Genomic DNA, 245430 nt, shown 5'->3' with positions numbered 1-245430 from the left:
GATATTAAGGAATTATGGTTATTTTTCTTAGGTGATAAAGACACGATGGTTACATAGAATGTCCTTATTTTTAGTAGATAAACAATATATTTATTTATTTTTTGTGGTGCTGGGAATTAAACCCTGGCCCTTCTGCATGCTAGAAGGGCTTTACCACTTAGCTCCATCTCTGGCTGTCTTGTGATGTTTTAGAAATGAAACATCTTGATTTCCATGACTGACAAATTAAGCAAAAATAAAAGGGTCTGAGAGTACCATTAATTTTTAAAAACAATGCGTGTATAGGGAGACTGAAAGCAAATATAACTCGATGTTAGCAGTCATGGAATCTAAGTGGAAGTAATATAGATCTTCATTGTTATTTTTTACAGTTTTCTGTATATTTGAAAAAAAAAATGTGTACGGTTTTGGGGTTTAAAACCCAGGACTCACAGGTGCCTTGCAAGTATTCAACCACCAAACTAAAATCCCCAGGCTGACTTCTTCGTAATAAAAAGTTGCAGAGAATTTTTGGAAAAAAAACAAAAACAAAAAAACAAAACAAAAACCACATGTCTGTTACCTGGGTAAGTATTTTCTCTCTGAAATTGTCCAAAACTGAATATAGTAAACAGGACATATTATTCACCTCCTTGAGACCATTTGGGCCACGGAGCACCCGGCTACTCAGACAGCCATCAGCACAAGAAAATGGCAGAAAAACCAACCACTTCAACACTCAAAGTTCTGATAGACAACCCTCCCCCCCCATTAGGATGTTATAAGTAATACTTGAAATTACCTCAAAGAAACTACAGGGTGGGTCTCTCACATAGAAACTGCTACTAAATACAGTTGATTCTTACTCTTGGAGGTAGTTACGTTTTATAGAGTTGCCAGGAACACTTAATCTTATTTATTTATTTTGTACTGAGGATTGAACCTAGGGGTTGCTTAACCAATTGAGCCACATACCCATCCCTTTTCTATGGGGCATGGGGGGGGTACACTTACCAGGGATTGAACTCAGGGGCACTGGACCACTGAGCCACACCCCCAGCCCTATTTTGTATTTTATTTAGAGACAGGGGCTCACTGAGTTGCTTAGCCTCGCTGTTGCTGAGGCTGGCTTTGAACTCAGGATCCTCCTGCCTCGGCCTCCTGAGCCTCTGGGATTACAGGTGTGTGTCAACCCATCAATACTTAACCTTTTTAAATGTTTTTTGGTTCGGGATACCTTATTTAGGGCCTGGGGAATGTAGCTTGGTGGTACAGTGCTTGCTTGCCTAGCATGTCTGAGGCCCTAGGTTCAATCCCCAGCACTGCAGAAAAATAAAATAAATAAAAGACACCTTATTTAATATATTGTGGCCAGGAGGGGTGGCACCTGCCTGTCATCCCAGCCACTTGGGAGGCTGAGGCAGGAGGATCTCAAGTTCTAGGCCAGCCTCAGCAACTTAGTGAGAGCCTGTCTCAAAATAAAGTGATAAAGCCAGGGGACATAGATCAGCCATCCTGGCCCAAAACCCGTGCCAGGGTCGGTGAGGGATGTACGCCTAAACTGACTCAGTAACCTCAAAATCACGGCGACAGCAGGATGACTCGGGCTTCGGCGATGTTTATCCAACACACGTTCCGTCTCTTGAGCTGCCTTATAGCTTTTTGCACTTGGGGACATGAAAGCAGGAACTCTGTACTATGCACGGGGCATGTTTTAAACAGCAAAGTCACCAACAAAGAACACCAAAGTGTGAAACGCGCGTGGCACTGATCAGACCGCGGAAAGACCTGCGTGGGGTAGGAGAGCAGGAACCCGGGAGGGAGCCTGGCCTCGCCCAGCCTGGGCGGGAAAACGCGCGGTGCCACTCCTGCCCAGGGGCCACGTTGGGCCAACTCCAACTTTTTGCAGCTTTGCGCGTGTTCCCAATGATTGTGAATCTGCGAGTATGGACCTGAGGTCTGAGATCAACGTTGACTTGTGGGCGAATTCTCAAATCCAGAATCCATGAAGGATGAGGATCCACTGTATCATGACCTAGGTGATGGGGATACTTGGTGAGCAGATCCTCCCCCTCCTTTATTTCTTTCATATACTTTCATTTTTAGTGCTGGAGACCCAACTGAGGGCTTCACTCCTGCTAGACAAGTGCCCCCCGAGCTACCTCCTCAGACCCTAATGTGTTTCGCTGTAGAATCATGAGGTGGACAAGTGTGGGTGACCTAATTCCTGTTATAGATGTTGAGTGTGAGAAGACTGCTCAGTGGCAAAGACAAAACTAGAACTAGAGCTCAGCATGGTGGTGCACACCTGTAATCCCAGTGGCTCAGGTAGGAGGTAGGAGGATGGAAAGTTGGAGGCTAGTGGCTTAGGAGGCCGAGGCAGGAGGATGACAAGTTGGAGGCCAGCCTCAGCAACTTAGTGAAGCCCTAACTTAGGCAACTTAGCAAGACCATGTCTCAAAACAAAGAGCAAAAAAAGGGCTGGTGATATGACTCAGTACTAGACTCCCCACACCCCCCCCAAAAAGAACCAGTATTTTAACCTTCTATTCTAAGAGTTGTCCTGTACACAAGGGATTTTTAGTTTCAATTACTATAAACAAACTATAACCATTCAAGCGTACCCACAGCTACCGAGTTTTGAAATCTTCATATTTTCATGTAGTTAAAGGAAGGAGGTAGTTTTGTTGATGGAGTTATTTATATGAGAATGGACTCATGGATATGCATTTAATTCTATCGGTTTTAGAATCTATTATTATTGTTACTTATTTTGTTGCTCAAGCAGTTCCATCTCTGGCCGTTAGTAGCTCCTCCAGGTTGGCTCTTCTGTCTTTTAAATAAGGCCATCTTTTTTCAGTGGGTTTTTTTTTGGTTTTTTTTGTTTTGGTACCAGGGATTGAACCCAGGGGTGCTTCATCACTGAGCCACATCCTCAGCTGTTTTATATTTTATTTAGAGACAGGGTCTAAGTTGCTTAGGGCCTCACTAAATTTCCGAGGCTGGCTCTGAACTTGTGATCCTCCTACCTCAGCCCCTGGAGCTGCTAGGATTACAGGTGTGTGCCACCGTGCCTGGCAGTGACAAGGGATTTGCAAGGGGAACGGGCTCACTCAGTCAGGTCCCGTGATGGGCCATCCGTCAGCTACAGGACAGGGAAGCTGCCAACAGGGCTCAGTCCGAGTCCAAAGTCCTTCGAACCAAAGAAGTCGGTAATATAATTCTCTGAAGTCAGAGGGTTCAGGAGTCTTGGAGTCCAAAGGCCAGAGAGAGAACCTGGCGGGAGGAGAGAGGCGTCCCGGCTCAGTAAGAGAGAGCAAGAACTCGGCTTCCTCATTCTCTTGTTCCGTTCAGGCCTCCAGCTGATTGGCAGGTGCCTGCTCACATTGAGGGTGGGCCCCCCCGTGGGCCCCCCCACTCACCCACTGACTCACACGCTAACCTCCAGAAAGACCCTGAGAGACCCCCCCAACAGCCCAGTCTTCTAATCAACGTCAAGCCACGGAGGTTTCCCTTGCAGCAGAAGAAAAATGAGCTCAGCGCCTGCTGCAGCATTGACAATGATTAGTGCTTCCCCAGCTATCTGGGAATCCCTGAATCCAGTTAAGTTGACACCCCAGACTGACATCACATCTCCACTCCTTGTCAATGGGCTCCCATTCACCTCTCCTTAAACCCGTACCTAATCTCCAAATGGAGACAGAAACAGGGTAGAGTCCTCCCTTGCGCGGGACAACTGACCCATCTTAACCCGAAGATGTACCAATCCCTTCCCCAGAACAGAGGGCAAACCCTTGAGGGATAATTGCTCCTGGTCTGTTTCGTTTTTACCCTGATTCAGGGCCAAGACTGTTCCTTGTTTTTTCACCTTTGTGTCACTTCCTAGCGTGATGCCTTGCAGATCATTGATAAGCCATGCCTTTCCCTCTTTCCTCAGATTTTTGAGTACTGGGGATTGAACCCATGGCTGCTCTACCAGTGACCTCTACCCCCCAATTCTTTTTTTTTTTTTTATCAAGGATTGAACCCAGGGAGCTGGGCCATGGAGCCACATCCCAGCCCTTTTTATTCTTTTTTTATTTTGAAACAGGGTCTCACTAATTTGCTTAGGGCCTCACTAAGTTGCTGAGGCTGGCTTTGAACTCACGAACCTCCTGCCTCAGCCTCCTGAGCTGCTGGAATTACAGATGTGCGCCACTGCGCCCAGGTCCCCAATCCTTTTCACCTCACTTTGAGACAGGGTCGTGCTAAATTATTCACGCTGGCATGGCACCTGCGGATAAAGGTGCGATGGGATCAAGCCATGCATTTTTTTTTTTTTAATATTTTTAGTTGTAGATGGACAGAGGACCTTTATTTTGTTTATTTAGTTTTTTTATGTAGTGCCGGGGATCGAACCCAGGGCCTCATGCACACCGGGCAAGTGTTCTACCGCTGGCCACAAGCCCAGCCCTCAAGCTATGTGTTTGGATGAATGAATAAATGAAAGTAAGAAATAAGGTGTGATTCCTGTGCTTAAGACACAGTGATGGGGGGAGGAAGGGGTACTGATTCATTCTCCTGAGGTATTCTCTCTGAGGAATTCTCCTCAGGAATTGAGGAGAGTGGTGAGCTATGTTAGCTGGGGTTCTCCCTAATTCTCCCCCTAATTCTCCCTCCAAAAAGTCCCCTTTTACAGTAGAAGCACTCTAGCTGGGTGTGGTGGCACAGGCCTGTAATCCCAGGGGCTCAGGAGGCTGAGGCTGGAGGATCTTAAATTCAAAATCAGCCTCAGCCACTCAGGGAGTCCCTAAGGAACTCAATGAGACCCCGTCTCTAAGTAAAATACAAAAGAGGACTGGGGATGCGACTCAGTAGTTAAGCACCCCCCACCCCCACCCCCCACCCCCGGGTTCAATCCCTGGTTCCAAAAAAGAAAAAAAACAAGCAGCAGCTGCAGCATTCTAGGCTGCCCTTTAGACACAGCTCTGAGAGGCAGAGGCAATCTTGACCGAGAGTTTATTTCATTTTTTGGTCCTGGGGATGGAACCCGGGGCACTTTGCCACTCAGCTGCATCCCCAGCCTTTCAGAAACTTTATTCTGGGTCGGGGTCTCGCTGAATCCCCGGGAGTCTTGCTGGGCTGCTGAGGCTCCTTTGGGATCCCCTGGCCTCCCCTCCTGAGCAGGTCTCCGTGCAGGGCTGTGTGTACATACTGGAGCCGTGGAGAGAGGCCAGCACAGTGTGTCCTCCAAGGGTCACAGCTGCTGGCAGAGGCCTGGAGTTCCAGGTGGTGGCTCTCAGGTCGGAAGGACGTTCAGAAACACTTAGCGATGGACACCTCAGAGCAGAGGGCGTGGGAAAGGGGAGACCCCTCTCTCCCTGGGGAAGTTCCTTGTCCACTTCTTCCTCTTTACCCCACTGTTCGTGCTGCAGGTGGAAATGTCTGATAAGACCTCACTGAGAGCCTCACTCTCCCAGGGAATCTGCAACTGCTCAGTCTCCTCCCTCCCCTCTCCTCCTGTCCCTCCTAAGGGCTAACTCACTGTCTTTTTTTTTTTTTTTTTAAATATTTTATTTACATTTTGGTTTTTGGTGGACACAACATCTTTGTTGGTATGTGGTGCTGAGGATTGAACCCGGGCTGCACGCATGCCAGGCGAGCGCGCTACCGCTTGAGCCACATCCCCAGCCCAAACTCACTGTCTTAATGGTGACTTAATGGTGTCCTCCTCCAGGAGGACTTCCCTGACTCTCCACTCTCTGAGAGTTGGGGACTGCCCCTGTGCACCCCAGTGCTTCCTCCAGTGCTTGTCATGCTGGGGCCAAGTGACCCCTGTGAGCTGTCCCCTCACCAGGCTGGGAGGCTTTGGAATATGGGCTAGGGCGGGCTTTCCAAGAGACTGCCTGGCACCAGCTCAGGCAATCCACGGTGGGAGAAACGCAGCCCAGGGGGCTAGAGAGCCTTCCCCAAGGGACCGTGTCAGGGTGAGGGAGGGCTCTGAGTGTCACCCTTCTCGGGGACACCTGCACCGCTAAAAGGGCTTCCTTGACACTGGATGAGAAGGAACTGGAGGTGGCGGTGGTGTTCCTAGTGTCAGTGGCTGGTGCAAAGGAGAAAGAGTGGGGAAAGGAGCGGAATAAGGAAGCCTCGATCTTACCCTATATGGAACTCCCTGGAATGCTCTAGATTCCTCACCAGGGACTGCAGAAGTGAGGGAGGGAGGAAAGGAGTAGGAAGAGGAGATGCTGGAAGAGCAGCCTCTCACCAGCTGGGAAACCAGAGACGAGCAGCCACTTTGTTCTGCCGAGGGTCTGTGTCCTCAAGTATTTATCAAGCACCTGTTATGTGCTGGGCGTTGCTCTAGGAAAATAGCAAGGTGCTCCCATGTTTTGGGGGTGGGAGGGATAGCTATATATGGTTAGGCAGGTGATAGGTGCTAATAAAAAATAAAGCAGCTCTGGAGGCTGAGGCAGGAGGATTACAAGTTCAAAGGCAGCCTCAGCCACTTAGTAAGTAACTCAGTGAGACCCTATCTCTAAATAAAATACAAAAAAAAAAAAAAAAAGGGTGGGGGTGCTGAGGATGTGGCTCAGTGGTTGAGTGCCCTTGGATTCACTCCCTGGTACCAAAAAATAAAATAAAATAAAATAAAGCTGAACTCAGTGGTGCACACCTGTAATTTCATTGACTTGGGAGGCTGAGATAGAAAGATAAAAAGTTCCAGGTCAGCCTCAGCAACTTAATTGAGGCCCTAAGCAACTTCGTGAGACCCCCATATCAAAATTAAAAATAAAGAAGGCTGGGGATGTGGTAAAGTAACCCTGGGTTCAATCCCCAGTACCAAAAAATAAAAAATTTTAAAAGTAAAGTAGAATGCTTGCCTAGCATGTACAAGGCCCTGGATTCCATCCCCAGCACCAGGGGGGAAAAATGAAATCAATAAAAATTTTAAAATAAATAAATATGTGTACTGGGAATCAAACCCAGGGGCACTTAACCACTGAGCCATATCCCCATCCCTTTTTTGTCTTTTACTACAGACAGAGTGTCTCTAAGTTGCTTAGGGCCTCACTAAGTTGCTGAGACTGGCTTTGAACTCACGATCCTCCTGCCTCAGCTTCCTGAGCTGCTGGGATTACAGGTGTGCCCCACCGTGCTCGGCTAAAAAAAAAAAAAAAAATTTTTTTTTAAAAAAAGTCATAATAAAAAGCAGGAAAAGTGGGTCAGAGAGGAATGGGGAGGGCAGACAGAGGCTGGCTCGCGGAGGTCAGCAGGAGGCACGTCTGCTAAGGGGACTTTGGAGTAAGACCTGAAGGAAGCCAGTGCAAGGGCCCCAAGACTGGAAAGTGCTGGGTGTGTGAGGCCAGTGTGGCTGAGCAGAAGGAAGGACGACAGAGATCAGAGGCACGGCAGGGAACTGGGTTACTTAGTCCCTCCGGTGACATGGCAAGATCGGGGGCGTTTTTTGTGCTGAGCTGTGGGCACTCTGTTGAATGAACAGAGGCGGGACATGGTGTGACTCAGGTGCCAACAGTCTCCCTCTGGTGGCTGGGTGGAGAATTGTTCCTTCTGTGGAAGGAACGGAGGTGGCCTTGGACAGACCAGCGTGACTCAGGCTCTCTCGCTTGTGGCCAAGATGTCAGCTGGGGTCGAAGTTACCTCGGGACTTGACTGGAGGAGGATCTGCTTCCAGGCTCATTGGGGGGGCTGTGGGTCGGGTTCAGTGCCTTGTGGGCTGCTGTCCTCAGTTCAGTCCCCGAGCCTCTCCTCGGGGATCCTTCCAACACGGGAGCTGGCTTTGCTTAGGGAGCAGCACTCATCACCTTTTGTGACCTGATCTTGGCAGTGACCTCCATCCCTTTTGCTGTGTGCTCTTTGTCATTAGAGGATCTCCTGGTCCAGCCACGTGCAGGGAGTGAGGAGAGCGGGGAGCAATGCTAAAGGCGGTCTACTCCCCCAGGAAGCAGCTCCATAAACACCTCCATAAACAGCTCAGGGGAGAGGCTGGGGCTGTAGAGGGGGCTTCTCAGTGACGGCCTGGTTGAGGTGGGCAGGGAGAGGGAGAGACCAAGAGGAAGACAGGACCAAAGACTGAGCCTGGAGCACTCGGGGTTTGGGGGTCAGGAAGATGAGGAGGTCAGGGAGGAGAATGAGGATGGACACAGCGCCCGTCCTGGTGACCCATGGACCAAGAGAGAAATCTGTTCTCAGGAGGGAGCAGGGTCAGCCAGCCAAAAGCCACTGAGAGGACAGGTAAGTGAAGGCGGAGAGCCAGTTAGGAGATGGGGCGGTCATCTTGACAGTGTTGGGGTGCAGGCTTGCCTAGAGAGAATGGGGGCGGGCAGAATGTAGAAGCCCAGGCAACAGGGCTTCTGAGGAGTCTTGGTAGAGAGGGGACACAGCTCCGTATTTGAGGGATTTAAATGATTCCTGTATCAAGTAACCGGTGGTGGAGCTGATTCTCCTCGGAACTCTGCTTCTCTGCTCCTCCCCAAGACATAGGTCTTCTCAGTTCCCCACCTTCCCACTCCAGCCACCCCAAATAAGGTGGGGGAATCAGAACCCAGAAATCTGCTCAGATTTATTTTTTGTTTTCTGGGACTCAGAAGAAAATCATGCCTGAGACCAGGGTAGAAATACACCCTATTATCTCCCTGTCATCAGTTCCAGGCTCCCTAAATCTTAAATTAGTTCCCTGTGGATCTGGTTTGGGGGCAGGCGAGGGAACAGCTCTGAGCGGAAACTTATTACTGACTGCCATCTTGTGGTCATTTTGGGAACTACCTGAGGTCCAAATGCATCTTTTACAAGTTGAAGGGGGTGGGGGAATTGTTAGAACAGTACCTGCAGTTATTAAATAAATGTTCACTAAAAGTGAGATACTATCATGATGATCATGGTTTGGAAAACTGCGGTCAAAACTTCATTCTCAACATTTTTTGAGGACAAAGGAAATATCCTAAAAGAAGTTCCTCTCCCCCCCCCCCCCCCCCCCCCCCCCCCCCCCCCCCCGCGCCTGCTGGGGATTGGAAGCAGGACCTCATGTGTGCTAGGTAAATGAGCTACACCACCGCTAACTTTTAACAAGGTAAAAGGTCCCTCCTTTTACCTTGTTAAAAGTTAGAGTGCTGGGCTGGGTGCAGTGGCACACACCTGTCACCCAGCAACTCAGGGGGCTGAGGAAGGAGGATCCTAAGTTCCAGGCCAGCCTCGGCAATTTAGGGAGACCCTAAACCACTTAGTGAAATCCTGTCTCAAAGTAAAAAATAAGCAATAGTAAAGACTGGGGAGGTGGCTCAGTGGTAAAGTGTTCTGGGTTCCTGGGTTCAGTCCCCAGTCCCAAAAAAGAAAACAAAAACAGGAGCAGAATGTTGCACAGGTGGTTGAATGTAAGATGATCTCAGGGAAAGAGACTCTCCTTTAGTCAAGAGTGTGACCTCTCAGCTCTCAGCTCTGGGGTGCTTTTCTTTCTTCTTTCTTTCTTTCTTTCTTTCTTTCTTTTTTTTTTTTTTTGGTACTCAGGGGCACTCAACCACTGAGTCACATCCCTATCCTGTTTTTTGTATTTTATTTAGAGACAAGGTCTTACTGAGTTGCTTAGTGCCTTGCTGTTGCTGAGGCTGACTTTGAACTGTGATCCTCCTGCCTCAGCCTCCTAAGCCACTGGGATTACAGGTATGCACCACTGCACCCGGCTGGGGGTGCATTTCTTTAAATTAGTAGTTCTCAACCAGAGGCAATTTTGTTCTTCAGGGACATTTGGCAATGTCTGGGGATATATATATATATATATATATATATATATATATATATATATATTTTTTTTTTTTTTTTTTTGGTACCGGGAACTGACCCCAGATGCACTTTAGTATTGATCTGCACCCCAGCCCTTTTAATTTTTTATTTAGAGACAGGGTCTCGATAAGTTACTGAAGCTGGACTTGACCTTGTGATCCTCTTGTCTCAGCCTCCTGAGTCACTGGGATTACAGGTATGTGCCACTGCACTCAACTGGAGCTTCCTTAAGAGGGGATTCTTCTTCATCATGTTGTGATGAACCAAACTTTACTTTCTGAAAAGTCTGAGAGGAGGAGAGGGATACAGGAAGCGGGCAGGGGTCGGTCCTTTCTATGGCTAGAAGCCAACCGAGTCTCCAGTTCACCAACCACGCTCTCCAATTAGAGGAGCCACAAGCCACCACAGGTGACTATTGAAATTGGAATTAATTAAAATGGAATAAAAATTTAAAAATTTATTGCCGGGTGATAAGAGCCACACCTTAAGTGCTCAATAGCCATCTGTGGCTGGTGGACAGTACAGATAGAGAGCACTTCCACCAGCCCAGAAAGATCTATTGGCCAGCGCTGCTTCAAAAGGGCTCAGGAGAACCATGTATCCGTTGGACAATCCACAACAGAGAAATTAGAAACTAAGAGTGCAGAGGGGACTGGGAGACAGAAACACACACCGATGCCATGGTGACGTCAGCTGGAAGGTGATACATCACTCCTGCTAAAACAAGTGGCCCTTCCTCACAGGCCCAGCAATTGGCCCATGCAACCTTCCCTCCCCCAGGAACTCTCCTTCCTCAATGCATAAACCCCCCAAACTCTGAAAGAGCAAGCAGCATCTTGGGAACGCATGCTCCTGGCATGGCTTAGTTTAACTTGCGGTACAGCATTCCCGGTCCCACCGGGGACCACGAGTCCATGGTGCTGACTGAGGAGCGCCTGCGGCGGCTTAACTTGCTCGAGATGGAGGAGTCCTTGTAGATAGAATAGCCGTGCTTGGCAAGGCAGGGCAGACCCAAGAAGTGCAGGAACATTCTCGAGATTTGAAAGATCAAGTACAAGTGGCTCAGCTCCCTGAACTGTTTTTTGATGATCCGGTGGATGAACAGGGCGATGGAGAGGTGGATGCACTCGTAGATGACGATCCACACGGCGTAGATGGGCAGCCCGGTGTAGGTGTTGTGGTGGAGGCAGTAGAGGAGGAAGCAGCTGATGCCCAGGGTGACCAGGGACAGGACCGTGTTGATGACCTGCCTGTTTCTCATGACCCAAGAGCCCAGCTGGGAGTCGGTGGTCTTGTAGATGTTGTACTTGTCTTGGTAGCCGATGTACGTCATCTGGTTCAGGTCAAAGATGAAGAACTGGACGGTGTTGAAGACAGAGAAGAGGCCCACCAGGAAGGACCACATCCTGGCATCCATTGTACACCAGGGTCACCGGAGTATTGCCTGCAGAGGAAAAAAAAAAAAATATATATATATATATATATATATAGGGACACATGACAAGATAGCACAGCTTGCCTGAGGCTAATGCCCCAGGCCACTAGGGTTGGGGACAGCAGTGCTGCTGTGTGGACAAGCCATGAGCTGGAGGTCAAGGACATGGGTGTGATCCCTGCTCTAACTAAATCAGCTGTGGGAACCACATCACTGGGAAATGAAAGCACCTCTGGCCTGGGGTGATCGGAAGGTAGCTTCCAACTCTGCAGCCCCAACTCCAGCTTTACTTTAGATGGAAAAAAACTCAAAAAAAACAACCCACAAAACCCTGCTCTTATTGTTCCAGGCTTGTGGGCCTTAGGAAGCTCCTGTATCTGGAATAATGATGGGATAGATTTCAGGGCTTCCTTCTGGTGAATTTGTTTTCTCCAAAGAAAGGAAGCTCTTCTGCCTCCTTAGAGCGTGGGATCATCCCCTAACCCTCCCCCTGTCTTTCCTTCCAAACCCTTAGAAATGGAATTGTCTTATTTTGTTCCCTGGGAGTGCCTCGGTCTTGTCCCAAGTCACAGGGTTGGGCCAGCAGTGGGTGGCATGAGGGAAGGTTCATGAACGCAAGACTTACTATTCAGGCCAAGATGCTACCCAGGCGAGCCCAGCAGACAGGCCTCCAGCTGCAACCTTGGTTAGATCTGAACTCCGCAGGTTGGCTCCAGCCAGGGTGAGACACCCAGGGCCAGGCAGACTTTGCTGAATGTTTATAACAGAGGGTCCAAGGTTGGGGTTGGCTGGACCTCCACCAAAATGTCCCTCTACACCCCAGATCCCCTCCTTACACTTCCCAGTGCAGAAGGCTCCCCAGCAAGCCTCTCTCCTCTCCATTCACCACCCTGTGAGCTACTGCGAGGGGGAGAAGGAAGGGGCACCATGACACATGAGGGGAACACACACTTATTCTCTGACTGACAAGTTTCCATGGTGGATAGTTAAACTTGTCTGTCAACTTGACCAGGTTGAAAGACATTTAGAAAATTTGTAAAGAGCACTTCTGGAGTGTGTGTGTGTGTGTGTGTGTGTGTGTGTGTGTGTGTGTCCGTCCTGTGAGTCTACAAACTGAGGGTGGGGAAGACCTATCCTAAATATGGGCAGTACCAGCCAATAGGCTGGGGACCCATAGGGAACAAAAAGTGAGAAAAGGGGTATCTCCTCTGCAGGTAGGCAAGTTCAATTCTTCTTCTTGTGTTTTTTTTTTTTTTTTTTTTTTTGCTGGGGATTGAACCCAGGGCCACTTAACCACTGAGCCACATCCCCAGCCTTTTTTTTTTTGTATTTTATTTAGAGACAGCGTCTGGCTAAGTTGCTTAGGGCCTTGCTCAGTGGCTGAGGCTGACTTTGAACTTGCAATCTCAGCCTCCCGAGCTGCTGAGATTCCAGGTGTGTACTGCAAAAAAGTCAATTTAAATGATAAAGGCTTATTTTTTTGTTTGTTATATCAAAAAGATAGAATAACTCTAAACATTCATGTACCCATTTACACTTCAAAATACACAAAGAAAAGGCTGCTAGTTTCAAAGAGAAATAAGCAAATCCATGATTATATTCAGAGACCTTAATACTTCTTTTTGACTAACTGATAGAAGTAGACAGAAGGGGCTTCGCTTATAGCTCAGTGATAAGAGTCCTTGCCTAGCATGTGTGAGGCACTGGGTTCAATCCTCGGAACTACATAAAAATAAATAAATTAAATAAAGGCATTGTGTTTATCTATAACTAAAAAAATAAAATTAAATTAAAATTTAAAAAAGAAGCAGACAGAAAATTAGGAAAGGTATTACAAGATTTGAACAATATTATCAACCAATTCGATCTAATTCACATTATGGAGCACTGCATGTAACAGTAGCAGCTGTTCTTTCCAGGTTCACACAGAACATTTATCAAGATTAAATGTCATAAAACTAGTCTTGGGATTGGGTGTATGGCTCAGAGGTAGACTGCTTGCCTAGCGTGTGCAGGGCTCTGGGCTCAATCGCCAGCACTGAAAAACAAAAACGAAAAACTAGCCTCAATAAATTTAAAATGAAAAATGTATGTTCTCTGTTCATATTGAAATTACATTCGAAATCAATGATGGAGACGAGAGCTGTGGCACACACCTGAATTCCAGCAACTCAAGAGGCTGAGGATCCAGGTTCAAGACCAGCCTTGGCAATTTCGCAAGACCATGTTTCAAAGTAAAAAATAAAAAGGGCTGCAGATGTTGCTCAGTGTGTGAAGCACCTGGGGTTCAATCCCCAGTGCCACTAAGAAAAGAAAGAGAGAGAGAAAAAAATATATATAAAATAAATCTGACAAATGACATGAAGACTGGAGTGTTGAAAGCTATAAAACATTACTGAGAAATTAAAGACTTGAATAAATGGGGAGGTGATATCATTCTCATGTATTAGAATCGAAATCAAGATTTGAAATCAAGATTTCAATTCTCCCTAAATCCATCTATGGATCCAGTGCCATCCTTATCAACATCCCAGAGAGCTTTTTTTTTTTTTTTTTAATTTATTCCAGCAGGCTTTTTAAAAATAGAAACTTCAAGCTGATTCTAAAGTTCCTATGGAAATGGAAATGGCCTGTGCTGTTGTTGGAATGTCTGTCCCTCTAAAACGCAGGTTGCAATTTAATGGCCGTCATGACAGTGTCTGAGCTGGGAGTTTTGAAGGTCACCAGGGCTCCCCTCATGAGTGGACTCGGGCTGGAACTGTGGGAGGGACTTGCTCACCGGTACTACCTCCCTTTTTTGCCCTCCTTTTTGCCTATTTGCATTGTAAGGCCTTTGGTTATGTTATGACACAGCAAGGCCTTTGCCAGTTGCTGGGCCTTCATTCCTACACTTCCCAGTCAACAAATTTCTGTTTATTTCACATAACTCTGTATTAGATTTTCTCCTCCTTTTTTTTTTTTTTTTTGGTACCAGGGATTGAACCCAGGTTCTTAACCACTGAGCCACATCCCCAGCCCTTTTAATATTTTATTTAGCATAGGATCTTGCTAAATTGCTTAGGGCCTTGCTGAGTTGCCGAGGCCTGCTTTGAACTTGTGATTCTCCTGCCTTAACCTCCCAAGTCACTGGGATTTTCAGGCTTGTATCACTGTCTGCCTAACAACATTTTTTTGCTGTTTAAAATGTTGATGGACCTTGATTTTATTCATTTATTTTTATGTGGTGCTCAGAATCAAACCCTGTGCTTCACAACACATTTTTAATCTGCAAAAGATTTGAACAGACACATTGCTTAAGAAGATATAAAAATGCTAAATCAGTGCATGAAGAAACGCTCAACATCATTTGTCATCAGGGAAATTTAAATTAAAGTTGCAAATGAAATACTACTATATACCTACTAGAATGGCTCGAATAAAAAATTCCTGCCCATGTTAAATGCCGGGGAAGATGTGGAGGGACAGGAACTCTCGTGGACCAGAGAAGGAATTTAAATGGGACAGTCACTCTGGGAAGAAAAATGCCAGTTTCTTAAAAAGGGAAAATGGTATTTACTGAAGGTAAATGAAAGCATTAAATCCATATAAACCTGCACACAATATTTAAATTGTTCTTATTCATGATTACTTAAAAAAAAAATAGGACTGGGGTTGTGGCTCAGCGGTAGAGCACTTGCCTCGCACAATCGAGGCCTTGGGTTCCATCCTCAGCACCACATAAAAATAAACAAAATAAAACTATTGTGTCCAACTAAAAAAATAAATATTAAAAAATAAAATATTTAAAAAAATAAAAAAACTAAACAACAAGGCAGGCATGTTGGCACACACCTGTAATCCCAGCAGCTCCGGAGGCTGAGGCAGGAGGATCACAAGTTCAAAGCCAGCCTCAGCAAAAGGGAGACACTAAGCAACTCAGTGAGACTCTGTCTCTAAATAAAATACAAAATAGGGCCGGGGATGGGGCTCAGTGGTTAATTGCCCCTGAGTTCAATCCCCAGTAGCCCCCCCGCCCCCCAAAAAAAAGAGAGTTGGAAGACAGGGTTTACAGGGAAGTTTGGGATGATGTCTGCTTGTGAACCTGATCTTGGTGATGGTTTCATGGCATGTACATATGCCAACATTTGTCCAATTATAGGCTTTTGTGTGTGCGTGTGATATGTTTATTTTTTTGAGGAGGAGAGTTTGTTGATCTGCAACAGTACATTTTATGATTTGATTGGCTAATTGATTCATAAATAGTAAGTTAGTCTCTTCCATAAAGCTACAAAATCCTGAAGGTCAGGCTACACATCTTATTCTTTTTTGGTATCCCCCACAGTGTACAGTACAGGGATAGTCATAGAAATAAATTTAATCACTGTTTAATTTTTTTTCCAGTACTGGGGATTAACCACTGAGCTATGTCCCCAGTCCCTTTAATTTTTTTTTTTTAAATTTTGAGACAAGGCTTTGCTCAGTGGCTGAGGTTGGCCTTCAATTTGTGATCCTCCTGCCTCAGCCTCACCGAGTAGCCATCGTGTCCCACAAATTTACCTCTTGAATAATCAAGTCCCTTTAGTGCTTCTTGAACGCCAAAGGAGGGAAAGAATTCAAGACAGATTGAAGAATGATTCTCCTCTATTTTTATTGTCTTACTTATCTGGAATATAGCATAGAAGACAGAGGGGGAAACCATAGCACAAATCCACCCCAAGGCCAACAGTGTCTTTTCTTTGTGCTACAACAATCTGAGTCTAAATACAGATGAGGCTAGCCTGAGATCACATTAAAAGAGCTGTGGGTTGAAGACGAATGAAGACATATCAAAACAAGGAGAGCCGGCTGTTCAGCAAATCAGCTTCATTTCTGTACTTTTTCATCTTGATTTTGACCAGTAAGGTTATGCAGTAGCATAACCAGAACAGGAAGGCAGAATTCAAGGAAGGTTTGATCCATCATGAGGCCCTTGAACTCAACAAATGCCCTCAAGGAGCAGGATACGCCCTTTATGATCAGAATCACTTCATCTCTCCACATTCCCCCTGGAAGAGTGGCCGTGGGGTCTGCACTGGCCAAACTGCTCAGCCAAAGGGGCGGGGGAGAGAGCAAGAAAGGGGCTACCCTAAGAACCGGAGAGACCTGCCTCTTGGGGAAAGACAGGCGCCCAGGTCACTCTTTATAGTGGTGGACAAAGCTCAGGATCTTTGACTTCTGCCGAGGGGTCTCTCCGCCGCTCATGGAAACGCGTCTGTTGTAGAAGACGATGTTCCCCTGGTTCTGGCTCTTGTAGATGGTGTGGGCGTAGACGACGACGAAGAAGAGCCCGTAGCAGTGCAGCAGGGTCCGCAGCACGAAGCCCAGCCAGCGCATGGCGCGCACCTCGGTGGAGCTGAGCTTGTTGGTGAAGACCTGGACCACCAGGTTGACGGCCTCGTAGAAGAGGATCCAGACCCCGTAGACCAGCAGCCCGCTGTAGATCTGTGCGTACACGGCGTACAGCAGGAGGCAGCTGAGGACGATGGTGACCATGGACAGGCACAGCACGATCGTGTAGCTCCAGCAGACGAGGAACTGCCGCGCGGGGTTGGGGCTCTCCTCCTGAAGGCTGATCTCGGAGCAGTTGCCGTGCCCCAGGTGCTTCCGCTCGAAGATGAGGTACATGTTGGTGGCCAGGATGGTGAAGACCCCCGACAGCACGGTGCCCATCTTGGCCGTCAGCCCGCACCACTGCTGCTGCTTCATGCCCAGGCCTCCTGCGGAGACAAACAACACGCCGGGCTGCAGCTCCTGCCGGTGCTGCACAGAGCACGCTGCCTGCCTCCTTCTCCACCGTGGGGATGATGGACACGGGGAGGCCAGGACACAGAGGCCGCCCTGGTAGTGGCTCCCGGCAGAGCGCTTGCCTAGTACCGGGGCGCTGGGTGCCATCCTCGACATCACACACAAACAAATAAATAAAAATAAAGGTATTAAAAAAAATGATTGTGGGGCGGGGAGGAGGGAGGATTCAGTCTGGAGCTGGGAGCAGCAAGCTGAGAAATTAAGAGTGGTGATTCTCAGCGGGGCGCGGTGGCCATGCCTGGAATCCCAGCGGCTCTGGAGGCCGAGGCAGGAGGATTGCGAGTTCAAAGCCAGCCTCTGCAAAAAGGAGGTGCTAAGCCACTCAGTGTCTCTAAATAAAATGCAAAAAAATAGGGCTGGGGATATGTGGCTGAGTGCACCTGAATTCCATCCCTGGTACTCCCACCTTACCCCCCAAAAAAGAATGGTGATTCTCAACCGTGGCTTGGCATTTGAATTGCTGGAAGTACCCACCCCAGACCAATCAAAACTTCTCTGGGTTCAAAACCTCCTAGTAATTTTCATTCGTAGCAGGAAACACCAAATTGTATGTGAGGCACTGGGTTTGATTCTCAGCACCACATACAAATAAATAAAATAAAAAATGTCATCAGTGACTAATAAAAATATATTTTTTAAAAATAAGAACAATCAAAAAGTAGGAGAAAGAAAATAAACAGAAAGAGCAGACATCAATGAAACAGGAGATAAAGTAGAAGGACCTCTCATGGGTTAGATTATTTAATAGGGCAACTTGAGGCTAAAAACAACTAGAAAAGATAGACTTGTTTTGTTTTGTTTTGTTGCAGTGCCAGGGCCTCTAGCTTTCTAGGCAAGCACTCTACCACTGAGCTACAACCCCAGCCCTGAAATAGTTTTTAAATATTTTAAAAGCACAGAAGTGCTGATCAGGTGAGAGCTTTAGGACTTCAGCAAAACAGGGATTTAGTTTTGCTTTGAGGGTATTTGCCAGTTTGGGCAAATGTAATTTTCTTTTACTTTTTTTTTTTTTTTTTGTACCAGGGATTATTACCAGGAGCAAAGCACTGAGCCACGTCCCCAGCCCTTTTTACTAAATTGCTGAGACTGGCTTTTGAGTCCTCCTGACTCAGCCTCCAGAGTTGCTGGGATTATAAGCCTGTGCCTCTAGGACTGGCAAGTGTCAATTTCATTATGCCAGCCTTGCAGGTAAGAGGAATGAGCAGGCTCCACCCAGGAGGCACATGTGTTGAGAGGTCTTCCCTCACATTAGCCGTGACCAGGGAACCAGTGAATCAAAAGTAAACTTGCCCCCTATATCTTTCTCCCAGGAGACTCTTGAGAACTTGTAACCATAACCAGTTTGTGAGTGCATGTGTATTTATAACCAAGTTATGTAAAGTTTTTTTTTTTAAACCCTTTCATTCATAAATCTCATCTACAGTTGTCTTGAACTAGAAGTGTCTCTAAGTGCCTGGCAGAAACAAACAAACTCAAATCCTCCCTGGAGGATGGCACCTCTTATGCTGGTCCTCATCCCAAAGTCACCATTAGCAATTTTTCAGGGATAATGACCAGAACATGGTAAAAAAAAAAATAATAACTAAGCACATAAGAACAAGGCGCTGTGAGAACCAGCTGAAATATCGTATAGCAGCAACAGAACTACAATAAATACAGATTATAAAACAACTCTGATATTATTTTTATTTTATTTGCATTGTGGTATAATTGCCACTATAGCCATTTTTTAAGAATTATTTTTAATTTTATTGAGTGATTGATTTAGACAGGATCTTGCTATATTGCCCAGGTTAGCCTCAAATTTGTGATCCTCCTGCCTCAGTTTCCGGAGTAGCCAGGATTGCAGGTGTGTGCCACCATGCCAGCGGCCATCCTACCCATTTTTAAGCATACAATTCAGTCGTGTTTGTAGTTTATAGTTAATACTGTCATACAAACAATCTTTAGAACTTGTTCATCTTCTAAAATAAACTGTATACCTCTTAAACAAGATATTCCCATTTTTTTTCTCCCCCAGCTCCTGGAAACCACCATTCAACTTTCTCTAGAAATCTATATAAAAGAAGTCACATGGTATCTGTTCTTTTTTTTTTTTTTTTTTAAATATTTATTTATTTATTTATTTTTTAGTTGGCGGACACAACATCTTTGTTGTTATGTGGTGCTGAGGATTGAACCTGGGCTGTACACATGCCAGGTGAGCGCGCTACTGCTTGAGCCACCTCCCCAGCCCGGTATCTGTTCTTTTGCAACTAGCTTGTTTCATTTGATATAATAACCTTAAGATTTATCTATGGGGGCTGGGCTTGTAGTTCAGTGGTTGAGCATTTGCATAGCAAATGTGGGGCGCTGGGTTCATGCTCAGCGCAACATAAAAATAAAATGAAAAGGTATTGTTTCCATCCAAAACTAAAAATTTTTTTTTTAAATAAAAGATTTAGGGGGCTGGGAATGCGGCTCAAGCGGTAGCGCGCTCGCCTGGCATGCATGCGGCCCAGGTTCGATCCTCAGCACCACATACAAACAAAGATGTGTCCGACGAAAACTTAAAAAAAAAAAATTAAAAAAATTCTCTCTCTCTAAAAAATAAATAATAAATAAATAAATAAAAGATTTATCTATGCTGTAGCATGTGTCAGGATTTTCTTTGATTACTATATTTAAATAAATAAAAGGTAAAGTTGAAAATCTATAAAGAGGTAGGAAACCATAGAAAATAATCTAGCAAGGGTTGGGGTGTAGCTAGGTGATACAGTGAGCATCCAGCATGGGCAAGGCCCTGGATTCAATCCCCAGCACTACAAAAATAAATAAATAAAGAGAGAGAGAGAGAGAGAGAGAGAGAGAGAGAGAGAGAGAGAGAGAGAGAGAGAGAAGGAAAGAAAGAAAAGAAATCTCAGAAGGATCCAGGAGGATGGCACTGGTACCCTAGTCACTGCCCTTTGGAAGAGCATGTTTTTTTATTCAAAAGGAATCAAAGGAAACCCAAATCAAATGGATATATGTGTGTGTGTGTGTGTGTGTATCAATATATAAATATAGGGGTTGGGGTTGTGGCTTAGCAGTAAAGCACTTGCCTAGTACGTGCAAGGCGCTGGGTTCGATCCTCAGCTCCTCGTAAAAATAAATAAACAAAATAAAGGTATTGTGTCTATCTACAACTAAAAAATTAAAAATAGAGTTTAATAATATATATATATATATGTAAACATTGATTTTTTAAAAAATATATTTTTTAATGTGCTGCAGATTGAATTCAGGGCTTCGTGTATGCTTAGTATGCACTTTATCACTGAGCCACACTACCAGCCTGGATTTATATTTTAATCATGGTAAAAGAAAACAACTGCCAACCCAGGATTCTGTAACCAGAAAAAAAAAATAATTTATTTGTGCTGGGAATTGATCCCAGGGCCTTGTGCATGTGAGGCAAGCACTGTACTAACTGAGCTATCTCCCCAACCCCAGAAAAAAATATTTTTAGAGTTTAAGGGCCATAGTATGATGATAACCTTTTCACAAAATTCGAAAACCACTAAAATGAGATAATATGTTATTTAGCCATACATATATATGTGGATAAAACTTTATTTTAAAAGCAAACCAGATAAGGTAACGTCTGCCTGTAATCCCAGGAACTCAGGAGGCTGAGGCAGGAGGATCTCAAGGTCTAGCGGCCTGGGCAACTTAGTGAGACTCTGCCTTAAAATAAAATAAAAAGTGACTCAGTGTTAGAGCACCCCTGGTTCAATCCCAGGAACCGAAAACAAAACAAAATAAAAGAGTGAGAGAATAATAAAGACCTCTGAAGTGTAAGAATCAGGGATAGGACAGGGATGTAAAGATAACTGTAAGGGATTCACAAGTCTCATCATAGTTTAAAGACACAAATTATTACATAAAAGAATAAAAGTGCTGGCCATGGAGATGCACACCTGTAATCCCAGCAGCTGGGGAGGCTGAGGCACGAGGATCATGAGTTCAAAGCCAGCCTCAGCAACTAAGCGGGCCCCTGAGCAACTTAGTGAGACCCTGTCTCTAAATAAAATGTAAAAAGGGCTGAGGATGTGGCTCAGTGGTGAAGCTCCCCTGAGTTCAATCCCCGTACCAGAAAGAAAAAAGAATAAAAGTGAGCCACACATGTACCAATGACGACTGCTTTTTATGACCTAGGATGCTGAGTAATCCAACTCTGTACACCTAGTTCCTGAAGGAAAAAAACACATGGGGAAAAAAGCCACGTAACCTAACCAACATAACCTAACCCTGCACTTTGCACCTGCTGCATAATTGCCTCATGTACCTACAATGGACCGCAGAGTTCCTCTTAGTCTTCTTTAGAATTCACATAAAAAAATTGGGCTTCCATTGGTCCATCTCTGGAAAAGATGAGTAACTGTCTATCTGTAGCCATTTCCCTCTTCTTGCTTTTAGCTAGAGACGTGGCCAGCCAGCCAGTGCTTAGCTTCCCTTGACTGTTGATGTGGCCATGGGACCAAGGGCAGGTGAGGGGAAGCCCTGTGTGCCACTTTATAGTCTTACTCATGGAAGAATCGGGGATGCGCTCACTTTCTCTCCTGCGTCCTTTTTCTTTCCTTTTGGTGCTGGGAATTGAACCCAGGCCTCAACCTGGGAGGTGCGAGCCCCTGCCACCACCAGCTACACTTCTGCAGCCCCTCTTCCTTCCTATTTCTTAGCCATGGTCAGAGCTGATCTTTGACCCAGACTTGGAAGCTCTCGCTGAATATGGAGAGCACCTTAATCAGTCATGGAGAATGGCTCCGTGAGATAGAAAAGGAAGAAGCAGTTGAGGCTGTGGCTCAGTGGTGGAGCGCTCGCCTTGCTCGTGCCAGGCCCTGGGTTCTGACCTCAGCACCACATAAAAATAAGTAAATAGAATAAAGATATTGTGTCTAACTATAGCTAAAAAATAAATATCAAAAAAAGAAAAGAAACTCTTCTTATAAATAATCTACTATCTTTAAACCTTCTTCTTCTTATTTCTTACATACATGACAATAGTGGAGTGCATTACATACTTAATTATCCATTCATAGCACAATTTTTCATAAGTCTGTATATAAAGTATGTTCATGCCAAATTATGCTATTATACATGAGCTCTCTTATTTTTTGCATATAATTCTTAATATACCTTTATACCACAATTTATCATTTCTCTGTATATAAGGTATGTTGACACCAAATTTACATTATCATACATGAATTTTGTGTAATGATGACCGTCTCCTTCCACCATCCTAGCTATTCCCCTTCTCCCTCCCTTCCCCTCCCACCCCTATTCCCTATCTAGAGGTAATTTTCCACCCATGCTCTCCCTCCCTACCCCACTTTGAGTCACCCCCTTTATATTAGAGAAAACATTCAGCATTTGTTTTTTGGGGATTGGCTATCTTCACTTAGCATAATCTTCTCTAATGCTATCCGTTTCTCTGCAAATACCATGATCTTATTCCTTTTTAGTGCTGTGTAATATTCCATTGTGTATAAATGCCACATTTTTTTTTTTTACCCATTCATCCACTGAAGGACATCTAAATTGGCTCCACAGTTTAGCTATTGTGAATTGTGCTGCTATAAACATTGATGTGGCTGTGTCCCCATGCTGTTTTTAGGTCCTTTGGGTATAGTCTGAGAAGAGGAATAGCTGAGTCAAATGGTGGTTGCATTCCTAGCTTTCCAAGGAATCTCCATACTGCTTTCCAAATTGGCTGCACTAATTTGTAGTATTTCTTTCTTTCTTTTTGTTACTAGGGATTGAACCCAGAGGTGGATTAATGCTGAGCCACATCTCCAGCTATTTTTATTTTTAATTTTGAGGTGGGGGTCTTGATAAATTGCTTAGAGTCTTGCTAAATTGCTGAGTCTAGCCTTAAGTTTGCAATCCTTCTCAGCCTCCTTAGTTGCTGGGATGATAGGCATGCACCACCATGTCTGGCAAGGCCTTCTTTTTTTTTTTTTTTTTAAAGAGAGAATGAGAGAGAGTGAGAGAGAGAGAGAGAGAATCTTTTTAATATTTATTTTTTAGTATTTGGCGGACACAACATCTTTGTTGTATGTGGTGCTGAGGATCGAACCCGGGCCGCATGCATGCCAGGCGAGCGGGCTACCGCTTGAGCCACATCCCCAGCCCCTGGCAAGGCCTTCTTATATACTACAATAGCTTAGCTTGTTCTTTAACATACGACTCCTGCACTGAAGAAATCCAATGAAGAGTAGTGACCCATTGGAAAAAGTATTTCCTTTTTTTTGAACAACCCAGCAGATTTTTACTGTTTGCATTTTATCTCATTAGCCTATGCTTCTATTCACAATATTCTCATAAAGATGTTTCCTTGCTAGGTTCAGTGGTGTGCACCTGTAAATCCAACAACTAAGGAGGCAAGACCGCAGTGGTATAGTTAAAGCTTTCGTCCCAGGGTTTCATAAACTGACTTCCAGACCACTCACGTATAATCGAATCAAGCCTTTATTGAAGCACACCGGTGGCGGCTGACCAGAACATAAAGCTGTTCCCCTGATCAGCCCGAACAATTGCAAGGGTGCTCCTTATAAGCCTGAAAACCCCAAAAGGGATGTTCGGGGTCTAGCCAATGCAAGCAAGCCAGGTTACAGAAGCGGGACAGTGCAGTCAAGCAGAGGGAAGCCTAACCAATCACAGTTAGCCCAGTCACCCCAGTTACAGAAACAGAGCCCCGTTACCCTAGTTACAGAAACAATACCTCATTAGGTAGTTCTGTGTTCTTAAAGGTTTCTATAGCAAAAGGAAAAGAACATCTTGCCCCAGTCATGACCCTTCCACTTGGCATAGCTGTTTTACAGGATGAAGTCATAGAAACAAAATGAAGTCATGTTTGCTTCTACTATCACAGCAGCAGGAGGATTGCAAGTTCAAGGACAGCCCAAGCAACTTAGTGAGATCTTGTCAGAAAATAAAATAAAAAGGGCTGGGGCTATAGCTCAGCTGTAGAGTGTCCTTGGATTGTTCAATCCCCAGTACCACCAAAATATATATATGTATGTGTGTATATGTATACATGCGGGTATATACACATATTTATGTCTCCCTTTAATTTTTTTTTTTTTTTTTTTAGTACTGAGGATTAAACCCAGGGGTACTTTCCCACACTGAGTTACATCCACAGCACTTTTTATTTTTTATTTTGAGACAGTATCTCACTAACCTTAGGATCTTGCTTAATAGCTGAGGCTGGTTTCAAACTTGCCACCCTCCTGCCTCAACCTCCCAAGTCACTGTAATCTTAGGATCACTGTGGTTTTTATAATTCATTTGATAATCAATCATGTATTGTCTTCCAATATCTTTTGTTTTAATTGTAATTTAAGTATTTCATACTTACAATAATCATTTTAATACCTACTAATCAGGACATTAAGAGTTAGAGAAGCTAATTAATTTTGTCTAAAGCTGGTCATCTGCTCAGCTGCAAAAGCAGCATTTGTTGTTGTTGTTTTGGTGTTGAGGATTGATCCCAGGGGCGCTTAACCACTGAGCCACACCCCAGCCCATTTTATAATTTATTTAGAGACAGGATCTGGCTGAGTTGCTTAGGGCCTCACTAAGTTGCTGAGGCTGGCTTTGAACTCCCTATCTTCCTGCCTCAGCTTCCTGAGCTGCTGGGATTACAGGTGCGCCATCACACCTGGGGCAAAGTCAGGATTTGAACGCAGTCTTAACCCTCAACCCATTTGTGCCTCATCTATTCCTGAGATTCGTGGCTTGCTGAGCTTAGAGACCCCCGATCCCACATTTCCTGGGAGTCCTTGGCTGGAGAAAGGCCTGTCTCTCAGTCACCTGTCCTCAGTTCCTGTCAGGTCCCCTGTGCTCCTCTCTCCTTCCTTTTCTCTCTCTCTCTGCTCCCCAGCTTTTCTCCTTTTTTCCCCTCCCTCCCTCTTCTTCCCTTCTAAGGGTAAACTCTTGGTCGTTCTAAGAGAAAGCAACCGTCTCTAACCTGGGAAAGGAGAACAGACCAGGAATTGAAGGGAGCAAAAATTATCAGCCAGATCCGAGAACATGTTTTGTTTGAACAGCTCGGTCTTTTAAAGGAACTGGAAATGATTTGGGGCAGGTGGACACTGCCCTGTTGCTCCTGGCCCCAGCATTCCCTGTTACCTGAACACCTCCTGACCTTACTAATTCATCCTACTTGCCTGGCTCTGGAAGGCCTTGGATTTTGAGGTTCGTGCTTTTGAAATCTCCGTATCTCATTTGATAAAGCAAATGTGAAATTTTCTGTTACATGAAAACACCATTTCTTCATTTTTTTGTGGTGTTGTGGACTAAACCAGGGGCTTCACACATGCACTGTACTACTGAGCCACATCCCCAGCTCATGAAAATACTATTAATGTGTTTTTTCCTGTATTCCTACATTTGTGATTTAAAATCTTGATACTGGCTCATTTTTTTTTGTCCCTAGAGATTTATATCTCTCAAGTTATATACAAGTTATATATACAGAGTCAATTTTAAAAAGTATGCTTTGGTGGGGCCTAGAAGCACACATCTATAATTCCTACAGCTTGGGAGCCTGAGGCAGGAGGATTAGAAGTCCAAAGCCAACTTCAGCAATTTAGGGAGGCCCTATCTCAAAATAAAAAATAAAAAAGGCTGGGGATGTGGCTCAGTGGTGAATCTCCCCTGGGTTCAATCCCTGGTGTCCCCCCAAAATTAATAAATAGAGTTAGTGAGTGAGAGAGAGAAATTATGCTTTAATGTCATAAATTAAAATATTTAGTGAAATTAAGTAATTATAACAGTAGTAATGATCACAATAAACATTTAGTGAGGCATTGTGTTAGAATTTACAACATTTTTGTTATATAATCATACATGTTTATTTACTACTTGATGGTGGTGACGGAATCAAGGGTATTTGCACTTTTTATGCATTGAGATGCCCAGATGTCAGTTTTTGCCTGTCAGGAGAGGAATCACTCATAGTTACTGATGACCATTCAGAATTTAGCTGCAAGTTGACCTGAGCAAAGTGAGCTCCTGGCCTGTGGGAGGTGGCTCTGTGTTGACAGCGACAGCCAAAGGGGCCCCAGCAAACATCCAGCTGCCAGAAAACTTCCAGCTGCCAGCTGATGATTGGCTCACAAGGGCCCCAGCAACTTCTAGCTGCCAACTGATTGGCTCCTCTGTGGTGATGCTCATTGGGCTGTTTCCCCGCCCTTTCAGACCACGGAGCTGCTCATTGGGGGACTTTTTTGGCTCCGCCCACACGACCCAGCCAATCGGTCTCAAGAGCAGGAGGAGTGGGGGAGGGGGAGAGGCTGTGGGAAGCGGGTGGTGGCAGTTGGGCTCTGAGGGTTTTTCCTGAGGAGCTGTGTGGTTTGGTGTGTGTGTTCTAAAAATAAAGTTAGTTTCTTTTGACAAGTGGCTCCTGAATTGTGCCCAGCCAGACTGTGGCAGCCCTGCTAAGTTTTTGATTCTTCCCTAGGACTTTGAAGACTGACTCGTCTCCCTCTAAACTTGCAGTTTTATTAGTCACTTAATTTGATTCATTTTATCATTTGGCTCATCCTGGGTTTAAGGCAACTGCGGATTTGATTCTAGTATTTTTTCTTAATTTGTTGAATCTAGTTGGTTGTTAACTTGTTTTCCACTGCTGCTGGAACAAATGACCACAAACCTAGTGGCTTGAAACAATACAAATTGCCAGATGTGGTGGCAGATATCTATAATCCCAGAGATTTGGGAGGCTGAGGCAGGAGGGTTGAAAGTTCAAGGCCACCCTTAGCAATTTGGCGAAGCCCTAAGCAACTTTGCAAAATAAAACAAAAAAAAGGTCTGCGGATGTGGTTCGGTGGTAAATCACCCCTGGGTTCAATCCCCAGTACCAAACAAACAAACGAAGCTTCCTGCCAATGTATGATTTCACAATTCTGTAGGTCAGAAGTCCCAGTTGCCTGAACACCTAACTGGCTTCTCTGCTCTAATTCCTGCTAGATAGAAACCAATTATTGGCTGGCTTGCTTCCAGCTCTTTCAGGCTGTTGGCTGAATTCAGTTTCTTAGAGTGTGGGACTAACCTCCCCCTTCCTTATTTTGTATTAGCTTATGGGCCACTCTTTGTTCTTAAGACTTTTATTTATTTATTTATTTATTTAAAAGAGAGAGAGAGAGAGAGAGAGAGAATTTTTAAATATTTATTTATTTATTTTAGTTTTTTCTGTGGACACAACATCTTTATTTTTATTTGTATGTGATGCTGAAGATCAAACTCAGCACCCCGCCCATGCCAGGCGAGTGCACTACTGCTTGAGCCACATCCCCAGCCCAAGACTTTTAATATTTTTTTTTGTTGTTGTTGTAGATGGATATAATATCTTTATTTATTTATTTATTTATTTATTTTTAATGTGGTGCTGAGATTCGAACCCAGTGCCTCACATGTGTGAGGCAAGTGAGCTACCACCGAGCTACAACCCCAGTCCCTCTTAAGGACTTTTGTTTGTTGGTTCTATGGTACTGGGGGTTGAACCCCAGGCCTTGTGCATGCTAGGCAAGTCCTCTAAGAACTGAGCTACAACCCCAGCCCCAGGCTTTGGTTCTTGATGGTAGGCTTCATGCTTAGCTCCTGTGATCTCAGGGCCAGAAGTGCTCCTTCAAACTCTTCTTGTGCTTGGAACTTCTCTGATTTCTCCCTTTTTCTTCTGCCTCAATTTAGAAGAGTCCTCTTCTTTCTTGGGCTCCTGTGAGTAGGTAATCTGGGATAATCTCTTTATCTCTAGGTCCTTAACCTGAAGTACATCTGCAGAGTCCCTTTTGCCATAATCATTGGTGCAAAGGTCAGAAGGTTGTTCAGGCTGAACTGCCTTTTCCCAAAATGTGTGTGTGGGCAGTCCAAACCCCCCATGCCTTAGAATGCGATGGAGTCAGGGCCCTTAAACAGGCGATTAAGTTATTAGGTCATTAGCATCAGCCCTAAGCAAACGACTGGTGTCCTTATTAGAAGAAGGAATTAAGTCACAGAAGCATGACCATGTGAAGTCACTGGAGGAGACTCTGGCCCTCTGCCAGCGAAGGAGCGAAGACCCAGAGGAAACCAACCCTGCCGACACCTTGGTCTCCGTCCCCAGAACTGGGAGAAAAACATTCTGTTAACTCATCAGCTGGCATTATCATGCAGCCCTCACCAACCTTCACAGGGGCCAGAATTTTGCCCACTACAGTCACGCGTGGCCTTTGAATTCTTCTTTGGACCTGGGTGAATCGCCTGTTTCCAACTGGGCAATTATCTTACAAAAATTAAAGCGTATTTTTGGAAATGTATTTTAACAAAGTTTTCTACAAGTGCAAACAACATAACAACACAAAGTGTTTGTTTTTTGTTTTTTGTTTTTAATGAGGCTATGGGATTAAACCAAATCAATTCAAGAATCTAATTAAATAGCTGTCAGAAAACTCCATTTAATTTTTTTTTTTTTTTTTTGGTACAGGGTGTTGGACCCAGGGGCACTTAACCACTGAGCCACATCCCCAGCCCATTTTATTTCTTATTTTAAAACAGGGCCTCACCAAGTTGCTGAGGCTGGCTTTGAACTTGTGATCCTCCTGCCGCTGCCTCCCAGCTCATCGGGGATTAAGGTGTGGGTCCTATGCCTGGATGCATTTAATTTTAAGAAGTTGCAGAGCTTTCTTTTGAGTGTTCAGTCCTCCCCTCCTTTTTCGTAGTAGGGGTTGAACCCAGGACGTTCTACATTCTCTAGCCCTTTTTATTTTTTATTTTGAGACAGGGTCTCAATAAATTGCCCAAGTTACCTCAAACCTGTGATATTCCTGCCTTAGCCTCCAGAGTTGCTGGAATTACAGGTGTGTGCCACCGTGCTTACCTTGGGTATATGGTTTTAATACCTATTCTTTTCCCATTAGAAATGTAAATTATATTTTCAGGCTGCTCTGCTCTTAAACTACTTCCAGACTGTTATTCTTCCTCAAACCCATGCTTTCTAGGCCGTCCTATTTTTTTTAAAAGAAAAATTATTAATTGGTTGTGGTGTCACATGCCTGTAATCCCAGTGGCTCGGGAGACTGAGGCAGGAGGATTGCAAGTTACCATCCTCAGCAACTTATCGAGGCCCTAAGCAACCTAGGGAAACCCTGTCTCAAAATACAAAGGACTGGGATGTGGCTTAGTGGTTAAGCACCACTGTGTTCAATCCCTGGTACAGAAAAAAAAAAAGTATAAAAAGAAAAAAAATTATAGTGACAGAGACAGAACTCAATCTCTATCCCAGACCTACTAAAATCAGAGTCTCTGGAGGTGGGACCCAGACAAAAGTCCTTAGTTTGCATGAGCCTAGTTATTTGCCTTTTCATACCTAAAAATGGGCAGCTTTTTTCAGAAAAAAAAAAAACTGAAGGAAAAGTCACACTGTAAGGTATTTTCCTTTTTGCTTATAAAAGCCCTTTTAAAATTAGAGAACAGTGGTTAAAAAGGAATTTATTCTTGACTCTGGGCTAATATATTTGATTAACAGTTACCAAAGATACCTTGTTCCCCAAAATAGAATTTTCTGGAACCGATGTAAATAGAATTAGAGATCACAAACAGAACAACACGCTGAAATGGCAAAAGCCAGAAATGCTCTCCACCAAAAGGCTCCTGCCCAGAGTGGATTTTCTATATGCTTTTCCCAAACCTCCAATGTAGACCAAAGGTCCTACGAGAGTTTTGTGCCCGTATGAACTCATGGTCATGGATTTCCATTAGCCCCCAACACAGCTGGGAACTCCTATTCTCTGGAATGGCTCATCCAAGCCATTTCCCTCTGGACCCACAAACCCCATTTCCACATACACACCCCTTTCCTTTGTTACAGTGACAGAATGTCTTTTTTCTTCCACGCTACTATGAACTGTGCTCCAGAGCCTGGTCTCCTGCCCTCTCAGGAACTTTCCATTGACCACCCCTCATCCCCTAAAGCATATTTTCTTTGCTTCTAACTCCAACCTCACCTTGGTTTTTCCCTCCATCTCTGGCAACTCCTTTAATGGTTTCCTTCTGTTATTTATTTATTTAGGGTGCCGGGAATTGAACTCAAGGGCACTCGGCCACTGAGCAACATCCCCAGTCCTAATTTCTATTTTATTTAGAGACAGGGTCTCACTGATTTGCTGAGCACCTTGCTTTTGCTGAGGCTGGCTTTGAACACACGATCCTTCTGCTTCAGCCTCCAGAGCCACTGGGATTACAGACATGTGCCACTGCGCCCAGCTCTGCTGGTTCTTAAGTATTTGTCTTTTGACACTTTATACTATCTCCCAGGTAATTACTCATTTCTATTCTACTGCCATGTACTCCGATGGTATAACTGCCATGTACACTACACCAATGGTTTCCAAATCTTCTATCTGGAACTTCAAACCAGCATTTCCAACTACTGTGTCTCCCTTGGGGAACTTTTTGTGTTGCTCTGATTCAAGATGTTCCAAACTGACCTTATAGTTTCTACCATTTCCATCCCCATATGCTGTGACTCCATTTGTGTGTGTGTGTGTGTGTGTGTGTATGTATGTATGTATGTGTGTTGGGGATTGAACCCAGGGCAGCAGGCATTGCACATGCTAGGCAAGCCCTCTACCACTGAGCTACACCCTCAGTCCCTCCAGTGGTTCTTATTTAAGTAAACAATATCAATATGCATCTACCCATTTCTGCAGGTACCTTCCTCTTGCTCATCTTCTACATCCAAGGAAGCTCATTGTTTGATCCACTTTACACCCTGCTCCTCTTGTCTCTTGGATTATTGTTTTTCCTATCTGTCTTAATCCGTTCATGTTGCCATAACAAAACGCCATAGCCTGGGTGATTTATAAACAACAGAAATTTATTGCACATAGTTTTGGAGGCTGGGAAGTCCAAGATCAGGGCGCCAGCAGAGCTGGCTCTTCATACCTCCAAGATGGCATCTTTCTGCTACATTTACCCCTGGTGGAAGGCAGAAGGGCAAAAGGCAGCTCTTTGAATCCTCTTTTACAAGAGCACTCATCTCCTTCACAGGCTGAAGTCCCTATAACTTTTCATTTTCCTAAAGGGTTCACCTCTTAACACTGTCTCCGTGGGGTTTAAGTTCCAACATATGAATTTGGGAAGGACACATAGATTCAAATCTTAGCACCCTCTCCCCTGCTGCCTCTCTAGACCAATCACGTCTCCTTTGGACTGCTACAATTAATAATTTTGTGATGTTGTACCAGAGACTGAACCCAGGGGCACTTAACCACTGAGCCACATCCCCAGCCCTTTTTATTTTTTATTTATTTTGAGACAGGATCTCACTAAGTTGCTTAGGGCCTCACTAAATGGCTGGGTTTGGCCTCAAACTCATGATCCTCTTGCCTCAGCCTCTGGAGTCACTGGGATTACAGGTATGAGCCACAGTGCCCGGCTACCCCGGTTTTAGTAAAAGTAAAGTAAATGTGTGAAAATGTAATTATTTCATGAGTTCCTAATAAGTAGACTGTTAAATAAATACCACTGGCTCCTTTCATTCTGGTAGGACTTTTTTTTTTTTTTAATGTAGTATCTTCTTAGCTACAGAGATGATTGAAACAGGCAATGTGGAAGGACAGCAGGATAACTCTGTCACAGTCTAAACCAAGGGTTAACAACATTACTACGAAAAGTACTTAAGGATAGTGCAAAGCCTTTTCGGTTTATTTGTAAAATTTTCTGGAGGGCTACATTATCTCAAATGCAGATGCTTCTTCCTTTTTTTTTTTTTAAGAGGGAGGGAGAGAGAAAGAGAGAGAATTTTTAATATTTATTTTTTAGTTTTCGGCAGACACAACATCTTTGTTGGTATGTGGTGCTGAGGATCGAACCTGGGCGGCACGCATGCCAGGAGAGCAAGCTACCGTTTGAGCCCAAAGATGCTTCTTGACTTTCAGCAGGGTTATGGCCTGGTAAGCCAATTGTAAGTTGAAAGTATTCTAAGTAAATAATGCACTTCATTGGTGCATGTCTGTAATCCCAGTGGCTTATAGGCTGAGGCAGGAGGATCGTGAGTTCAAAGTCAGCTTCAGCAAAAGTGAGGCACTAAGCAACTCAATGACACCATGTCTCTAAATAAGATACAAAATAGGGCTGGGGACGTGGCTCAGTGGTTGAGTGCCTCTCAGTTCAATCCCCAGTCCCCGCCCCCCCAAATTCATATACCTAGCCCATTGAACATGATAGCTTAGTGACGAAGTGCACTGCAGAGTGTCAGCTATTTGTCCTTGTGGTTGCTTAAGTTGACTGGGACCTGCAGCTTGCAAGAGGCTATCACCCTGCACATCACTGTCTTTGGAAAAGATCAAAATTCAAATTCAGGGAGTGGGGATGTATTTCCAATAGAGTCCTCACCTAGCATGCATGAGGTTCTGGATTCCATCCAGCACTGCTCCCCAAAATAAATAAATAAGTAAAAGTACTGTTTCTACTGAATGTCTTTTTCACACCCTTGTAAAGTTGAAAAATTGTAAGTTGAACCATTGTGAACTGGGGGCCAGTTCTACTATACAATTAGAAGTGATTCTGAGAGGCTGGGGATAGAGCTCAGTTGGTAGAGTGCTTTCCAAGCATGCACAAGGCCCGGGGTTCGATCCCTAGCACCACAAAAAAGAAAGAAAAAAGTGATTCTGACTCCACCTTGGAATGTTTACAACATTTCAAATCAAAGATATCTGTCTTAGTTCATTTGTGCTGCAATACACAATTCTGGTACAGTAGAATACCACAGACAGGGTACTTTACAAAGAACAGAAATGTGTTTCTTACAGTTCTGGGACCTAGAAGGTGCAAGGCAGCCAAGATTGGTGTCACATGAGGGCTGATCCTTGCTTCCAAGATGGCACCTTTTTGCTGTGTTCTCACATCTTCACAAAGCAGAAGGTCAAGAGGGGCTAAGCTAGTTCCCTCCAATCTTTTTGTACAGCACTAATCCATTTATGGGGTAGAGCCTCCACAACTTAATTACTTCCTCAAAGGCCCCACCCCTTAATACGTGGGGATTGAGTTTCAACACATTTGACATTTTGGAGGAGACAAAAACATTCAAAGCATAGAAATATATTTATGTAGATTTTCCAGCAAACTATACTAGAAAAAATAAAGTTAGAAAAATAAATATTCATCCTTTTATATCACCATTTTGTTTTGTTTGTTTGTTTTTAATACCAGGCATTGAACCCAGGGGTGCTTTACCAGTGAGCCATATTTCCAGCTCTTTGTATATTTTATTTTTAAAACTTTAAAAAATATTTTTTAGTGGTTGATAGACCTTTATTCATTTATTTATATGTGGTGCTGAGAATCGAACCCAGTGCCTCCCACATGGCAGGCAAGTACTCTGCCACTGAGCTACAACCCCAGCCCTGTGTACTTCATTTTGAGACAGGGTCTTGCTAAGTCACTTAGGGCCTTACTCAGTTGCTGAGGCTGGCCATGAACCCGCAATACTCCCGCCTCAACCTTCTGAGCCGGTGGGATTATAGGCATGGGCCACTACACTTGGCCCCTCTTTTACCTCACTTTGACAGAATTATTATTTTCTTTTTAAAAAGAGAGTGAGAGAGAGAGATAATTTTTAATATTTATTTTTTAGTTCTCGGTGGACACAACATCTTTGTTTGTATGTGGTGCTGAGGATCGAACCCGGGCCACACGCATGCCAGGCGAGCGCGCTACCCCTTGAGCCACATCCCCAGCCCTAACAGAATTATTTTTGAACCCACAAAAGTATGTAATGTTTATTTTAAAATGCTCTTTGTTTTATAGGCCCTGAACCAAGCTTTTATCCTACTTGGGCAGATTTCACTTGCCAATCTGCAACTCAGTTTAACTCCTTTTGAACAGATTATTTTTAGGGCATAAGTGTGTCTGTATTGTTTTTGGTGCTAAAACTACCCACCTAGGTTCAATTCCGGGATTAGGGGAGCTAGTTAATTAGTCATGTTCTGGGTCGCCAAAGGCATCCTGAAAAATGCAAGAAAAGAAATCTGTAAGGGAGGTGTCCAGCTTAAGAGTAAGTAGCAAGTTTTCAAGTCAAATGGTCAGAGTTTAGATCTTGGCTTTGCTGTTTACTGTAAATTTATTTTCCCCAGGTCTCAGCTTCCTCATCTTTAACTCAGTACCAGTTACTGTTTACTGATTGCATAACAAATTACCCCAAAACTTTGAGCCCAAGACAATCGTTTATTGTGTACATGGATCCTGTGGAGGCACTCTGGACAGAGCAGGGGGTTTGCTTAATTCTGTGCATGATGGGAATTTGTATAGGGCACACCCAGGATGACTTCCCACCGCTCTGTGAATTTTGGAGACTGCTGGAACGGCTGCTGGCTGTCAGCTGGGGGCCTCAGTTCCTCTCTACAGTGGTGTTTTCTCTGCCACTGGGTTTCTTTTTCTCTGGGTTTCTTTTCAACCTGATGACTGGCGTCCCCTGAGTACTCTCAAGGACCAAGCTAGGGGAAGCTATCTCACCTTGTCTTAACCTAGCTTCCAAAGTTTCTCAGTGACACTTCTGCTACACTCTACTCTAGAAGCGAATCACACTCAAAGTGACTCACACTCAAAGGGTGGGGAATTAGATTCTACCATATGTAGGACAGTGCTAAAGAATGTGCCAAGATTCAGGGAATTCTGGTTATGAGAGTGTTCATGATCCAAGTCCCATTTTGCCAGGTGGGCCAGGGAAGAAAAGTCATCATAACAAAGGGATATTCACCAATGAACACATAGTCTCTGCCTCTCCCCTCCCTCCAACATTTCTCTTTGCTGAAACTAAGGGCTTCTGTGTGCATCGAGCTGCATCAAGTCCAAGTCTTTATTGATCAGTCTCTGCCGGGCAGCCCAATGTCGATAATTGACAACATACAACATAAGGTAAGTCATTTGCAAAGCAATATGGCAAGTCTAGCAGAAAATGCAGGCTCTTATGTGCTGTTAAAAAGCTGTAGGGAAACTGCTAGAATCACATGCAAAGTTATTAGGAAATGTGGATGTGACAGACCAGTTAATAGCTAGAAAAAAGAAAATCAATAAGAATGTAATAGGCACTTCAATAAGAATGGTTTGAAGGTGAATAAACTGCATATTTGCTCCATTGAACTATTAAATGGTTGTCAAGATGAATGACTGTAGCCACACATAAGGATGTGGTAGATTTTGATAGAAGACGACATACTGTTAAAACAACTCCACAGCCGGGCACGATGGTGCACGCCCATAATCCCAGTGGCTCAGGAGGCTGAGGCAGGAGGTTCACAAGTTCAAAGCCAGCTTCAGCAACATAGCAAGGCCCTAAGCAACTTAGTGAGAAAATGTCTCAAAATTAAAAGGGCTGGGGATGTGGCTCAGTGGTTAATCCCTGGTATCAAAACGAAACTACACATACACACTTTTTAAGATAGACATAATAAAACAATAAAACTGTATGAAAAAGAAAATAAAGTAATAATAAACTCAGGAATCAGAATGATGATTTCTTCAGGTCAGGAGAGGAAGTAAAATGAATTATGGGGACTATAAAGTCATACACAAATTCCTAACAATATCCTAATTTTATTTTGAGTGGAGAATTTGAGGGTATCTGCTACATTATTTAAAATAGCTAATATTTTAAAAGCAAAAAAAAAGAGAGAGAGAAAGAGAGAGAGAGAGAGAGAGAGAGAGAGAGAGAGAGAGAGAAAACTGTGCATAATAGACCAATGAGGATATGTCATGAGCCGAAGATTATGTAAACCTAATTGTGAGTACATGAAGTATAATAAAAACACTAAGATAAAACAAAGATAATAACAAAATTTACCTTATAAAGTTGCTGAGAATATATTTGAGATACTCAGAACTGTTCCTAGTATTGTCTGATATAAAAGCTTTTGCTATCATTATTTTTACTTTATGCCAAAGAATAACTACTATTTATTATGCATATAAAAACTACTATTTATTTAGGTGTTTTGCAGTAGACACCATGAGCTTCCTTCTCAATAGCTATTTCTTTCTTCTTTGCTAATAGAAGTCTGCTTTTGTTTAGAATGGCAATGAGCCCAGATCTGGGTAAAATATTTGCTTTCCCAGATATTGGTTTTTTATCAAGGATATCTATGAGTCACAATTGTAGCAAATGATATACAAGCAGAAATTTGCTCGGGGCTCTAGGAAGACTTTTTGATTTTTCTGATAAAGACAATAATGTGACGCATCTTCTTTTTTCTTGGCTTGAATGTAGTGTGATGCCTGGAACCTCAGCAGCTATTTGTTACCAGACAAAAGGTGTGAAGATTATAGCAAATTTGCTAAGGATGTCAACACAAAAAAGGAACAGTCTTATTTTGTTTTTGCATTTTTCTTTTGACCCTTGAAGTTGAGGGTTCATCTAAGCATTGATGTAAAAAAATCAGTCAAGGACTGGAAATGTGGCTTATGCTAGAGTGCTTGCATTAGCATGTATGAAACCCTGGTTTGATACCCAGCATGGCAAAAACAAAAACAAAACAAAACAAAAAAACTATGTCTAAATAAATCTGAAAATTATTTTGACTGGCAGAAAATAAAAATTCAAAGACATGAGAAAGAATTAAGGCATAATTTGATTAATTGCATTTTTTCTATCAGTGGTATCTAAAATAAGGGTGCATCTTGTAGTTGATGGCATTATAGATTCACTCAGTTATGGTAAGAATTCACTCAGTTATGGTAAGAACTTTACATTTTCAATTGCTCTCACAATTTGATTTGTGATCCTTGCAGAAGTTATTGCTGCCACTTACTTTAACTGGGTCTCTTGCAACATTGGGTGAGGGGGAAGAAAGCAATAGTATGCGAGCACATGATAAGGCTTTACAGCCCAGATACCTTAGACCTATAGAGACTGCATTTGGCTGTAGGGAAGAGACTCAAACAACAGTGGTTTAAATTAATAGAGGTTTATTTTCTTTTCATAACAGGATATCTGGCAAGTAACAGTCCAGCATTTGGGCAGTGGCCTCTGGGTGACTAAGAAGGGGTGGGACAGAAAGCAACAGCTGTTTGGTTGGGGTTTTTTTGTTTGTTTGTTTTTCACTGCTGGGGGTCAAACCCAGGTCCTCAGGCTTGGTAAGCAAGTGCTCCACCACTGAGCTACATCCCAACTTGTTTGTTTGTTTGTTTTTAAGACTTTAGGTATATTTAATTATTTTCCCCTTTCAACTATTTTATTAGTTATTTACTTCTCTGTAACAGATTACCTCAAACCTTAAATGCTTATGAGAACAAACATTTATTATCTCAGTTTCTGAATCAGAAGTCCAGGAGTGGCCTGGGGAGGTGACTGGCTCAAGGTCTCCCAGGAGGTTTTGGTCAAGCTGTGGGCTGGAGCTCTGTCCTCTGAAGGCTCTCCGAGGGGGAGGGAGAGCCTCCCTCTTGTCCAAGCCCACTCATGTGGCCGTTGGCAGAAAGCCTCAGTTCTTTGCTGGATATTGGCAAGAGACCTCAGTTCTTCACCTTCTGGGCCTTTCTATGGGTTGCTTGAGTTTCCTTGGGACATTGCAGCAGGTTTTCCTCATTTCAAGCAATGAGGGGGAGGGGCACCCCAACAGAAGCTGCAGTATCTTTTATAACCTAATCTTAGAAGTGATGTCATCACTTGAGTTGTATCTGATTGGTCACACCTACTGACCCTGCAGGGGTCTATGGAGAGGGACGATGCAAGGACATAAATGCCAGGAGGCAGGGATCAGTGAAGGTAAACTTTGAAGCTAGCTACCACAACTATTTACAGAAAATTAATTTAAAACAAATAAACATTTTAGGGCTGGAGGGGTCATGGCTCAGTAGTAGAACGCTTGCCTAGCACGTGTGAGGCCCTGGGTTCGATGCTCAGTACCACATAAAAATAAGTATATAAAATAAAGATATTGTGTCCATCTGCAACTAAAAAATGTTTAAAAAAAATAAACATTTTTTTTAAAAACTAGTTTAGGGGCTGGGGATGTGGCTCAAGCGGTAGTGCGCTCGCCTGGTATGCGTGCGACCCGGGTTCGATCCTCAGCACCACATACCAACAAAGATGTTGTGTCCGCTGTTGTGTCCGCCGAGAACTGAAAAATAAATATTAAAAAAAAAAAAAAAATAAAAAAAAAAAAATAAAAACTAGTTTAAAAACACACCAAATGGTTGTTGCTAATTCATTCTTTCACCCAGAATAGCTATTCATACCTATTTTAGTACAGCTGCCCATATTTGGTATTATTAAGGTTCTCTCCTATTTAATATATTCCCTCCATTTAACCTAGGGAGTAGGTGAAAAGTATCATTTTCATTTTTGCATCTTATGATTACTCCTAGTGTTGAACATTTTTAAAGTATTCGTTAACCAGTTTTATTGCCTTTTTGCAAGTATGTCCTTTGGCTAATACACGCATGTATTAGGGTGTTAGTAATTTTTTCCCAGTGTGTATGAGTTCCTTATATAATAATGCATCATTCTTTGTCAGAAAAAGAGAAAGTGGGGAGAGAGAGAGAGAGAGAGAGAGAAAGGCAAAACGAAGGAGGGAAGGAAGAGAGAGAGGCAGATGGCTCTGGGAGAGGGAAGCATGAAAATCCTACTTGCCTAGTGACAGGGCTCCAAGGAAGGAACGGGATCTCAAAGGGGACTTCTGGCTTTGTATCTGGAGAGGGGAGTGGACCCCAAGTACTAGGGACTCTCTGCCCCCAAACTCAGAAGGAAAGTCTGCCACTCCTGTGGGGCCACAGGCAGGAGCTGGTGGGTTTCAGGGCCCCATTCTGTGGCTGGCCTGAGATGGCAGTCAGCAGTCCCAGATGCCACAGGAGAGAGGCCAGCCTGTTTCTGGCACCAGATTCTGCGTCTGCATTCTGAGTGGTTCGTGGATCCCAGGGAGCCTTAGTGATAGCAGAGATTGGATTTCCTTCTAGTATGACACCATCAGGCCAATTTAATTAGGTTTTTAAAAAATGAGAATAAACATTTTTGTGTGCATATGAGCTTAAGTTCTTAGAGATATACCTTCTACATTTTCTTATTAAAAAAATACATCAACTGTAAGGTTTCTAAATTGAAATGCTTGGGCTAAAAATAATAATATAATAGGCCAGGTATTTTAAAATTCCTCTGCTACCCGTGGAACCTGTAATCTCTGTAACTGTTAGAACAATACCTGAACTGCCCAGTAAATATTTCCATTGATTCCCTGGTTGTTTATTAGCTAAGGGCTCCAAATAGCTCAGACATAAGCATCCAGGCCACAAAACCAATCAGTTTAAATGTGTACCCCGCTCAGGGGTGACCAATCACCCCTGCCCAGATTGTTCCCACCAATAGATGTACTAATCATGGCTCAGGGTTGTTGTTCAATTTTCCCTCGCCTCAAGATGATTTGTTCTGATGTATGCAAAGCCCCCCACCCTCTCCAAAAAGTGTACTTAAGCTCTGCTTGACCTCTGCTCGGGGCTCTGGGCTGCTCTCCCTTCCTGAGTGAGCCTTGAGCCCCAGCATGCTGGTTCAATAAAACTTCCCCCTGCAATTGCATGAGGCTGGTCTCTTGTGTGGTCTCTCTCTCCGACGCTCCGCCGGACCCTTACACAACCTAAAAAAAAAAAAAGCTACGGAGATAATTTATGGTCTCTTCTTAATTTCATTCCCTTGGTTCTGTACACCTCAGTATGAATTTACAGCATCATTGAACAATATAGTACAAGAAGTGGCTTTATTATATTATATGTTAAAAATAATGTAAAATCTTGCTGGGTGTGGTGATGCACATCTGTAATTCCAGAGGCTTGCGAGGCTGAGGCAGGAAGATTCCGAGTTCAAAGCCAGCCTCAGCAACAATGAGGCACTGAACAACTCAGTGAGACCTTGACTCTAAGTAAAATACACAATAGGGCTGGGGATGTGGCTCAATGGAAAAGTGCCACTGGATTCAATCCCTGGTACCTTCCCCCACTCCAAAAACAAACAAAAACCCGCCCAAAACAACAACAACAACAACAAAACAAAAAGTAAAATCTCACTCATTTCCTTTCCTTCAGGAGAAAATTCTGTCTTAACAATCCCCCTTTCCCTGCCTTTCCCTATACCCTGTTTCTTGCTGGAATCCCATAGAACCCCCAAGTTCACCCAGCCTTGGAACCTCAGGGAATGGTCTGGATTTCAGGCAGGTGAGGTCACTGTGAGGAGCTCAATGTTCAAATTTCATTGATCTCAATTCTTCTGGACCTGAAGTTGAGGCTCAGAGCTCAGCCCCCAGCCAAAGTGTCCTCCTCTCACCCTAGGGTCTGTAACAGGGAGTCAAACTGGGGATTGAGCCCAGGGGCACTTTACTACTGAGCCACATTCCCAACCCTTTTTATTTTTTATATCAAGATAGGGTCTCACTAAGTTGCTGAGGCTGACTTTGAACTCAAGATCCTCCTGCCTCAGCCTCCCAAGGCGCTGGGATTACAGGCGAGCAACCCTGCACCAGGCCAACTCTCTCTTCTTATCCCACTTGCTGTAGGGGGCTGGGAACCATTCCCTTCTCCCTCAGTTTTTAAAATCAGAACTTCCTACTCACTCACATGTCAAGATCCCTGCTTTCATGAACCAAGATTTTCTCAAGTGGGGAAAGAAAGGGGTAATCCTCTTAAACCTGCAAAGAAAACGCCTGTCATGCTTTGGTGGTGAATCAGTTGGACAAGCAGGGAAACCGGCCCCAAAGCGGAATGAGGCAATTCTGACAATAAATCACACTGCTGTAAACAAAGTCCTCCTGATTTGACTGCGACTCAGCTTCCAGGGGCATTTCTCAGCGTTGTTTCCCGTGGGTGTGATACTTTCACTTCCTCAATATCTTCTCTTCCCTTCTCCACCTGCTCATCCCTCAAGGTCATTCAGAAAGGCGTCAGGGCTCCAGGCTGCACCTGTAGTTGTCTGGGCCTTTCTTTTGTGGTCGTTAGTGGGCATCCCCCCCCCCCCCAGGAGGGTTCCAGGAAGCTTGTCTCTTTCACAGCAGGTAAAACATTTCCTGGAAACCCCCAGCAGCCTTCCCCTCATGGCGTTGAACTGGGTCACATGGCCACTCAGCCACAGGGGAGGCTGGAAAAGCAAATTCCTGGCAAAGCTGAATGGGATTGCCAAAAACAGATTTAGACAAATGATTCAGGCCCAGGCTGGGAACAGAGTGGCCCTCCCCTGCCAAAAAAAAAAAAAAAAAAAAAGAGCCCTCTTCACATGAAAGAAGAAAATGACTAACAAAGTCCACCCTAGAGATCTTGTTCCATTTATTATCTCCTCTTGAACAGGGCAGAGGCTACTTGTCCCCCATTCCACAGAAACAGTGTTCAGATAAACGCTTGATTGGCCTTAGAGTTGACATTTCCCGGCCTTCTTTGCAGCTGAGTGCCGCCCTGTGACCAGTTTCTGAGAATGGATTGAAAGAGGAAGAAACAAAGCTGACCATCTAGTATTAAGGATAAAGGTCATGTCCTCTCTTGTCCTCATTCCAGTGGCTGAAAGGTGGATGTGGGAGGCAGGGCATCTGGACCAACTTGACCATTTTAGACCTTCATGTCCTTATGTGACGGAGTAACAGAGAAGGAGCTGAGGCCCCTGAAGGTTTTGCAGCACAGGACAGCCAGCCCAGCTCAGGCTTTCCCAGGAGAGGGACCAACTGTAATCTCCTGTCATGTTTCCAGCACTGTTATTTTGCAGCAACACTTGTATCTGAACAGATCCAGTTGCCTCCAATCCCATCTCTCCCTGGGCCCTGGGTTCTCTCTCATTCACCTTCAATCTTTCTCTGTGTTAGTCAGGACAACAGATTCCACTCTTGGTTGATTTAAGTAGAAAAAGCAGTTTATAAACCGGTGGGGAAGGCTGGAGAGTCATCAGAATCAACCTCTATTGCCACAATCATGTCACATAAACAATCATCAACCTCAGCCGCATGTAACAGATGAACATGTCTTTTGTTCACAGTCTGTGGAGTTCGGCTTCTTCGGGGCTAGGCTGAGCGGGGCTGATCTCAGCTAGACTCACTTGAGTGTCTGGGATCAACTGCTGGTGGACCAGACAGTTATTGATTTTGGCTGAGCTCATTCTTCTGTCCCCGGCTGACTGGCTGTTGGCTGATCTAGGATGGCCTCTTCTGGGCTAACTCAGGGAGACTTGGCCTAGCTCCCTGTTTCTCTCATCATCAGGCAGGCGAGCCTAGACGTGTTCTCACGGCAATGGCAGAGGGCAGCAGCGAGAGCAAGCCCAATTACACAAGTGCTTTTCAAGCCTCTGCGTGTACAATGTTTACTAGAATCCCATTGACCAGAGCGATCACTAGGGTGAGCCCCGAGCCAGAAAGGGAAGGTCCAATGAGATGAGGCCCTGCAAGGGAGAGCTGAGGCCGTTATGCAACCAAGTCTAGGGTGGGAGCCAACATCCCACCGCCAAGCCAGGCCTCTGAAGCTGCTGCCACTGTCTCGACGAGCATTTGACTCCACTGTCACACTGAGAGTCCTTTTGGCACCAGACCCTGGGTGTTGTGCTGCCCTAACTGTTCTCCCAAACTGAACGCTGCTGTCACTCCTGGCACTGCCCATCCACAGACAGACTCTTTCTGCTTCTGCTTCTTTGCATCACAAGCCCCTGCTGATTCCAAATGTAGAATGGGCATTTTTTTTTTTTTTTTGTACCAGGGATTGAACCTAGAGGCACTTAACCACTGAGCCACTTCCCCAGACCTTTTTTATACTTTATTTAGAGACAAGTTCTGGCTAAGTTGCTAAATTGCTAAGGCTGGCTTTGAACTTGCAATCCTCCTGCCTCAGCCTCCCAAGCCTCTGGGATTACAGATGTGAGCCAACGTGCTCAGCTGGGCACATTTTATTAATAGAGTCCGTGACTTAGCTTTCACAGGAAGGGTGGGAAAGTGAGTAGCTGGTATTTTGGGCAGCAATACCAAGAAGTGAGTTCTGCTTCTCACATTGTCATAAGACAGGAACATCTCCATATAGAGGAAAGGGGGTTACCCCACTGAGCTCAAAAACCAAATCAGAACAACAATCATGGTGATGATGGTGATGGGGAGGAGGAGAAGGAGGAGGAGTGGGAGGAGAGGGAGGAGAGGGAGATCCTCCAGTCACTCATTCTCTTCACAGTAGAGCTCTTTTTTTTTTTTTTTTTTTTTTGCAGTACTGGGCATTGAACCCAGGAGTGCTCTACCACTGAGCTGCAGCTCCTCCCCAGCCCTTTTTATTTTTATTTATTTATGTATTTTTGGTACCAGGGATTGAACCCAGGGTGCTTAACTGACCTGCAGCCACATCCCCAGCCTTTTTTAATATTTTATTTTGAGACAGGGTCTCACTGAGTTGCTGAGGCTGGCTTTGAACCTGTAATCCTCCTGCCTTAGCCTTCCAAGCCACTGGGATTGCAGGTGTGCACCACTACACCTGGCTGAGAAGCTTGGTCTTTGTAAAGCAGTGGGACAGGTGATATAAGCAGAGGCGCATGCCATATAGTGATGTGTAAAGGAACTCTGAGAAACACATGCCTCAGCATTCCCCCACCTATCTTAGTGCATTTTCTGTTGCTAGAGCAAAATATCTGAAGTTGGGTACTTTATACAGAAAAGAGGTTTCTTTTTCTTTTCTTTTCTCCTTCCTTCCTTCCTTCCTTCCTTCCTTCCTTCCTTCCTTCCTTCCTTCCTTCCTTCTTCTTTTTTAATATGAAAGGCTTCAGGAATTTGCATGTCAGCCTTGCGCAAGGGCCATGCTAATCTCTGTATCATTCCAATTTTATTATATGTGCTGCGGAAGCGAGCACCAGAGAAGATGTTTCTTAAGCTCACAGTTCTGGGGTTTCAAGAGCATGGCGCCAGCATCTGCTCAGCTCTGATGAGGGTTCAAGATAGACAGCATCACCGTGGCGGGAGCGCGTGCGGGAGTAGTGAGCAGAGCGCGGAGAAGGAGGTCTGGGGAGGTGGCGCGCTCCATTCTATCATCCCATTCTCCTGGGAACCAGCCCAGGCTCATGACAACTGCATTAATTCCCTCCGAGGGCCGTGCCCCTGTGACCTAATTACTTCTGCTAAGCTCCGCCTCTCAATGGTCCACCACCCCAACATCCCACACTGGGGACCACGCTTCCAGGACATGAGCCTTTGGGGACACACTGGAACCCTGTCCTAAGCATAGCACCTCCCGGGTGTTTACACACCAGCTTCGGAGGGTCATTGCCTGCGGGCAACTCCGGGGAGGAATGAGCTCCTAGGCGTTTCCAGGGTGCCCTGAGCATGGGTAGGATAGTTTTCTTGGGAGCTGGGTGCGAGCCTTTGGGAAAAAACACTGTACTGACACACGGAGAGGCTGAGGACGTGGACGAGGCCCCGACAGCGCCGCCTACCCGGCTTCTCAGGTGGAACGTCTCTTGTGAACCTTTAGAGTTCCCGGTGCGTTTCATCCTCTGCCCAGATGCTTTTCTCTCCCTCTCCTCCTGGTAAACTCCTAGTCACCCTTCAATACCTTTTGCAGCTTGCGGAGAGGAAGCTGTTTCCCAAGGATAGAGCCCACACCCATTTGCATTACTGGTCACACTGCTTTACCTACCAGCAGGACACCCCGACTGGATTGTGCCCTTGTACAAGGTAAAGACGGTTTGCTCACAGCCTACCATATAGTTTGGTGCCTGGGATACAGAAGATGCTCAATAAAAGCTAGGGGGATGGGAGAATGAACATCTTCTAGCTACAGAGTATGGCACTGATCTGAGGCAGCGCTGCATTAATCTGAGGCAACACTTTACCAGCTTTTGTGTCCTTCTCGCCTCTATGGCATTCCTCCTCCTTCATTCACCAAACGCCCTCCTCTTTCTCCCTACTGTAATATCTCCATCTGCTGCCAGATACTTCTCTTTATCTCAAAGGAGCACAAGAAATAGGAAACCTGGTGTGATGTACATCTTTGCCACTGACCAGCTTGGGGGACTCAGTCTCCTCATCTGTAAAATGAACTCGAATGTCTGTGTTCATTATCTATCATCTATCTATCTATCTATCTATCTATCTATCTATCTATCTATCTATCTTGCTTTTTGTTGAACTAGAATCAAACCCAGGGGTACTTTTAACACTGAGCTATACCCACAACTCTTGTTCATTTTTTATTTTGAGGCAGGGTCTTCCTAAGTTGCCCAGCCTGGCCTCAAACTTGTGAACCTCCTGCCTCAGCCTTCAGAGTAACTGGGATTACAGGCCTCCACCACCACACCCAGCCTCTCTGTCAATTATTAAGGAGCTCTGAAGGAACATTTCTAGAAGGATGACACACAGGGAACTGGCAGCAGTGTTTGCCTCTGGGAAGTTGAAATTGGTGGCTATAGGCCAAGAATATGCGGCAGACAGACTTTCCCTTTATGTCCTGCATTGTTTAAACTACAGCAAATGCAGTGGCATTAAAACAAACAAACAAACAACAACAACAACACACACACACACACACACACACAAAAAAAAAACAAACAAAAACAAAAAAACCCCAGAAATGTATTCTCTCGCAGTTCTGGAGAGCACAAGTCCAAAATCTAAGTGTCAGTAGGCCACACTCTCTCCAAATGTTCAGGCGGGAAAGCTTCCTTGCTTATGCTGGGTTCTGTGGTCTAGGAATACCCTGGCTTGTGACCACAGGACTCCAGTTTCTGCCACCAGGGCCACATTGCTCCATGCTTTCAGTCTGAATCTTCTTTTCTATAAGGACACTCACTGTCTTTGGACTTAGGGCACAAGTAACCGAGGATGATCTCACCTCAAAAATCTCAATTATATCTGTAAGACCTTTTTGCAAATAAAGTAACATTCACAGGTTCTGGCGATTTGGATGTAAACATATCTTTTGGGGCCACTGTTTAATCCACTGCGTACCTATTTGTATGTAGTTTATTTTTTTAACTTTTTAAATTTATTCTTTTTAGTTATACATGACAGTAGAATGTATTTTGACATATCATATATACATAGAGTGTAAATTCCCATTCTTGTGGTTGTACACGATGTGGAGTTACACTGGTGGAGTATTCATATACGAACATAGGAAAGTTCCATTTATTCTACTGTTTTTCCCATTCCTATCCTCCCACTCCCTACTCCACTCTGTCCAATCCGGTGAACCCCCAATCCTCTCCCACCCCCCTACCCCACCTATTTTTTTTATTTTTAATTTGTCCTAATTAGTTAAACATGACAGTAGAATGCATTCTGACACATAGTTCACAAATTAAGCATAACTTCTCCTTCCTCTGGCTGTAGTTGGTGCGGTCACACTGTCAGTGTGATCATTCAGTATGTAGAGTAATAATGTCTGTCTCAGTCTTTCCTCCTTCCCATCTCCACGACCCCACCCCTCCCCTCACACCCCCATTTGTATGTCTTGAATTTGTGCCATACAAATGATGAAAGATTCACGTGCGACTAAATAGAGATTAAGATTTCAACTTTTCTACTTCCTGTTCAACCTAATTTTGTTCTTTTCCAAGGATCTGACTTTGATCCACCTTTTCTCTGCTTATTTTAATTTACCATTCGAGCCATGTTATAGGACACGAAAACTGGAACTCTCATCCCATGTGGGTGGACTTGGAAAGGAAAACAGACAATTCAAAAAGCACCTGGGCAGTAAATTGCAGAGTTAAACATACGCCCATGTAGTAAACCAGCAGTTCCACTCCTTTCATATCCTAGAGAAATCCTTCCACTTGTTCTGTTCTCTAGGAAGCATGGATAAGAATGTTCATAGACATAGAGTTCATTGTGGCATCAAGTGTGAAACCACCAAATGTCTGTCGATAGTAGTACAGATACAATGTCATATTTTAAAAGAGTATTATACAGCAGTGAAAAATGAGTTATCCTAGCTATGGTATGGGTAAAACTCAAAACCATGCTATTATCTAAAAGAAAGGAAGCAACATAATAGCTACAGTGCAATATTATTAAAATAAGCAATATATTATATAAGGGTGCAAAGATGGGACTGTGGAAAGCATAAAGAAAAAATAAAGGAATAATTAATACAAAATTTGACACAGTATTTATATCTGATAGTGGAAATAAAGGAGCCACAGGAAGGGATTCCCACCAGGATGTCCTATTGTGTAGTATGGGGAATGGGTACACGAATATAAAAGTTATAACTGGGCACAGTGGCAAACACCATAATTCCAGTGGCTTGGGAGGCTAAGGAAGGAGGATTGCAACTCTGAGGCCAGCCTCAGCAATTTAGCAAGGCCCTAAGCAACTTAGTGAGACCCTGTCTCAAAATAAAAAATGAAAAATAAAAAGGACCAAGAATGTAACTCCACAATAAAGCACCCCTGGATTCAATCCCCAGTACCAAAACAAAACAAAACAAAAGTTATTTGTCAAACTGCATACTAGTTTTATATATTCTTGTGTGTGTGTGTGTGTGTGTGTATGATGTATTTAACATCCCATGAAAAAATTCTACTATAGGTTAGGATATGGATCAATAGAAATTTACACTCACCGCTGTGAGGATGAATATAAATTGAAAAAAAAACATTTTAGAGAATATTTTGCAATATCTAGTAAAGTGGAATCTGTGCACATTTTGTTAGGCATTCCTAGGTGTATTCAATCTGTGCTTTTCAAATGTTCTCAGCACCGCCTTTTATTAACAATGCAGGGCTGGGCACAATGGTACACTCCTGTAATACCAATGGCTTAGGAGACTGAGACAGGAGGATCACAAGTTCAAAGCCAGCCTCAGTAACTTATTGAGGCCTAAGCAATTAAGTGACACCCTGTCTCTAATAAAGAATATTTTAAAAAGGGCTGGGGATGTGGCTCAGTGGTTAAGCATCTCTGGGTTCAATTCTTGGTACAAAAAAAAAAAAAAAAAACAAAGTTCATTGACATGACCTCCAAGCACATTATTGGATGAGATTGGGAGCCTTCAGGGTGATATGACCATAGACTCTGAGCACATTATCTATCTATCTACCTACCTACCTACCTATCTACCTTAAGCACATACACACATGTGTACATACACACATACAGGTGTGAAAAAGCTGAAACAAAAACTTTGCAAAACAATTCTTTCCCATAATAAATACAGCATACTCTGATTTTTTCTATTCCTGTCTGTTTTATTTCATTAAAGGCCCCAATATTTAAGTTTATTTCAAGTCACTAATAGTTGATGCTACAGTTTGAATGTTTATGTCCCTTCAAAATTCATGTGTTGACAATCTGGAAAGCAGTATGGAGATTCCTAAGAAAACCTGGAATAGAACCACCATTCGACCCAGCTATCCTACTCCTCAGTATATACCCAAAGGACTTTAAAACAGCATACTATAGTAACGCAGCCACATCAATGTTTATAGCAGCACAATTCACAATAGCTACATTGTGGAACCAACCTAGAAAGATGCCCTTCAATAGATGAATGGATAAAGAAACTGTCGTATATGTACACAATGGAATATTACTCAGCATTAAAAGAGAGTATGGGCTGGGATTGTGGCTCAGTGGTAGAGCACTTGCCTAGCATGGTGAGGCACTGGGTTTGATCCTCAGCACCACATAAAAATGAAATAAAGATATTGTGTGTCCATCTACAATTAAAAAAATATTTTAAAAAAAGAAATAAAATCATGGCCTTTACAGGGAAATGGATGGAGTTGGAAAATATTATGCTTAGTGAAGTAAGCCAATCCCAAAAACCCAAATGCTAAATATTTTCTCTGATATGAGGTTGCTGATCCATAATGGGGATGGAGATGGGCATGAGAGGAATAAAGGAATTCTACATAGGGCAAGGGGGAGGGAGGGGAAGGGAGAGGACATGGGGTAGGAAAGACAGTGGAATGAGAAGGTCATCATTATCCCAAGTACATATATGAAGACATGAATGGTGTGACTCTACTTTGTGTACAACCAGAGACATGAAAAATTGGGCTCTGTATGTGCACTATGAATTGAAATGCATTCTGCTGCCATATATAACAAATTAGAATAAATAAACTAAAAAAAATAATGTGTTGAAACCTAAACACCAACGAGTCAGAATTAGGAGGTGGTTCTTCGGGAGGTAATTGGGTCTGGAGTGAATTAGTAGGTACCCTTATAAGAGAAGCTCCAGAATTGGGCATGGCGGTGCACACTTGTAATTCTAGTGGCTTGGATCACAAGGAGGATCACAAGTTCAAAGCCAGCCTCAGCAACTTAGCGAGGCCCTAAGCAACTTAGTAAGACCCTGTCTCAAAATAAAATTTTAAAAAAGGCTGGGGATGTAGCTCCATAACAAGTACACCTGGGTTCAATTCCCCATACCAAAAAAAAAAAAAAAGAAGAAGAAGCAGCAGCAGCAGCAGCAGCAGCAGCAACCTCAGAGAACACCCTGGCCCCTTCCACCACATGAGGACACGGCTAGCAGCACCATCTATGACCCTGAAAACAGGCCCTCACCAGACACCAAATCGGTCAGGCCTGGCACCTCACGCTTCCCAGCCTCCAGAACTCAGACTTGAATCTCGGTTGTTTTTAAGTTACCCCGTCTATATTTTGTTGTAATAGCAAATTGGATAAAGACAATTGAGAGACTAGAATTTGAAGAAGGCTGCACTAGAGAAGATTTTGCTCAAGGTACTATGTAAAAGAATGTTGACGGAGCACTATTCAAAACGAAAATGACTGGAAATGAGAATCAAGGAGTATTCATATAATGAAGCAGTATATCACCACTGAGATGCATAGACAAGCGCTCCGTTCCCAGGCTGGGGAGTGGAGAAAGCCAGTTGCTGAAGCATATGTACAGTGTGGTGATATTTATAAAGTTTCAAAACATGAAAAACATGTTGTTTATGGATACGCACATATGCAGGAAAAGTCTGTAACATGCACGGGATTGCCAAGCCCATAACTCAGGATTGTGGAAAGAGGGAAGGGTACGGGGTCAGAGAGGGACAAAATAGGCTTTTGTGTTTTCTTATTATTTGTTTTTTCATATTCACTGCAGCAGCTGGCAAACTGTTACCTGTGGGCAAAATCTGATGTGTTATTTTTGTGGCCTGTGAGCTAAGAGTGGTGTTTAGATTTTAAAATTATTGAAAAATGGAAGAATATTTTGTGACGCGTGATAATTACATCAAGTTCAAACTTCAATGTTGTAAATAAAGTTTTATTGAAACACAGCCATGCTAGTTTACCTACCTAGTGTCTAGGGCCATTTTCACATTATACGGTAGAACCTGGAGCTGCAGCAGAGATTGTGTGGCCTGCAAAACCTAAAATATTTACAACCCGGCCCTTTATAGAAAAAGTTAGCTAACCCTGGTTTATTGTATGACACGTATTTTATAATACAAAAAAAAAAAATGATAGCATTAGCTCAACATGCTGCTGCATTCCTGTAATGTCAGGGACTCAGGAACCTGAGCCTCCTGAGGCCAGCCTCAGCGACTTTGTGAGACCTCAGTAACTTAGCTCAGTGTTAGGGTGCCTTGGGTTCAGCTTCCAGTACCAGATAAATAAATAAATGCAGCATTAAAGAAAAATTCCAGAAGTAAAAAGATACATATATATATATATAATTCTATCATCTACCAAAACTTGCTTTGTTTTTCCATGTGTTCTTCCAATCCCTGACAAAAACCCATATATTTTTATTGACATCAGGCAAAGATATTTTGCATTCTACTGCCCCCCCATGTACATCATTTCATACACACTTTTTTTAAAAGTATATATTTTTTAGTTGTTAATGGACCTTTATTTATATGTGTGCTGAGATTCAAACCCAGTGCCTCACACATGCTAGGCAAGTGCTCTACCACGGAGCCACAACCCCAGCCCGTTTCATACACCTTTTTGATGTGCTATGTGGCATCCAAATTTGCACTCTGTAGTGGCATAATGTGGTTCAAATTTGCAAACCATACGCCATCTGTGCGTAACTGCTTTCTCATGTTTAAACCTTACACTGTCTTCATTCCCTCCTGTTTGTTATTGGTTACCAGGTAAAGGATTTTTTTTTTTTCAGGAACAAAAAAAAATTTAATAGACTTGACTTTTTAGAACAGTTTTAGATTTACAGAGAAATTGAGCAAATAGTAAAGAGAGTTCCCATATGCACCCCATACTGTCTCCTTTCTTTTATTTTTTAATTTATTCTTATTAGTTACACATGACAATAGAATGCATTTTGACACACTGTACGCAAATGGAGCACAACTTCTCCTTCCGCTGGCTGAACACCGTGCAGAGTCATTATGTGTATAAGGGTAATACTGTTTCCCTTCTGGCTAACATCCTGCATTTTAATTAGCATTGGTACATTTGTTACAATTAAAGAGCCAATATTGATACATTATTATTAACTAAAAATATACAATTCAGATGTCCTTAATTTTTACTTAATGTCCTTTTCCTGTACCAGGATAATATATATTATGTTTAGTTTTCATGTCTTCTTAGGCTCCTATTGGCTGTGACAGTTTCTCAGATTCCCACCCGCCCCCCTCCGTGGTACTGAAGACTGAACTCAAGGGCACTCTACCACTGAGCTATGTCCCCAGCTCTTTTTATATTTTATTTTGAGACAGGGCTTCACTAAGTTGCTGAAGCTGGCCTCAAACTTATCATCCTCCTGCTTCAGCCTCTTGAGTAGCTGGGATTCTACCATACCTGGCTTTTAATTCTTATATTATTTATTTATTTGGTACTGGGGGTTGAATCCAGGGACACTTTGCCACTAATACACATTCCCAGCCCTTCTAAATTTTTTTAGTTGATACAGGGTCTTGCTAAGTTGTTGAGGGTCTTGCTAAATTTCTAGGCTATGAATTTGCGATCCTCCTGCCTCAGCCTCTCAAGTAGCTGGGATTACAGGTGTGCACCACCATACCCAACGTTTAAATTGTCAGGATCTTGCTACATTGCCAAGACTGGCCTCAAACTTTTGATTCTCCTGCCTCAGCTTCCTCAGTGGTTGGGGTTACAGGTGTGTACCACTATGCCCAGTGACTTCCTTGTTTTTCATGGATTTTTTTTTTTTTGAGACAACAGTAAAGCTTCATGAGAGAACTTGAAGTCAAAGATCCAATGCAAGAAGAGTTTCTGCTTGGACTGGGTTGTAGCTCAGTGGTAGAGCGCTTGCCTTGCATGTGTGAGGCCCTGGGTTCGATCCTCAGCATAAAAAAAATAAATAAAGATTAAAAATAAAAGAAAAAGAGTTTCTGCATGGGCTATTTGAACCTCCGGTTGCCTTTTATTTGCCTCTGGCCCTTGAGCAGGCTCTAGGTTGATACAATCTCCCTCTTCACATCAAGACCATCCCTTTTACCTGCAGTCTTTGCATGTGGCAGTCCCTGGAGATCAGCCTTGGAACCTCAAGGGCTCCTTGTCCTCTCTCTCCTGACCAGGGGTCATGTCCTGACTTTCAGTTGGTGGCCGGTCTCATTGAGGTGGTTCATCCCCAGACTGATGGGTAACCACGGGCCCAACCAGCTGAGAAGATTCGGGTTCCTCTCTTCCTCCTTCTGGTTTAGATGTCACTCTTGCTTGCTGAGTTCCAAGAGAACAAATGAAGATAAGGCCTCTCCTGCCACGGCCTTGAGCCCTCAAGGCCTTGCTGGTTTTGAGGGACACTGGGCAGGGGTGCTGTAGGATGTCCCTCTGTCGGGTCTGTCTGCTCTTTTTCTCACGTTAGACCATTAGGGTTCTGGTTTGCCGGGAGGAAGCTTACAGAGGTCAAGTGCCATTCATCACATCCTGTCGAGGTACACATTATCAGCGTGTGACTGATGGTGACCTCGGTCCCCGGGCTGGGTGTTTGAGTCCAGTTTTCCCACTGTAAAGTTGCTCTTTCTTCTGCCACTTCCTAAACTGTATTCTTGGGAAGAAATGACTAAGGCAGCCTGGAGTAATGCTCCCCCTCCTGTAGGGAGGAGCACCTAGACAATCTATTTGGAATTCTTATTCCCTGGAGATCTGTTTCTTCTCCCCTATTTGTTAACCTATTCAATCATTTATTTATTTATGTCAGCACAGACTCATGGATACTTGTTTTATACCTGGGGATATAATCCAATTCTACTTTACAAGGGTCCCTCCTCATCTGTGGGGATTAGTTCCAGGACAACCCTGCTGTGTGTCCCCAAATACCTAATCATCCCGTCACCCCCACTTAAACTCTAGCCACTCTCTTTTCCTCGCTACACTCCAATACACTCCTGCCTCTTCAGTCTTTTGGCTTATTTCTTTGCCTTCTTTAGTACCCCCACCTGTCTCTTTTGGCCCTTCCTAGTGGTAGTTTAAGTACTAAGAAAGCTTTCCGCTCAAAAACCCCAGCTTAACCTCACTATCTCCTAGTTGGTTCAACACGTGGCAGTGCACTGTGAAGCCTCCTTGTTCTGACTTATTAATTCTTCCTCTCATCACACTGTCCTCTTCCTCTCACTTCATTCCTTTGCCGAGTCTAAAGTCCACCAGTGATCTCTCTGTAGGTCCAAAGGTATCTCTCTCCTGCCTCCCTCTTCCTCTCTCTCTCATGCTAGGGACTGAACTCATGGCCTCACGTGTGCTGGGCAAATGCTTTACTATGTACCCAGTCCTTTTTATTTCGAGACAGGATCATGATAAGTTGCCTAGGCTGGCTGTGAACTTGTGATTCTTCTGTCTCAGCCTCCTGCAGAGCTGGGATTAGTGTACCACCATATCCAGTTTTTTTTCCTCTATTTTTTTGGGGGGGAGGGTATTAGCAATTGAACTCAGGGCACTCGACCACTGAGCCACATCCCCAGCCTTATTTTGTATTTTATTTAGAGACAGGGCCTTACTGAGTGTCTTAGCCCTCACCATTGCTGAGCCTGGCTTTGAACTCGTGATCCTCCTGTCTCAGCCTCCAGAGCTGCTGGGATTATAGGCAGGTACCACCACGCCCAGCTTTTTCCTTTGTTTATCTTCCCATTAGAGCTTCTGCTCTGAAATGAACTCCCTATTATTCTTCAGGTCTTTCTCTTTTCTTTCCTGTCCTTACTCAGGGATTATGGTTTTCACAGAATTTTCTCTAAGGGTAGGGATGTGCCTACCTCATTCAACCCCTGCACCTCTCATTCCCTTAACTTCAACCCCTGCGCCCCTCATCCTTGGCTTCATTGTAAGATGTTGTACTCCCCTTTGAAGGAAGATGAAGTTAAGGAGGGAAAACTTGTAGGCAGACAACATTGAGAGTCTTCTACTTTCTGTTTCAAAATAATCAAACTCTGGAGATAAATTCAAGGATCACAGACCACAACCATGCTAGTAGAAGTTCTACAAAGTGATGTCACAGATCAGCATCAGTGTCATCTAGAAATGTGCTAGAAATACACAGTTTTAGGTAAAACCTTTGAACAAGTAAATCAGAATCTAGTCCTTTAACATGATCCCCAGCGCTCTAGATATACAATGAAGTATAGGAAGCACTGCTCTATTGGACCAGTAAGTGCCTGTCATGAAAGAGCACCAATGCTGAGTGCAGTGACACACGCCTAAGATCCAAGCTACGCAGGAGGCTGAGGCAGGAGGATTGCAAGTTCAAGGGCAGCCTCATCAACTTAGCAAGATCCTGTCTCAGAATAAAAAATAGATAAAAGGGCTGGGAATGTAGCTAGGTGTTAGAGCATCCCTGGGTTTAATTTCTAGTATTGAAAAAAAGGGGGAGGTCCAATAACCCCTGGGAACATCAAACCAATGACTTTCACCTCTAGTTAGTCAAAGTTTGATGTGAGGGTGATCTGGCTGCCATAGCTATCATCCCTTTAATGAACAGGGTTGATTTAAAGGATGTCCTAGCTAGGAGCATGGCCTCCCTCTGTCATTATTCTAGGTACAGGTACATTCTGTTGAAGCTGTAACAGGGTTTGAAGAAGACACTCTTTTTCAAGAGGCAAAGACTTCTTCAACCAAGAGTGTAGGAAAGCTTATAGAATCTTTGGTAAAGTAAACCCATCTCACAATGGGTAAGAAAACATAATCCTTCTTAACAAAAAACGTGTATAAACAACATAGAACCAAAAGACAAGAATTGTTCATATTCTTCATTTGCTTACTCATTATAGGTATTTATTAAGTACCTACTACGTGCCTAGCTCTCTTGTAGGTGGTGGGGTCACAGCAGGGAACAAAACAAAGTCCTTGCCTTAGTAGAATTTACATTCTTGGGGATGGAGATAGACAGCAAAGGAAAACATAATATGGCAATATAATTCAATAATGCATTGAAGAGAAATAGAGTGGCCAGACATGGTGGGGCATGCTTTTAATTCCAGCAACTCGGGAGACGGAGGCAGGAGGATTGCAAGTTGGAGGCCAGCTTCAGTAACTTAGGGAGACCCTCAGCAACTGGCAAAACCCTTTCTCAAATTAAAATATAAAAAGGACTGGTTATGTCATTCCATAGTAAAGTGCCCTCACGTTCAACCCCCAGTAAAAAAGAAAAAAATAAAATAAAATAAAGAATAAAGAAACAAAAGGAAAAAGAGTGGTGAAGCCTGCTATTAAAATGGCAGTTGGGGACTGGGGGTGTGGCTCAAGCTGTAGGGCGCTTGCCTGGCATGCGTGCAGCACCACATACAAACAAAGATGTTGTGTCCGCTGAAAACTAAAAAATAAATACTAAAAAATTCGCTCTCTCTCTCTCTTTAAAAAAAAATAAAAATAAAAAATAAATGGCAGTTGGGGGGCTGGGGCTGTAGCTCAGTGGTAGAGCCCTTGCCTAGCAAGGGTGAGGCACTGAGTTCGATCCTCAGCACCGCCTATAAATAAGTAAATAAAATAAAGGTACACGTACAACTAACAAAATATTAAAAAAAAAAATGGCAGTTAGGGCAGGTCTCTCCAAGGAGAAGACATTTGAGAATATCTGAATGAAATGAGGGAGGAAACCACCTAGATCATTTGGAAGGAGAGAATTCCAAGCAGAGTAAATGGATAATTTAAAGACCTGGAAGTAGGAACATGCTTAGAATGTTCGAGGAATAGCAAAAGAGACTTAGGAGTGTGGTTGGAGAGGATTAGGAAAGCGAATGAGATGAATTGGAGCTGTGAGTAGAAGCAAAGCATGCAGGATCTCTTTTCTGCCCCCCAGTACTGACAATTGAATCCAGAGGTCCTCTTTCACTAAGCCACATCCCCAGCCCTTTTAAATTTATTTTGAGACAGAGTCTAAATTGCCCAGGCTAGCCTTGGACTGAGATCCTCCTGCCTCAGCCTCTCCAGTCTCTGGGATTACAGGCATGTGCTATTGTACCTAGCCCAAAACATGCAGGGTCTTTAAGAAGCTTGGGTTTTATACAAAGTGTAAGGGGAGTCATTGCAAGGTTTTGAGCCCAAGAGTGACATGATGTGACCTACACTTTAAAAGGCTTCCCTTGGCTATTGTTTTTTTTTTTTTGGAATAGAATCTAAGGGGGAAAGAATAGAAACAGGGAGGCCTAATAAAATTTGCTATAAGGCCAGGCATGGTGGTGCACACTTGTAACTCCAGCTACTCGGGAGGCTGAGGTAGGAGGATCACAAGTTCAAAGCCAGCCTCAGCAACTTAGCAAGGCCTTCAGCAACTTAGAAAGATCCTGTCTCTAAATAAAAAAACATCACAAAATAAAAAGGGATGAGAATGTGGCTCAGTGGTTAAGTGCCCCTGGGTTCAATCCCCAGTACCAAAATATAAAAAAGAAAAAGAAAATCTGCTATAAGAATGTGATTGGTTTAGTTTATTAGGGTAGACATGGGGTGGTGAGAAAGAGTCCTATAATCCTGGCTTCCCTATCAAATATTTATTTATTTTCATCTTTTCCTGATATTGGGGATTGAACCCAGGGCCTTGTGCATGTTAGGGAAGCGGTCTACCTCTGAGCTATATCACCAGCCCTACAACTATTACTTTAAAAGTTATCACTGGGAGCCTGAAGTGTTTGTTTTCTTAAACTTGGCTGGAAAACTGGTTTAAATGTAGAAAACAAAGAAGAATAATAGAGTTTCTCTGGATCAAGCAATGTTAAGCACATCCCCTGGGAATCAGTGTTATTTAACATTTCATAAATGATTTTTAAAAAGAGATACTTTGAGACATCTATAGGTACACAAATTATACTTTCCTTTCCAGAGAATGAAATGTCAAGTCAATAGGGAGCATCTTCTGGAACATTTCTAAAGCTATGTGAGTTGGCTGTATGGTGGCAAGTGTTTTGCCACATGGCCAAGTGTATGGCAGCTCACATCAGAAAAGGCAATTCAGGCTTTAAGAGAATGAACTCTGAACTGCCAGTTGCCACCAAGGAAAGGGATCTAGAAGGTGAAAGAAATCTTTTCTTCAAGACCTCACCTCTTCTAAAGTCCAAAAGTCCAGTAAAAGTTCTGACCCCAGAATAATTATAAAAACATCAGCTCCAACAAGGGGTGGGGAGAGAAAGGCAGGTAAACTGGGGGTGGGGGGTTGGTTGTTTGATGGGTTAAATGTGACAAAAGAAGACAGGATCAAAGTCTATAGACACATTAAAGATTCAGAGAGAATAACAATGACCCTTTTCATACCATCTTATAATTCTGAAATTAGGGACAAAAGAAATTTGAAAATGAGGGTAATGTCTGTGTAGAAAGATACCATTGGACACCACATAAAAGAAGGACCTTCTTTGGATGTGGGAGAGTGTTCCTGAAATATTCTCCAATGTATGGAAGGCCTTGGGCTAGTAGTAAATGGGATGAAGTGGAGGGCAATCAACCCAAATTCACAGTCCTTTGTTGGAACAAAACTACTCTAGACTGGTGAGTCTCCCCTCAAATTGTAAGGGACTACAACCACAGAAACTTAAAAAGAGCAAGAATCACTGACAAGATATTTATAGGATTCAAAAATCCTAATATTAGATCTCATTATGAGTCAAAATTAGACTGAAAATAAATTCCAGCGTTGAAAGATTTAAAATATATCAATTAGGGGAATTAAGGATTTTGGGGAGGGGTACATCCTTGACTTGTGTGACTGATGCCATGGAGATATTCTATGTCCTCAAAAGAAAGGGTGCTTGGTAATATGAATTGGATGGAAAAAAATAAGAACATTTCTTAAACTCTTGTTTGTCAGCATCTGGGTTCTCATAGTGAGAAAGTGAGAGTCTGAACTGAAACAGGGATTAGTTCATTTGAGTAATACAGAGGAGAGGGAGATTCCGATGAACCAACTGTTAGATGTTGAACAGTCACCAACCCTGGACTGGGGAGCCGTAAAAATCGTTCTTCACATAAAATATATATATATATATATGGATTTTAACAGGATGAGAAAGGGTAGAGAAATAACCAGAGTGTCCCTGAATTGGGAGATTTTATAAATAGGCCAAAGATTTATATTTATAGAAATATATATTAATGCTTTCTCCTTCCAAAAAAAAATAATAATAGATTCAGGAACCTCCTTCCCCTCAGGGGCGCCGTTCCTCCCCCACCCCGGGTCCCTTTCTTTACCTGTTTCCTCCTCCTGCGGTAGGAACTTTCAGCCCCGCCTCCCTGCTCACCAAGCTCCGCCTTCTTGGTCCACCTGTGTGCCCAGCCCCTGACGTTACCGTTGGGCTTCAGCGGCCCGCAGGATTCCGGCTCCCGATTGGCCCGCGCCGCCTCGGCCTGCGCAGCCCACCAATGACAGCGGCGCAGGGTTGGGGGGTGCCCACATCCAAGATGGCGCCCCCAGGAGCTGGGAGCGGGTGACCGGCGGCGGGGAAGCGGCCTGGGTTGGCCCTCAGATCGCGGGGTCCTGGGGGCATCTCGCCGGCCACCCCCCTGGCCCGCCTGCCAGGCTTCCCCCGGGCCAGAGCAATGGCCGCCGAGAACAGCAAGCAGTTTTGGAAGAGGAGCGCCAAGCTGCCGGGGAGGTGAGCCCAGGACGCTGAGAGGGAGAGGGGATTGGACCAAACCCTTCCAGATCCTAATCCCTCAATCCCGCGGGCCTGGGGTGCCACCGAGGCCGGAAGCCCGGTTTTGAGGGACCTAGGCTGGGGAAGCTGGGGCTGCCTGGCGGTGGCAGGGCAGCTGTCACGTTAAGGAGCGGGCGAACTGTGGGGACTGCTGGAAGCGGGATGTACACGGGGGTCTAGGGGCGGAGGTCTCAGGAGGGGTGAGTTCAACTGGCAGGTGGCCAGAGACCTGGTTGAAGGGACAGTGGAGTTGGATGAGTAGCCCGTGGGTCCTGGGCTCGGAGGGCCATACCCAGAGCTGCTTCCCACTTTAGACAGGACTCCTTCTCTGGGGTCTCCACCAAGCACAGGTGGTTGCTTGCATGAGGATGGCCACTTGCCTTGGTCCCCCAGTCCGGCAGCTACGAATCTTTTCCCCGCATTCTCAAAGGGCTCTGGTGGGCTGCCTGAGGAATTGGGAGCAGGAAAAGTGAGCAATTCCTAAGCTTGATCTTACTTTATCTTGAGTTGGCCTTTTTCCATTGAGAATTATTACAGGGTGACCACAGAATCGGGGTTATTCCTTTTTCTAAGGATTTTCCCAATCCAAAGTAATCTCTCCCTCCCCTACATAGTTATGCTCTTTTGTGCGAATGCACCCAAAATTTTCATTCTTAAATTGTAGAGTTGGGGAGCAGACCTTCTAAGCTGTTTCCCCCACTTCTCCATGTGTGTTGACACTCCTAGCTATTGTCCATTCATCAATCTGCTGTTCGTTTACAGTTTGAATTTGTTTTGGGCAGAATCCTGAAAAGTCAAAGGAGCAGTGTGTGTTTCAGTTGTGAATTTAAGATTTCTGCCAGCCACAGATTACTTAGTGATAAAATTCATGTTTGGTTTTGTCCCACATGCCACCTTTCCTAATAGATTAAGGTCTTTTCCTTCTGGGATAATCCTTTGACCTTGTGATTTTTTTTTCCTTCTTTCTTTAAGCAAAGAGATCTGGCTGTGTAATTGTCTTATTACATTTAAGATTCTACTAGATATATGTTGAATAGGGTGGGAGTCAGCTTTTAGTATTATATATTAAAATAATACAAGGGAAGGCAAAAGATAGCTTCAGATTAAAGTGCTGTGGAGTAACAGTGTTAATATCAGTGCTAAAGATGTTCTGTGTTTTTAGATAAGCACCACTTCCTGCCCTCTGAATCCTTTTCCTTCCTGGTCTTGTGAGCTCTCCAGTTGTGCTAACTGTTGTTCTCTGGGGTTTTCCATAGAGAAATCATTAAATTTCAACAACCTAAGATTATAATCAGAATCAGTGGGAAAACTGTGAAATTAGGAAGCAGCAATAGGAGATATGGTTTGTGGCCTGGTCTTCTGTGCCTCTAACTGCTGCTTATTATTAACTATCTTTTTTTTTTTTTTTTTGATCAAGGATTGAACCCAGGGGTGCTTTACCACTGAGCCAAATCCCCAGTCCTTTTATGTTTTTTATTTAGAGACAGGGTCTTGCTGAGTTGCTTAGGACCTTGCTAAATTGCTGAGAGCATTAAGTTGCTGAGGCTGGTTTTGAACTCTAAATCTTCCTGCCTCAGCCTCCTGAGCTGCTGGGATTACAGGCATGGGCCATCACACCCAGCTTGTTATTAACTATCTTTTTTAGTCTATATTTCTTCTACTGAATTTTAGGAATAGTCTTTTTTTTTTTTTTTTTTTTTGGTGCTGGAGATTGAACCCAGGGCTTTGTGCACAGGAGGCAAGTACTCCACCAACTGAACTATTATCCCCAGTCCTTTTTTTAAAATTTTGAAATAGGGTTTTGCTAAGTTGCCAAGACTGGCCTCTCAGCCTCTTGAGTAGCTGAGACTACGGGTATGTACCACTGTGCCCAGCGCAGTCATCTTTTAAAAAATACTACTTTTGTGAGATAGGAAGAAGATTTTTCAGTTTTTTCAATTTTTTGGTTTCCTTTTTCATTCTGAAGAATATACAGGGCTAGAGAAGAGAATTTTTGAGGCCAGAACAACTTGGATCATTATTTGGGCTCTCTTAACGTGTGTGACAAAGGACAGATAATTGACAATCTCTCTAGACCTCAGTTTCCTTATCTATGAAATTAGGGAAAAAATACATTCCTTGGGGTTACTGTGAGGACTAAAAGAAATATCTTATTTTTTAAAAAACCTAGGACAGTATTTTAGCACATTATTCACAATAAATAGTAATTTTTAACATCACTGTTACTATTAGAGCAAATATACGTTTAAAAGAATGTTTCTCAGATTCTTATACCAGTACAATTATTTGTCTTGTTTATTCTAAGGCATTAAAATGTTGCCACAGTTCATAGTAGTTGTTAGTCTCTTTGTTTATTGAAAAGAAATATCATTCAGCTGTGTATTTTTAGCAGGGAAACCCTGGGAGCTCCTAGTTAATGGAAAAAAACTAACGGTCTTTTAGATGGAAAAGTGCTTTTGGTTTAAGGCATTTTCTAAAAGATAAAACTCTTACATCTGGACTCTTTCAGTCTTGAAAAAGAAAAACTTTCTCCTAGGGCAGTGACACAAATGACCATGTGCTAGGTTCACGGCAATCTAGAAATGAAACTAATTTGTTCTTATTTGCAAATTGAAAGGTAAAAAATCATTTGGGTGCAGTGATGTTCACCAGTAATCCCAGAGGTTCAAGAGGCTGAGGCAGGAGGATTGCAAGTTCAAAGCCAGCCTCAGCAACTTAGCAAGAGCCTGTCTCAAAATTAAAAAGGGATGGGGGTGTGGCTCAGTGATTAAGTGCCTCTGGTTTCAATCCCTGATTACCCCCCCCCCCAAAAAAAAAGTCAAAGCAGTAGCAGGTTACTTTCACTTTCTTTGATCATGAATTAATGACTTAAGTGACAACAAATAGGAATTTTATTAAACAAAATAGCCTAATTCAGAATGAATGAAACATTCTTTTAAAAATAACAATGTCATTAATAATGCACATACCCCAAAACTCACCTTTTTAAAGTGTACAATTCAATGGTATTTAGTATATTTATTTAGAGTATAGATGGTTTTGTCTAACCATTACAATTTCAGCACGTTTTTGTATTGTAGCATGCATTAGTACTGTATCCTTTTTTATGACTGTATAATATTTCATTGTACAAAGATACCACATTTTGTTGATCCATTCATCAGTTGATGGACATTTGGGTTGTTTCCACTTAGGGAAACTATGAATAGGGCACCTGGAATTGAAAAACTGATCAGTTGTGTTGCTGGAACCCTCAGTGAGCCCACTGCAGAGAGGGGAACAAAACCACCATCCCTTGTTAATTAGGTAGAAGGTCTATGGAGACACAAGCCTAAGGTAGGGAAGCTGTGGCTGTTAGGTTTCATTAGTGATGAGGAATATGATTTTCAGCAAGGATTCTCAAACTTCAGACCTACCTGATTCAGTAGGTCTGGGGCAGGGGAATGTGAACAGTTGAGTTTCTCATAATACCCCATGTTCAACAGCTGCTTGCTGGTATAGGGGCAGCACTTTGAGAGCCACTGAGAGAAGAGTCCTGAATTCGATTGAGCGAAATCTGAGTCCTGGTGCTTTTGTCATGAATCTTGAACAACTAATGCATCTGCACATGGTGGTCTAATAGGCCCCTCATACTTCACACATCTGGCCAGAACTCTGGATTTCACATCCCCCCTCCCCCCAATTACAAAGCTGCTTTTCCCATCTCAGTGGTCCCACCACTCACCAAGTTTCTTAGGCCCCACATCCTAAGGTCTGTGGCTCTTTCCCTTCTTTCCACATCCAGTCAACAAGTCCTGTTGGCACATCAACATATATCCCAGATCCGAGTTGTTCTTACCACTCCTACCCCTGGTATCTGGGACACACTGAGTCTTCTTCTGCCTGACAACTGCTGTAACCTCCTGGTTGGTCTTCCTGCTTCTCTTCTTGCCCCTCTACAGACCTTCCATTTGTGATTAGAATAAAATTCAGATTCTCTGTCTTCAGGTCCTTCAGTTCAATGGTATTTAGTATATTTATGTAGAGTATGGATAAATATACTAAATACCAATCTCAGAATGACTTGCGTCATTATTTGGGCTCTCTTAACCTACTAGTTAGGCAGAGCGTGGGGGCACATGCCTGTGATCCCAGTGACTTGGGACGCTGAGGCAGGAGGATCACAAGTGCCAAGGAGGTTTCTGATGTAGGTGGTCAGACTGTGGTGTCCAAGCTCCAGAGAAAAGGCTAAGTTGTAGGATAAAGTACTGAAGTACTGCCTACTGGATTTCCTTACCTCTGAAATTTGAGGCCAGCCCTCAGGGACCCTAAGTAGTTTAGTGAGTCCCTGTCTCAAAAATAAAAGATAAAAAAGGCTGGGAAATGTGGCTCAGTGGTAAAGTACCTCTGGGTTACATCCCTGGTACCAAAAACAAAAAAGCAACCCAAGTTAAGGACTCTGATCTTTTATTTATTTATTTTGAGGTTGATCAATTGACTGACTGTATTGACAAGATACTGATTGGTTATACATTGAAAAAAACAAACAATATAAAATACAGAAAAAGTTGGTTCCCCTCCTTCCCACTCTCCCCCTTACCCACCTACCCCCAAATACTGATCATCGAGATTTAGTCAGAACAGGGCTCAGAGCCAAGGACTCTGATTTTAATCCCAAGAGTATTAGGAGACCATGATGGGGGGAGTTAACATGGTGGGGGGAGATTTGCATTTATAAAAATATCCTGCTGGCGATTAGTGCAATGGTTAGTGCAACTAGAGCCCAGTATGTCCAGCACCACAAAACCAAAACCATTCTGGCTGTCTGTGGAGAATGGTTTGGACCAGTGTTTTTCAGTGGCTGCAGGACTTCTTTTTTTTTTTTTCCCCCTGTGCTGGGAAAAAAACCGGGGACCTCACCCGTGCTAGGCAAGCATCTCGCCAATCAGCCATATTCCCAGCCCCAGTGACTATAAAACATTTAACATCCCTGGCCCCTGCTCACTAAATTCCAGGAAGTCCCCCAGTTATTGGGACCAACACTCTTCCCACACACATTGCACAGTCCCACACTCCAGCCCCACCCTTTAGCCCCTGGGAGATCAGTGTGCGTGTGGGAGGCTCATTAGAGGCGGCTGGCATCCAGTAGTGGGAAAGGTAATGCTGGCTTAGACCAGGGCAGTGATAGTGGAAATGGAGAGTGGATCTGTAGGTCGCAGGGGAGAAGGAGGTGCCAAGAAGGTTTCTGAGTTAGGTGGTCAGTTACTGTGGTGTCAAAACTCCAGAGAAAAAGCCAACTCCCCGCTGGATTTCCTTACCTCTGAAAGGTTTGGATTGAGCTCTGAAACCCCCACTAGTCCTGAAGTTGAGGGTTAAATTCAAAGTTCTACCAGCTCCGACCTACGTGACTAGATATTTCTCTCTTGCTCTGTCATGCTAGATGCTCCTATGGATGGATAAGCAGAGAGTTGAGTGGGTGGGGCTGAAGGTGGGCTTTTCTATTTTGTGCTTTTGAAAGTAGCAAATTGGATGACCTGGATGAACATCCGAGAGCCGTGAAACTGTAGAATGTTAGAACTCAGGACTGATAAAGCCGCTATAGATGAAGGAACAGGCCAGAGGGAAAGTGACTTGCCCCACACCACAGTGTGGATTTCTTGACCCCTGCTGCAGTGCTCTCTGACTCTGCTTCTCCCTCCTCCTGTCTCTGCTAAGGTTCACACTCTCTCTGTGGCAGCAGCTCTTCCAGTCTAGGGTGTGGACATTTCCAGCAAAAAGATGGGGGAAAACACTTGGAATGGGAGAGACAAATGAGAGCCTGGCTCCTTCCCCACATTCTAATTTCTAATCCTACTGGGAAGGGCTTCTCCCTCTTTTCAAGCAAAATGTTATTCCTAAAGTCAAGAAAGTTGTATTACCGTGAAAAAGAATTGAGGGCTGGGGGTGTAATTCAGTTTGCCTGGTGTGGGCAAGGCCCTGGGTTCTGTTCCCACCCAGCAGGATGGGCTGGGCAGGTGTTAAAAAGTGGCTAATGTTACTTGAATTACTGAGGCACCATGTATTTTTATCAAAAACTTCTGTGTTGCTTGGTCATTTTTCATAACATTAATGAATCTGATAGTAGACTTAGTGCAATGGTCCCGGCTTGTATGGGCAGGTCCATTACAACATCTTCTTGGCTTGGAAATGTTTTTTTTCTGATAAAGTAAGTGACTAGAAGATACTAAATTACCACTGAGACAGCATAGAGCCCCAGTTTTGGAAGACATCCATGGAGTGCAAGTGTGAACCTGACTCAGTTGCCAACATGTTTGGCACTGAAATTGGATAACTCTCTTCCCATATTTGCTTTAGCTCCTTTGTCGGTGCCAAACAAATACCTGTTGATTTTTTTCCCTACCAAGGTTTTAAAACAGCTATGCAAATCCATGGCATGGTGTTGGTTTTATTAAAGAGAATGACAGAGGTTAAGCCTGACTTTTACTCCCTCTGTCGCCTAGGCGGCTCACCCAGGGCTTTTCTCTGCGCATGCAGTGCGGTTTCTCTGAGCTGCAGCTGGAGAAGAGTCAGCTTGAGCAGAGTCTGGGTTTTGTAGAATTCCAATTTTTACTCACTGACTATTGTGAAGTGCCTGCTGGTGTGTGTTGCGCTCTGCCAGGTGGTGAGAACACTTCAGAAAAAAAACATGGCTTTCTAGAAGCCGAAAATGTGCTTGGCACCGTGGCTTCCCCTGGTGAAGACGCTGTGTATAATTGACTTTCCGGTTTTTCCACTAAGCATATGTTACTTTTGTAATCAGAAAAACTTAAAAGTGGAGCTGGGTGAAAATACATTGTTGAGTGAAAAAAAAATCAAGATGTACAATATGCATATAGGGCAGGAATGTAGCACAGTGGCAGAGGTTTAATCTCCAGCATTGGGAAAAAAAAATCACACATTGTAAATATGTATCGGAATGTCACGCTGTATGCCACTAATATGTTTAATTACCATGTGTCAATCAAAAATAAGAATATTTTTTAAAAGTGTAACAAAAGATCGAAGGGATACTAGATACCCTTCAACTTCAGAAGAGTGGTTCTTGGGAAGGGAGTGAATGGGAATTGGACATCAGTGGTCTCTCTGGTGTTTTATATTCTTTTTTAAATTTATTTTTTAATTAATCAGTTAATTTATTTATTTGGTGCCAGAGATTGAACCTGGGATACTTAACCATTGGTCCACATCCCCAGCCCTTTTTTATATTCTATTTAGAGACAGGGTCTCACTAAGTTGCTTAGGGCCTTGCTAAGTTGCTGAGGTTGGCTTTGAACCTGGGATCCTCCTGCCTCAGCCTCCCGAGTAACTGGGATTAAAGGTGTGCATCCGGCTAGTGCTTTATATTCTTAAACTAAATATGACAAATGTTAACATTTGTGAAATTGGTGATGACCTCATGGATATTTTTTGTATTATTCTTTGTACTTTTTTTGAGTGTTCAAAATGTCAATTAAATGCTTTTATACTGTTTTAAGAAATTTTTTTCTTAAAACCTTTGTTAGATATCAGCCAGCCACCCATGAAATTATATAAAATTTAAAATAGCATTGTGAGTCGGAGTCAAAGTAAGTCATATTTACAGTGGGGTGGCATTAATATAAACTTTAAAAATATGCAAAGTGACCTTTTGTATTGTTTTGGGATACACACATAGAAAATAAAAAATGAGTGTGAAGAATGTCAGACTCTGTAAGTGGCTCCCTAGGGGGAATGGAGAGGTGTGTGCTAGGGGTCTGAACACCATAGTTTCTTATTTGTGAAACTGGGTATTGATCACCTACATGAATGGGCCTTACATTAGTATTTAAATCTAGTTTATTTAAAAAAATGTATATAGATAAGCCCTGATTTATGTATGTTAAGGAATCAGAGAGTGCTTGGGGTAGTGGGTGCTAGGTGGTTGGGATAGGGAGAGTCTCAGTGAGGTTATAGAATTTGAAGGGAATGCTGCAAAATGGATGCAGTTTTGAATAGGGATATGGAAAATAGAAAAGCATCCAGGTATGTTGGTGCACCCCTGTAATCCCAGCAGCTTGGAAGGCTGAGGCAGGAGGATTGGAAGTTCAAGACCAGCCTCAACAACTTAGTGAGGCCCTAAGCAACTTAACCCTGTCTCAAAAGTAAAGTAAAAAGGACTGGGGATGTGGCTCAGTGGTTAAGTGCCCCTGGGTACAATCCCTGGAACCAAAGAAAATAAAAAAGTATTTGGAATAGGGGAAAGAACCTGATTTGATAGTTAGATTATGTTTGGAAGGTGGAGTGGAGACCAGTCTTTCCTAGAGTTGAGTTTGAGCTGGGGAGGTGTGGAGATGGAACAGGATGATAGGCGAATTATAAAATCAGGAAATTGAGCACCTTAATTGTCAGGCTCTTTTAGTTTATCTTCATTTAGCCTCTGTGATCATTTTGGTTTCCTTTCCTAACTTCTTGCCTGGCCTTTTTGTGGTGCACTAAATTGATTTATTATACAAAGTGTTCCAGGTTCAGATTCATCATGGTTTAGTTCAGCAATGTGTTAACAAATTCAATTTGGGCTCTGATACCTTTGCTGATAAAGGCCATCATTTATCTTAGACTTTCTGCCTGTGCCAGCACATCGCTGACATCTTTAAAAAGTAGTCGAGTATGATTTTAAGATTCCTTTCCTAGGTAATTGATGTCCTCTGGCCCTTCAGCCTGCTCGGTTAGGTCTGCTTTTTCTCTGCATGTGTTACTGGCAGGTGGTAAGACTCTTTTTACAGAGAGCAGTTAAGGATCCTCTCTTATTTTTCTATCTAACTGAGCCATTGAGATCTTCTTGCAGAGTTTATCCCCTGATTTTATGTTTGACTAAGAAGAGGACTTGTGGACCTGGAGAGTTCAAGTGTACTTAGAATATCTGCAAATGCTGCAATACAAATCAAGGACCTTTTAGGTTTTTTGCATTGTGTTTTAATTTTTTTTTTTTAATCTAAATCCTAAGTCCTCTCTCTCTCTCTCAAGCCAAATTTTCACTCCTTTACTCTTTTTTTTTTGTTGTTGTTGTTGATACTGGGGATTGAACTCAGGGGCACTCAACCTCTGAGCCACATCCCAGTCTATTTTGTATTTTATTTAGAGACAGGGTCTCACTGAGTTGCTTAGTGTGTCACTGTTGCTGAGGCTGGCTTTGAACTCAAGATCCTCCTGCCTCAGCCTCCCTCAAGCTGCCGGGATTATAGGCATGCGCCACAGAGCTCATCTTCCTTTACTCTTTGATTTCTTGTTATTTATTTATTTATTTTTAGTTTTTGTTTTTTTTTTTTGTACCAGGAATTGAACCCAAGGGCCACTTAATCACTGAGCCACATACCCCGCCCTTATTATTTTTTCTTTTGAGACAGGGTCCCACTAAGTTACTTAGAGCCTTGCTGAGTTGCTGAGACTGGCTTCAAACTTATGATCCTCTTGCCTCAGCCTCCTGAGCTGCTGGGATTACAGATGCGTGCCACCATGCTTGGCTCTTATTTTTTGTCCTTTCCCCCAGCCTAGGAAACTCTTCAAAATCCATTAAAGTGGTATTGTTTGCTTTTCAGAGTTTGTGTTGCTGTAGTAGTGTCCATAGTACTATAGATTACTTACTTCCAGAGAAATTTAAGGAGCAGAGATTCTTATAGCTAAAAGAGGAAGGGGCAGTATCCAAAACTAATGGTAATTGGTGAAAAAAATCCCCTCTGAACTTCATTTTATTTATTTCAGTGCTAGGAATTGAACCTGGGGTGCTCTACCACTGAGCTATATCCCTGGTCCTTTTTATTTTTTATTTTGAGATAGGGTCTTGCTGGTTTGCCCGGACTAGCCTAGAACTAGCCATCCTCCTGCCTCAGTCTCCCCAAGTAGCTGGGATTACAGGTGTACACTACGGTTCCCCTGAACTCTTAATAGAAATCAGTGTGAAAATGATTGGATTGCGTACATTTTTATTTAAAAGCATTTTTAGGATCACCTCTGTACTTGGTGAACTTGTTCTGTTTTCTAAATATTGGGTGTGGATTAAATTATAAAAATGAAAGGAGGGAGAAAGCCAACATTTCTTGGCACTGCGTGTGTGCTGAGTAGTGTTCTAAGTTTGCAAAGCTATCGCACTACCTGCTTACCATTAAGTGAATATTACCACCCACCAGGAATTGTGCTAAAGGGCTTTTGACACATCATCCCATTTAAACCTTCCAACCTTCTTAAGGTTGCTTGATTTATTTCTTGCAGAGGTGATACTTGTACATGATACTGAGCCGGAAAGGAAAGGCACAAAAGGGTTTGCAACACAAACCTAGTCTCCTTGGAGCCTGTCCTGTCCTTCAGTCATTAGACTCCTTTTCTAAACCGCTGCTACTGGTGTCTTGTATGTTCTGAGATACTCTAAAAATATACCAACTTAATCATACATAATTATGTGTGGACATTTAAAAGATTTTCACAAAAATAGTATCATACCTATAGTATGCATCTCTTTTCAGTTAATATCTGAGCTTGTTTCATGTCAGTGGATTTAGAACTGCCTCATTCCTTTTAAAAGATGGACTATGTCGGGCACAGTGAGAGGAAAAAAAGGTTGGGCCAGGGTGTAGCTCAGTGGTACAGCACTTCTGGGTCCAAGCTCCATTACAAAACAAAATAAAAAAGGATGTGCTATAATTTGATTTATTTTGTGATGCTGGGAATTGAACACATGGCTTCATGTGTGCTTGGTAAGTGCTCTCCACTGAGCTTTATCCCTAGCTTAGTGTACTGTAATTTATTTAACCAGTTCATAACAATCCTTTTCTTTTAATAGGTAACTTCAGCCCATTTATATTTATTGAAATAGCTAATATATTAGTTTCTTAGTTCTGTTTTCAATATTTTCTTTAAAAAAAATCTTTTACTAAAAAAGTCTTTCACTACACAGACTGTGCCTATTTTTGTGGCGGCCTGCATGTATCTATTCTGATAATTTGGAATTTTTTTTTAAAAAAATTTTAATGATTGTGTGTGTGTGTGTGTGTGTGTGTGTGTGTGTGTGTATTTTTAATGGTACTGGAAATTGAACCAAGGGATGTACTACCACTGAGGTATACCCCCAGTCCTTTTTATGGTTTTTTTTTTTTCTTTTTTGGTGGTGCTGGGGATTGAACCCAGGGCCTTGTGCATGCAAGACAAGCACTCTACCAACTGAGTTATATCCCCAGCTCCCTTTTTACTTTTTAATTTTGATAGAGGGTCTTTCTGTCCTTCTGCCTCAGCCTTCCGAGTTGCTAGGATTACAGCTCAGTGTCTGTCACCAGGCCTGGCTGTACCTAAAACTTTATATCATATTTCTTCAGACATTATATGTTAATTCCCACAATGGTCAATGATTAAATCCATAGTTATGTTTCTTGCTTCTTCTCTCCCCACCTACTTTCAGTTCCTTATATTATTTATTTTATAAATTTATTTGCTTAAAGGCAAGGGTGTAGCTCAGTGGAAGACCAGTTGCCTAACATGCAGGAAAGCCTTGGGTTTGATTCTCAGCATCACAAAACAAATCAAACATTAGCATAAAATTATTTGTCTTTAGTTCTTTGTAGTACTGAGGGTTGAACCCACGGGAGGGACACTCTTCCATGGAGCCATGCTCCTGGCCCTTTTTTTTTTTTTTTTTTTTAAACTTTGAGACAAGGCTTCTCTGAGTTGCCCAGGCTGTCCTTGAACTTGCAATCCTTCTGCTTTAGCCTCCTGAATCACTGGGATTCTAGGCATGTGCTATTATTATGGTCTTGTTTCTATCTTAAAATATACTTAATGCTTCTGTTGTTTGAGCTATTAGCTTAAATATTTTGTGAGCTCTCAAAGATGAGAAAGTTAAGGTATTTATTTGTCCTCATTTTCCTCTTTTCTGTTTTAATTTGTCTGTTATATTACCTTCACACTCTCTCTACAACCATAAAGTCTCAAATTTGAGCTTAGTCCCATACTGGACCTTTTACTATAGTTTTTCCACTTATTTCAGTTGAAACTTGTCCTCTCCTGGTTTCTTCAGGCAGGAGATCGTTTTGTTTTTTGTTTTTTTGTACCAAGGATTGAAACTAGAGGCACTTAACCACTGAGCCACATCCCCATACCATTTTTAATTTTATGTATGTATGTATGTATGTATGTATTTATGTATGTATGTATTTTGTGCTGGGGATTGAACTGAGGGGCACTCAGCCACTGAGCCGCATTCCAAGGCCTATTTTGTATTTTATTTGTGTGTGTGTGTGTGTGTGTTTGTGTGTGGTGTTGGGGATTGAACCCAGGGCCTGTGCATGCAAGACAGGCACTCTACCAACCAAGCTATATCACTAGCTCCCTATTTTGTATTTTATTTAGAGATAAGGTCTTGCTGAGTTGCTTAATGCCTTGTCATTGCTGAGGCTGGCTTTGAACTCGTGATCCTCCTGCTTCAGCCTCCCAAACAGGATTATAGGTGTGCACCATGCTTATCAAAAGACTTTTTAAAACATTAAATTAAAAAAAATTTATTTCATTTTGTGCTGGGGAGTGAACCTAAGGTCTTGTGCATGTTAAGCACTTGTATTGTCACTGAGGTACATGTACTGCAGCCCCAAAGACTACAGCGTGTGTGTATGGGGAGTGCTAGGCGTTGAGCTCAGCCTTATGCATGCTAGAAAGGTGCTCTACCACTGAGCTAAAGCCTCAGCTCCCCACCCCTGCCATTTTTTTCCCCCAGTAGGTTAGTATCTCCTGGTTGAGTTGTTCTAGGAGGTAACCTATTTCTCAAAGATCCCATCCAATTTGGTGATAGATGGTACTCAGCCCACATGTGTGGCTTCCTGACTACTTGCTTATTCCTGTTTCTTTTTTTAGTATCCAGCCGGTGTATGGAGCACAACACCCTCCTTTGGACCCTCGACTCACCAAAAAGTAAGTCAAGACATTTTTCCTTTCATGCTTCTACTTCTTGCATCACTCTCTCCTATTTTGTTGAAGTGACCATTTCCATTTTGTCCTTTTCTAGCTCTTTCTCTGCCCTATTTTGAACCAGGAGATGAGCATTTTTCTTCTCTAAATGGTCCGTTACTAAATGGGAAATTATCTCACTTTGGAGGTTTTATGAATATTATCCCTGAAACCTACGGATCGGTGACCACTCTCCCTACCTTCCAGCAGGAGATCTGGTTTCTGGGGCTCTCTGCTTCTGAATATAAGTAGGCTTGACCCGCCTCCCTCACACTGCGAGAACCAGGGCAAATAGCATGTAACTGTGGTCTGGTGTTCTTCAGGTCTTGAATTTGACAAATTCAAGGAATCCCAGGCATACGTACAGTAGAGTTAGAACCCCGCTGGAGACTATGACTCTCGTAAAACTCTTAATATATTCTTTTTAAGTACAACAGAGACTGTGGTTTAATTTAAGTTTTGTGAGTATGTATCCATACCCCCAATTTTCACTTTATTACCCCTTTCTTTCATGGATATCACTCATTACAGTGAATTTAAATGAGCTGGTAGGTCACCTTCTCAGCTCAGAACTTTGGCCTTTGTCTTTGGGTATGTTTAATTTTTGAACTTGTTTTCTAGAAGAGCTGTAATATGTGAGGAAAGTTAATGATTTGGGAAGTACAGACCTAAGTTGCCTCCCTCCTGGCTCCTGTGTCATAATATCCACCCTTCCTTCCTTTACAAAATCAGTGGGGAGGTAAAGATAATGTGCAAATTGTGATTCCAATTATATGACTTTCTGGAAAAGGCAAATCTCTGGAGACAGTAAAAAGATCACTGATTGGTGGGATTGAGGTAGAGAGAGGGATGAATGGGCACAGCACAGAGAATTTTTATAGTAAATACTATAATGGTAGATTGACATCATTATATATTTGTTTAAATCCATGAATGTTTGACATCAAGAGCGAAAACCAAGAAAAATAAACCATGGATTTAGGTGATGATGATGTGCCACTAGAGGTTCATCAATTATAACGAATGTGCCTCTGTAGTGGCAGTGGGGGTGTTGGTAATGGGGGTGAGCTATCTGGTCTGTTGACCAGTGTGGCAGGCCCTCTTGATTAGCTCCTTGGTAATCTTTCCAGGTGACCCCACTTTTTCCTTTCTCAAGAACCATAATTTTATCCAGATGTTCCGTAAATGATGATGCTCTTAGGCAGTATTAGAGTTGGTGTAATCCTTTTATGATAATCCTTTGGTCATCTCAGTGAGTGGCTTAGGGAAGGTCTCATCTCATTGAGCATCTCTTGAGAGAGGGCTTGGAGAAGGGTTTTCTTTTTGAACCAGAGAGCAATCATTCTGAGAAGGAAGCCTGTTTTTGCCACCTGTTTCTAAATGTGGTAGTGTGAAAGGAAGATGCTGTAAGTTGTAGCAGCTAATTTGTAACCCAAGGGAAAGGCCAGAGATAGTGGAGACACCAACCCAGCAGCCTAATATTGTGGTTTACTATCTAAACATTATAGTTTAGTATTGTGTCACTTGTAACTAACAGCATTCTGATCATAGGCAGGGGTTGTTAATTGGTAATACATCCATTTCAGCATAGTTTATTATTGCCTTTGATACACATGTGGCTAACATATAAACCCATCTGTCTACCCATTCATCAGGCACTGAGGTATACTGTCCCATTTTATGTTTGGATCAGGGTCACCATATCTTGTCAGCACCTGTCATCAACTGAGCTTTTTATATCTAGGACAGTAATACCACCATATCTCAAATTGTCAAGACAAACTTTTTTTTAAACTTTATTTTGTTTGTTTATTTTTTTATGTGGTGCTGAGGATCAAATCTAGTGTCCCACATATGCTAGGCAAGTGCTTCACCCCTGAGCCACAACTTCAGTCCCAAACTTTTTATACTCTTGTTCTCTTACCTATTAATGATATAAAACCATGGATGTCCCCTGATCACTCTGCAGAGTTGTAGTCCTACTTTCACTGGATGTAATCACTTAGATTTGAAAATTGGGAGGAATTAATTGTCACTGAATTAATTGCTTCCTTTTTCATGTATTTGGTGGTGGTTAATCCCCTACAACATGGGACAACACCTAGTATGCACCAGACCGTTTTACAGTTCCAGATTGTTGCTAATAAAACATTTATCACCCTTGTTTTAATACCTTTGTTGGGACATTTTTATTGTTTTCTCCGCTACATGATTGTCCTTCCATTTCAAACTGTCATTAATTACTGTGTAGTTAATCCCCATCACAGCAGAAGCCATTATATCGGGTCTTCAATTATCTGAACTACACGAGCACAGTAAGTCACTCCCTGTCCATGTGTATTGACTTCAATTTGCCAAATTATTACTGGTAGTGATAATATTGTCTGCAGTAGTTTTTATAGCTCAAATAAAACTAGTCTTATTGCTACACAGCCCCATTGGCCACTTGATGGCATGACAAGCTTCTTAATATATTATTTTCTAAATTGATTCTAAAGTTTGAGAGGTCTTCTAAGTTATAAGACTGGTTCATGTGAAGAAGCTACACTGTTACTAAGATGACTTGGATTTATTTGAAAGTTAACAAATTTCCTCACTTGCTTCACATCACCTTTTCTAAAAATCTTATTGTGTCCCTATAAATATGTACAAATATTATGTGTCAACCAAAAAATTCTATTAAGGGGAATAACCATATTGGCCTAATAGTGTCTAACCTGTGGCCATTCATTTTCAAAATCTTCTTTACCAACTGTTACTCGAATGTACCATTTATTCTGTTTGAGTTTTTAGTGTTACCTGTATTTCTCGAGTGTCTTTTTCTTTGCCACTTACTAGCTCCATGATCTCGGGCAAATTACTTACTTAGCCTCTCTAAGTCCTGGTTTCCTCATCTGTAAAATAAAAATAATAAGCCTCACCTCATAGGTTTGTTGTGAGGCTCTCATGAGGTGAGGGAAGGAGCTGGCTTTCTGAACTATACTATGACGTCCAAGAGTGAGGAGGTGTGGTGAAAGGGCCCACCCAAGGCCAGTGTGACTAAAACTTTGATATAGTTGTGTTAAACAATGTTGGTTAAATTTCAGGCCACACTGTGGCATTTTTGTGTGTTGGGTAGGGACTGTGTTAAAATGAGGAAGCCTACCAGCGAGAATTACCTGGATTAACTTTTTGCCACAACCACTGGTGTCAACAGTAAGGGGAGACATTTCACTTCCAAGGATCGCATCCCTAGATGTGGCTTCTTCTCTTTCAGGCTTCCTAAATCTGACAGCCCATTCTGAGTAGCAGGAAGTTTCCCTACAAGGTGAGCGAAAGAGTGGGCTGTTAGCTGTGTGCATTCTGGAAAATTGTAACTGCTGTGTGGCTCCGTGTACTCGGCCACTCCTCTTCCCCGGCTGCGTTGCCTTCCACACTTCACCCTTTTCTTTTTAACTAGTTTTTCTTGGTGGAGTAGCTCGAGAGCTCCTGTGCTCTGGGATCAGGCAGACCGGGTTTGAGCCTGGACTCCACTGCCTGCTGGCGACCTCAGCAAGTGCCAGTTCCCCCATCTGTCAGAGGAGAATGGAAGGATGGCCTCATAGGGTCGTCAACGAGCGTTACATGAGAAAACATGTATGTAGAGGCGAGCGTGGGGCCTCCTAGGGAGTAGCCCCTAAATGTTAACGTATTTATGTACGTGTCTATGGATTTACGTGTCTCTTTTGGAGAGCTGACATTAGTAAACGTGACAAAGCTTCAAAGCCTTAGGCCTTCCCCACATTGTCCTTGGTCTGTAGCCGTGTTCGCCTTCATCCAGGGGTGACCCACAGTGCCTTTTCCTTCCTTGCTGTTCCCTTCCATCCTTGTGGGTGGTTCTCACCGACTTTGTTCTGTCCTTAGAGTCCCATCCTCTTCTGGTGATGCAACCCCTTCCTTTTTCCTTAGAACAAAGGTGATTTTGTAATTCGTGGGTTGATTCTTGGGTTTTGTAGGCTAGGTAGGTGTCTCTAAGATAATTTCTGGGAGCCTCAAAATGTTCTGCCTTAGGCTGGGGATGCATGTGTGCGGCCCGGGTTTGATCCTCAGCACCACATACAAACAAAGATGTTGTGTCTGCCGAAAACTAAAAAATAAATATTAAAAAAAATACTCTCTCTCCTCTCTCTATCTTAAAAAAAAAAATAAACAAATAATAAAAAAAAATGGCCTGCCTTGAACCTTATACCTTTCTGTCTCAGAGATGACAACCCTTTCCTCCCTACTTTCCTCTTCATTCTCTCTCTCTCTCTCTCTCTCTCTCTCTCTCTCTTCCTCTGTCCGTCCCTCCATTTCTTTCTCTATTTCTCTCCCTCTCCTTGCCCCACTTCTCTGGGGATTGAACTCAGGGCTTGGCACAGGCTAGATAGGCATCCTCAGCCCGATGTCCTTCCATTTTTTATCTTTAAATCTTCATTTGAGTAAATTCCAATTTTTCTTTGTTTGTTACCTAGGATTGAACCCAGGGGTGCTTAACCACTGAGCCCACATCCCAGCCCTTTTTATTTTTTATTTTGAGACAAGGTCTCACTGAGTTGCTTAGGCCCTGGCTAAGTTACTGAGTCTGCCCTTGAACTTGTCAGTCTTCCTGTCTCAGCCTTCTTAGTCACTGAGACTACAAGAGTGTGCCACCATACCTAGCCTCCAATTCTTTTCTTTTCTTTTTTTTTAGTATTTATTTTTTAGGTGTAGATGGACACAACATAATACCTTTATTTTTATGGGTGCTGAGGATCGAACCTGGGCTCCGCCCATGCTAGCAAGCGCTCTACCGCTAAGCCACAATCCCAGCCCTTAGCCTCCAATTCTTACTCTACTTTATATTGAATATTATCTGTTTCAAAAATATAATGAAATATTCAAATGCATAAATAGGTATGAATAAAAATACAGCAAACATCCTGATATCCACAACTCAGCTGATTGACTTCTGGTTTTTACTTTACTCTCAGTGGTGTTGGGGATTGAATCCTGCACCTCATGTATGCTAGGCAAGTCTCTGCCACTGAGCACACCTCCAGCTCTAAAATTCACTTTTTTTTTTTTGTATTGGGTATTGAACCCAGGGCATTTAACCACTGAGCCACATCCCCAGCCCATTTTATTTTTTCATTTTTGAGACAGGGTCTCACTAATTTGCTTAGGGCTTTGCTAAGTTGCTGAGGCTAGCTTTGAACTTGCAATCCTTTTTCCTCAGCCTCCTGAGCCACTGGTATTGAAGGATAGGTATGATGGTGGGATTCCAGGTGTGTGCCACCATACACCACCATGCCGGGCAAAATTCACCTTCTTGATTTGGTTTATTTGAAGAGTCTTCAAAGCTTGCAGTATTTATGCATTCTGGATTTACATGTGGCCTCTAAGCAGGGAAACAACAATAAGGACACGTCGTGCCTGTGCAGTGGTTTGTGGATGACAGATCTTTCTTACTCCTATGTAGATTTCTTCTAGAAGTGAACCCCCTGAGGTGGTACTATAAGGGGTGGGCCTTGGGCCTCTCCTAGAGAGGAAAATTAGTCATAGAGGTCATGTTGTCGCACAGGAGTACTTTCCCTTTTTGCTCATAGGTGGATTTTTGTATCTGCAGACTCTTATACTGCATTGCTTAGTTTTATTATTTTTTTATTTGATCTTTTGTTTGTTTCTCATTGTTCTTTCAATAGGTTTATGAGTGCTTGTCCTTTAGGGATTGATGAAGGCCAACAAAACAACCTATTCCACTGATTAATAAAAGCAGTATGCACATTGTGGAATGCATGATTAATTCAGAGAAGCATAAAGGTGAAATTAAATATCACCTATAATTCCACAGCTCAAAGATAAGCACTGTTAACATTGAGGTATTTTTTCCTGTTCTTTTTAATGAATACCTTTTTTTAAAAAAATACAGAGATCATAAGAAATATATAACTTGGGACCAGGCATGGTGGCACATGCCTGTAATCCCAGCTATTCAGGAGACAAGGCATGAAGATCCCAAGTTAGAGGCCAGGCTCAGCAACTTAGAGAAAACTGTCTCAAATTAAAAAATAAAGAGTGCTGAGAATGTAGCTCAGGGGTAGTACACTTGCCAGGGATGTGTGACACCCATCCTGCGAAAAACAAAACAAGAAAGAAAAAAGATATATAGTTGGGTCTTTTTTTTTTTTTGCTTTCATTTATTTTAATACCCTTCCCATATATGACTATTTTTAAAAATTTGTTCTAATTATGTATGTGGTAGAGTGCATTTTGATGTATCATACATAGATAGAGTATAACTTCTCATTCTTCTAATCATACATGATGTAGAGTTACATCAGTTCTGTAATCATATATGCATATGGTGTAATAATGTCTGATTCATTCTACTAGCCTTCCTCTCCCAAACCCTCTCCCCTCCCTTTACTCCACTGTTTAATCCAGTGTACCTCTGTTCTTCCCTCTCCACCACCCCCAATCCCCTTATTGTGAATTAGCATCCGCATATCAGAGAAAACATTCAGCTTTTGGTTCTTTGGGATTGGCTTATTTCACCTCCCATGATATTTTGCAGTTCTATCCATTTACCTGCAAATGCCATAATTTCATTCCTTTAAGGCTGAGCAATAAGCCATTGTGTATATATACCACAATTTCTTTATCCATTCATCTGTTGAAGGTCACCTAGGTTGGTTCCATAGTTTAGCTGTTGTGAATTGAGCTGCTATAAACATTGATGTGGCTGCATCATTGTAGTATGCTGATTTTAAGTCCTTTGAATATAAACCAAGGAGAGGGATAACTGGGTTAAATGGTAGTTCCATTCCAGGTTTTCTGAGGAATCTCTATACTGCTTTCCATAGTAGTTGCATCAATTTGCAGTCCCACCAGCAGTGTATGAGTGTACCTTTTTCCTCACATCTTCACCAACATGTATTGTTCCTTGATATTCTTGATAATTGCCATTCTGACTAGAGTAAAATGGAATCTTAGTGTAGTTTTTTTTTTTTAAGTTGTAGGTGACACAATACCTTCATTTTATTTATTTATTTTTATGTGGTGCTGAGGATCAAACCCAGTGCCTCACCAATGCAAGACAAGCGCTCTACCGTTGAACCACAGCCACAGCCCACTCAGTAGTTTTGATTTGCATTTCTCTAATTGCTAGAAATGTTGAATATCTTTTCATATATTTGTTGATCAATTGTGTTTCTTTTTCTGTGAAGCGTCTGTTCAGTTCCTTAGCCCATTTACTGATTGGGTTATTTGTTTTTATGGTGTTAAGTTTTTTGAGTTCTTTATATATCCTGGAGATTAGTGCTCTATCTGAGGTGCATGTGGTAAAGATTTTCTTCCACTCTGTAGGCTCTCTCTTCATGGTATTGTTTCCTTTGCTGTGAAGAAGCTTTTTAGTTTGATTCCATCCCATTTATTGATTCTTGATTTTACTTCCTGTGCTTTAGGACTCTTGTTAAGGAAATCGGTTCCTAAGCCAACATGGTAGAGATTTGGGAGGATCCTATTTTAATCTATTTTGTGGAGATTGTTTTTTACTTTTGGTGGCTATAATTTAGTTAATCACTTCTATTTTTTTTTTAACAGTACTAGCGATTGAACCTAGAGGCACTTAACCGCTAAGCCACATTCCCAGATCCTTTATAGTTTTTATTTTGAGACAGGGTCTTGCTAAGTTGCTTAGGGCTTCTCTGAATTGCTGAGGTTGGCTTTGAACTTGTGATCCTCCTGCCTCAGCCTCCCAAGGCATTGGGATTACAGATAAGCACCTCCACTGCAGCCTCAGCCTTTTTTTTGTAAGAGAGGTTGTCACTAAATCACAGTTGCCAAGGCTGGCCTGGAACTTTCAACTCTCCTGCCTCAGCATCTCCACTCTCTAGGATTTCGGGCATGTGCCATGGAACCTGTCTAGATGTTTTTTTTTTTTTTTTTTTTTGGTTTATAGGTTTTAACCAAAAAAAGTAGTGGGCTGGGGCTGGGGCTCAGTGGCAGAGCACTTGCCTCGCACATGTGAGACACTGGGTTGGATCCTCAGCACCACACAAAAATAAATAAAATAAAGATATTGCATTCATCTATAACTAAAAAATATTTTAAAAAGTAATACTAGTATAAACTGTTTTAGATCATCTTTTAGAGATAATGAACTACACCAAGACTCGTGGTATGTGTTACCAGATCATGCTCCAGAAGATTGTATGATACACACTCATTGTAGTATTAGAGGACTAGATTCCCTGTATCCTGCTTTGCACTAAAAACAATATGTTATTAAGACTTTTCTTGCTTAATGGGTAAAGAGTTGCATCTTGTTTTCATTTACAATATCAAATATGTCCTTGGAATCTTGTATTCTTCTGTATTATTACGATGTATTTTCCTTTATTCCACCTGGACTAGTGTTTGATAGTAATGTCTTGTGATATCTTGCCCTCTTTTTTGGTATTCTAATGGGGGCATTTTGATGAGCTATGTCAGTTGTCAGACTATATGTGTCATGTTAATTTAAACTGTTTTTTACAACAGGTAGTGGACCATCTGGGGCAGTGATATGGGTCAGCAGACCACAGACCTCTACCCAAAGAGAAGAAGTACCTCTTAGAAGTGGGAACTTCAGCTCTCCTGGCAGATCTTTGTTTACACTCTAGAATGGCCCTGCCTTGCTGCTGGGGTTGGGAGTGGGGGGTTAGACAGGCATTTTAATGATGTTTTGACCCTGTTGTGTTCCAGTCTCTGTGTACTATAAACTTAAGATAAGACCATATCCTCTGCTTCCCTGTTAAAGGTCTGAGGGATGCTAGGTAGGGCTGAATTAGAAATGTCCTAACCAGATTGTCCTGAAGGCCAGAATAATGGCCTTCAGACACTAAAGGGGAGTGGGACTTGGGACATAAAGAAAAAAATTCAGTAAGGAGGAATGATGTTTTTTTTTTTTTTTTTTTTTTTTTTTTTAAGAGAGAGTGAGAGAGGAGGGAGAGAGAGAGAATTTTTTAATATTTATTTTTTAGTTTTCGGCGGACACAATATCTTTGATTGTATGTGGTGCTGAGGATCGAACCCAGGCCACATGCATGCCAGGCGAGCGTGCTACCGCTTGAGCCACATCCCCAGCCCTAGGAATGATGTTATATGATTATTTTTCCTCAATGGGTTAGTCTGATGTTTCCCAACTTTTAGTTATATACCATCTTTGTGAGTTTTTGTTATATCTTGTACTATTCTTTATTAAATACATTTAAATTTTTTAAAAAATTTTCTTTACTCAAATAGATTTATTTAAAAAAGTAAACCTCATCACTTCTGTAAATGAGAAACCAATATCATTTGCCATAAATAGAACGTAACTTTAAAAATAGATAAAGTAAGGGCTGGGGCTGGGGCTCAGCGGTAGAGTACTCGCCTGAAATGTGTGAGGCACTGGGTTCCATCCTCAGCACCACATAAAAATAAATAAATAAAATAAAGGTATTGTGTCCATCTATAACTAAAAAAATAAAAATGAAAACCACACATACACACACACACACACACACACAAAATAGACACAGTGAAAAACATAACAATCTCATTAAATTCTAAGCCAGATCCTGTTGTTGGCAAATATGTTAGTCCTGAGGCTGCCTCTCGCTTTGTTTATAAAACAAAAAAACAGAGTCTTAAAAACAGTAGTATCAGGCCTGGATTGTAGCTCAGTAGTAGAGTGCTTGCCTAGCATGCGTGAGGCACTGGGTTATGTCGCCAGCACCATATAAAAATAAAACAAACAAGAAAATAAAGGTATTGTGTCCATCTTCAACTTAAAAGAAAAAAAAAAAAAGAAAAACCAGTAGCATCAAACTTAGACTTTTTCTCCTCTAAGCTAGCAGAGGACTTTAACAGAGCTATTAAAAGGAACATTTTCATTTTAGGACTTAGTATTTAATCCTACATATGTGCATATGTGTTGTGTTATCTCCTCTCCTTCCAGTAGCTTATGTCCTGCTCTAAGGGCTGGTTCAGGTTGTGTTGCCATAACAGATTAACTCTGAAATCTTAGTGGATTAATACATGAAGGTGTGTTTCTTGCTCATATTGCTTGTTCAAAATAAGATGGGGTGGGATGGAGGCCAGACTGTGCTCACCCTCATTGCCTAGGCTGAGGGAGGCCCACCATCTGGAACCTTGCCAGTCACTATCACAGGAGGGAGTCGTGGAGAACTCAAGCCTGTGAGTTCTTTTATACTGTGGACTTGAAGTGTGTGCTTCACTTTTTTTCTCAGCCCATTGGCAAAGTCACATGACTTTGCTTAAATGCAGGAAGGCTGGAAAATATAGAGGAGTACATGGCATATTTGGTGACCATTGCTGTCTCTGCCACATCTACCTGTGCTACAGAGGGCTGGTCTGGAAGCCTCTGGATGAGCAATGGATGTGGGCAGTTGTTGTCTGAAGAAGGTGATGATTGTGTAGGGCTAGCTTATTATATTGTTGATATTATAAAAGCAAGTAAATGAAAGTAGTCAGACATGCTGAACGGCCTCTTGGTAATGTTGTGTCTTTTCTTAAAGCTTCATTAAAGAACGGTCAAAAGTCAACGCAGTTCCTCTGAAGAATAAGAAGGCCTCAAGTTTTCATGAGTTTGCTCGGAATACCAGTGATGCTTGGGACATTGGCGATGATGAGGAAGAGGACTTTTCATCACCTTCTTTCCAAACTCTGAACTCAAAAGTTGCTTTAGCAACTGCAGCCCAAGTTCTAGAAAACCACAGCAAGTTGAGGGTAAAGCCAGAACGGTCCCAGTCAACAACATCTGACGTTCCTGCCAGCTATAAGGTCATAAAGTCCAGCAGTGACGCCCAGCTATCCAGAAACTCCAGTAAGTCCCTTCTGCCCCCTCCACATCCTCGGCCTTCTCAGCAGAGTATATTTTATTTAAAAATGATTTTTCTTTAAGGAATCACCCAGATCTTCATGGGGTGGTAAAAAGCAAGCTCAAGCCTGAGGTTTGACATCAGCGAGCCTAACTGGTCACTAGCTGTTCTTGCACCTCCCACTTTGGTCATCGCCCAGCCCTGTGACTTGGGCCTTCGCTTCCTGACACCCAGATGTTGCCTACTGTTCTCCTTTTCTTTTTCCTTTTCCTGTGGTGGGGTCTAAAACTTCTGTGGTTTGATTGCGTTAGATCTGCCAGGTTTATGATGTTGACTTACATCTTTAAAGTGGTAATGGCTGAAATGGTTGGCAGCCCTGATCGACTTCCTTAGCCCTGGGGAAGGCCACCAGTATAAGGTGATCTTTTTCCTATTTCTGCAGGAGGGAGCAACAAATGATAGAAAGCACCAGGTCACAGCTCTCTGCTCATCTGACATGCCCATCAGCATGGATGGGAGGAGAGGAGAGGCCTGTTCTGTTTCTTCTCAGGAAACTGGCCTCAATAACTGGTTGAGGTGATTGTGGTTTTATAAGGTATTTGGGGACTTTCAGTGTACTCTTGTGTATCCATTGCTGAGTTTAACGTGTCTAAAAGGGTTTTATGGAAGTCAGTTATTCAGAGCTGGGGAGGGAAGGACCGTCCTTCTAGTGAAAGTTAAAGTGGCTGACCGGTAATGGACAAGAAGGAAGTTCAATATCAGAGCCCTGGAGTGTGTCCTGGCTCATGTTCTAAGAGCATTTCATTACAGCAAGCTCTTTACACCATTCCACAGTCTTTTTCCATCTTGCTTCTGGTCCCAGCTTGAACCATGAGTGCCATGCTCAGATGGGCACTTGGTGTTGATTGGTCCGGTGGCCACAGCAACAGGCTGTGGAAAGTGTCTACACACTGTAATTGGGGGTGTGATTCCCAGTGTGAGGAAGGCCCCTTCCATGATCACTGTTGAGCTGTCCAGGACTCTCCGGCATTTTTCCCTCATGGAGAGGTACCCTTCTGTATGTATCTGTAATATGCTGGCTGTTAACAGACAGATGTACACAGAGGGGAACCTCTGTGTATCTGCTCAGCTTTGCATTTTCTAGTGACAGTAGGCATCCCAGCCAAGCACCTCGTGACAGTTGTTTCTGTAAACTTTCTAGTAGTGCTGGTTAATTTTGTTGTGACCATTACTTTTAAGGCCTAGATGTATTAAGAATATGAAACAGTCATGAAAGTCATGAGAGTCATGATTAAAAGCACTTCTCTGAGGATATAGCTCAGTTGGTGGAGTGTTTGCCTCCCATGTACAAGGCCCTGGGTTCATCTCTCAGCCAGCATCTCAAAAACAAAACAAACAATCCCCCCCAAAAGAACAACAGCAAAACAAACAAACAACCCCCCCCCCAAAAAAAAAACAAAACAAAACAACCCACTTCTCTTTGTGGTAGTAAAATACTTTGGTGTTTTAAGTCAGATATAACTGAGGTGTTATCTTTGCTCTCACAATGACTTAACTTCCTCAGGCTGCCCTTGTCTGTAAAATAGTTATAAATTCTTGCCATATGTTGTAAGGATCAAGTGAGATCACTTATACATAGTAGGTACTCAATAAATGTTCGTTCTCTACTGCTTATTCCTCCTACCCACCATCTTGACTTAGAATATCTGGGGCTAGACAGAGAGTTCCGTTCCTGTTACTTCTGTCATATCATGGTGAAGTCAAAGCTGGTTCATTTTGGTGGGAGATGTGGGAGCACAGAGGAACAGTAGCTCCCCAGCATGGGATTGTCTCTGGCCACAGCTGCTTACCCACTGATTCCCTGATGGGCCAAGGACAGGCTAGAATTGGGCCTGGGCTGCAGTCCTCTCATGCCTCAGGACAGCCACGTGGGGCCTGGGCTTGAGGAGAGCAGCCCCTGCTTTCATTACAGTGTGCTTTGAGTGTCACCACTTCTCCTGTGCCCTGTGATGTGGAAACAGAGGAAAGCACCGCCTCAGACTGCACTCATCCTTTTTACCCCAGGCTGGCACCTAGAAAGGTGCCAGCCTGGGGTAAAAAGAAAACACTGGACCTTACTTGGAGGTGCCATGCATGTTCTTGGAAATTGCTGCAGCATCTGGAGTCTGTGAGCACATGAATGCCTTGGTCCTACGCACAGAACGCAGCCCTTTCTCTGGGGGAGGAGTGGAGCGCGGTGGGGTCTCCACTTCTTGCTGCGCCTCAGCTGGGCACCTCTGGCAGCACTTGCAGGCACAGCCCGTGCTCCGGAGGAGGAGGCCAGTGTTGGACAGTCAGAGTTGAGGTTTCTCATTCTCTTTCTCTTTCAAATGATCTCAGGTGACACATGCCTGAGGAACCCACTCCATAAACAGCAGTCACTCCCTCTCCGACCCATCATCCCCCTCGTTGCCCGGATCTCAGACCAGAATGCTTCTGGGGCACCCCCAATGACAGTCCGGGAGAAAACGCGTCTAGAAAAATTCCGTCAGCTTCTCTCCAGCCACAACACTGACTTAGGTGAGTCTGGAGCCCAGGCCAGGCAGGAGCGCTTGGTGACCGGAATTCTCAGAGACCTGGAAGCTGTTGCTCTTTACTCTTCCTTCTTTTACTTTTCTAGTATCTCCTGACCTGGCGCCCATTGCAGCGAACCGCAGGTATTAAGGCGGAAGTAGAGAGTAGGGATGAGTGAGGTGGGATTGGTGTCTGGGGCCTGTAGACCAGCACAGCTCCGGGCTCTTCTCCTTACGGGGATTCTTACTGAGACCCACACCCATGGTTCTCTCTGTTCCCCTCTGACTCTCGTCTTTGAGCTCTTTACTACAGGGCTGTGTCCGTGGCCTTCTGCTGCTCTTTTCAGTTCTCTTCCCTGTGCTTGTAGGTGGCAGGTGGTGGTGACCTCACTGGGATGGTGGGAGGAGTCAGGCAGCGCTGGTCCAGGTTTGTTTTAGGGCCTTTGTGGGAGGACCTAATCCAACAAGGCTGTTTTCTGTTTGCAGATGAACTGAGGAAGTGTAGCTGGCCAGGGGTTCCCAGGGAGGTTCGACCCGTAACCTGGAGACTCCTGTCGGTGAGTTCTACCCACTGTGTAGAGAAGCGTGAGCCTCACACAGCCCTTCTTGCCTGATGAGGTTAGTCTGGACAAGTTGGTCTTACTCCATAGACTTCTCTAGTCCCACTGGATGTGACAGAGCTGTGGGGCTGCAGTCCTATTTCTATGCACAGAGACACATTCTTTTCTTTTCTTTTTTTTTTTTTGATACTAGGAATTGAACCCAAGGTATTCTACCACTAAACTACATCCTTGGTCCTTTATTTTTATTCATTTTATTTTATTGATCCTGGGGATTTAACCTGGGGGCACTTAAGCACTAAGCCACACTCCTGGCCCTTTTTATTTTGAGACAGGGTCTTGCTAAATTTCTCAGGCTGGCCTTAAACTTGCCGTCTTATCTCAGCCTCCTGAGCCACTGGGATTACAGTCATGCACCACCATGCCCAGCTGTTATTTTTTTTATCTTATATTTAAATTGTTGAGGCTGTCCTCAAACTTGAAATCCTCCTGTCTCAGCCTTCCTAATAGCTGGGATTATAGGCATGTGCCATTGTGCCCAGCAAGACACATTCTTGAGAGTTTATTCTCAGTTGTGCAGGGTGGAAATATATTCGTATTCCCAAACGTGGAGAGAAGCATGAGTTGGCTCCTGTGGTCACAGTCTCACTTTCTTAACAATGGAGAAGCAGAATATAGTAAGACAGAGTGATCCCACCCTTACTTTTTAAAAAAATTGGGAATTGAACCCAGGGGGCATTTACCACTGACCTAAGCCCCTAGCCCTTTTTTATATTTTTATTGTGAGACAAGGTCTCACTAAGCTCTTAGGGCCTCATTAAATTGCTGAGACTAGCCTTAAATTTGTGATCCTCCTGCTTCAGCCACCCAACTCGCTAAAATTAGGGTGTGTGCTGTCATGCGGGGACCCACTGCCCATGAGCAAGCTCTGACACTCCCTGTGCTTCACTTCTTTTTCAATAGGAAAAAGAAAAGTGGTCAAAACCCACTCAGCTACTGTGAAGTGGGTTAGTAAGTGGGCCTCCCTCTGTAGCCATACTATTCTCACTCCCCCTGTGCACAGAGCACTGTGGCAGCCACTGCAGTAGGAACACTTGGACTTGCTCAGCCTGTGATTTCATTCATTCATCCAGTAAAAATTTACTGAGGGCCTGCTGCTTGCCAGGCACAGTGCCAGGTGCAGTAGCATATTCAAAGTCAAGCAAATCAGCATCCCATGCTCCAGGCACTGACTGGAGGCATTGCCTGAATGTCTTCTAGAGGAAGTATCTCTTCCCTCACTGCTCTCCCAGCCCAATTTTGCAGCCACGTAATCATCACCTCTGCCACTTTGAGTAAGTTTTGATGCTGCTCAGGGTGGATCTTGTGAGCAGAAGAGGAAAAGGAGATGAGAGAATGGGAGTGGGATCGGGACCAGGATGAGAAGGAGAGTTGGCCAGGAGCTTGGGCTAGGAAGGGCCTGCTGCCAGAAGTTCTTTGTGGCATTGTAATTGCCGTGTCACAGATCCCATTCACCTTCCTAAGCTGCCGATTCTGAATGGTACACTGGAAAAGAGTGTGTAACCAGTACCAAGGCCTTGGCACACAACTGAGGTACACCATAGAACTTGCCAGTTCCTTGTGATTCCCAGAGGTGCTGGCCTACACACACGTGGCCTTTAGAGGCCGTGACTTGGTCTAGTTCCCTCCCACTGACCTACATACACAGCTCTAGGCTGCCAACTCCAGGAGCCGTGGAGTGCTCCCCAGCAGTACGTGCTCCAAGCGCCGCACGGGGCCAGTGGACTGAGGAACTCGGAGAAAGCTGGCCCTGTTTCTTCTGCCCACATGTGGACCTCATTGAACAAGGGCAAACACTGTGGCCAAAACCAAAAAGGAATTTGCTCTTGACCTCTTGGCAGTTTCCCTTCTGTTCCTTTAATAGTTTCCAAACCACTGCTCAGGCTAAAATAAAAATAAAGGACTCGTCCAGCCAAAGTCTGTCCTCACTGATGGGCAGTCTTGTCTATAGGGCTACCTCCCCGCCAACACTGAGAGAAGGAAGCTGACTCTGCAGCGGAAGCGGGAGGAGTATTTTGGCTTCATTGAGCAGTATTACGACTCTCGAAATGAGGAGCATCACCAGGATACCTACAGACAGGTACGGTCCTCGCCTGCCGCCCCTCGGCTTATTTTTGGGGTTCTTTAGGTGTGTCGCCTGGTAGCATTTCAGGCGGAGGTTTTCCAGGTCTTCGGGCTCTAGTGTACACATTAGGGATGAGATTTATTTCCAGAATTCCTGCTTTTCATTCAGTGGCTCTGATTTTAGCCATTTTAAATAGATAGAACATTTTTAGCACTAGTCAGTGACAGTGCTTCCCAAACTTTAATGTGCATGCAAACCACCTAGGACCTTAAATCATAGTCCCCACCCGGCAACTATGATAAAATGCAGCTCTTCAGTGAGGCCTGCCCTTCCAACAAGCTCCCTGGCAATGCTGGTCCACAGACCACAGAGTGAGTGGTGGGTGTTATGGAACATGAGAGGAAAGACAGCTTCACTCAGGAGTGTCCAGTCTCTCTGGACTATGACATCACCTCTGGCAGCTGCAGTGCTCAGTGAGCACCTCCAGCTGCCTGTCCTTCTGCAGGAGCCATCGCTATTAGGGAATCTTCCAGCATTGCCTGCAGAAAGGACTGCTAGCAGCTTTTCATGTGAAAGAAGGAGAAGAGGAGTCCAGGGGTGGTGGGCCAGCCCCAAGAACTGAAGTAGCCTCTACTGCTGATGACATCATCTTTAGGATGTCATCCTAACTAGGGCATTGGGAAGTCCTTAAAGGCCAAACCAACCACGAGTAACCTCTTTGGTAAGGAAGTGAGATTTTTAGTTCCTCTTCATGCAGACCAGCCCCCCGGTCCTTCCTCACTTCTCATGTGTTGAGATTTCATAAACAAGTCCTTCTCTGCTCCCCTGTCCTAGCGTGTTTTTTACAGTTACTAGAGCTCTTAAAAGAGAACTAAAGTTCTAGAGAACTGTTGACAAGTTAGCTTCTGAGAGAGGTGTGCACACTTTGGTTGTACTTGGTAAATAAGTGCCTTCCCAGAGTGAATCAGATTCCAAAGAATGGGGAAAGCACTGGATTCCCTTAGGCCCTGAAGCAGTTGCTTGTTGTAAGTGGCTTGTTTGGGAAGGTGTCCTTGCTGGTCAATGAACTATTGCTCTCACGGAAACTACTGCATACAGATTGGAGGGTTTAACTGACTTTTCTTCTGTGTTGGTCAATTCTTTCTAAAGATAATCTGCCTCTAACCCTTATTCCTTTGATACCCATTTCTTAAGAAAATGACTTGTCAAAAGAACACACTGGCATTTGTGTTTTTGGATATGGCTTCTCTTTTTCAGATTCACATTGACATTCCAAGGACGAATCCTCTCATTCCATTGTTCCAGCAACCACTTGTACAGGAGGTGAGGGATTTACCTACCCTTCTTTGGTCCTTCTCCCCCATAGCCCAGGGCACCTGGCTGCAGTTCTGCAGCTCATCACAACCGTACCTTATGTTCATGTGTGAAGCTTTGTTTCGGAGCACTTTCTCATGTGTTCTCACTTGATCTTCATCAATGTGAGTGGAGAAGAACTTACTCAAGAGTCTTGGGGGCTGCCTGGTAACAGGGTAAAGAACCTGTATCTTAGAATTCCTATTCCTGAGTTTGTTCTACTTTATCAAACTAGAAGTAGTGGTTGTTTTTGTTTTAATTTGTAGTAACACATATATAACATAAAATGTACCACTTTAGCCTTTTTTGGAGTAGGGGGGGTTATATGGGGGTTGAACCCAGGGCCTTGCTGGTAGGCACGTGCTCTACTGCTGAGCTATGTCACCGCCCTTTTAAAATTTTATTTTGAGACAAGGTCTCATTAAGTTACCCAGGCTAGCCTTGAACTTTCCATCCTCCTGCCTTAGCCTCCCAAGTAGCTAGGATCATAGGCGTGCCCCATTGTGCCTAGTCATTTTAGTGGACAGTTCACTGACAGTGATTTACTGGATGTGTGAACATCATCATCATCCATTTTCAGATCTTTATTCATCTTCTCAGTTTGAAACTCACTACCCATTAAATAATAATCCCCCATTCCCTAACAACTGGCATTTTGAATTTGACAACTCTAGGTCCCTCAAATAAATGAAATTACATAATGTTTTTTACTTTGTGACTGGCTCAATTCACTTAGTATAATGTCTTTCAAGGCTCGTTCTTGTTGTAACATGTGTCAGAATTTCCTTCCTTTTTCAAGGCTGAATAATGTTCAATTGCATGTATGTAATGCATGCTGTTGATTTATTTATTATCGATGGACACCTGGGTTGCTTCTTCCTTTTGGCTATTGTGAATGATGCCACAGTGAACATATGTGCAAATGTTTGTTTTAGTCCCTGTTTTAAATTCTTCAGAGATTAAACCCAGAAGTAAAATTAATAGTGATATTTTGAGACCTAACAAGTTAATGAAGCACATGGAAGGTCAATAGGGCTGTTATCTTTTGGCACAAGTGCTAACTATAAACACCTTGAGATCAGGAATTTCCTTTGTAGCTTTGCAGTAGCCAGGACGCTGAGTGCTAATGCTCTTTGAATTGATTTCAACTCTCATAATAGGGATGATGGTAAAAATGCTCAAAAATAATTTCTATTTGACTCTGGACAATATTCATGATTCTATTTAAACATAAGTGTCTTTACTGATGGGATTCCTCATGACTTACCAATGTCATAAGGAATATTTTGAGGCTGACACCATTATTTTACCTAGAAGATTCAGTTCAAAAGAGGCTAAAAACCTATTCTATACTTGTATAATTTTATCAAAATGGAGTCTACTATCATGTTTAACCAAGAAGAACCAATTAAAAAAAAAAAAAGAAGCTGAAAACATTTGGAACTCAGCATTCAGGCACTCAGCATTCAGCTTCCGACTACTTAACCCTGCAGGGGCACTTTACCACTGAACTACATCCCCAGTCCTTTCTTTATTTTTTTGTTTTGAGACAGGGTCTTGCCATGTTGTGGAGGCTGGCCTTGAACTTGCAGTCCTGCCTCAGCCTCCAAGTCTCAGGATGCGTGTGCCTGGCTAACCCTGCTTATTCCTTATTTTAACTTGATGATATTCAGATACTTATCCTTTCTTTGTGCAAGCTTACTCTAACCTTGGAGATGGGAAAGTAGTTGTTCAAAAGGCTTTCCTAGTGTGGAATCTGAAAATGAATATGGAAATTCAAACTTTATTCTTCACAGTTTCTTTCTTTCTTTCTTTTTCTTTCTTTCTTTTTTTTTTTTGTGTGTATGTGTTTGTTTGTTATTTTTGTTGTGTTTTTTGAGATGCTGGGGATTGAATTCAAGGCCACATGCAAGTTGGGAAGCACTTTACCATTGAGCTACACCCCAAGCCCTTTTTATTTTACTAAATTGCTCAGGATGGCCTCCAACTTGAGATCTTCCTATCTCAACTTCTGAGTTGCTGGGATTGCCCGTGTGCACCCGTGTGCTGTGCCTCAGGCCCAGCTTTGTCTTTTTTCTCAAATCACCTTTTCATGATATGGGCTGTAGTCATCTTAGGCAGAGTAAAAACCCCAACCAAGAAGCAAGAAGTAAGCAACACTGAATTCTGAAAGGCTTGCTTTGTAAACCTGAAAGATAATTGAGAACTCTCTCAAAAGTAAGTCAGAACCACTCACACTAGCAGAGGAGCTGAAAGGAGACCTTCAGGGGTTATCCTGTCCCCTTCTGTCTGTAGGGCAGGATCCCACGTCTTTTCCTGTAGCGCAGATCCCATGTTGTCCCGGGTCGCCAGGTTTGATGCCCTTCAGATGCTTTTGCTCGTACAGTGTGGGTGTGTCTGCATTGTCCCATCCTTTTACTATGGAGGCATTACTACAGGTCTCCATGCACTTGGCCATTGTTAAAGCCAGTCACCAAGGGTCTGTGTATTCATTCACAAGGGCCCAGTAGTGTGGCATAGAAACCCTGGGAAGGCCCCAAGAAAGACTGTCCTGGGGACAGGCAAGTGCTATACCGCTGAGCCACACTCCAGCCCCTGGAGGAGCTTTGTTAAAAAGGTGTCCAGACAGACAAAGGCCACAGACGTGCAGGGAAACAAAGAGGGGCAGAGAATTCTTGAGATTTTCTGAAATAATTTTGGTATAGCTCGAGCTATATTTTCAAGAAGGCGAGAGGTCATTTTGCAAGAAGGCTCCCATTAGTGTCGGGCTGATATAAACGAGTGCCCCACCCGCTTCCCCACACCACAGACAGCAAGCTGGTGAGTGCAGTGCAGGCAGAGGGCCGCTCACTTCCTGACAGGGTTTTGTTCTCACTGCATGGAAGCTGTTTCTCAGCCCTCTCTGACCCCACCATCCGACATAGGGGCTGAGAAACAGCCTTTATTGTGTCTGTAGATGTTTCCCTATAATAAATAACCATCTCCAAAACCATATAACCATTTCCTTTTTCTTGGTCTCCCTAGAAGACCTTGCCTGCTTAGGACTGACCCCAGAGCTAGCTGGTTGGAACCCCACAGAGTGTGTGTGCTAGGGAGGCCCTCTGAACTCCTTCCCCACCTGCACACACTAACTGTCACCTCTGCCATTCCTCTGGTGTGGCAGCCCAGTCAAAAAACCATTGTCAAGAATGTGTCTGGCCCAGGAATTGTGGTCAATAGGATGAAGCCAGACATCAGGTGTCTTCAGACGGAGAAAATAGGGAGGAGAAGCCCCGAGGGCCTAATGCAAGCAGAGGGGAATCTAGTTGGATTGGACGGGGCAGGACTCCGATAAGGGGCTGTAAAGATGTTTTCTGTATCCCCGGCTTAGACATATGGCTTCTTGTGACCAATATACTTTACCCCAGAGGTTCTCCTTTGGGGACCCCAGCAGTTTTCTCTTTTTCTAAGTCCCAGCTGAGTGAGTCCAGAGAATTTGATTTCTTTGACTTCCTAACTCTAGCAGATGTCTGGGTTGCATCCTGATATAAGAAGGGACTTCCTGCATGTATAGTCTGTCACTTGTTCCTAGTCAGGCAAGAATGGAGCTAAATCTAGATCTCCTTCCTTCTCAGCAGGGTGAGGGGGCGGTGGAGAAGGTATTTCCTCTTTAATTTCTGTGATGACCAAAAAAGATTTAGAGAAAGGTATCAGACTAGAATGCTCCGATATCTTGATCCTGGAAATAGAGAAGCAGCATCCAGAAATGAGAATGTGCTGGCTTGAATTAGTGACATCCATAGTGAGCCTGTTTCTAAGTCATTTGTGTCATTATGCTATCCTTTTCCCAATTTTTATGTCACAGGAACCAGATACTGAAAGATAAAGGGCAATAATTACCTTAAAAACAATTAGTGCGTTAGAAACTCTGCATTTATATCTTCCTTTGTCCCACAGAATGTAAAAATTTCCTCCCAAATTCTACGCCAATCCCGAGATAAACTGTGTGGTAGGTAAGTGGAGGGCGGGAGTGTGTCCCCGTGATTTAACACTCGCGTCTTCTTTCTTTCTCATTTTCCTAGATCTTTGAAAGAATTCTATTTATTTGGGCCATCCGACACCCTGCCAGTGGGTATGTCCAGGGAATTAATGACCTGGTCACTCCGTTCTTTGTCGTCTTCCTCTCAGAATATGTGGGTAAGAAGCACGAGCACTGAGTTGAATGAGCTGTCACTCTTTCTCATCTGCCATCTGTTTGTTTGTTTCTCCCAAGAGTGCAGCCAGTATGTCCTGCTAAAAAAGACAGATAGTGGCTTTGGAATGTTTAACAGTGGTACCAGCCTGGGGTTCATCTCTTGAGATGATCACAGGTCTCACCTCAAAAGACCTGTTTTGTCACAAGAATGAAAAAGGTGATGTATTTATGTTCTGCCATGAACAAAATGGTCTGATGGCTTATTTGAGGTTGTTTTAGGATTACTTTGAACTCAGACACAGGCTCCCGTCCATAAGTGTTGGCATTTTGGGTTGTGCATCAGGCCTTGACGCTTCAGTTCATGTGCTAGATCTTAGGAGCAGGATATGGACATGTAGGGGACAAGAAGTTGGGGTATGAGAATCCAGCTTGTATTGGAGGAGACAAGTTGGGCCAGGGAGAACCCCAGGACCTTAATTCCTAACCCTCCTCCTTCACCTTTGCCTTACTGGGTTCCCCTCACTTTGGAGAGTGGGTGATTTATGGTTGCAATTGGGCTTTCTCATGGTCCCCCCTAAATGAAGCAGAGTCTTGAAAGGAGTTGAGGGTCTTGTTTCTCCTCTTTGGTTTCCTTGATGACTTGTGCTTAGAGGTTCACGGGGACATGGAGGCTTTGTTTCCTTAGTCAGGGCAAGAGAAGCTCATGTAGGAATAAGAATGTGGAAAGGGACTTGGAAAATCATCCCCTGCAGGCCCTCATTTCATAGGTGAGTTCTGAGGGATTCTGCCTACTTACTGGTGGCAGAGCCAGAATTAGAACCTTTTACTTTAGGCTCTGGGGTGATGAGTTATTTGGGGCTTTTGAGGAATAGGTCCATCCAGTTCAGGTTTTCTGATGGGAAACAAAAGGATGGTCTTTGATGAGACAGTCTCAAAAAGTCAAGGCAACAGAATATCATCCCTTCTTTTGCTTAAATAGCAGCAGCCAAGGTAGAACTGGTGGTAAGGCCTGGTATTGTGGCACACACCTGTAACAGCAGCTACTCAGGAGGCTGAGGCAGGAGGATTTCAAGTTGAAGGCTAGACTCAGCAGCTTAGTGAGGTACTTTCTCAAAAAAAAAAAAAGTGGGGGGGCTGGAGTTATAGCCTCAGTGGTAGAGTACCCCTGGGTTCAGTCTTCAGTTCTACAAGCATGTGTGCATGCACGTGTGCGCGCGTACACACACACACACACACACACACACACACACACACACACACACACGGAACTGGGAGTGAGGGTGGAAGGTCATTCTTGTCCACTCTTTCAGGTGATCCTAAGAAGAAAGCACAACTAGTTAAAATTTAGCATCCAGAAACATAAGAAAGCCTTTTCTAGAGCACTTTATCACTCCCTGAATAATGGGTCAACTTTAGGAGGCAACTTAATTCTACTGTGTTTTTAACTGTATTAGGAAAGTAGCTCAAGTCTGTCATGGTGATGCCTGTCTGTAATCCTAGTGACTCCAGAGGCTGAGGCAGTAGAATCACAAGTTCAAGGCCAACCTCAGCAACTTAGTGAGCCCCTATCTCAAAAATAAAAAATAAATAGGGCTGGGGATTTCAGTGTTAAAGCACCCCTGGATCCAATAACCAGTAGCAAAAAAAGAAAGTAGTTCAGCTGATTTATTGGAATTTGGGGATTTTTTTTTTTAAGTGAAAGAGTTGAGAGAGAGAGAGAGAGAATTTTTTTTTTTAATATTTATTTTTTAGTTCTCAGTGGACACAACATCTTTGTTGGTATGTGGTGCTGAGGATCGAACCCGGGCCGTACGCATGCCAGGCGAGCGCGCTACCGCTTGAGCCACATCCCCAGACCGGGGGGATTGTTTCTTGTAATAGTCATTGCTTTCTTCTTCTTCCTCTTTCCTGCTCTTCCTTCTTTTACCTTTTCCTCCCTCGTCTCCCTCTCTCTCCCTCTTTTCCTCCTCTTACATGCTAAGAACACAGCTATAGTTTTGTGTTTTTTTTATGTCTCTTGAGCTTTATTTATCTGCTGATATGCCCAGTGACTTTTTTTTTTACAATGACCTTGACATATCTTACATTTGAATCAGATGGGATATAATATCTCATTTTTCTGAGTATACAGGTTGCAGAATCACATTGGTCATGCATTCACACATACAGCTATAGTTCAGATTGGATATTTCATTACCTTGTTAGCCATCATTTGTATTTTCTACCAAGCTTCCCTTTACTTTCCAAGAGTGCCCATCTCACTCCTACCTCAACCCCATCTGTTCAATGAAGCTCCTGCCTTTCTGTGATAGATAGAACTGATTTCTGATCCTAGTCTTTGACAATCAGCTGCACCTGTCAACGAGGGAAGCCATTGCTGACCTGTGGCATCTGCTCAGGGTGGGCCTTTCTGCTTTCCCGAAGGGCCAGTCTAGGCCAGCCTGCATAGTCTCACTTCTACAGCTCATCTCACATGGTCTTCAGGACCTCCTGACCTAGAAAGAGGGGCCCAAAATATCCAATCATGCTAAATTTCAAATACATGTAAAAATAGAAAAAAAATCATATTTTATACCCACTATGTCCATCACCCAACTCTAGCAGTGTTTTATTTATCAACACTTTTGCCAATTCTCTACCGCTTCACCTTGTAAATTATTTTGAAACAATAAGACAAGGAAACACAGCCATAATACATCTAAAAAGTAATAATAGCTCTTTAATATAATCTAATGTGCAACCAGTGTCCATAAATTCCCAGTTCTTATAAATTTATTCAAAAGATTGAATAGAGTCCAGATTAGGTCCATGTGTTATATAATTGGTTGATAAAGCTTTTTGAATCTCTCAGTTCCCATCCATCTTTCTTCACCTAAGGAATATGTCGCTTTAGCCCTTGTTTTTTACCCTAGGGCCTTGCCACCTCAAGCAGTAATAGCATCCTGATTTTTAAATCACGTTACCTTTTCTAAAGTACCTTGACAAACCTGATTTTATTTAGTAGAACCAAATATCTCTTTAAGGTAGATGTACCAGCCTGCTTTATAGAAGAGAAATCCAAGGATCAGAGATTTAAAGAGATTCCCAAATTCAAATCTGGATTTTCTGACCTTAATACTTAATTCTTGGGCTGGAGATGTGGCTCAAGTGGTAGCGTGCTCGCCTGACATGCGTGCGGCCCGGGTTCAATCCTCAGCACCACATACAAACAAAGATGTTGTGTCCGCCAATAACTAAAAAATAAATATTAAAATTCCCCCCCCCTCTCTCTTTAAAAAAAAAAAAAAACTTAATTCTTGCTATTTGACCTGGGGATATCTCAACTGAGATCTTTGTCCTTGTACATCTAAAGGCTCTCCCTACAACATTCTCTGATCCAAAGTAGTTAAAAAAAAAAAAAAAACTTGAGGCCAGGCATGGTGGCATACTCCCCTATCCTAGTGACTCTGGGAGACTGAGGAAGGAGGATCATAAGGTTAAGGCTAACCTGGATAACTTAGCGAGACTGTCAGTGGTGGAGTTCTTGCCTAGCATGTACTGTGCCCTGGTTTCAATCCCCAGTACCACCAAAACAAAAAACAAATTTGTGTGTGTGTGTGTGTGTGTGTTGGTGGAGGTGGTGGAGGTATCATGAAGTTGGTAATGCTCAATTATTTTTCACTTCCCTACATGAGAATTTTGATGATTCAACCTAATATTTTTCCCCTGGCCATCATTTATCTCTAAATTTTGTTTATTGTGTCTTCTTATATGGAACTTACTAATTTTTATATAGTCAGCTCTGTCCATTCAGCAGGTATTTATTGAGTTCTCACTAGGTGTCAGGGACTAGTGACTAAAGAAGACAACAGTGGGCCCTGTCTGTGGAGCCACACTATGATGAAGACTGTGAAGGAAAGATCTTCTTTAGGGTATTTGGATTGCTTAGGAAATCTTTTCTTCCTCACTCCAAGATTGTAAAAATACTCTACACTGTTTTCTTCTGATACTTCTGTGGTATCATTTTTACATTTAGCTTTTAAAATTTCCATTAATCATTTATTTTCTTGTGGGACTATTCTGATTGGAGGACTAGTTGTTTCAATACCATTAATAAATAATTGTTTTTTCATTGATACAAAATATTTATAGTATTTATAATATATTATAAATTTATAAATTTATTAAAATCCAAGTACCACAGGGCTTGGATTTATTTATTATTTTTTAATTTTTTTAATAGCCTAGTGTGGTAGGACACGTATTTATTGTTTTGCATTCTTTTTAATCAGCTTTTTTTGCTGCTGCAACTTAAAGACCTAACCAGAACAACTGTAGAGGAGGAAAAGTTTATTTAGGGGCTCACGGTTTCGGAGGTCTTAGTCCTTTAAGTGGCTGACTCCATTCCTCAGGGCTCAAGATGAGGCAGAATCTTGGCTCCCAGTGCCCCACCTCCTCCAAACACACCCTACCAGTCTTCAGTTACCACCCTTAATCCCATCAGGGGATCAATTCACTGATTGACCTAAGGTTCTCACAACCCAATCATTTATTCTCTGAACCTTCTTGCATAAGCTCATACTTATCTAAAATGCAAAAAATATATAGTCTATTCCCAAGAGTCCCCATAGTTTTAATAGTTCTGAGATTGCTCAAATTTCAAGTCCAAAGTCTTCTCTGAGGCTCAAGGCAATCTCACATTGTGAGCTCCTATAAAATTAAAAACAATTTACAAGTATCCAATATATAATGGTACAGGGAAAACATTTTCATTCACAAAATTAGGCATATAGAAAAAAAGGGATAGGACCAAAGCAAGACTGAAATTCAGCTGGGCAAACAGGTCCTGTAGTTCTGTATCCAGCATCTGCAGCACATGGCATGATGTCTTCTCCAAAGAGCTTGTTTGTTGTAGCCCAAGTGGCCTTTCTTTTGGCTTATCTCTATTCTATTCCTGCAGCTTTCTTAGGACGATTATTAGCACGTTACTGGCATGTCTTAATCTCAGGGATGTCCACTTTAGCTTCAGCTTTCTCCTCACATCTGCACACTTTGATTTCTCAAGGGGTGCCTGCAGGGACGAAGACCCTGCTGTACTCTGCCTGGCCTGCCAGGCCTTCCTTTGAAATCTTGGTAGAAGCCTCCATGACCCCCTGCCTCCAGCATCCTGCATTCCTGCAGAACCAGCATCACGTTGACACCAAGGTCTGCTGCTGTCTCAAGCAGTAGCCCAGCCTCCAGGGACCCTGGCTGCAGTAGCCACTGAGTGTCTGAACATGTTGAAAAAATTTCCCAGGCCCCCTTGTGCAAGAAGGGGCGCCCCACTGGTCTCGAGAATTTTCACTTTTACTTCCTTGAACTTGAGTTGGGTGTGGTCTTGCCAGCTCCTGAGATGCCTTCAAGCCATCTTTCTCTTTGGCTCTGGGCAAAGTCTTTAGCATTTCTTTAGTGGCACTACTGTCTTTAACAATTACAACTTCCTTAGCCCTAGTTTTACTCTCATCATTCAAGTTCATGTTTTTTAAATCTTTCTGCTCCTGATTATCACAATAAATTTGATTAAAAGCCACCAGCACTATCCAAGCCATTTCCTGAATGCTATGCTTCCTAGGAATTTCTTCTGCCAGATTAAGAAGTTCATTGCTTTAAAAATCAGCCTCACAGAAAGTCTCAGGAGGGCAAAATGCAGATACCTTCTTAGGCAGAACATAACACAAATGGCCTCTACTCCAAATTCCATTACAGTCTTCCTCTGAACCTTCTTGATCCCTCTCTTCCCTGTCCATGGTCCTATTGCCATTCTAATCTTCTGAGCTCCCACCAGAATCGGCCATTAAGCTCCGCTGTTAGACCACGACACAAAGAAAAGACCACTGATTCCAATTGAAATCAAATTAAAGCAAGCTTATAATTTCCATCTGCCAATGTGTCTCCCAAAAATCGTGGGAACAGAAGACAATCCTGCAGCTCTCTAGGAGCACAGCTTTATAGCACAGAAAGTTATACAAAGAGGGGTTTGAAAACTTACAGATAACAAAATTTTGACAAGCATAACACAAAGCCTAGTTAATATTTTAGCTGGCTCCAACATCAGAATTTATGAGGGTCATTAGAGCTTCAGAGAGGGTTGTTATCTGGTTAGGAAAAGCCAGGCATGGGTTTATCACCACTTACAACAGTCTAAAGCATTTCCAGCTTGCACTGCTAAGCATCTCAAAATTCTTCCCACCAATTCCAAAATGCTCCAAAAACTTATGAACCACAAGGTCAGGTTAGTCACAGCAACAACCCCACTTCTAGCTACCAATTTCTGTTATAGTCAACTTTTCACTGATGTGACTAAAAGACCCAATTAGAACAACTGTAGAGGAGGAAAGGTTTTGGGGCAGCTCATGGTTTTAGAGGTTTCAGTTCCTAAGTGGCTGGCTCCATTCCTTGGGGCTCAAAGTGAGGCAGGACATCATGGCAGAAGAGTGTGGCAAAGGGAAGCCGCTCCCATGATGATCGGTCAGCAGAGAGAGCTGGGTTTATTTTATCATGTGGGGTGTGTGTGTGTGTGTGTGTGTTTAAATCTAGAACTATTCTCATCCTTTTTGTTGTTGTGCTGGGAATTGAACCCAGGGGCATTCAACCACTGAACTACATCTTCAGCCCTTTTTAATTTTTTATTTTGAGACAGGGTCTTGCTAAGTTGTTAAGGCTGGCCTTATTTATACTTGTAATCCTCTTGCCTCAGCCCCCAAGTTGCTGGGATTACAGGTGTGCACCACTACACCTGGCTCCACTCTCATCCTTTTTTGAAAATTGTCTTGGATCTTCTTTCAGATGAACTTTTTAATTACTTATTTTTATCTTTTTAAAAATTTACTGTGATAACATTTAACATTAAGTTTCTCTCTCTCTTTTTTTTTTTTGGTAGCAGGGTATTGAACCCAGAGGCTCTTAACCACTGAGCCACAATCCTTTTTTGTTTTTTATTTTAAAATAGGATTTTAAAACCTAAGTTGCTGAGGGCCTCACTAAGTTGCTGAGGCTGGCTTTGAACTTGTGATCTTCCTTCTGGGATTACAGTGCCTGGCATGAAGTCTACCTTCTTGAAGATTTTTTCTTTTCTTTTTTTTTTTTTTTTAGATTTTGAGATAGAGTCTCAAATAAATTTGTGATTCTTCTACCTCAGCCTCTCAAATTGCTGGGATTATAGGAATATGTCACCACTCCCTGCCTTCTTAATGAATTTTGACATGCACAATAGAGTATTGTCAACTGTGGGTACGGTGTTACACAGCAGATCTCTAGAAAGTATTCATCTTGCATGACTGAAACTTTGTACCCACAATATGGCAACTGCCTCTCTCCTTGCCCCTGGCAACCACTGTTCTTTCCTCTGTTTCTATGAGCTTGGCTTGTTCCAGCTGCTTTCTTAGTGCAATCATTAGTATTTGTCCATCTATAAATAGCTCATTTCATTTAGTAAAATGTCCTCCAAGTCCATTCAGAGGAACTTTAGAATCAGTTTGTCAAGTTTAGGAGGTGGGGGAACCCTGTAGAATTTTTATTGGAGTTGTAGTAATTTTTAAATTAAATTTTATGGGGGTTCTTTGGTAACTTTATTGAGATATATAATTCATATACCGTATAATTCATCCATTAAAAGTGTACATTTCAGTAGTTTTTAGTGCATTTACAGAATTGTATAACTACACAATCAATTTTAGAACATTTTATCACTTCAAAAATAAACCCCGGGGCTGAGGCTGTAGCTCATTGGTAAAATGCTTGTCTAGTGTGTGTGAGCCCTTGGGTTCAATCCCCAGCACCACCCATTACTACCCCACAGCCCCCAAAAGACTAAGCCACCAGCTGTCTCTGTGGACTTGCCACGTTGTGACATGTATTAATACTTCATTCCTTTTTGTGGCCAAATATTTCATGATGATGATATGCTACACCTTAAATTTATCTACTTATCAGTCGATAGACATAAATTAAGATTTTTGTTTTATTATTTGGTTTTGCTTTTTTAGTTCTAGGGATTGAACCCAGGGCCTCACACATGCTGGGCAAGCATTCTACTGTGTGTGAAGTCAGTAGGATTTCTTCCCAGCCTCAAGGCCTTTCTTAACAGAAGTACAACGTTGTTTGCTGTCTTCAACAATGGTTCTGTTGTTTGGTAATATTGCTGCTTTTCTCCACGTCTCTAATGATACCACATTCTGATAAGGCAGCTGGTATACAAGGCTTTTTGCTTTGACCCCTCTGATGTGACCCTCCCTGCTGCAGGAAGCCTTGGCTGTCCTTCCCCATGGAACACCGTACAGCCGCTCTGTCATCCTGTGCAGATGTCACTCCACTGCCCCATTCCACTGACCTGGCATGGGGAATCAGCCCCAATAGAGCTACAGGATCCATGTGCCCCAGGACATTGTTTGGTCTCTCTCATCACTTTCCCTGTCCATTCTCTACAACCTCTATTAGTTTTATCATGTTGTAAAATAGTTGTAAACGGGGAGATCTGGTGTCTCCCTTTTGAGGAAGTTGGGAGGGAAGTCTGTAGCCTGGCCCCCCAGGCAGCTTCTCCATCTGCAGAAGGCAGCTGCTTCTGTGAAAGTGGCTCCTCTGCAGATCAATCAGCTGTGCCCAGGTTCACTGGTGAAATGCTAGAGGGTCATGGTGAAGAGAGAGTCTCTGGACTGGATCTGTGAGTCTGTGGTATACCTCTAGAGTCTCACCTCTGAGCATTTGGGCTTAGGTTTGTTATTGATCCAGCTCTGAACATATTAAGAGCCTGTGTGATTGACAGTGAGGTCATCATCAAAATAAACTACTTAACAGTAACTGCTAAGTGGTGTGCAGAGAGCAGAGCTCATGATGTGTCCTGGTTTCAGAAGAGGAATGATGCCTGGTTAGTTTCTTTCAAGGCAAAATGTGAGACCAGTTGTGAAAAAACTTTTCAGATGTGGTAGCATAGTAGGGTTTTCACTGCAGGTTTTATTTAGAAGCAGGATAGCAGTGGAATTCCCAGGAAGGAAGTCCTTCTCAGATCTGTGACTGTGTCCAGTTCCCTGTGTGACACTTCCACCCACATATCTCATAGGGGATCGGTTAGGATTAGCACATTTACACACAACAGAGGATCCCAGATAACAGTGCTATAACTAAAATAGGAAAGTTTATTTCTTTCATGTTAAAAGTCCAGAAGAAAGTAGTCTAGGACTTAAATGCTGATCCAAGATATCAGGGATCTAGACTCCTCTCTTTTCTTGTTCTGCCATATTTAGCCATGTGGTTTCCTTCTCATGATCCAAGGGACTGCTTGTGCTCCAGCCACTGTACCTGTATTCCAGCCAACACAGAGAACAAAGGAAAAAAGTATACTCCTTCCATTTAAGAACATATCCCCAAACTGTACATGATGTTAGTGCCCAGGTGGCTAGTACCTAAGGGTCCTATCAAATACCCTTGGGGAGCTGATTAACAAGGAGGTAAGAAGGAACAATTTGAAGAAAACTGGCAATATTTGCTACCCCTCAGCTCTCCAAACTGTTTGTCTCCTCTTCTTCCCTCACCTAGCAACCCTTTTCTCTCAGTTGGCTATATTTCCTGTCACCAAATTCAGAAATGCTAAGAATTATCTATAATTCTCTTTTCTCATTTTTCTGTGTCAATTACAACACTAATGATTTTATGCGTCAAATCTTTTTGGAATCTGTTTCTTCCTCTCTGTGCTTTTGACTGGTTGGTCAGGTCTGAATTGACAAAATGGCCAAGCAGATTTTTCTGTCTCATTTTGGCCCATTCAGCCTGTCTTCCACACCTACTTGCCCACGCAGCTCCTCTGCCTAAAAGCCCGAGAACATTCCATCACCCGCTGGTGAAATGCCCAGGTTCTCAGCAGGGTGCAGTGGTTCACACCAGTAGTCCCAGGGGGGCTGAGGCAGGCGGTTACTTGAGCCCAGTTCAGACCCAGCCTGGACAACACAAGACCCCATCTCAAAAACCCAGAATTTTAAGCAGCAGGGTTCTCCAAGTTAGTGTGCAAGGACCTGGGCAGGCTGCTTCCACCTCGTTCCTTAAGACAAGAGCCTTGTGCTCCACCATCTCCTTATCCCTGGATGAACCCTCATGCATGTCTTAAGACTCTCCCTCCTCTTGGAAGCCTTCCCCCACGCCCACGCTGCCAGCACCCCTCATCTCAGGCGCATGCCCTCCTCCTACCCAGTAGCACACCACAGCCTGTTCGCTTCTCCCACTTCCCACACCAGGATTGTGCTTCCCTCCCGCCCTCTGCCACCAGACTATCATTCTTGGAGGCCAAAGACTATTTTAAGTTTGTTGATATTCCCAGTACTTTCATTTTGGTGTCTAAAATAGGCCTTCCCCACGTGTCTATCTAGATGAATGAGAGAATGAAAATTCCATGGAAATGTTGCTGGACAGTGAGTTTGTGACGCTTTGCTGGGCTTGGCCACTGGAGGGCAGTAACGACACTTCTCTGATTCTGGGCTGAGTTGGCCAAAAGTTCTCCTTCCTGAGGGATGGAACTGGAGTCCAGCACACATAAGCAAGGGCTTGCTGGCACCTGTGCTGTGCCAGTGGCTGCTCTAGGCATTAGGGTTACGACCATAAGCAAATTAGTCTAAAAGCCTTGCCTTTTACCTTTATTGTTTATTCAATGAAAATGGAAAACCGATAGCCCCCAAGACTTGTTCAAGAATATTCATAGTGGGCTGGAGTTGTAGCTCAGTGGTAGAGCAATTGCCTAGCGGGTGTGAGGCACTGGGTTTGATTCTCAGCACCACATATAAGTAAATAAATTAAATAAAGATGCCCATCTATAACTAAAACAATTTTTTAAAATATATATATTTTTTAGTTGTAGTTGGACACAAGACGTTTGGTTATTTATGTGGTGCTGAGGATCAAACCCAGGGCCTTGCAAGTACTAGGCGAGCACTCTACTGCTGAGCCACAACCCCCTAAAAAGTATTTTTTAAAAAAGAATATTCATAGCAACTTTATTCATACAGATGAAAACTGAAAACAACCCAAATATACATTAACAGCTGTTCATACAAGGGAATAGTACTCAGCAGTGAAAGACAAACAATTAGATGTAACAACATGGAAATCTCAGAAATCATTAAGCTGATCAGAAGATGCCAGATAATCAAAAAAAGTACATATTGTCTGATTCCGTGTATCTGAAGTTCATAAGCAGGCAGAACTAATCTATGGCGATAGAGATGGGGACAAAGGTTGCCTCTGGTGGGAGGCTGACCGGGAGGAGCATGAGGAAACTTCTGGGGTGATGGAAATACTCAGTGTGACTGAGGGTGGTATTTACTGTCAGATCAGGCTGGGCAGGCAGCGACCAAAGGAGGCAGATTTAAAAGGGCTGCTGAACAGGCTTTATTGAGATATCACTCCCTGGCGGAACTGGATCAACCCACAGAGGGGACAGGGGAAGGGTCTGAGGAGAAACCGCGTGGAAGCTCGACCGGACAGGACTTTTATGGGGCTTACAGCAGGAAGGGAAGGGCTTGGGACAGGAAAAGGTGTCTCTAGGGTCCCTTGCCCCCTTGGAGTTGGTCAGGGGAGTTGGCTGAACTCCAGGATTGGCCAGGGGGTCCTGCTGATTGACAGGCGTTAGTCAGGAGATCTGGCTGATTGACAGGCATTTCTGCCAGCATCTGATTGATGTTCTTTTCCCGCGCGGGCTGCTTTGTTCCAAGTAGCCACCAAGTCGCCACCACCGACCTAACATTTACCACTGTGGGTGAGTGGTCTTTAGTTTGTGCTGGACCTTGCTCTTCCTTTGTGCCCTTAACTTGAACATTTATGTGTTTGGGCTCATAATCTGGGTCCCACAGCAGTGCCAAGAGGCTGACCTACCCAGGAGCTTCTAATATTTACTGAATGAAAGCAAAAACAGTATAGGAATCTAAGGAAAATAAAGAAAACTTGGAGGTGCATTAGTGTTTTGTTTTGATACTACGAATTAAACCAGGGACACTCTACCACTGAGCTATATCCCAGTCCTTTTTAGTTTTTATTTTGAGACAGGGTCTCTACTAAGTTGCTGAGGCTGGCCTGGAAATTTCAATTCTCATGCCTCAGCCTCCCAAATAGCTGGGATTACACTGTGCACCATCACGCCCCACTAGTATATTTTTTTTTAGGGTTTTTTTTCCTTAATTTTATTTTTTAAATTCTAATTTGTTACATATGACAGCAGAATGCATTACAATTCATCTTACACATATAGAGCACATTTTTTCATATCTCTGGTTATATACAAAGTAGTATATTGGTTTTTAAAAGTAATTTTAACCAGGGTGTTGTGACACAAGAACACCCATGGTGAATAGCCAGAGTTCATATCATTCTGAGTCACCAGTTGCTGCCCTGATTGACAGGTGCAGTGTCAGGAAGGTTCTATGGTCAGGTTCTTCCTTTTATCTTCAGAATCTCATGTCTCCTCTGACAGGCAGAAACATGGACCTGGTGCTACAGAACCAGGGCCTCATAGTAAGCCTTCCCTCCACCCACCTCTGGAGCAACATCTCCTCTTCAGAAAGCAACTCCCCTGACATAGATGTCAGGTGCTTTGGCTTTCCTGGTTTGTCCAAGGGGCCACTGCACCCTGTTGTACATACTGAAGGTTTATGGCAGTGTTGCCAGGTCCTTGCCTGGAAGTGACAGATTAACAACACCAACAATAAGTGTGCATAGTGCCTGAACCACTTAGAAATTCTATAAAATTGATCAGATGAAGTCCTAGGCACTTCTTTTCTTTTCTTCTTCTCTTTTGTTTCTTATAATGCTGAGGATCCAACCCAGGACCTTCTACACGCTAGGCAAGCACTCTACTGAGATGCATCCCCAGCACTTTGGCACTTTTCTCAAAACTGTTTTCCCAGATAAAAAGTTTTGGGGCTGGGGTTGTGGCTCAGTGATAGAGCGCTCGTCTAGCACGTGCGAGGCCCTGGGTTCGATCCTCAGCACCACATAAAATAAATAAAGGCATTGTGTCCAACTTCAACTAAAAATAAGTAAATAAAAATTTTAAAAAATGTTTAAGTTTCTGTTTTATGAGGTTCTTTAGACACATGGCCAAAAAAGATTTTATTTGTTGTTTTCCTCAGTCTCCTTCTGTGATTAGAAAATATTATGCAAGGTAGTCTTAGAAGTCCAGTTTTTATTTAAAGCAAAAAAAAGAAGACGACGACACAGGTCAGGTAAATCCGAGGCTTTGGAAAACAAAGGCCACCTGCAGCTGCCAGCGAGGCAGAGTCACTGGTACACAGATCTGAAAATGGCCCTGGGATCTCAGATGGATCCTAGAAAGTGCTTGAAGCAGTGAATAGGCGTTACTCTTGTCAGTTTGGGCCAAACCTGTTCTTCCCAAAGCTGTCAGGGAGTTTGTGAGGCATATATTAAGTGGCTTCAGGCCCAGGACTCAGAGTCCTCAGGAAAAATAAACAGTTGACTGGAGCCACCACTCAGCTGCCTTTTATCAGCTAATAAATAGGCATGTTCTCGTCAAGCCCAGAGTGGGCAATTTGATTTTTATAAAGAGCTTTTGGATTTCCTCCTTTTGGATGCTTTGCCTCTTAAAATAGCCATAAAATATCCTTAAAAATCTCAGTCCCTCAGCCTGAGTCCTGGCTGCCGTATACTTGTCATGACAACCAGAGACGCTGCCCTCACTGGAGACTGCACGGCTGGCATGGTTTCCCATTTCAGCTTCAATTATGTGTTGAATTTCCTCAAGTGGACACTTAATGATCCTTCTGAACAGATTGTTTATGCTGAATGAAGCCCTTCAGAGAGCATTTGCTCCTCCTGTTCTCGGCTGCTTCTTGCTGGTGCACTCAGCTCACAGTTTTTGACTGAATGAGTGAATCTTAACCTCCCAGCAGGCAGAAAAAGAGAACTCCCCCTCCCTGTCCGTGAGAGCAGAGGGCTGCTGGGCAGACGAGCCCCCAGCTCGAGGCCCCAGAGTAATACTCCAGCACCTTGCCTGTTGGTCCCTCAGCTCCCTGCACAGCTGAAGGTTTGGAATTGGTGCCCTTAACGAGAGTGGCATCTGACCAACTGTGACCATATGTAACTAGCCTGGATTTCGTCTTTTTTTTCTTTTAAGATTTAGATTTTATTAGCTCTGTGTGTGTGTGTGTGTGTGTGTGTGTGTGTGTGTGTGTGTGTGTGTGAGAGAGAGAGAGATTGAACCCAGGGCCTCATATGTGTTAGGTAAGCCCTCTACCAATGAGCTACATTCCCAGCCTGCATTTCTTCCTTAAGACCAAAAGGTAGAAGTGGAAAGCTTTGAAAATTGACCAATTTTAAGGTACAATTTGGGAGGGTGGGTTTATTGTTGAAGATTAGATTTGGTGGCAAATAATAGTCTATATCTCAAATGTCAATGTATTTGTATCTTGTATAATAACAATAATATAATGCCTGCTAACATTTACATAATGCATTTTTTATCCCAGACACTATTGTCAGCATTTTCCATATATTAATTAACTTTTTAAATCCTTAAATATCCTCTGCCACTGGTACTGATATTACCACCTTAACAGATGACGACTTGAGACTCGAAAGGAAATTTGCCCAAAGTCATGTAGCTGTGGGTGACAGAGCTAGAATTTGAGTTCTGCAGTCTGGCTTCAGAGTGTGCCCTCACCCAGGTGCTATTCTGTCCGACAATAAAAACCACAGGCTATGGGGACAGCCCTGCTCCCCCTGTGCTCCCCAGGCTCTTTCTCCTCTGTGGCTCCACTTGCATTTCCACCGCAGCATTCTGGAATCCTGGAATGCCCAGGTTGGGGAAGATCCTTCCAATATTATGGACCTCTGGATCTTCCTCTGGGAAATGTATATCCGAGGAGTTGAGGGTTTTTTTGTTTTTTTTTTTTTTTTAATCTGGAACCTTCCTTGTGGGTTTTACCTTTTTCTTGTACCCCCCATTCTCATGATGAGGGAGCTACTGCCCAGCCTGGGTTAGTGTGAGTCCCATGCTCACTGTAAGGAAGGGCTACTCCTTCCTCCTGCACTGTTGAGAGACTGGTCCAGAGAATGATCTGCCTGAGTCCAACCCAGAGCTGTTCTTGTACAGGCTCAAAGAGGACAATTCCTTAGGACATTGTAGTCATGAGAGTTGGAGGCAATCCCTGCAGAAATGGATAGAGAAAGGGTGCAGAAATGAGCTAGAGATATGTCCAGCAACCTGGAAAGATCTTAATATGAAACAAAAAGAAAAAGGAAGATTCTGAGCTGGATCTTAAGGCTCAGTGTCATTTACCTAAGTTAATACTATATATGGCCACCCCCCAAAACACTACATAGTAAATGTTGAAGTTAGGACAAAAAGGCAAATGGTATTTCTTGGAAGGATTATGTTTTGTTTTTTAATGGGGTTCCTCAAATGGACTCTTATACATTCTCTAAATTCTTAGTTTCTGTAAGCTTAGTGTTGTTTATAAAATCTTATTTATTCTTTTTTTGGTAATAAAAGGCAAGTGTACTCAATTGTGGCTCTTTTTTTCTGAAATAATGCATTTGGGGGGGACTATCAAAAATTAGCTTATTGTGGAAATTTTGAAAAGTCTAGTAAAGCTCAAAGACAATAAAATACTTCATTTATACCACCTGGGGACTAAGCACTGTAAACCTTGTAATACGTTTTGTCTTTCCTCTGTGCTTATATAAACACACATAAATAATGTATATACAGTAGTTGAAAGTCTACCATAAATAATTCTGTTCCTTACTTTTTCCTTTGATACTGTGACATACTTTCCTGTGTCATTATACATTCCTTTTAAACTTCATCAAAAATAACTCTGAGTGTCTGTTGTGTGCCAGATACTGTGGTTAGCACTTTATACATTTATGTATCGGCTGTGGCCAGACTTCAAGCCGGACCTTTCGGTCATTCCCAGGGTCGTAATTTTTCTAACAAGAAACCCTCACTCTCTCCAAAGGTTATTTATTTATTTATTTTGTTGTTGTTATTGTTGTTAATCACCTTCATGTTCTTTAAGCAGAGTGAGAATCTCAGAGTTGTTACATCTATATGTTGTCATGAGAAGGTTCAGCTCTAGTAATCATTCCCATAATGTAAAAGGGCAGGATTCTGGATACATTTTGTCAGTTGCAATGTCTCTGTGTAGCACAAGTGTCTGCCGTGAACATCCTGTTTTCAAAATAGGACCTGTGGGCCTAAGGGAAAAGCTCCCTTTGGTGCGGAATTCAAGGGCCTGAACATTCCCATGTGTGGCCTCTGACAGGCGTGCAGTAACCTGCCTTATTGGACAAGGAGAACGTTTCTTACTACTACACCTCTTTGTGGCAGGAAGGGAGAGTTGAACAGGGGCCAGAAGGAAATATCCCAAGGCCTTTCCTTCTTCAGGTTTATTTTATTCTTTTCTTTCTTTCTTTTTGGTTTGTTTATTTGCATTACTGGGGATTGAACCCAGGGGCTTTCTACCACTGAGCTATATCTCTAGCCCTTTTTATTTTTTTACTTTGTGAGACAGAGTATCACTAAGTTGCTGAGGCTGGTCTTGAACTTGAGATCCTTCTGCCTCAGCCTCCTGAGTCTTTGGAAGACAAGCTGTACCACCATGCCCGGTTTCTTCAGGTTTCTTGAGGGTGTCTTACATCTTCCTCACTTGATTCTCAGACCAGACAGCTTCTCAATCCCTATTGCTTACTGTGGGGTTCCTGTGAGAAGCTGATAGATGATCCTATCTAGAGAGGTCCCATGATTAAATAGACTTGGGAAATGCTGGATAAACAAAGTTAAGCAAGTTAACTTAGTGCAGACTTTCATATAACTTCTCAAATCCTCAGGAGAAAGAGTTGTTGATCCCAATGGGATTGGTGTGAGAAATGGCCCATTTGTGTTGTAATGAGATCCTCGGAAACTTCCCTGGGATCCATTTGTTCCTCTGACAAGGGGAGGTGAGGGGCAAGTTCCTTGACATCAAGTTAGCCTGGTTCTTCCCTGGTCAGAATATATGCTGTGATCTTGAGGAACCCCCAAGGTATTTTGGGCTGGGCTTGTGGCTCAGTGGTAGAGCACTTCCCTGGCATGTGTGAGGCCCTGGGTTTGATTCTCAGCACCACATATAAACAATAAATAAATAAAGTCCATCAATAACTAATAAAAATATCTTAAAATAAATTAATAAATAAATCTCCAAGATGTTTAATGCAGTGTTTCTCAACTGCTTTTGTCTATGTAACTCCTTTTTTCTTAAGTATCCTATAGAATTGATGTTTTACAGAACCCCTCTTGGGGAATACCAACTTGGTGGAATTAAATCCTAGAAGCACTCACAGTCTGGGTCCACCCTCCCTCAGGCACATACCTTCACTTCTCAGTGACAGGACCATAGGTTCAGGGTCAGGGTGTAGCTTAGTGGTGAACATTTACACAAGCTCAAGGCCCTGGGCTCAATCCCCAGTACTGCCAAAAATAAAAAGGAGAGAGAGAATGTATATGTGTGTGCGCGCGCGCACGCATGCACACATACATGCGCATGAGCTGATCTGCCTTATCAGCATTCAGGGATTCCATCCTCAAAATGCATTGTGTGGGCTATCTGATCCCAGCTATTTTTGCTACGTGTAATTGTGAGTGAGAGTGTGCAAAGACAGCTCACAGAATTTTTGACATCAAAGAATTTTCCAGACTGTCTCCAGTGAGCTGGGTATAGCTCATTGAACAGGAGACCTGAATTATCACTTTCTAAAGCTGAATGAACAAGTGCAGAGGAGGAGAAAGAGTTGTTGATCCCAGTGGGATTGGTGTGAGAAATGGCCTATTCAGTATTGTAATGAAACCCTCAGGAACTTCCCTGGGATCCATTTGTCCCCCCGACAAGGGGAGGCGAGGTGCAGTTCCTTGACATCAGGTTAGCCTGGTTCTCCCCTGGTCAGAAGGACCCTGTTGAAGACACTAGACTCTTTCTTTCTTCGTTTTTAGAAAAGACCTCTGGACTTTCTTCACCTTTTGTTTTACAGAAGAGGATGTGGAGAACTTTGACGTGACCAATTTGTCTCAGGACATGCTGCGAAGCATTGAAGCTGACAGCTTTTGGTGCATGAGCAAGCTGCTGGATGGGATCCAGGTGAGCTGGTTCTTCCTCTGTGAGGACAGCTAGGTCCAGAGGCTCCTTCAGGCCTTCAGTGCCCTTGTTGCTCTTCAGTATCAGACAGGGCTACCTGCCCACCGTGGTTCCTCCTTTATCTCTTTCTGTTAGCTTTGCATCTGTCTAGTGTCCCTGGGAGTCTGAGAAAATCTGTGTGGTGCACGGATTCTGTCCTCAGAGTAGGCCCCTCCATTCTGCCACACACACACAGCGCCCTGTGGCTGTGCTCACACCCAGCAGGACTTCATCAGGCATTACTCATACTACACTGTTCTGGCAATTCTTTGTTCCCCGAAACACTGTGATCAGCCATCAGCAACAGCATTACAACACTGAACAGGCCATTCCTCACACAATAACTTGTACTTTTTAACGAGTTTCAGTGAACTTGAGGGGCAGGGGCACCACTGTTTGGGGTCCCTGTTCATCCTGGGCTCTGTATCGTCTGCAGGATAACTATACCTTTGCACAACCAGGGATCCAGAAGAAAGTCAAGGCACTGGAAGAGCTCGTCAGCCGGATTGATGGTAGGTCCAAAGGAACAGGAATTCTCTAGCAGTAGCCCGTATGATTCTGACACAAGCCAGAATCCTTGGTCCCTCAGCTCCCTTCCTAGCCCTTCCCCGTAGCTCACTGCTGTCGTCAGCACCAGCACCCTCCCACGTCTCAGCAGGAAGGTAAGGGGAGGCCTCTGCAGGTATCTCAAGTTTTTCTTTCCTCTTCGTTTTCTATCTCAGTTCTGTCGGTTCTCCTTCAGCAACTCTGTTCTGTCTACCTCTTCTGTACTTCCTAGGCACATCTCTGGTCCAGCTTTCCCAGATTTCTACAGTTTCCTTCTAGAAGGACTTGCCTCCTCCATACTCTTTTTTTCAAACCATCTATCACCTATTTGCATTCTTCTAAAGTACTGTTCCAGCGCCTCCTCTTCTACTCAGGATCCTCCTGTGGCTTCCCATTACTGTTAGCTTTAAGCCTTTTAAGCTGCCATACACACTTTCTGCAGTGATGTAACTTGGAACTCCTAGGCTTGATGCTGGATCCTCAGGTCTCTTTGAGAACCCAGCAGGCAGGACTTGCTAGAGCTCTCTGGGACCCTTTTGGCCTGGGGTTTTTGAGGCACTGGGTTCAATCCTCAGCATCGCATAAAAACAAATAAAATAAAAGTCCATTGACAACTAAAAAAAAATATTTAAAAAGAAAACCTTCCTGATTGGTTCTACTCACTCTTCTCTTTGTTATGACTTAGAGTTTTAGTCTCCTGGCCTTATTTGTTTACTCACCATTTCTCCTGCACAGTGCAGTGGAATGTTTTCCTGTGTCTTATCACCTAACCCAGCTGTTGGCACCCATGCTGGGGCCCAACTGGCAGTGTCTGGCATCGCTCTTCCAGAGCTTAGCATGGGACATGTGCTGCCTTTTCCTGGGTTGCTACGCTGGCTGCCAGAGGCTGAGCAGTTCCAGAGGGCAGAGGCCGTGCTTTCTGCCACTGGCCACTTTTTTTTTTCCCTGCCCTTATAATTACCTGATGAATTAAGGCCTGGCACTCTAAGATAGTAGCTTTTAAATGTATATATCTCGTTTCTTTGCATTTTAGAAGTATTACTTCCTCATTACAGAAGTTTAAACAATGCAGAAAAACATGTAGTAATTAGAAATCTATCTTCTTCCTTAAATTCTATTCCCCTGAAGTAAGCATGGTTAATAGTTCTTTCAAGAACTGTATCAGGAGCCAGACTTGGTGGCTATGCCTATAATTCGGGCTACTCAGGAGGTTGAGGCAGGAGGATCGTAAGTTGCGAGCCAGCCTGGGCAACTTGTGAGACCCTGTCTCAAAGTTTAAAAAAAAAAGATATTAGGAGCTAGGGCTGTAGTTCAGTGGTAGAGCACTTGCCTAGCATCCTCAAGGCCCTTGATTCCATTCCCAGAAATGCAAAAAACAATCAAACCAAAACACTCCTAGTAAGCATTATTTGAAGAGATGTCACGTAGAATGGAAACCCGGTTTGTTTTGACTTGTGTCAGAATACCACATTGATCCCAAGGGCTGGGAGTTAGTAGGTGGCTAGATTCTGTTGAAGTTGGTAAAGTGCCTTCTGATAAATCACTCGGTAAATCAGTGGAAGAAGCTGCCCTTGGTGGGTCAGTGAGCCCCTTTCACTGGCAGTGGCACAGTCCCTGCTGGCTAGCCATCTGTCAGGGATGCTGAGGAGGAATTCCTCACTGTTGGGAGAATGGCCAAGGTGACCTCCAAGGTTCTTTTCCATTCTGGCTCCTTCTCTGATGAGTAATAAGATTCAGCAGCCAAGTGAACCGTATGTCTCCTGTTCTGTGGCCAGAGCGGCCCCGTGCAGGCAGAGGGCACCGAGAGCATCACTTTGGGATGTCAGGCTAGTTCCACGTGCTGGGCTCCCTGAGCTACAGTTGCTATGAGAATCAGATAGAATCAAAATGCAAAGAGCCGTCTGATGCCTGTTTGCCCCCCTGTGTCTGGCTCCCCGAGGGAGGGGTGATAAAAAATGGAATCTGCCTTTGGGGCTCCTGAGAGCTTTCAGGGCCCACGATGCTTCCTGTTTCAGAGCAGGTGCATAATCACTTCAGGAGGTACGAGGTTGAATACCTACAGTTTGCCTTTCGGTGGATGAATAATCTGCTCATGCGGGAGCTTCCTCTTCGCTGCACCATCCGCTTGTGGGACACGTACCAGGTATGAAGAGACCCCTGCCGCTCTGTGCCAGGCAGTTCCTTAGGTGCCCAGCTCCCTGCCCTGTGAGGAGTGCCCAGAAATTCCCATCACCTCCTACCTCTGTGTCTGCCTTGGCCTCAAGAGCAGGGCCCTTGCTAAGTCTTCTCAGCCTCTAGGTGCCCTGCCCTGCAAGTGATGTCCTGCTGCTTCTGCAGCTTCCAGAAGGGTTGGAACTAAGAGGACCACAGCTGGCTCCTTGTCAGGACTGTCTCTGTTTTCCTTCCCAGTCTGAACCAGAAGGGTTCTCCCACTTTCATCTCTATGTGTGTGCGGCCTTCTTGATCAAGTGGAGGAAGGAGATCTTGGACGAGGAGGACTTTCAGGTGAGTGGCCAGGAGTCAGCCCTCAATGGCTGTAAAACAGTTGGTGCCATAGCAGGTACCTGGGGTGGGGATTGGAAGGGAGAAAGGATACTCAGGAGAGAGTGCCCGAGTGGCAGGAAGTCAGTGGAGTCCAGAGGCCTTGGGTCTGAAAAGGATCTTTGTGTCAGAAAGGCTGCAGAGTAGCTGCAGACTAGCTGGACAGCCTAACGTCTTTCATCCATTCATTGGCGAGCATTTATTGAAAGCCTGCCATGCTAGACACCTTCGGCAGTGTAGGATATACTGGGAAATGAAACAGAGGCCTCTGTTCTCATGGAGCCTAAATATTAGTTGATGGGAGACACACAATAAAAGCATAGTAAATAGTAAATTTTTAAAAATGTTAGAAGAGGCTGGGCACAATGGCACATGCCTATAATCCCAGATGCTCAGGAGGCTGAGGCCGGAGGATCGTGAGTTCAAAGCTGGGTTCAGCAATGGTGAGGCGCTAAGCAACTCAGTGAGACTCTATTTCTAAATAAAATACAAAATACGGATGGGGATGTGGCTCAGTGGTCAAGCACCCATGAATTCAATCCCTAGTACCCAAAAACAGATGGGAATAAAAAATACGTATTCTCTCTTTTTTTTTTTTTTTTTTGGTAGTAGAGTTTGAACCCAGGGGTGCTTAGCCACTGAGCTACTTCCCCAGCACTTTTTATTTTTTTATTTTGAGGCAGGGACTCCTAAGTTGCTGAGGCAGCCCTTGAACTTATATGTTTCTCCTGCCTCAGCCTCCTAAGTCTCTGGGATTACAGGTGTGCACTCATCCAAGCTGCAATTTCAAATAAAGTAGTCAGGATAAGCTCACTGAGGGATGGCATTTGAGCAAGGTGAGAGGAGGGTGAGAGAGCGAGCCATGTGGGCTTCTGGAAGAATTGGAGGAGAGGGAAAAGCTGGAGCAAAGGCCCCAAGACAGCAGCACAGCTGGGCTGTGGAAGAATCACGGTGGTGACCAACGAGGCCTGGAGCAGTGATCCCAGAGAAGAGCAGGAAGAGTGAGGGCAGAGAAGTCACAGGGACCCAGACACAGGACTCGGAGCCACTGCCAAGACTCTGGCTTTCACTTTGAGTGGAAGGGAAGCCACAGGAGGGTCTTGATCAGAGGAGGGACATGATCTGACTGGTAACCTTGGAAGAATCACCCTGCTTTTTTGTGACCTGTAGGTGTCTATGGGGTGGAAGAGGCAGCCAGGATGCTGCCGTTGTTCTCCAGGGAGATATGAGAGTGGCTTGGACCTGGGTGGTGACGGTAGGGTGTGAGAAGTTCCCAGGTCTGGGGTCTCAGGCTTTCCCGATGAATTGCGTGTAGAGCGCGAGTGGCAGAAGGGTGTTCGCAGTGTGAGGAGAAGGCGAAGGGGAAGCAGGTTAATGGGGAAGGAGTCGGGAATTCAGTACTGAGCGTGTTGAATTTCAAATGCATTGGGTATCCAAGGGACATTGTGAGTCGCAAGTCTGAAAGAGAGGGGTCTCAACTGGACGCATAGTTTAGGGGCCTTTGGCTAGAAGCTGCTTAAGGCCAGGACACTGGGTGAGATCCCTGAGGAAGCAAGTGTGAGCCCTGGCACACCTACGAGAAGAGGTCAGGGAGGAGAGACAGACGGACAAAGGAGGCCGAGAGTGGATGCCCTGTGAGAGGACAGTGTCCTGAAGGCCTAGGCGGGGACATGTTGAATCCCTCTGAAGAAAACTCCAGAAAGGCCTGATCTAGGTGTGGAACTCCAGGGGAGAGGGAATGTGGAGTTAGGAGAGAGGTGGCCAGGCTGTGCCATCTGAGGGAGTGCAGCCTGGAGGTTGTTCCTGGTCACGATCTGGTGGGAGGACATTTGTTTCTATGCTGTGTTCATTTCTGAACTGAGGGGGTTTGTCTGTCTTTAATGGGCATATAGTTCTTTTAAAACTGGGGGAAGGGTGGGGAGAAGCTGAATGTGTTTCTGAGTCCAGCCAGCGACGTAGTTGTCGCCAAGAGCATCAGCATCTCCATGTGACCCCTGAGCAGTCAGCCCTGTAATTGGTGTTAGGTAGTGAAAGAACAGATGTCTGTTCTGTAGGGAGATGGGGAGACAGGCTCAGCCTGCCCACGGAGGGCTTTGGAGAACAAGGAGAGCAGATGAGCTGACTTCCCTGAGTCGGTGCTGGCTGAGGTGCCAAGGCTGCAGACCGCTGATTAAGAACCTGGCTTCTGCCAACAAGCAGCATATGTGACATCCCAGGATAAATGAGGACAAGGGGCTGGAATGGCTGTGCACCGGGGTGAACTATCAATTTTGATAATGTGGTTGAGGTGCAGTAGGATATTGAGAGCATGAGGTCTAATTTAGTTATCATGAGCCAGGCTCAGAGAGCCTTGTCAGATGTGATCAGAGTGCCCCCCAGATTAGCTTAGAGAGGTGCAGGTGATTCCTGGAATGGCTTTTAGCAATTCACAATGTTGTCATGGAGCAGAGGACAATGCTCTATGACTTTAAGACTGTGTTAGTAACCAGACTTGGTGGTGCATGCCTGTAATCCCAGCAACTTGGGAGGCTGAGGCAGGAGGATGGAAGGTCAAGACCAGCCTCAGCAATTTAGCAAGGCCCTAAGCAACTTAGTGAGGCCCTTTTCCAGGTGTTGCACATTAAGCAAGTCACTTGGCTCTCTATGCCTGTCTTGATGTAAATGATAAGAAGGGCTGGGGATGTAGTTCAATGGTAGAGCACCCCTGGGTTCAATGCCCAGTACCAAAACAAAAACAAAAACAGATTGTTAGTCATAGTGACGTTCCTTACCATAGAGCGTGTTCAGTTTTCCGATGGGTCTGAGGCCCTTCGGCAGAAACCCACAGACTAGCCCTGAGCTTTTTTTGCTTTTTGTCTGCTGCTTTGTTAATGCTTCAGTTGATCCTTCTGTGGGGGGGGGGGGACACTCCCCTCTTTCTTTAGACCAAATAGAATGGGCGATTGAACTGGATAATCTGCAGAGTTCCTTCCACCCCCACAGTTCTAAAGTTCTATGAATACTGAAAGAAAAAATGTGCCTGGCTGTTAGGCTAGACAGGTGGTAGCCTTCAGGAGAAAGAATCATGGCAGAAGTGTGGGGAACGAGGGCACAGCGTACTGTGCAAGATCGTGAACGGTTGGACATGACCTTTGCAGAGAAAGGAGACATGTGCATCCCCCCTGCTAAAGGGCTGCTGGTATTAAATCACCACAAAGAAAGCTCCGCGAGTGAATTCAGAGATCACAGAAAGCCAGTTTTAGGGCTAAAAGCTCTCATAAGCAACACAAGGAAAAACCAGGTGAAGTGGTTGCTGAAATAAAAATGGGAGTTGTGGCATTTTCGGGAAACCAGCCACTTGTCACCCCGAAGAGCTGGGAAGAAGAGCTTGGTGTAAGGGAGTTTCAGAGGAAAAACAGCCATCTTGGGGACAATGCAGAATAGGACATGGTCTTTGGAGCCAGACCACCTGGGGTCTAATTCTAGCTCTGCCACTTTTCCGAGTGTGCAACATTTAGCAAGTCACTTAACTCTCTGTGCCTTGGTTTTCCTATCTGTAAAATGGGGATAATAGTACCTGCCTCCTAGGGCTCTTATAAAGATTAATTGAGTTCATGCATGTGAAGCAGTTGGAATAATGTACTTGGCACTTAGCTGTCAAAATAGTGAGCTTATTAGCCAGGCATGGTGGCACATGCTTGTAATCCCAGCAATTCGGAAGGCTGAGGCAGGAGAATCACAAGTTCTAGGCCAACCTTAGCAATTTAGTGAGACCCTGTCTCAAAAATAAAAAATAAAATGAGTAGAAAATGTAGCTGAGTGGTAGTCCCGTCCCTGGGTTTAATCCCCAGAACCCAGTACCACACACACCAAAAAAAAAAAAAAAAACTCAGCAGTTTTGTTATTAATATTATCTACCTGGAGGATGGCAAGTTTGAAGCCATCCAGGTCCTGTTTCAAAATAAAATAAATCACAAAAAGGGCTAGGGATGTAACATGGTTGTAGGTAGAATGCTTGTTTAGCACGTGTGAGGCCCTGGTCAATCCCCAGTATCAAGGTGGTGGGCCAGACACCCAAGTTTCCAACCTAATGAGTCACCATGCTGGGCTCATCCTCGGTGAAACTACCAAACTGGATGAGCAAACTGGACTGGAGAGGAGGCATCAGCATACACAGGAGCAAAGGGCAGGGTCCCAGCTGTGGTAAGAGTCCCCAGGAGGAAAGGCATCTGCTTCTTTCCCTCTGGCCGAGCGGCTGCCTACCTGAGGGAGGGACCAAACCTGACAAAGGAGCATCACATTAAGAGGTTTCCTTCCTGAGAGCTCTTAGCAAGGGAATCTGAGGCATGTCACAGGCACTGTGTGGGTAGAATGACCAGTCCTCAGGGACTCTGGGCTGCTTGAAATGAGAACTTGCGACAGGGCTGGGCCAAGCCTCTTTTGTACTAGGAGGGGGCCCTTTGCAATTATGTCCTTTGTCTGGGCTGGTATAATAGAATAATGCTAATGATGTTAGGTTGAATCATATGCAATTGCTGTTATAAGAGAGAATATTTGAATATCGACAATTTCATAAGGTTCCATATAGTAAGAGCTAATTCTTAGCACTTTTTTAAAATATTTATTTTTTAGTTGTAGTTGGGCACAATATCTTTATTTTATTTATTTATTTTTAAGTGGTGCTGAGGATCAACCCAGGGCCTCACACATGCTAGGCAAGCACTCTACCACTGAGCCCCAGCCCCAGCCCATTAGCACTTTTAATGTATAGGCACTATCCTAAATGTTGACCTTTGTTAATTCATTTAATCCTTGGAACAAAATACTTGGTAGTCTATAACTGGTACCCCAACTGTTACAAATGGGGAAAATGTGTCACCACAAGTAATTAGGTGAAAGTCACTGGGAGAGTGAGTGGTGGAGACCTGTGAACCACTGTGCCTGCTGCCACTCTTCCTGGGGCCTGGCTACATGCTTCTGGGCTGCTCACAGATAGGGCCTGCTTACTCCCCCCCACCCCCGCACTCCCCCAGCTGCCTCCTCCCATCTCCTTGGCAGTTGCTAGCAGACTCTCCTCACAAAGAAGTATTGAACACAAAAATCGGTTCTTTTAAACCTGAAAAAGAATTCCTCCAAGGTCCTCCTTGTCCTATTCTGGCTTCTGGGTTTTTCTTCTTCCACTTTCAGAGGACCTGTGATTCCTGCTGCCCTCTCATGCTCTGTGTTCCAGGTACCTGAGTACTACCCCAGTTCTCTGTGGGAGATGGGGGTTGTGAGCGCCAGGCACAGGCAGTCCCTGGAGATGGCTTGCTGGGCTGTGTCCCTCTCCTGGAGTCCTGGAGCCCTGCCCCAGCCTGGTGGTCAGATTAGCTGCTGAGGGAGAGTGGTGGCTGGAGAGGGACAGGAGTCTTCTGGGCACAGAACAGTTCTCTGTTCTGATCTGGCTGGTGGATACTTGGGCTTGTGTATATGTAAAAAGTTATTGAGGTGACGCTTAAGATGTGGTCCCTGAGGCCACCACCACAAGATTGGGAAGAATGTAATTGGTGGAGACAAGTGTAACAACACTGAAGACCTACCTACCAAATACACAGTTGACTGTGCAAAAATCACCCAAAGCAAAATGGGTAAATGCTTCCTTTCTCGCTTTTTTTTTTATTTTCAGGGCCGAGGTCTGAACTTGGGGCCTTGTGCTAGGCAGGCGCTCTGTCATTGAGCTGAATCCCCAACCACATGCTTCTTTTCTTATGTGGGAATGCTGAAGAGTAAATTATTAGACTTTTGGTACCAAGCGAGGATCTTGATGTTGTTGGCATTTTGGGTATTCAAGGGGAAAAGGGTGACTCTAGGATTCAGGACTACCAAGTCACAGAACCAGTTGAATGTAGGGATGGTAGCTGTCAAGAGATTGCGTGGTGCTCAGCGTGTGGATTTCTCTCCACAGGAGCAGCAATGGTGGGAGAAGTCCCTAGCTGAAGGGAGGCTGTAGCCACAGTCAAACAAAGACATCTGCGTAGGCCATGAGCACCAGAACCCAATCCCCTGTGCAGTTGTGCACCACCTAGCGGGTGAGGGGGCTTCTCTCACCAGGTGTAAGAACAGAGGGCTGTGAGCCCGGGGACAGGGCTGTGTGTGTCCTGAGGCCAGCATGGTCCTAGAAGCAAAGAGGACTCTTGAGGGACCTAGGCAAGGACCAAGGTACCTGCCACCCCACTCCGATTAAAGCCACACCAAGGACAGGCCCTTCTCGTGCATGCCTCTGGCCTGCACCTTGCTAGGTGTCATCTGCCTGAGTGCCAGGTAGAGGACAGGTCCTCACCATTGCAGCCAGCCATGGAAAGGTATGTCCTGGCAGAGGAATAGCCGTACATAAGACCCTGTAGGAGTGAAAGTTTGAGGTGTTGGAGGAGAGTTTTTATTCATGACCCATTCATGGAGCACGCCATTGAGGCAGATGGCAGACGGGGTTCTGGTCTGGGAAAGACTTTCCAAAGCAAGTTGATGTGAAACCCAGGACAGGAGTCATGATGAGTTCTCTGTGAGGGAACGAGTGGCAGGTCCTTTAGATCAGAGCAGCAGCACGGAGTGCACCAAACACAGAGGAGCTGCTGGGAGGGAGGGAAGCACCTCCAAGGGAAAAAATCAGCAGAGAGCACCAGTTACACTGAGCTGTGGGCACAGGGGCACAGCGGGCAAAGGATTCGTACAGGATCACGAAACTCACCAGAAGCCTGCGGACTGTTGTTCTCTGACCTGCTCTCTCTAGGAGGAATATGTGTGAGTCAGAGAGGACAGGCACCCCCAAATACCTGGTCCCTCTGCAGTCTAGGAAGCCATTCTGGGAAAGTACAAGTACGTGGAGCCTACAGACATGTGAGAGCAGGTGCCAACACTCGGACAGCAGAGAAGCACCGCGCAGGGGACCGAGGCTTAGTAATCAAAGTTCCTTTAAATGTATAAAAAGGGAACCCACAAGGGAGTCATGTAACCATGCAGTGACTCTGCACCACCAAATTGAAGCATTCTTTGTTCTTTCTTTACTGGAGAGTCTTGGAGAGAGTTCCGCTATGAAGGAGGAGACAGGTCAGAGTTATTAAGTGAAATAGTGCAAGCCCAGGGTGCTCCGGGCCTCCAGGACGGACTAAAAGTAAATCGATTCCTTGAACCAAATGGCACCACCCATGACTTCTGGGTGTGGTTGTGGAATTGGGTGCAGGTCCTGTCTTTACAGACATTTGGTGAATTGCCAGTTTGAGTCCTGCCTGTAAGAAGGGTTTGGAGGGAACCCAGAATTGAAGCTCCACTAAAAAAAAAAAAAAAAAAAAAAACTGGTATGAGAAAGGGAATGACTCCTAGACATGGAAACAAAAATTCTATACAGCTTTCTGTAAGGAGGAAAAGATGCCAAATGCACTAGGTGCTTTGGTACCGGAGAAACCAATGGATACAAATTTGACTCTCAAAGTTTATAGGCAAGAACATGATTTTGAAACATTATATTGGGACCAGGGGAAATATTTTGTTACCTCACTGATTCTCAGAATAGGAGAGGTTTGTTTTAAAGTACTTACTTGACTAGGAAAGTATTTTTACACGCCTGAATACACTTTACAATTGCAAATAATGTTCCAATATTGCAAAGTGATTCTGCATACAATATCTTATTTAATAGTCTAATTTTATGCCACCTTTTAAATTCTTTAGCTGTTAATTATTACACATTCTATCTTTGGTTGTGCTGAGCCCTTATCACTGAGTGAAATTAGTCGACTCCGAGATTTCCTTCCAGCAGCTTCTCCTATGACTTGTTTTCTTTTTGTTCCTTTTTCTTTATGCCTCACTTCTTTCTCCCCCCAGGGCTGGCAGCGCGTGGTATAGAAATGAGCGCAAGCTCTTGAGCCAGATTGTCTGGTTTAATCCCAGCCCAGCACTGCTCTGTAACCTTGGGCAAGTTCCTTAACCTCTGTGAGGGTTTCCTCTTCTGTAAAATGGATATAATGTATCTCATGGAGTTGATATGAGGATTGGTGAGTTAGTACAAAGTACAGGTAAGCATTCAGAGCCAGTCTGGTATGGAGTACATCTCAGTAGGTGGTCACTGCCAGTCTAATTAATCTTATTCTCCCTCTTCCTCCCCAGTTCTTCCTAAAGCATTTGCTAATGAGGTTCCCCTCTGCCTTTCCTTTATCAGAGTTTCTGTTCACTACTTAATAACCTTCTCCTCCTTTAGTCCCTTATCTAATTGTTTTCTTCCACTCCTCACACATGACTCACATTCCTTCTCAGTCACATTGCCTTTTCCTTTGGGATCTGTGGATTCTCAGCAGGTACTGTGCCAGGCCCTTTTCTTCTGTTTCAGCCATGTTTAGGCTTCTTCTGTAAAAGCCAGCTTCCCCCTTTCCATTAATTGAAAACTGCTCTCCATTGCTTGTCCTGCACGCTGCCTTCTCCCGACTGTCTGCCATCGTATTTCATCTAACAGCATGTCATGCTTAATGCTCCCGTGGAACTGGCTCTGTAACAAATCTCAGCCATTCTCTGTAGTGGCTCTTCTCAACCCCTAGATAAGAGCTCCTGATTTGTGATTAATACCTTTGTCCCCCAGCTATGGTTATTCACCGTGCTATGTCTTTATCCAATGGACAGGGTTTCCCATTTTTGCAGTGCTAGGATGTGCTGCGGTGGGGGTGATGGAGGCTGGGGGTGGGGTACTGCAGTTCCCAGGCATTGACACCAGGTGGCAGAAGTGTTCCTTACAGCTAAGCCTTACTCATGGAGGAAGTGAGAGGTTAACTTGTCCAGGGGTGGAATTATTTGGAAGCTTCCCAGAAGTTTCTGTTAAGCTTAGAAGAATTAGAAGTTATAGATATCTCCCATCACAGCACAGTATATTCTCTTCTAGAGAGCTTAGCCTTTTGTTGGTTGTTTTTCTGTATCAATTATACAAATTATGTAACCATTATAGAAAAAATTTTAAACTCCAACAAGCCAAAAAAAGATAAAAGAAAAAAAAATGGGTACTTGAAAACTTACCATACAGATGTAGGGATTTCCCATTTAAAATATATTTTAATAGCTATATTATGTATTTTATGTATTTAAAATCATTATTCTGAGAAGGGATCCTTAGGCTTCACCAGACACCCAAAAGTCTAAAGAACAGAAAAGATTAAGATCTCTAGATTAGTCTGCCCAACTGAGAATAAAAGTAGACTCCCGGGGAGGAGGTTGTCAAAAAGAGATAATACCTTTTCCAGTTTGTGTGGGGATGGGGACACGTAAAGGAAAAGAAATAGGAAACAGGAGAGGAGCCCAAGGGGCCAAGGCCAAGGAATTCATGGGTATCATATTCCAAAGTCATCACCTAGATACACAGGAGGATCACAAGTTCAGGGGTGGCTTGGGCAATTTGGTGAGGCCCTGTCTCAAAATAAAATACAGTGGACTATAAAGCCCAGTGGTAGAGCATCCCTGGGTTCAATTCCCAATACTGTAAAAACAAAAAACCAAAAAGGGAAGAAAGAGAATGAGAGCAACCATGGAAGGGAGAGTGTAGACATATAGAAAAGTGTGTAGCCCGATTCTTTTCTCATGTCCTTCCTGTGGGTTCCCCACCATTTTGACTATAGATTTTGAGTTCTGTTCGCAGCCTTGGGGATCTAAGGGATCATCACAATTAACGAGGTCAATGTGTATATTGGTGATCTATGGAAAAGGGTGTGCTCTTGGAGTACATTTTCTGGATGAATATTAGTACCTTTAAAAATTGTTTGTGCCTCTTGTTTTTGTTTTTTTTGTTTGTTTGTTTGTTTGTTTTCAGAACACAGGTGTGCTCTAATACTGAGCTATATCCCCAGTCCCTTTTATTCTTAATACTTTGAAACAGGGCCTCACTAAGTTGCTAAGGGTGCTCACTTCCACCCCCATCAGTACTGGGGATTGAATACAGAGCCTTGCACATGTTAGGCAAGCATTCTACCTCTGAGCTATATCCCCAGCCCTGAGGCTGGATTTGAACTTGCCATCCTCCTGCCTTCGCCTCCAGAGTAACTGAAATTACAGACATTTGTGCCTTTTTTAAAAATATATATTTATTTTACATTTATGTGGTGCTGAGGATTGAACCCAGTGCCTTATGCATGCTAGGCGAGTGCTATACCACTGAGCCACAACCCCAGCTGCCATTTGTGCCTTTTGACACAGTAATTTCATTTCTAGGAATTTAGCCTTTAAAAAAAATCCAAGAGATGGATTTATGTACAAATGTGTTTATTATAATTTTATCATAATGAAAAACCAGAAATAATTAAATATGAAGATATAAATTATGCTACATTTTACATTATGGAAAATTCTCTGGCTATTGAAAATGTCTAAGGGAAATTGTTTATTTATTTATTTATTTATTTATTGGTACCAGGGATTGAACCCAGGGATGCTTAACCACTGAGCTACATTCCTAGCTCTTTTTCTGTATTTTTTTAAGAGACAGGGTCTCACTAAGTTGCTTAAGGCCTCATTAAGTTGCTGAGGCAGGCTTTGAACTTGCAATTCTGCCTCAGCCTCCCAAGACACTGGGATTTTAGGCATACACCACTGCACCCGGCTGGGAGTTTTTAATATTAGAGGAAATGCTTATGATTAATGCCAAATAGATTCAAAATTATATAGAGAAAATATTTACTATGAAAAATGCTCAGGAAAAGGATTAGAAAGAAGTATGCCAGAATGTTTAAAAATGCCTTCCTCTTGATCATGAAGTTATGAGTAATTTATTTTCTGCCTTCTTATTTTTAACTAAACAAAATTTACACTATATTACATGAAAAAAAAGTTTTATCACACATGTAATATATAGACTTTATTTCAAAAGATACAGAAGTATAATTAGAGAAAAGTAAAAGACTTCACTCCCCAAAGGTAACTCTTAAGAGTTCACCACCCAAGTTGTTAAGTACACACACGTATGTACAGATATGTTGTGTTTTCTTTTATCTAAGTGAGATCCTACTATAAATATTTTTTGCAACTTTCTCTTTTATCCATTTAAAAATGTCTTTGATATCTTCCCATGTTAGTCCAGGTAGAACTACTTCATTTGTCTTAAACACCACCATTTCTCTTTATCTAACTGTTGCCATAGTGACAGACACTTTTCTCATCATGTGAAGCAATGATGCAGTGTATACCTTTGACCATGAATGTAAATATTTCCCCAGGATGGAGTTGCTAGATCAAAGACCATGTACATTTCCTTTTCTTTTTTCTTCTTTCTTTCTTTCTTTCTTTTTTTTTTTTCCATGCTGGAGATCAAATTGACATCCTTGCACAAGCTAGGCAAGTACTTTTCTCCTGAGCTGTAGCCCTAGCCGCTAGTGGTGGTTCTGGAAATTGAATCCAGGACCTCACTCGGGCAAGGCAAGTGTTCTACCACCAAGCGAAATTTCCAGCCCTTTTTCTATTTATTTTATTTTGAGAAATTTACTTTATCTTGAATCGCCCAGGCTGGCCTTGAATTTGTGATCTTCCTGTCTTGGCCTCCTAAGTAGCTAGGATGATGAGCAAGCTCAACTGTGAGCATTTCTAATTTGGCTAGATACAGCCTATATTTGTTAAGGTGATATGAAATTATCTACTGTCTACTATAACTGATGACCCCAAATAATAGTGACTTAAAACAAGATAGCCATTTACTTTCCTGAACTAACATTCTAAGAGCAGTTCAGGAATAATGCGGTGGTTCCAGAAAGGCAGGGACTTGGGGATCTTCTATTTATTGCCCTGCCATCTTCAACATGTGGCTTTTGTCCTATGGTATAAGATGACTATTTCCAGTTTTTCATTCATACCCATTTTTTTTTTTTTTTTTTTAGTTGTAGATGGACACATCTTTGTTTTATTTATTTATTTTTTTATGTGGTGCTGAGGATCAAACCTCGGGCTTCACACGTCAGCCAATTAGCTACAAGCCCAGCCCCCATATCCATTTTCTAGGCAGAGAAGAAGCTGAGGGCAGAAGCTAGAAGTTACATGCGGATCATTTCTGCTCCCATCCCAGAATTGGCCGAGACTTGATCATTTTGGCTGCGCATAGCAATAATGTGCCATGGGCAACCATATGCCCAGCTGAACTTCTGTCACTAAAACAAAAAACCTCGTGAAAAATATGTAAGATCTTGACACTAAAAACTGTGAAGCACTGGTGGAATATTCAGATCATCCCAAAGCAGGGTTTTTAGAAGTAAAAATAGTGTGTGGAGGGCCGTGGGCATTCTCTTGTTATCTGTTCTCATCGCTCATCTGTTGTCTTACTTGGCTTCTTGTCTTTTCTTTCACTGATCTGTAGGTACTCGGGTTTTATTTATTTTATTTTATTATTTATTTATTTGTTTTTGAACCTGGGATTGAATCCAGGGGCACTTAACTGCTGAGTCACACCCCCAGCCCTTTTTGTATTTTATTTTGAAATGAGGTCTTGATAAGTTGCTTAGGGCCTTACTAAATTGCTGAGACTGACTTCAAACTCGTGATCCTCCTGCTTCATCCTCCCAAGTCACTGGGATTACAAGTGTGCGCCACCGTGCTCTGTGGTGCTCCTTATTGATGTGGATATTGACCTTTTTATCTTTTATAGGTGGCATACATATTTTCTCCTAGTTTCTTATATTTTAAACTGGTTTTTAGTGTCTCTTGACATATCAAGAATTGTATGAATTATATGTATTCAATCTTGTAAGTTTCTTATGGCTTCTGTATTTCGTGTCGTATGACTGTTACTTTTATAATTGGAAAAATAAGACTACCTAATTCAGAAAGAGAAAAATAATATGAAGCAGCAGCAACAAACAGCATGGGCAACTAAATTAGAGAGATAACCTAAAATCCCATTCATTTTATTCTAATATCCTCTTTAATAGGCTGTTTCCGTGGAGCTCTTTGAGAAAACTGGACTTTGAAAGCTGAATAGGATTTAGCTAGATGGAGGAGAAGAGAAAGTGTTCCAGATGAGAGGAAGAGCAGAAACCAGGCCACGGCAGCACACACAAATGTGGCTGAAGTGGACCTGGCTGGGTGAGGGTGGGGTGGTGGACAGAAAGCTGGACAGATAGGCTGAGGACAGCCTTAGAACAAGGGGACCTCAAGGACAGCAAGGAAACATTGAGGTTAGGAGAAGGATGTCCAGTTGCCATACTGAGAGTGATCCAAGAGATATCCAGAGACATGGAGTGGTGGACGCCAAGAAGTTAAGACCTGGGTGGTGGGGTGAGCTTTTTATAGCAGGAGTGCGACCCTCTCCCTAAAGACGAGAAAAAAAGTGGATTCCGTATCTAACAAAGGGGAAGTGGCTGAGCAAATTAGGATGTAGCCTGGATGGTCTGCCAGCTTTGAGACTAACCATTTGTGAAGGCTGGATTGAAAAGCATGAAAATTATAGTTTAAGAAAGGTGATTAAAGTACATATAAAATTGTAATTATGATTACAACTATTTAAAGAAACATATAAGGAAGAAAGAAAAACTGAGACGGAATACCTCCAAAGCAGGAGAGCTATATTTGGATGATGAGTGATTATTTCTCTTAAAAGCTTTTTTGTTATTCTCCATTTATGGTTTTTAAAGAGGTGGGTGTTAGTGGATCAAAGAATCAGCAGAGGCTTTTCAAGGCTTCTTGGGGTGAGCTAGCGGCCAAGGCTGCATGCAGTTTGGGAGGCTGAAGGCTGGACCCTGGGGGTGTGGGGCGCAGAAGGAAAGCCCCATCTCAGCCCTGAGTCTTAAGAGGGGTCCTACTGGTTCTGTGGTCTACAGTGTGGAAAGCAATATAAGCCCTTTCTTGCCTTCCAGGGTCTCCTCATGCTGCTACAGAACCTACCTACGATACACTGGGGCAACGAAGAGATCGGGCTGCTTCTGGCCGAGGCGTATAGACTCAAGTACATGTTTGCTGACGCCCCCAATCACTACCGCCGATAGGTGCTGTCTCCCCCTGGGGACCCAGACTGCCCCCATCTCTGATGGCAATCTGATCACTGTGGCCACCGTGCGAGCCGTGGACCCCAGCCAGGAACCACTCCTGCTGTAAAAAGCTCACCCCACCACCCAGGTCTTAACTTCTTGGCGTCCACCACTCCGTGTCTCTGGATGTCTCTTGGACCACTCTCAGTATTCCATGCCATGTGGATGGGCCCAGCTCTGGGAGAGGACAGAAAAGGAGGTACAGGGTTGTCTGCCCCTTTTAAAAAAACTGGACAAAAGAAGGGGAGGCTCAGGGTCTCACTCACATTGTCCCTGCGTGGACCGACTTGGACTGGCTGGCTTTTGCCTCCAGGTCCCAAGTGATACCATCACTTTTTTTTTTTCTCTCTCTCTCTTTAAACAGGAAGAAAACCCCACAGAATCTATTACATGCCTAAGGCATGGAAGTATTAGGCTTTGACACAGTTGCTTTTTGTGACTTAGTTTGATTTGATCACAGGTCAAATATGCCTTATGTTTTCAGAAGACTCCAGGCCCCGCCCCCCTCCCTGGTTTCCTAATCCTTCTCCTGCCCTAGTCTGAGCCAGTGAAGGGCAGCTACTTGAGACAGTTCTCAGATGGAGGAGGCACTGATGCTTTTAACTCTGGGAAGAGGCCTACACCCAAGGGCTAGGAATTTTCTTTTACTTTTTCTCACCAGATCCCTGTGTCTGTGCGTGTGAGTGTGTGTGTGCACACCTGTCAGCATTTCATTACATGTCTGAATTGCTGTGTCCAGACTAGCCCCATCAGAACCAGTTGGGAAGGGCCCCCGTGACCAAGTGTACAAGCATCCTTGAGAATGACCAGGCGGGAAGGGAGAAGGGGCTTTTTACCTCTCCAAACCTTTGTTTCCATGACGACCCACTCCAAGATATTATGTGTAAATTGTGTTATTATGTATATGGGTGAAGATGTACAAATATATGTCCTCTTTGTAGCAGATATGATTTTATATTTATAATGTGCATCAACACGTGAAAGCAATCTAGGTCACTAGCACAGATGAGCTTGCCAGGCTGGTGGCTTCAGCGCCTCCAGGTTGGTTTCAGGGCGCCCTCTCTGAAGGCAGTGGAGCAGGGTCTGCTAGGGAGGCCCAGCCCGCGTCAGTGTCTCAGTGTCTTTGCTCCCCTTTCTTCCCATCCTGGGCCTTTCTGGAACATCTGCCCTGCCCCTCCCCTCTTCCGTGGCAGAGCTTCCCACCCCGCCCCCACCCTCACCCCTGGCAGCCTCCTCCAGAAAGGACTGTGAAGGCAGAAGCCCTTTCTCCGTGTTTTTGACCCTTGCCTTTCCCTGGACTCTGGGGAGGGCTTTTGTTTTCCCATGTTTAAGTCAGCGTTGGATTAAGGACAGAAGCTGTGACCAACTGGTCAGTGCCAAGGGAAGGAGTGTCCTGAGCATCCCTGGGATTGGGGCTCTTCTCAGAGAGCAACATTAGGTGTCCCCTACTGTCACCATCACACCACACAGCTCATGAGATGTGCGACCCATTTTTGACTTTTGGTGTTTGGCAGTGGAGAAGTGGAGCAGGGTGGCAAGCTGTCATCCCCTTGGGAAGCCAAGCAGTGTCCTCACGGGGGCCACCCCAGGTCTCTGCCAGCAAAGCCCTCCACACACCACCCACCCACACGTGTGCGAGGTTCTCGTGAGCTGTTTCTCAGGCGTTCTTCCTCCTCCTCTCCCCCTTTGGTGTGCCTCAGTAGCCTCCTTCACAGAGCAGGGGGGCCTCTGCCTCCCTCAACCAGACTAATTACAGAAAGACACTTGTGTTCCCAAGTGGTGGTTTTATTTTTTTAGTTTTTATGTTTGTATGGGAAATTGTGGATAAAGTGAACAAATTGTAAATAAATAGTGTATTTCCTCCTCCATCTGCTGCTTTTTCTCTGGTGGATTCATGTAACCTGGAGCCAAAGGTTCTCCTTTTCCTGGGTTTTTCTTGCTGATACTCATACATGTGGGGCAGGCCTTCTGGAGGGCAAGCAGGGGCCCAGCTGAAGAGCAGCAGGCATTCTCCCAGGTCGGCACACACTGGGCACCTGCTCTGTGAAAGGGACTATGAAAACTACAAAAATGAGTGACATGGTTCCTAAAGATGACACGTGCCTCCCACGTGCTAAGCACCGGGCCAGCGCTTTACATGGATTATTTCAGGTTTGAAATGGAGTATATAAAGGAGGTTGGAAAATGGACTGGAACCTCCGCGCTGGATGAAAGCCTGGAGATAGCTACTCAGCACCCTCCTGGTGCTCAGAGGAAAGCCCAGCCCTGGCCAGGAAGGCAGCCTCCGGGTCAGGGAAGTACGCAGCTCCTCCTGGCTTCCTGTTGGGTGTTTTCCACCAAGACTGGCTCTCCATTTAGGGTCCTCAGTTAGGCCTTCTGTTACAGGCTGTTGGTCTTTGGTGACCTTACCATTTATCGTCCACAAAGAAAAGGTTGGCATTGTTTCCCACCCAGAAGTCCTTTCTAGGATTCAGATGAGACTGTATCTTGGTTTCTGGTTAGACCCATAGAGGGATTCGGCTTAGCTACATGAAACAGAAACAAGCAGTGGTTTACACAAGATGGGAATCTACTTCTCTCACATAAACGTCTAGAAGCGGGCCACCCAGGGCTGTTACGCTGATGAAGTCCTGGCAAGCTGAGCTCTGTTCCTAGGAGAGATCAATGTTTCAAGGTGATCGCTAGCACTCCAGCTGTTTGTGTTGTTTTTTATTTTGCTTTTCTCCCCACAACTGAATATTGAAACCAGGGCCTCACACATGCCAGGCAAGCACTGTACCGCTGAGCTACATCCCCAGTCCTTTTTTAAAAAATTTATTTTGAGACAGAGTCTCACTAAGTCACCCAGTCTGACCTTGAGCTTGTGATCTTCCTGGCTTAGCATCACACAAGTAGGCTAAGGGATCCCAGACATGCACCAGCTCCACTTTCCAAGCCACAGAATGGATTAAAGAGGGGAAAAAATAGAAGAAGGAGCCAGGTGCAGTAGTGCGTGCCTGTAATACCAGTTACTGGGGAGGGGGAGGCAGGAGGAAAGCAAGTTTGAGTTCAGCCTGGCAACAGCCATACCCTGTATCAAAATTTTTTAAAAAAAGAAGAAGAAGGGCTGGAGGCAAAGTTCAGTGAAGAGCTGCTTGCTTAGCGTGCACAGGGCTCTGGGCTTAATCCCCAGCACTGCAGAAAACAACTTATAAAAATAAGTTGAAAATGGAGACAAACTTTTCCATAAGTACATGGAGGGAATTTAACTTTGAAATTCTAGTGACTGTTCACAATTAACTTTAGAATTTAACTTTTGTCATGAAAACACACTTCATATTATTTGTACTGAGGCCATTCATTGTACCTGAGGCTGAAAATAACCTGAACTAGGTTTTATTTTTAAAAATCTGCTTTTCATTTATGCAGAAAGTCAAGCATCTTCTAAAATATGTTTGATTCTGACTAAAAAATAGATGAAGACTTCCAAACTGATCCTGGCATACTCTGACCTGCAATTCATCCAATGTTTCTACAATCACAATCTCCAGAGTTCTTCTTAAATAGGCCCTCCCTCCGTTTTTATTCACCAGTGAAAGGATAGTGTCACAGATTCCTCAAGTAGTGACCTCATCTTCTAGAGGAGAGTCTCTTGTTGACAGCAATGGCTTGGGTTGGACTTCTGCATGTCAGTATGTCTATGTGAAGCCTGTGCACTTGAAGCAGAAACAGCCCCAGTAGCCCAATCCTTCAGTAGCCAAGTCCTCTCTTGGGACTTGGCAATACTCATCTCCTGGTAGAAGACAGTTTGGGAAGCTACTAGAGACACCAGAGTGGTGACTTTTAGATTCATGATGAAAAAGGTGAAATTTATACAGAATCAGAAAGCATGAATTACAATGCCCCAGGACCAGTATCTTGTGAGCCTGTGCCCATTTTGCCAGGGTAGTTGCAGCACACGTACAACTGTGTCAGATCAAAGCCATCCTCCCAAAAAGTGCATTCCCTGACTTTGGCAAAGGTTGAATTAGAATTCTTGCAAGTAAGGGAACCCCTGATCAGTTTGGTGCTGCAGGGGGTTTATGAGCTCTGGATTCTTGGGGTGAGGTGGGTGTGATAGTCCCTGCCTAAAGTGACAGCTGTGTGGGGAATCTTGAGCTAGTCCCTGGGGTACATAGCTTATAGCCACACTAGCTCATTTCACTGGTGACCACCCCACTGTACCAACCAGCTCAGGTGTCTAAGAGAAGAAAGCCCAGACCTGCTCTTGAAACGACTGGTCTCCAATTTTTTTTTTGACCCTTTGAAGTTATGTGTGTCTTTAAGTTGTTACAATGGTGAAGGCAGAGATGCCAAGTGTCTTTATTTTAAGTTGTGTGTGTCTTTATAGTTAATGTGGATTTCTTAGAGACAAATAGAGCTGGGTCCTATTCTCCAATTCAGTCTAACAATCTCCTGGGTTTTTCTTTTTTTCTTTCTTTCTTTCTTTCTTTTTTTTTTTTTTTTTTTGTTGTTTTGTTTTTGGTGAATTTAGACCATTTACAAATTATATGGTTGGATTTAGGTCTATCTTTTTATAACCAAAGTCCTAGGCCAGAGACCTGACTTGGGCCGTTCCAACAAAATAGGTTCAGCCATTTACCCCAAAAAGCAAACAGAAAAATTAATGGTGAAAAGCAGGAAAGAAAAACTTATATCAAAACAGCTGTATTAAGGGGCCAGAGTTGTGGCTCAGTGGTAGAGCACTTGCCTAGCATGTGTGAGGCGCTGTGTTCGATCCTCAGCACCACATATAAATAAATGAATAAAATAAAGATCCATCAACATCTAAAAAAAATTAAAAAGAAAAACAGCTGTATTAGGAAGACAAAGTGAGATCAAGCATCTCGCCCTTTGAGTCACTGATAAAAGTTTTAGATTTGTTTATTTATTTATTTAGAAATACTGGGGATTGAACGCAGCGGACTCTACCACCAAGCAACAACCTTTTATTTTATTTATTTTTAAATTTTGAGACAGGGTCTTGCTAAATTGCTGAGGCTGACCTTGAACTTGCAGTCCTCCTGTCTCAGCCTCGAAGTTTGCTGGGGTCACAGGGGTGTGACTGTGCCCAGCTGAGCTTTATGTTTAAACAGAGGAAGAACTGGGGGCAAGGGAAGAGGTGCACATAGTTAAGCAGTCTTGGTCAAACTGTAGTCTGGTTGATCATTCTCTTAGTTCTGGTTCTATGCAGTGGCTCTGGAGAAGTCCAGAGAAGTCATTATCACTTGAGGGAACAATTTTTACTCATTGCTTAGGATGTTTTATTTATTAAACCTGTGATCCTGGAAGGGGCCAATTCCCAGTTCTCATGAGATGACTGCTTCTATTTCAGAAGGCAGTCTTCTTGTGGGGTAATGTGCCTGCAAGTTCCCCTGTTCCTGCAGATTTAGGGCAATGACAGGAGACTCTAGACACCACTCCAGGGGTCTAAAATAGGGTGCTGTAAAAGCTGAGAGTCAAATGTACCTGTAAATTTTGCCTTAGTCTTAAAGGGAAGCAAAACAGATTAGGTGAAATTAGGGCTAATAAACCTCACATTACCAGTTTTTAGATGAATACTCCTTAAATGATGAATATGCCTATGTTTAGAGCAGAGCAGGGATCTGAAGACAGATACAAAATGAAGGCAAAGATGCCAAGTTCTATCCTGATTTTAGTTGCCCATTGGGCATCTGCAGGTGCAAGAGTCACTGCCAAATTGATTGCTTGCTCAGCGTGTGGGGGGAAAAATCAACACCCTGGTGTCAGAAGTAATCTGATTGAGCTGGATGTGGTGGTGCACACCTGTAATCTCAGTGGCTTGGGAGGCTGAAGCCGGAGGATTTCAAGTTCAAAGCCAGCCTCAGCAATTTAGCAAGGCCTAAGCAACTCAGTGACCCTGTCCCTAAATAAAATATGAAAAAGGGCTGAGGATGTAGCTCAGTGGTTAAGCGCCCCAGGGTTCAGTCCTCAGTACAAAAAAAAAAAAAAAATCTATGTTGCTTGCTGAGTGAGAATATAGGAGAATCTGACTTGGTTTTTTCCTACATAGTTGAATGAGTTCATCCTGTTTGGAGTTTACTGAGTTTTCTTTCTTTTCTCCCCTGCCCCCCTGCCCACCCTGGCGATTGATGCCAGGGTCTCATGCATGTAGGCAAGTGCTCTGCAGCTGAGCTATACCCCCAGCCTGCCGAAGTCTGGCTTGGCACAATTCAGGAGCCACTTGTCAAAAGAAACTAACTTTATTTTTAGAACTACAAACGCCAAACAAAACAGCTCCTCAGGGAAAAACCCTCAGAGCCCAACTGCCACCACCGGCTTCCACAAGCCTCTCACCCCCCCACACACTCCCAACCTCCCACAATCCTCCTGTTCTTGAGGCCGATTGGCTGGATCGCGTGGGTGGAGCCAAAGAAGTCCCCCAATGAGCAGCTCCGTGGAGGAGCCAATCAGCTAGATGTTGCTGGGGCCGCTGTGAGCCAATCATCAGCTGGCAGTCTGAAGGGCAGGGAAACAGCCCAATGAACATCACCGCAGAGGAGCCAATCAGCTAGATGTTGCTGGGGCCACTGTGAACCAATCATCAGCTGGCAGTCTGAAGCTTGCTGGCAGCTGGAAGTTTGCTGGGGCCCCTTTGGCTGTGGCTCTCAACACCAGCCCACACTGAGTTTCTTGAATCTGTAATTTTATGTCTTTTGCCAAATTTGAGAACATGTCTTTAGCTATTTTTTTCCTGCATCAGTTTCTTCTCCTTCCGCTGGGACTCTGATAATATGAATGTTAGGCCAGTTCTGAGACTATCCATTACTTTGTTAATTCCCTTTTCATGTCATTCTTCAGATTAAATATTTTCTCTTCATCTATCTTAAGTCATTGACTCTTCTGTCATCTCCATTCTGCTATTAAGCACATCCAATGAATTTTTATTTCAGATATTGTGGTTTCAGTTCTAAAATTCCCATGTGGTTTTTTTTTATAGTTTCTGTTTCTCTGCTGAGAAGGTCTCTCTAGCCTTTAAGTGTTTTTACTTTTACCACAGAGAACACAGTTATAATAGGTATTTTAAATCTATATCTGATAATTTCAACCTCTGGGTCAACTTGAGATTGCCCCAGATCATAAAAAATGGTTACACATTCCTAGGGCTTAGTTGAAGAATTTTGGATTGTATCCAGATTTTTTTTTTTTTTTTTTTTTGGTGGTGGTGGTGCTGAGGATTGAACTCAGGGCCTTGTGCATGTGAGACAAGCACTCTACCAACTGAGCTATATTCCCAGCCCCTGTATCCAGATATTTTGAACATTATGTTGTCAAAATCCTCCACAGCAGGCTGGGAGCATAGCTCAGTGGTAGAGCACCTGCCCAATATGCACCAGGCCTGTGGTTTGATCCCTAGCACCATTTAAAATATATATATATATTTTTTTTTTCTCTACGATACTGTCATTCTCCTTTTGTTTTTGGTTTTTGCACATGCTGGGGATTGAACCCAGAGCCTCAAGCATGCTATGCTATGACCCTAGCCCACTCTTGTTTTTGTAACTATTTTCTACTGAAATACAGTCAAACCTGTTCATTTACATACTGTCTACAAATGCTTTGGCACTACAACAGCAGAGTTGAATAGTTGTGACAGAACTTCATGGTCCACAGAGCCTAAGATATTTACTGCCTGGGTGGGGGTGTAGCTCAGTGGTAGAGCACTTACTTGCCTAGCACATACAGGCCCTGGGTTCCATCCCAACACACACCACAAACACACACACACACACACACACACACACACACACACCAAAAAAAAAAAAAAAAGGATGAGAATCATTTGCTTTATAACCTTGGATTATAGAACTCAAGGTTCATTTCGCACCGTATCTCCCCATCTTCTCCAACCCTGAACAAAGATGAATTGAATCAGGGAACTTTGTGATTTTTATAGTGCACAAATAGCCAACTCAGAATGACATAAATTAATATTAAATCAGCACATGACTGAATTTTATACTAGGCACTTGATACTGTATATTACTTTCAAAATAAACAACCTGAAGCCAACTCTTCAGGGAAAGGAAAACAGGCAGTAATTATTGATGCCTGATTCCCCCCTGCCTTCCTTCCCTCCCTCCCCTCCTCCTTAATAAAATCAGATTGGCAATAAACATTGGAACTGGATGCTGATCCTTGCAAGCTAAGAGATATAGATGCTTACATAGCCAGGACCCAGGCTAAAAAGAAATTAGTCAAGAAGACAATTACCTACAATATTAATTATAAGCACCTTCTCAATATGTATCTTAATTATCAAGATCTACAGATACCTCCAGAATATAATAATGATGACTTGTTATAACTATTTCCAAAATACAATAAACTTGATTAAAGGTATTAGAAATATCTTACAGTTATATACTTGAAACCTGTGTTTACATAAAATAGCACTGAATACACAAGCCATCCAAAGCAGATGGTCCCTTTTTTTCCTCCACTTTAAATTTGCTAGAACATTTCATAATCGAAAGACATCTTCCCCTGATTCCTTCAACATAGAGTGTGACGTCCTTGGAGGTGGGTGAAGAAATGGTAAGGATAAAGGAGTTAGAGAAAAGGCAGAATTAACTAGAATGTGGAGCCATCTGCCCCTTCACCCCATTCCCCAACCCCCCTTTCCCAGGGTGGATCATCCCAACCCGAATTGCACTGCCTCAATCACCCTGCTGTGTGCCCCAAGCGTAGGGTGCCCCAAGCTTGGAGTGCCGAGTTCTCACTCTTCCCACCCTCCTCCTAAGATACTAAGCACAGTGACATGTTGAAAAGCTGACCTGTGGTTGCAGGATTAGAGAGTACTGAGTACATGGGACTTTGCTTGAGAAGGGTGGCACACGCTTGTAATCCCTGTGGCTCTGGAGGCTGAGGCAGGAGGATCATGAGTTCAAAGCCAGCCTCAACAATGGCGAGGCACTGAGCAACTCAGGGAGACCCTGTCTCTAAATAAAATACAAAATAGGGCTGGGGATGTGGCTCAGTGGTCGAGTGCCCCTAAGTTCAACCCCCAGTACCAAAAAGAAAAAAAAAGAAGAAGAAGAAAGAACAAAAAAACAGCCCAACAACCTCTTTCTTCATTGTTCAGTCTCAAAATGTAACAAAAAATGTTCCATCTCACCTTGGACCTCACACAGGGGAATGACACTTCAAAGCGGATAGAAGAGTTATGGATCCACCTTTGCTCATAGGGAGAACTATTTGGTTTAGACTTTTCAAAGCCCCATCTTGCTTGGATATGGCTTGTAAAAGAGTCTAAAATTGCCTGAAGGGATTTCTATCTTTATAGCCTTCCCAATGAAAGAGGGAAAATATCTTATTTTTATGTGTCATGGACAAGAGAGCGTAGAGTGGGCACAGAGGACAGTGTTTATGCTTGCAGGAAGTAGCTTCTGCAGAAGAATTGACAGTCTATTCTTCACAAGAGTAGCCAACAGTAATTAGGGACTGTTACGGTTTGGATATGAGATGTTCCCCCAAAGTTCCTGTGTTCCTGCAGGGATATTAGGTGGTCAAATGATTGGGTTGTGAGAGCTGTAACCGAATCAGGACATCTGGGTTTGAATGGACTAACTGGGTGGTAATGGGTGCTAAATAATGGGTGGTAACTGTAGGCAGGTGGGGCAGGGCTGGAGGACGGGGGTTACTAGGGGCATATCCTGAAGGGGTGCAGTTTCCCTGTGGTTCCTTCCTCTTTTTCTCTCTGCTTCCTGACTGCCATGAATGGAGCAGAGTCCTCCACCATGCCTTCCGCCATGATATTCTGCCTCAACTGGGGTTAGGACATGGAGTTAGTCCACCATGGACTAAACCTCTGAAACTGTGGACCAAAATAAACTTTGCCTCCTCTAAGTTGTTCTTGTCAGTTATTTTGGTCGAACTGATGAAAACTAACACAGGTCCCTGTTCTGCACCAGGCATAGCCATCTGACAGAATTAACACACTGAACAAGTTAGGTGCTATCATTAGCATCACCTTTACCTTACAAATGAGGAATCTGAGACTTGGAACAGTCAAATAGCTTGCACAAAGTCTCTTAAAGTCTCTTATCTGGTAAATGACAAGAGCTAGGATTTGAACTTGTCGCTGCTCCAGAGTCTCCACAACTAACCATCGTGTTCAGCAACCATGGAGTTGAATGAGTTGGTCACATAAGCTGTGAAGTGAGCAGAATGCCAAGCTTTTACCCTGGAAATATCAAGAAAGGAGACTGGAAAGCTTTGTTACCATCATCATTTTGATTTATTACCTTGGGTTCCAGTCTGGTAAGATTCATGCTGCCTAGCTGGGCACAGTGGTGCACACCTGTAATCCCAGCAGCTTGGGAGGCTGAGGCAGGAAGACTGTGAGTTCAAGGCCAGCCTCAGCAACTTGGCAAGGCCCTAAGCAACTCAGATCAGGTGGAAGCTGAATCACCTTATGTTATGCTCGAATTCAGGACCCCCAAAAGACCACCAGAGACCCAAGATCAATATAAGCAGCAAAGAGGTGTTTATTGCGAGCTAGCTCAGTCCTCTGCACGCACACAGCAATTGGTGATGCTGAGAGACCTCGAGTCCAGGGTTTGCAGCAGTTTTATACACTCTTTGGGGAAGGCAGGGACCTCACATACATCATAGCATCTCTTAGCAAATCATCACACACCGCGGGAAAATCAAATAACAACTCTAAAACATAATTAGCACATTCACTGGTGGGAACAAGTTGGGTAGGGGTGATTGGTTACTACAAGAGGGGGATTCATTTGAACTGATTGGTTTAAGCCAAGAGGGGTGTTCGTGCTCAACTACATGGTTTCCCAACATGTTATCAACCACCATAAATTACTGGGAGGGTCTTCTGGCATCCCAGGTATTTCCCTGTCTCATGCTGATTGGTGGCTGCTAGGGGGTTGCTATGGATCCCCACCTAGCCTGACTGAGTCAGGGACACCTGGCACAGCAGATCTCTCCTGTTATTTGTAGATAAACAACTTAGCAGGGTAGGAATGTGCCTAGGAGTGCTCTGTGGGTCATGTCCCTTCCTTGGACAGGCTTTGCTCTCTGAGGTAGAGGCTGGTTTTTCACTTTTGCAATATAGCATCACTTCTGATGGAGTCACATGCCTACCTGCACTCACTGGGAGGAATAACAGACTACTTCATCTTGCAACATGAGGAGGACCAAGGTCACATCCTAAAATGTTGTAGGATGGGAGATCTTGTTTATGTTCATTCTATTCCTCCCCCTAACCTCTGTCTCTTGGAATTGAACCCAGGAGTGCTTAACCACTGATCCACATCCCCAGCCCTTTTTATTTTTTATTTAGAGACAGGGTCTCCATAAATTGCTTAGGGAGGCTGGCCTTGAATTTGAAATCCTTCTGCCTCAGCCTCCCAAGTCGCTGGGACTATAGGCATGGGCCACCATGCCCAAATTGTTGTAATCTCGTGTAAAAGTGTAACTAGCCACAGTTCCTTTCCATATTTTCTCCTCCTTTCCCCTTTCCTTTTGCCCTGTACTTCCTCCTGCCGCAGTCTGGCTGGGCACAAATCATGAGCCACTGAAGCAGGAACAAACTTTATTTCTGAACTCCACCAGCACGCTCCACACACGCTCCCCAGGAATTCTCCCGAATGCCACACGGCTCATCCAGGAACCAGCAGCCGGGAAATTCCCTCCCTCCGGCACTTCCCCATCCAATGGAAACTCTCCGGGAATCCCCGCTAGAGCTCAACTGGAACTCATCGGGAACTCCACGAGAACTCGCTGGCGTCACCTCTCAACCACTACTTCTGGCAAAAATGCCATGTGTCATCCCGACTCGGCTGTGGCCCTCAACATCTCCCCACTTCTGTTTAATTAAACAACAAGCAATGTGGCTTAGGGACCATGCCTGTTAGGTTGTCCAATACTACACGTGGTCCTTACCCGTCATCGGATGAGCTGACCTCTAGGCCTCAGCCTCCTGTCTTAGGTTGGTACCACTGCAATTGGATCATACCCGTCACTGACTACTGGTCCAGCATACAGCCATACTTGTGGATAGGCCTTTGCACCAGTGGGGGAGTGAGGTTCTTTGCCTCACCTCTGTTGGCTCCCAAATTTGGCCTTTGCACCAGTGGGGGAGTGAGGTTCTTTGCCTCACCTCTGTTGGCTCCCAAATTTGGCCTTTGCACCAGTGGGGGGGTGAGGTTCTTTGCCTCACCTTTGTTGGCCCCCAAATTTTAGACCATCACTCTCAGAAGGGAGGAGGATACAGAAATGCCATGACACCAAGCCAATTGACTGACAGCTCCTTTGGAAAAATTGTATCACCGGTGATACCATCAGCAAAGATACGCCAGCACTACCACAATTTGCTGCACCAACAGATAGTTCACAATGCATACAAGTGATACATAGTCCAGGCAAGTTCTGCAAGCAGTTCAAAGCAGAGGAATCCATCAATATGTCCATTTCCTCCCAAAGTAAATCAACTCCTTGACTGAGCATTACTTGTTGTGTTATTATTCATTGATACATCAGTTTATACAGTTTGTTGTGATAACTATTGAAGAAGCTATAGTTTGGTTTTATCTTTGTCTTCACCGGCACTGGGATGAAGATAGGAATTCTGGCAATGATGCTAAAAAAAAAAATTATGTAACGTTCCAACAGGTACTAAGAAAACAATTTTCTGAACAATTTACATTATCCTGAACAGAATTATTAAATATAATGAAAAGGAAAGGTGAAAGTAAATAAACAGATCTGTCAACCTCCTTATTTGTTCACATATTGAAACAATCCTCAACAAATGTTTACCCAATTTAAATTAAACCATTAAAATCACGTGAATAAAAAAAATTCAGATTCATTTTTTCATGAGCGCTCCTCATATATGATATATGGACATACGCACATACAGACATACAACACAAAACACAAGTGTGCACACATAACATACAACACATAAGACAATAGTAAAGGCCTTGTAGCTTTACACAGGTGAAATCTCCGTTGCAATGTTTAAAAACTCCACAGTCAAAAAATAAAACTGATCAGAAAAACATTAACCTAGGTCTGAATGAGCTCAAAAAATAAAATAGAACTTCATGATGTGGGAAAGGGCAATAATAAAATAGATATTGAAAAAAGCACCCTGGTTAATCACTGTCGCAGATGTAAGAATAGCCAAGCTGGAGCTCTGGATATCAGCTGTTACAGATTTGAGTCAAATCATCTTCTTTTTGGTCTGTAGAAATCGCTTTGGTTAGTCTCTCTGGAATCCAAATCGGCTGTTGTTCTCCCTGTGGAAACACACAAACAGAACCCGACTCCAGATAATCACTGGGTCAGGACCTTAGTTAAACTCTCTGGAATCCAAATCAGCTGCTGTTCTCCCTGTGGAAACACACAAACAGAATCCCAACTCCAGACAATCACTGGGTAAGAACCTTTCCATTGTCCTGTTAGAATATCCTTCCAAAGTACCTTAGGCTTATGTACATTTGAATACATATGCCTTTCCACAGCACTAAGCCCTGATGAATCCACATTTTAAAAGTTTAGAGTAAAAAGGATTATTTTAAGTTTATCTTTGGGGGATATATACCCCTTTCCAATTCCCTCTTTTTGCTTTAGTAAGTACATTTTAATAGTTTGATGAGCTCTTTCAACTATACCTTGTCCCTGAGGATTGTATGGAATTCCTGTTATATGAGCAAAATTGTTTAAAAGAGATAGAAGTAAAACTAGGACCATTATCTTTTTTAACTGTTTTGGAATGCCCACAGTGGCAAAATTTTGTAAGCAATGAGCTATAATATCTTTAGTTTTTTCTCCGGCATGAAGGGAGCCCATCAAAAATCCAGAAGAAGTATCAACTGTAACATGTAAATATTTTAATTTTCCAAATTCTGGCAAGTGTGTGATGCCCATCTGCCAAATATGGTTAGGTATCAATCCTCTAGGATTGACTCCAAGATTAACTTGTGGTAAAAAGGTCACACAATTTTGACATTGCTTTATTATTTGTCTAGCTTGTTCCTTAGTTATTTTAAAACGCTTTTGTAAAGTATTAGCATTGACATGGAACCTTTTTTTTTTTGATTTTCCAACATTTATTTTCTAGTTCTCGGGGGACACAACATCTTTGTTGGTATGTGGTGCTGAGGATCGAACCCGGGCCGCACGCAAGCCAGGCAAGCGCGCTACCGCTTGAGCCACATCCCCAGCCCGACCGACATGGAACCTTTTATGAAAATTTGTTACTTCTTCTAGTGTAGAGAAAATATGTATGTCATGTATAGTTTTATCTGCTAAATCGTTGCCCAAACTAAGGGCTCCATGCTATCCTGTATGTGCTCTGATATGTCCTATAAAGAATGGATCTTTTCTGTCCCAGATTAGACTTTGTATAGTGGAAAACAAAGAGAAAACAGTAGAGGAAGGGGAAATCCTACCAGCATCTTCAAGGGATACTATAGCATTAACTATATACTGACTATAAGAAAATAAATTAAATACAGAATCTTTAAACATCACAAAAGCTTGTAATACTTCATTAAGCTCTATCTTTTGAGCTGATTGTTTGGGTACTAAAAATGTAAAAGTTTGATTGGGGTAACTACTGCTGCTGTACCATTATTTGACCCATCAGTGAATACATTTGGAGCATTCATGATAGGTGTTTTTCCTTATCATTTTTGGAAAAACTACAGGATGCGAAGACCAAAAAGACAATAAAGGATTAGATGGTAAGTGATTACCAAATGAAACATTAGATTTACACATGATTATTGCCCAAATATTTAACTCATTAACTAACTCATCAATTTATCCATAGTATATGGAGTAATAATTTTATTGGGAGAAATTCCAAACACTCCCTTTGCTGCTTTTATTCCTTTGAGTATTAATTGTCCTACAGCCTCAGGATACCTACGAAGAATAGTGTTAGGAGAATAAGATAAATGTATCCACAATAATGGACCTTCTTGCCAAAATACTCCTGTAGGAATATTTTTTGTTGGTATTACAATAAATAATAAAGGCAAACTTATATCAATTCTATCCAAATGCATATTTTCCATATATGTTTCAATGATTTTTAATGCCTTTCTTGCTTCAGGCGTTAATATGCGGGGTGAATTTGGATCTGATGGACCTTTTAGGATATCAAATAAAGGTCCCAACTCTCCTGTTGGTATGCCTAGATAATGCCTTATCCAATTTATGTATCCTAATAACCTTTGAAAGTCATTAAGTGATTTGAGTTGATCTACTCGTATTTGAATTTTTGGTGGACGGACCATGGTTGAGGATAATAGAACTCCTAAATAATTAATTGGAAAATTTAATTGTACTTTATCTATTGCTATCTCTAGATTATAATTTTTTAATAAATTTGTAAGTGTGGCATAACATTCTAGCAATGTCTTTTTATCTTTGTGTGCTAACAATACATCATCCATATAGTGAAATATTTGTAGTTCAGGATTTTGATTTCTAAGTGGCTGGATTGCTTTGTTAACATAAATTTGACACATAGTTGGCTGTTAGCCATCCCTTGAGGGAGTACTTTCCATTCATATCTCTGATTAGGACTTCATGATTCACTGCAGGGATAGTAAATACAAAATTTGGACTATCTTCAGGATGAATTGGAATTGAAAAAAAAAACAATCTTTAATATCTATAGCTAAAACATACCAGGTTTTTAGCAAAGCAGACAATTGAAGAATCCCTGATTGAGCAGGTCCCATAATAACCATCTCATTATTAATGGCTCTTAAATCTTGCAATAATCTCCATTTACCAGATTTCTTTTTAATGTCAAAAATGGGAGTATTATAGGGAGATATGGAAGGTTGTATATGTCCCTCTGCTAATTGTTGTTTGACCAGGTCATGGGCTGCTTGTATCTTTTCTTTAGTCAGGGGCCACTGAGGAATCCATACTGGTCTTTCTGATTTCCAAGTAATTTTTATTGTCTCAGTGACCCCTCCTGAAAACCAATTCGTGTCTATTTATTCCTTGATCTGTTTGAATTGGTGATGTTATACCTTGTTCTTGTTCTACTAATCTTTTTTCTTTGCTGAAACCTTGTCTAGCCCTAATAGTGGGCGCATTTGGATTGATGTTATTTGTTAATGTCAAACCTAATTGATCTAGGACATTTCGTCCCCATAAATTTATGGGAAGATGATCCAATACATATGGCTGTATAGTTCCTTCACATCCTTCAGGATCCTTCCAATCTAATACCATTGCACTTCTATGGGGATTAGTTGCCACTCCTAGGCCTCGAAGCGTTTGAGTGGCTTGTTGTAACGGCCAATGTTTTGGCCATTCTTGACGAGATATGATGCTAAGGTCTGCACCTGTATCAAGTAGCCCATTAAATTCATGTCCTTGAATATTTAGTTTTAGCATTGGGCGAGAATCTAAATTTAAAGACAGCATAGCCCCTGTGGAGCCTAATCCCCTGGAACCTCTTTCTATACTACTACTGAAAAATTTATCATGTAGCCTGGGTATTATTAATAACTGTGCTATTCTATCTCCTGGTGAAATTACTGATATACCCTTTGGAGAACTAGCTATAATTTTTATTTTACCTTCATAATCGGGATCAATTACCCCAGGACTTATCATAAGTCCTTTTAGAGTAGAAGAACTGCGTACCAACAATAAGCCTACTGTTCCTTGGGGAAGAGGTCCTTTTACTCCTGTGGGAATGACTTGAACTCCCATCTCTGGAGTTAGTACTGCTCTGGCGGAGGCACAGATGTCCAACCCTGCGCTCCTTGGTTTGTCTAATGAGAGATCTTATGGATAATGTGTCCTGGGCACTACCCTGATGGTGTTGCTGGGTTCCTCCATGGTGTTTCTGGGTTCCTCCAGTGCCCCATATATTTGTGGTCATGGGCCCCGGAGCATTGGGGCCCCCTGTCCGTTTTTTGGCAATGGAGCCCGATGCCTTTCTCCACGATATCGTGGGTAAACACCCGGTCCTTGTCCGTTTTTTGATAACAGAGTACCCTCTATGGTGGTTTGAGAACGGCATTCATTAGCCCAATGTCTCCCTCTATGGCATCGTGGGCAAATACCCAGTATTCTACTCCTTTGATACCTAGCTTTGTTAAACCCTCCTCCTATGGGGCAATTTCTTTGAAAATGTCCTGTTTGTTCACAATCGTAGCATGTTTTTGGCCTGGCATCTAAAGCCTGTTGTACTGCAGCTGCCAAGACTTGCCCTTGTTCATTAATGACTCTACATAATTTAATATATGTGTTTAAATCTCCATGTTTCCATGGTCTAATGACCTCTCTGCACCAACGATTTGCTTGATCATAAGCCAGTTGTTTAATTAATGGCATTGCTTGTTCTGCATCCCCAAAAACTCTGGTAGCTGTTTAAATAAGCCTATCTACAAATTCAGTGTAAGGTTCATTAGCTCCCTGTATTACCTTAGATAATTGACCTTGTAAATCTGCATGTCCTTGTAAAGTCTTCCATGCCCTAAATGCATCTGCAGCAATTTGTGCATATATAGCAGGATCATATTCAATTTGTTGCTGTTGACCCTCATAAGGTCCTTTTCCTAACAACATATCTAGATTTCTTTGAGGGTAACCGGCTGCTGCATTTCGCCTAGCCGTCTCCATGCAAAATTTCTCATTGGCAACCTTCCATAACCAATATTGTCCTCCATTTAGCACAGATTTACACATACTAGCCCAATCTGCTGGCGTCATGTCCAAGTTGGTAATGGATTCGACCATGCTTACAGTGAAGGGTGCTTGAGGACCATAGGTTGTTACAGCCTCCTTTAACTGCTTCACTGTTTTGAAATCTAAAGCATGGTGAATTCACTGCCCTCCTGCTTGCTCAAGTACAGGGCATGTTAATCTTTGAGGTCCTGTCTCAGGATCCCATCTATCAACTAAGGGGGTTGAGGGCCACTCAGCTGTCTCTATAGGTGGAGCTGTTGGTTGAATTACGCCCTCTGGTGATAGAAAGGAGTTAGTAACAGCCTCCTGTTGTAGCTTTTTCCCTAATAGCCCCTTTTCCTTTAAATTTTCTTCCTCTGTCTGAATAGCTCAAGAGACCTTCTTTTTTGCTTGATCTAAAATGTCTTTCTCCATGGTCTGAACCTCTAACAATTTACTTAACACTCTTTCGGTTTTTTACTAATTTCTAATCTACTATAAAGATAACGCCACCCAATAAGATAACACAAACAAAACTGAAACAGAATGAAACAAAAACGGAACAAAAAATCATTGTATCAATTTTCCTATTTTCTTGACATCTGCATTTGTGGTCTATTTTTATCTCTTCCTCAGGGGCCAACAACTTCAAACCTTGAGCCAACCATTTTTCCCAGTTTGCCTGAGAAAGTTCTAGAGATAGGCAGCTTGAAACAAAAACAAAACAAATCAAAACAAGAACACATTGTTTTTTGAAATGGTCACCCATTCTCTCGACTTCCCTCAGGGGCAAACAATTTCACTTACCTCTGAGCATCAGGTGTTCCCCTGCACAGGCCGCCAAATGCTGCAGTCTGGCTGGGCACAAATCATGAGCCACTGAAGCAGGAACAAACTTTATTTCTGAAGTCCACCAGCACACTCCACACACGCTCCTGGGAATTCTCCCGAACGCCACGCGGCTTGTCCAGGAACCAGCAGCCGGAAAATTCCCTCTCCTCCGGCACTTCCCCAACCAATGGGAACTCTCCAGGAATCCCCGCGAGAGCTCAACTGGAACTCAACGGGAACTCCGTGAGAACTCGCTGGCGTCACCTCTCAACCACTACTTCTGGCAAAAATGCCATATGTCATCTCGACTCGGCTGTGGCCCTCAACATCCTCCTACTTTTGTCGTTTTTCTTTCCTGCTCCCCAAGTGTTTGAATCAGCTTTTCTCTGCTGTGACTAAAGGACCTGACGAGAACAATCTTAGAGGAGGAAAAGTTTATTTGGGGGCTCGCGCTTTCAGAGCTCTCAGTCTGTAGGCAGCTGGCTCCATTCCTCAAGGCTGGAGGTGAGGCTGATCTTCATGGTAGAAGAGTGTGGTGGAGGGAAGTCGCTCACATGATGATCAGACAGCAGAGAGACCCCACTCTCCAGATAGATGCCAAAGGCACGCCAGTGACCCACCTCCTCCAGCCACACCCTACCCACCCTACCCTGTTAATCCTTTAGGGGATTAATTCATCAGTTGGGTTAAGGCTCTCATAACCCAATCATTTCTCCTTGAACCTTCTTGCACTGCCTCACACATGAGCTGTTGGGGGACACCTCACATCCAGTCCATAACACCAAGCCTCTCCATAGTTGACGCCAACATTCCTCATCTCTGTTCAGTTCCTATCAATTGAGCATATATAATGTGAAGGGCTAGGGTCCTCCAAAGACACAGACAGCACTCCTCTTGCATTTTTGCACACTGTTTTCTCTTTCTCCATTTTGAGAAATACTGGGATTCCCATCCTCAGCATTACTGACATTTTGGGCTAGATCTCTTACTTGGCGAGGGGCTATCTTGTGATCTGCAGGGCGTGTTGCAGCATTCCTGCTGGTCTCATTAGACATCAGTAGCACCTTGCCCCGGTCATGATAATCAAAAATGTCCCCAAACATTGCCAAATGTCCTTCAGGGGGAAAATCACTCCCCAGTAAAGAACCACTGTTAATAGGGAGTACACACAGGAGGTGGATTTGACAAAACCCCAAATCTTAGAAGGCAGTGGTCTTCAAGCCTTTTTGATCATGCAGTCTTAGCTACTGGGTAGCGTTTGAGCACAGAGCCCAACAGATTCTTATTTACTTATTCATCAACAGTATACATGTCCTCCATGTTGTTCTTTTATATAAAGTATTCACAAAGGTGGACTCTTTTGAGGGGGTACTTGGGGTTGAACCCAGGAGTGCTCTTTCATTGAACTAACTCTCTCTCTCTCTCTCTCTCCACTCTCTCTTTTTTTAAGTACCAGGAATTGAACTCAGGGGCACTCAACCACTGAGCCACATCCCCTATTTTTTTTTATTTAGATACATGGTCTCACTGAATGCCTGAGTGCCTCACTGTTGGTGAGGCTGACTTTGAACTTGTGATATTCCCACCTCAGCCTCCTAAGCCAATGGGATTATAGGCATGTGCCACCACAACTGGCTCCCAGCTCTTTTTTATTTATTAATTTTTTTTTGAAACAGGATCCAAGTTGTCAAGACTGGCCTCAAACTTGTGATCCTCCTGCCTCACCTGAGTAGCTGGCATTGATCACAGGAATGTGCTATGTGTGTACACAAAATGGACATTTTTTTTAAAGGATAGGATAAAACCTAATTAAACATCCTTTTTTTATGGTACTGAAGATTGAAACCAATGCCCTGTTCATGTTAGGCAAGTACTTTGCCAATAAGCTATACTCTCAGTCCTTTTACAACTTATTTTGAGCCAGGCATGGTGGCGCATGTCTGTAATCCCAGCAGCTCTGGTGGCTGAGACAGGAGAATCATGAGTGCAATGCCAGCCTAAGCAAAAAGTGAGGCACTAAACAACTCAGTGAGACCCTGTCTCTAAATAAAATATCAAAAATAGGACTGGGGATGTGGCTCAGAGGGTTCAACCCCCAGTACCCCCCCAAAAAAAAATTATTTTGAGACAAGCTCTTCCTAAATTGCTCAGACTGACCTCAAACTTGCAATCCTTCTGCCTCAGCCTCCTGAGTAGCTGGGATTATATGCCCAGCTGGAGAATTTATTTATTTATTTATTTATTTATTTATTTATTTATTTATTTATTTATTTTTGTGCTGGAGACTGAACCCAGAGGGGCTTTACCACCAATCTACATCTCTAGCCCTTTAAAAAAAATTTTTTATAGTTGTAGATGGACAGAATGCCTTTATTTTATTTATGTTTATGTGGTGCTAAAGATAGAACCAAGTGACTCACATGTGCTAGGCAAGCACTGTACCACTGAGCTACAGTCCTGGCCCTCTAGCACCACCCCCCTTTTTATTTTTTAATTTTTTAAGTTTTTGATGGACACAATACCTTTATTTTGTTTATTTTTTATGTGGTACTGAGGATCGAACCCAGTGCCTCACACATGCTAGGTGTGCAACCCCAGTACTGCCAGCCCTTTTATTTTTTATTTTAAGACAGGGTCTCACTAAATTGCTGTGGCTGGTCTTGAATTTGCCATCCTCCTGCCGCAGTCTCCCAAGTTGCTGAGATTACAGGCAAGTGCCACTGGAGAATTTTTTTTTTTTAGTGTGATGAAATTATTCTCTATTGATAGTATACTGGTGGATACATAACATTGTGCATGTGTACACCTATTGAAACAACTTTTTCAACTACAGTGCAGTATGCAAGTCTTTTGCCTTTAATCCTTCAGACTTTGCTTATTTCTGAAGTTACTTAGATCATGAGTTGTAAAACATCAGTATGGGGTCATGTTTAGCTTGGAGACGTGTATACAGTTGGCCATCTATATTCAAGGGTTCTGCATCTGCTGATCCAACCAACCAAGAATTGAAAATACTTTGGAAAAAATGTACCTATTCTGAATATGTACAGACTTTTTAAAAAAAATTATCATTCCCCAAACAATAGAGATTTAAAAGTAACTATTTGTATAACATTTACACTGTATTCGGTACTGTAAGTAATATAGGGGTGATTTAAAGTATTCAGGAGGATGTGTACATGTTATATACAAATACTATGTTAAGTAAGGGTCTTCAGTATGCTCCAGTTTTGATACCACAGAGAATCCTGGGAATTGATCCCTCTGGAGATCAAGTAATAATTAAATACATACGTATAGAACGTATGCACATAAATATGTGTAAGCATTCATAAATGTGGGTATAGAGGGGCTAGTTCACCTGTATATTTACGTGCTCCAACAGGTAAGAGGGTCTAGAAGCAATGACATCCCAGCAGCAACAATCACATCTAGTGCCCAGATCTTGGTTTCTTAACCAAGGAACAAAGGCGCTTTGGAGAATTGGTTAATTTTAGGTCTGGATCACTTTGTGACAAGAGGTGCTCAATAAAATACAATGATGGGAGTATGCCATCACAGCCCACTGGAGGAGCATTCAGTGGCCAAAGCAAAAAAGGATTTGAGTAATAAAGTAATAAAGCAGTATTGGACTATAACCCAGAGTATAAAATAAATATCCCATAGGTCTATAATGATATTAATAAATTATGGAACAAACAAATAAACAAGAGGAATGACAAACCTTCTTTATAGAGAATCCCACTCTCTTTCTCTCTTTTCAGTACTGGGGATTGAACCCAGGGGATTGAACCACTGAGCTATGTCCCCAACCCTTTTTATTTCTTATCTTAAGAGTCTCACTAAGTTGCCAAAGCTGGCCTCAAACTTGTGATCCTCCTACCTCAGCTTCCTGAGTTGCTGGGACACCACCCCCTGCCCCATTTGCTCTTAAAGAAGTGGAACTTAACTCCCTACTTCTTCAGCCTCGGCTTCTAATATTGACTTTTTCCAAAGTATACATTATAGAAAAGGAGAAACAAGAGTAAGTTTACAGTGGAGAAACCTGACAAACACTACCCCAGCCAGGTGCTCAAGATTAACATCGATAGTGATTATTTGTGTTGATAGCATGTACCCCAGATATGAGTATGGTGATTTACCTTCATGGTCTTCCATCTCAAAGTAACCCTGGTCTAATTATAAGAAAAATATGGGGTAAGTTACAACTGAGGGGATTCTTCAAAATACCTGCCAGTAGTCTTAAAATTGTCAAGGTCATCCAAAGTAAGGAAGGCTGAGCATAGTGACATAATCCTGTAATCCCAGCAGCGTGGGAGGCTGAGACAGCTGAGAGAGGAGGATCACAAGTTTGAGGACAGCCTCAGCAACTAAGCGAGGTCTTAAGCAACTTAGTGAGACCATGTCTCTAGAAAAAAAAAAAAAAAGGTGGGGGGAGGCTGGGGCTGGGGATATGGCTCAGTTGGTAGAGTGCTTGCTTAGATGCACAAGTCCCTGGGTTCAATCCCTAGCACCAAAAAAAAAAAAAAAAAAAGGAAAGTCTAGAGATCTGTCACAGGCAAGAGAAGCCTAAGGAAACACAGATTAAGTGTCAAGATGGCCTCTATGTGCAGTTGCTGGGACAGAATGCTAAGGTGGGAAACCAACAGACACACATCCATACATCCACAGTCTAGGGAAGCTTGTCCAGACTGCGTCTATGGCTCCCCCTCATTGTCCTGGCCCTTTGTGAAGACAGGGGCTGCAGTTCTTGATCTTATAGTGCCACAAAGATGAATCAATCCAAGCTGGGTTTGCAACCAGAGTTAGGACATTAGGCTTTGGAAACAGACTAATTGTCTTTTTTTTTTTTTTTAACACAGGTGTGCTGGGGTACTGAGGATGGAAACCAAGGAGGGCCTCAGGCATGCTAGTTCAGCTCTACCACCCAGCTCCATCCCCAGTTCCCCCATTTGTTACTTTTCAAACCAACAAATTTGTTTCTGTTTTACTTTTCAAAGTCACAAATGTGTTACTAAACCTCCCTATGTCTCTTCTTTTATCCTCCCCAAAGTAGGAGTTATAATTGTAACCACCATCATCAAATAGTTCATGAAGAACTCTTAAAATCAAGTTGGCAGGAGGTTTGGACTAATCTCTGGTTATTGCTCAATAAATGTTAGCCTTTGTTATACATTTTATTATTCATTTAGTACACTTTTTTTCTGATAGAACTTAATATAACTAAATTATTAAGCAGGTATTGGAAAACTGAAAAAGCAAAAGGCAGCACTGAGCTATCAGAATGATTACTACAGGTAGCACCTATGACCCTATACTGGAGAATCCAAGGGAGGGAGTTGAAATTGCAATTAAAAAAAATTAATGGCTTATAGAGGATAATTTACATACCACAAAATCCACCCATTGGAAGTAAACTTGTACAGGTGTGCAATCATAACAATATACTTTTAGAACATTTCTATTACTACCCCCCTTCACAAGCTCATTTGCATTCAACACTCACTTCCTCAATTAGCTGCTGGTACCTGTGCTTCCTGTCTATGTAGATTTGCCTAGAATAAAATTTTAAAATCCACTAACAAAAGGAGATCGTGCAAAATGGTTGAAATTTAGGAAAAGAATAAGCAACCTAAAATGTATCACAAGTGTGTGTGGGAACACACCTGTAAACTCAGCTACTAGGGTGTCTGAGGCAGGACGATGGCCAATTCAAGGCTAGCCTCAGTCATTTAGCAAGACCCTGTCTCAAAAACTAAATAAATAAATAAATAAATAAAAGGCTAGAGATGTGGCTCAGTGGTAAAGCGTCCCCAGGTTCAATCTCCAGTACCACTCTCCACCCCCACAAATCTCAAATCTCAAGTTATTTTAAAAGTAGGTCATAATGGGTTGGGGTGGGGCTTACTGGCTGACCAGGTATTTCAAAAAGCCCGGCGCGGGCGCGGAGGAGGGACGCGAGGTGATGGGGAGCGATGGGGTCCCGCTGGGGCGACCTGGGAGTGGAAGAGAGCCGGGGACGGGAGCGGCGGCGTCGGGGCGGCTTATCCCAGCTCTTTGGGAGGCAGAGGCAGGAGGATGGGAAATTTGGCAACTGAGATACTGGGTGAGGGAACGCGGGCTACAGTTTAAGTAACGGGGTTATCATCATCACTATGTGGTCATAAAGCAAAAAATTTCTTTAAAAGGGGAAAAATAAGGAGCGGTTCCAGTTCGGGTGCGTAAGATTGGGGTGAGCTGTGAGGAATTTGTGACGCCAGAATCACAGCTGTGGGCCACCGGCCCCAGCGGGACTAGCACCTGCGCCACCCAACGCGCAGGCGCGGCGCTCGGACTTCCCGGCTCCCGGAGCACCAGGCCCGCAGCCCGAGCTAGAGTTCGCATCGATCCCGATCTCCTAGCGATTGCTTCTGTCTGTTGTTTAGGTATGGCGCGGGCGAGGAAACCGAGAGACGGCTGGAACCGGGATCGGGACCAGAGTTTCGCTCGTTGCTGAGCGGCACCCAGGGCCTAGTGGGCTATGGGGGAGCCTGCTTCCTTGGTCACTGAAGACCACGCCGGTGGCCGGAGCTGGTGCTTGAGGCGGGTGGGGATGAACGCCGAGTGGCTGCTGCTGGAGGACGGACGCGAGGTGAGGGCAGGGGGTCCTGTTGTGGGGAGCGATGGGGTCCCGCTGGGGCGAGCTGGGGGTGGAAGGGAGCCGAGGACGGGAGCGGCGATGTCGGGGCGGCTGCGATGAATGGGGAAGCCGGGGGATGGGAGAGCGAGGAGCAGCAAGAGGTGGGATCCTGGGCCGCGTAGTGAGCGCGATCGCGGGCGCGCGGTGGAGGGGTCTGAGGCGGGAGGTGTTGGGGGAGAAAGATGAAAGGGTTCCACTCGGGGGAGACCTTCGGGGCCCCGGAGGGCAGTGGGGACCGGGTCCAGGCCCGCGGTGCCGAGGCGGGAAGATGGCCCCTGGAGGGCGGCTGGGCCGGAGGGCGGCCGGAGCTGGTGTACGCCGATCGCGGCGTGGAGGAGCAGGGCCGGGCCGATCAGAGGCCGGGGCCGCGCCGTTGGGGTCGCCCGGAGCCCGCGGTGCCGGCCACGGAGGCAGCGCGACCCGGACCGAAACGCCGCCCGAGGTCTGATGCGGTGTGAACTTTCTCGAGTTTATTTTGAAACCGATTGCGAATTAGGATGTGTCGTCCCTCAGGTACTCATGTAAGAATGACTTCTTTCTTTCCGTCTCTTTGAGGAAGATCGGCTGGTCGGGATGGGTCACGTTTAGCCTGGGAGTCTGTCTGCCTCCAAGTGGCGCCCCCTGAGATGGGTCAGGATGGGGATTCAGAGTTCTCCCCAGAGGTTGCTGACACTGTTTGATAAATGCAGATGAACAAAGAATAATAAATGCATGTTACAAATAAAAACAAAAAGGAAAGGTGAGGCCTGGTACCAGTGGGGGAGGGGGCGCTAGAAGTGGGGTGGTAGGGAGAGAATTGCAGACAGCTTGGAAAGAACTGGGTCAGGAACAAGCTCTCGGTGATGAGGAGCCATTTGGGTTTTGGAAATCATTTGTATGAAAAGTTCACTTTGCGGTAATACTGAGTGGTAGTGTTGTAAATTAAATAAGTCTTGATTATTATTTAGTTTTAGTTAGGTCTTTCTTTCTAGATTATTTTTTTAAGGTTTTCCTTATAAGCCATCTAGTCTCATCTAGTTTCCCAGATATTTATCTAGTGCTTATGTTGTTTGGTGTACTAGAGACAGATGATGACTTCTGTAGTCAAAGAGCTTATGGCTTGAATGAGAAAATTTATACAGTGAAGCAGTCTGACAATATCCGTGTGGGCTGAATAATTAATTGCCAAAACGTGAATTATTTAGTAATAGTCTAAAGCACTAGTTCCTTAAGTCAAGGAAGGCTTCAGGTCCAGCCTTAAATGTTGCTAAATTAAGAGATTATGAAGGGGGCTGGGGATGTGGCTCAAGCGGTAGCGCGCTCGCCTGGCATGCGTGCGGCCCGGGTTCGATCCTCAGCACCACATACCAACAAAGATGTTGTGTCCGCCGAGAACTAAAAAATAAATATTAAAAATTCTCTCTCTCTCTCTCCCTCCCCCCTCTCTCTTTAAAAAAAAAAGAGATTATGAAGGGTTACTTTGTGTATAATTTATATACATTACTTGATCTGGTCCTGTAGATGTACTACACACACACACAACCAGTATGGCACTTTAATAACCAAGTGTTAGCTTATTCCTTTTTTTTTTTCTTCACACACAGACACTTTATTAGTTTTCTCTATAAGAGACAATAACATCAAACTTTTTTTTTTAGAGAGAGAAAGAGAGAGAGTTTTATTTTTAATATTTATTTTTTAGTTCTTGGCAGACACAACATCTTTGTTGGTATGTGGTGCTGAGGATCGAACCCAGGCCGCACGCATGCCAGGCGAGCGCGCTACCGTTTGAGCCACATCCCCAGCCCAACATCAAACTTTTAACAGAAATGTCAAGTCATTTGAGAGGCCAAACAAATTCCAGGAGGGAAGACCACCTAAAACTCATGACCACCAATGGAAGTAGGAAGGTTAAGCTACAGCAAATTATTTAATGTGAATGTTAGCAGTTACGCAGCAGGAAGCAAATTTGTGTTCAGAAGACTATGGTACAATGATAATTTGGGCCCAGGAGTATATTTGGCCAGAAAAAGGTCAAGATGGCTGAAGATAAAGCCATAGAAAGGAATTGGCACAAAGGGACTACATGCTATGTGGTCAAGCAGATGGCAATGAATCAGGCTTCTTCCTCCCTAGAAATATTGGCTGCACTGTGCTACCCCATGGTGATCCCACCCAACCGTTGTTTGCGGGGTTTTTTTTTTTTTTTTTCAGGCTGAGCTGCCTGCTTCTGCCTTAAAGGGTGCTTGCTCAGCTATGGAAATAGGTCTATAGAAAGCCCAGGGCTCTTGTTGTTAATTTAGCTTAGATCTTAGAGAACTTGTCACACATGGGCTGCTTTGTTACTAGTTGTTCTGACAAGGAAAAATCTCCAAAGCATTCATATGCACAGTCTGAAAGTCCCCAACCATTTAAACAGCTTTATTCAACATCCTTAGAAGTCTGAAATCTTGTAGCAACTGAACCCTAGTTAGAGCTGTAAGGTTCACAAAATCATTAAGGAAGCCAGAATGAGACAATGCAGTTAAGAAATCCCAACAGTTAATATCAATCTGTCTTTCCCCAATTTCCAATAAACTCTCAATTACATGATATGGGATGTAGAAAGCTATAAGGAGCAAGCTGGGTCTTCTGAATTTGTCATCAAATACCAAGGGAAAGAAGGAGTGGGGTTGATTTTATTTTTTAAAAAGCCTCAAGTTATAAAGGAACATGGCTGAACAGGTAGGAAACAGATTCTCCTGATGGTTTCTGCAAGGATCATAGAGATGTCATTCACCTGTATTTTGGAGCAGTGCTTCATCTTGCCCTCCTGAGGTATGGTTATCGATGACCACTACTACTTCAAAACATACATTACTGATGCAAGAAATGCCTGGCCCAGAAAAGATTTAATGAGTCAAGATAGCATGAACTCTGGTGGCTCCAGCTGAGAGAAGTTTGTCAGCTGCATGGCAGATGGTGCCACATGTGTCATCCACGTCATCCACAAGGATAGCCACATTTCCCACTAACACCATGTGGTCCGCTTCATTGGCCTTCTTCCATTCCTTGTGAAACAAGGCAAAGTCCACATTCGATTGGTCTGCAATGGAGGTCACTCTTGGTTCCACTAGCATCAGGTGACACAATAGTGCAGTTCCTCCACTCTGAGATATTCCCCCTACTCCACTTCAGGACAGCTGGCTCTGCATATAAATTGTCAAAGGCTTGCAAAACTGTTGTAAATGGATTTCCAAATGAGCACGCTGTACTCTTTTAACTGTAGTATAGGTGAAATATCAGAATGCTAAGGTAAATTCTTGGATGAAAGAGTGAAAGGATGTGAAAAAAAGCCCTGAATTTGAGAAGCAAGATCCATGGTGATAATATGATCTGCACCAGCTACAGACAGCTTATTTTTAACAAGCTTGGCTAAGATTGGAACCCGGCTCTTATCTTTATCCTGCTGGGCATCGGGGAAACGTGGGATGATTGTAGCAACCCAGCTGGCTAAAGGGATCTTGCAGGCATTAATCATGATCATACCTCCATTAGATTGTTGATTTTACCACAGCCACTCTGAATGATGTAGACATTATCTCCATGTACACTTTCACCAGTTTCCACCCGGGTCTCCTGGTTGCTGAATTTCTTGGTTGCACCTTGCCTAGCTCTAGGCCCAGGTGGTCAGCAGTTTTCTGGTGTAAGTCCTGATGGGAGCTGCCACTGAAGATTTTGATTTTTGGCATCTTAGGCAGTTACCCTAGGTGCTCTTCACTCAGCGATCGCTGCTGCTGCAGGGTTCTGAACTGAAATCGACTCAGAGACTTAATATTAACCGCTAACCTTTGCTACTGCACCATCTTCAAGTGTTAACTTATTCTTTTAGATCAGTTCAATGAATTACTTCATTAATTTCTCCTGAATAGCTTGGGAGGTAGTCCTGGATTTTGCGGGAGAAGGGAGGATAAGGGAAAATAATGATGTAAGACAAGGAGCCTATAAAGCTGGGCATGGGATTATTTTTGTAATCCCAGCAATTTGGGAGGCTGAGGCAGGAAGATTTCAGGTTCAAGGCCTGCCTCAGCAACTTAACCAGGCCCTAAGAAATTTAGTGAGACCCTGTCTAAAAATAAGAATGACTGGGAATGTAGTTCAGTGGTAAAACATCCCTGTGTTTAATCCCCACTGCCAAAAAACAAAAACCCAAGTCCATAAAGCACTTCTAGATATGTTCTAACCTATTTGATAGATTTGTGTGGGTCCACCTCTGTGGGGAGATACCAGTACAAACCAAGTGAATGGAAAAAACATACTGGGGACATTATGGCTTGCCTGGTAGCCTGTGTGTAGAAGCTTGCCAGGCCTGGTTGTCTGCAAGGTCAGGTCTTAGACAGTAGCTGGAGCTTAGCCTATAGTGTGTGTGAAGAGAGTCTGAATTAAAGCCAAGATGAAGTCTCACAGTAATGGTTCTTAAACCACTAGTTGGTTTGCACAGATTTTTAAAGAGGAGTGGTGATATCATTTAATTATAACAGCAGTCAGTTCCCCACCTTTCCAGTTCCTTTCAAAGTTTCAGATTTTGCAGATGAAATAATAAAACATGGCTTCCCTCATTTTGTTGAAGGGAATACTATAGTAAAATTATCTGTTGGTCATGGTATTTTAAACTTTTTAATACCTGTTCAGAGTTCGGTGTAAAAAGCAAATTGCCGGTCCTATAACTATCAACCCTAAAGCCATAATATCTTTTTTTTCTTGTTTTCTTCTCTCATATCTGGTTTTCTTAAAGCTTTCTGCCCTAAGTGGGTTGAAAAAGGGAAAGGATGGTTCTAGAGTATTTTCTGGTCATGTGGGAAACAGCAGGAGTTGTGCCCAGGTGGAAAGGATAGCATTAGTGAAGGTGGACATGGTCAAGATGAATTTCTAGATCAATAATGTCAACATGCTCAAAGGCTTGCAAAACTGTTGTAAATGGATTTCCAAATGAGCACGCTGTACTCTTTTAACTGTAGTATAGGTGAAATATCAGAATGCTAAGGTAAATTCTTGGATGAAAGAGTGAAAGGATGTGAAAAAAATCTTTTTCTGGATTTGCAGTCCGTAGGAGGCAATTCAGAAAAAGGCACTCCTTTGTTTTTTCTGTACTATTTTCCCTGGTGGCAATCAGGCTGTTTCCCCCCAAGTATTAAAATGGCAGGTGGAAATTTTTATTTCCTCTCTTTGGGGGAAGAAAAAAAAAACTATCAAAGCTGGGTGTGGTGGGTGCAGGCCTATAATCTCAGCAACTCTGGTGACTGAGGCAGGAGGATCACAAGTTCCAGGCCAGCCTCAGCAATTGAGTGCATTCCTGAGTAATTTAGGGAGACCCTGTCTCAAAATCAAAAATAAAAAGGCCTAGTGATATAGTACTGTGGTAAAGCACCCTAGTTCCAAAAACAAAAAAGAAAAATGAAAAAAAGCTACCAGGATGGAAATTCATAGTGAATGTAAATGACAGGTAATCTTTATACACTTTCCTCCCCCAACTATGATGGGACCAAACCTAGTGCCTCTTGCATGCTTAGCAAGGGCTCTACCACTGAGCTATGCCCCAGCCTTCAGAGGAACTTCTATAATTAAATGTTAAACTGTCAAGCTTTGGACAAAAGAGTTTTGGTAAAGATGGCCATCACAATGTTTTAAAGGGAAACAAGTCTGATTTTAAGAGTTCCTAGCTAGTGCTCCCTATTTTCCAGCTTAATAATTTAGCTTCCAACTTCTGACCTAAAAAATGTCCATTCTAGAATCTGGAAGGACCCATAGGCAAGATCTCTTTGTCCTTCTATTCATTTAGAAATATTTGCTGAACACCATGTCCAGTAAAGGAATACTGTGTTAAAAAAAAGATAAAGTCCCTGCTCATGAAATTTATGTTCTAGGAAATGCAGAGGGGGAGGTCAAACAAGCAAGATAATTTAATCGTGATAAATGCATGCTAATAACGGGCGGAGGAGTATAGACAGCAACATTAGATAAGGGTAATCAGTGTAGCCCTCTGAGGAGTTGAAACTTGGAAAAGATGAGAAAAGTAGCCTATGCAAAAGTCTGAGAAAAGAGTGTCTTAAGAAAAGAGTGTTTTAAGCAGAGGGGACAAGTAAAAAATAAAGCCCTCCAGTAAGCTGGAACTTGGAGGAGGTTAAGGAACAAAAAGAAGGCTCAAGTGGCTGAAGAAGCAAGCTAGTGTTGGCAGCCCAGTATGAGTCTGAGACTAAAGAGGAGGTCAGGACATTCAGGGCCTTATAGTCCATGGGAAGAAGTTTGGATGGTAGAAGGATTTTAAAGAAAGAGAAATGATCTGATTTAAAATTTTTACATCACCACTGATGCTACATGAAAAATACAATTTAGGGGAGCTAGAGTAGGAGCAGAAACAGCAGGTAGCCAGGACATTTGGACTCAGATAGTGTCTGGAGAGGTAGAAGTGAATAGATTATGAATTACGGCCAATAGAATTACTGATGTTTTATTGTTTATTTATTTTTGGTACTAGGGATTGAACCCAGGGGCACTCAACCACTGAGCCACATCCTCAGCCCTTTTTTTGTATTTTATTTAGAGACAGGGTTTTACTGAGTTGCTTAGGGCCTCGCCAAGTTGCTGAGGCTGGCTATGAACTTGGGATCCTCCTGCCTCAGCCTCCCAAGATGCTGGAATTAACAGGTGTGCCCAGCAGATTGCTAATGTTTAAAATGTGGAGATGAGGAATAGATGAATCAAAAATGACTTCTAGATTTTAGGCTGAGCATTTGGTTGGATGACATTGTCAATTACTGAAATGAGAATTTGGGAGGAGTGACTAGATTAGGTCAGAGACAGTCAAGGTAGACTTTTATTTTTCCTTCTCCCCCTCCTCCCAGGGGTGCTGTACCACTGAACTACATCTTTGAGCCCTTCTTAAAATTTCAAGACAGGGTCTCGCTAAGTTGCTGAGGCTGGCCTTGAACTTGAAATCCTGCTGCCTTAGCCTCCTGAGTGGCTGGGATTACCAGGGTGCAATGCCATACCTGGCTTCATTAATCTTTAAGGAACTGAAGACAAGGATGATTCTGAAAGATTTTCAGAAAGAGCAAAGAGGGTAGGTCTTAGAACCCCACAGACTTTCTATGTGTGTGTATGTTTCTGGGGATTGAGCCCAGGGTGTTCTTCCACTGAACTACATCCCCCACCCTTTTCAAAACATTATTTTTTATTTTGGGAAAGGATCTTGCTAAATTGTAGAGACTTGTAAGCCTCCTGCCTCAGCCTTCCTAGTCACTGGGATTATAGGCATGCACACTGTGCTTGGCTAGAAAACCACAAACTTTAAAACTTCAATATTTCCAGTTAAGGTTGTGGAAGGGGTCATTAAAAAGAGCACTTGTGCACTGAAAATAATAAGCAGGAAAGATCTGAAGAATATCATTTCCTTCCTTCACAGGGTTATTATGAACTTGACAAGTCCATCAGAAAATATGATAGATATGAATTTGGGCTTCTTTTCAATCTTTGTCAGAGGCACTCAACGCTTTCCTTATGGCAAAGACTTTTGGTTGAATTTTAATTGATTGAAAGTATACCTAGGTTATGTGGGAGAATGTTTGCTAGGCTTTCCCTGAGAGCTTTGTTTTTGGGTACTTCCCATTTCAATATATTTTTTTAAAATATTTATTTTTTAGTGTATTTGGACACAATACCTTTATTTTATTTATTTATTTTTATGTGGTGCTGAGGATTGAACCCAGGGCCCCACGTGCTAGGTGAGTGCTCTCTTGCTAATCCACAACCCCAGTCCCCCAATTTCAATATTTTTTATCTGTGTTCAAGACAGTGAAGGTACAGAATGAACTGCCATGTTAATTTGGTGAGAGACTGAATCTAGAAAGTATATTGAATATGTCTGATCAGATGGCTGATTAAAAATTCAGAAAAGTCTTGACAAACTGGTGTGATAGGCTAGACTAACAAGAAGAAATTTAATAGAAATCAATGTAAGGTCCTACACTTGAATCCAGATTTTCCCAACTAGTCAAGTATAGAATGGAAGAGACATGACTTAGCATAACAATTCTTGGGGGAGGGGAGACCAAGAAATATAATCATTTCTAAGTCTGAGATTACATTGGCAGAGTACTGTATCTGCTGTGGAAGCAAATGCAATTTACATTCTATGCTAATAATATCTAGAACTGGGAAAGTGATAACTTGAATTTGACTGTGTGGTAAAATTAAGTTTAGTTTTCTTAATACAGTATCCAGGAATAAAGACAAACCAGGAGTCCTTTCACAGACCCATTAGAATGACAGACTCAAACCCATCCCCTGGGAATTAGGTTGAAGTAATTGGGAACACAGCCAGGGAGAGACAAGTCTCAGTAGACATTTTATAGATGATGTGGAAGGGGGATTAGAGATTTTCTGATGGTCCCCAGTGCAGAACCAGGGCCAATAAATGGAATTGGTCGAGAGAGAGATGCCAAGTTATAGCCATTAAAAAATCCCAAGGCCTGACTTATATAAAGGCAGTGTTCAAGAAGAGTTGATGGGCTTGTGTAGAAAGAATTCTTCCATGTTATGGCTTCCTGAACCAGATAACCTTTCAGGGTCTTAACTTCCTTCAGCTTTTTCTTGTCACTTTCTACCTGGTGGCTCCCTTGGCAGCTGAAGAGGAGATAGCAAATGAACCGTTTGGATTCCACAGGAATCTGGTTTCTCAAGCTGGGGCTTGTGTACACTGTTGGTTGATAAGATACAAAGGACCTCCCTTTTCAGCACAATGACTGATTATCTCTCTTGCATCGTTGTTGTTTTCCCAGGTGACTATAGGCCGAGGATTTGGTGTCACATACCAACTGGTATCAAAAATTTGCCCTCTGATGATTTCTCGCAACCACTGTGTTTTGAAGCAGAATCCTGAGGGTCAGTGGACAATTATGGACAACAAGGTACAGGAATTCACAGATTCACCTAATTGCTTTTATTTATTTTTAAATTTATTTTTAAAAATCTCTTGCTTTTTTTTTTTTTTTGCTATAATTTTGATTATGCCAAGAAAATTTCTAAAGCTTGAGTTGAAATTTGTTACCATGAAGGAAACATCTGAATTGAGGATGTAGGTCCTATTCCAAAAACTAAACTAAGTTACTGGAGGAATTGACCCTTTTGAGATGCAGAGTCTAGAGACTCTGGGAATCTGCTGAAATTTCTGTAGTGTATCTACAGCTCAGGGGAGGAGAGGAGAAAGAAAGTGAGCTGACAGCACTTAGTTCCTTCCCTTCCTCACCCCTTTAAATCAGAGCAATTCCCTCCCTCATCTATTTCTCTCTCTCTATTTTTGGCATTGGGAATTGAACTAGGGCCTTGCATGTGCTAGGCAAATGCTCCACTGATGTACATCCCAGTTCTCTTTTTTTTTAAAACTGTTTTACATATTAGTGTTCTGTGGACGATTTCCTTTGGGGAAAAAATAGTTGTTCTGCTTTAAACAAATTTGAAAACCACTGCTCTAGTGGTCAGTATACATGGTACAGTTGAATGAAAAATACCAGGTTAGGTCATATATAACTTCAAAAAGACCCAAAGGAGGGGAAATAGTATATAAAACCCAGCAATTAAGTACCTTGCTAGCCTGGTGTGGTGGTACATGCCTATAACCCAGAGATTTTGGAGGCTGATGTAGCAGGATGACAAGTTCAAGGCCATCCTAGACAAATTAATGTAACCCTGTCTCAAACTTTTTAAAAAAATTAAAAGACCTGGGGATGTAACTCAGTAGTAGAGTGCCCTTATGTTCAGTCCCCAGTACCACAAATAAACAAACAAGGGAGAAAGAAAGAAGTATGAAGAAGTACCTAGCTACTCAGGAGACTGAATCAGTAAGAGTGCAAGTTCAAGGCCAGTCAGGATACCATAGCAAGACACTGTTGCCTCCCCAATCCCCTCCAAAAAAGACTTACCTAAAGTGCAGATAGGCAGATATACTAGTACCCATGAATATAATGAAAGACTGTGAAGTGAGAGAAATTCTAATATGAACAATTAAATTTAAGAAGTATGAAATATCTTTAGATATCATTTTATACTGCTTCACTGCTCTGATTGGAAGGATTTTAAAGGTACCTGTTAGAAGGGAGGATATCCCACAAGCCTGCCCAGCAGACTCATTTTGCATGCATAAATCTACTAGATGTAAGCTGTTGGAGAAAGTATGTTTCTGGTCTAGAATTAAGTTGAGTTAGCACTGCATTGAAGGAGCTAATTTAAAAGCTAAGTGAATTATTTCAATATTATTTGTAAGGTACAATGAACAGAATAGAAGTTGGTACTGAAATTATCTAGTTTAACCCTTTCTGTGGACACAGATACACCTGAGCCTCAGAGATACACTGTCCTCCCAAACTGGTGAATGAGTGAATAACTGGTGAGTTAGTGAATGAGCCATGACTTAAACTCAAATTAAGATTCTCTACAGTGCCCTGTTGATAAATACCAATAGAGGACGTAAACAATTTGCTATGCTAGTTTCATGATTTTAAAAAATTGAAAATTATGCATATCTAAGCTGTAAGTTTTTTTCTTTCTTTCTTTCTTGGTACAGGGATTGAACCCAGGGGCGCTTAACCACTGAGTCACATCCCCAGAGCCTTATTTTATTTTATTTTTTTTTAGTTGTAGTTGGACACAATACCTTTATTTATTTATTTTTATGTGGTGCTGAGGATTAAACCCAGGGTCTCGCATGTGTGAGGCGAGCGCTGTACCACTGAGCCATGATTGCAGCCTCCCAGCACTTTTTTATATTTTATTTAGAGACAGGGTATATATTTATTTATTTATTTATTTATTTTAGTTGTAGTTGTCAATATCTTTATTTATTTATTTTTATGTGGTGCTGAAGATTGAACCCGGGGCCTCACATGTGCTAGGCGAGCACTCTACAGCTGAGCCACAACCCAATCCCTAGAGATAGGGTCTTGCTGAGTTGCTTAGGGCCTTGCTAAGTTGCTGAGGCTGTCTTTAAACTCCCGATCCTTCTGCCTCAGCCTCCCAAGCTGCTGGGGTTACGGGCATGAGCCCACCATGCCCTGCTAAGGTTTTTAAAGCCTCTAATAGTTTATTTTGAAGCACCTTAGGATCCAGGAATAGTGGCATGTGCCTATAATCCCAGCACTTGGGAGGATGAGCCAGGAGGACTCTTTGAACCTGGGAGTTTGAAACCAGCCTGGGCAACATAGTGAGACATCCTCAAATAAATAAATACATAAATAAAAATAAAAATTAATCTTTAGGAAGGATGTTTTCTTCATCAGAGTTGGCCATTAAAGAAATGAATTAGTGCAATAGAGGTGAATTCTCTGCTGCTGCTATCTTTGGTTATGAGCCACATGGATGTGATCCATGTATGGGATTAGCAGATTTTAATAGGTTGGGAAGCTACCAGCTGACTCATGGAGTACTCCTGGAATGTCAGCCACAGGGATGATAGAAGCAGCCTGTGTTAGCAGTAGGTCATGGCTGTGCTCTAGGGTTGCACTCCAGTGTTTCTTTGTACCCTTTCTTGTAAGGCTGTCATGATTATCATTGTGACTCTTCATGTCTCAGTTGGCTAATTTGGAGGAAAGATAGGTTCCTCATTCTTCCAAACCTTTTCTGTACAATTGGTTTAAACCTCTTAGTTTAGTTGGGTCTTTTTTGTTGTTTTGTTGTTTTTTGGTACCAGGGATTGAAGCTAGGGGCACTTAATAACTGAGCCACATCATCCCCAGGGTCTCACTAAGTTGCTGAGGCTGGCCTTGAACCTGTAATCCTCTTGTGTCAGCCTCCTGAGCTGCTGTGATTACAGGCATGTGCCACCTTGCCTGGCATAAACCTCTTAATTTTGATTCTGTTTATGAGGTGACTGGTTTTTGGGAAAAATTGTGACAAGGGTTTTTTGTTTTTGTTTTTGGTGGAGTTGGGGAGAGTGGTACTGGGGAATCAAACCCAGGGCACTCTACTACTGAGCTACAACTCCAGCCCTTTTTATTTTTTATTTTGAAACAAGGTTTCATTAAGTTGCCCAGGCTTGTGATCCTCCTCCCTTATTCTCTCAAGTAGCTGGCATTACAGGCTTGCACCACTGTGCCTGCCTAGGAATAATTTTTATAAGTAAACCCCTTCCCTCATTTGTTTACTTACTTATTTGGCTTGACAGATGCTCCCTTTCCTTCGGGCTTTTTTCTGGCACAATAGTATTGCAGTTGTCTTCTGCTGATGAGAGATTTGAATTTCTGCTGCAAGATATTATTGTTGTGGTTATTTTTGAAGTCATTTGTCAAGTCTCTTTTAAAATTATTTTTTATTATTTTGTGTGGTTCTGGGGATTAGCCCAGTACAGCAAAACAAACACACAAAAAAAACAAACAAGAAAACTGATGGTAGTATTACAAAATTTAGAACTTAAAAAGATACTGTGAGATGAATGAAAGGCAGACTCAGTAGAATGTTTGCTGTATAACCGACAGAACTCCAAATCTATTAAAAAAAAAAAACGACAAAATGGAAAAGACAGGCACTTCACAAAAGAATGTTCCAAATGTTTGATATTCATGAAAAGTTATTCAGCTTCATTAGTGTTCAGGGAAATCAAAACTACAATGGAATACACTGTACATTCACCAGAATGGCTAAAATTAAACTGGTAGTGCCAGGTTCTGGCAAGGATATGGGACAAGTAGCGTTCTTTTATATTTGATGGGAATAAATTGATACAACTACTTTGGAAAAGTATTTGACATTACTTATTAAATTTAAACATATGTAGCTCATGACACAGTATTTTCTCTCCAGAAACAACTGGAATGTCCATCAACAAAATGGATAAACAAACTGTGGAGTAGTCTTATATCTTATAATGAAACATTATACTGTAGTAAACATGAATGCATGACTAGACTATCCAACAATATGGATATATCTCACAAGCATAATATTGAGTAAGAGAGTAAATGTGTATATGTGTGTGTGTGTGTGTGTGTGTGTGTGTGTATGTGGCTTCTTTTGTGAAACCAGACACACAAAATACTACGTGTATTATATTATACATACATAATCTATATAAATCTCTTTTCCATTTTAAACATTAAATGTTCAAAATTATATAATGTTCAAAACTAGGCAAAGCTGGCATGCTTTTTAAAGATAGTATTATCTAATTTTATTTATCCATTTCATTAGGAGCAAGGACCTTGCTTATCAAAACTGCCAAAAAAGAGTACTCTGCCTTTTATCATTATTATTTTGTAAATAGATTTTTCCAACTTAATTTTTGGGAAAAGTGTAATTTTCATATTCCTACTAAGATGCCAGTGTTTTAGATTTTTTTTTTTTCACATGGCATTTGTTTGAAAAAAGTAAACCTTACCCCGCCCCCCCTTACCAGGTCAAACAAAAAGAATCCAAAGAAACAACTCAAAATGCCTGTAAAATTATTGCTTTTCTTTCTCTAATGCAGGTGAGGCTACAAATAGAAGGAAATTTGGTAAATAAGTTACAGTTTTTGCTTGCTCCTTCTAATGTGATCACATGTCCATGAGTGTCAGTCAGTGAGACAGTCTGATACTGTGGGTAGCATTTGTTCAACCTGCAACACTGAGGAAGAAAGCCACACTGAAGACACAAGGAAAATGAGTTGATCCAGTTTGTCTAAAGAACGACATTGAGAAATGGTACTAACACCTTCTTAGAACATGGAAATAAAATATAACCCCGTCAGAGGTACCTTGCCAAGGAGCATGTTGAAAGTCCAGATAGCACCATTCATCAGTGTCCTGGGTCTTATGGCAGCATCTCGGTCACTTAACATAGGAAACAGTGAATTTCAGACTATTTCTATACATCAAAAGAGTGCATGGAAAAAATGCACAGATCATAGACAATCGATGAACATAAGCTACTAGGCTTATTGCATATATGAAAAAAAAAAGGCGTGTGTTGAGGGAGAGACTCCCAGCCTCTGCAAGAAGCAGTCGAGAGCTGAGTGAATGAAAAGGCAGGAGTGGACCTGTTGTGTGAGCACAGTAGGAGTTTGAGTTGAGAAAGAAATTGTTGTAGTGAACCAGGCCTGTTCACTACATGGGTTCACAGTGTGAAATTGTATGCATTTTTACTTGAGTCAGAATGATTAAAAACTGGTTTGATGATACCTTTTTGTTCACTGTAAATTCTCTCTTTTTTTTTTTTAACAATGCTGGGGATGGAACCCAGGGTTTCACACAGTATAGGCAAGTAGTGCTCTACCACTGAGCCACATTGCCAGCCCTCCACTGTGAATTCTAAAGCAAGGCTCAGACTCCTATAGATTCTTCTTTATTTTAGTGGGGGGGAGTACCGGGGATTGAACTCAGGGGCACTCAACCACTAAGCAACACCCTCATGCCCATTTTGTATTTTATTTAGAGACAGGGTCTCACTGAGTTGCTTAGTACCTCACTGTTGTTGAGGCTGGCTTTGGACCCGTGATCCTCCTGTCTCATCCTCTTGAGCTGCTGGGATTACAGGTGTGTGCCATTACGTCAGGCTTAGTTTCTTCTTCTTCTTCTTTTTTTAAAGAGAGAGAGAGAGAATTTTTTATTATTTATTTTTTAGTTTTCGGTGGACACAACATCTTTATTTTATTTTTATGTGGTGCTGAGGATCGAACCCAGCGCCCCTCACATGCCAGGTGAGCGCGCTACCGCTTGAGCCACATCCCCAGCCCTTAGTTTCTTCTTATACTCGATGATTTAAACAGGAAAAAAAATCCCATTTAGGATACCATGACTTCATCAGTACCCATATATTGTTTGCAAAATAGATGGAGATGTTACAATTAAGAAGAGTGGAGGTGGCTTGGCACAGTGGTACACACCTGTAATCCCAGCTGCTAGGGGGAGGCTGAGGCAGGAGGATCACAAGTCCAAAGCCATCTCAGCAACTTAGGGAGACCCTGTCTCAAAAGAAAAAAGGTGAAAAAAAAAAAAGAAAGAAAGAAAAAGAAAAGTACCAGTTAAAACTGGTACTTGGGGAGTGGAATTCATTGCTGCCAAGTGTAGTCAGGGAGATAGTGTTGGTCTCTTCTCGTTGGGACAGGAAGTCTTCCCACAGGAAACCTTTCCTCCATTTCCTTACCTGCAAATGGATCTTGACTGATCCAGACTTAGAGTTCTGGAAAGTAAATGGTTTTGGAGGCTGGATGTCCAAATAGTAGAAGTCTCTGGAATGCCTATAATTTTTTTTTTTATTTCATGGTTGTTATAAAAGATATATTTACTCTGTAATTAGTTATTTAGTTATACATTTATGATTTGTGCACTTTTATGCCTGTATGTTGTACTTTTATTAAAGACTTATTTATTTAATTATTCATTTGGATTTTTTTGGAATACTGGGGTTTGAACTCAGGGCCTCATGCCTGCTAGGCAAGTGCTCTATCACTGAATTACATCCCCAGCTAAAAATGACTTCACAAAATATTGACCAATGCACACCTTTTAGGATTTCTAAAATAAAACTCAGTATCAAGTTCTGGTGAGCATGCTGAGTAACTGGAACTCTTATACATTGCAAGTAGGAATATAAAATAGTAGCTCCACTTCAAAAAACTCTGATGGCAGGCTGTGGTGACACACACGTGTAATCCCAGTGACTCAGGAAGCTGAGAAAGGAGGATTGCAAGTTTGAGGCCAGCCTCTGCAAATTAGTGAGGCCCTAAGAAACTAAGTGAGACCCCGTCTCCAAAGAAAAAATAAAAATTGGGGGGATTTAGCTCTGTGATAAAGCACCCCCGGGTTCCATCTTCAACCTAAAAATAAAACAAAACAAAAAACCAAAAAAATTCTTTGGTGATTTTTTATAAAGAGTTTCTCTAGTTTCCTATTTCTAAAATAGGAAATTAACAAAGAGATTAACAAAAATTTATCCTCTCTCATAGCATCTTGTACATGAATGTTAAGGTGGTTTTATTCATAATCATCAAAAAACTGGAAAAACAACCAGGGAATGGCTGAATTCTAGTTACTCATACACTCAATACTACTCAGCAATAAAAAACTAAATTCCTCTGATAATGCAGCAACATGGAGAAATCTCAGAGCCATTATGCTAAGTGAAAGATGCCAAACTCATCTAGAAAACTCCAAGAAAACATTGCCTTGGGGCTTTGGGTTTTCACTGTTTTTTACAATTGTTTAAAAGTAGCTGGATAGAGATTGAGCTTTGGGTGAAGTAAGGTGTCTGGGGGGTGTGCCCTATCCCATCTTTTTTTGCCATTGATGGCTTGGAGACTGGAGGGTGGCTGAAAGACTTCAGGCAGGTTTTTCCTCTGGTTATAATTTTGCTGCTGCTGGATCTTGTCCAAGCTGGTGACTATGAAAACCAACATTAGAAAATCCTTGAACAAAGCATGATTTATTTAAACCATTGTATTCGTGACCATATTCCTGGGCAAGGCTTGACTGTCCTAATCCAGTCATAGTTTTTTCATCGTTTTGTAGTCACCTTTGGAACAGACCTGACTCAGAGCTGTGGTTCAAATTATACCACTAGGTGTCACCAGGAAGTGATGAATGGTTAAACAGAGGGATCCAAGGATAAAATGTATTGGGAAATTTTTGAGAACTTATTTTGCAGGCCAAAAGAACCCTGTAGGAGACAGGTTAATGCAGAGAATCCAGTGGAGGGCTGCAAGACATGTCAAAAGTTTGCTCCAATTTCTTAAAGATTGCTTGTTCCTTCTAGCCTGGAGCTTCTATAACCTATTTATGCTACTTTTAAAACTTTTCTTAAATTCTATATACAGGCATCAGGTGGCCCCCTATGTCACGTTACTGTGCCTGAGACCTTTTTCCTACGTGTAATCTAAAATCAACTATTATGTTCTAAAATTGTTCTCAAATGGATTGTTCTGGCTCCATCCCCATCCTTTGTTGTTTCACTATGTGTTGATGCAGAGTCAGCAGGGCTGATCATTCCCCTAGGCTGAGTAGAAGAATGGGGGAAGGTTGCCAGGTGAGCCATGTTAGGCCCAAGGAAGTGGGTTGACTAGCATTTATTTATTTATTTATTTATGTATATATATATATATATATATATATATATATATATATATATACACACACACACACACACACACATATATTCTGCTCAAGCCAAATACTATAGAAAAAGCCAGAAATAGAGGCCTAATACCAAACCATGGCTAAGATCCAATCTCTATTCCCCATTCATCCTCTGTGCCTTGTGGTGAAGCCTTCTGTCATATTCAGGTTGATCAAGGATTTTTTTTCTGGCTGAAAAGTAAGCAGCTGTAGTTGCTAGTATAAAGATAAGTTTTTCCCTTCTCCAATGCTGGGGATCTAACCCAGAACCTTGGACATGCTAGGCAAGCACTCTACCACTGAGTCACATCCCCAAACCCCAACATAAGTCTTAGTCTCAATTCAGAAGTGAGTTTCATTTTTGGCCTCTCCCCTAAAGTCAAGTCCTTGATATGGGTTAAAATTACTACCAATATCTGTTAACTCTAAAGCCTACATTTGTTTCAGATCTGTTTGTGGACCTATCATTTCTGCTTAGCATCCCTTAGCTAGGACCTATCATTTCCATTAACACCACAGCTTCACCTGATATTCCTTTGCGTTTATAGGCTGTGCCATGTAATCCCACACCTGTTTGTGCCCTCGTGTTGTTCTTTCTGTAATCAGCTGCTAAAAGTTTTCAGATGGGCATGGTGTTACACACCTTCCAGTGTCTTGGGAGTCTAAGATAGGAGGATTGCAAGTTTGAGGCCAGCTTCAGCAACTTAGTGAGACACTGTCTCAAAATAAAAATAAAATAAAGGTCTGGGCATATATACCTTGGTATCCCTGGGTTTAATCCCCAGTACAAAAAAAAAAAAATTTTTTTTTTCTTCTGCCTTTGCACTTGATGTATTTACCTTGTAAGATGTGGAGCTTAAAATTGGAGTGACTTAATAAATCAGTTGAGCCAGGATATAATAGTAGTGAACATTTATAAAATGCCACAGACAAGGCACTGTTCTAACTGCACGTTAACTCATTAAATTCACACAAAGATCATGAGGGAGAGACTGTTATTATTCCCCATTTTATAGATGCAAGTAAATGGTCCATAAAGAGGCAAGAAATCTGCTCAAGGTCACACAGCTGGTAAGTGATAGAGACAGATTATAAATCCAGGCAGCCTGACTCCAGGTGCTGGGGATCGAACCCAGGTCCTTGTGATTTCAAGGCAAGCACTCTATTACCAAGCTACATCCCCACCCCCAGGTTCCATATTCTTTTTCTTTTTCTTTATTTTTATTTTATTTTAGTTGTAATTTTTAAAATTTTTATTTTTTATTTTATTTGTAATTAACAAATAATTATGATTATGTTGGTGCGTTATAGTTGTAGCTAATGATGAGATTTGTTGTTACATATTTGTACATGTACCCAGGTTCCTTTTTTTTTTTTTTTTTTGATAATTTTTTTGTTGTTGTTGATGGACTTTTACTATATTTGTTTATATGTGGTGCTGAGAATTGAACCCAGTGCCTCACACATGCCAGGCAAGTGCTCTACCACTGAGCCACAACCCCAGCCTCAGGTTCCATATTGGTTTTTATTTAGTTATTTAGTTGTTAATGGACTTTATTTATTTATTTATTTATGGTGCTAAGAATCGAACTCAGTGCCTCATGCATGCTAGGAAAGTGCTTCACCACTGAGCCACCCCCACCCCACCCCCAAAATCTTGACCTTTACACTTCATTAAAACCAGACAAGTAAACATCAAGCATTTACTTTATACTTAAACACATATAATAATGTTTTATGCACATTATCTTATTTGCTCCTTACCATCCCTATTTTACAGACAAAATTGAGGCACAAAGAAGTTAAATTGATGAAAGGACATACAACTAATAAGACCAAGGTGTTGCTTCAGAACTCTAGCACTTAACCACTATGGGCCTTTGTTGGTATTAATTAGACCAGATCCCACCTACAGTTTGATCCTAGTACAGAGCATTGCTATTCTTTTTTTGGTTTATGCATATTGAGAAGTGCTTTGTTCATTGTGTTGAGGCATCACTTCAGAAACAGTACTTGAGCAGCATGCCTGGCCAAGTTGGCCTTGTGGACTTCACTATTAGATGACGCTTTCTTCGCTAATAGCAATTTTTTCATTCTTGGGCTATTGCCTGCAGTTTAGGTCAATAAGAACAATTCAGTTTCAGTTTCCTTTAGTGCTACTGCATGTGTTTGAGCAATTCATCCACCAATAATAAGGTGATTCTTGCCTGTTTTCCAGGCAGTTCTCAGTGGAGGCATGAATGTGAAATATGGGTAAAAAGCCAAAACACTGTTTGAAGAATGCTATTTCTAAGGATGGTGGTTTATGGACCTTTCTTTTCTATTTGTTCTCAAGGGTGTTTGTTCTGAAAAGGCAGAAGGTTTTGCAGCAGCAGGTGAGAAATTTCATTAAGAAGAACAAAACTGGGCTGGAGTTGTGGCTTAGTGGTAAAGTGTCTGCCTAGTATGTGTGAGGCACTGGGTTCGATTCTCAGCACCACATATAAATAAATAAAATAAAGCTCCATTGATAAAATAAAATAAAGCTCCATTTTTTTTTTTTTTTTAAAAAGAAGAGCAAAACCAGGAAACTTACTTCATCTTTCTTTCCCTTTCCCCAGAGTCTGAATGGTGTTTGGTTGAACAGAGAGCGCCTGGAACCATTAAAGCTTTATTTCATCCATAAGGGAGACCACATCCAGCTTGGGGTGCCTCTGGAAAATAAGGAGAATGCAGAGTATGAATATGAAGTTACTGAAGAAGAATGGGAGAAAATTTATCCCTATCTGTCCCCAAAGAGTGACAGGATGAATGAAAAAAATAAGGACTTGAGAACTAAAAGGAAATTTAGTTTAGATGAATTGGAGGGTCTTGCAGCTGAAGGCCCCTCAAATTTGAAATCCAAAATAAGTAAAGTGTCATGTGAACCTGGTCAGCCACTGAAGTCACATGGGAAAAGTGAACCCTCTGAATATTTGGATCCTAAGTTGACTTCTCTTGAAGCACATGAGAAGACCCCAGGGGCTAGTATTTGCCCTGGCCCTCCCAAAGTCATGGAGCTTCATCAAAAGAAGCAGAAAGCCTCAAATCCTTCAGCATCTCAGAGCAGCTTAGAGCTGTTTAAGGTGACCATGTCCAGGATTCTGAAGCTGAAAACGCAGATGCAGGAAAAACAAGTTGCTGTTCTGAATGTGAAAAGGCAAACCCAAAAGGGGAGCTCAAAGAAAATTATGAAAATGGAGCAGGAACTGCAGGACTTACAATCCCAGCTGTATGCGGAGCAGGCTCAGCAGCAGGCAAGAGTAGAGCAACTAGAAAAGACTTTCCAGGAAGAGGAGCAGCATCTCCAGGTACACACTGAAGGGAAGGCAAGGTTGCCCATCAGTGGGCTGTTACTTTGGGAACCTCTATCTAGAGCTGTCTATTTCTGGTCCAGAGACCAAATGTTTGAGTACCAGAAACAGGAGATAGAAATGGGAGAAGAAAGTTGAGAAGGGGGTTAAAGTTTGAGCATGCTGACCAGGAGCCAGACTTGGGGGGTGTCAAGATATAGGGTATGATGACTGAAAGAGCCAGCTAGAGCATAACCGATCTCAGGATACAAGCCAAGGTATCTCAGAGCCACTGTCAGGTGAAGAAGTTGGATGAAGGTCAGGATGGCACAAAACCACATTCCACTCCAATTAAGCCAAGAGTTGACCTCACGACTTATCTGTCTTTGCTCAGTGATCAAAGCCAAATCACTTAGCTGCAAGGCAGTAGGTCAGCTGGTTACTCTGCCCTTGTACCTGACAGTTTGTTAGCTCTGAGGATGAGTCCACGCTGTAGCTAACCTAAGAGGTCAGAGGCTAGAAAAACAGAAAATGTTTTTGTTTCAGTCTTGAGCATCCAGCATGCAGAGGGCAGGGACACCATGTCTCTGGTATTATGTTGAAATGATAAGCCACTTACTTTCCTTTACTGGGATGACTGTCTTGGTGGTGTCAAAATAATGCTAAATGTGTTTCCATGCCTGAATCATTTGCTTAGATGACAAGCTTTTACACAAGCTTTAGGCAAACCTGATTCTGTTCCTACTCAAAATGTCAGTTCCCATCTGGCAGGAACCACACATTACTCCCACCCATTTGCTCAGGTATCATTGAATGTCAAGAATTCTCCGTTGTTGACTTAGAAATAAGAAGGACCAATCACAACTGAAGTGAATAAGCTTTTATTTTTGCTTAGGTTGCTCAGGGCAAGGAAGAACAACTGGCTTATTTCTGAACAATTTATAAATTTCATTCTAATTTCTGTTATCCCTTTAAGCTGGCTAGTAATAGCAGAGAACAGGGATTAAGAAGTTCTTTTTTAGGGCTGGGGCTGAGGCTCAGTGGCTGAGCACTTGCCTCAAACATGTGAGGCACTGGGTTCGATCCTCAGCACCACATAAAAATAAATAAACAAAGTAAAGATATTGTGTCTATATATAACTAAAAAAATATTTTTTAAAAAATGAAGCTCTTTTTAGGGTATATACTGTTGCATGTGTGTACCTTTTTGTTTCCCTTATCTAGCCTAGACTAGTTCTTTAGATTAATAAAGGGTGTTTTATCTCTACGTATTTAGTGTTTCAAACCTTCACTAGATCAGAACCCTCTTGAAGGGTAATGTGTTCAGGAATAAGAGTTACTCTTTGTTTTGTGATGGTGGGGATTAAATCCAGGACCTCACACATGCTAGGTAAGCACTCTACCACTGAGCTACATCCTGCACAGTTACTGTTAATATTTGTGGCCACTCTGTATGCTTCAAGGTATAGGTGCAAAACCTATTCCTGTAGCCAAATGTTAACGAAAGGTGAAAAAACCTGGTTTAGAGAATTTCTCCAGGGGTCGTGTATTAATGGCTCAAAGCAAAGTGTATATAGTCCTAGCTGCATTTCCCTCTGCCCACCCAGCCCTGGGGATTTAGCCTACCCCTGCTCCTTGTTCAGAAGTTCACATAGATTTTTTTGTTGTTTTTGTTTTTTGGGTAACCATGATGCCTGGCACTAAAAAGTTCTGCTGGGCAAAAAATGCTTAATAAATGGTTTTTACCATTAAGTAATTCATCCTGTTGAAGAGACAAGATGTATTATGCACATAATATAATAGGAAAACAGTTTTTATTGAGTTTCTAAACCAGATGACAATTTCATGTGGGCATACTAAATGGGTAGATAATTCTTTTTTTTTTTTTTTTAAAGAGAGAGTGGAGAGAATTTTTAACATTTATTGTTTAGTTCTCGGCGGACACAACATCTTTGTTGCTATGTGGTGCTGAGGATCGAACCCGGGCCGCACGCATGCCAGGCGAGCGCGCTACCGCTTGAGCCACATCCCTAGCCCGATAATTCTTAAGGAGGGAAGAGCCCAGAGGTTCTTTTGGAAGAAGCTGGACTAGGTTAATGAGATTGTGGAAGGCTTGCATTATCGCAGCCTTGCCGGACGCTCACACCGTCAGGTGGAGGAAATATAACATAAGCTCATGCTGGGGGATAGGAAGACTAGTTTGTAAGCAAAAAGTGGTCTCAGAATGAGGAGACAGGGTGACCAGAATTTAGGGAAAAAACATAGAAGATCTTCTGAGTCCCAGCATTAGACATTATGTCTGAGTTTAGATTCAGAAGTTCTCAGTTTATATCCTTTCGGGTGTCTTGGCATTAGCCAGTGAAGGAGGCATGGACTGTTCCAGAACCACCCAAGTGGTGGCTTGAAGCTGACAGTCCTGAGGTGTGCAGTGTTTGTGGGGATAACTGCTCAAATCCTTTACTGCCATAAGCTTTAGGTGAGAGTGAAGAGATTTCCGCCTGCTCACTGACCCCTGTTATTTCCAGATTCTAACACTAGCTCATCGGTTCTGCTCCTTGTTGGGTTTTTCCCCCTTTTTTTTTATAGGAAAACCTTTCATTTTGTTTTGGCTTTGCAGGGTTTGGATAAAGACCAAGGAGAAGAAGATCTCAAGCAACAGCTGGCCCAGGCTCTGCAGGAGGTAATTTATCTCTTGCTTCTGTAAGGAGATTGTAGAGTAGCCGGGCATCACATGGCCACTAGCTGCCCCTATGGCTTAGCCCATACCTCTGCAGCTTCTCTAGTCTGCAAACAGAGCAGGTGGCAGATGCTCACACCATCAGGCTGGAGATTTGGAGCCTCACAGATATGCCAGATCTCAGTATGAAAACTTACATCTTCATCTGAGCAGAAGTTGCTCTGGTGTCAATGGAACCGAGTCTGTAGCAATTAGGAGGCTCTCTGGGGAAGTGGCTCTACTTCAAGAATAGTGAGGGCAGCCGAGAGGAAAAGTGATCTATGACTTGGCCCTCAGGGCTTGTGAGGGCCTCTAAGCCTCATCATCCCTGAGCTGTGGCCATCCAGAAAACCATTCGAGAATGTTCTAATTAAGCATTTTCAGTCAGATTGAAAATGTGCAGTTTTAATGGTCACCAAAACACATTAAATCAACAGAAGAGTAAAGCTCACAGGAATAAAATTCCTCTATAAGATTGCCTATAATTTATTTCATTCAACTTGGCTACTTCTCCCATTTGATTATTTTATTATATATATATATATATATATATATATATATATTAGTTGTAAGTGGACACATTTCTTTATTTTTTTATGTGGTGCTGAGGATCAAACCCAGTGCCTCACACTTGCAAGGCAAGTGCTTAAGAATATGGAACGCTTCATGAATTTGCGCGCCATCCTTGCACAGGGTCTATGCTAATCTTCTTGAATTGTTCCAATTTTAGTATATGTGTCACTAAAGCGGTCACCCATTTGATTATTTTTATGTATTTTTTTTTGCATCTTTAAAACCTGCTGTATTTTCTGCCTTTTATGTACTACAATTAGTAGTTTGATAAAGTTTACTTAGATTAGTGGGGTGACTTGAATTTCCTTGATGAAAGTTAGTAAACTGGGTCTTACAGTACTAACAGCTACATTGTTTGGAAGCATCACAGGGTGCCTGCCTTAATTTCCTTGAGGGGTCCACAAGTAGATTTGGAAAGAATTGGGTGAAAATCAATTTAGTCTTTTTGGAATTTTATTTCCTGAGCTCTTTTATTTTTATAGAGTGGGAGGGTAGGCATGTTTCCCATTTGGAGCATTATTAAATTAATAATTTTTTTTTCATCAGTTGGGAAAGAGTAAGGTTCCATGAGGATCATTGAATTCCCTGCACCCACAACTCCTCACCTTGCCTTGAGGCAGACAGGAAAACACTTAAGTCAGAGGGTGGTTGGGCATGCATTCATCAACCTAAAGTGTGATGCAAATATCATGGCTCTGTACCATCGTGCCTGAGGGCATGCCTTTCTCAACTTGAGAGCAATGATTGTTTTCTCTTCCACCCTTCCACCCTCCTGGGCCTTCTGAAGTTCCTAGGCCCATAGAAAATTTTGTATTTCCATAGAGCTTCTTTTTTTTATACTGGAGATGAAACCCAGGGCTGCTGAATTTATTTATGTTTTTATTTTGAGACAGGAACTTGCTAAATTGCCCTGGCTGGCCTAGAGTTTGTGATCCTCCCACCTCAGTCTCCAGAGTAACTGGTATCACAGGCTGTGCCACCACCCCTGGCTCCATAGAGCTTTAAAAACTTTTTTGAATGTTTTTCATACCTATTATTTTTCATCAACACTGGGGTTAAGAGGAGCACCCGTTTTTCCCATTTTCAGATGAAAAAATTAAGGAACATAAATCTAATTAGTGGTCAAGATGAAGACCCAGACCTCTGACATGACTTATTCCAGGAGATCACACATTTAAACTTTTGTTTCTTGAGGAATATCTTTGCAGAAATGCTTGTCTTTCTCCACTTCTTTTAAAAAAATAATTTGAGGTGAGATTCTAAAAAATAAGCTATGCTTACATGTGAAAGAACTCACAAATTTTCTTCCTTCCTTTTCTCCTCCCTCTCTCTCGCCTTTCCTTCTTCCCTCCCTCCTTCCACCTCTAGCATGCTAAGCACATGTTCTACCACGGACACACCTCCAGCCTTAACTTTGTTTCATAGACATGGAACTCCTAGACGTTTGCAGTGGGCAGTTAGTCATAATGAATTAACTATTAGTTCTTGGTTATGCCTACTTCTAGAGGACACTCGCAAGGTTCAGGCAACATTGCCTTGTGATTTGTAGAATAAATAGGTTAAAGGTCTTTTTTATTTAAATGAAAATAAGTATCTCATTTCTCAGAATCTTCCTTCCCCCTGAATGTTAGCTGATTGGTTGGTTTGATTCTTTGTGTGTGTGGTGGGGGGTGTTATGCTCAAGTTCGGGACCCCCAAAAGACCACCAGAGACCAAGATCGATATAAGCAGCAAAGAGGCGTTTATTGTGAGCTAGCTCGGTCCTCTGTGCATACAGCAACTGGTGACGCTAAGAGGTCCTGAGCCCAGGGTTTGCAGCAGTTTTATACACTCTTTGGGGAAGGCAGGGACTTCACATACATCATAGCATCTCTTAGCAAATCATCACACACCGCGGGAAGATCATAAAACAACTCTAAAACATGATTAGCACATTCACTGATGGGAACAAGTTGGGTAGGGGTATTGGTTAGTACAAGAGGGGGATTCGTTTGAACTGATTGGTTTAAGCCATGAGGGAAGTGCATGCTGAACTACATGGTTTCCCAACATGTTATCAACCACCATAAACTACTGGGAGGGTCATCTGGCATCCCAGGTATTTCCCTGTCTCATGCTGATTGGTGGCTGCTAGGGGGTTGCAATGGGTCCTCACCTAGCCTGACTGAGTCAGGGACACCTGGCGCTGCAGATCTCTCCTGTTATTTGTAGATAAACACCTCAGCAGGGTGGGTATGTGCCTAAGAGTGCTCTGTGGGTTTTTCCAAGGACAAGGGTCATGTCCCCTTCCTTGGACAGGCTTTGCTCTGAGGTAGAGGCTGGTTTCTCAAAAATGGAGTCGTATCAGTTTCTTATTCCCCCCTTTGTCTGGAAACTTGGAAACCAATCATGGTTCCCTCAGTTGAGGGTCTATTTGGGCAGGCTCTACATCTTGGTAGAGTAAACAGTAACCCTCAGGGGATAGTCTTCAACTTCCCAGACTCACTCAAAATTGGCCTCCTAAATCCAACCTGACTCAATTTACCTATCTACACTGTCTATCTATTTCTGGCTTCATTCCCCCCTCTAATTTTAGGAACACCTTATTGCTGTAAGAAGGGGCGATGGCTCGTTCTAGCTGCTTCAAAGCTGAGAGGGGGGCATCGAACATGAGGGGGCTTGACAATGCAGGGGACGACAATATAGGGGACATGGGGGGACGAGAGTTCCCTTTTAGAAGTCAGTTCAGTTTGAAGTCTGGTTGGGGAAGAACAGATTGTAAAGTCATCTGGGGATGGATGCTTCTATGAGAGAAACAAAAACCATGAGTACTGAATAAATGTTGCAGCAGCTGGAACATGTCGCTGTATAAATAAAAGTTTCCTCACCAGGCTTTAACATCCCCAGTTATCATTACTGAAAGCATAACATTTAACTTTTAGTGTTACAGATGTCCTTTCCCATTAAGATACAGTTTAATAATGTCATCTGATCTTGCAAAATCCTATTGCTAGTATGACCTCTGTGTCTAATAGAGAAACCTTTAATTCTGTTACTTGGGGCTGCATGATTATACTAGCAAACACCAAGCCTACATGTGTATGTTAGGAATATCTGTAGGCCTTAAACTAAAAACTACTCTGGCAGTTCTTCTTGATATAGTTTCTTTTGATAGTAATCAGGCATTCCTGCCTAAGAAGTAGCCTCCAGTCATACTTATTCTTGGGGGCTAACACAAGGTGTATACCTTAAGTTACATTTAATTATTATTATTATTATTATTATTATTTAAAATGCCCAAGAATAACTGTGTTTTGTTTTTAACTGTCTTTGCTAAGTGTTTAAGATGAAGCAAATTGACTTTTGTTTCTATCTATTGTTAACAGCTGAGTTTCCATGGGAGTCCTGGGGGAACTTTACAGCAGCTTCTCAGTTCTGCTAGTGCCATTTGCACTAGGATGGGTCCAGGTCTTGCTTGACCATGTGGCTTCTCTTGGAAGCATCAGGGATGTCTCCCTTCTCCAATGACCCTCCTCTTCATAGCAAATGCACTGATTGGCTTTCTGTTCTTTGGTGGTCTCATTAATCTCCCTGATCGGGAGGTTATGTGGCCCAGAGTTACAAAGCTCTTGAGAGAAGTCCCCTGTTTCCTGTATTCAGACTGACTCAGAGGGCAAGAGCCAAATATTGGTTTTCTTGGCCCTTTTAATTTAACTTTAATTCTAAATCTTAAACATTCATCAAATCAATTTCAACAGCCTTATATTAAGAGTACTGGGCTTTAATGTCTATCTCTCTATCCTGTAGGTGATAACTCATTATCTTAAATTAACCCAGGTTGTGTATTCTTAAAGCAGTACCTCTGCAAAACATTAACAGGCAATCTTTAGATCATTTATAAGAAAACTACAAAACAAAATAAACAAGAGTAAAAACATATTTAGTTTGTGAAATAGCTACCTTGAACTTTGGCAGAGTTATACATTATATCCCCTGTTTGAGATCCTAGTAATCTTGACAAAAGCCAGCTTTTGGACACAACTTTAAATGTACTGAAATCTGGCCTACTTCTTTTGTAGTCATTCTCACATTTAATAAGATGGGACACAGAGCCTTATTTCAGGTAAGGCGGGGCTCTTCATCAATCTTAAGTAAAGTGCTGTAGTTCTGAAGCTGATCTTTGCTTTTTAAACATCATTTTACAAAGCTTACATGAATTGTTGCTCAAGTTCACATGAATATTAGCTAACACGATATAATATCACGTCCAAAATATGAATTAAAGAAAGGCTGAAAGCTTTTAACCTTTTGTAGAAAAGTAGCAAAGTACTTTTGTGTTTTTCAGTATTAACTTTTACATAGATTAGGCTCTCTTTAACTTAAAAATAGATTTAAATTGTACCTCAGTGTAAAAGTAACATAAAACTTTACATACAGAACTTTTCATATAGAACATCAAATGATATAAATAAATCTCCAATATGTTTTTCTTTTAAGCCTAAAATTACCATACAACTTTACAACACCAGTTGATAAAATGCTCTTTTAAAGCTTCTACCTTACAGATTTGTATACCTGGAAGATATGAACACATTAATAGCACAATAATTACATTGATTTTTTTTTAAACATACGATTTGTTTTTATTTTTTTTAGTCATACATAACAGCAGAATGTATTTTGACATATAATACATACATGGAATGTACATACATCAATCATAATGTCTATTCTGCTGCCCTTCCTATCCCCCCTACTCCTCCCCTCCTCTCCCATCCTTTCTATCCAATCTAATGTGACACACTTTTTTTTTCTTTTTCTCATCACAACATCATATATGTATTTTGTATAACAATGAGGTTTTCCTTCCATCTTCCGTGCAACTCCCCTTCTCCTTCTTTTTTTCCTCTCACTTCTCTTCCCTATTTAATGGTAGTCTTCTTCTCATGCTCTTCCTCCCTATCCCATTTTTAGTCACTCCCCTTATATCAGAGAAGACATTCGGCATTTGTTTTTTAGGGATTGGCTAACTTCACTTAGCATAATCTGCTCTAATGCCATCCATTTGCCTGCAGATGCCATGATCTTGTTATTTTTTAGTGCTGAGTAATATTCCATTGTGTATAAATGCCACATTTTTTAATCCATTCATCTATTGAAGGACATCTAGGTTAGTTCCACATTCTAGCTATTGTGAATTGTGCTGCTATAAACATTGATGTGGCTGTGTCCCTGTGGTATGCTCTTTTTAGGTCTTTTGGGTATAGTCTGAGAAGGGGAATAGCTGGGTCAAATGGTGGTTCCATTCCCAACTTTCTCCATACTGCTTTCCAAATTGGCTGCACCAATTTGCAGTCCCACCAGCAATGTATGAGTGTACCTTTTTCCCTGCACCCTCGCCAGCACTTATTGTTGTTTGACTTCATAATGGCTGCCATTCTTATTGGAGTGAGATGGTATCTTAGAGTAGTTTTAATTTGCATTTCTCTGATTTCTAGAGATGGTGAGCATTTTTTCATGTATTTGTTGATTGATTGTATATCCTCTTCTGAGAAGTTTCTGTTCAAGTCCTTGGCCCATTTGTTGATTGGGTTATTTGCTTTTTCGTTGTTTAACTTTTTGAGTTCTTTGTATACTCTAGAGATTAGAGCTCTATCTGATGTTTGAGAGGTAAAAATTTGTTCCCAGGATGTAGGCTCCCTATTCACCTCACATATTATTTCTCTTGCTGAGAAAAAAACTTTTTAGTTTGAATTCGTCCCATTTGTTGATTCTTAGTTTTAACTCTTGTGCTATAGGTGTCTTATTAAGAAATTTGGGGCCTGCCCCCACGTGGTGAAGATTAGGGCCAACTTTATCTTCTATTAGATGCAGAGTCTCTGGTCTGATTCCTAGCTCCTTGATCCATTTTGAGTTGACTTTTATGCATGGTGAGAGAAAGGGATTCAATTTCATTTTGTTGCATATGGATTTCCAGTTCTCCCAGCACCATTTGTTGAAGATGCTATCCTTTCTCCATTGCATGTTTTTAGCACCTTTGTCTAATGTGAGGTAGTTGTAATTTTGTGGATTTGTCTCTGTGTCTTCTATTCTGTACCATTGGTCTACCCGCCTATTTTGGTACCAGTACCATGCTGTTTTTGTTACTATTGCTCTACAGTATAGTTTAAAATCTGGAATTGCAATACCACCAATTTCACTCTTCCTGGTTAGAATTACTTTAGCTATTCTGGGTCTCTTATTTTTCCAGATGAATTTCATGATTGCTTTTTCTATTTCTGCAAGGAATGTCATTGGGATTTTGATGGGAATTGCATTGAATCTGTAAAGTGCTTTTGGTAATATCGCCATCTTAATAATATTAATTCTACCAATCCATAAGTAAGGTAAATCCTTCCAGCTTCTAAGGTCTTCTTCTATTTCTTTCTTCAGGTTTCAGTAGTTTTCATTGTATAGATCTTTCACCTCTTTTGTTAGGTTGATGCCCAGGTATTTTATTTATTTATTTATTTTTTTGAGGATATTGTGAATGGAGTAGTTGTCCTCATTTCCATTTCAGAGAATTTGTCACTGATATACAGGAATGCCTTTGATTTATTGGTATTGATTTTATATCCTGCCCCTTTGCTGAATTCATTTACTAGTTCTAGAAGTTTCTTGGTTGAACTTTTTGGGTCTGCTAGGTATAGGATCATGTCATCGACAAATAGTGCTAATTTAAGTTCTTCTTTTCCTATATTTATGCCTTTAATTTTTTTCATCTAATTGCTCTGGCTAGTGTTTCAAGAACTATGTTGAATAGAAGTGGTGAGAGAGGCATCCCTGTCTTGTTCCAGATTTTAAAGGGAATGCCTTCAATTTTTCTCCATTTAGAGTGATGCTGGCCTGAGACTTAGCGTGTATAGAGCTTTTACCATGTTGAGGTAATTTCCTTATCCCTAATTTTTCTAGAGTTTTGAACATAAAGGGATGCTGTATTTTGTCAAAGGCTTTTTCAGCATCTATCGAGATGATCATATGGTTCTTATCTTTAAGTCTATTGATGTGGTGAATTACATTTATTGATTTCCGTATATTGAACCAGCCTTGCATCCCAGGGATGAATCCCACTTGGTCATGGTGCATGATCTTTTTGATATGTTTTTGTATCCGATTTGCCAGAATTTTATTGAGGATTTTTGCATCTATATTCATTAGGGATATTAGTGTGAAGTTTTCTTTCTTTGATGTGTCTTTATCTGGTTTGGGAATCAGGGTGATGTTGGCCATATAGAATGAATTTTGAAGTACTCCCTCTTTTTCTATCTCCTGAAATAGATTGAAGAGTATTGGTATTAGTTCTTCTTTAAAGTTCTTGTAAAACTCTGCTGTATATCCGTCTGGTCCTGGGCTTTTCTTGGTTGGTAGTCTTTTGATGGCTTCTTCTATTTCCTCACTTGATATTGGTCTGTTTAGGTTGTCTATATCCTCCTGACTCAAACTGGGTAGCTCATATGCCTTAAGGAATTTATCGTGATGCCTTCACTATCCTCTATTTTATTAGAGTGTAGGGTTTCAAAATAATTTTTAATTATCTTCTGTGTTTCTGAAGTGTCTGTTGTGATGTTGCCTTTTTCATCCCGTAAGCTAGTAATTTGGGTTCTCTCTCTTCTTCTCTTTGTTAGCGTGGCTAGTGGTCTATCAATCTTATTTATTTTTTCAAAGAGCCAACTTTTAGTTTTGTCAATTTTTTCCATTGTTTCTTTTGTTTCGATTTCATTGATTTCAGCTCTGATTTTAATTATTTCTTGCCTTCTACTGTATTTGCTGCTGATTTGTTTTTCTTTTTCTAAGGCTTCGAGGTGTAGTGTGAGGTCATTTATTTGTTGGTTTTTCTTTCTTTTAAGGAATGAACTCTATGAAATGAATTTTCCTCTTAGTACTGCTTTCATAGTGTCCCAGAGATTTCGATATGTTATGTCTGAGTTTTCATTTACCTCTAAGAATTTTTTAATTTCCTCTTTGATGTCTTCTGTAACCCTTTGTTCATTCAGTAGCATATTGTTTATTCTCCATGTGATGTAGGATTTTTTCTTTCCTATTTTATTATTGATTTCCAATTTCATTCCATTATGATCAGATGAAATTGCTTGGTAGTATCTGTACTCCTTTGTATTTGCTAAGGTTTGCCCTGTGACATAATATATGGTCTATTTTTGAGAAGGATCCATGTGCTGCTGAGAAGAAAGTGTATCCGCTTGATGTTGGGTGCTATATTCTGTATAAGTCAATTAAGTCTAAGTTATTAATTGTATTATTGAGCTCTAGGATTTCTTTATTCAACTTTTGTTTGGAAGATCTTCCAGTGGTGAGAGAGGTGTGTTAAAATCTCCCATGATTATTGTGTTGTGGTCTATTTGACTCTTGAACTTGAGAAGAGTTTGTTCGATGAATGTAGCTGCACCATTGTTTGGGACATATATATTAATGATCATTAAGTCTTGTTGGTGTATTAATGTTTTTATATTAACCAAGTTTAGCTTTTAAAGACATAGCACAATTTTCTAAAATAACAGTTCTTGTTTAATCAGCTGTTTAATTCCTTTAAGATTACTTACTTTAGAAACAAGAAACAAAACTTAATAAAACACAATGTTATGAGAAATCTTTGTCTTTTTAACTTATGACTGTAAAGACAAACTTACAAACGTACACAGACCTTTTTTTATCACTTACTTAAACCTATATAGCCAACATACACAGACCTGCTTTATCACTTACTTAAACTCTCTTATTTACTTAATCACATAGACTCTCTTATCCAGAAACACATTTTCCTTCTATTAAAATCCATACCTAGAACCTTCTAATTTCCCTTTTCCGTCTGTTAACCTCCTTTTCTGTTCACATTTTGAAACAATCCTTGTAAATTTCTGAATTTAGGCAGATTATTTCATAGACATCCACATTTTATTAGTTTTTTTGGGGGGGCACCTAGAAAAACTTGTAAGCTTAATTTTAAAAACATCTTTATTTTCATCTGTTTACCCAATTTAAATTGAACTGTTTAAATCACGTGAATCAAAGATATTTGGATCCACTTTTTTTTAATTTTCATGAGCGCTCTATATATCTGCCAATTTTCATAAAGACATCATTATTTTTATCTGTTTACAGCACATAACACTAGTGTGCACACATAACACAATAGTAAAGGCCTTGTAGCTTTTCGCAGGTGAAATCTCCACTGCAATGTTTAAAGACTCCACAGTTGATATCAACACATTATTGCCCATGTCTTAAAAGGCCAGAAACAGATACAGACAGACACAATGACAGATAGACAGAAAGGAGCTCCAGACTACGGCTGACAGACAGGAACTTTTAAAACAGACCAGATAAGAGAAAAATCTCCCCAAGTTTCTAACTCCCATTTAGTTATGACTCCTACACCAGTGGCACCATAGATATCGACACTAGTGGACCAGATATTCTCACAGAGGGACAACCAGAAGTGTAACATCAAGGGTCTCAGTGTGGCGATTTTACTGCATTCAGTGTCCCTCCCCCGCTTTTTTTTAAAGTAGACAGAGATGGAGCAATCTTTACAGTGCAGAGAAGGAAGAGGGAGTTCCCCGAAGCAAAAGGGGCTTCGGCAGCTGCTGGGAGTCCCTCAGTCCCTCCTTTTACTTACAGGATTAGTTCCTCTGGTTAGGTCCAATCCCAGGCACGCTGCATTATCTCCTTTCCAGTAGTCAGCTGTCAAAAGTTAATCCTCCGCATGCAGTTGTTTGAAGTGCTAGGCCTTCCCAAGAAAGCAGAGCGGGGTCTCCTCCAGAGTCCCCTCTGGGGTGCCAAAATTTGTGACTGAAAGTTTGGTTCCTGGGGCTGGGGATGTGGCTCAAGCGGTAGCGCGCTCGCCTGGCATGCGTGCGGCCCGGGTTCGATCCTCAGCACCACATACCAACAAAGATGTTGTGTCCGCCGAGAACTAAGAAATAAATATTAAAAATTCTCTCTCTCTCTCTCTCTCTCTCTCTCTCTCTCTCTCTCTCTCTCTCCTCTCTCACTCTCTCTTTAAAAAAAAAAAAAAGTTTGGTTCCTGTCCTCGAAGCCAATTAATGCCAATTTAATAATGAGGACAATGTTTTGAGAAAAAGCAAAAGGGAGATTGATCAAAGTTCTTAGATCCCCAGAAGGCATTTCCCTCTGCAGTGGGTGCACTCAAGCCAACTACGGGAAGAAAACATTGCTTCCCTAATCCCATTTAACAAAGTGGAGTAAAGTTTATCAAAGTTTTTTAAAACACAGCTCAAAGGGGTGTAAAGGGTGAGAACAAAAAAGCTGGCAATTCTATTGACTTTTGGTCCCTTTCAGGGAAGCAGGAGAAGCATCCCAGGGACATTTTCAGGCTAAAATTTAGCTAAAGTTACCTCCACACATCTAAGGCAGATCGGAACTTGGGACACTGCATCTGTCCAAAGTAAAACAATGCTATCACACTTAACAGAGACACAGACAAAAAGACACAGATTCCCTTTTCAGATTGTCGACAAAAACGAAAGTGGGGTGCTGGCCCTAAGCCAACTGGGGCCTTCCTCTCAGACAAACAGATTGGGGGAGTATCCCCCTCAGATTGGGTCTGACAACCTCAGATTGGGGATTAGTTCCCTGCTGGGTAGCTTCATAGTACTTACACACTGGTTTCCAGAATCATATAAGAGACCCTTTAATAAGATGCACTTTCATGGGCCTCAGACCAAAGGTTCAGAATCACACTTCCTGGAAGGCCATGTTGTTTTTCAGTTGGTTTGGGGCTACTGAGGCTGGGTTAATGGAGAGAGACTAATAGACTTAATAGCTTCCTTCCCTACCGGCCCCTTTGCATGAAAAAAGCAGCAGGTAGATGGGATACTCTGAATGAAAGATGATATTTTGAAATTGTTAATTCATTGATTTCTGAATCAAAGTCAGAGACTATAGGGGGGGGGAACAGGTGTGTAGCTCATCTATGTATCTATTATGTTTCTACAGCATCGAACTCTAATGGAAGAGTTAAATCGCAGTAAGAAGGATTTTGAAACAATCATCCAAGCTAAGAACAAAGAATTGGAGCAGACCAAGGTACTGGAAAGAAGATGGAGGTTTAGAATTTGGTTAGTACATGCAACTCAGCATTTTCAACAGTGCAAGGGTTGCTATGGTGAATGAGAGAGATTGTGGCTGCTCCGAGCCTCGGGGGAAATAATCTGTAAAATTATTCAGGCCTGTAGAGGACTCTGCTTGCAAGACAACATCTAATTCTTTCCCTTGTTTAGAAGCTAAGTGCTGGGAATGAGGCACTTGCACCCTGCATTCTAGTCCTTTCTGAATGATGGGTGCTCCTTCAGGGTATGGTGAATGCAGACTAAGGAGTATTATAATCAAAATTAAAAAATAGTTCATCTTGATGCATTTATGCAATTCCTTCCCTCAGTGAATCGGTAGAACTCTTAAATCGGGTTATAAACCTAAGTGCCTACCATGGCCAGTAATAAAAGTGAACAAAGGGGCCTGAGTATAAAAAACATGGTAGGGATTGCTGAGGACTGTGGTACTCGCCTTCCACACAAACTGATGAGTCAGCTCTTTGCTCAGTCATTTGTAGCTGTCCAGAAATGCAGGTTGGTGTTGTCATATATTTGGTTTTTCCACAGGAGATGGAAATCCAGATGTTTGTATAAAGTACCCCAGTTTTCAAACATTGGCCACAAATATTTTTTGTTTTTATTTATTTTGTATTATTTATTTATTTTTTGTTGGTACTGGTAATTGAACCCAGAGGTGCTTTGCCACTGAACTGCATCCCCAGTCTTTTTTGTTTTTTAATTTGAGCCAGGGTCTTGCTAAATTGTTAGAGTTTCACTAAGTTGCTGAGACTGGCCTTGAACTTGCAATCCTCCTACCTCAGCCTCTCAAGTTGCTGGGGTTATAGGCATGTCCCATCATGTCTGGCACAGTTTTAAATTTTTTAACTGATGCATAAAACCATAGAAATTGTACATATTTAAGAGATTCTACATGACGTTTCAATACACATACAAGTTTAGGGTTTTTATACGTGCTTTTTAATACCATGAAGACCAAGCTAAACAAGTCTGCAGGATAGATCCAGTCCACAGGTTACCAGTTTAAAACCTTGAAATGAATACCTGACTGCATCCCTTCCTACTCCACATACAGACCTGAAGCTGAGTGCAGAAGAAAGAGACTCTTTTTCTTCAGTTGACTTGATATCCGTGTCCTGTATTCAAATCACCTAGTACCTTCTTCCCCAACTTCCAAGAAACCACCATATCTTTTTTTTTCTTTATTGTGGTGCTGGGGATTAAACCCAGGACCTTGTGCATGCTAGGCAAACACTCTACCACTGAACTACATCCCTCAATCCCTGTGCTCTTAAGTTTTTAGGGAATTTTATTCTAGTTAGAAATGGGTCCAGAATTTCTTCACTTCCTTAAGTAACCTGACAGTCTTTGCTTTGATTGGAAGAGAAAATAAAAGATGAAAAAAGAACCAGTTCTCAAATATACTCCAAATGGCTTTTTCTTTCCTCCCCAGGGGCTCTTGTTGCTTTTGTTTGAGGGGATGAGTTAACTGTCTTAAATGTATCAAAAGAGCATGCCTAGAGCTGGGCATGATGGGGCACACCTGTAATCCAAGTGGCTTGGGAGGTTGAGGCAGGAGGATTGTAAGTTCAAAACCAGCCTCAGCAAAAGTGAGGTGCTAAGCAACTCAGGGAGACCCTGTCTCTAAATAAAATACAAAATAGGGCTGGGATTGTGACTCAGTGGTTGAGTGCCCCTGAGTCCAATCCCTGATACCCCCTCCTCCCCCCCCCCAAAAAAAAAGCAAGAGAACCTGCCTAGGATCCTCCCCAAAATGTATGTCCATAGGCAGTCTGACTTCTTGGAAAAAGCACAGGGAAATTATCTTAGAGACCTCTACAAGTGTGGGGAGTGGCAAGCATCATAGAGCTTGGAGCCTGAAAGTATTTTAGGAGGCCATCTCTCCTGCCTTCTGCCTTCAGAGAATATAGATATTATCCTTATAATCATGCAGATACTGAAAAAGAAAATAGTGTTTTAGTCCACTCAGGCTGCTATAATAAAATACCATAAACTGGATAGCTTGTAAACAACAGAAATGTATTTTTCACGTTCTACAGGCTGAGAAGTCCAAGACCAAGGTTCTTGACCAATCTGCCAGATTCAGTGTGGGGAAGGTCTACTTTCTGGTTAACAGATGATATCTTCCTCAAATGGTAGAAAAGGAGAACACATTTCCTTGAACCTCATTTATAAAACGGCTAATCCCATTCATGAGAGCAGAGGCCTCATGACCTAGTTCCCTCCCAAAGATTCTACTTCTTAATACCATCATATAGGGGATAGGTTTCAACATGTGAATTTTGGAGCGATATAGACAATTTAGGAAAAAAATTATTTATATGTGGTGCTGAGAATCAAACCCAGTGCTTCATACATGCTAGGCAAGTGGGGTACCACTGAGCTACAAACCCAGCCCCGAGACATTTAGACCATAGCAAATAGGAGAGGAAAGAAAGGGAGTTAGTTACCGCTTTGTGTTAGAAAGCAATTCTTGAGAAACAGTAACTCATAGGACAGAGTTTTATTCTCATGTGGCTGCACCAGAATGAATTTTAATTTAGACTCCTCCTGAGTCGTACTTTAGTCAACGAACCTTGCCCCATGTCCTGTTATACATTCTTGTCGGTTTTTCCAAATGACAGATGGTATTGTGTATCTTTGCAGGAAGAAAAAGAGAAGGTGCAAGCACAGAAGGAGGAAGTGCTTAGCCACATGAATGACGTGCTAGAGAATGAGCTCCAGTGTATTATTTGTTCAGAATACTTCGTCGAGGTAACGATGAGCTGTGGCTCACCCCTTCCCATCCCTCCAGCCCTGAGTGGAACATGGACTATGCGGCCTCCTTCTGCTAAAGGGAAACATTTTGAAGAGATTTTTTTTTCTCTCAGGAATTTATAACTGTTTGATTTCAAAGTGACATCTAGAGATGGCTGCTTATTTGATTTTGTAGTTGTCTTTCCCTTCACTAACCTTTTTTGTATTTATCCTTGAATAATTATTATTATAGTTAACGCTCTTGGCAGAAATAAAGCCTTATCTCTTTGTGGTGAGGGAGGGGAAAACAGGGCCACATTACAATTTCAAACAGGACATAGCTGCTCAATAAAGCTTGCTTGGGCTGGAGCTAGAGCTCAGTGGTAAAGTGCTTGCCTTGCATACATGAGGCACTAGGTTCGATCCTCAGCACCACATAAAAATAAAGATATTGTGTGTTCATCTACAACTAAAAAAAAAGTATTAAAAAAATAATAAAGCTTGCTTTACTCCGAATGAGCACAATGCTAAGAGTAGGCTTGTGATGCCAACTTTTTTTTTTTTTAGTTGTAGTTGGACACAATACTTTTAATTCCATTCATTTATTTTTATGTGGTGCTGAGGATCGAACCCAGGGCCCTGCGCATGCTAGGCGAGTGCTCTATCGATGAGCCACAATCCCAGCCTATAATGCCACCTTTTAAACAAGGTGGTAAATGTCGTTGATAAGTGGTCACTTTGGGAATTCAGGGGCTAAAGTGAATACACTTCAGGAATCTGAAGCTCCTTTTGAAAATGAAACCTCACTCTCCAAGGCTATCATTTGTTCTGTCATATTTTTGCATCATCTCTTTCTGGTTTCATAAATTTCTGCCATTTGTGACCAGTTCCTGTTAGACTACAAATGTCATAATCAGGTTGTTAAATGCCACTTCTTTTTAGACTAGTATATAGTGGTACTCACCTGAATCCCAATGACCCAGGAGATTGAAGTGGGAGGTTTGCAGGTTGGAGGCCAGCCTCAGTAATTTAGCAAGACCCTTAGTAATTTAGAGAGACCCTATCTTAAAATAAAAAAGGCTGGGGATATAGCTCAGTGGTAAAGCATCCCTAGCTTCAATTCCCAGTACCAAAATAAATAAATAGGAAACACATATGTACACTGCTTTATTTTCCCAGGCAGTCTTTGCAAAGGTAGGATCTATCAGCTTCCTGAAAATATCTCTCCTGAGGAGACCAGTTTCTTTAGTCTGGATCCACTTTGACTTCAGGTCATAATTTTCCCCACACTTTCTAGTTAGATGATTCCCTACTTTGGGGAAACTCAGTGTTGTATTGACAGGGCTTATGGACACCAGTGGAGGAAGAGGAAAGGGAGGTTGGAATGGGTGATGTGTCAGCTAATCTGGAGCATCTTCAGAGTCAGAGGAAAGACAAATAACTTGGCTTGGTTTGTATTTACACCATATTGCCTGACTTACTCTTCTGATCATTTCCTCCTGCCTCTTTCTCTTTTTTGCCATGTTTGGGATCGACTCAGGGCCTGGGCACAGTAAGTAGATGTTTTACCACTGAATCATATTTTTAGTCCTACTGGTCACCTTTGGGTTTTTTTTTTTGTTTTTTTTTTTTAACCTGGGATTGAACCCAGGGGTGCTTAACCACTGAGACACTTCCCCAGCCTCCCCTCCTTTTATTAAATTTAGAGACAGGGTCTCACAGAGTTGCTGAGTCTAGCTTTGAACTCCGCCTCCTGAGTTGCTGGGATTACAGCAAGACATGATTTTGTTTTTTAAAAGGGAATTAATAATGTATTTGAATCAAAGCATTCACACACCTTCTACTTATGTCCAGTTGCCAAGGCCAATGTCTCGGCTGGCACCAGAATCACGAGGCACTCACAGCTTTGTAGGTTCAAACAGCAATTCTTTATTCCAGCTCTCACACCACCTCCACACAGGTCCAGGGGCAAACGCGTTCTGCCGTCTCCCGCACCAACCACCTACTCCACGAGGCTCTCTCCAAATCCCATTTTAATCTCACGAGAACTCAATGGGAACAAGCAGCAGGAACACCCTAATCCCAGCAATAATCTTCAACTTCCAACTTCCCTAAAACCCATTATCTTAAACTGGCAACGCCTTAAACTCAAGGAGCCGGTTACTTCCTCAAACCTGATCAGCTCTAAACCCGAATCCGCCTTGGTCCTTGAGCAAGGTCACCTTATTAAAGCATGCATGCAATGTTCCATCAAATGTCCTCTAAGCAGCATGGGGTACGCTTGGCAAGGAAATTTCGATGCGTCATTCCTACTTGGTAATGGCCCTCAGCATCTCCCCCCTTCTGATTAATTAAACAACAAGCAATGCGGCTTAGGACCGTGCCTGGTAGGTTGTCCAATTCAACATATGGTTCTTACCCGTCATGGGAGAACTGACCTTTACACGTCAATTTCCTGTCTTAGGTTGAATCCACTGCAATCAGATCAACCCGTCACTGACTACCGGTCCAGCATTCAGCCATGCTTGTGGATAGGCCTAAGCACCAGTGGGGGGGTGAGGTTCTTGCCTCACCTCTGTTGGCCCCCAAATTTAACCTTGGTGCCAGTGGGGGGGTGAGGTTCTTGCCTCACCTCTGTTGGCCCCCAAATTTTAGACCATCACTAGTAGAAGGGAGGAAGATACAGAAATGCCACAACACCAAGCCAATTGACGGCTCCTTTGGAAAAATTGCATCACTGGTGACACCATCAGCAAAGATGTCAGCATTACCACAATTAACATGGGGTGCGCTGGCAAGGAAATTGCATCACTGGTGACACCATCAGCAAAAATATGCCAGCAGTACCACAATTCGCTGCACCAGACGATAGTTCACAATGCATGCAACTGATATATAGTCCAGGCAAGTTCTGCAGGCAGTTCAAATCGGAGGAGTCTATCAATATGTCCATTTCCTCCCAAAGTAAATCAAGTCCTTGATTGAGCATTACTTGTTGAGTTATATTCATTGATGCATCAGTTTATACAGTTTACTGTGGTAGCTATCATAGAAGCTGTAGTTTGGTTTTCTTTGTCTTCACCGGCACTGGGATGGAGATGGGAATTCTGGCAATGATGTTAAAGAGACATTATCCTGAACAGAATTATTAAATATGATGAAAAGGAAAAGTGAAAGTAAACAAACAGATCTGTTAATCACCTTTAAAAACAATAGTAAGCAAACAGATCTGTTAATCACCTTTGAAAGCAATCATTAACAGCTGTTTAACTAATTTAAATTAAACCACTTAAATCACGTGAATAAAAAAGAAATTCGGATCCATTTTTTCATGAGCGCTCCTCATATAAAAATATGGACATACACACATACTGACATGCAACACAAAACAGTGCAGACATAACATACAACACATAAGACAATAATAACGGCCTTGTAGCTTTACCTAGATAAAATCTCCATTGCAATGTTTAAAAACTCCACAGTCAAAAAATAAAAAACAGTCAAAAAACAAAACTGATCAGAAAAACATTAACCTAGGTTTGTATGAGCTCAAAAAATAAAATAGAACTTTACGATGTGGGAAAAATGCAATAATAAAATAGATATTGAAAAAAAAAAAAAGGCACCGTGGTTAATCACTGTCGCAGATGTAAGAATAGCCAAGCTGGAGCTCTGGATTTCAGCTGTTATGGATTTCAGTCAAATCATCTTCTTTTTCTGTAGAAATTGTTTTGGTTAACCTCTCTGGAATCCAAATCGGCTGCTGTTCTCCCTGTGGGAACACACAAACGGAACCCCGACTCCAGACAATAACTGGGTCGGGACCTTTCCATTGTCCTGTTAGAATATCTTTCCAAAGTACCTTAGGCTTATGTACATTTTTCGGATACATATGTCTTTCCGCAGCACTAAGTCCTGATGAATCCAAATTTAGAAAGTTTAGAGTAAAAAGGGTTATTTTAAGTTTATCTTTGGGGGATATATACCCCTTTCCAATTCCCTCTTTTTGCTTTAATAGGTATGTTTTAATAGTTTGATGAGCTCTTTCAACTATGCCTTGTCCCTGTGGATTGTATGGGATTCCTGTTATATGAGTAATACCAAATGATGAGCAAAATTGTTTAAAAGATTTAGACGTATAACCAGGACCGTTATCAGTTTTTAACTGTTTAGGAACACCCACAGTGGCAAAATTTTGTAAGCAATGAGCTATAACATCTTTAGTTTTTTCTCCGGCATGAAGGGAGCCCATCAAAAATCCGGAAGAAGTATCAACTGTAACATGTAAATATTTTAATTTTCCAAATTCTGGCAAGTGTGTGACGTCCATCTGCCAAATATGGTTAGGTATCAGTCCTCTAGGATTGACTCCAAGATTAACTTGTGGTAAAAAGGTCACACAATTTTGACATTGTTTTATTATATGCCTGGCTTGTTCCTTAGTTATTTTAAAACGCTTCTGTAAAGTATTAGCGTTAACATGAAACCTTTTATGAAAATTTGTAGCTTCTTCTACAGTAGAAAAAATATGTATATCATGTGTAGTTTTATCTGCTAAATCATTGCCCAAACTAAGGGCTCCAGGCAATCCTGTATGTGCCCTGATATGTCCTATGAAGAATGGATCTTTTCTATCCCAGATTAGACTTTGTATAGTGGAAAACAAAGAGAAAACAGTAGAGGAAGGGGAAATCCTACCAGCATCTTCAAGGGATGTTATAGCATTAACTACATACTGGCTATCAGAGAATAAATTAAATACAGAATCTTTGAACATCACAAAAGCTTGTAGAACTGCATTAAGCTCTACCTTTTGAGCTGACTGTTTGGGAACTAAAAATGTAAAAGTTTGATCAGGGGTAACTACTGCAGCTGTACCATTATTAGACCCATCAGTGAATATATTTGGAGCATTCATGATAGGTGTTTTTCTTGTCATTTTAGGAAAAACTACAGGATGCTTAGACCAAAAAGACAACAAAGGATTAGATGGTAAATGATTATCAAATGAAACATTCGATTTACACATGATTATTGCCCAAGTATTTAATTCATTAGCTAACTCATCAATTTGCTCCATAGTATATGGAGTAATAATTTTATTGGGAGAAATTCCAAACACTGTCTTTGCTGCTCTTATACCTTTGAGTATTAATTGTCCTACAGCCTCAGGATACCTAGTAAGAATAGTGTTAGGAGAATAAGATAAATGTATCCACAATAATGGACCTTCCTGCCAAAATACTCCTGTAGGAATATTTCTTGTTGGTAGTACAATAAATAATAAAGGCAAACTTATATCAATTCTATCTAAATGCATATTTTCCATATATGTCTCAATAATTTTTAATGCCTTTCTAGCTTTAGGAGTTAACATTCGGGGTGAATTTGGATCTGATGGACCTTTTAGAATATCAAATAAAGGTCCCAACTCTCCTGTTGGTATGCCTAGATAAGGCCTTATCCAATTTATATCTCCCAACAACTTTTGAAAGTCATTAAGTGATTTGAGTTGATCTACTCGTATTTGAATTTTAGGTGGACGGACCATGGTTGGGGATAATAGAACTCCTAAATAATTAATTGGAAAATTTAATTGTACTTTGTCTATTCCTATCTCTAGATTATAATTTTTTAACAAGTTTGTAAGTGTGGCATAACATTCCAGCAATGTGTTTTTATCTTTATGTGCCAATAATACATCATCCATATAGTGAAATATTTTTAGTTCAGGATTTTGATTTCTAAGTGGCTGGATTGCTTTATTAACATAAATTTGACACATAGTTGGGCTGTTAGCCATTCCTTGAGGGAGTACTTTCCATTCATATCTCTCATCAGGACCTTCATGATTTAATGCAGGGATAGTAAATGCAAAACGTGGACTATCCTCGGAATGAATTGGAATCGAAAAAAAGCAATCTTTAATGTCTATAGCTAAAACATGCCACGTTTTTGGTAAAGCAGACAATTGAGGAATCCCTGATTGAGCAGGTCCCATAATGACCATTTCATTATTAATTGCTCTTAAATCTTGTAATAATCTCCATTTACCCGATTTCTTTTTGATAACAAAAATGGGAGTATTATGGGGAGATACGGAAGGTTGTAAATGTCCTTCCGCTAATTGTTGTTTGACCAGATCATGGGCTACTTGTATCTTTTCTTTAGTCAGGGGCCACTGAGGAACCCACACTGGTCTTTCTGATTTCCAAGTAATTTTGATTGTCTCAGTGGCCCTTTCTGAAAATCCAACCCATGTCTGTCTGTTCCTTGATCTATTTGAATTGGCGCTGCTATACCTTGTTCTTGTTTTCCTAATCTTTTTTCTTTCCTGATACCTTGTCTAGCCCTAGTAGTGGGCACATTAGGATTGATGTTATTTGTTAACATCAAACCTAGTTGATCTAGGACATCTCGTCCCCATAAATTAATAGGAAGGTGATCCAAAACATATGGCTGTATAGTTCCTTCACATCCTTCAGGATCCTTCCAATCTAATACCATAGCACTTCTATGGGGATTAGTCGCCACTCCTAGGCCTCGAAGCGTTTGAGTGGCTTGTTGTAATGGCCAATGTTTTGGCCATTCTTGAAGAGATATGATGCTAAGGTCAGCACCTGTGTCCAGCAGTCCATTAAAGTCACGACCCTGAATATTTAGTTTTAACATTGGGCGAGAATCTAAATTTAAAGACAACATAGCCCAATCTACACCTGTGGAGCCTAATCCCTTGGAACCTCTTTCTACATTAAGACTAGAGAACTTATTATGTAGGCTGGGTAGTATTAACAACTGTGCTATTCTATCTCCAGGTGAAATTACTGATATACCTCCTGGAGAACTAGCTATAATTTTTATTTCACCTACATAATCGGGATCAATTACCCCAGGACTTATCATAAGTCCTTTTAATGTAGATGAACTACGTCCCAACAATAAGCCTACTGTTCCTTGGGGAAGAGGTCCTTTTACTCCTGTGGGAATGATTTGAACTCCCATCTCTGGAGTTAATACTGCTCTGGCAGAGGCACAGATGTCCAACCCTGCGCTCCCTCGGGTTTGTCTGATGAGGGATTTAATGGACAATGTGTCCTGGGCACCACCCTGATGGGGTTTCTGGGTTCCTCCACTGCCCCGTATATTTGTGGTTGTGGGCCCCGGAACATTGGGCCCCCCGGTTCGTTTTTTGGCAATGAAGCCTGATGCCTTTCTCCACGATATCGTGGGTAAATACCTGATCCTTGTCCGTTTTTTGATAAGGGAGTACCTTCTATGGTGGTTTGAGAACGGCATTCATTAGCCCAATGTCTCCCTCTACGGCATCGTGGGCAAATACCCGGTATTCTATTCCTTTGATTTCTAGTTTTGTTAAACCCTCCTCTTATGGGGCAACTCCTTTTAAAATGTCCTGTTTGTTCACAATTATAGCATGTTTCTAGCCTGGCATCTAAAGCCTGTTGTACTGCAGCTGCCAAGACTTGCCCTTGTTCATTAACATCTCTACATAATTTAATATATGTGTTTAAATCTTCATGTCTCCATGGTCTAATAACCTCTCTGCAGCAACGATTTGCTTGGTCATAAGCCAGTTGTTTTATTAATGGCATTGCTTGTTCTGTGTCACCAAAAATTTTGGCAGCCGTTTGAATAAGCCTATCTACAAAGTCAGCGTAAGGTTCATTAGGTCTCTGTATTACCTTAGATAGCTGACCTTGTAAATCTCCATGTCCTTGTAAAGTCTTCCATGCCCTAACTGCGTCTGCAGCAATCTGTACATATACAGCAGGATCATATTCCATTTGTTGCCGCTGACCCTCATAAGGTCCCCTTCCTAATAATATTTCAAGACTTCTTTGAGGGTAACCGGCTGCTGCATTTCGCCTAGCTGTCTCCATGCAAAATTCCTCATTGGCAACCTTCCATAACAAATATTGTCCTCCATTTAGCACAGATTTACACATGCTAGCCCAATCTGCTGGCGTCATGTCCAAGTTAGTAATGGACTCCACCATGCTTACCGTGAAGGGGGCTTGAGGACCATAGGTTGTTACAGCCTCCTTTAACTGCTTCACTGTGTTAAATTCTAAAATACGGTGAATTCGCCGCCCTCCTGCCTGTTCAAATACAGGGCATGCTAATCTTTGAGGTCCTGTCTCAGGATCCCATCTATCAACTACGGGGTTTGAGGGCCACTCAGCTGTCTCCATCGGTGGGGCTGTTGGTTGAATTACACCCTCTGGTAAAACGGAGTTAGTGACAGCCTCTTGTTGTGGCCTTTTTTCTAATAACCCCCTTTCCTTTAAATTTTCTCCCTTTCTCTAACTAGCTCGAGAGACCTTCTCTTTTGCTTGACCTAAAATGTCTTCCTCCATGGTCTGAATCTCTAACAATTTACTTAACACTTTTTCGGCTTCTTTTTTAATAATTTCTAATCTTCTATAAAGATAACGCAACCCAATAAGATAACACAAAACAAAACCACAACTGAATGAAACAAAAACTGAATAAAAATTCACTGTATCAATTTTCTCTTTCTCGGGGCTAACAAACTTCAAACCTTGAGCCAACCATTTTTCCCAGTTTGCCTGAGAAATTTCTAGGGATAGGCAGCTTGAAACAAAAACGAAATAAATCAAAACAAGAACACATTGTTTTTTGAAATGGTCACCCATTCTCTCGCCTTCCCTCAGGGGCGAGCGATTTTACTCACCTCCAAATTCAGACGTTCCGCGTACGGGCCACCAAAATGCCAAGGCCAATGTCTCGGCTGGCACCAGAATCACGAGGCACTCACAGCTTTGTAGGTTCAAACAGCAATTCTTTATTCCAGCTCTCACACCACCTCCACACAGGTCCAGGGGCAAACGCGTTCTACTGTCTCCCGCACAAACCACCTACTCCACGAGGCTCTCTCCAAATCCCATTTTAATCTCACGAGAACTCAACGGGAACAAGCAGCAGGAACACCCTAATCCCAGCAATAATCTTCAACCGCCAACTTCCCTAAAACCCATTATCTTAAACTGGCAACGCCTTAAACTCAAGGAGCCGGTTACTTCCTCAAACCTGATCAGCTCTAAACCCGAATCCGCCTTGGTCCTTGAGCAAGGTCACCTTATTAAAGCATGCATGCAATGTTCCATCAAATGTCCTCTAAGCAGCATGGGGTACGCTTGGCAAGGAAATTTCGATGCGTCATTCCTACTTGGTAATGGCCCTCAGCATCCAGTGATATCTGTTTGCAAGTGGCTGATCTTTCTGGCAGTGGTGGAACTTGGTTTGTGGAACAAAACAGGCAAATCAGCATACATGAGACCTGAATATGTGACTTTGATCAAGTCTAGGACCTTAACTGAGTTTATGGCCTTTGAGAAAGGAGGAAATGAATTGTCTAATAAGAAGTTTAAAATTTTCCATCACCAAGGATAATTCTAATACCCCTTGTAAGCCTTCCAGATAGAACTGTAGCCCACTTTCCTTTTGGCCTTGGAAACTAGCTTTGAGAAAGTAAGCATAACAAGTGTGATTCGTATCTTCCCATTCCATCGTAGGCGGTCACCTTGAACTGTGCCCACAGTTTCTGCTCCTACTGTATCAATGAATGGATGAAGCGGAAGATAGAATGCCCCATTTGTCGGAAGGACATTGAGTCCAAAACCCATTCCCTGGTTCTGGACAATTGCATTAATAAGATGGTGGATAATCTGAGCTCAGAAGTGAAAGAACGACGAATTGTCCTCATTAGAGAACGAAAAGGTGAGTGGTTCTGAGAATCCCTGTCCCTCAACAGAGGACCTATTTACTTCTTAACGCCAACAGATGGTTGTTATTGTTGAAGAAAAGAGAGCGGTAGGTAGAATTCTTGAACTAAGGACAAAGGTAGAAGAAATGCAAAAGAATAAAGGAAGTTCAGATAATTGAATGAGAAAGAGTTAAGGCAGAAGTAACCTCTGCTGTTTGAACATTGGAGAAGTGAAAAACTTAGGTAATTGTTCCTTGGTGGTGAAATTAGAGAAAAAGAGATCTGGTTAGAAAACAGATCATTTGCTGCACTGGAGGTGCTGTTGAGTTGCGTCCAGGGGTTGCAAAATCCTTGAGTTGTGTGGACAGTTTCAAGTAGAATGTGTGTAAGTCACAGATTCACAGCTTGAAGAATGCCCAAAGAAAACACATACTGGACTTATCCATAAGAATCACAGCTTAATTAGACAAATTGGATATAATGTTAAGCTAAAGAGATGTAAATATAATCTTGCCGCGTGTGATGGCACACACTTGTAATCCCAGCAGCTCAGAAGGTTGAGACAGAAAGATTGCAACTCAGCAGGACCTTGGCTCAAAAATATAAAACGGGGCCAGGGTTGTGGCTCAGTGATAGAGCCCTTGCCTAGTATGCATAAGGCACTGGGTTCGATCCCTGGCACCACATAAAAAAACAAAAGCAGGGCTGGGGTTGTGGTGTGTGCCATTGCACCCGGCTCACTTATTCTTTAGGACCAGTGTTTCCCACTGATACCTCTGTGCTGTTGCTGTTTGATCCCCCCCAGGTTTTTATCTCCAAGGTCCATGTGATTTTCCCTTGCTCTTCCTTCTTGCTTCCTATCCCCCACTCCCCTAGAGCACTCACCTAGTATGTGTGAGGCACTGGATTCGATCCTCAGCACTACATAAAAATAAATAAAATAAAGATATTATGTCCAACTACAATTTAAATTTTTTAAAAATATATAAATAAACTGCTGAAGGAATAGCACAGTGGCAAAGTGCCCCTGGATTAAATCCCTAGAACCAAAGGAATAAAAAATATACAAATATAATCCTGCAGTTAATCTGGGGATCCAGCAAGTATCACAGTCAGAGGGAGTTTGGATAAAGAGTTGGGGAAGGGATGAGTAAGTTTCCTGAATGAACTATGCTTCTGTAGAGAATAGCTGCTCATTTAATTGTTGTCACCACACTTGGAGCCTGTAGAGAATAGCTGCTCATTTAATTGTTGTCACCACACTTGGAGCCTGTTGTTAAGGGCTGCAGAGAGCCTCTGTGCTTGAGACTTGCAGGACTCTGGATCAAGAATGTCTAGGCTCCGAACACAAGGATTGCTTATTGAATAAGAATCCATTGTGCATTAAAATAGCATAGATGTGATTATCATGTTCAGTCCCTTAAATAGTCCAGCACTACCTCCTGGGACAGCTTCAGAGCTAAAGTGCTGTGATGTCAATTGGCTCCCTGTAATAGGTCCACCAGAGCCTGGGAGCTCACTGCCCTTACACCTACCACCTGGCCATTTGAAGCCCGTGTTCATGAAGTTCTTGGTTGTACCTTTCTTGAAGTCTGGAGAAGCTGGAAGATCTTAGAGGCCAAACTGCTAAGAATAGAAGCTTCCGGTCACTGCTTTCTTTTCTCTAGCCCTTCAACAGATGTTAGCCATTTTGAGTCAGGCCAAGAATCTGACCCTGATTTTCAAGCACTTATGGTATGAAATTGGCCTTGGTTGGTTAGCCAGAGTAGATCCCAGCAAGCTCAGCACAGAGCTGAGGACTGTGAGTGTACCTGAGCTAGGTGTGCCCAAGGAAGATATTCTGACCTGTGGAGGTTGGGGTGAACTTCATTCATTCTTGTTTTTTTTGGTGGAGGGTGGGGTTATCAGGGATTGAACTCAGGAGCACTCAACCGTTGAGCCACACCCCTAGCCCTATTTTGTATTTTATTTAGAGACAGGGTCTCACTGAGTTGCTTAGCACCTCGCTTTTGCTGAGGCTGGCTTTGAACTTTTTCCTGCCTCAGCTTTCCAAACTGCTGGGACTATAGGCATGCGCCACTGCGCCCGGCTTGCTCATTCTTTAGAACCAGTGTTTCCCACTGATACCTCTGTGCTGTTGCTATTTGATCCCCCCCCCCAGGTTTTTATCTCCAAGGTCCATGTGATTTTCCCTTGCCCTTCCTTTTTTGCTTCCTATCCCCCACAGGACCACTGTATTAAACATCAGGATAAAGAGATAATAAGGCCTCATCTCAAGCCTCATAGCACTCACTGGTGGAGGAGATAAAGGCCGTAGACAGGGCAGTGAATTCCACAGCAAGTTGCTGTGAAAATTCAGGGAGGGGGCCACGTAATTTGGCCTGGGCAGGTGGAGGTCTGAGAAGCTCCACAGAGGATATGACTTTTGAACTGAGCCTTAAAGGTTCCCTAGGGGATTTGTTTTCCAAGCAGAGGAAACTGCACAAGCAAAACAAAGAGGCATGAGAAAGGTGTGACCTGTCTCCCACCCCTGCCTCATGTGTCCATATGAGACAGTATTTACATGGTGCTAGTCTTACAGGACAGCCAAGGCTTAGGAAGTATCTACTCAGGCCAGAAAAATACTTTCTTTTTTCTTCCCTCTTTGCCATGCCCTGGGAATCCAAATTTAATTAGAATTAGGTAATGACCTTTGACATATGAAGTATGCTGGTTGTTGCCTAGGTGGGGACACCCATGTGCATTCTTGGCCTGGCCTGCTGCCTAGGTTCCTTCTCACAGTCCAAGCACTGTAGATGACTTCATGAAGCATTGGGAAGGGAAGGAAGAGCCCCATATTCTATGTCCACCTCTGTTTCCCTTACACAGTTCATTATGCAGAGAAAGCACCAAATCCCGCTTTTCTCTCGAGAGGTTACCTCTTGCCCTTTCTGGTAACCGTAGGGACTACACAGGAAACAGAAACAGCCTCTCCTATTGCATGCGCTTGCTGAGAACAGTTCTGGCAACCATCTCAGTTTCTGTAGTTATCACAGTGAATGCAGCTTTGAGGTTTTCTCTAGAGATAGAAGTTTCTAAAACCTTATTTAGGGAAAGATGTGCCAAAGGCAGCTTCATGGGGCTGCAGTATGGAGTTTAGAGAAAATTCTCAGTTCAAATACCAATCCTCCTTGCATGTTCTAGGGCCAGTTGAAAGCTGATTTAATCCTTTGTGCATGGGAATTTTTTAAATGGATCAAATTTAGGATCTAGAAACTCGATTGGCAAATGTTTGGTGTTATTAGTTCTTACTTTGTGGCAGGACCCTGGGCGGGGTTGCTCTCACCCATGGACTGCCCGGGCTGACAGCCTGTGCTTCGGTTTCACAGCCCTTTCTCCCTTAACACCAGAATGTTGGTTTGAGGCTACTGGTGAGAGTGCACTTCGACCTTTGTGAACTACAGAGTGAACCACACCCTTTATGACTCTGTGAGACAGAGGCTCCTCCAGAGTTGGGGATTTCTGGAAAGATGCACCTGGCCCACAGCTCTGTCCAGGTTGCTGGATGTTAAGAGGAGAGTGGTCCAAACACGGGACAGGAGCAGCTGGCAGAGTCAGACTCTGAAGTATCTTCCTGATCTTGCCCATCCTCCTTTGCTGACATGTTCAGGGAGTGACAGCAATATGGTTATCTGGCAAACTGTACCCACCCAGAGAGAATACTTGTTAATAGGTCCTTTTAACTTATCTAGTCCTGTTCTGAGGGAATCCAGAATTATATGCATGAAGTATTACTGCCTACCTTGTATAGGACCTCACTCGCCCAAGAGAAAATGGCTCTCATGCACACACTGAAATAGTGTGTAACATTACTCTAGGAAGTTTTGATTTTTAAAAACGTATCACGGGATAGAAAATGAATGATCTTGTTACTCAAAGGTTTTATTTTTCTAATACTACCCCACCTTTCCCTCTCTGTTCTTTTGTCTGCTATTATCCTTTTCTTGTCATCAAAATGGGATCGTCCTCTGTTTAGCTTACTCCCCTTGTCACCCATAACTGACGTCTAGGTATGCAGTGTGATGTGGAAAGGGCATCACAGGAATGTCCTCCCAGTGCTTAGTGGAGGGCAGCTGTGGCATTAATCGGACCATGTGAAACAGCAGCCAGAATCCTAGGACTTCAGATTCCTTGTTGAGGTGTACTCCTTGTGATTCCAGAGCCATCCTTCCATAAGGAGGCCAGATTCCCTGAGTTTAGTGCTCAGTGGAGAGGGGTCTTTTTCCTTTCACCAAAAGCTACCACTTCCCTGCTAGCCCCTGGAAAAGCCTCCACAGCTCAGGAGAGTGGCTTTCCTGGATACTGTTAACCCTCCTTCATTGAACCCTAAATGCATAGACAGTCGAATTAAAAAAAAATTGGGGGGGGTTATAATTAGTTATACGTGACAACAGAATGCATTTCAATTCATTGTACACAAATGGAGCACAACTTTTCATTTCTCTGGTTGTACACGATATAGAGTCACACCAGATGTGCAGTCATACATGTACCTGGGGTAATGATGTTCATCTCATTTCACCATCTGTCCTGCCCCCAGTCCCCCTCCCCTTCCATCCCTCTCTTTGGCCCAATCAAAGTTCCTCCATTCTCCCCACAGCACCCTGCCCCCCTTATGGATCAGCATCCACGTATCAGAGAGAGCATTCGGCCTTTGGTTTTTTGGGATTGGCTTACTTCACTTAGCATGATATTCTCCAGCTCCATCCATTTCCTGCAAATGCCATGATTTTATTCTCTTTTAATGCTGAGTAATATTCCATTGTGTATATATCTCATCGTTCTTTATCCAATCATCTATTGAAAGGCATCTAGGTTGGCTCCACAGTTTAGTATTATGAATTGTGCAGCTATAAACATCGAAGTGGCTGTAGACAGTTGAATTTGAGGGAACTGTGCCTGGCTAGAGTAGAGAGGTCAAAGGCTGACCTTGACTGCCTGCCCCTTCACCTTTAAATAAGCCCTGCGGAGGCCAGTGCAGGAGAGGGGAGCCTGGAAGCTGCTGGCCCAGAGGGACCCTGTTGCTGCCGGGGCAGTAACTTCAGTCCTCAGCCCCTCTTGCCGCTGGGCACAGGCTTTGAGCAGAGGGTGACATGATCCAACTTGTGTTTATCCCTTCCTTTTGGCTGCTGTGGGGAGGAGGGAGAGAACTCGGGCTCCTCCTTATTTCTTTTTTTCTTTCCCAAGCAAAGAGATTGTCCTGAAGACCAGCGTGAAGGACATTTGAAAGACTCCAAGGCGATGGGAGCTGGGGATGTTCTTGAGGAATGTCTCTGGGTGTGACTCGGGCCACTCTGGAGGTCATCAGAGAAGCCACGTGGGACAGAGACTGAGTTAGGAAGCCCTGCGTCACCCGCCTCCGTGATGGCCAGCTCTGCTGCCATCGTCGTCTGAAGCACTACCAGGACTCAAAGCACCAAGTGCTTCAGGGTACTTAACAGACTGCTTCACTACATGTTGGATGGGTTATTTAAGTTGTGTTTTTTGTTTTTGTTTTTTTAATTTGTTGTTGTTTTTGATACCTCAGAAGCACTCAGTTGATGTTCGTTTTGGACAGTTGGGTGTACCTCATGCTGCCCCTAAAGGCAGCCTGTTTTTGACAGTCTAGTTTCTCTCTTCTTTGTGAAAACAAGATGTCATTTCTTGGAAATAAAATGTAAAACCTATCGGTTGCTCAGCTGAGCTTTGGCGTATTTACCTTCCTTCCCTTCCAGCTCCCAGAGAGTCTCACGAGTAAACACTGGCAGCTCATAGATCACAACCAAGAAAGTGACTGTAGCAGATGATAGACTTCAAGTGAATCTCAGCCTGAGAAGCCAAGCCCGAGATCCTGGCCACGTGAGGGGGCCTCTGTCGTGTTCTGTTTTTATTTCAGAGTCTGGTCACTACTTAACTTGTTTTCAGGTTCCTTGCCTTCAGCTGGTGTTCTGAAGACATTTCCATGTCTGTTTTCCCAATGTCATGAACTCAGGGTCAGGGATTTTTCTTTCTTTCTTTCTTTTTTTAATTAAAAAGTGTCTCCTTTCTGCTTCCCCCATTTTGTGTGTGGGGTTTTTGGTTTTGGTTTTGGTAGTTGGGATTGAACCCAGGGATGCTTTACCACTGAGCTACATCCCCAGTTATTTTTATTTTTTTCTTTTGAATCAGGGTCTCACTAACTTGAAATCCTCCTGCCTCAGCCTTCTGAGTAGCTGGGATTACAATTGTATACCATCACACCTGGTTCACCTCCCCTTTTTAAACAGAAGAAAAAAAGAATAAAAAAAAAAACATAGTTTTAATGTTTGGGAGAGAGACGCTTAGGACAGATTGTGGTGTCCTTGGTTACTTGTGATGAGAATGAAGGAAAAACACAGGAAGTTGAAGAGCAGTCATTTGAAGGTAAGGGCCCTCTAGTAGAATTGTGAAACTGCTTGTGTCGTCAAATGGTTTGCTTCCCTCTCACTTTTTACTGTCTAAGAACCTTTCTATTTTGTTTTTTATACAACATGTATTTTCATAAAATGTTGAAAACAATTGACTTGGCAACTTTTTAGGAATGGTGGGAGTGCTTTATTGAATATACCATGAAATTCTGATTCTGGAGTCTCTGGTCTTCTTATCCATCTTTCTGCCCAGAATGACTGATTGAAATGCTGGTAGAGGGCTGGGAATGTGGCTTAGAGGTAGAGCATGTGTTTGCCTAGCATGCCTGAGACCTTGGGTTTGATCCCGCACTGAAAGAAGAAGGAAACCAAAAGAAAGAAATACTGGTAGAGCCAAAGAGGAAATAAGGTTAAACATAGAAAAATTGCATATAAAGTATTTATCATGAACACATCATAAAAATTTGAAAAAAAAAAACAGAACAGGAGAAGATTATTACCATCTTTATGTAGGGACTTCTTGTTTCTCTGCACGTGTTTGATTGACATGATTGCATGGCTGTGTATTAGTTTTTTTCTATTCTGTTTTAAGTTCACATATTCTCATTGGTTTTTAAGAGGACATATCACATTTTCCGAATAGGTAATATGGTTTTGTGATTTGAAATCAAAAAGGACAAAAGGACACAGAGTGAAAAACTTCTTACTCTTATCCCCAGTGGCCCCTCTCCTCCCTAGAGGCAACAAATATTACAGTTTCTCCTGTACCCTTCCAGAGACCTTCTCTGAATAAACAGGTAACATGTGCATGGTATTTGCCCTTCTTTTACACAGAGGATAAACTCTGTAGTATTCTGTACTTTGCTTTTCTTTCAGATGTAGCTGGCCAGTAGTTCCATGTCAGTACATAAAGGATTTGTTCTTTGTTACTGCTACCTATTATTTCATTGTGTATTTGCCCCATGATTTACTTTTCCAGCCTGTATTTTACTTTTTTTGTATGTGTGCTAGGAAACCATTTCCATTCCTCATGCAGGGTATGCTCTGTCATTGAGCTGACCTCCAGCTCTCCAGTCTATTTCTGATGAAAGTCTGGTTGCTTTTACTCTTAAAACATTGCTATAGTGGACACCGTGCACATCCATCATTAGAGAAAAGACCCTTTAAAAATATGTGACTTAGAGCTGGAATTGTGGCTCAGCGGTAGAGCGCTCGCCAAGCACGGGTAGGACCCGAGTTCGATTCTCAGCACCACATAAAATAAATAAAGGCATTGTGTTGTTTCCATCTACAAAAAAGAGTCAGTCTCTCTCAAAAAAAAAAAAAAAAAAAATACTGTGACTTGAACCTGAAGGTCATCTACAGAGACTGACCTCATAATGGACCAACCCCAATTTGCAGCTACTCCTTTCAGGATGCCCCATCGCTCCCAAGTGTGCCATGCTTTATAAAAAACAACAACAAGCCAGGCACCATGGTGCACACCTATAATCCCAGCAGCTCGGAGGCTGAGACAGAAGAATAGTGAGTTCAAAGCCAGCCTCAACAATTGCAATTGCGAGGTGCTAAGCAACCCAGTGAGACCCTGTCTCTAAATAAAATACAAAATAGGGCTGGGGATGTGACTCAGTGGTTGAGTGCCCCTGAATTCAATCCCTGGTACCCAAAACAGCAATATGAACAACAACAAACACTCTCAAAGACATATTACTACTAATAATAATACATAAAAACTTAAAATGTAAAAGCCAGACCATCTGGTTTGCATCCCAGTCCTGTTGTTTATAACTGTGACCTCAAGCAAGTTACCTAACCTCTCTGAAGCCTTGATTTCTTCATCTCTAAATGTATTTTCATCTCTAAAGTATAGCAAAGTGAGGCCTAAATAATTATATCCCAGTTATTGCATTACTCCTAAACAAGTAAGAATATTCTATGTTTAAGACACAAACCAAAAATTAACCCAAACTAGCATTTTTTTCCTCTGAACTACAGTGTTCTTTTCCTGGAGACATATCTGATAATAAGTGTCATCCGCATTTTGCTTGCCTAGAAAAATTCATGGTAACTTTTTTGCCTTGCAGCACCAAACTACTGTGCTGTGCCCCCTGCTGTGCGTTCTGCCTTTAATTAAAGGCATAGTCACTACAGCAGGGCTTGGAGACCCTGGGCGGAGAGGGTTTCATTAAGCAGATGCACGCAGCCAGCTTCTATGAGGGGCTCTGCAGTGAGTGGCAAGTGTCCCATAGCCATCTGGTCCCGTTAGCCTAGAAAGGGCTCGTTCTACCTCTCGGCTCGCTTTGTCCCAACCATCAGACTGTGCCAGGTGGGGAGTTTGCCCTTTGCAGGTTGGTGGCTTGACACCTGTCGTCTGTTTCTCTGATTGGAAGCTGCTGTTTTCATGGGAAGACCTAAATTCCCTTATTACCTTGGAGCCTTGTCTCTTTATTGCTCTTGCCTCCTCTGAGAGTGACGACCAGGCAGTCACCACGACCGCAGGGGTGCCAAGGAGTGCCAAGGAATGTGGGACAGCTCCCTTCAGCTGCCTGTGTGTTTCTTGCATCCTCTGTAAGCTGGAGTCTCTCTACCCCACATCTGAGGATCACCTGGAACCTGGGGTGCCCTAGGTGTGTTTATCTGACACACATCCCACCTGGTCTGATGAATCCTATGATTGGCTCTCTTTGACATAGAAATTAAGAGAGGGAATGTTTCTTCATTTTCCTCAAACTCCAGGCAGCAGAGCCTGCGGTGACGCTGAACCTGGCTCATGTCCAAAGCCGGCATTTCTTACTGGATGGGCCTGCGCAGCCCAAACCTCTTCAGTCCTCTGTTTTGACTTCCCCGTGAGATGTGGGGACCAGTCCTAAGAGATCAGGCTCTCCTGGGCTTCCGCCTCGCTCTAGCCAGGGTCCTTCAAGGGCACCTCTGTGGCAAATCTGGGCCCTCAGCACTGCACATCGCAGTCCGGTGCAGGCAGACACCTAGGGGACTTATGAGGAAGGCTCAGGTGACCCTGCGATGTCCTGGAGCTAGCAGCCGCCCTGAACTCAAAGGTCATGATGTGGGGCTTGAGGGCCAACCTTGTAATCTACCTAGTCACATGATTTGTTTCCAAATGTGCAGCACTTACAAGCAGCAGTGGCACATGCCTGTAATTCCAGTGGCATGGCAGGGGCTGAGGCAGGAGGATCACAAGTTCAAAGCCAGCCTCAGCAACTTAGTGAGGCCCTAAGAAACTTAGTGAGACTCTGTCTCGAGATAAAAATAAGGGCTGGGATGTGGCTCAGTGGTAAAGCATCCCTGGGTTCAATCCCCAGTATCAAAACCAAAAACTTCCTACCCTTGTGTCCCAGATCCTGAAGTTCTAGAATGTGAAATAGAGTTCCCCCTTATCTCCCCTTCAGATGCCCAAATGTGAAGGGACAGGACTGCTCGCTTCCCTTTCCCTTCTAGAGTTAACCAGGCCCTTCTTAGAAGGCCTTAGCTTTTGAACCCCTGCTGGAGGGGAAGAGTTCTCATCATACATTTGTTCCCCAAATATTTATTGAACACCTACTACGTGCCAGGCACTGTGCTAGATACTAGGGTTACAGCATTGAAGGAGATGGGCACAGTCCCTGAACTTGTCCTCTGGGGAACACATATAAATGCATTTTTAGGTGGGATAGTCCTGAGAGCCAAAAAAGCATGGAACCTGGAACATCTGACATCGAAGCTGAGACCCCAAGAATGCTAGGGATCAGCAGAGTACAGCTGCAAAAAGGGTAGGGCTAGGGAGGGGACAAGGAACATCTGGGTGGAGAGAGGTGGGAAGGCTTGGAGGTGGGGGAGAGCGAGCACATGGCCTCTGATGGATGAATGTAAAGCGTTCTGTGTGGCAGGATGGTACAGTGCAGGGGTCAGTAAGAGCACAGTGACATTTGTTGAGCATTGCTAGTGCATGAGTGAACTCATGCCAACCCTGATAGCAATTCCATTTTACAGATGAGAAAATCAAGTGAGAGTTGGACTTTATCCAGGATGCAGATGGAGGTCACTGAAGATCATAACAGGGAGCAGTGGCATTTTTCTGTTTTTGGAAGATCGCTCTGTGCCATGTGAAGGGTGGGTTAGAGGGAAGGACAAGAGGAACTAGGGACACATCAGGCAATTGCAGTAATCCGTTCAAGAGGTTAGGTGGCCTGAAATAAGGCAGTGGTGGTGGAGAGGAGTGGAAGATTTCACAGATACTCAGCAGGTTCTTTGAGGATGGTTTATGATTGGATTGGGGGGGTAAGTGAGAGCCTGAAGTTAGGGGTGGCATGGGTTTCTGCCTTGGACAACTGTCTCGGTGATAGTGTTCACTGACCTAACACAGGAAGAGGAAAATGGGGGGAGATGCTGAGCAAATGAGTTTTGTCTGCGGCTTGTTGAGTTTGAAGAGAGAAAAAAGAAAATCACTTGGGCCAGCTACAGAATCTCTCGGCATGCTAATTAGAATGTTCCCCTTTACTATCCACACAAATTTTGTTTTTTCCTCCTCTTCTTCTGGACATCATTTCCATACAATGCTTAGAAGTTGTTAAAGTTGTTCTAGTTTAGGTGGATTTGAGAAATGAGTCCCACAAAGCCCAAAGGTAAATCGTCACCCATTAAGTATGCCCACATCCATTTTTTAATAGTTTTTTTTTTTTTTTAGTTGTAGATGTATGCGATACCTTTATTTTATTTACTTATCTTTTATGTGGTGTGAGGATCAAACCCAGGGCCTCACACATGCTAGGCAAGTGCTCTACCACTGAGCTACACCCCAGCCCCAACCCTGCATCCATTTGCTGACTGGGAGAGCTTAAGTGCCGTTGCTTCAAGTCCTTTGTCGCCAATATGGACAAATTCACCTGTGAAGAATACCCAAGTAAGTGCCCCCATTAGGTCACCTTGTGATGTCCTGCCCGTATTGGAACATGAAGCAGTTCCTGCTCTGGGCTGGAGAACATGCTGTTGATCATCAAGATTTTGTGGCTTCCCAGCAGAACTAAGAGTTCAGTGGTGAGCTGGGCTGTGATCCAGAGGTGGGGCTGTGGATGCATTGATGGCGTGGAGGTCATGAAAGAGGGTCAAATCCCCAGGAGAAGGAGCCGAGGGAAAAATGACCCAAGACATAATCCTGAGGATAACAACATTCAAGGGGAGTAACCTGCAGAGACCAAGAAAGGGTAGAAAGCAAGAGTCAGGAGAGTTAACGGTGCCGGATCTGAGAGGCAAGTGAGTGGTTAACTTTCTGTGTCAACTTGATTGGCCAATGGTGGGGTATCCAGACATTTGGTCAAACTTTATACTGGATCTGTAGGGTGTTTCTGGACGAGATTAACCCTTAAATTAGTAGATTGAATAAAGCAGATTTCCCTCCCCAGTGCATATGGGCTCCCTCCCATCAGTTGAAGGCCGGACTGGAGCAAATGACTGACCCTCTAGCACGTAAGAGGGGAGACCTTCCTGCCTGACTGCTTGAGCTGGGACCTTCGCCCTTTCCTGCCTTTGAACTCAGACGGAAAAGTCAGCTCTTCTTGGGCCTCAGGGCTCAGGTTTTAGTACTGGAACTACACCGTCAGTTACTTATCAGCCTGCATGACTCTATGAACTCGACTCCTTACAGTGATTCTTTCTCTGTGTATCAATATCTATCTGTGTGTGTGTATATTCATGTCAACACACACACTCACACACACACACACACACACACACACACACACACACTGGTGTCTGCCAATAGCTAATATAGCACAGCAGTGTTTCAGAAGAAGGGAGTGACTCGCTGGGCCAGAAATTGCTGTTTGGTCAAGTAAGATAGAATGTTAAAGCTGAGTCCACGGGTCTCGAGTTGTGGCTCAACGGTAGAGCACTCGCCTAGCTAGTGTGAGGCCCTGGGTTCTATCCTCAGCACCACATAGAAATAAATAAACTAAAGGTATTTAGTTTATTTATTTATTAAAAAATAAATTCCAACTAAAAAATAAATATGAAAAAAACAAAAAGTTGAGTGCACGCCTGCATCCCCAGCAACTCAAGAGGATGAGGCAGTAGGATCACAATTTTTGAGGGGCTAGGGATGTAAATCAGTGATAGATTGCCCCTGAATTCAATCCCCAGTGCAGCAACAAATAAATAAAAATATCATTGGATTTAGTGACCACAAAGCCATCGGAAGAGCAGTTTTAGTGACATATTGTAGAGGCAAAACAGCCATTCACTCTGCATTAGTGAGTGAGAAATAGAGAGATGGAGAAAAGAGTTGGAAAATATGGTAGAGGAAAGTAGGGGAATTTTTCCTCTACTGGTTCCTGTTTGTGCCTTTCGCCCACCCAGGGATGCAACTTGTCACGTTGAGACTAAAACACTCAGGGTCACTCCAGGGGAACTGGGCTGCACAAAATAACCACACAAGAGACACAAATACCTTTTTCTTTGGGGTCACTGTGACGGCTCCTCTGTGACCTTAAGGATCCACAGAAAGAGACCCCTTTTATTGAGGAGAAGCTGACCCCTTTTATTGAGGAGAAGCTATTCAAATGAGGCAAGGGGTCAGGTTTCAGGGGGCTGAGTCTATCTTCATGATGTCCACTGTCAGCAGGTTGACTGACACCTGGGTAGGCCACACCCAAGGGCACAGTAAGAGGAGGGGACACACACAAGGCACTTCCATGGAAGATTCTATCCTAACAGGGCAAAGGGTAATATCACAAAGGAACAGGTGAGTGTAGCTCCACCCACGGGGTTGCAGGAAGGCACGCCTGCGCATGAAGGCACATTCGCCTCAAGATCAGGGCTTCTGTGTTCAGCAACTTAAGAGTAGCCTGTCAGGAGAGGAAAATGGTGGTCACATGATGTGATGGCCTCCCACAAGTTTGTCCTGTGAAGTTGGAAAGGGATCTTCTGATGACTGAAGGGAGGGGGATGTGTTGGGCTGAGGGTTGGGACGAGCGGGAGAGGATGTGGGAGAGCTACTGCACAGACAGGGGAGATCTCTTTAGGGAAACCAAAGGTTTGGGCTGCATTGTGTGGGGACACAGCAGTGAGGGGGCACGGGCTTCTCTGGCAACCGTAGGCAGTGTTGTGGGGTTGCCCCTGCTTAGCCCCTGGGTCTGGAGAAGACGAAGCTGGTTTGGTCTAGGAACAGGATTTTGATAAAGAGGTGCTGTGGTTATGATGAGAGTTTGAAGGGGTAGAACTTGGATTCCAGACTTGTTATGGGAAATGAAGACAAGAGGAAACTAAAAAGTAGAGAGGCTCAGGGATTAGAGGAGGAGATGGCTGCAGGGTCAAAATGCTGTGTGTGTGTGTGTGTGTGTGTGCGTGTGTGTGTATGTGAATATACTTGCACGTTAGCCTGCTTTCTGTTACTATAACAAATACCTGAGATAAATCAACTTACAAAGAGAAAAGTTTTGTTTTGGCTCACAGTCCTGGAGGTTGTCATCTGTGACTGAGTGAACATACTGCTTGTAGGCCTCTGCTGGGGGAGCAGCACATTATAGTGGGAGCACTTGGTGGAGCCAAGCCATTTACCTCCAAGTTAGGACATGTCCCCTTCAAGGACATGTTCCCAACGACCTAAAACCTTCTAGGCCTCACCTCCGAAAGGCTCCACTACCTCCTGATAGCACCACACTAGGGACTAAGCACCACACACGGACCTTTAGGGGACATTCCAGATCCAAATTAGGGCACTGCTGTTACAACTCTATACGTATATTTAATAAATATATTTATTAAAAGTATTATTAAGGAATATGTTCACAGGAAGGCTCCAACTACATTCTTATCATACCCCTTAATCTCCTGCCCTCCCCTTAATCTTCAGCAGCAACAGCAGGAACAAATTAATCATTCTTACAAAATACTGTTACAGAAATCTTTGGTCACCCAGCCCTTCTGTTTGGCCTCTAGCACCCATACTACTGTCTCACATTGAACTACTCCTTTCATTATGAAGCCTAGCCTCCCTCCCTCCCCCACTTTCCCAGAATCCCTTGTAACTAGAGTTGTACACATGACAAGGATCTGTTAATTAGACACACTGAAGCTGCGAATTGGAAGCTTGTGGTGCAAAGAAACTAGGATCAGCAGAATTGTGGTTCTGTGGGGATGGTGGCTGATAAGCACGATTTCCAGAGCTTTCATGGCTGTGGTCCCCACAGCATCGCCCAAGGTCAGGGCTCTTTGCCATGTGAGCTTTGATGTGTGTGCTGAGGTGCCAGAGGCAGTGACTGCACCACCCTGGTTCTGTGAGTGATCTGAGACATTATTCCCGGCCACAGAGCTGCCAAGCCTCTTTAACTCTCTCAAAGATATCTCCTTTTAATCCTTTCAATAGATTCCTTTTCTAATTAATGTGCTCAGAATCCATTGCCGTGGCTGACATGGCTTGGCCTCAATCCTGCATGCTAGGCTTCATCCTTCCAAATCATTTTCTTTTGTTCGAAGGAGCAGCTTCCAGGCTGCCTTGCTTGTGTAGGTGGCGAGTTTGGTGGTAAAAAAGAATACGAGCTTCAGGTCTACATTTTACTCACTCTGTGACCTTCAGCCAGTTACCCAACCTCTCTGAACCTCAGTTACCCAACCTCTCTGAATCTCCCCTAACAGATATGAGGTCACTATCCAGTCTGACCCATCCTGTTTATGGAATTTGGGTGGCCCCTCATGGGACGGTGCTGAGTGATAAGGCCCAGTTGGCCCTGCTTACTGATGGTCCTGTAACACGGGTCCACTTTGTGCTTTGAACACAACCCTTGCTGCTCTGCCTCTGCAACTGATTTTTAAAACTACACACTTCTTTCTCTTCCTCTCTCCCTACTCCTTCCTAATCTCTCTCCCTTCCTAATCTCTTTGTTCCCCATCCTGGGCAGAATTATCTGTCCTTGAGTACAAATCCAGAATAGGAATGAAGTGACCCAGATTTTGGAGATGGCACCAGAAGATCTTAGAGATGACAATCCCTCAAATTACCAAGTGAATTACAACTCCAGAGAACCTGGAATGTAGGCTTTGAGTCACCTCTTTAAAAACCCCCTGTGCCAAGTAGCAGTTACACACGCCTGTAATCCCAGGGCTCAGGAGGCTGAGACAGGAGGACTGCGGGTTCAAAGCCAGCCTCAAGAACAGCAAGGCGTTGAGCAACTCAGGGAGACCCTGTCTCTGAATACAATACAAAATAGGGCTGGGGGTGTGGCTCAGTGGCTGAGTGCCCCTGCGTTCAATCCCCAATAATTCCCCTGACCCCGCCAAAAAAAGGCCCCTGTTCCTGCCGATGGGCAGAATCAAGCCTCTGGGACAGAAGTCCCCTGTGTTTTTCGTTTGCTATCAAAGGAATAAAACTTCTTTTTCCTTTTTCTTAAAACTATGTCCTCATTATTGTACAAGGACAAGGAGACAAGGACTGAGCTTCTGGTAACAGTGCCACCTCATTCCCCCATCTACCTCTGCTGTCCCCTCCAACTCCACGCAAGTTTCTTTTTTAAGTTTATGGCATTTTAAAGCAAATGGTTTATCCGCTCTCTCTTTCACCCATCTCCTCTCTTTACAAACTTTGGTGAGATCCCAGAGGCTAAGGATGCCAGAGAGAAGGAGGAGAGTTTCCAAAGCTCAGGGGGCGGGGAACAGGGAGTCAAACACATCCTCCACCTCGGCCTCTGATGGAGGCCTGACTTGCGAGGAGCTTTTCAGAACACACAAAGTCAGCTCCTGGGTCAGAGTGTGCCAGGGCCTGGGCCTTCCTCCTCTGTTTGCAAGATCTTTCAACAGCCCTTTAAGAAAGCCCCTGGTCTTCGCTCTTTCCCTCTCCATTCCATTTTCCACACCTTATTCAGAGGCCACCTTCTAAAGTACACATGAGATGGTATCCCAGTCACCCGCGTTTCTGCTTGAGTCATGAGCAAATGACTGAAAGTTTCCAAGCCTCAGTTCCCCCATCTGTAAAATGGGGATAATTACCTCAACCTCATGGGTTGTTGTAGAGATGAAATGAAAGGGTGAGCGTATAGTGCCCGGTACATCACAAGAGCTCGCGGTTAGCAATCGCTATTTACCATTTTCGCTACTGCCCATTCTGAAAAACCACCATGTAGTCTAGTGGCCATGAGCAGAGCTGGGGGCCAGATACACCTGGACTTGAACTCCTGATGCACCTTCACTACTCACAGAGTATTAACTAATCGGTCTTTTGATTTCCTTTTCTATAAAATAAAGATGATCTTTTTCCTCCCAGGGATTTCGTGAGGGCCAGCAGATTTTAGTGTGTGCATGTTAGAATTAGGTCAGGCTTAAATACGGGGCCTTAAGCAAGCCGTCCCCCCAACACACCCACACACCAAGGAAGCTGAAGGGAAAGGCTAATTATTACTAGAGACTCGGGCTCTCTTTCTCCATCACCGCCCTTAGTGATTGCCTAACAGCCTAGGACAACAACTATCTGTCTTTTTTTTTTTTCTTTTTTCTTATCTTTTGGCAGAGCTGGGAATTGAACCCAGGGCCTCGCCATGCAAGGCAAGCTCTGTACCAACTGAGCTTTATCCCCAGCCCCCAAGTATCTGTCTTTTAAAATGACTTCTCAGAAGTTCTACCCAACATCTTCTACATATAACTCCTTGGCTAAAACATAGTAACGTGGTCACGCTTAGCAGCAAGGGAGGCCGGGATTGGAGCTCTCAGCCTGACAAGCCAGAATGAATAGGTTCAGTGAGGAAGGAGGAGGCTTCTGCTAACAGATACGTGAATGAGCTTGGAAATGGGTTCCCCAGCCCAGCCAAAACTTTAGATGGCAATAGTCCTAACATACAGTTTGATTTCAATGTCATGAGAGCCCCTGAGCCAGTGCTACCTGCTCTGTATTCCTTACTCTAAGAAACCATGTGAGAAAATAAGTGTTGTTTTAAGCTGCTAAATTCTTGGGCAATGTGTTATGCATCAGTAAATAGCTACTATAGTACGCAATAAACACCAGTAATAGTAATAGTACTTGTGACTTTGTGCGCAATAGAAATAATCGCTATTTTTGTATATTAAAGTTGTAAGTACTTCAAAATATTATTTCTATCATTACTCCAGGACTACAGTATTATAGCTCTACCACAAGAAAACACATGGTTATAATATGTAAAAAAAAATCTTTCATCTATTTACATTTGTGTGACAAAGCCATTAGGCTACTCTGAATCTAGTAGTGATGTCACCACCAATGGTGAAGGGGTATTTCTCAAGTTGGAAAATCCAGACATCTTTGTTGCTTTTTAGCAATTTCTATCAATAATCGTTTATTAATCAAACAAGGGAGATGTGTTTTCAATGCTGATTTAAGTTTTATAAACCAGACAGTTCAAATGAGAATGTTTTTTTGGGAGGTACCAGGGATTGAACTCAGGGGCACTCGGCCCCAGCCCTATTTTGTATTTTATTTAGACACAGGGTCTCACTGAGTTGCTTAGTTCCTCACTTTTGTTGAGGCTGGCTTTGAACTCACAATCCTCCTACCTCAGCCTCCTGACCCGCTGGGATTACAGGCATGGGCCACCATGCCCGGCTCAAATGAGAATTCTTAAAACTGTATGGCTGCTTGGCCTTTTGAATCATGGACAAGTGTACAGTCCATAAATGTGGGCCAGGCAATTTTAAACGTATCTTATGATTGAAGTCACTGTTACGAGGTGTTATTTAAGGTAACTATTGCTAGCACATGAAATAGAGCTACGAGTTCTGCAATAATAGAGATTATTTCTTTAACTTTCCCCTTTAGATTTCCTTTTGTACATTCTCTATTGTGTTAGTCAGCTGTTACTGTAACAAATATCCAAGATAAACCCACTTAAGATGAGGCAAGGTTCACTGGGGCTCACAGGTTGTGAGGTTCCAGGCCAAGACAATCGACTCTTGGTTTGGGCCTGCCATAGCACAATGCACTGTGGTAGGAGCACGTGGCAGAGGAGGACTGCTCACCTGGTGACTGGGGATCAAAAGAGAAAAAGTGGAACAGGCCAGGGTCCCACAGTCCTCTTTGAGGGCATGCCCCAGTAACCTGAAACCCCCCACTAGGCCCAACACTTAGATTTCCACCACTTTTCAATAGCACCGGGAGCTGGACAAAACCTTTAACACATGTGCTTTGGGGAACATTCCAGATTCAAACTGTAGCACCTTTGTTTTGAAGTAAAGGCAGGAACAAATAGTATAGTCCGAGGAAGTATTTGTATACCATTTTTCCTTAAAAAAATACTGAATATTAAAAAAAAAAAACTGGTGTAGGATTTCTGGGTCTAGTCAAGTTGGACTTACTGTCTTGTGGATTGTTAAGCATTAATCTAAACAGACATGGAGTAACCCAGTGAAAACCAGAAATAAAAATATGAATTAGAGGCTGGGGGCATAGCTCAGTGATAGGGCACTTGAACCTGAGGCCTCAGGTTCAATCCTCTGCACACATACACACACACACACACACGCACACGCACACACACACACACACACATACACATGGAATTAAAAAGAACAGAATAGAGACATCAACAGCTACATACTACAGGAGAGAGAAATGGCTTTAGCCCGGACAAGGTACTAAGAAGAAGAACTACAACAAAAATAGGCAAACCCAACAATTTACAGGGGAAAAAATTAGAATCCAGAGTTGCTATGAGGGTCTAAAATATCCAACTTTCAACAACAACAAAGATTAGAAGACAAATGGGGGCTCAGGCGTGGTGGTGTAGGCCTGTCATCCCAGTGGATTGGGAGGCTGAGGCAGGAGGATTGTGAGTTCAAAGCCAGCCTCAGCAATTTAGTGAGGCTCTAAGCAACTCAGTGAGGCCCTGTATCAAAATTAAAAAATTTAAAAAAAAAAAAAAAAAAAGGCTAGGGATGAGGCTCAGTGTTTGATTGCCCCTGGATTTATTCTCTGGTACCAAAATATAATAATAAAAAAAAAAACATCAAAACCAGTCAACTAATTTATAACTGAGCAAAGGGGCTGAGGGAGTAGCTCAGCGGTAGAACACGTTTTTGGCATGTGTGAGGCCATGTATTTAATAACCACTCACACGCGCACACACACACACACACACACACACGCACACAAAGGCAGAAAAATAAAAATGAAGAAAAGATTTGAATAGACATTTCTTCAAGGAAAATATTCTAATGGCTAATAAGCACATTAAAAAAGTGCTCTACGACACTAATCATTAAGGGAATGCAAATAGAAACCACATCCAGGGGCTGGGCACGTGGCTCTGTGGTAGGGCACTTGCCTAGCAAGCACAGTGCCCCAGGTGCTGACTCCAGCACTGTAAAAAGGAAAAAAAAAATCCTACAAATGAGATGCCAGCTTCACACCCATTAAGATGGCTATTCATAAAACAAAAGCAAGCTGAGTAGGGTGTGCACACCTGTAATCCTAGCTCCCTGGGAGGTTGAGGCAGGAGGATCAGAAGTTCCAGGCATCCTGGGAAATTTAGCAACACTCTGTTACACATACACAGCACACACACACACACACACACACACACACACACACGCACGCACACACTGTTATGCCTCAGCAATTTAGTGAGGCCCTAAATGTGAAGTGTCTCCCAGAAGCTCATGTGAGACGAGGCAAGAAGGTTTGGAAGAGAAATCATTATAAGGTTATAGCCTTAACCTAATCAGTGAGTTATGGGATTAACTGAGTGGGGCTGGAGGCTGGTGGGTGTGGCTGGAGGAAGTGGTTCGTGGGGGGCGTGGCTATGGGGTATATATTTTGTATCTGGAGAATGGAGTCTCTTTGGGTTTTCTAATCATCACGTGAGCTGATTGCTTACGCCCCACTCTTCCACCATGTTGTTCTGCTTCAGCTAAGACCTGAGGAATGGAGGCAGCTGTCAATGGACTGAGACCTCTGAAACCATGAGCCCTCAATTACAGTTTTCCTCTTCTAAAATTGTTCTGGTTGGGTTCTTTTAGTCACAGCAGCAAAAACAAGATGACTAAAACACACACACACACACACACACAGAAAGGCTGTGCATATAGCTCAATGATAGAATACTTGTGTAGTATGTGGGAGGCCCTGGGTTCAATCCCCAGTACTGAAAAATCAAACAAGAAAATTAAACAAACAAACAAACAAAAAACAAGTGTTGGTGAGGACATGTAGAGAGATTGGAACTGTTGTGTGTAGAAGCAATGTAAAATAGTATAGTCACTGTGGAAAACATTATGGTAATTTCTCAAAGAATTAATATAGCTGGTCCATGCCCGTAATCCCAGTGACTCAGGAGGCTGAGGCAGGAGGATCAAAAGTTCAAAGCCAGCCTCAGCAATTTAGTGAGGCCCTAAGCAACTCACCGAGACCCTGTCTCTAAGTAAAATTATAAAAAGGACTGGAGATGTGGCTCAGTAGCACCCCTGGATTCACTCTCTGGTGCAAAACAAAACAAACAAACAAAAGGCGCACATCCTCTGAGTCTCCTTCTATAAATTTCCCAGAATATGCAAATTCACAGAGACAAAAAGGGCAATGGTGGTTGCCAGGGACTGAGGCTCCGTGGGGAGTTATTGTTTACTGCATACAGTTTCAGGATGGGAAGATAAAAAAATTCTGAAGATTAATGACAGCAATGATTGCACAGCTTCGGCGTGCTTAACACCACTGAATTGTACAGTTAAAAATCATTAAAATGGTAAATTTTGGACTGGGAATATAGCTAAGTGGTAGAGTGCTTGTCTAGCATATGCAAGGCCCTGAGTTCGATCCCCCAAAACACACACACACACACACACACACACACACACACATACACACACATTACTATCACTAAATGAGAAATTTCATTAGAGGGACTTAGTAGCAGATTCTAGAATGCTGGAAAAACATTAGTGACCTTGAATATAGATCAATAGAAATTACTCGATACAAAGAACATAAAAGGAAAAAAATAAAATAAAACCTTGAAGAAAAACAATGCTCAGAGACCTGTAAGAAAGTATCAGGCTTAGCAACTTATGTCCAATGGGAGTACCCAAAGGAGAGGAGAGAGAGAGAAAAGGGCAGTTTTGTTTTTTTAAAGGAAACAATGGTCAAAACCCTCCCATGTGTGATGAAAACCCCAATCTATATATCCAAAATGGTGAAAAACTTCAAGTAGGATTAATACCAAGAAATCCACACCTAGATACATCATAGTCTGTTAAAAGACAAAGATAAAAAAGAAAAAATTGTGGTGCTGGGGATCAATCCCAGGGCCTCACACATGCTGGGCAAGTCCTCCCACCACTGAGCCACATCACCAGCCCTGTAAAGGGAAAGTCTTGAAAATAGCAGGAGTGAACTGACTCATCCCAAAGCACAGCACAAGCAGGATGTGCTGGACGTCTCCCCAGAAACAGCGGGGGCTGGAAAACAGTGGAACAACACACTTAATATGCTGAAGGAAAAATTCTATATCCACCAAACTACTCTTCAAAAATAAAGGCAAAGACATTCCTAAATAAGGGTTGGCAGAATAGTTGCGAGATATGCTAAAGTAAGTCGTTTAGACTGAAAGGAAATGACATCAGAAAATGACTCAAATCCACACACAAAAAATGAGGTGTGCTAGTAATGTTATCAGGGCAATATAAAAGACTTTAATTTTCTAATTTACCAACTACCTTGAGAACATAAATTGTAGCCACGTGTGGTGGTATACCTCTGTAATCCCAGAACTCAGGAGGCTGAGGTAGGAGGATCACAAATTCAAGACCAGCCTCAGCAACTTAACAAGACCCTCAGAAATTCAGTGAGACCCTGTTTCAAAATGAACAAATAAGCTGGGTGCAGTGACTCACACCTGTAATCCCAGCTGAGGCAGGAGGATCATGAGTTCAAAGCCAGCCTTAGCAATGGCGAGGCACTAAACAACTCAGTGAGATCCTATCTCTAAATAAAATACAAAATAGGGTTGGGTTGGGGATATGGCTCAGTGGTCGAGTGCCCCTGAGTTCAATCCCTGGTACCCACCCCTGCAAAAAAAAAGAAAGAAAGAAAAAAAAAAAGGCTGGGGATGTAGCTCAGTGGTAAAGCACTCCTGGGCTCAATCTCTAGTACTGGCCCCCAAAGAGATTGAATAAATTAATAATTAGAGCACTGATATTGTGTGATATAATATATATGAAAATAAAAATCTCTGAATAATGTAACAAAACAAGAACTCTCATCTCTAGGAGGCAGCTTAACATCAGGGGCTACAATAGTCAGTTCTTGGACACAATTTTTTTGGACACAATTTTTGTTGTTGTCATTCCCGTTCAAGATATATATGAGAGGCCTGGGATTGTGGCTCAGCAGTAGAGCACTCGCCTAGCTCGGGCGGGATCCTCAGTTCGATCCTCAGCACCACATAAAAATAAAGGCATTGCGTTGTGTCCATCTACACCTAAAAAATAAATAAATTAAAATATATACATGAGAGTAGAGTGTATTTTGACATAAATATATGGAGTATAACTTATTCTAATTATGAAGGGACACGATTTTTTTTTTTCTTTTTTCTTTTGGTACCAGGGATTGAACCCAGGGGCGCTTAACCACTGAGCCACATCCCCAGCCGTTTTTTGTATTTTATTTAGAGACAGGGTCTCACTGAGTTGCTAAGTGCCTCACTAAGTTGTTGAGCTGGCTTTGAACTTGTAATCCTCCTGCCCCAGCCTCCCAAGCCGCTGGGATTATAAGTATGTGTACTGCCACACCTGGCAAGGGACACAATTCTTGAGCTTCTGCTGCTGTACAGTTCTCATAACCACATGTCATTAAAGGAAATAGTATCTCAGATAAAATATAAAACTTGCCTTGTTTTATAGCTCATTATACACACTCCTTGAGTACCATTTTACCTCACCTACAATGACAGTTGGCTCTGTGTCCACTGACTTGGTATCACAGATTCAACCATCCACAGATGGAAAATAGTATTTTAAAATATTGTGTCTGTATTGCATTTGTAAAGACTTTTTCTTGCCACTATTCCTTTAAACAATACAGTTTAACAATTATTTACATAGTATTTGCATTGTATTGTGTATCATAAGTAACATACAGATGAATTAAAGTGTGTGCAGTGGGGGAGATGTGTGCAAATCATATGCAAATACAATGCCATTTTTTAAAATAAGGGATTTAAGCATTCTCAGATTTTGTTATCCTTGGGGTCTCTGGAGCCAATCCTCAATGGATACCAATGGACATCTATACTTATTTCTCATTAAGCCACGACAACAATTTACTTAAAAACCATATGAGGCATTGGGGTTGTAGCTCAGTGATAGAGACTTGCCTAGCATGTAGGAGGCAATGGGTTCAATTCTCAGCACCACATATAAATAAATAAAATAAAGGTCTATCAACAACTAAAAAAGTATTTTAAAAATATGAAAGTTGTATTTCAAAATATCACCTAAAACATTAAAATAAATAATAGTAGTAATTGATAATAACCTAAGACTATGCTAAGTGTATGCATTCATTAGGTAGAAGGAAATATTCTTATTTACAATAGAATGCCAAACAATAAAAGTGGAAGGAATGGGGCTGGGGATGTGGCTCAAGCGGTAGCGCGCTCGCCTGGCATGCATGCAGCCCGGGTTCGATCTTCAGCACCACATACCAACAAAGATGTTGTGTCTGCCGAGAACTAAAAAATAAATATTAAAAAAAATTCTCTCTCTCTCTCTCCTCTCTCTCACTCTTTCTTTAAAAAAAAAAAAGTAGAAGGAATGATGGGGGTAGAAAGCTACCCTTTAGCAGATAGCACAATAAAAATAGTTTTAGGCAAGAGGATGCTAAAACTAGGTGGTGAAGATTTGACAGAAAAAAATTGTATAGTTTCAAAATATATTTTTTAAATTTTTTTTAGTTGTTGATGGACCTTACTTTATGTATTTTATGTATTCATTTATATGTGGTGCTGTGAATCGAACCCAGTGCCTCACATGTGCTAGGCAAGTGATCTACCACTGAGCTACAACCCCAACTCTCAAAATATATTTTAATTGCAAAGAAGGAAATGGTAGCTTTAAGGTAGAGAAACTTGACAGACACCACCAGGTATTTGACATTTACATTACATGTCATGCCTTTCCTGTTGGGGACACAGGGTCATTTCTAAGGTATTTTTGCCAAGAGCACAGGAGTCCAATTTAATCATCAGGAAACATTAAACAAATTCAATTGAGTATTCGTTGTCAACAAAAACTTTTAAATAAAGTTTTTTTTCCAGAGTCAAGTTTATGAAATATTAAAAATAGACTCAGAAACTGTTCAGGATTGACTGATTAAAGATTTTGCACATAATTTGGTATATGTTTCTGGATTGGTCCCTGGATCAGAAAAAATTATTTTCTACAAGGGAAATTATGAGATAAAACTGGTAAAATATAAATAAGATTATAAGTTAGAGTATCAGATTAATGTTAACTTCCTCATTTTTATAACTATACTGTGGTTAAGTAAGAGAATATTATTGTTTTTATGACATAAACACTTTAGTATTTTGGGATAAAAGGCATTATGTCTGCAATTTACTTTCTTTAAAAAAAATTTTTTTTAATCATAGATGGACCCAATACCTTTATTTTATTTATTTATTTTTATGCTGTGCTGAGAATCGAACCCAGTGCCTCATACATGCTAGGCAAGTGCTCTACCACTGAGCCACAACCCCGGCCCCTGAAATTTACTTTCAAATGGTTCATAAAATAATACAGAAATGAAAATATGTGTATATAAAAAGATAATAGAGAAAACTATATATAAAGAGATGAATTTAACTTTATATATACACAAATGATAAAGTAAATGTGGCAAAATATTAGCAGTTGAGGAATCTAGGTCAAGGGTATATGAAAATTCTTTGTATTAGTCTTGAAACTTTTCTCTAAATGTGAAATTATTTCAAAATAAAAAAGTTAATATAAGCCAGGCATGGTGCTGCACGACTGTAACCCTAGCACCTCAGGAGGCTGAGGCAGGAGGATGGCAAGTTCAAAGCCAGCCTCAGCAACTTAGTGAGACCCTGTCTCAAAATAAAAAATAAGAAGGGCTGGGCTGGGGCTGTAGCTCAGAGGGAGAGCACGTGCCTTGCAAGCGTGAGGCACTGGGTTCGATCCTCAGCACCACATTCAGAAACAAATAAATAAACAAGTAAAAATATGTGTCCATCTACAACAAAAAGAAAAAAAAAAGAAAAAAAAAGGGCTGAGAATTTGGCTGAGTGGTTAAGCATCTCTGAGTTCAAGTCCCAGTACAATAAATAATAATAATAATTTAATGTTTTATTTAGCTTCATTTTGTATTTTTTACAAACCCTATTTAAAATGAAATGTCAAAGAAAAGGATGAATAATATAAATCTTGTATTATATTGTTTTACTTCTATTATTAAATGTTATAGGACACAAAACCCCATGTGGTGTGTGCCTATAAAAATTCATGGGAACTGAAGTATGATAACAAAACTGAATGGATATTTCACATCTGCCCAGCCTGAAAGAGCATCCTAATAAGTGTCTCCCAATAGGCATCTCTTCTTGTAGCCAATTGTGTTAATCATCTTTTCATTTCTGTGACTAAAATACCCAACATAAATGACTTAGAGGGGGAAAAGTTTATTCTGGCTCATGGTTTCGGAGGTCTCAGTTCATGTCAGCTGATTACTTTGCATTGGGTCTAAAGCGAGGAAGAACATCACGGTGGAAGAAAGATGCTCAGCTCATGGCAGCTGGAAAATAGGGAAGAGAGAGAGAGAGAGAGAGAGAGAAGCCAAGGACAAGATATAGTCCAAGGCCATGCCCCCAATGACCTATCTCTTCCAATCATTCACCGCCTGTCTACAGTTACCACCCAGTAGTTAATCCATCAAGTGGATTAATCCACTGATGAGGTTTCAGCTCTCATAATCCAGTGTTTTCCCCTCTGAACATTGCAGCATTGCCTAACACATATGAGCTTTTTTTTGTGTGTGTGTGTCTAAACCATAATACCAACTCTATGTCTAAATCATAATACCAACTCCCTCTTTTTGTTTCCTAAATGTATGCTGATGCCATCAAAGAAGAATTCTTATTTTGTGAGTTCTTTTTTAAATGAACAAGACTCTGAACATTTTGGAAATGGTAAAAGGATTTTTTTGCCAAATAAAACTTTGGAAAGGAAACTTCCTACTCTGCACAGATGGAGTTCCTGCAAGGCTTGGTGATGCATCTAGTTTTGCTACTTTAATGAGAAAGCAAACTTTTCACACAGGCTTCTTTATTTGTTTTTAACACAGACATGTACTGACAACAAAGATTCTTCTAAGAAACCTGAAAAAGACATTTTGCCATAAATGTCATCAACAAGGCAGATCACTGAGTCCAATATTTAAATTTTTTTTCATCAAGATACGAGAACAAAATATGAATTGTTTTTCTACCACACAGAAGTTTGCTGGCCTTCATGAAGATATGTGCCTTGAAGCACTTTTTCACTTAAACTAAGGGCAGAAATTTTACTTTAACTGAAATAAAACAAAAACAAAAGAAAAGAAAATTCACTCCTGGGACGTTATGAGAAAAGGAATTTTATTGATGTGTTGGCTTCGCTGTCAGATATTTTAACCATGTGAATGAGTCTAACCTTTCAATCCGATGCTATAAAGTCAATATTATGGATGCTACTGAAAAAGTTTTAAAAATATTCCTGGCTTACGTGGTCGATAAGGAAGAAGCTGGAGGATATGCTTTTATAACAGGGAGTTAGAATATAAAATTCTGTTTCTTTCTTGGAAAAGAGAATTCTATAAATTTCTGGAACATCTCAGAAATCTTTCAAAAACTGTTGTCATCTTGATGGCTTCTAAGTTGAATCCCAGATACGCAATCATTTCTTTTTTTATAAACTGAATCAAAGTTGTTAAGATGTTCACCTAACAGAAGATGAGTTCTTGGTCTTAGGACAACAGAAAATACAATAGAGCCACACATGGAGGTGCGTGTTTGTAATCGCAGCTACTCAGGGGAATCACAAGTTCAAGGCCAGTCTTGGTTAACTTTCTGATCTCCTGTCTCAGAATCAAAAATAAAAAGGGCTGGGAGGTAGCTCAGAGGTAAAGTGCTACAGGTTCAATCTCCAGTACCACAAAAACAAACAAAAAATTAAGTTTAACTCCAAGATACTTGGGGAATTATTCCATGCCTTCATAGAGGATTAGTCTTGTCTCCATTTAAAAAAAAAATAGAGCTTTACCCAGCACCACACATATAAATAATAAACCAACAAATTAAATAAAACTCCAGAGACTTTCTTTTGCAACAGTAGTTATTTTAAAATGTATAAATGGAGATTTGCAACACTTATGACCATTGAAACAAAAAATTTAAATGGATTGAATATCAGCAACACATCCATAGCGAAGACTATCTTACAATTTAATTTTCATGATACCAAAAATCATGATCCATAGAAGAATACATTGGTCAGTTGAAGTGCAACAAAATTGAAAACTATTGCTCTGTGGAAGACAGATAAGAAACGAAGAGAAGCTACACAGTGAGAGAAAAATATCTGCAGATCATTTATCCCACAATGAACTTGTATCCAGAATATACAAAGAACTCCCAATATTTAACAGTGAGAAAACAACCTGTCGTGACACACGACTAAACCAGTCAGGGTCACTTCAAGTGAATTTGGAGAATAAATAAAGGCACAGACACAGAATGTACCTTTTCTTTGGGTTCAGTGACCGCTTCTCAGCTGCAGCTCCCACAAGGTGGACAAGGCAGGCAAGAAAGAGAGTGAGGAGCACGTGCTGAACCCTTTTATTTGGGAGAAGTCATTCAAATGAGGCAAGGGGTCAGGTTTGAGGGGGTTGAGTCTAGCTTCCTGATGTCTTGCTGTCAGCAGGTTGACTGACATCTAGGAAGGCCACACCCATCTCATGTGCTGTGTGGCGATCACTGCAGAGCAAATGAAAAGACACAACATATGTCGCCCGTCCAAACAGAGGGCCAACGTGGGTTCAGTGCACCCTGTGCGCTCAGTGCTCATAGTTCACACACACAGCCCATGGCTGGCTTGCCACATCTCCACACTCTCGACGCTCAAAGCTATGGCACTCCATGCCCATGTGGCAGCTCTCGACAACAACCCAATCCAGTTTCCCCTCCTTTACTGAGGATTGAACCCAGAGGTGTGCTCTACCTCTGACCTATATCCCCAGCCCCCTTTTTTGTTTGGGGAGGGGTACTGAGGACTGAACTCAGTGCACTCCAGCACTGAGCCACACCCCCAGCCCTATTTTGCATTTTATTTAGAGACAGGGTCTCACTGAGTTGCTTAGCACCTCTTCATTGCTGAGGCTGGCTTTGAACTTGAGATTCTCCTGTCTCAGCCTCCAAAGCTGCTGGGATTACAGGCCCACGCCCAGAATCCCCAGGCCTTTTAATTTTTTATTTGGAGACAGGGTTTTGCTAAGTTGATGAGGGTGGCTTCAATCTTTAAGATCCTCCTACCTCAGCCTCTGGAAGACGCTGGGATTATAGGTGGGTGGCACCATGGTTGGCCTACATTGTTTAAACAGACAGAGATTTGAACAGATCGTTCACCAAAGAAAATACAAGGATGGCAAATAAACCCTTGAAAAGGTGTTCCACATCATTAGCCATTACAGGGTCATGAAGATTTTCTCTTGTTTTCTTCTAAAAGTTTATAGTTTTACAATTCAAAGTTTATGTCTGTGTTCTGTTTTGGTTTAATTTTTGTGGAGTGTTTCAGTTTAGTTCAAGGTTTGTGTGTGTGTTGGCACTCATATGGATATTCAATTGGTGTTCCAACACCATTGGTTCAAAAGACAATTTCTCTTCACCAACATGCCTTTGAACTTTTGTCCAAAAGCAGTTAGCAGTGTTTGTGTGGTCTATTTCTGGGTTCTATATTGTGTTGCACTGATTATGTCTATTATGTGACCAGTGCTACACTGTCTTGATTACTGTAGCTTTATAGTAAGGTTTTTTTTTTTTTTTTTTTTTTTTTTTGGTGGTGTTGTTATTTTGTTTTGGTACCAAGGAATGAACCCAGGGGCACTTAACCACTGAGCCACATCCCTAGCCTTTTTTCTTTTTTATCTTGAGACAGGGTCTTTCTAAGTTGCTGAGGGTGGCTTTGAGTTTTCGATTGATCTTCCTCAGCCTCCCAAGCCACTGGGATTACAGGTATGTACCATCATGTCTGGCCCAGATCTTTTTAAAATTTATAATAGAAATGTTTGTAGCCATGATTTACCCTTTCAGCACTGTGTCACATAAATTTGGGTGTGTTGTAGTTTTGTTTTCATTTGTCTCTAAGTATTTTCTAATTTTCTTTCTAATGTATTTTTTTTGATCCATTGAATATTTTTAAGTATGTTGTATAATTGTTTGCAAATTTGTGGAATTTCTGATTTTACTTCTGTTATTGAGTTGTTTTTTTTTTGTGTGTGTGTATGTGTGTAGTGGTGGTTCTAGGGATTGAACCCAGGGCCTTGTGCATGTGAGGCAAGCACTGTATCAACTGAACTATATCCCCAGCCCTGTTATTGAGTTTAAAAAATTTTTTTAGTTGTAAATGGACACAGTACCTTTATTTCATTCATTTATTTTTATGCGGTGCTGGGGATCAAACCCAGTGCTTCACATGTGCAAGGCGAGTGCTCTACCACTGAGCCACAACCCCAGCCTCTTGTTATTTTTAACTGTATCCCACAGTGGTTAGAGAAGGTAATTTTGATTCCCTGATCTCTACCTTTTTATAGCTATTTGGACATTATCTGTGGCCTAAAATATGGTTTATCTTGGAAGATATCCCATGTGCACTTCAGAAAAAACATGTATGCTGCTGTTGTTTGTGTTCTTTGTCTGACTGTTAGATCTAGTTGGCTTATTTTGATGTTGAAGTTCTGTTGTATTCTGTTCTCTGTTCTATTCTCTCTGTGTGTGTGTGTGTGTGTGTGTTGCTGGGAATTGAACCTCTGGGCTCTACCACTGAACTACATCCCTAGTCCTTTTTTATTTTTATTTTTGAATTTGAGACAGGGTCTCTCTAAGTTGCTGAGGCTGGCCTTCACTTGTGTCTCATCCTCTCCGGGAGCTGGGATTATAGGTGGATGATACCATGCCCAACTCGGTCTGTATTGAGGGTGGGGTACTGAGGCCTACATTACAGTCTATAGCTATCATTGTAGAACTGTCCCTATTCTCTTTGGGTTACTATTTAATAGTATATCTTTTCTCATTCTTCCCCTTTCAATCTATTTGTGTTTTTGGACCCAAAATGCATCTCTTAAAGAAGCAGCTAGTTGGATCACATATTTTAATCCATTCTGCTAATCTTTATATTTTGATTGGAGACTTTAATTCATTTACATTTAAAATAATTACTGGGCTGGGGATGTGGCTCAAGCGGTATCGCGCTCGCCTGGCATGTGCAGGGGCTGGGTTCCATCCTCAGCACCACATAAATATAAAACAAAGATGTTGTGACCACTGAAAACTAAAAAATAAATATTAATAAATTCTCTCTAAAAAATTACTGATAAGGAGAGATTTTGTCATTTTTGTATATGATTTATATATTCCTCATGGCTATTTCATACTTCACTTGCTGTACTACTATATTCTTTTTTTGTTTTATTATTATTATTATTATTATTATTTATATTGCAACTCCTTTCTCATTTGCTTTTGGGTATATTCTTTAACTATTTTTTTTGTGGTTACCATGTATATTATATTTAAAATCCTAAAGTTAACACTCTAATTTGAATTTATACCAGCTTTACGTCAATAACATACAAAAGGCTATGTTCCCACACCTTCTGGTTGTTCATGTCATAAAATTGCATTTTTGTACATTGTGTGCCCCCAAACATAAATTAATAATTCTTTCAATTGCATTAGTCTCTTAAATCATATTAAAAACAAAATGTAGAGTTTTAAATAAAAAAATAGCAGCTTGTAGGCTAATTGGTTTTTTAAAAAGCATTCTTTTTTTAAGAATCTTAATTTTATTTATTAATTTATTTTTATGTGGTGATGAGGATCAAACCCAGTGCCTCACACATTGCTAGGCAAGCACTCTACCACTGAGCCACAACCCCAGCCCAATAAGTATTTATCTAAGGTATTTGTCTCTTAGATCATGGAGAAAACAAAAAGTGAAGTTACAAACTATTGTTGGAATTATACTAGCGTTTATAATTGTCCATGTATTTGTCTTTTTTTGGCACTGGTGATTTAACCTAGGGACAGTCTACCACTAAGCTACATTCCCAGTCCTTTTTCTTTTGAGACAGAGTCTTGCTGTGTTGTCCAGGCTGGTCGTGAACTTGAAATCCTCTTGCATCAGAGTAGCTGGGATTACAGGTGCGTGCCACCATGCCTGGCTTCATGTAGTCATCTTTATCAAGATCTTTCTTCTTCACATGGCTTCAAGTCACTCTCTAGTGTCCTTTGATGTTACCTTGCAGGACTCCCTTGAGCATGTCTTGAAGGGCAGATTTTCTCAGCTTTTACTCCTCTGGAAAGGTCTTCATTTATCTCTTACTGTTGCCTGGCAGTTTTCCCAGCTGAAAGATTCTTGATTGACACTATTTTTTTTTTTCTTTTAGCATTTTAAATGTTATTGGCCCATTGCTTTCTGGCATCCAAAGGTTTTGATGAGAAATCTGTCTTACTTTGTATGAGATGTGTCACTTCTGTCTTGCTGCTTTCAAGATCCTTTTGCGGGGGAAGGGGTTGTAGCACCGTGGTAGAGTGCTTTCCTCGCATCCAGAAGGTCCTGGATTCAGCGCTTGGCACTGAAAACAAAAAGAGACAAGCATAGGAATGTACCTGTTGTCCTGGCTTGGGGGAGACTGAGCAGAAGGATTACTTGAGGTGTAGGTAGTGAGACCCACCCCACCTTGTCTCAAAGATATTCTCCTTTTGTCTTTTTAAAGTTTGACTGTAATGTGTCTCAGCATGCATCTTTTTGAGTTCATGTTACTTGGGGTTTTCTTAAGTTTCTTGGATGTTTCTATTCATCAAATTAGGGAAGTTTCCAGCCACTGTTCCTTTTAATATTCCCTCGCCCTCCTGGCACTCCTGCAGGTGCATATTGCTCTGCTTAATGGTGTCCCATGATCCCTTGGGCTCTATTCACTTTTCTTCAGTCTTTTTCTTTTTTGTTCTTAGGACTCAATAATTTCCATGGTCCTATCTTCAAGTTCATTGATTCTTCTTTCTGCCTGTTTAAATCTGTGCCTGAACCCCTCTAGTAAAATTTTCATTTCAGTCACTGTATTTTTAGCTCCAGAATTTCTTTCTTTTTTTTTTTTTTAAGATTCTCTATCTCATTATTGATATTTCCATTTCATTTAAACATCATCTTCTTGATATTGTCGGCATCTTTCTTTAGTTTTTTTTTTTTTTTTACTATCTGTAAGGCAGTTGTTTAAAGTCTTTATCTAGAACATTGGTTATCAGATCTTTTTCAGGGACTATTTGTATTGATTTTTTTTCCTTTGAATATTTTCCTGTTCCTTTGTTTGAATTTTTGTTGAAAGTTTGACATTTGAACTCTGCAAAGCAGATCCTCCTTCTACCCCAGGGTCTGCAGTCATTTGGCAACTGTTCTTATTTGTTCTATTGTAGGCTCTCTCTGTGCTAATAATCATCCTGTGGTGTGATCAGTTTTTTTCTGAACCTTTCCTTGGACATACTTGGTTACGTTTAAATTTTTTCTATGTAAGCAATTGTTTGTTTTTAATTTCTTAATCTTTACTTTTATTAATTTTGGTATGAGGAATCAAACTGAGGGACTCAAACATGCCAGGCAAGAGTTCTACCACTGAGGTACATCCCCAAACTTTTTTATTTTATTTTGAGACAGGGTCTACAGTTGCACAACTGGCCTTGAACTGTGATCCTCCTGCCTCAGCCTCTGCAATAGCTGAGGATTATAGGCTTTTACTACCACTCCTATAGAATTCTGTAGTCTTTTTAAGTAGCTGGGGGTGCTTAACCACTGAGCTAGACCCCCAGTCCTTTTTTTATATTTTGTTAGAGACAGGGTCTTGCTGAGTTGCTAAGTGCCTTGCTAAGTTGCTGAGGCTGACTTTGAACTTTGATCCTCCTCCCTCGACCTCCTGAGCTGCTGGTATGACAGGCATGTACCACTACACCCAGGTAGAATTCCCTAGCCTTTAATGTTTGGTTCTCACACTAGGCAAAAATGGGAAATAAAAAAGGCACTAGCCTTTTAAGTCCCCTGGAGGTCACTTCAGGCTGAGCGGAAGAGTCTTAGAACAAACAATGGCTGCTCCCCTCCTTGTCTGTCCCTTTGTTATCAGAAGCAGCAATCAGTGATGTTGGAAATATCAAGGTGCTTCAAGAAATCCTGTTCTCAAAAGCCATTTATCAAGGCAAACTGCTGCAGAAGGGTGTGTTACCAAAAAAATCTGGCAAGCAAGCACACTGGGTGGGAAATCTGCCCAGGTTTTTATCCCTAACATGGCACTGCCCCTTGCTTTGAAAGTAGGAGTTTGGGGTTACAATCTGCATAATTGACTAATTTAAAATAGGGGAGGGCATGGGGGAGAGCTGTAGTTACCTCTGGATCAACTACTACTCTATAGGCATTATGAGGGGAAGGCTGAGGACCAGGGGAGATAATGTTGGGGGGCTCAAAATGGCGACCACTTAGTTTTATAACTTAAAAATAGCTCCACTTACTTGCACACTATGAAATTTAGGTTTTAGATGACAGCAAACACATTTTTGTTACATATTAGGAAACTCAAAAAACTAAAGGTTTAACTTTTTAAAAAAATGTTACTTTATTTTACATTTTATTCTGTAAGAATATGAACCTGAGACCTACCCTCAACAGCTTTAAGTGTTATACAGCAAATCTTAAGAGCCAAATCATCTTGCTGGACTGAAACTTCATGCCCATTCATTAGTGACTCTTGCCCTCTCTCCCCTGCCCTGTTCACCATTCCAGTCATTGAATCAGTGAACTTCACTTTTTTACATATCTCATGTAAGAGAAATTATACAATATTTTTCTTTCTGTGACTGACTTATTTCATTTAGTGTAATGTCCTGAAGATTCATTTGTGCTGTCACACACAGCATAGTTTTCTTATTTTTCAAAACTGTATAGTATTCCTTGAGTGTATTTACCATATTTTTTAAAAAAATTTTTATTCAAATATGACAGCTGAATGCATTACAATTCTTATTATACATATAGAGCACGATTTTTCATATTTCTGGTTGTATACAAAGTATATTCACACCAATTTGTGTCTTCATACCTGTACTTTGGATAATAATGACCATCACATTCCACCATCATTTCTAAACTTATGCCTCTCCCTTCCCCTCCAACCCCTTCGCCCTATCTAGAGTTCGTCTATTCCTCCCATACTCCCTCTCCCTATCCCACTATGAATCAGCTTCCTTATATCAGAGAAAACATTTGGCATAAAAATATGGAATGCTTCACGAATTTGCCTGTCATCCTTGCGCAGGGGCCATGATAATCTTCTCTGTATGGGTCCAATTTTAGTATATGTGCTGCAGAAGCTAGCACTAAAGGTTTAACTTTTGACAGAAAAGAGAACATTGATCTCACAATGATCAGAGTACAGATGCTCTATATGTGGAGGATGGGTCCTTTAGGGCTACCCTGGGTCCTGCAAGCTGTTTGCAAGCTGCACAGGAACATGTGCACAGCCGTCTGCCACTTGGCTGAGTGGCGGGGGATGGGTAGTTGCTAATGTGCTAAAGGGCCAACCCCTAGTTGTTGCAAGCCCTCGGTGGACTCCAGACTCCCATAATAGTTCCATCAGTAAGATCCTGGCAGTTCAATCGTTGTCCAGGTGGGGAGCTTCTACTGGGCTATCTTCCCAGAATCCTCTCCTCTGTTTTGATAGCTTTGCTAGTATTTGCATTGGAGGATTATATTTTCAGAGATCCTAACTCTGCCATTCCCCAAATTGTTTTTGCTGTATTTGTTTGTTTTTTTGCAGTACTGAGGATGCAACCCAGGGCCAGTGCGCTAAGACTCAGGTGCATCCCCAGCCCCACCTCCCTGCTTTTTAAACAATTTGAGACAGGGCCTAGTTAAGTTGCCCAGGCTAGCCTTGAATTTGCTATCGTCCTGCCTTAGCCTCTTTAGTAACCGGGATTACAGTGCCACAATGCCCGGCTCCTGGATAGTGTTTTTAGTTGTAGTTGGACACAATACCTCTATTTTTATTAATTTGTATTTATGTGGTGCTGAGGATCGAACCCAGCGACTCCCACATGCTAGGCGAGCACTCTATCACTGAGCCACAATCTCATCCCCTCCTGAATAGTTTTTGAGAGATTGTTCTGGAAATTATAATGCACATACTTAACTTTCCATATTGCATTTGGAATTAATAATTTTCACTTTCAGTGGAATGTAGCAACCTGACCACTTGGTGCATTTGCCTTTCCCCATCTAAGTTATAGTTGTCTTGTATATTATATTTGTATATTACTGAAAACCCCCTCGAACAATGTTTTGTTTTGCTTTCAACTCTCATGTGTGTTTTTAAGAACTTAAAAGAAAAAAAATCATTATATCTATACACACACACACACACACACACACATATACATATATATATATATTTACTGTTTGTTCACTTTTCTTTCATTTGTGACATTTCTAGTTTTCTCTGTTATTGTTGCTTTTCAGCCTGGATAACTTTCTTTAGTCTTTATTTCACAAAATGTGTGCAAATGACGAATTCTCCTAGTTTTCCTTCCTCTGAGGATGTCTTTAGTTTTTCTATCATTTCTGAAGGATGTTTCCCCTGGATATAGAATTCCAGATTCACTGTTCTTTTCTTTCGTGACTTTAAATTTTTGTTCCACTATCTTTTTGGCCTCCATGGTTTCTGATGTGAAATCCACAGTTCCTCCAACTGTTCTTTCTATCTGTGATGCATAGCTTTTCACTGGCTATTTCTGAGAATTTTTTCCCTTATAATTTTCAGCAGTTTGATTTTGATGCATTGGGGGTAGGTTTCTTTGTGTTTGCCATTTGGGGATTGGTGAGCTTCTTGAGTCTATACACTTATGTCTTTTGCTATTTTGGGGATGTTTTCAACCATTATTTTATCAGGTTTTTGTTTGTTTGTTTGTTTGGTTGGTTGGTTTACCTACACCAAATATTCATTTTTTCTTTCTCCCTGTCTTGTGGGACTCTGATGACATGAGTGTTAGATCTTTTGGTATTGTTCCCTGGGATTCTGAGTCCTATTTTTTTTCCCTCATATTTTCTATTTTTCAGGTGGTAGAATGTAAAGTTGACAAGTTTTACCTAACCTTGTGTCTGTACTGGGTCATAAAGTTTGGTGTAAGGCTGTTCCATACACAGAAAAAGAGAGAACTCTAGCCCATCCTACCTATCCTGAGGTGTAAAGCACTTAACCAAACCCGAGAGTATGTCCTGGTAACTAAGCAACAGAATCTCAGCCAATCACAGGATGAAGGCTACCAACATGCCTGTAAGAGAAATTTGAAACTTTACCAGTTGGGTAACCTTGTTATATCATTTTCTGTTTTTCATGTTGGGGGAGGCATTGTGAACCATCTTATGTCTGGAATACTCCCTCTTCGAGAAGCTTTTATTGCTTACTTAAAACTTTGATAAATGTAACTAATTTCAGGTTTTTTCAACAATACTTTTTAAAAAATTTTTTAAATGTTTTTTAAAAAAATTTTTGATAGACCTTTATTTACTTATTTATATGTGGTGCTGAGAATCAAACCCAGTGCCTCACACATGCCAGGCAAGTGCACTACCACTGAGCCACAACCCCAGCCCAAATTTTTTTGGGTTATGCTGGGGATTGAACCCAGGGCCTTGCAGGTGTCAAGCACTTTACCAACTAAGCCATGTCCCCAGCCCTCAACAGTACTCTTCATTGATCTATCTTCAAGTTTTGTGACTCTCCCTCTATTATTTATATCCTTCTATTGAGCCTATTTAGTGAAAATTTTGTTTCTGTTACACAGTCTTCTAATGATAGATTTCTCATTTGTTCTTTTAAAAATATTTTCTATTTCTCTGCTGAGACTTACTATCTTTCTATTTATTTTAAAAATCTTCACTCCTACACTTTAGATTGGGGTTAAAGTAGCTGTTCTTTTTAAAAAAGAACACATGGGAATGTAAATTAACACAGCTACTATGAAAAAATAGTATGAAGGTCCCTCAAAAAACTAAATAGAACTACCACATGATCCAGCTACATACTAACACATTAATTATACAAATTAATTAACTGACATTTCCATCTAGACATATATTGTGCATTGACCACATCTACCCTCTTTAAATTTTTTTGTACATAATAGAGAAGACATGTGATCATTATCTTTCTGTGGCTAATTTTGGGGGGAGGTTATCGGGTATTGAATTCAGAGGCACTTGACCACTGAGTCATCCCCAACACTATTTTGTATTTTATTTAGAGACAGGGTCTCATTGAGTTGTTTAGAGCCTCACTAAGTTGCTGAGGCTGGCTTTGAACTCACAATTCTCCTACCTCAGCCTCCCAAGCTGCTGGAATTTCAGGTGTGCACCACCAGGTCCAGGTGTGGCTAATTTTACTTAACATACCCTCTAGAACTATCCATTTTTCTGCAAGTGACACCATTTCTTTCTTCCTTTTCCTCCTTCACTCCCTTCTTCCCTTCAAAAAAAGGTTTGTTTTTTTTAAAGTTGTCGATCGACCTTAATTTTATTTACTTATTTATATGCAGTGCTGAGAATTGAACCCAGTGTCTTACCATGCTAGGCAAGCGCTCTAACACTGAGCCACAACCCCATATCTCCTCCTTTCTTTCTTGTACTGGGGATTGAACCTGGGGGCATTCTATTACTGAGCCACATTCCCAGCCCTCATTATTTTCTCTCTCTCTCTCTTTTAAATTTTTTATTTGTTCTACTTAATTGTACATGACATTCATTGTACACAAATGGAACGCAACATTTCAGTTCTCTGGTTGTACACGGTGTAGAGACACACCATTTGTGCAATCATACATCTTTGGGGTAAGAATGTCCACCTCATTCCACCATTCTTTCCTATCCTCATGACCTCTCCCCACCCTCCCCTTTGCCCAATTCAAAGTTTCTCCATTTTTCCCATGCCCCTCTGCCCATCATAGATCAGCATCCATTAATCAGAGAGAAGATTTGACCTTTAGTTTTTTGGGGATTGGCTTACTTCGCTTAGTATAATATTCTCTAGCTACATCCACTTACCTGCAAATGTCATAATTTTATTCTCTTTTAATGCTGAGTAATATTCCATTGTGTATATGTACTACAATTTCTTTATCCATTCATCTATTTTTTAATAATATATTATGCTTACATCTTTTTAAATACCTTTATTTTATTTAATTTTTATGTGGTGCTGAGGATCGACCCAGGGTGTCACATGTGCTAGGTGAGCGCTCTACTGCTGAGCCCCAGCCCCAGCTTCCATTCATCTATTTTTCTTTTTTTAAAAAGAGAGAGAGAGATTTTTTAATATTTATTTTTTAGTTTTCGGTGGACACAACATCTTTATTTTGTTTTTATGTGGTGCTGAGGATGGAACCCAGCGCCCCACACCAGGCGAGCACGCTGCCGCTTGAGCCACATCCCCAGCCCTCCATCAATCTATTGATGGGCACCTAGGTTGGTTCCACAGTTTAGCTATTGTGAATTCAGCTGCGATAAGCATTGGTGTGGCTATGTCACTATAGTATGCTGAATTATTTTTTATCTTGAGTAAGGAAGGGCCTTGCTAAGTTGCTGAAGCTGTGCTTGCACTTGTGATTCTCCTTCCTGGGCTTCCCAAATTGCTGGGATTACAGGCCATGTACCACTTTGCCTGGCGGCTGCTGTTGCTGCTACACCTCCTCCTCCTCTCCCTCTTTTTTTTTTTTTTTTTTTTTTGTGTGTGTGTGTGTGTGTGGTGCTGGGGATTGAACCCAGTACCTCACACATGCTAGGCAAGCACTCTACCATGGAGCTATGACCCCACCCAGCCCCCTGTGAATTTATTTCTATTCCTTTGGTCTATGTGTCTCTTTTTATGGCAATGCCATGCTACTTTTGTTGTGATGCCTCTGTAGTATGTTTTGAAATCAGGTATTGTGATGCCCCTAGCATTTCATTTTTTGCTCAGGATATATTTGGCTATTCAGGGTCTTTTGTTTTTTCATAAGAATTTATAATCCCTGTCCCCCAGTTCTCTGAAGAAAGTCATTGGTATTTTGATAGGGACTGCACCAAATCTGTGCATTTCTTTGGGTAGTAGGGCCATTTTAGCAATATTATTCTCCCAGTCCATGAACATGGGAGGTCTTTCCACCTTATTTTTCATTTTCTTTCTTCAGTGTTTTGTAATTTTCGTTGTAGAGGTCCTGATAAACCCCACTAGTTAGGTTATTCCTAGGGGTGGTGGTTGTTGTTGAGGCTATTGTGAATGGAATTGCTTCTCTGTTATTAGTTCATAGCAAATCTGATGTTCATATGTTGATTTTACATGCTGATGCTTTATTGTTTTCTAGTTCTATGTTCAAAAGAACGACCTTTCGGGCTGGAGATGTGGCTCAAGCGGTAGCGCGCTCGCCTGGCATGCGTGCGGCCTGGGTTCGATCCTCAGCACCACATACCAACAAAGATGTTGTGTCCGCCGAGAACTAAAAAAATAAATAAATATTAAAAAAATTCTCTCTCTTTCTCTCTCTCCCCTCTCTCACTCTCTCTTTAAAAAAAAAAAAAAAAAAAAAAAAAGAACGACCTTTCATCTCTTCTGTAATTGTTTTTAGGGTTTTCTACATGTAGAATCATATAAGTAAACAGGGATAATTTGACTTCCTCCTTTCCTATTTGAATTCCTTTTATTTGTTTCTTTTGCCTAATTGCCCTGGCTAAAATTTCTATTATTATTATTATTATTGGTACCAGACTATGAATCCAATGATGCTTAACCACTGAGCCACATGATCAGCTCTTTTTATTTTTTATTTATTTTTATTTTATTTTTTTGTTGTGCTGGGGATGGAACCCAGAGTCTTATGCATGCAAAGCAAGCACTCTACCAACTGAGCCATATCCCCAGCCCCTTAATTTTTGAGACAGGGTCTTGCTAAATTGCTTAGGACCTTGATAAGTTACTGAGACTGGCTTTGAACTTGTGATCCTCCTGTCTCAGGCTCCCAAGCTGCTGGGATTACAGGCATGCACCACTGCACAAGGCTCTATTATTATATTTAATAAGAATAGTAGGTATGGTCACCCTTGTCTTGTTTCTGATCTTAGAGGAAATGCTTTCAGTTTTTTCCTATTCACTATGATGTTGGCTATGGGTTTGCCATATGTTCATATGTAGCCTTTATTATGTTGAGGTATGATCCTTCTATACCTAATTTATTCAGGTTTTTTTTTTTGGAGGGCCTGACAAACTGAGTTATATCCCAGTCCTTTTAATTTAATTTCGACGTGGGGTCTCACTAAGTTGCTCAAACTACCTTCAAACTTGAGATCCTACTGTGTCCGCCGCCTCCTTCCTGAGTACCTGGGATTATAGGTGTGCACACCATCCCTGGTTTTATTCAGGGCTTTTATCTTGAAGGGATGTTGGATTTTATCAAAGGTTTTTTTTTCTTCATCTTTCGGGATGATCATGTGATTTTTTCCCTTGATTCTATTTATGTGCTATATTACATTTATTGATTTGTGTATGCTGAATCATCCTTGCCTCCCTTGAATTAAACCAAACTGATTATGGTGTGTTATTTTTTTTAATGTGCTGTTGAATTCAATTTGCAAGTACTTTATTGAGGATTTTTGCGTCTGTGTTCTTCTGAAATATTGGCCTATGGTATTCTTTTTTTGTTGAGTCCTTATCTGGTTTGGTAAAGACTAATACTGGCTTCCTAAAATGAGTTTGAAATTGCTACTTCCCATTCTATTTTTTGGAATAATTAGAGGGTTTTGTTTATTTGTTGTTTTGTTTTGGCACTGGGGATTCAACTCAGAGGCACTGAGCACTGAGCCACATCCCCAGCCCTATTTTGTATTTTATTTAGAGTCAGGGTCTCAATGAGTTGCTTAACGCCTCTTTTTGTTGAGGCTGGCTTTGAACTCGTGATCCTCCTGCCTCAGCCTCCTGAGCTGCTGGGATGACAGGTGTGCACTATTGTGCCCGGCTCAGTTTGAGGACTTTTGATGTTAGTTCTTTAAATATCTGTAAAGTTCAGCATAAGTTCATCCACTCCTGTGCTTTTCTTTGTTGGGAGAGTTTTTATTTCTGCTTCAGTCTCATCACCTGTTATTGATCTATTTTGGTTTTTTGAAAATATTCTGTTGGCTCAATTTAGATTAGTCATATTCATCCAGAAATTCATCTATTACTTCTCTAGATTTTCTATAGTTGTTATTTTAATTGTTATAAAATATATAAAAATTGCCATTTTAAACTTTTTCCCCTCTGGGTACTGGGGATCAAACCCAGGACTTTGCACATAGTGGGCAAAAGCTTCACTCCAGCATAGTTTTAAATATACAGTTTAATAGTATGGATTATATTCACTTTGTTGTACAAAATATACACATCTTCAGCTGCCTTTTAGTACAGGATGAGAGAGAAATAGAATGGGGAACATTGGGAAATTCATCCTTGATTTGGTGATTTTTCAACTTCTGATTTTCTTTCCCATACTCTTTCTGCCATTTACTTTTTAGAATCCTCAGATATTCCTTTCATTCTGTCTGAGGTTTTAAATTACATTCAGTAGGAGAAACAGGAGAGGATGTGCCGCCTTCACTTTGACAGGAATTGGAAACTTCTATAGAAATATCTTTTTATTTTGGGGTATTACATATATTTTTGGAAATAAGTTATTTGTCATATGTGACAAATATTTGTTATATATGAATGTTTTTCTCTGTGTTTTGCTGTTCAATTTCTTAACAATGCCTTTTTGATGAGTAGAAGACTTTTATCAAAATCCATTTTATCATTTTTTTTCCCTTCTGATTTACACTCTCTAAGACCCATGTAAAAACAAAAACATAAAACAAACAAACAAACTTTGTCCTAGGCCTGCAAAGATACTTTCCTATGTTTCCTTTATAAACTTTATTATTTTGAGTTTCTTTTTTTTTTTTCGTGTGTGTGTGTGTGTGTGTGTGTGTGTGTGATGCTAGGGATCAAACTCAGGGCTTTATGCATGCTTGGCAAGTTCTTTACCACTGAAATACATGCCCAGTCCCGTTTTAGATTTTATGTTTTGGTCTATGATCCATCTTGATTTAATTTTGCATATGGAATAAGGTAAGAATAAAGGATCATGTTTCCCTATATGTTCATCTGGTTGTTCCAACACTATTTGGCTATACTCATATATATTTAAAAATAAAGTGTCACTTACCTTGCCTATATTTTGATTGCATTCAATGCTATACACCCATATTCAAATAAATTACTAAATTTGTTAGGTATGTTAACTTTTTCAGTATAATTTTTCATTTCCATTGTAATCCCTTTTACCTTATGCCCTTTGGATTAGTATTTTGAAGATGGGTCTATAGCAAGATTACCAGAGACATCCTTGCCATTAAATAGGTGTTAAGAATTTTGGGGTGAGATGCAAAGACATTCAGCTTTAGAACCACGGAGACCTGTGTTAAACGGTTGCTTGTTTCCTATTTCCTAGCTCTATGACCTTGGGTACATCATTCATTTTCCAAACTCACATTCAATAAATGTCTATTACACAAGCCACTGTGTTAACCCTTGAGGATTTATTATAGAAGGACATAACCTTTCCCGTGCAGTTTACAACAGAGTGGGAAAGGCAGAGGAGTCAACACTCTATTATATAACACCGTGATAAGTGCTTTGATGATGGAAGACAGAGAGCTATGGAAGCTGAGAGGTGGTGCTCTTGAACTAGACTTGGGTCAGGAAAGGTTTCCAGAAATTAGGACACTAAGCTGAAACCTGAGGGATAAGTGGACATTAGCCTGGTGATGAGGGGAAAAGTAATGATCCAGACAGGGAAATGGACTCATAAGAAACATGACCTATTGAGACACTGAGAAAAGATCAGGATGGGACCAGGATGGAATAAAAAGACCAGAAGTACAAGGTACAACTAACTGCAGACCCTTCTATTAAACCAGAGGTTCTTATAGGCCGTCTTCAGATTATCAGCTTCATCTTAATAGCAGTGGGGAGTCGTTGATAAGATTTAATCACTGTCATATATATATGTGTATGTATATGCATGTGTGTACAACTTTAGTTTTGTGGAGATTGCATTAGGAGGATCACAACTGGCATCAGACATGATGAATTGGAATTTACTGTAAAAATTCTGCTGAGAGTGAACACATGAATTGTGGTGATAGAGGAGAGGGCAGATAAATGTGGGAGACAATTAGGAGATAAACTCAATTAAATGTATTGTAGGCTCTAGGGAATGAGCAAGAGGGAGACTTCCTCAGATTTGTGGTTGAATGAACAGGATCGTAATGCCATTCACTGAGGGAAAAAAAGCGGACATATGGGAAAAGAACATACGGTGAAATTTGAATTTACAAGATTT

The 245430-nt window shown here is 42.4% G+C and overlaps 4 protein-coding genes, 2 long non-coding RNA genes, 3 other non-coding genes and 1 pseudogene across 13 annotated transcripts; 3 read left to right on the top strand and 7 right to left on the bottom strand.

Moving 5' to 3' along the window:
* Positions 1-10231: 10231 nt before the first annotated feature.
* Positions 10232-11179, bottom strand: Tmem217b (transmembrane protein 217B). Its single transcript, XM_005318886.3, has one exon. It carries the CDS (start codon positions 11171-11173, stop codon positions 10619-10621), a length of 555 nt encoding a protein of 184 aa, XP_005318943.2. The 5' UTR covers positions 11174-11179; the 3' UTR covers positions 10232-10618.
* Positions 11180-15793: 4614 nt separating this feature from the next.
* On the bottom strand, positions 15794-58749 carry Tmem217 (transmembrane protein 217). The gene is made up of 2 exons (XM_005318885.3): positions 58552-58749; positions 15794-16926 (listed from the first exon to the last, which is right to left on the bottom strand). Exon 2 carries the CDS (start codon positions 16913-16915, stop codon positions 16343-16345), a length of 573 nt encoding a protein of 190 aa, XP_005318942.1. The 5' UTR covers positions 16916-16926; positions 58552-58749; the 3' UTR covers positions 15794-16342.
* LOC120889423 (U6 spliceosomal RNA) lies at positions 43747-43850 on the bottom strand. Its single transcript, XR_005733316.2, has one exon. It is a non-coding gene; the product is annotated as a U6 spliceosomal RNA (small nuclear RNA).
* Positions 58750-58818: 69 nt separating the features above from the next.
* On the top strand, positions 58819-130672 carry Tbc1d22b (TBC1 domain family member 22B). 2 transcript variants are annotated; one of them, XM_005318743.5, is made up of 13 exons: positions 58819-58955; positions 71865-71921; positions 82499-82806; positions 85181-85360; positions 85840-85910; positions 87925-88053; positions 89296-89361; positions 93453-93567; positions 111584-111690; positions 112163-112238; positions 114288-114415; positions 114682-114777; positions 128634-130672. In XM_005318743.5, the coding sequence occupies exons 1-13, from the start codon at positions 58900-58902 to the stop codon at positions 128760-128762; spliced, it is 1518 nt and encodes a 505-aa protein (XP_005318800.1). In that variant the 5' UTR covers positions 58819-58899; the 3' UTR covers positions 128763-130672. The 2 variants fall into 2 exon arrangements, with proteins under 2 accessions (XP_005318800.1, XP_077876209.1); XM_078020083.1 differs by lacking the exons at positions 114288-114415; positions 114682-114777.
* Positions 130673-135997: 5325 nt separating this feature from the next.
* Positions 135998-144229, top strand: LOC144366227 (uncharacterized). Its single transcript, XR_013425205.1, has 2 exons — positions 135998-142250; positions 142936-144229. It is a non-coding gene; the product is annotated as an uncharacterized LOC144366227 (long non-coding RNA).
* A 9112-nt stretch (positions 144230-153341) lies between these two features.
* On the top strand, positions 153342-207037 carry Rnf8 (ring finger protein 8). Of its 4 annotated transcripts, XM_040282590.2 has the most exons (9): positions 153342-153456; positions 153776-153981; positions 162825-162953; positions 173723-174451; positions 177051-177113; positions 188715-188804; positions 191495-191602; positions 201142-201346; positions 206559-207037. In XM_040282590.2, exons 2-9 carry the CDS (start codon positions 153871-153873, stop codon positions 206573-206575), a joined length of 1452 nt encoding a protein of 483 aa, XP_040138524.1. In that variant the 5' UTR covers positions 153342-153456; positions 153776-153870; the 3' UTR covers positions 206576-207037. The 4 variants fall into 4 exon arrangements, 3 of the variants coding, with proteins under 3 accessions (XP_040138524.1, XP_077876208.1, XP_005318798.1); XM_005318741.5 differs by lacking the exon at positions 153342-153456 and having other exon boundaries at positions 153684-153981; XR_002483253.3 differs by lacking the exons at positions 153342-153456; positions 206559-207037 and having other exon boundaries at positions 153682-153981; positions 188715-188836; positions 201142-201345.
* On the bottom strand, positions 156409-157778 carry LOC101958247 (ribose-phosphate pyrophosphokinase 1-like; annotated as a pseudogene).
* On the bottom strand, positions 177798-177903 carry LOC120889427 (U6 spliceosomal RNA). The gene has a single exon (XR_005733318.1). It is a non-coding gene; the product is annotated as a U6 spliceosomal RNA (small nuclear RNA).
* LOC144366226 (uncharacterized) lies at positions 193490-196887 on the bottom strand. Its single transcript, XR_013425204.1, has 2 exons — positions 194217-196887; positions 193490-194157 (listed from the first exon to the last, which is right to left on the bottom strand). It is a non-coding gene; the product is annotated as an uncharacterized LOC144366226 (long non-coding RNA).
* A 29224-nt stretch (positions 207038-236261) lies between the features above and the next one.
* On the bottom strand, positions 236262-236368 carry LOC120889403 (U6 spliceosomal RNA). Its single transcript, XR_005733299.2, has one exon. It is a non-coding gene; the product is annotated as a U6 spliceosomal RNA (small nuclear RNA).
* Positions 236369-245430: the final 9062 nt, after the last annotated feature.

The sequence above is a fragment of the Ictidomys tridecemlineatus genome, chromosome 8 (assembly GCF_052094955.1).
Source record: "Ictidomys tridecemlineatus isolate mIctTri1 chromosome 8, mIctTri1.hap1, whole genome shotgun sequence".
Lineage (NCBI taxonomy): Eukaryota > Metazoa > Chordata > Mammalia > Rodentia > Sciuridae > Ictidomys > Ictidomys tridecemlineatus.
This window is presented reverse-complemented; position numbering and strand designations above follow the sequence as displayed.

Bases quoted from the DNA above. Each gene is read 5' to 3' on its own strand.
- Tbc1d22b (XM_005318743.5), top strand. From the start codon at position 58,900: ATGGCCGCCGAGAACAGCAAGCAGTTTTGGAAGAGGAGCGCCAAGCTG. The intron at 71,922-82,498 runs GTAAGTCAAGAC...CTTTTCTTAAAG, and splicing joins GACCCTCGACTCACCAAAAA to CTTCATTAAAGAACGGTCAA. The intron at 89,362-93,452 runs GTGAGGGATTTA...TCATTTTCCTAG, and splicing joins AGCAACCACTTGTACAGGAG to ATCTTTGAAAGAATTCTATT.
- Rnf8 (XM_040282590.2), top strand. From the start codon at position 153,871: ATGGGGGAGCCTGCTTCCTTGGTCACTGAAGACCACGCCGGTGGCCGG. The intron at 177,114-188,714 runs GTAATTTATCTC...ATGTTTCTACAG, and splicing joins TGGCCCAGGCTCTGCAGGAG to CATCGAACTCTAATGGAAGA. The intron at 188,805-191,494 runs GTACTGGAAAGA...GTATCTTTGCAG, and splicing joins AAGAATTGGAGCAGACCAAG to GAAGAAAAAGAGAAGGTGCA.
- Tmem217 (XM_005318885.3), bottom strand. From the start codon at position 16,915: ATGAAGCAGCAGCAGTGGTGCGGGCTGACGGCCAAGATGGGCACCGTG.
- Tmem217b (XM_005318886.3), bottom strand. From the start codon at position 11,173: ATGGATGCCAGGATGTGGTCCTTCCTGGTGGGCCTCTTCTCTGTCTTC.